The 242204-nt window shown below is 38.0% G+C and overlaps 3 protein-coding genes across 11 annotated transcripts; 2 read left to right on the forward strand and 1 right to left on the reverse strand.

The window, feature by feature from the left end:
- Nucleotides 1-17149: 17149 nt before the first annotated feature.
- Nucleotides 17150-125463, reverse strand: LOC143756820 (transcription factor COE3). 6 transcript variants are annotated; one of them, XM_077247562.1, is made up of 16 exons: nucleotides 124747-125435; nucleotides 111558-111714; nucleotides 109153-109216; nucleotides 107425-107480; nucleotides 103959-104032; nucleotides 98624-98692; nucleotides 53918-53999; nucleotides 53718-53835; nucleotides 52176-52309; nucleotides 51607-51733; nucleotides 40336-40424; nucleotides 27867-27932; nucleotides 26816-26990; nucleotides 23608-23790; nucleotides 21150-21239; nucleotides 17150-19946 (listed from the first exon to the last, which is right to left on the reverse strand). In XM_077247562.1, the coding sequence occupies exons 1-16, from the start codon at nucleotides 124878-124880 to the stop codon at nucleotides 19915-19917; spliced, it is 1650 nt and encodes a 549-aa protein (XP_077103677.1). In that variant the 5' UTR covers nucleotides 124881-125435; the 3' UTR covers nucleotides 17150-19914. The 6 variants fall into 6 exon arrangements, with proteins under 6 accessions (XP_077103677.1, XP_077103675.1, XP_077103679.1 ...); XM_077247560.1 differs by having other exon boundaries at nucleotides 21150-21365; nucleotides 124747-125277; XM_077247563.1 differs by having other exon boundaries at nucleotides 18637-19946; nucleotides 52176-52306; nucleotides 124747-125446.
- A 12558-nt stretch (nucleotides 125464-138021) lies between these two features.
- nfkb1 (nuclear factor of kappa light polypeptide gene enhancer in B-cells 1) lies at nucleotides 138022-186640 on the forward strand. 2 transcript variants are annotated; one of them, XM_077247551.1, is made up of 31 exons: nucleotides 138022-138359; nucleotides 144085-144148; nucleotides 144240-144271; nucleotides 144429-144506; nucleotides 145355-145460; nucleotides 145606-145699; nucleotides 147646-147678; nucleotides 149440-149489; nucleotides 153662-153696; nucleotides 154687-154783; nucleotides 161808-161848; nucleotides 162055-162153; nucleotides 168709-168857; nucleotides 168975-169138; nucleotides 170150-170308; nucleotides 171392-171496; nucleotides 173506-173597; nucleotides 174325-174463; nucleotides 174769-174915; nucleotides 175021-175116; nucleotides 175457-175630; nucleotides 175719-175860; nucleotides 176029-176143; nucleotides 177913-178114; nucleotides 178196-178365; nucleotides 179297-179399; nucleotides 179648-179784; nucleotides 179875-179935; nucleotides 180746-180912; nucleotides 182621-182747; nucleotides 185119-186640. In XM_077247551.1, exons 1-31 carry the CDS (start codon nucleotides 138336-138338, stop codon nucleotides 185211-185213), a joined length of 3297 nt encoding a protein of 1098 aa, XP_077103666.1. In that variant the 5' UTR covers nucleotides 138022-138335; the 3' UTR covers nucleotides 185214-186640. The 2 variants fall into 2 exon arrangements, with proteins under 2 accessions (XP_077103666.1, XP_077103665.1); XM_077247550.1 differs by lacking the exons at nucleotides 138022-138359; nucleotides 144085-144148; nucleotides 144240-144271; ... (2 more) ...; nucleotides 145606-145699; nucleotides 147646-147678 and adding an exon at nucleotides 149577-149655 and having other exon boundaries at nucleotides 149179-149489.
- Nucleotides 186641-191655: 5015 nt separating this feature from the next.
- dgkq (diacylglycerol kinase theta) lies at nucleotides 191656-234940 on the forward strand. 3 transcript variants are annotated; one of them, XR_013210326.1, is made up of 24 exons: nucleotides 191656-192417; nucleotides 197445-197524; nucleotides 207055-207154; nucleotides 209748-209833; nucleotides 210756-210881; nucleotides 212815-212971; nucleotides 214030-214104; nucleotides 214186-214286; nucleotides 214447-214661; nucleotides 216770-216860; nucleotides 217180-217234; nucleotides 218347-218408; nucleotides 218582-218732; nucleotides 219045-219083; nucleotides 222163-222278; nucleotides 222789-222806; nucleotides 223065-223216; nucleotides 223335-223483; nucleotides 223569-223747; nucleotides 224480-224584; nucleotides 224684-224830; nucleotides 224929-225040; nucleotides 225702-225854; nucleotides 233406-234940. XR_013210326.1 is itself a non-coding variant. In XM_077247552.1 (23 exons), the coding sequence occupies exons 1-23, from the start codon at nucleotides 192210-192212 to the stop codon at nucleotides 233505-233507; spliced, it is 2766 nt and encodes a 921-aa protein (XP_077103667.1). In that variant the 5' UTR covers nucleotides 191668-192209; the 3' UTR covers nucleotides 233508-234730. The 3 variants fall into 3 exon arrangements, 1 of the variants encoding a protein (XP_077103667.1); XR_013210327.1 differs by lacking the exon at nucleotides 222789-222806 and having other exon boundaries at nucleotides 191668-192417; XM_077247552.1 differs by lacking the exon at nucleotides 222789-222806 and having other exon boundaries at nucleotides 191668-192417; nucleotides 224480-224589; nucleotides 233406-234730.
- The last annotated feature ends 7264 nt before the right edge of the window (nucleotides 234941-242204 follow it).

Here is a 242204-nt window from a genome sequence, read left to right on the forward strand (position 1 = left end):
GCTGTTTTTGCAGCCCAAGGCTCTGTAAATAGAACAAAAGAGTATTTTATCCAATCAGAAACACTGTTTTCCTCCTATGAATTTGTTTGTGTTTGGGTTAGTTGACATGTCTTTGGATGATGTAGGGTGAGAGGGTGTATGCATAGATATACTATATAAATATATGCATATATAGTGGGGTTGATTTAAAAAAAAAAAGTTTCTTATGCTCCATTTATTTTATCAACAATATAGTAAAATACAACATGTTTTGTGCTTAGAACTTGTGTTCTGATTTGTTGTTGCATTGTGCATGGTTAGGAGACAATGTGCTCTAAACCTTTTCAATTTTTAGTTGTAAATGTTTGAGATTATTTTTGTCCTTTTATTAATCCTTTTTTTGAACTAGACGTTTCAGTAAAATGTTCTCATAAATGTGGCCCTCACAAGCACAGACACACGTGCATTCAGCTTGAGCTCAGATTCTGCATCTTTAGTAACCTTGCCTTATGTTTCAGCTAAAGATGACAAGTTGCTAGCTATATTCCTTATGTATGAAGTCAGCTTTATATCATAACACATGTCTCCATATATATCTCTTGCAGCCAATGACCTGTTAAACATCTGGAGTGGTTCAAAGACCACTTATTCATTGAGAATTTCTCTCTCTTTCTCTCTGTAGGCCCTCTACAGTTAGGTTCTGGTTTAACACACACCTTTCCTCCTCTATCCATCCATCCATCCATCCATCCATCTCCTCTTCCCGCATTTCCTCCCTGCTTGTGTCCAGAGAAAGGAACGTTCACCAACAGACCTCACACCCGTAGTGCTGTAGGCAGTCTCTCTCTCTCTCTCTCTCTCTCTCTCTCTCTCTCTCTCTCTCTCTCTCTCTCTCTCTCTCTCTCTCTCTCTCTCTCTCTCTCTCTCTCTCTCTCTCTCTCTCTCTCTCTTTCTCTCTCTGGGCAGAAAAGTCCTGCCTTATGAGGAGGTTCCGTTGGGAGCGCCGGCTTTGGACACAGGCCCAGATCAATGTGACCTAAATTCAAATGCGAATTAGAAGGCTGTCAGTGGGAAAGGACACTCTGCAAATGAGCTCAGACAGTGCGGGGCCCCTCGGGGGCCCACCGAACCTGGGCCTCGCCCCGCCTCGCCGTTTTAATAAGTTCCAAATGGGCGACCTGGCTACAGCGTTTCTGATCGGCTGGCCGCCCCTCCACCTCGATCTCGCACCCAGAGCACGAGAACGATGGGGCCTCAGCAGGGGCCACTGACTACAGGCTTGCCGACACACCTGGAGGAACCTGCCCAAGGTCACTGGAGAAATCTCAGCGAGAGAGGAAATACCAGAGCTTTCTAATGGGAGTGAGTCTTGATTGCTGTAATGGCTTAAACTGGAACATGCTGGAGCAGCGTCTGATGGATATATTATGTGAATTTTATGGCTTAGGTCAAGCTGTGAAACACAATAGTGTAGGTGAAAATGCATTGAGGCATGAATTATCTGCTAAATTGTAACGAAGAAAATTCTGTGGAAAGAAAGCCTTTAATTGGCCTTTTTATTTTGTGCTATTTTTATAATGGGCTCCTCATGATTGAAGCTTTCAGTAAAACTTCACATTTTAATTCAAACCTAGAAATATAAAAATATATATTAAAACAAAGTAACATTATGATTTTGCACAATTTCTAGGTAAACTAAGCTAATTTGTGTCAATGATCATTTGAACTTAAAAAAAATCAGTACAAGTTAAAATTGTCAGCATTGAGTAAAAAGTTTAAAGAATTGAAATATTAACACGGATTTCTTAGTATTTGTTCTTTGGGTCATGATTAGAGAACATGATCATCAGGTTTTATGCAGTTTGTGGAGTTCATGCGCCGCTGACAAAATAAGAAACTCTAAAATCTACAGCATTAATAGTTCAGTTTTTCAGAATTTTTCACTCAAATGTGATAATGTAAATTATAAAACAAAAATCAAAATAGAAGCTTTTAGGCCCCACTGTAAGCGAATAAACACATACTCGTGCATAGATAAGACATAGCCGCTAGCTCTCTCACACACGCACACACACACACACACCACTATATGCTGTGTTATAGAGGTCATGTCTGCTACGCGGGGGGTGGGAGAGTGAATGAGAGGAAGAAAGTTCCATAATTCACATACCCCCTCCGCGTCCCACATAACGGCCTCTCCCTATACGTAGGGTGCAAGATCCATATGGGAATGCAGCCCTTTTGATTGTTTCCAATAGCATATGCTAATTGTTGATTGTCTTCAATATTATATGCTAATTGTACCGAATTAGCATAATTCATTAACATTTGGGTCCTAATTACACAATGAATAAAGCCGATCTCCGAAGCTGCGTTGTGTGCCTTGACTTACTAATGCGCCCGACGATTAATGCGGTTCTTATTTGCATATTGCTTAGGAACTTGAAATATTAAAAGCATCGTAGAGTGAAATTTGTGATTAGTCCCTGATCAAATGTTGTTTCTTCTCCCCACTTAAAACACGTTGCTTTGTTGCCCCTGAGGTGAGGTGGAAAATCTGGCGTGTTGGTTTATTTACAAAAAGAACACATTTGCCGACTTAAAGACATGCCTTAAAATGCAAATTACAAAGGATCGGCCGCGTGTTTTTTGCATTGATGTTATTCAACTTGTGTTAGGAGGAAATTTAGAGGAACAAACGAATGAACGGGTTTTGTGTGTATCACGACAGCTGAACATGTTTAATATTTGATCTTATATTCTCTTTGAAATCCTCTGATTAAACCCAATTAATGAGGCCCACAAAGACTAAAGCCAAATGATTCTCATTTCTCTCAATGAGGTAACCGTACTCATACAATTATATCATTTTTATCAAAAAGATCATACATCCCATTCCGCATAGTTTTCCTTCAACAACTATAGCAATAAAAAAAGGCAAAAAACATTTTCTTAATCAATATTTTAGTCTTTGTCTTTTCAGTAAAAATAGCTAAACATCTTTAAATCTTGATAAATTTAACTCTAGATAAATGATTTTTTTTTAAAATTGAAAATATTACTTTTCTTTTTATATTATATATATTTTATTACATATATTTAGAGCATTTTTATTTGTATTATCTTTAACTATTCTCTTATAGTATATATATATATTTTATATTTTCTTCTTATTATTATATTTCTTATATATATATATATATATATATATATATAAGAAATGTAATAATAAGAAGAAAATAGTTAAATATAATAAAAATAATTTCATCCATTTAACATCCTTTTTGGTTTTTAAGTAAACTGATCTACTTCTAATGTGCATGTTCTGTTGAAAAAGTGAAAACAAAAAGCACTTTAAATCTTTTATTTTCTTCTAGTTCTCTTCGCACCTGGGCCTGACTCCTTAGGATAGGATTAAGGGCCACACAGCGGGGCCTCATGAGGAAGGGCCAACACAGAGGTAATTGAACAGAGCGTCTCTCTTTCTCTTTCTCTGAATCTGCCTCTTATTCGGCGGTTCCCCATGAGAGTGTGAAGGCTGGAGATCTGGAGCCTTTAATGAATGGAGAGTGTCATTAAAATGATAACCATTTCCTCTGAGATCATATCCAATTTAAATGCATAAGAGAAAAAGAAAAGAGAAGTACGAAGAAAATTGGTAATTGAAAAATCTTTGAGTTTTCTGCCATTCAAACAGTAAATTTAAAGCTTCTGAGGGAAGAAGTTCTTGTTTGTAGCTATGCCGACTAGTTCCAATTACCTCTCTTTATTTCCACCGTTTAATCCGTTTGGGAGCCTCTTGGAAAGTGCTTATACCTTTAACCCCGAAACCACGCTCTCATAGAGGAGCTGCGCTCTGTTATACAACAGACTGCAGTTAAGAGGATATATTGGTGTAAAAAATGCAAATAATCAAATGAAAATTTAAATTATATTTTATAATGGATATGAGTGGATATAAGCAGGCGTGTAATGAGAAACAATCAACACACTAGCAGGATATGATGGCATCAACCAGATGGTAAATTACTCTATTCATTTAAACTTGGTGATGTTGAAGTGTGTTAGTGCCCGATGGAAAACAGAGCTAATCCAGGTGGCTTCTTGGATAGTTGTCATGAGAAAAAGCTTGCTGCTCATTTCTCATACTTTTCAGCAGAAACACAGCAATGACATTTCTCTCCACCTAAAATGTATAAGTTGAAAAATACATTTAATTGACAATGTTTATAGAACTCTTGATTGAAAACCATTATGTATTTAAACAGCACTGCATGGCCTTCTGGGAAACGCTAATGCAGACAATCTTAGAGGTCTTTGGTGACTGTCACACCAGGGGGCAGCTGCCTAATCTGACTTTATATTCTTCACAGATTAGTGTAACAAAATAATCCAATAAAGTTATTATGTACGCTAAGAGCACTTTATTTTCTTCCACGATACACGATCTGGACATGGTTTCATTTGGCGTGACAAGCTTAATACTAAACATGGAAATTAAGTTTTTGACCTCCCTCTCCTTGGCCTTGATTAATATAAGAATGTAGCACAACAATATACATTCAGAAACTTCTTCTCCACAATTGTTTGCGCATCCACATACTGCAGTGGTCCAAGTGTGCAGCCTTTGTTAACGCAATTGGCGAAAAGCTACAAGCCAAAGTGTTCTGCATGCACTGCGCTCCAATCAAATGTCTCCATTAGTTGGGCTTGGCAACAAATGCAGCTGAGAAGCGCTTCCACACAAAGCCGCTCACTGCGAGATCGTATCAATGGGGGTTCTGAGTGTTTATCAAAGAAATTACTGATCATAACATCACCCACATTGCTCTCCGAAGAGATGCCAGACCCATCTTGCATATTAGTCCTTGATGAGAAAAATGCAATTAAAATGTCAACTACTTTTTATTAGAATCTGCCCACCCTGTGGAGCTCAGAGTCCTCTAGAGTCCACTGCAGGCAGTCGAAAGATGGCACGGCGAAAGGGTTCCGTCAGAAATTCAGCTGGAGGAGAACAGCTCATTTGGCTCGTCCTCAGATAAGTTTAATCTACCACCTATCCACCTTTTCTACACTGGAGAGGTGAGATGGTCTTACCGGCCTGTAGCACGTCTCCCTAGAATGGTTTCTTTGAATGCTCCGAGCCTCTTAGAGCTTTACAGAAAGTGTTTTGGTGCTATGACGACAAAGGCAATCACTCATTTGCTGAGTGACCCACATTAGTGGAGGTGCTGAAGAGAGCTTCTCTGTTCTTTGTAGCCATGCACCGACAATACGGAAGACAATGGACTTGCATTTTGCATGTCGTCAAAGGAAATTAAGCATTTGAGCTCATCTGAACAAAAATTGTATTCAGGTATTTGGACCATTGAAGGGACAATGTGTAGTTTTTTAGGTATTTTATTATCTAAAATCAATATTTTTATTCAGAAATATGTCCTCAATGGTGTACAAATACCTCTGCCAATTATCTGACTTATCCTCGTAAACAAAGAATTTATTATCTTTATATACATGTGACGGGTAGGTCCACGGAGGCTTCCATGTAGTTCCGCCATCTTGAAAAACTATAATAGCTGAGAGGGTCAAAAAGTACTAGGCCAACGCATTTCCACAATGCGTTTTTTTAATTGAAAGCAGCAGAAACGGAGGAGCAGAGCAGTGAGAGGCGCTTGTCACTGCCCCGCAAGTCAGTCAGTAATTCATACTTTAACATTTGTTTGTTCGTTGTGTCAAGTTGCAGTTTGTTTGAAATAACAAACCTGTTCAACCGAAGGAAAACTCGACGAAGTGCTATTAGAAGACATCCTGTCATAGCTTTTTGGTACATAACAGCTACCGTAGATGCAACATGCATTTGAAAAAGTGAGGCGCTGGAGAGCACAATTCGTTTGAATGCAAAATACAATTTCACCGCTAGATGGGAGAAATTCCTACACAGTGTCCCTTTAAAAATGTAGAGATATTAAATAACAAAATTTCAAACCAAGACGTATTTATTTTATATAAAGAAAGTACAAGCATACTTTTCACACAGAATATTAGAAGTCTGTTACAATATTGTTTGTTATAATATTGAAATGGTATGACCTTTAGGCCAAGTAGCTTTAAAGTCATTGCAAAAGTGAAGTGAGGTGAAGCATCTTCTGTTTGCAAATGCCAATTGGTTTGAGGTTTTGTTTTCTATAAAGTACATCTATACATTTTTAAGTGTCCAAATACATTTAGGGGATTTTTCTGAACTTCTGCACACAAGAAGTGATCAGTTACATTAAAGGTGCAATGTGTAAAAATGTTGAGTATCTATTAACAGAAATGCAATATGACATCCATAACTATGTTTTCAGTGGTGTATAAAGAACTTACTTAATAAACCGTAATGTTTTTATTACCTTAGAATGAGACATTTATATCTACATAACCGCGGGCACCCCCTTCTATGAAGGTCGACATATTGTGACGTCATGTTTCTACCGTAGCCGAACGCTAACAAACAGCGCTACAGAGCGCGTTTCGTCACTACCTTGAAAGAGAAGCAGCAGAAAGCTAGAAGCTAGCCATAAACACCGTGAGTAGTGACTTTTCCCTTGTCAGTGGTGTAAAATATGTAGTTGGATTGTTTCATGTAACTTAGTTCTTCTCCCTCGCTGTGTTATGGCTTTGCTATGTGGGGATATATGTGCTGGTTACTTTCGGGAGACACCTGATTAGTACTCCTGTCATTGACCGTAAAACAGTATGTTACAGGAACCACCAACCCGTCGATCGCGGTCGACAAGTCGATCTTGGAAGCATTTTAAGTCGATAGCGAAGAGTTTTCAAAATCAGAGAAAAAAAGCCTACTGTGTGTAGTAAATGGTGTCTAGGGGATGCGGAGACGCGCGCGCTGTTACAATCATGCCATTTTTTCCGCACGCACCTTTGGGCTCATGCGCACGCGTCGAGTTTAAACAAGGCTTTACGCTTTAACCAGCTCAGCGACAGTAACAGCTCATATTTAGCCAGCTAAACTTTTACCACACTGTTAGAAAAAATATATAGTTGCATAGTTTCATTTGGTTCTTCTCCCTCGCTGTATTATGGGTTTGCTATGTAGGGGGAAATGTTCTGGTTACGTTTGTGAGACAATCAGCTGATTAATATTATTATATTATATATCAAGACCCTTGATCTTCACCTGACTATGGCTTTGTAAACTTTATCCATGATGTGGTTTATAATGGACTGTGCAGAAACAGTGACAATGTTACACACTCTTGGCTTACTCTGGCTATTCTCAGACGACGATATGTTTGTCCCGTTTTAGCCACCGTAGCTTCTTCGAAAGGGAGGGGTGAGCAGTGGGCTGAGCCCTCAGTGCAACTCGCAGCCGAACCGCTAGATGTCGCTAAAAATCACACATTGCACCTTTAAGTTTGAGTCTGTAATATTTTTTTTAATGTCTCTGAAAGCGGTCTCTTATGCTCACCAAAGGCTTCATCAAAACACAGTAAAAACTAGTATTGTTACTACTTAAAATGTTTTCTATTCTAACATATTTTAATATGTATTCCTGTGATTTTCAGCAGCTATTGCTCTATAGTGTCACATGATTCTTCCGAAATCAATCTAATGTGCTGATTTGGTGAAGAAACATATCTTCAATAGCTGTATTCCCATTACTCTTCAAATTGGGTAAATTGAAATTGCGAATTGAAAATATGCCCAAATGGAAACACGTCAATTTCACAAAAACGTCCATATATCGCAAAAAAAAATTCCGCTCACATGAGGTGGTTTGAAAAAGTAATATTTTGCAAAACTGCAAAGGAAACAGTTTTTTCGCATTTACATGTCACCTGGCGTTCGTAAACGTCGATTATTCTTTAAAGGTTTGTTTGGACAGAAGATGACACAGTTCTTTATTAAACTCATAAAAGACAAACACCCCATAATGGCCGCTCCAGAGTATAAGAGGCTTTCCTTGCCATTAATGCTCGGATAACAGGCCTACGTCTCCATCGATTAAAAATATGGCTAGTGCGGCTGCTGCGATATACGTAAACCTACCAACATCCGTCGCCATGATTTTTGTAATTACTTTTCGCAATAGGAAATTACGTTTTAGACGCATAACATCGGTTAATGGAAATGCTGTCATTTTGCAATAGTTTTTTTATCAACATTTAGAAAATATCGCATACGTTTTGTGAAAATCTGTAATGGAAACCAGGCCTCTGCTGAAAACAGTTGTAGTGCTTAATCTCTTAATATTTTTTGACATTTTTTTGGAGTCTTTGATTAATAGAAAATTAAATAGAACAGCATTTATTTGAAATAGAAGGGGAATCTTTTTCAACATTAAATGTCTTTTCTGTCACTTTTGATCAATTTAATCTATCCTTGCTGAATAAAATATTAATTCCTTTTGAATTTTATTGTATGTATAAACATTAATCTCTCCCCTTCTGTAGATAGCAGAATAATCTCCCTGATCCAGTCTAAAATGTATTTAATTAGCCAAAGCTTAATTTTAAAATATGTGGACATGCTTTTATATGTTGACACTCTGTTCGTTCCTTCTTTCTCTCTTTCATATCGGTTTTAATTTCAAGTTGGATAATTACATCAATAATTTACCTAAAGAAACTTTTTACAGCATAATGACCTTTAAGAGACATGCTGTATTTGTTGTGTTACGTCTGATAACATGACACTGATGCTGCGGAAAAAAATGGAAAGAAAAAGGAGAAAGAATAGATCTTTTTAATGGAATTTAACAATAGGTCTCTGGTGTGCTCATTAGGATGACCAGTTTGACTTATTTTACAGCCATTTGTAATTAGTATCTGTGAGAGTTATTGCCATAATCAGCCTAGCATTGCTCCTGACTTCCTTTGTTAGCCATTAACTTTGCTGTTTTTTACTTGGTTGGTGAAGGCGGTCATTCGTTAACGGCAGCCGTTGTAAAACTAATAAAACTGTACGGTTCCTAAAGGAGAGGTTTCATAATTTCACAGATATGAGATTTTTCTCAACCTCAAAAGCAGCCCTGACAAGACTGCGCTTGACCGCATATTGGATACGAGTGTGACGTTAGCGATAAATAATCCTGAAGAAATTTAGTAAACCAACGGTGCATTACGCCCAACGGTACATAATGATACAATGATTTGTGTGACTTGTTTACTATTGCCGTACATCAGCTAACAGGTGTGGGCGGAGCTTCCCATCCTCAGTGCCTATAGTTGCAGCTGGTCACATGACCCATAAATCACAGTGCAGTAAGAAAAGAGTCGAGCTCTGAGCTGTGTTTCAGAATAGTGATGAAGATCTGTGACCCAGGGGCTTTAGTATATCATTCACCATCAGTCTTTGAGTTCAGGCCAATCTCTGCCTTCTCCTGCACTGGGTTTTATTTCTTGCGCCTTTAGTGCCCAGCTAATGGCTTATTTATTACTTCCATACTTTATAAAGAGGATCCTGTGTGGCCTAATTAAGGGCCGGCCTTCTTTGGAATTCTATGATAATTATGGGGCTTCGTTGTTTTAATATTAGTCCTTGCCAGGCTGGAACTCTCATACGTTCTCACTGTTCCCGGAGGGGATTTTTTTATGGCCGCTTTCACTAAGGGCAGACTGATGGATCTCGGGCAGAGCGGCAGTGAATGTTTATACGGCTGCAGTGAAAGTTGAGTCATCTCAAATCTCCTGTTTCAAAAGTCCTTCAACAATCTGCTTGAGCTGAAATATATATGAGAGCGCCGCTCACCACAAGCTACCTCGCATAGTTAACGGAGAACTGACTTCGTCGAAGACGCTTTGCTGAGAATTCGGCTGCTGTGTAAACATGCGGAATGACCCATTAAAGCTCTCATGGGACGCAAGACTATATGGAATATTTTCTACAGGATACTCACACAGAAACATACATATTCATGCATATGCGCTTGAAGTCCATTGCAACATAGATGCATATCTTTGACAGTTTCCACATATATATTTTATAACGTTAGACAAATTCATGAGTTAAATATATACATTTAGTCTGTCTATCAAATTTACAGTGCATACAGCCATGATATGACCATGACGATGAAAAAATAAGTAGATACTTCTATAAGATTATAGATTTTTAAAGATAATTGTTGATTATAAAGATTTACATTTACGCATTTGGCAGACTTTTATCCAAAGTGACTTGCATTGCATTCCGGTATACATTTTTTTTTCAGTTCATGCATTCCCTGGGAATCCTTTTAATGTTCCTGCAGATGGTCCCATTTCAATCATTGGATTTCTGCTTAGATTCATACACACTTTCATTTAGTCTGTCACCAACATTCACAAATGCTTTTACCCAGAAGGCACCTGGAACAGTGTCAAATATATAAATATTCATGGATGGAGAATAGATGATGCTTGGTGAAGTAAATGCTGGTTTTGAGCGAGAGAAGTGTGTGTTTGGTGCAGGTTACAGAATTAGAAATCCCACTTTTCTTCATGGAGGTTTCATTTGTTAACATTAGTTATATTAGTTAATAGTTAACACGAACTAACAATGAAAAATACTTACACAACATTTATTAATCTTAGTTAATGTTAATCTCAACATTTACTAATTCATTTTTAAGATCGAAACTTTTACCTGTTAACATTACTAGCATGAACATGAACATTTTTATTTTAACATAAGATAATAAATGCTGTAATAATTATATTGCTCATTGTTAGGTAATGTTAGCTTTTTGTTAATGTTAACAAACAAGACCTTATTGTAAAGCGTTACAGAGAAAATTTTTATATTTATAATCAAGCCAATAATTCTATACTTTACTGTAATATTTGTTTAGATGACATCATCAGTGCTTTTAGGATGAATACCTAAGAGCCTCTTAAAGTAAAGTTATCTGATTTTCACATACTTTTTTGCTACTAATCAAAGTTAGAGAAAAGGTTTTGATTTAATCTCAAAGCTGGTTGGTTTGGTTCAAGGCTTTAAAACTAGTTATTGACAAATTATTTGAAATACCTAAGGAGGAAATGAGGGTGGGAACTTCTGGAATCAAAGCCACTGAAAAAGCAACTTTTTTACACGAACCTCTCTGAGAGCCCTTAACAATACATTAAAAATGTCATGTTAAATATTGTGACTGAAATCGAAGAAACCGTTTCAGTGCTCAAGAAAGACATCTCAAATCTCCCGAAGAAAATTCCTGAACAACATGATCCTGTAGACCAAAAACTTGCATTAGACATGCAGCAATGATCCAGCCAGTGAAGTGAGGTTTTGAACATGTGCAAGAGGATGTGTTTTGCAGCTGCAGTGCTGATTGCTGCTCATCTGTTCATTTCATCACCTTGTATTAACGAAATAAGTCTGACATGTATAGAAAGGCCTGGATTAGAATCATCATCATCAGACTTTCTTTACGATCTGCTGTTGTAGTTATCCTCTGTGTGCCTTTGGGTGCTCCGATAGCCCATTGTCTCTCCAAGAAAAGCCTCATGGTCCGCTGTAAATCTACCATGGAACGAGAAGCTCTCCTACGCGGATGCCGCCACGGCCTCGCTGGCCAAATCCTTGAGTTGGGCCGGTGCCGTTTGCTTTTTGGCAGGTGTCTGCAGCTCACGTCTGCTGATTCCATCAGAGGTATTAGTTACTTTACCTCCAGCCCTCCTCCTCCCCCTCCTTGTGTTCTCATTAAGCATGCAGAATCCATTTGTTTAGTGACTGTGAGCACACCCAGGCTGCAGATTGATTTATTAACTCTGATTTGTACCTGGGAGATGATCACAGTGTCTCTGCTGTTTAAATTTCAATCAGAAAGAGCTTCCCTGCTCACCGGGAATCTTCTAAAGAAGAACTTTTCCTTAAAGTAGTGGTTCTCATCTGGTTTTGCTTCGGGATCCGGATTTTACATCAGACATGTGGTGACCCATCTTAACAAAATTGAACGGATTTTTAATACATTTCCTGTTACATTTACTACAAAATCTGAGATGGCAACTTGGTCCCTATATTTAACATTTCGACCTGTACTGGATGTTCAGTATATAATGGATATATATATATATATATATATATATATATATAGCATACATTAATGCAACCAATTTAACAACATGAAATGTATTTAATTGTACATAAAAATAAAGGAATTGTTTCTACTTAAAATATAATTGGAATGATTAAATTATGAGATGACCATTTTATATACACAATATTCTTATTTTAGTATTATTTATATACTTTTTGAATTCTTTTTGAACGTTTTATATTATTTTTTAAATTTTAGTTTGTTTTGTTAAATGCTTTTGTCACTTTTTAATGTTTTAAACATTAAGCACTATTATGCTTTATTTTTATTTGTTAAGTAATTTTAGTACAACTTAAACATATTAATTAATCATTTAGTTCCCAAAGCTACATTTTTAATTTGTTTTAACTTTAAGTCTTTCATCTAATATATATATATATATATATATATATATATATATATATATTTAATTGTATTAATTGTATTAATATGGTTTTATTTAACTATAAAAATACTGGTAAAAAAAAATTCAATGTTAAATTCTGTTGTTAAATTTAATAAAATTATTCTATGTAAATTATAGTAAGGTTTATTTGTTTTTGTTTCACTGGGCGTTTGCAACAAAAAGAAGTGCATTTTTGCAAGTTATGAAGACACATATTAAAAATATATTTACTGTATAAATAATAAGTTTGTGCCCCAGATGTCTGCAGCAATTGTATCTGCTCTCAGATAATGGTTTATGATGATTCTGGATATTTTTGTTCTTCAGGTGTTGGCGTTATTGGGAAGCACTCACTCTCTGCCTCCATTTCCTGTCCCGTTTTATCGCTTCCAGGTGAGAGGTGTTCCTCCGACCTCTTCTGGGAATGCTTATTAAATCTGTTTTCTTATTGATATCGTGGGTTTGATATTTACCAGATTTGACAAAGTAAAGATCTCATGTTTGGCATAATATTACAAGAGAAACATAAGTGAATTATTTGGCCTGCACTGCTGGAAATATAACATTGTTAAAGTGCAGGCTTGAAACTGAATCCTCTGTCCCACACCACATTTGGTTTTCATTCTTTTTCTCGAAAATTTAACAATAGCACCCAGGGATTAAGTCATGAGGCAGGTCGCAGCCAAACCAAACATCCTGCCTCCTACAGAATAATGAAGACAGATGAAAAAAGGAAACAGGTGTAAAGTGTACTTTTTTTTTTCTTTGTTTTCTCAAGGAGGCGTTTTACGCCGAGTTTATGTCTTCGAACGAACGAAGGCCGTCTAAAAAAGAAAAAAAGAATACCAAAACAAAACAAGGGATGTTATTCTTCTTTTAACACAAGCAGGGTTCCCGGGACGCAAGCTCTCTGGGATGTTGGAGGAGTGATGGGGCTTTCTCCAGCTCGCCTCTTAGCCGCTAGGATCGAGTTTCCCGCCAAGGGGGGTGTGACAGCGCTTCTTCCCCAGCAGAGCAACCACATCCAGCGACACTTCGTCTCGGTGACCCGGTCACACTCTCCACAAGGCCCTCTCGCTTCAGGGCCACACAAGGTCCGATTGGCAACGGAAATGATAATATTTCTTCAGCTGATACCGTGAGCGGTTTCAAAATGGAGAGATCGTGGTGAGAGAATGAGGTGTGGTTTTAGGCGGAGGTGATGACAGGAAGGAGGGACTAACTGGGAAGAAATGCCGCTGCAGTCACACGCAGTTAAGCCTCCTAATTAAAGTGAGATTTTCTCTTCTATAATGGCAAAATGATTTGGTTTGAACAGTTATTCTGACAGGTGATTTTTCATCCACCTTGGCTGTGAAAGACATGCACCTTTAAAGCAGTATTCATCGAGAGCCATCCGGTAACACTTGTCATACTCAATGACAGGTGGAGGAAGAGCAAGTAACAAGTGTTTTAGCAATGCATGTCTCACTTTATAAGCAAACGCACATCAACTGAATCAAACCACGTCAATTCCTCTTACGTTAGATCACCGCGTGACCCATGAATGTCAGCGTGAGATCTTTCCCATTCCTGCTCCGTATGGAATTCTCTTTGCTAGTAGACCTAACAAACATTTAAACGTATATCACGATCAAAACCGAAATTGGCTTTGACAAGAATGATGGATCACTTCTCAAAAACTCACACCTGCAGAGGCCATTTGCTTGTGCCACGCTGTAACACAATCATCAAATCCGGGAGGGAACCAACCAACAGCGGGAGATACGCCTAAATAGGTTCTCCTTCAGACGAGAGCCGACCATAGCGCAGCACATGGTTTTGATGGGCCGATGTGATCTTTGCAGAGCTCCTTTAGCGATCGTGGCTTTCCTGGCTGGAAGTGAACTTTTGCACGGTTGATTTATGCACCTTGTGAACTGTGCAGAGTTGGTGGATGGATCCTATGTCATCATAGGCTGAGGCCTCATGCACTTCCTGTTTAAGATGACTTACAGTTCCCTGTCAGTCCTCTGGGCCTGTTTTACTGCTACCCAACCCATCGCAGAAGCAACGGCGCGCCTGCACTGTCACTATGACATCATCAGGACACAGGAAGCACGGCCATTCCGTACTTGTCGGGGTGGCTGATACACAGATGGGCCGTACTTGAGGAGTGACATCATGGCATTGAGTCCTCTGACTCACCCACACACCTGGAAAGGAAGTCTTTGAGAACTATTTCTTGTATTATTTGTACATATCAAGGGCACATTGGGGAACAACATATAAAATATGAAAATGAAAAAGGTACATTATCAGTCAAATGTTTTCTCACACACACACACACACACACACACACACACACACACACACACACACACACACACACACACACACACACACACACACACACACACACACACACACACACACACACACACACACACACACACACACACACACACACACACACACACACAAACACACACACACACACACACACACACACACACACACACACACACTTTTTTGAGTGAGCTATTCTTTAAGGGTCATAAGAAACAAATACAAACCAGTGTCCCTCACTCACTTACCACAAAGTCTTTACTTGTTTTCATATTGAACTAAAGCCCCATTTTTCTTCTTAAATATCCATGAAACAATATGAAACGGGAGTCTTGCCCTAAAACTGTCAGGTGTGGCTGGTGGTTTCAAGTTTTGACAAACCAGCCCTAAATGTTTCCCCTTTATGCCTGGTACACATTGTATGATTTGGGGCTGTCCCAGACAAAATTTGACCAATCTTAGCGATTTTCTGTGGTCGTGGCTCCAAAAAGTTGGTCCAACATCGTACATTGAGAGAAATTCAAAGACGGCCGTTGTCATGACATTGCGACCGAAGATAGCCTGCGATAATTTTCTGACAGTTTCAGAAAGTGTCAGATTAGCATGATAATCTCAAGTGTGTTTGCTGCTATGACCTACATCTACTGACTAGCCAATAAAAAAACAACATGAAATGGCGTATTGATCAACGTGACACTGCACCAAAACTTAAAACTACTTACTTCAAGCTCCATTTGCAAAATTGGCTTGCCAAGTATAGGCCTCTTTTTCCTAGCCAAGACCGTGTCCATATTCTCCTCTTCCACATCTTCTTTTTTAGCGCACATTAAAAACTCAATTGCCAAAGTGCGATTCATTTTGCTCTATTTGTTTACCACTAGCACATGCTGATTACATTTTATTCTACAATTCTAACTTTCGTTGTAGAGTACTATTTAAAAGGTTTCATCTTTGTACAGCCTACATACAGTACATGTCGTTCCCAAGTTTATTACATCCATGTCGTACAGTGTGATTTGTAATGATCTTATAGGATTGCCAAATTGCACAGTTTGTAGCAGGCATTACACAAGATGCCCATCATTTGGCTGCGCCAGTCATTTCTTTGTGGAGGTATTGGAAGCGTGAAATTGTTATCGTAAGGCTGACGTATGGATGGCAGTGAAATACAAAACTCTCCATGGAAAAACTAAGACACTGATAGCAGCCTTGCATCTTTGAGGAACGACATTCTCCTACTCACAAACAGACAAGTGGATATTCATTGAGCAACAATAGGAGGGCCGTGTTAGTGCTTATTCAGGGTTGTGGATTCTGGTCTCGACAGCATGGACTGAGAGATAGACGGAGCTCTGAAACTCCCACACGTTCTGGAGATACCAAGCAGATTTCCTGTTTATGAGCTAAAGCTTTGATTCAAGCTCTTCTACCCAATGGCATCAAAGGCTGTGAGGACCCAGAAGATAAAGATACAAGACTTCAAATGACCTGCTGCTGACTCTTCACTGTAGATGTGCAAAACCACACGTTAATGCAGTTACACTGAGCACGCTCACATTAACATGACGGTTCTCCCTTGTACACATGCGTATTGATGCATGCATTGAAGCCACCAATACATGTAAATGTGTACAATTGTTTTCTTTTTTTCTTATTTCATTGTAAGAATAAACCTTTAAATTGTGTTGATTTATACTTAAAAACATGGCCAAATGATTATTTTTTGCACTTTTGTGTTCTCTCTTCTACCTGTCCATTAAACTTCTGCTCTGAGATATAGTGGGCAGCTAGTAAGACTGACTTTAGGTGTAGACAGACATGCTGTAAACTAGCCAGTGTCGACTGTGCAATTTGTGAGACTGTCAAACTCTAGAGGTAATCAAAAGGCCACCAGCTTCATGTCTCAGATATTTCCTTGACATGAGCACAAATCACGTTCTGAATATCTCCCACATTCTGTCCTATCCAAGCAGAGAGCTCAGGAAAATTACTGTGCTGGAGTGATTTCAGGAATGATTGATTCTGATCTGCATGGGTCAATGTGTCTTTATGCAGGTTCAGCGCGTTGGGTTTGAGGGCCAAAACTCTTGAAAAAAATTGAATGTGGTCTTTGGATAAGATTTCAAAAATATATCCCATCAACTGAGCAGTGCTGGCAGGCGGAGCAGACCAAAAGGTCGAAACCTTGGAAGGATGAGCCTCGCTGTGAAGGTTGGAGCGGAGCTGGAGATTTCTGGCCTGAGATGGTCCACCCCATGCTGAGAAGCACAGCATAAAAAGTTACTTTTATAACTCGATGGACTGTTGATGTTTTAAAACATTGTGAAAGTGAAAAAGAGGCTGTGCTTTTCACATTATAAAGACGCTTAACAAAATGCTTTCAAGCCAAATGTAATCTTTATTTTTCTGTTTCTGTACAAAAAGCACGGGATCACAGGGGAAAAAAATCTGGGAAAAAAACATGCATTTATTTACAGCATGGTCAGAGAGAAAAAAGGAAAGTAGAATACATCTCCCTATCTGAATTCTAAAGACATTAATTAAACATTGTGCTTTGATATATTTTGATATAATATTTCATATTTCACAAAGATGCAGTACCTTTCTTCATTTCACTTTGAGTTCAACATTTCCAAAGAAAACAGGGTAAAACAGGGTTTGAGAAAGAAAGCAGAAGCCAGCTCTCTAAATCTATGACAAAAAAACTTTCACAAGCTATTAGGAAACTCAATGCATGGGTGAAATTGATGGACGTGTGTGTGTGTGTGTGTGTGTGTGTGTGTGTGTGTGTGTGTGTGTGTGTGTGTGTGTGTGTGTGTGTGTGTGTGTGTGTGTGTGTGTGTGTGTGTGTGTGTGTGTGTGTGTGTGTGTGTGTGTGTGTGTGTGTTTGACTGTGTCCAGCCAAGCTGGATCTCTGAGATGTTTTCATGTGAACTTTGAGATTGAATTCATCTGTTGTAGTATAATAGGGCACTGTCAAATGTATTTTCTTTACCCCATGTATGTCTAAACCCCAAAAGGACGAATATGAAGTAATTACGTCACCTGTGAAATTAAAAGAGGTATTCAGAAACCACTATTTCTTTCACATGTCATCTTTGCAAACACACATCTTCACATACTTCAAGAAAATAGGAAAAAAACCATGACTGGAATATAAAAAGTTTACGTCGTTTTCAAGTGCTCACAGTTAGTGATATTTGGTTGTGTCCAACCAAAGATGACAACCTGCAATATGTTGATCACATATGTCATATTTCCTCAATGATTTTCCATATTTTCTCTACTGAGACTTTTGCCATTCTCTACTGAGAAAATTGCCATTTTTCATGTATCATATCACAGACTTAGAGTTTTTTTCCCCTTGATTTTTGATCTGGAATGTTGGAGCACATCCTATTTTAAGGCATCATTATATCTCCTTCCAATATTTAATTTCACAACTAATCCACTGAAATGTGGATAGCGATTTGCATTTAAATACAGATTGCATAACTTGTGCATGTGTGTGCAACAACAGTAACAATATCACTAGCCACACTGACCTCACTGAATGGTTCCACGTCAAAATGTGCTGCGTTTCAACAGGTTTGGACTCCTCTGATACAGTCCATTTCTGGACATGTGATACAATAATCATGTGGCACATTAGATATGACAGCATAGAAATTTTGACATTTTACCAGTCGACGCAGTGTGGCGAAACAATGAATATCTAATTTAAAATAAACCTCAACAAGGACAGAGAAGTATTATGGAAACATTTTAGAAACATCAACAAAATCACATGATGAACGATTTTAGCTATAATGACCAAAGCAAAGAGTAATCCCAAGAAAATCATCTGAAAACATACTGGTGCATATTTGTATAAGTTTTTCTCTTTTTTTGTTCTTTTTTTATTATCATTATTATTTTCTTCTGCTTGCTAAGATACATAGCTCTTGTAAGTGCCCCAACAAAAATAGTGCATTAGGAAATAACTATGATCATACACATTTCACAAGAACACACAAGACAAGAGGAGGAACAAGAACACAAATGCTTTTAGCAAAAAGAAAACATTAAATATACGATTGAAAAATGTTTTGTCGATTTTTTTTTTTTTTTTACAAAAGTGGTGAAGTTTTACACCCTGCTTTAAAAAAACAGGTGTCCTGGCCATGTCCAGACCTCTTTTTTTTGTCATTGTTGTTTTTGTTTTTACAAAAAAAGCGTAATCCCTTTTATTTTTCACTCTTTTTACAATATCTAAAAGGTATTAAGACATCAAATGTGTTGACAGATATTTGATACTATTATTCAGGCCTAACTCACCAAAGAAATCCCGAAACGAACTTTATAAATACATACAAAAAAGCACAATAAGAAGTTCAACAATAAGTCTGGTACCTAAATGTGATTAAAACTGCAGAAAGCATTCCTGGCTTAAATCTACCTATCCACACACCTGGAACTACACTGGAACTACAGAAACAGTATGAGGAAAAAACGGCTGACATCCATCATCCTGATCATTGCTAAATATCACGGTTTTCAGTCTGGGATCATTTCGTCTTTGTGCACCACTCTGATGGTTTAAAACAAAAGCGGAAGGGAATAAAATCAGCTTGATGTTAAAACCAAAGACATTGCATTTAGTAAATAGGGATGAATCGATTTCGACTGGCGTTTTGAGCTGTGGCAGTCCCATCTGGATGAGTGTCATCTCTCTTCTCACGGTTGAAACAGGACAGACATACAATATGAAACGAACAAAGAGGAACCAGTCTATAGACAACATCAGCCATGCAAAGAAGCCCCTACGGTGGTGGACGTATCAAAACCTCGGCTTCTCGTTCACATTGCGATATTATCCAGCTTTTATTGTCCTGCTCGAAATGCCATCCGGTACGGTGTTCTCAGAGTCTCCAAGGATGAAGTTGTAGAGGGCAAAACAAACACATCTATTGACATTTCAGGACATGGGACATTTTCATATATATATATATTTTTAGTGATCCAGGTGTAGTTGTTCTTTTCGGGCAGCTCCTCGTAGGACTGGTGATGTTCAATAAGGGAGTGGCAGACAGATTTGGTGAGCCAGTGAGTTTGTTGTTTGTTGTGGGCTCAATGAAGCCTTAGAGGAAGATCATGTTCCTCTTCACATGGGAGGGACAATCAGACCCGCCATAGCTGGAAGAGAAAAACAACAAGAGGTTAGTCGACAAAAATAGAGACGGTTTAAATAACAGATTGATTGAATTTTTTTTGTAAAAATTGATTTTTCAATAAAATACTTGATTTTTTAGTACAAACATCCAAACATTCTTAAATCAAGATACATTTGACTTAGGAGATTAATGCCCAGTTTCACAGACAAGGCTTAAGCTAGTCCCAGACTAAAATGCATGTTTGAGCCGCCTTAATTGAAAACAACTTGCACTGACATATCTTAAAATGTCAGTGCCATTCTTTTGTCTCAAGATGAACACCAGTAATTGTATTTTCTAAGGCACGTTTATACAATCTAATTAAATGTCCTAATTTAACTAACGCCTAGTCCTGGCTTAGTCTAAGTCCTATCTGTGAAACCAGGCCTAAGTCTTTTTTTTTTTTTTTAAATGAGTTGAGTTTGTTTAAAACAAGAACAATAAACAAATCTGCCGTTGGGATCAGAAAGACAAATCTTGTTTTCCCTTTGAATTAAGTTGAATTTTTCTGAACCCATTCATTGGCAGATATTTATTATTATTTTAAGCAGAAAAAAAAACTTAATTTTTGTCAATTTTTAAGAAAGCAAGACTTAATATCACAAGTAATTTTTCTTCCCAAGATTTATTTGTAATGGGACAGAAAATCATTAGTTATAATTTAGTTTTTTTTTTTGCAGTGTATGACCTATCTGAACCATTCAATTATGGTTATTACGGGTCAAAAGTGCAGCTCATACCACAGTCAGTCTGGAGTGTCTAATATTTTTTAGCATAGCTAACATTACTACAGTTTAACAGTTTAAAGTTAAGAGTTACCTTAGTACAAACTGATCTACAGTCATATTGTAACATTTTGAGAATATAAGAAAGTTTTTGGGCTCATAACATGCAAGTAACATGAGAATTGATCTTTTATGAATAAGTTATTGACTCCATGCAACTCTGAAGTAATTTTGATACTATTTTACACTAATTTTCCCCAACAGAGATCACCACCTGCATGAAAAACTAAAGCATTTTTATTTATTTTTTGTTGTAAATGCAACCAATCTAAGTAAACAGTAGAAAGTTATGGATCAACTTTGTCCTCAAAAATGTAGTGCCATTTTTTTCATTGACACATTCTAAAGAAGGGTCTTGTTTCCTGATTGGCTCAGAGTCAGGAGAGGGGCGGGGTGCTCACCCTGTAGGCTGCTCCCATTGGTGCTGGTGCAGGTGGGGGGCGGGGAGGTCTGTGGCCGGACGACAGGCGCGAAGGCGCTCTTCTGTTTGACTGCAGAGATCATATGGACAGGAGAGAATGAGAAAGGGCCCGCAGACAGAGAGATGGAAGTAGGGATGCATGAAGAGGAGGAGGAAGAGGAGGCATGGTGCTCCAATAGAGGACTGGAGGGGGTGACTGAAACAGACACACACACAGAGACACACACACACCCGCACACACAAAGATGAGATTTATGAGGTGGGTCATGCCGATTGTTAGAGGGTTAATTGAAGGGGAGGGGCTATGGCAGAGTGAGGTATTATGGGAATGAAACCGTGTGCTACACCTGCATTGCAAAGTTGATCCATAACTTAGAACTCTTGAAGAGTATTTATGTCAATGTAGTCCACATTTGACTGCCAAACCACACTTTTGCAGAAGCATCAACATGAGAGCTGCTTTCTTTTATTGACACATGTATACGTAAAGCATTCCAATAGACGATATTATCAGGACATCTAATGTGCAGTCATCTGCATGCTTTGAGAGAAAGACAGGTAATAAAAGCCAATGGTCTTGGCGCTGAATCTTGAGCAGAAAGCTTGAGCTTTCTCACCAAACTGGAGTAAAACCCACAATGAATTTTCTTCAATGAAATTCCAATTGAAAACCCTTGCCAACTTGTTTCCCATTTTTATAATGAATGGAAAGCAAACCTGCCCCGAAACAGCTTTCCGCAAAGCTCGGCCTGCCAAACAAGTGCCAATCACGCAAAATACAGCTGCGATATATCGAATATATGAACAGTCTTCAGTATATAAACCTCATTTGTAATTGTCAGGCCTCCAACATTGTGACCCCCCCCCCAAAAAAAAATACAGTAGTAGCAGACATATTTACATGAAAGAGCAGACAGAAAGCTCACTATCCTGACCGCAGCGAGAAAGCGAGCGTGAGACGGAGTGAGTGAAAGGTATGGAGGAGTCGTTAATGTGTTAGACATGAAAGGAGATGAAAAAATATGAGTGTTCGTGGAGTTAGTTCGGATGGAGACTTTCGCAGTGCATGGAACAGCAGACAGACAATAACCTTTCCCTCACAGAACACGCAGACAAACAAACAACCTTAGCATTTCAGATTAGAATTAAGACGCTGGCTGAGTTGTGACCAAACATGCCTGTTGTGATATGCAGAATCACAAACTTTTTAGACTCACAACAGTTGAATTTAGACAACCATTCAGAATCCTAAACATACACTGATGAGTTAACAGTAACCCTGCTGAAACAATTAGTATCGAACATTTCCTGGCTGGTTTGTAGATGAGTCAGTCTACACTCTTAAAAAAATAAAGGTTCTTTCTTGATGGTTCCATGTAGATCATCCATAGAATATCCATTGCACAAAACGTTCTTTATATAGTGGAAAAAAGGTTCCTCAGATTATTAAAATGTTCTTCAGACTAAAGACTGCGATCAAAACTAAAACTAAACTTCTTCATTGCAAGAATTCAAACTCCTGAAATGCATTTTCTCTTATTGCTTATACCTTCAAAATACATCATTCAAATAAAACATTTATCTTTTCAAGTTTCCCAGTTAAACCATTCCAGCACAAAAGTGCAGATCTTTGTTTTTTAACCCGGCCTTAAATGCCCATAAAAGAAAAAAGTGAGCTGTGGTTGGTTGCTCAAATTAGGGTGTCAAATTAGGGTGGTTTGAACACTGCATATGGAGAATATAGTGAATAATGCTGAATTAAATTTAATGCCATTTCCAAAATTTATATTCGTTCTCAGGTGTGCAAACCTCATACATACATACATACATTCCTTTTCAATGTCAAGCACTTTTTAACAAAACAAGATGATTTTCCAGGTATTGCAGGCCTTAAATTTCTAAAAGCTAAATTCAAACACATCAAGGACCTTGTGCGAACCCTGTTTACAATTTTAATAATCATTGCCATATAATAGGGAAGTCCACACCACAGCTATAACGATAATGATACAGAGGAACAATATTATTGGAATAATTTTCAGAACGTTTTTTTCAAGCTGATGAATGATTAAAAACAGCCAATTGACTGCCAATTGGACTCCACCTGACTTTAAAGCACTCAGCATTTCAAGCGGCAGATGACATAACTCCACTGCATGCTAATAAACATAATATTGATAATTATAATTATCATTATAGGTGTGAAGGGGCCTTAAGAAAAGAACTGTCTACTCAAAAGTTCTTTGGGAACCCAAAATAGGATGGAAAACAAAATTGTGCACACAAACCCCCCTTTTGGAACCTTTATTTTAAGAGTGTAGCCTAGCTAGTGAGACTAACTGAATGTGAAACGTCTTGCTGGTTAAACTAGTTAAGAAGTCTAATAGTCTTTTCAGCAGGAATTTCAGGATCTGTTAGCTGACCAACAGGACACTCACTTGCGTAAGGAGAGTTGGCGGCGGATCCGTTGAGGAAACTCGGGGATCCAGGGACGCCCAGGTTGGTCATTCCGGCTCCGTATCCGTTCATGGTGGAGGTGATGGTGTTGTAGTTGGACTGCTGAGGTGTGGAGCTCGGCACGTACCCGCGAGGAGACACGCTGTTTGAGTTACGAGAGTAACCTGGAATGTAAGACAGCGACAGGTTAAGGAGGACACTTGTAGCTTGAAGTTCAAATATGAACCACGTCAGCCCTGGGATTTATTAAGTTTGCTTATTAAGACACTTGATGTTGTTTGTAGATGTTGCAGTTGGAATAATGTGTGTCTGTGACATGCTGGGTTTGTGTTTCTAGTAGGTGGAAAACATTGGTAAGTGTGAGAACATTTACCAACAAGATATCCGACCGCTGATAAGAAAGTACTCAGTACTTTCAGTACTCAGTACAAAACTTTGTCTATGTTCCCAAAAGCAGCAGTGTTTGGGTGTTTTAGACTCTTTTCGCGTGGCGGATGGTCAGAGACAGGAGCAGAGCCATATTGAGAGACATGGAGATCACCGAGACTTGAGAGAGAGCTCTTTTTAGCAGTAAGTAAAAACCCTATTAACCTCCTAGGATGAGGAAACAGAGTAAAAACTCAATGAATAAAAAACTGCAAGTTATTTTCCACATTTTAAGCAACGTTCTATTGTTTCAACTTTCAAACTTTCTAAGATCATATTCTTTTAATACAAGTTTGTGTAATTTATTCCTGTAACAGCAAAGCTGAATTTTCAGCATCAGTCTTCCGTCATTCAAATCATTCTAATATGCTGATCTGATGCTGAATTTTTGAAAACTGGTTGTGCTGCTTAATATTTTTGAGGATTCTTTGATGAACAGAACGTTCAAAAGAACAGCATTCGTTTAAAATATATTATTTTTGTAACATTGCAAATGTCTTTACTGTCACTTTCGATCAACCATTTTCTTTTTCTTTTTACTGACCCTAAATTTGGAATGAATTTCAATTCAATTTAGTAAGAAAAGCAAATTTACAGTTTTAAACTGGAAAACAAGTAATAAATTCAGGAAATCGTGAAATTCTGTTTGTCTAACAGATCAACAGCCCTTTATCATGTTGTAGTCACATGAGTGGCAACATAACTGCATCATAAGACACAAATATCATTCGTTAGCAGAGAGCCGATGTTCGTTAATCTAAAAACTTCCCTAAATAAACTGTTACCTACGTGGGCTGATAAGCTGCATAAAAGAGGTGGTGCATTCTGTAAATCAGTTTAAAACTTAATTAGAACTTGAAACAATAATTAGTTTGATGGATGAACGAGAAAAAGCAGCGGGCTAACCGAATTAAATCCTGCTGAAGTTTCACTGCATATGAGCATGAAGTATGTAATGCAATATTTTTATAATAGCTAACGGCCCTTTCCCATGACCTCATGGATTCCTGTAGGTGTTCCTTTCCTGCGTGAATGAGGAAAACAGACGAGAGGAGAACGGGATGAGTGCTAGCAGGAGGGAAAGCAGAGTGTCAAGGGAGAGAGAGTGCCTCTGTCTTCCTGTGTGTCTCTCTCTCTCTCTCTCTCTGATATAAGGAGAGCGATCTGTTCATCTCACATCCATTCCCACTTCCTGTCTGAGTGTCAGAGCTGGTGGGTGAAGAGAAACATGGCTTGGCGCTGCGATATTGAAAACACTTGTGCATGGAAATGCTCACACACAGGGCATGAGATGCACACATACAAGTCCAAAGGAAATTGCAGTTCTGTTTATTGACACTAGTGGTGCAGAAATTACATAATTCAGATGTTTTAAACAACTTCTTAGAGATTTTAGTGGCTTTTTAACCATCTGGGGCCTAAGCTGTTTTTGGGGTCCTTGAGATGTTTTGACATGCCCTGACATTTGTGCTTTTTCAGTTGCTTATAAACATATTAATGGCAAAGATGTAATTACACTCTATTCACCACAAACAGGGCTATCATAATATGTGAGCAATATGTATGTACATGTTTGTATTTTCGAAAGGGGATATTGTTTATGCATGGTTATTGAAAAAACAAAAAATTCAAGTTCCTGAAATAATTTAACCAACTTTAACCAATTATGTATACATTTTATCCATTTATGTGGAATCAAACTCATGACCTTGATGTTGACACCATGCTTTAGCAGTCAGCTAATATTATAATATTATTACAATTTAAAATAGTTATGTGAATGTATTTTAAAATGTAATTTTCATGTGATATCGAAGCTGAATTTTCAGAATCATTACTCAGTCTTCAGTGTCGCATGATCCTTCAGAAATCATTCTAATATGCTGATTTGGTGCTCGAGAAACATATCATGCTTTATGACGTTGCTTTATGAACGCTGAGTGTTTGCCATTTCTCAGAATTGTAAACCAGTAAATGCTACTTGCTTATAATCTTGGTTTTAATTCAAACACATACCCAAGTGCATGCATGCTGTGCTCATATACTGCGTTTGCATTTGCAAATAACGTGTCTGATTCTGGTAGCGCTGTCATTCTGAGTCTCTCGGCTTGTTCACAGCCTGTGGCTCACACTTCTCTCAGGAGTGACAGGGAGTGTGTACACACACAGACCCACTCTGATGAACGTATCGTTTCTATGGGCAGGTGAGTGTGAGTGGCAGTTTTGAGTGCTGTGGGTGACAGGCCTGCCAAAACACAGCCATGTGATGGTCATGTGCAGTGCTGCTGGTCCGGGGCTGTATTTGGGTGTGAAGCTCACTAAAAGACAGATGAACAGATCCAGACACGGGCTGACAGCCTGTGTGACTGAATTTAAGTGTTGAGTTTGTCAAGTAGCTTTGAGTTTCGTGAAATCACGAAATCATGTTTCAATCAGAACCAGTCAAACACTTTGTACGGCTATCAATGCAACGCATTAGACAAATTAATTCAAAAGAAAATAGTGCGATAAAAATATGAACACAATTAAGCATGCCCCTTGAACTGTGTGTAAATTAAGTACCACCTTCAATCGAGTCTTGATTGTACAATTTTTAGCTGTGGGCCTCATATTCAATGACATGGAAATAAAACAAACAATATATTGACTTCTAAATATTGATGTATGCAGTAAATTTGATTAGATTGACAACCGTAGATACAAGTTTTTGAAGTGCATGTGTGATTCGGGACTTAAATACTGCATATCAACACACACACTGACCTTGGTCTCCCTGTGAGGCCTCAGAGATGTTGACGGCAAGCTGGCTGCTGAAAGAGTTAACTCCCATCATGCCTGAGTGAGCGCTGGAGCCTGTCAGCGAGGGCAACTGGTTATGGCTCCGGGGCACACTGTACAGCGCCTCCGTCAGGTCTGCAGCTCGCTTTAAAATGATCTCCTGACCAACACAGACAACAGAGAGAGAGAGAGAGAAAGGGTTGAAATGGGTTTCAAGATATTAAATTAAATGGTGGCTCCAACCATAGCAAAAAGTATAAAAGAAAACAATAATGGCCTTGAATAAAAATGTTAATGAAAAAAATGATTTATTATTATTAATATTAATTCATTAATATTTCACATGATAAATAGCTTAACAATATTTTTTAATAATTATTATATATTTTTTAAAAACTTTAATAATTATAAAATTATAATTCATTTAGCTTTCCGAAATGTAAAGTTATATAAATATTTACATTAATTATATAAGTAGTTACATAAATTATTATTATTGAAAATATAAAATGTGTGATATATTGGTAACGCTTAATTTTATTCTATATTTCACATCAAATGTTATTATAAATAATTCTATATAAATACACATTATATGAATTATTCTTAACAATAATAATAATATTACATTTATGTCTTAAATATATCTATAAAAATAATTATTATTAATTAGTTAAAGTATATACAATTTTACATAAAAATATATATTAATATAAGGTGTGTTATATAGAATTATTTATAATAATTCTATCTAAAAACACAAATTAATTATTCTTTATATATATATATATCTTTATATAATTACTAAATATTGAAAAAGTACTGATTATTCACACACACACACGCACGCACGCACGCACGCACGCACGCACGCACGCACGCACGCACGTACGCACGCACGCACACACACACACACACACACACACACACACACACACACACACACACACACACACACACACACACACACACACACACACACACACACACCATATAAATAAATACAAAATCCTGTAATTTCTTGTGATTTTCATACCTGATTGTTATGAGGCATCCCATACAGCGCCTCCACCAGGTCTGCGGCTCTCTTCAGCAGTACCTCCTAATAACACACACAAACACACAGAGTTTAGTCCAATACTCCAACTCTGACACTGTAAATCAGCACTGTTTGCATTTTAAAACATAAACATACCGCACAGCAAAAATGAGCACCATAAAAAAAGTATAATTTATAAAATAAATAAATCATGTTCTTTATGTTTCAAGTTTTCCCAAAGTTTTTTACTACATATAAGCAAGCCACGCTCAAAAAGAGAAATAAAACATGTGATGAGGCAGACAGAAAAAGAAGCTGTCGGAATCTCATTTACACCAACCTGTCACACAAACACACACACACACACACACACACACACACACACACACACACACACACACACACACACACACACACACACACACACACGTACACACAAATACACGCACTCAACCTGTGCCAAATCACACAAGCAGTGATCCAGGGCTGCGATCCTTTCAGACTACACATATGCTCCACTGTCATTCTTCACACGGCGTGTGTGACTGTGTGTGTTTGTGCGTGTTATCCTGTAGTGTTCCTGTGTAAGTCACACGTTTCCACTGGCCCACAGACTCCATTCTGGTCTCACTGAGAGAACCCAAACCAAGAGAGGACATGAGCACGTTACAACGGCTTCTGCTCCATCTGTACTTAATTAACTTCTATAAGCTTTCTCTCCTACATTTTGTCTTCACCCCCTTTCCACTTCATAGGTGCAAACATCAAATCACTTTTGAACAACACATTGGTTTTATCTATTTACCTTGTCCTAAGTTCTGTCATTTCTAATTGATATTAGTTTGTATGAGCTCATCAGTATATGTTATTGTACAGAAATAAAATAATAAAAAATAATATATAGCCTTTTTTATAGAATACTTTTCTTTCTGCTGACAAATTCGACATGTTGTCTAGCTGATTTTCCCCCCGCTAGAAATACACTACCATACAAAAGTTTAGAGTCAGTAACAATTTCTTATGCTCACCAAGACTGCATTTGTTTGATACAGTAGAACATAAAAAGTAATATTGTGAAATATTATTACAATTTAAAATAACTGTTTTCTCTTTTAATATATGTATTCCTGCGATGGCAAAGCTGAATTTTCAGCATCATTACTCCAATCTCCAGTGTCACATGATCCTTCAGAAATCATTCTAATATGCTGATTTGATTCTAAATACACGTTTCTTATTATCATCAATCTTGAAAACAGTTGCGCTGCTTCCTTTTTTGTGGGAATTTATTTAAAAATAAAATATTTTGTAACATTATAAAGATCTTTAATGTCCCATTTGATCATTTTAATGTTCCATTTTTAGTTCCCCAATGAACAGTTCAGTGAACAGTTCTAAAAAGAATACTTTTTTCTTATTGTGAAGAACATTTGAAAAAACAAATAAAGAAACTTTTTCAACTGTGGATGTTAAAAGTTCTTCATGTGACCATGGGTGCCAATAAACATTTGAGCCACCATGTTCAGGCTAAAGAGGAGTCTCTCTCTCTCTCTCTCTCTCTCTCTCTCTCTCTCTCTCTCTCTCTCTCTCTCTCTCTCTCTCTCTCTCTCTCTCTCTCTCAGTCTCACTCTCTCTCACTCTCTCTCTCTCTCTCTCTCTCTCTCTCTCTCTCTCTCTCTCTCTCTCTCTCTCTCTCTCTCTCTCTCTCTCTCTCTCTCTCTCTCTCTCTCTCTCTCTCTCTCTCTCCCTCCCTCATGTCAGAGACAGACAGAGAGGTGTGGAGGTGATACAGAGGAAGCCAGAGCTGGTATTATGGCAACCTCTACTGGAGCTCCCTGGGGTATTACATTGAAACCTACCCTACACACACACACACACACACACACACACACGCTTCACATGACTGTATGAGCACAAAAAACAAAGAAAGAGACAGATGAAAGTATAGAGTAAACACAGACAAAGAGAGAAAAGATTGACCCAAAGAACTACAGACGCAGTTCATGAAATCAGGATAAAACGACAAAAAAGAGAGCAGGAGAAAGAGAGGAAACAGCAGAGTAATTGTAAATCTCATGACGAGAGGTGAAAGACAGAGATGCAGACAGAAAACAGCGCTGAAAGATGAGCAAAGGGGGAAAGGGTTGGAAGAAAACAAAGGAAAAAAGACTCGAGGGACAGAGAGAAGACAGAAGAAGACAAAGTGAGGGAAATGCGCACAAATAAAGTGGAAGTGAGTGAGTGAGTATGTTAGGAAAGAGAGAGAGAGAGAGAGAGAGAGAGAGAGAGAGAGAGAGAGAGAGAGAGAGAGAGAGAGAGAGAGAGAGAGAGAGAGAGAGAGAGAGAGAGAGAGAGGGAGAGAGAGAGAGAGGGAGAGAGAGATGAAGTTCTAGTTGTTTTTCTCCCTCAAGAGTTGCCAGGTAAGAGGCAGCTGGGGTTGCTGGCAAACCTATCATTACTGTACTGTGAGAACAACAGCCTGTGTCTGTACACACACACACACACACACACACAGACACACACACACACACACACACACACACACACACACACACACACACACACACACACACACACACACACACACTCACACGCACATTTGAAATATTACACAAACACACTCACACACACATTGGAAAATTACACTAATTCTACATTTGTATACAATTCAAGCATGTTGAAATTAAAGTAAATATTGCTTATATTAACAAACAAGTATCGACCGCAAGGCAGAAAACCCTATTCACAAATCTGAGTATATTTCAAAGGAATCAAGTAAAATACACTTAGCTTTACGGTACTGGTGTTCCCAGCATACACCAGGGTATGAATAATTAATACGGCTGTGTACTTTACTTTAAGCCGATTTTATTTACACCGTTGTTATTGTTGAATTTGAGTATTACATTTAGAAATTTGTTGTTTAGACATCTGGGGTTCCTTTTCAAAAATAGTATAAAAAATACGATTCTGTCTCTTTAATACGTTTTACAACGTTATCTACGAACAATTTTATCTTCTGAAGATTTAGACAGAAAAAAGTTTTGTGCAGATTTTTCTTATTTCTATTTCCATTTCTCTAAAATAGTTTCCCCCGAAAAGTGCATCTAGGCTAGAAACACACACAAATGAAGCTAAAATACACAAATATACCTTAATACTTAATAGTAAAAAATTCAGAGTTCATGCTGGAACATTAGTTCTCAAATAAGTAGTAAGTAAGTACATGTGAGTAAAAATTAAATAAAATCTTAAAACAAATTTTACTTGTCAATGTATTGTTCGTAAATTAAGCAATAAACTATCCCTAACCTTAAAACAAAGCTTTTAGCATCTTTAGAAATGTATAAAGACACTATTTACGAACCATTTCATTTCATGAATATATCAACAAAAACATTTTCAGATTGTTCTTATATCTAGGGACATTTGTATACTGTCTGTCCCCAAAAAGTGCATCAAGGCTATAGAAATACACACCATACACACTTGAAGCTAAAATAAACAAATATGCCTTAATACATGCAGAAAAGCAGAGCTCATGCTGGAACACTAGCTCTCAGGTTTCTCACATGTATGTCATGCCTGCATATGTGAAGTGCAGCTCTTAGTGACTGTTTTATGCCAGGCCACGAGGCCCTGAAACTGAACACTTTCTGGCTGAGTTTCTGAACACACTGTGTGGAAACTGTTACATTTACGAGGAAGAACAACAGTGGCCTTCAGATCAGGCAGAGAGGCAGAAACATGCTCAGGAAACCACCAAATATTGTGATATTCCTTTGGAGTTTAACTTTAAGAGCTCATCTGGGACTGTTTGCGTGGTAGTGCTCATACTGTACATACACACATGCACGCAAGAGAGGATCGGGGGGCATATGGAGATGGGGGCATTAGGCTTCCTCCTCCTCCTCATCCTCATTTACTTGCATTTCCCACGACAAAATATGACCTTAGAACTAACAGTTCTCAGCCAATCAACAACGAGCAGTAACGATCCTCACAGATGGCTCAAGTCAATGACAAACACGAGAGAGAGAGAGAGAGAGAGAGAGAGAGAGAGAGAGAAAGAGAGAGAGAGAGAGTTGAGACCTTGTGCTCTGTTGTTCCTGCATTATTCAATATAACACGTTTATTCAACCTTTACATTAGTTATAATGTGATGAGTAGGAACTTGTTTTGTAAACTCCAAAACTGAATAAAAAAGTGACATGATTAGAATAGAACGAGAACAAGAGAGCATCTTTAAAACACCTAAAACAAGACCTCCCAAAACAACCTGTGAACTATTTACACAAAAAGAATACTTAACTATTACCGTATTATAACAATGAATTATAATTTAAATATTGTAATATATTAATATAATATAATATAATAATATAATATAATGATAAAATAAGAGATATGTAATCTGAATGTCTGTCTGGGGTGTATAGTTCAGTGTTATTAAAAACGTGTTTTTATTGCACTGTAAAAATGTTATACCAGATAAACAAAGATTAAAAGCAAATATTTTATTTAATATGACAAAATCAACCTTATTTAATTAGGTTACAGCAACAAAATTTATTTTAAATGGCAAATCAGGTAGAAAAAAAATATTGAAGGTAACAAAATCATGTACACATACAGTAAATAACTCATATTTATGTACTCCCACTGTTTAGTGCAATATCTTGTAATAAAAAAGTCGCTGCCTTAACGTTTAAAGTACAATCAGCTTTACATTAAACCGACTTTAAAAAATAAGTCAAATCTTTGTATAACTTATCAAAAAAAGTTAAGCAATTTTCAACTTTTATTTATGAGTTAAAGCAATATATAAACACATGTTGTCATAACTTATTGATCATATACTTTTTTGCAGTATGCATACTTTTTTATAGTATACTACTGTATATTATCCATAAAATTGTAAATATGTCTATTCTGGCTTAACCGAATGTCTTTATACTATTTCATATTTTAATTATTTCATTATTATGTATCTTGTTGTATTTATATGCGTGCACTGGAAAAATTGTGTGTGCAAGCAAACTTGGTATTAAAGCTCTTTCTGATTATTGTATTGTTTTGCATTATTGTTATAGCACTCAGTGTTACTCATCTATTAGCATAAAGCATGTTCTTATGAGTGCAGTATTTGAAGTGTGTGTGCGCTGCGCACCTGTTCATAAAGTATTTCTTGTTTTACTGTACATCTGGTCGTCTCTCTCTTACAGTGTCCCTGTGTATGTTTCTTTATCAGTCCTCCCTCCCTCTCTCTGCCCATCTGTATGTGTCTCTGTGGTTTGGTTGTCCCCTGCTCTCGTGTCTGATGCTGTCCAGGTATGGGGCTCTTGTTCCAGGCCGCCTCCCCGCTGCAATTCCCTGTGTCCGGCCCCAGCCGCACAACCTGTCCCTGGTTCAACAGCACTCTGCCATCCACACCCAGTGGGCAATCTGTCACCAACACAGCCTTGGCACTGGCACACCCCTCATCTCGCTCCCTCTCTCTTTCTTTTTCATACCCTCTTTCTCCTTTGCTCTCCTCTCCTGTCCTGTCTTCCCTCTGGCCCCGGCTCAGTTCATTAATCTCCATTATAAAACAGAAGTTAGTTAATGTCTCTGATGCTAGCTGGCTACGACACCCTGCCACGGGCCCTTTGGCACAAAATGAACGCACACACAAGCACTTCCGTAAAACACACACACACATTTACTCATGGTTAACTATTCACATCTTCAAACACATTGACAAATACAACATTCTTGCATTAAACAAAACAACAAATCAAGCACAGATTCAGTAGTCTGTATGTTCTGTGTCATAATGTACAAATAATGTAATACGAACTTGTACTATTTGGATAAATAAATGATAAAAAATTCAAGTAGGATTTTGGTTTAGAGGTGAATTTCTCTCTTACTTTGGTTTAGAGATTTTATTAAATGCCTAACCCTAAGAGTCTAAAAAATTATTGTAGGATTTATTTTGAAACAATTTTTTCTCAGAAATTCCTAGTAAATTCACAAATAATTACAAAGAAATGGCAAGAAACATATTTTTTAATGAAAAATACATTTTTACAGTGTATAAACTTAAGTCATCTTGAGGCTTGTAAGTGATCAGATTTTATATTAAATTATATTATATTAAATGGAGAATAAAAAGAAAATCCTATAGAGATATGTGGCTTTCATCAAGACTTTGGGGTGGCCTCTTTTTTCATGGGCTAGTCAGCAAAAAGTTCTATTTTTTTATTGTTATACTGCAGCAGCTATGATTAATAATAATAATAATAATAATAATAATAAGGTAAAATTATTTTTTTGTTTGAATGTGTCCCTGAGCTTTATCATTCAGTACTAGTAAAAACGTTTTTAAGTGCACTGTAAAAGTGTTTTGTGATATATTTAAATGAATAAAATTAAATAAAATTAATAAGAATGTATTTTTTCATAGCTTTTTTGTATTCCTCATTTGCAAGTCGCTTTGGATTAAAACAAGTAATACATTTATACATGTAAAACTAAACTATTTTGGTTAGCCTGTAAAATATAAAAATAAAACAATTATTTGAGAAACATAAGAAAGTGAGGCATGCAGAAATAGAGAAAAAGGAGAGATATGAAATGACTTCAAACAGCCACGAGGTGAATAAACCGTACAGTTCTGCTCTGTGGACTTAGCTTTACTTCATTATTTATGTGGCGTCTACAGAACGACCTGCGGCTACTCTACACACGTTCCCCTCACACATCTCTACAAACTATTTCACATCACTTTCTCAGCCAAAACAAAAAGTCCGGCACATTCCTGTCAAAATAAGTCTGCCAGCACAAATCAGCACTGCGTTCCCTGTAGTCAAGCTGCTCTATAACCTCAATATCACTCGGAGGCTCAATACCCCTAATGAAATGCAATCAATGATTGATAAGGTGACAGTTGCCCTCGAGTAGACCCGCTGATGATTACAGCCGGTCGGCCTGAGCACCTGACCCCAGTCTGGGCTCCAGAGGTGTGCCACCCGGCCCTGGGAGAGACAGGCGCTGGGCCTTTTGTCTTATTAGCTGATTGTCGAGGTGTAAAGATCTGCCGCCTACCAGGCATACAATTAGTCATCCTGTGATCTTTATTACTCTAGGGTGGTGGTCTTTCTTAGCAGAGCCCCAATTCGACACCCTCTCTTTCTCACCCAGGAGCCCAAGGTAATGTTGGGGATCAGGTGATGGGATCTTACGAAGGGTCCTTGCATCACAGGTTAAGGACGAGACAGGAGTGTCTCTTGTGCTACCAAGAGGACTGCGAGTGATCCTCTGCAGGGTCAGCGACTGGAGGAATCGGACCACTCCATCATCCCCGGTTCTTACATATACTCTGAAAAATAACTTTTGCAAAATTGTTTTCAGCTTTATAGGACCCTTTATATATATATATATATATATGTATATATATATATATATATATATACATTTCAAAGGTTCTTGAGATGGCAATATGGCTCTTGAGACACTAATTTTTTTATTTATTTTTTATTAAATGATATTATGTTTTTCATGTTGCAAATTATATGACTTTATGCTACTGGTAAACACAATCTTCTGAGCTTTGTCTCGCAACGCAAATAGCCTCTGGGCACCCTTAGCGCAAATGCCAACACCTCAAAACGTCTTGCAAAATGATTAATCTGACAAGGAAAATTAACAAGTTTTTTAAATGCATAAAAAACAGCAGAAGTGTGATATGTCTGCATGGAATGAACAATATTTATTATTATTAACTAAAACTATTAACAACATTTTTGTTAATTGAAATAAAGCTGAACTAAAATAAAATATAAATATTGTATGAAAAATTAAAAAATGTTTTGCCTTGGTAACTAAATTAAAAAAAAAAATGTTAAGTTAAAGCACTAACATAACTAACTGAAAATAAATAAACTGAACTAAAATGGAAAAATAAATCAGACCTAGGCTATATAGTAATAATACAAATAAAGTACTAAATAAAGCTAATTCAATATATTAATAATAATATATATGTAATACTAAAATTAATCTGTAAATAAACACTGGGCCAAACCATTTTACCAAGTGACAGGTAATAAAGTTTGTTCGGTTACACTTCATTTTACAGTACGTGCACTTACATGTACTTACAGTGTACTTACCTAAGAACATACTGGGTAATATAAGGTAACTACATGGGATAAAGTTAGGTTTAGGTGTAGGTTCAGGTTTAGTACCTAGTTATTACCCAGTTATTGTAATTAATTACTGTAATAAGTAAATAGTATGTAAATTGGGAACAGGATTGTAAAATAAAGTGCTACCGTTTGTTCTGATTCATCCCCAACATCAAAAACAAAAGTTATCTCCTCCCTTTTAAAAGCCTATTATGTGTGATTATATGCTCAGCTGCATTTTAGTATTTGCATTTAGCATTGTTTTTAGCATTAGCATCAGACTGCAAGAGAACATCGTAACAAAAAAGTTCTCTCTTTGTTGAACAATTGTCTGTAAAACTCTTTTCGGTTCTAATTGGAACCTTTCTTTTTAAGAAACAGGCCAGGAAGGGTTCGGACTCTACGAGAGATTCGCTCGGGGAAGCGTGCTAGCGGCTCCTTCCCCTGAGAGGTGTTCTGGATGAGCTGGATTCATGTCTGCATGTTAATCTCTTCACTCTACCTGCCAAAAGGCAGAGAGCACGTGTTACGATGCATCAAGATGCTGTGTTCCTCTCCTTTTCCTTTTCACAGACCTCCACAGCCCAGCATCACAGCGTGAAACCATCTCAACACTCCTGGCCCCCTGCTCTCTCTCTCTCTCTCTCTGTGTGTGTGTGTGTGTGTGTGTGTGTGTGTGTGTGTGTGTGTGTGTGTGTGTGTGTGTGTGTGTGTGTGTGTGTGTGTGTGTGTGTGTGTGTGTGTGTGTGTGTGTGTGTGTGTGTGTGTGTGTGTGTGTGTGTGTGTGTGAAGTGTATGTGGGAGAATGGGTCACAAGGAGTTGCTCAGAAGCTCTACAGTTCATTCAGCACAGGTAACAAGGTGAGTCTGTTTGACTTTAGATTGGCCCGGCTCTCGGCTCTCTAGCCCTGAAGGCTGTCTCCCGACAAGCCTGTTTCTATCTTCCTCCTATCTTTTCTTCCTCCTGTTTTCCCCTTGCTTTCTTTCCAGGGGCTCAATTATGGGAGGATGGTTCTCAAGCGCCCGGCGAGAGCAGATCAGCTGACCCGGGAGAGCAAGCCATCCGACAGGTCCCCTAACAATGATAAATCACACACACACACACACACACACACACACACACACACACACACACACACACACACACACACACACACACACACACACACACACACACACACACACACACACACACACACACACACACTGAGCCTGGTGAGCAGAGGTCCACCACACACACACATACATCCATATACAACATTACAACTTTCACGCACACACTCTTACATAAGCTTATCGTGCTAATAAAGAGCAACTGATAAAGTAAAATGCGCCAACATGACAAGGCAAAGGAAGTCAATAACATACTTCCTCTTTGAAGAAGACACAAGGAAGTATAAACAGGTCTTAAAAGGGAGGCCGGGGCTAGTTGTCACGCAAGCAATATCTGAATAAGCTAAAACTGCACAAATGTATTTACTTTAAAAGTAGAAAACATTTTTGTCAATTCAAATGAGCAAGTCACATGTTGTTGTACTTAATGGACTTTATTAATTTAAATATCTGCTGACCAAAACAATGGCTTGATATTTGTCTGTTACATTTTACATACTGTTTTTTGTATTTTTTTTGTTGTATTTTTTTTTTCATAATTACTTTGCTGTTTAATTTAAGCTGAAATCCTGATTAATGTCTGTTAATTAAATTGTTAATCACCACAAAGTTAACACAAATAGTGTAACAATATGACCTGCCAATAGTGCATGTTGTCACAAAAAGTTTTTCCTGGGCAATCATAGTTGTAATGTTCAATAGCTTTTAGGTTCAAGATTCACATTCATACAGAAATTGACATTCAAAAATATTCACTTCAGTAAAAAGTGTGAAGACTAGCCCCAGTATCCAGGGCTTCAGAGAGCTACCACATGTACATAAAGTACATATTCTCTCTGACTGAGCAGAAAGCCCATTTCAACATGCAAACAACAGGACTTTTCATTTAATTTAATGTGCATTTGATTGTTTTGTGTTGGAAGCAGACTCATCTGCTAAGAGAGACCACTATTCTGAGTTCATAAGACATGCCATAATCCAGGTCACAGGTCGTTAACCTCGTGGTAACCTGCGACTGCCTGCGAACGTGTGTCCCGAATGCCAGAGAGAAATGCAGCTGCCTGCGGGACAGAGGAGCGTCCTGAATCACGTCCATATTCATGATCTATCTGGACGGAGAGGTGTGTGCTCACGGCCAAACCTGGGACTGGAAATGAAATTATAGATAAACCTGATACATGCCTGGCCCCAGCAAAGGTCATCAGACAAACACATCTGGGTTTCCAAATGCTGGGGCCATCACTGGCACACATACTGCAGATCTGATCAGGATTTTGGAAGGAGTCAAGTAAATGCAAAATTCAGTCAAACTCTGTCATACTGTCAAACAATTCTGTTATACACAAATAAAAAAATGGACCAAGCCCAAAATGGCTAATCACTAAGCTCTGTTTAATTTTAAGCAAATGCAACACTTAAAAAGCCATTGCTGTCTCAGAAAAACATCAAAGACAGAATTAAGTTTTTAACAGAAAATGGAAAGTTGTGTGTTGAGTGATGAGTTGCATGGTGATGCTCCAGAGCGGTGTCTTCAAACATCTGGAGAAAAATATTATATTAAAGCATCTCTACCACACAGAAGCATGGAGGGAGAGTGTCATTGCGTGGGGAGCCATTTAGCTGCTGGTATTTGTGAGCTACTTCACTGTGAAAAGTCATTTAATGCTTTGGTGTACAGGAGAATATAGCAGAATAGTTTGCTTTACACAAATGAAAAGTCTAAAGAGGAATGATCAGATGTCATTTTTCAACAAGACAATACTCCTGCTCAAACTGCAAAGTCAATCAAGAGAACAAGTCCATCAGACATGTTTTGGCCTGGTCAGACTCTAGATTTGAACCCTATAGTGAATATTTGGTCTCACATTAAACTCAAACGAACTGGGAGACATTTTTTAACAACCAATGAACTGTTTGAAGACATTAACATTGAGTGACTGACACATCTTTCTGTAAAAAGCTGTCTGCAAGTTGGGGAAGGCTATTCCGTGATAAGTTACTTTATCTACAGTATTTGTGCAAATTCTTGCTAATTTCCTGACTCATTTTCATTGATTTGTGATTAAAAAAAAGACCACTAAATATTTTGCCATTTTTGGCTTGGTCCAATTTATTTACTTATTTGCATGCTCAATTACTTATTCATTCACTTAGTTATTTATTTACCTCCTTTCCTGCCTTATGTATTTACTTGGTTATTTATTTATAGGCCTGTGTCAAAAAACGAGGCACCAGGAACAGGGAAAAAGGCGGTAAAAAAAAACTGTCTACATTCTTATTGAGTTTTCCTCTTGAATGTATAAGTATATAAGAGGTGATAGCTGGCGGTCTCCCCTTGCCACGTATCACAGCATCAAAGCAGCCAGACAATGTATGCTCACTATTAGTATCAATTTACAAATAAACTGCTTTTTTGGTGACTGGATCTCAGATGTCAGATTTTGATAAATGGTTTCAATTTGGCAGCTGTTTTAAAGTGTCAGTCCGCATCAGATCTGATCCCCTCCTACACCAGAGCCCTGCCCAAAAGAATCTCTCTCACTTAGCTTCCTGCCTTTTTAGGGGAAAATAATCTTTTCATACTAACCAGGCGGCAAACCGCCCAGGGCACCTGACGGCACATCGGGTTTTTGCGTTCGACTTGATGTGTGTGCGTACGCATGTGTGTTCTGTATATATACACACAGTCTGCACCCGTTGCATATCAGCTTTGTTCTTTGATTTTTTGCTTGTTGCTACCCCTAAAGCTGCAATATGCCACCAGCATGGATAACAGCACAGATCTAACCTCCATAACACCCTCTCAAAGCCCGCATCACACAAACAGTTGTTTTTTCATTCACAAACTGGAACGAGATGCTCTTCTACACTATCAAACAGAAGACCGTCAGGCTTTCAGAATCAAGGTTTGCTTCACAGACATAGAAAACACCCATCCTTTGCAGCAAGAAAGGGGATACAAAGCCAAATCAGAGGCTGAAATACTAAATGCCCATCTTGCGAATGTTTTACACCTATATTTTAAAGTTTGTCAAGCTTTTCTTTCAAAAACAGGAGAGGTTGTGTAAATCTAAAACACGGCAGGAACAGCAAAATGTTTTATTTTGAAAAATACTAAAAATAGAGAAAAGTCAGAAGAAAAGAAAGTGAAAGCGAAAGCAATTACTTCAGACCGCACTTACCTTAGGTAACCTTTCTGGGTCTCCAGGGTGGCGAGGGATGACCTTCTGTAGCCTCTGGAAACCGTAGTCTATGGTGGGTTCATTCAGAGCTGCGGGACAAACCAAAAATAAGATGTTTATTTGATTTAAATGACTGCAATTCTCTCAGAAACAGGCCATTATGTCATCTCGTCCATTTCCAAGAGTTCTCTGCCATGACGCCCCAGAGTTCAGAAGGATTAAATATCAGTGAGTGTGTATGTACATTTTTCCCTGTATATTTGTTTGCATTTGTCCTGTGGCATCAATCCAAGCTTTCCCCTGTGTGAATTTGTTTTATGAAGTGTTTAGTGAGGCCCTATGGCCTTCCTGTCCCCCTTTACACTTCTTTATTCCCAAACTCTAACCTTTCCTGCCTAATTCAATTCCTCTCTTCTCACTCAACCCTGCTCATGTTTTATTTCATTCTCTCACAGCAAACACCACCTCCTCTCTGCCCCTCTTTTCCATCTCTCCGTCGCTATACTAAAGCAGAAAGAAACACCCGTAAAGCAGTTAGAGAGATATTTCTCCATAATCAAGCCCATTAATCATAAAAGGCTGTCAAATTTGACTTTGGGGACAATTTGTCAGCCTTCTTGCCCGGTCCGCTTTTGTCACCGTTGCCTCTTGTATTCCGTAAGGATGATTGACAGTCCAAATGCTAGCGAGTAGAATACCTAGTTTGCACTAATATGCATAAGCGGTGCTTTCATGAATAAGAATAAGGTGGCTGCGCAGGAGCAGGGGCCTCTTTTCAAAGGGCCCGGTGCCGTTTGTCGTGCGTAGCAAATAGATGTTATTACCATTATAACAATATTTGTTTTCTTTCCTCGGGAATGGTCTCGGCAAGCTGCTAAATCAAATTTGTTTGAGCCAGTTTCACAGCGAGGAGGAGAAAAGAGCTTGTGGAGTGACAGGGGTTGTGGAGGAGGGGGGTGCGGGGATCTTTGTGACTCAATGCCCCTGTGAGAGTGAAGGAACAGTCTCTCAGGACGCTCTGAGAAAGGCACAGTGGAAACGATCGCGTTCCTTCTCCGGGTCAGAAGAACTGCGGTTTGATCAAATGGCTGTGTTATTAGACTCAGTAAGCGATCTATGTGCCATTGTTTTGTTGTGTCATTTTTGGACAGTCTGCTTTGCGATAATTGCCACCATCTGGATATAAAGTGTCAGGGAAAAAAACATTGCAATGCAGAAGGAGAGATAAAGAGAAAGAAAGAAAGGAAGAAAGAAAGGAAGGAAGGAAGGAAGGAAGGAAGGAAAGGAAGGAAGGAAGGAAGGAAGGAAGGAAGGAAGGAAGGAAGGAAGGAAGGAAGGAAGGAAGGAAGGAAGGAAGGAAGGGGAAAATGGAATGTAAGGAAGGAAGGAAATAAAGAAAGAAAAGGGAAAAAATGAAGGAAGGGAGAGGGAGGGAGGAAAGAAAAATAAATAAATGAAGAAAGTAAAGGAAGGAATGCATGAACGAATGAATGAACAAAAAAATGCATTATTGAACAAAAAACAAGCAAAGGAAGGAAGGAATAAAGGAATGAAAAGGAAAGATAGAAGATAAATAAAGAAAGGGAAAAATTAAGAAAGGGAATGAATGAAAGGAAATAAAAGAAAGAAAGGAAATGAATGAAAGAAAGAAAGAAAGAAAGAAAGAAAGAAAGAAAGAAAGAAAGAAAGAACAAATTAATGAATAAATGAATGAACACAACAAACAAATGATCAGATGAATGAACAAACAAAACAAACAAAAGAACAATAGAAGGAAGAAAGGGTGATGGAGGAATGTAAAAGAAGAAAGAAATGAACTAACAAACAAGAACAAAAGAGAGTCAAGGAAAGAAAAAATGAGACGAGAAGAAAGAAAAGGAAGAGACACAGGAACGACGGAGGAAGAGCGTCCATGAGAGCAATTTCACAAAGCAATCCCATAAAACTTGCACTTTAATGAACCGTTGAACAGGGGACATGAGAGGGAGGGCTTTGTCTCTCTATCACACCCCAAGAAATTAAGCCCATTACTTCTCTTATTAAAATCCCCCTGAACTTTGAACCCAGCGCCCCATTGGCTGCCTGCAGGGCCTCTGTCCTCTCAGCCAATCGATACGGCTGCCTCCCGCCGAGAAGTGGGAGTAATTGGAGAGTGTGTGTGCACGGGCCGAACCCTGACCCCGCCTGCATTACACAGCCCATATGAAGATAGATTGCCTGATTTAGTGTAAACATATGCTGCAATTCTAGCCATCAGTGCCACTTTCTCCGTCGTAATTTGTATTGATTTTTTCTCCCTTCCTCTCAGCCATCCACGCGTCTTTGCTGTGCCTGACGTGCGATTGCGAAAAGGGAAAGATAATGCAGTTCGCTGAAGAGGTGGCGAGTGTATGTGTGTGTGTTGGAGGAGACGAATAGAGGGTTGTATATTTATTATTAATTTAATCATCTCTTTATTGCAGGCGCTGTGGGGCTGCACATTTCTTTTCTCTCTCTCTCGTTCTCATTTGAAGGTTATCACACTCTCCACTGAGATCTACTGATGCTAAATAGAAGGTTGCTTTGTAGTGTGAGGTAACAGTGAAAGATTAATATGATTTCCTCTTTCAGATGTCCAGTGGGACGGGACAACACAATGAGCCCGCCATAGAAGACAAAAAAAGCATTTCCTCATATGCTTGCATAACTCTATTACCGTCGAAATTTTGATCATCAGCACGACAGGGTCAAGTCTGAATCGTGTCTCCCATCATCATCGACACACATTGCAATCCTCTCAACAAAACCGTCGAGCATTTGACCTCTGACATGCAGTTAACCTGCACGGCACACCTGCATTTGTCCTCACATATGAGCTTGTTGAGGCTCCATCTATCTAGCAAATTAGAGGTAGTGCGTGCAACTCTGAAATCAATCCCGGCATACCTCTCTGTTCTTATTACACGCTCTGTAGAAGTCAGAGGTCAAATAGGGCTGACTGGGAAACCACTCAACACGCACCAACTCATGATAGCCAGACCTAATGAGGGCAATGCTAACAGCATGAGTTTTATGGAGGGAAATAAAAGATGAGAGGTAAAGATATACAACCAGAATGAGAAAAAAGATGAGAATGTCAATGAAGAATTGGCTCAACACACAGGAAGTTGAATTGGGATTCGAATTGAAGTGAAGAGGAATATTTTGAATGACATCTTATTTAAACATTAAAACAAGGTTTTGTCAAGACAAATTGTAAAGTTCGTCTCAACATGCTTTGCTTTTATACTTAAAAATGGCATTTTTATTTCTTTTAATTTTCATTAATTTGAATTGTCCTTCCTTATACTCAAATTTGAATTGCAATGCTGGATGTTTGCTACCTCAGTTCAAATTCAGAAATGTAATTGGAATTTAAAAACCATTCACAATTCGAATTGTGAATGGAACACAACCCTGCCACAAAAGCTATCACAGCACTTAATTTCCCAGCCGAGCCTGAATAACTCGACTCCCGCCAACTGTATGTACGTTTAGTTTGCGCTTGTTTACATCCATCCGATGGGCTTACATCTATTTACCCTCCACTGTTTTTCTATTTCTGTCTTTACAACATGGGGCTTTTTAGGTGCCATATCCATTCCCGTTCTCTCCTCCTTAGCCCATGTGATGCAGTGATCGTAAGCATAGTCATGCCCCCTTAGGCCACAATCGCAACTGTGTGTCCGCGCCATTCAGAGAAAGGCTATTTCAGCGGTCTCCCTCTAACGCAGACTGAATGATTTTAGATGGAGCCCTCGGCCCATCTAAAACACTTGATCAAGCCCTGCTCTGTCAACGGGAGGCGCATTGATGGAATGGGGAATTTGATGCAGGTTCGGATTCCGACGCAACATGCCTCAATTTCTCATTTTCATGTGCTACATGATTGATATGGGAGAAAATGGCTCCGAGCGGCTCTTTCACCTGCAGATGGGAATCTCGCACTTAGATTGCCACGCTACTCTTTAGGGGGAAGACATTTACAGGTGCGCAACAGGGCGACGTGAGAGGAAGCGATTTGTTTTACGGTTCTAGTCTGTCGCCGTGAGGTCGCAGATCTGGCTTGTTGACAAACGTCTGAAAACCCCCTGTTGCGTGTCATCGATTTCAACCCATCCATCTACTCTTTGTCTTCACGTCAGAAAGGCCATGGCACGTGGAAATACATCGCTTCGAAACTGATGGAAAAATCAGAATGCGCCTCTTTGCACCATTCTGAAGGAATAAAACAAGAAGTGAGATTCTGATCAATCATTACGGCCCGCTCCCCCATCCCTAACCCCTGCACCCCCAAACACTCCCACCATCTCCTCCCTCCTGGATCGATCCTCATAGAAATTTCATGAACTTTAAACTGTGATTGACAGTAGAGGCAAGGCTGCTTTAAAGTGGAGAGCCACCAGGGAAGATGAAGAAAAACCCACCCCAGCCTCTTCAAACACGCAGACAACACAGACTCGCTCGCACTAAAAACCACACACTTTTAATTACGACTTGAACACGCTTCACTGATATGGCAGCAATTACGAAAGCCGAGCTAACCTTGGTTTACCCCTGTGTGACACCGCACTATGAAGCACTGTCTGGATTTTTAGGGGCAGATAATCATCAACAAATGATTCTCACATTTGGTCTGACATTATAGTAAGGGAGTAACAAGATATCCCGAAAGCACAAGTGCTGTATCACTTCACGGGTGTCAGTCATACTGTATGCATGTACAAGATGGGAAATAAGATCAGTGGATTAAAATAGGAGTAGGTTGAACATTTGATGAGCTGAGGAGGGTTTTTCTTCACCAGGGGAACGTGTCATTCCTCTACAGAGCCGAGACTCATATCACTATCAAAGGAGTCTCTTTTCTCTTAAAGAGGAGACCTGTGGAACCAATGTTGGATAATTAGTGATTTCATGGGGGGACACTTTAGGCTGCGACTCCAAAATAATAACAGGCTCGTCAGGTGGGGGAAGTATGGCTTTGAAACACACTTCCTTGACTTGTCACTCAACTTAATCAAGGCGCTACAGAGGCAATTACCGAACAGATGATTAACATATCTAGCTGGCACGGCAAACGGATGCAAGCGGTAATCAGCATGGCTGCATCACTGTTCATTCTCCGAGGAGAAAGAGAGAGAGTAGGGGTAACAGAAGGAGCTTGGTGTGTTAATGTCACGTTAATGTCACGAATGTAGTGCTTCACTACATTCAAGTCACTGCAAAGCACACCCACTTCCACATATCTGAGGCCCTGCTCAGAACTGGTATTAAGATGTGTTTTGGTCGATCGGATCACAAGTGTATGACACTAGATACAGGTGTAGACAAGGTTTAAAAGGTTTTGAGCTTGTCCACTTTCGACCACTTCCAGAGGTAGTCGAAAACGCATTAGATTGCTTTTGTAGTGTAAATGCTTGTGTGGTCAAATGCGTTCAAACAGCCACAAATGACCGCCTACTCTCCGCCAACTCACCTAATAAGTAAACATTATGGGAAGCGAGCTAGCCTGATGAGATTTAAACTTTGGCTGGAGACCCAAGTTTGGTTTGAAAATAAAAAAACGTACCAAGCATGTTCTCTCACCATTCCTGATTTCTAGCATACACTCTCACAGCGTTCGAAGTGGTCTTAAGGCTATCAAAGCAGAAACGAAAGCTTATGCTCTCTGTATGTTTTTCCAACTAAATTTTCGAGTATATTTTGTCCATTAGATTGAAAGATCTGAAAAAAAAAAAACATTTACACACCCATAGACCCTCCCCTCCAAGAAATCAGGACAGAAGTGGTCAAAAGTGGACAAAAGAGACAACTTAAAACACCTGGTGTAAAAGGGTATATGTCTGCCTCGTCTACCTATGATCCGATCAAGCTTATTCATCTTAATACCAGGTGTAAACAGGGCATGAGAGTTGGTGCTGTCTATTATAGGGCGGAGAACCGCCAACTACTTTACAATACAATATTCATCACAATACATGTGTCCTGATTCAAGACATCAATACAGTTTCAATCTCTCTGATCCTCATAGAGTGGTTTTGACTGCACTGAGAAACATAGTCTCAGAGTTTATGCGTATTTAGATTACCTTTTTCTTCATTATGGAACTGTAGGAAATGCAAAAATAAATAAATACAAATGCACCAACATTTTGGCCACCAAAAGTGAATACAATCATGAATACAATAAAATAAACTCTTAGTTTTCACAGAAAGAGAAAAAAATTGACAAAAAAGTGGAAAATTGTATAAAATAGTTCATACTTTTAATGTCAAAGAAGAATTTTATAGCGTAAAAATTTGTTATATTACCAAAAATTCAGTGTTTATGTCTACATAGTTAAAGAGCAATATTCTAAAAATACAAAATTATTTAAATATTTTAAATTATTATTATTAAAAAGAATTATAAATTAAAAAATAATTATGCAATTTAATTACTGTTATATTAAAAATATATTTTTAAATAATAATTATACATTTAAATAATAATTTCCGGTTTCCATTCCGAGCATTTATTTTGGCGCATGACGAAATATTATGAGAAACAGCATTGTGGTATGTATGTTTACATGTGCTATGGTTGTTTCAGCACAGCCATAGCATTTTGTCAAATACAAATATACGAATTAGTAAATACTCCTGACAAACTCTTTATGTTGCTTGGTTAGAAAGAAAGAAAAAGAATTATGATGTTTCTGCTTTTCTAACATTTGCAATTGGACATTACATAAGTTACCACATGCCAATAGCCTGGTTATGGATTCCACTAAAAGGCTGTACTTCAGCTACTGTCAAAGTATCTCACCAGTATATGCCACAGTCAGAATACTGCTGACAGACCACCTCCTAGTGCGAGACTCACAAACACATCGGCGTCCAAGCTGTGAAACAACTGAACGAAATGATGACATCATGCCGGGTCCTGTTCTACGTGCTCGGCAGCCCTTCAGAGCTCATCCAGTGGAACGTTCCGCTAATGTATTCCATCTGCCCGCTCCGAGGATGAAAAGGTAACAAAGTGGCCCATTGTTCCATGGCTTGTGCAACAAGTGAACTGCTCCTGGTCCCTCTCTGAGCTCAGGCTGTGGGAATGGTTTTTGAGAAACATCAGCCACTGCATCCACAGAGCCTGTGCCATTAAGCTTTAGTGCCAGTATTAAAGAGCTTATGTAGTGAATGGCGCCAGAACCTCTGGCTGATCTGAGAACACAGCGAGCAGGTTCCAAATCCAGCCCATGATTTTAAGTTTCATACCAGCTGGGTGCTCCTTGGTTTTCCAATCAACTCTTCGGGCCCCAGGCTGTGGCAATTACATAGCTAGATTGAGAAAATCTTTGTTGTGTAGCTTTGACATCCAATCCCACCCTTACAACGATTCCCTTAGTCTCTTCCTCCCAACAATTCTCTTAGTCTCCTCCTCATGTTGTTTCAAACCTGAAGATATTCTCAAGAATGTTTCAACTGTTTGTCAGTATAATGAAAGGTATTGGGATCCAAAAGAACAACATTGGATCCCATTGACTTATACTTATTGGACAAACCAAGCACAGAGACATTTTTCAAAATATCTACTTTTGTGTTCCACAGAAGAAAGAAAGCCATAGAGGTTTGGGTATTTTTTGGGTGAACTATCCCACTAACAGAGCTGCAAGTCAATATAACACAATATGAACCTAAAGTAAGCATTAGTTTTACATTCACTTCTGGGAATAGCAAAATGTATGAAGTCATTTCATACAATGCATTTAGAGCCACCAAAAAAACATATACACCCTTCCTAAACCTTTGGGACCACGCTAGCCTAACCTACAACCCCATGACATCCATTAGCTTAAAAAAAAAAAACCCTTTTCTACAACTGATGCTCAAAGAAGCTGAAATAAGGTACCGGGAATTGGTTGAGCAGTTGGTCGGGGAGGTAGTACACCCAGTCCCTGCCCATTCTGTAACAAAGCACCCAATTTAAGTGACCCCTGAATCTTTTAAACAAAAGGTCTCACCCAGCAAAGATGCTACAGCTCTTGTCTGCAATGTCAAAGGCTGTCAGCCTGGAAAGCATCAGGCAAGTTCTGACAGGCACATTGGCACCCAGGAGAGCAACGCTCTTCATATTAACAGTCCTGCACCTCCAGTATCCTCTCAGCCTCTGTTTCTAGGATATTGTGCAATTGCTTGGAATGCATGCAGCATCTCTAAGGGAATATAAGCCCTCCCCCTTTCAGGAAGTTGAGAGGATGTTTCAGATACAAGTTTTATTTCTGGTGGATCTCCTTGACTGATGCAATCAAATAAAATGGTATACCCAAAAGGCAGAGTCAAATGCTGACGTTTTGATGCCCCAAATACAGCTTGAACGCTTGCAAACCAGGGGCACGATGTGCTGTCGTTTAACTGTGCATCACTTCTGGTCACATGTATCATTATTATGATTATAATGGCAGAGGCAGTAAGTTACTGGCTATTGGGAGGGTGGTGTTAGCGTAGGCTGGATCCATGCCGCCAGTCTCAGAGCTTGTAATGTATAGATCAATGTGGCCGTAGGGGAAAGAGGATCAATGGCTGTTGAGTTATTGCAGTATTTGGCTACTGATTTTAGAGAGCTGTGTTTTCCCAGGAAAGTCAATACCCTCAGGCTCTTCACACTCATCTCGCCCTCCTTCCTCTAACCCAACACCTGGGGAGTCTTAACCCCGTGAGAGACAGACAGAGAGAGAGAGCGGGTGGACTGAAGGACTTAATGATGCATGCAGGCAGAAAGCAGAACTAACAGAATAAGAGTGAAGATCTCTCCGAAGGGAGAGCGAGAGAGAACAGAGTAAATGTGAGAAAGCAACAGAGCCGTAATAGTTATCAGGTACCTGCTGCAACACTGAAAGTGAGAAAGGACTTAACATTCTGCTAATCTAACAAGAATGATGTCCTAACTAGCCCATGCCACACATGAAATGCTTTCAGGGAATTTGTAAATCTTTGACATTTCCCTGTAGAGCTAGACATGGTAAAGCCAGAGCCAGCAGGTGCTGAGTAGAGATGTGTGATATTCAGAATTTAACTGAGAAACCCTTTAATAGCAATTGAATAACATAATTTCAATTTGAACTCTGGTAGCAAACAGGATACAGAATTGCAATTAGAATTTTTTTAAATTTCTGTGAACTGGAAAGTAAAACCATTTTCCTGTTATTCCAATATAAGATCCTGTGTAGGGCATGTCCAATTTAAATAAAAAATTCCATGTGACAAAAGTTGAACTGATAAATTCTAATGTACTAAATTCTGAATTGTATCAAGCCCCAGTGGAGAGAGTTGCACTATCTCTTTACCAGCCCCAGATGCTGTGAGATCACTTCCTGTGATGGTTTTTTAACGGCAGTGGTATCAGAGAAGACATGCTCTGAACACTGCTGCTCTGGCTTTGCACTTGAGCAAAGATAAGACAGTCAACCTATAATCAGTGGAATGGGCACATTGACCGTCTTTGATGCATTTCTGGGGTCCATTACTGCTAATGAAAAGCAGATAAAAGGAATATGATAAAAATAATGTGTGTCTGCACAGAGATGCCAGTTTCCTTTGCCAATGTACGTATCGTATCCCCCTCCCAATCCCTAAGGCCTGAACGCTTAATTTCTGATGACCTAAATGTATCTCTTTCAAAATATTCAAACTGGCTTGTGTTCATTTGGAAGTGTCTGATGATAAGGAGTGAGTTTTTTTTTTTTTTTTTGCTGGAATGCTGTGTAAAGTTGAGCTCACTGGGGCTTATGGGAAATCTCTGGTGGGAAAGACATCACTGAGGTTAGATGCACTCTCATTCCTCTTCAATTATGTACAGTCTGCCTATTTAGTATTTAAAAGCCAGCTTCATTTCACATTCATGAATATCACACATCTCTGGCACAGTAAATAAGTTGCTGGATGTATGTCAGTGCATCCACAAACTAAAATATGTATGTGTGAATCTAATTTGCAGCGTACAATGAAAATGATTTTGAGAAACAAAGGTTAGGCACTCAGTATCCAACCTATATTCTTATAGGAATTGCTATATAAAAAAGTGTATGTACATAGTCTATGTATTCATTATAAATTATATATGTAATAACAAAGAAATTATACTAATATTGAAAATAGTATTAAATATATAAATATTTAGTAAATTAATAAATATATATACACATATGCACACACACACACACAAACACAATGTATATACATGTGTGTGTGTGTGTGTGTGTGTGTGTGTGTGTGTGTGTGTGTGTGTGTGTGTGTGTGTGTGTGTGTGTGTGTGTGCGTGCGTGCGTGCGTGTGTGTGTGTGTGTGTGTGTGTGTACAAATATATATAATGTAGTTTTTGTATTATATATATTATATTTATTTATTATTTATTATAGAGAAATATATAATTTGTGCGTGTATATATTCTTATTGTCCTCTATCTTGTAAGACCTTACATTTACTTTTGTCTCTGCTTTCTGATTCAGAGATATTCCACAGGTGCTTTTTCATTCATCTTTACAATTTGCAACAGGCTTTCATTGCACTGAGAATATTCTTTTGAACTTTAAGAAAAATTCAAGCTATTCACAATGCAGACGCAGTGAACAGCTGTCAGTCAACTCATCTCGTCGGTCCGGCAGACATTAGCATTGCAAAGGAATGGTCGAAGGTAAGACAGGGCCTTCCTCTCTATTGTAAAGTTGTCTCTTTTTGCTGCTTACATGGCAAATGCATCTGAATGAGAGGCGCTTTGAACAAAGAATGTGGGAAATACACTGAGATAAAGCTGATGTATAACAGAAAGCCTGAACACAGGTCTCTCTTTCTTTCTCTTTATGGCCGTCGCTGTGACATTTTCTTATCACACCAAACAGTCCTAGATCTGACCTTTCGCCTACTTTGACTGGCATCTGGATTATTCTGATGGAATAATCGTATGAAAACCATTGATTTGACTAAATGATACTCGTCCTGCCTGTTGGACACAGGAGAACGGACATCAGCCAAAAGTAAAGACACGACCGCTTGTGTGGAGTCAAGAATGACCTGCTAACAGTATGCCATCATGGGAAAGCGTCTTTACGGGGAGCAAAGCATACAAGCCCTAGTATTTTAAGCTAGCAAAGGCAGGAACTCAATTAAATGGACAAAGAACACATGCAAAAATCGACCTCTGAGAAAGATGACAGAAATGTATTCTGATGCCGGAGATGGTTGCAATGGCTCCAGGCAGTTGCAAAGTGTTGTATACCTGTGTAGACGAAGCGTCCCGGAGCTCCTTTGCAGAATTGCTTGGACTTGTAAGAGAGTGTGACCTCCACAACCCCAGGGATGTGTCTAGGGGGCGTCTGCACCCGAATAGCATGAGGTGTGATGAGCTAGAAGCCATCGGAGCACACGTTCAGTGGTCAGCACTCAATACACAAGCATTGTCTCAAATGTTAACACAGTTAATGCTCAAACTAAATAGTGATTCATTACTCAAGGACACGGTTATAGATTGTAATCATACAGCGGGATCTGCTGTGCTGTGGTTTTTATCTCTCAAACTTGAAATCTAAAGTTTTATGTAATATTAAACATTAAATGAAAGAGTGTTTACATTATTGAAACAAATTTGACTTATTTAAACCCATGTGCAGTACAAGTACCAAGTCAAAAAGCATTGCATTCTTTTGAAGAAATAGAAAGGTAATAAAGAAAGATAATAAAGACATATTTAAAGAATAATTAAATGTTTAATAGTAAAATGGTTTGGCTTTAAATAAAATAAATAATAAAATAAAATAATTATCCTTCAAAAGTTTTTTCATAACTTACCTCACTCCAAACCAGCATCGTGCCGAAGACCACTTGTAATCCGTCAAAGAAGTTGTCCCCAATGATAATGACGGTCGCACCCCCAGTCGTCCATCCTTCACTAGGGCTGATGGCCTTAATGCATGGAGTGGCTGCTTCGGAAAACAAGATCATAACACAAGCACTAGGTTAGAGCGGGTCGGTGTCAACGTTCATGCAACATTTGGGAAACATTATCATTAAACAAATTAGCATTTACCAGTGTTATACTCTACTCTCCACATACTCTCAATGCAAAAGAAAAGAAAACCTGATAAACAGGAAGTCCGATGACTGTAAAAGCTCATTTGATTTTTTTTTCTTTGGTGTCTGTGCATCACTCAGCTCAATAAAACCATTAAGATTTTTTTTTGGTCTTTTATCGTAAATCCGTCTTTGAGCAGGCGGTATGGAGACAGACAGGCTGACTGAACGATTGGCCCAGTCTCCACTGGCTATGGACGGGAATTGATTGGTCGCAGCTTGGTGAACTAACAGGCAAACCAAGGGGCTCTTGGTGCAACTTCAGACCACATTACTGCATATTGTGCTGTACACCAACGGCCACTTTACTCGAACGGCATTGTGGGAATGCAAAGTTCCCAAACTTTAGGCTCTGCATCACTTCTGATTGCTTTTGATTGTTCTCTTTGTTGCATAAATAAAAATTTCTGGAAAGAAGGAATTTTGATGAATAGATGAAAGTAAACAATCTTTGGGCTTAATTTGCATTCACCTGTTGGGGTGTAACAGAACAGCTGTTACTTTTTACAATATCTGCATGGATATTCTATTGTGTAAAAGATGAAAGACTGCACAACTCCCAAAATGCATCACCATCAGTGACTTTCTCTTCATGTTCTGGTCTTTGGAGAACTACTGAAGAGGGACTAAAAGTAGAGCAGTGACTTTCCTTTTCCTCGATCGGGACACAGGAGTGCCGGTGATTCCACAGTGACGGTTTTCACACAAAACATTCACAGAGCTAATCACATGTTTTCCCACATACAGGAACTGTTCTGAGGTCAGCTGGGAGGTGATGTTCTGCGCAAACTTTTTTCACTTCATATCAAAGCGACATTACCCAGCGCAGCCCCTTCAGACAGACAGATGTGAGACTACCTGTACTCCGAGAACTAGGCAAGGAAGTTGAAAGTAGCACTAACAACTTTGGCTTTCCTTGTTTATTATAATGAATGGGGTCTCAAACTTACATTACCATTCAAAAGTTTGGGGTGATTTTTTAATGTATTTTTATTTTTGAAGTCTCTTATGCTCACTAAGGCTGCATTTATTTAATCAAAAAGTCCCAAAAGTTTTACAATTCAAAATAATCGTTTCCATTTTAATACATTTAAATTGTTTCTCCAGTCTTCAGTGTCTCATGAAATCATTCTAATATACTGATTTGCTGCTCAATTATTATAAATGTTGAAAACGGTTGTGCTGTTGTGGAAACTTTTTCTAGGATTCTTCGATGAATAAAAATTTTAAAAACATTTTTTGGTGAAGGTTGCGTCTTACCTTCAGAAGGGTCCAGGCGTCGCGCCCTCCGCCCATGTTTGGAGTTGTTGTGGACGAACATGTTATCTGACACGGCCAGGACATGGCCGTCCACATTCACTGTGGTGGACACCACCACCTACGGAGACACCAAAGCGTGATTACTCCCTGGTTGTGAGCATGTAACCACGTTGTTTTTGTCCGCACATTTGTATTCTCACCTGAAATCGCCTCATGTCTCTGGGGTTCCCTGCATTTTTTAAACAGTTCTGATTACACTTGAGGAAGAATTTCAGGAAAAATCTGGAAAAGAAAGACAGATTTTTTTTGTTGTTGAGTGACTCAAATACAATGAAAACACTCAGTAGCTATATACAGTATAAACAGCCGCCAATGAGTGATTTAGCCCAGTCTCAAAACCGGCTCAGAGAAGACACCCAGTATAGACGTATGATGTGCAATTAGAGATGATGTTTGATTTTTCTAGCTTTATATTGAAGACCAACTCCAGCTTTGTTGATTTACTCGTATTTTTACCTCAGCCTGGCGCTATTGATCGGGAATAGATATCAATGAAGATGAGCCGTAATAGCCTCCGCTGCTGGAGGTGGGCTACAGTACGAAATGGATTGCAGTCTTAATGCATTTCCCCTGGCTGGTAATCTCTATGCATTCATCTCCAGGACCATAAGCCCCACTATTTTGATGGAGTGCTTTCCTTTTAATTGCCACATTATCACAATAATAATCCGGGCAGTTAACAACCAGCAAGGTCGCAGACAGCCATGTCACATTAACCACAGGATAACCTCCGCTGCTGCCGCCCCACAGAGCGCACGGAGAGAAGGATGCTGGGAGAAAAAAGCGGCGAGAGAAGCCCCGTCTGCTATATAAATGGCCGCCATCTGCAGACGCCATTGATTTCTCCCTAATAAGACAGTAACAATATCTTTAAAAACACACGGTGCTAACTCAAGCGATTTCTTAGAACCTCACTTTACCGCATGACATAATCACTATTTATACTTTAACCCCATCAGCGCTCTTACAGCAAACGCCCAGATAGAGATAGGAAAGAGAGAAATCCGGCGAGAAAGATGGAGAGAAAGGGAGAAAGCCTGCTCTCTTTAGCTAGTATCGACTGATACTTGATCTGGGTTGCTCTGTTGGCTGCTAATGCCCTTTATGGCCATGGAATACAATAATATGGGGAACCCATCCCTGAGCTCCATTCATATGATATTGGAGTCCTTGGAAGGAGAGATATGGATCAATAAGGATTGAATTAAAACACAGCAGGAGACAAGGGCTGTAAGTGAAGCTCTTCTCAGATATTAGAGGAGTACTGTGTTTATACACCGCCCCAGTCACCATCTGAAAGTAGAGAATCCTGCCTGGATCGTGGGCTGAAACCCGTCCCGCTTTGGTGGTTCTGGAACGGCACAGCCCTCGGAGTCAAGGAACACGGGTTTGAAAGAGAGAGAGAGATGAGGGCATGGAGGGGGAGAGGAGAGCACGTGATGGGAGAGAGTCTCATAGGTCTAGACTTCTCCATCTGCCACTGGGCAGGAGTTGACAGGGAATGTGAGATTCCAGGTCTCATCCTGGAAAAGCGGCAGCACTTCAAAGCAGGTCGGCTCCCTTCGGATCGAGGCAGGACTAGCCCAATGTTTGGAAGTGTGCGGGATGTGGGGGGTAGAGCTGCTTTTAGATGACAAGGCTCGGGGTGGAATAGAGATCTCAGACAGGAAAACGGGGGCGAGTGGAAAGGCACGAGCAGGGCAGATTCTGAAAGAGTCCAGTGTAACCAGCAGACTTTAAAGGAATATTCTGGGTTAAATGCAACTTAAGCTCTATCAACAGCATCTTTGACTTTTTATGTGGCAATTTTTTCTGTTCACCCAATAGATGTTTCAATTCTCAAATATAATATTACATTATATAATAAACATACAACTACTTTTCCATTTTTTAATATTTTGGGTAAATTTAGTAAAAACTTTTGCTATTTCATTTTATATATATATAGGAGTACACAATCTAAATAATAACAAATAATTGGTATCCATTTATATTTGTGTTGCAATACATTAGATTATATTATATATTGCAACACTTAAATATACATTTATTTGTACTGTATTATATATATGAAATATATTATAATATATATAATAATATATAAAAAGTGTTTAATTATAGAAAATTTCTTTATAGCCTATATATCAGCATTATATCGGCCATTGGCCTATTGCAAAACCCATATAGGTTGATCCCTATGAAAAAAATAAACAATTTAAAAACATTCTCCTTGCTAATTAGCACAATGACAGAATAAAAGCAGAAAAAATCATATATCATATACAATAATCATATCCTATCATTGTCACTTTCCGAAATACATAGCGTTTTCATTTCCAAGTGTGGATACATGTCATCCTGAAGTCCCCTCAAGGCTTTGGCAACGACTGATATGGTACCTGTGATACAAAGACCCCAGTATGATATGGACAGACAGCTATAGGAAAAGACAGAATGACAGAACAGGTGAAATTGAGGTGTGGACAGAGAAAGACGGAGAAGGGAAAGACTAACTCTCACGCTGAACCTCTCCCTCCCCATCTAAAACTTATTAAAACAACATAAATAATTAATGACCTTCTAGAGCCAGGGCTCGGTTATTAGTCTCCGTGTTTCTTTTTCTCCATCCTTCTCTCTGTCTTTTGCTGTCTCTCTCCCTTTCTGCTCTTAAAAAAGTGGGTAAAGATAATGAGGGAGTTGGCGTCTCTGTTGTAAGCCGTCACCTCATTACGCTGGCCTGCAATCAATTACAGGGGGATGTGTGGCCCTGTCAGTCCCTAATGTGCCTCCAACTCCAAGTCGGTATTAACTGCTGGTCTACAGCACCCTTTACACTTCTCTCACTCCATCGCTCTTTCTCTAACTTGAGGGAAGGGCTGGTGGGCTTCAGGCTGTGAAGGCCAAGGTCTCTCGCTTTTAGCTCAGAGAAAAGCCGTATGGCAGGCCCTCATCTAAACCTGACTTTAGCTGTGTCAGACCACCTGACCATTTACAACTCTTCAGTACATGCACACACAAAAAATTTGTTTTATGGGTGATGCTGACAAACAATTGTTTTGGTGATGTGTATAAGCCACTATGAAGGAGAAATCTGAGAGTTAGAGGAAAAAAAGGACCAAAATGTAAATCTGGGAAATTTTTTATAAAACTATACATATGAATATATGAATTTTTTTTTTTTTTGCTCCAAGGTAACTCTTTCATAGACTCAGTTATGTCTTTGTCTCTACTAAACTTCCGTAGGGAAAATAAATACAAAGAAATGAGACAGCACAAGAAATGAGTCTTAAAATGACTGTGGGTGGTACAACTTAGATAAAGTTGGTCTCTGAATAGTTTGATAAGTTCAAGAAGATTTCGAACTTTTGATTGCAGACTTATCAAATCTGAGCACAGTTTGAGACTTTGTCGAAATTTCTTCAGAAACTTGTGTGAGAGATTACAAGTGGCTTTGGAGAAAAATCTGATGAACTGGAGATGTTCTATTCTGTCTTCATATCAAGAAGAAAAAAGGATATATTAATGGGATAGTTCATTCAAAAATAGAAATTCTGTTGTATCTGCACAGACACACTTACAGATTCACAAACATTCTTACACACATACACACACACAAATGTCCTCACATGATGTGCGAAAAGAGCATCTCTGTCTGCTCACCCATCGTCTCACACATACGCACACATCCCTGGAGTCTCTCACTTATTATGTTAGGCAAGGAGAAGAAGAAGAAGAAAAAAAATCAATATTTCAGCTGAGGTATTTTTAAAAGCTGCCATGGTTCCAATTCTCAGCCACTGTTTGCTGCGAGCGCTCGTTGCTTTCTATGAAAAGATGCTCTTTCTTTGGGATGCTTAAGACGGGCGGCAATCGCTCTCATAGGCTCTACATCAGATTAACAGGATGCTTTTTGTCTCATTCACAACGTTCGGCTCTCTCTGAATACGCTGACTGATATCCAATTACCTCACTGTATCGGAAAAGGCGGAATCAAAACTCACGCGCTTTTTCTGGCCCTCTGAATGTAGCAAACTGTGTGAAATTATTTTAAAGCCACATGCACAGTTTCTGCCAATAATTTAGCGCATCCCTATAATTTATTGTGTATGATAGCAAAGAGAACATTCCGGAAACGAACAAGAGGTTATAATATAATTTCACTGACTTTGTCCTCACTTCAGAATCATTTTAGTTAATGAGGACAAGATTATATTAACAATAAAGGTGAACAAAAAGGCAAGGCAAGGTGTCGATGTGTGTGTGTGTGTGTGTATGTGTGTGTGTGTGTGTGTGTGTGTGTGTGTGTGTGTGTGTGTGAGAGAGAGAGAGAGAGAGAGAGAGAGAGAGAGAGAGAGAGAGAGAGAGAGAGAGAGAGAGAGAGACTGGGGCCCTCCTTTGCTCTCCTACACGTCATCAATTATTCACTAGCCAAGATGGCAATTACAGGACCGTGTACAATCAGACTAAATATTTAATAAGGCACTCAAACAGTCTCTAGAACGGATCTTTGTCTCTCTCTCTCTCTCTCTCTTCAGTCTCATCCTTTACACTGCATCTAACGTCCACTCCCCTGGCCTCTTACCTTTGTTATGAGTACAAAAACAGTTACAGCTCACAGTCTCCTGCACGTATCAGAGATGAGCCCTGACTGAATTTCGCTTGAATGCATATTAAATTTATTGTACGCATCTGGGGAGTTTGTAAAACACGAAGGGAACATTTTTAAGAATTTTTAGGAATAAGGAAATGATCTACCAGTAAAAGCTAGAGAAATTGTGTCATCATTTACTCACCCTCATGTCCTTCCATTTTATTCTGTAGAACACATATTCTGAAGAACTGTTTTTGTCTGTTTAATGAAGGTCAGTAGGATCAACCCATTAACTTTTGAACCTCATTGACTCATTTGAACCTCCATTGTATGGACAAAAAAAAAAAACTGAGATGTTAAAAAAAAAAAACTCATTTTGTGTACCACAGAAGAAAGAAAGTCATACAGGTTTGGAAGGACAAGAGAGTGAGTAAATAATGACAGAATTTTCATTTAATTTTCAATATAATATTGAAATATTACTGAAATTACAAACCTAGATTACAATAGACATTATGTGACAGGGATGTACACTAACAATTAATCTCATACAAAAGATGCTGAATTGCAAGAGACAAGGCTGGGAAAATAAATCCATGACTTCATCATGGGAAAAATGGGAAAGAAGGAAGTGCAGACAGACAGATAAGAAATGAGAAGATCCTGCAAAAGCCCTGATGGTGTGATGTTTGTTTGGATCAGTGAACAGTGTCCTTGTGTCTGTTTGTACTTAACGGCAGAGATAGACGATGAAGCAATTCAAATCACAGTCACAGAATCACTCCTCCCCTATGATCAGATTTCCTCAAGACCCTCCTAAGCATTATTTTGGCCCCTGTTGCCATGGCGAAGTACACATTTGTACCTCCAATCGAAATCAATCCATGACATAATGCAGTAAAGAGAGGTTGTGTAAAACACGTGAACATGGCTGACCTCACAACGGAGGAATGGATCAGAAATTACTGCAAGCTGCACTTCCTGAACAGAGCACATTCACTTATTACACCCATAAACGGATACCCAGAAACCTGCCACACTTTCACACAGCCCATTATGGGAACAGAAACTGCACATTCCCTCATGAAGTCTGAATCATTATGCTCAGCACAATAAATACTAGATTTTATGAAACAACACTCCTTAATGAACTGTCAAATGTCAAAAGTGACTTTGCACAGACTGCAGGAAAAGAGAAGTAGACCTTACAGATGATTTGGTCCCCATCAGAAGCCCCAGAGATTCTTGAGAGAAGGACAGGGTGAATGTGTTAAGATAATATTTTCCTCTACATGGAGATCAAACGGTCAGACTTAAAGGGACAATGTGTAGTTTTTTAGGTATTTTACTATCTAAAAATTTGTCCTCAATGGTGTACAAATAAATACCTCTGCCCATTATCTGACCTATCCTCGTAAACGAAGAATTTATTATCTTTATATACATGTGACGGGTAGGTCCACGGAGGCTTCCATGTAGTTCCGCCATCTTGAAAAACTATAATAGCAGAGAGGGTCAAAAAGTGCTAGGCCAACGCATTTCCACAACGCGTTTTCGTTAAAACTCGACAAAGTGCAATTAGAAGACATCCTGTCATAGCTTTTTGGTACATGACAGCTACCTTAGATGCAGCACACATTTGAAAAAGTGAGGCGCTGGATAGCACAATTCGTTTGAATGCAAAATACAATTTCACCACTAGATGGGAGAAATTCCTACACAATGTCCCTTTAATAGTAGAACAGCTCTGTTGTGATCAGAGAACAATGCGTTGATGTATGAGAGTCTAAGACCAAGTGAGTTCACTCATTTAAATTTTTCTTTTAATCACACTAACCCAGTGTGATTAATAACCTATACCATATTATATCATACTTACACCATATATACACCATACCTGTCCACCAGGTAAGTATCGTTAATAAGGTAAATCTGATCTTTTAAATAATATTAAAAAAATAATACTACACCTCTATTAGAATAATAGAATATATAAACCAATGGATGGATGGAAGGATGGATGGATGGATAAAACTATTGCATGATAGAACGATAGATAGAACTTTGAATGTATGTATGTATGTATGGATGGATGTATGGATGGGTGGATGGATGGATAAAACTATAGCATGATAGAACGATAGATAGAACTATGTATGTATGTATGTATGTATGTATGGATGGATGGATGGATGGATGGATGGATGGATGGATGGATGGATGGATGGATGGATGGATGGATGGATGGATGGATGGATGGATGGATGGATAAAACTATAGCATGATAGAACGATAGATAGAACTATGTATGTATGTATGTATGTATGTATGTATGGATGGATGGATGGATGGATGGATGGATGGATGGATGGATGGATGGATGGATGGATGGATTGATGGATGGATGGGTGTATGTGGGATGGATGGATAAAACTGTAGCAAGATAGAACAATGGATAGCTGGATAGACCAGCAAACCAGATTTACACTGTAGATAGATAGATAGATAGATAGATAGATAGATAGATAGATAGATAGATAGATAGATAGATAGATAGATAGATAGATAGATAGATAGATAGATAGATAGATAGATAGATAGATAGATAGATAGATAGATAGATAGATAGATAGATCAACAAACTATCTCCTCATTCTTCCCTGAGTCAAGAACTGAAGGGAAAGATCTGTAGGCAGTATATCTACTTCCCGAATCCCGTTACAACACTGTCTTCCATCTCAACCATCACAGTTAACAGCCTGTCCAGTCAATCAAGCCAAACGAGGAAGAGGCGATGGAGGAAAAGAAAGGAAAACAAAGAAAATCCCTCCTTGATGTGTGTAGGCTGACAGCTCTATCCAAGCACCCCAGTGTTGAAATCAAGCTGTCACTCTTCCACCATGGAAATAGAGGAATTGTGCGCTCAGATTTAAATACCGCCTATAATAGCTTCCCATCTATCAGGCCTGCTGGCCGGTTATTCTTAGACACATACATTAGCCCTTGGCCCAGATAGGAATGTCACCAGATTAAACATCCAATTTGTTAACCGGGCCAGGCCAGGGGTGCTGCTTCTTGACAGAACTTACAAACAAGCCCAAATGGCCCCATTTTTCACCCACAGGCCTGCTGGATTTTTCTATTCAGACAGAGGGAACCACTACTGATGGGGAGGAAGAGAGGGAGGGAGCGTGTTTTTTAGTGGGTGGAAAGACAAGGAAAAATGGTAGGTGTTTTCTGAGGCCACTTAATCTCAGGAAGAGCCATAAAGACTAAAAAAAAGAGTTTTTGTCGTACAGTATTAATTTCAGGAATATTCCCTCATTAAAGGACAGCAGAAACAGATATTTCCGCAGAAGCCTACAGTAAGTCTCTCACTGCCAAAACACCAGCATACAGCGTGCTGAGCGGCTTCTTAGAGGGATACTTTCCCATGCATCATCACAACTGAGGGAAAATAAACAGCACATTGTAAGAAGATAATTTTAAAGAAATAGTTTACCCAAAATTCTGTCATTGTTTACTCAACCACATGTATTTCTCTTGAGTAAGCTGTTAACCACTGTGACTGAATCATGAGTCAGCAAGTTATATGAGTACTGGATTCATGAATAAATCGTTCAGAAAGATTTTCTGAACTGGATCAACTGATTCACTTGAAAGATCTGATTCAAATTTAAAGTATGATTTGTTCACACATTGTTATTTCTTTAATGAATGCACCAAGATAAACTTTGGTCTGTTCTGAACACCAAATTGGGATTTTATGAATCTTTTATGCTGATTTTCAGTCATTTAGGAGCTTGAAAAGTCATTGTGCACCTTCATTACCGGTATATTGAAAAGATTGGCCGCCTTATGACCTGTATGACTTTTTATATTTTTGATGGATATTCAGTATGTAAATAACGACAGAATATTTATTTTGGGCTGAACTATTCCTATAAAGTCCAGGGCATCCGGAACATCCCGCGCTGTTAGACAGCACTAATCCTCGGCAGCAGCCCTGTCAAAGCCTAGCGAGCGAACAGATATATTCACTGAAGATGAAGTCATAGATTAGAGCGAGTAAAGGCCCTGTGGACAGATTGGGAGCATATTGGGGAACAGAGGGAGAGACAGTGAAGCAGATGCCACCAGTTAAAACCCTCAGAATGGGAGAAAGAGTGAGAAATATGGGCGTCCGACACCGCTCGGCTGGTGGAAGGCGTCCGTGGGGAGATATCTTACTCAGGAGAGCGAGGGAATGAAGCTGTGAGGTCACTGCACGCTACAGGGACAGTCAGTGCATTCACTGTTAGCTGGGAGATCAAATGCTCAGTGTTTACAGAAAAGATGGCTCGTGAATGACAGATCAAATGCAGACAAATAAAGTTTTTTTCTTTTTTTATATACTTTAGATGAAATATTACAGAATGAAACTAAATCATGGAGAGTTCTCTGAGGAATATAAAGAGTACAGAGAAATAAAAACAAATAAAACAAATTCAAATGCTGCATCTGAATATATATGCATATACAAAAAAGATTTAGGAAATTTTCAGCAGATAACAAACTTAAATTTTGATCCTGTTTCTTACAAAGAGTTATAAAGTCTTATAAAGTCTTGTGGACTTTTATGATTCTTATATGGTGCCTTATTGTAATTCTTAGCTAGACAGTCTCGGTCCACTACCACTTTTATGCGACTATTATGCGGAACATCCTCTCTCAGATTAATAAAATAATAAAATAAAAAATAAATAGAATAAATAAAATAAATAAAATAAAGCTATTTAAATATTTTATATTAAAGTTGCACACATAAAAAAAAAGTATTTGCCTAAAATGCAGTTGTAGAAATTATCCATTCACGTCAACTTCACATTCAAATTTGGCCAGTCCAATTTAGTTCCTTCTTCCACAGATCACATGGTTTGTAGAAAACAAATATTTATGTTAATTACTAGGGGTGTGACGAGATCTCGTGCCACGAGATCTTGCGAGACTAAAATGTGGCGAGATTTCCTGTCCAGTGAAAAGCTGTCTCACGATATCGCCATGAAGGAGCGCAAGGGTGAAATAAGCATAAAATATTCCACCAATACACTCACATTCACCTCAACTGTTGGTTGCACTGGCTGCTAAATAAATGTTGCTGCCGCTAGGGTGCCTCTAGATTTCTAGGATTTCTAGGATCACAAATTTAAAAGTGAAAGTAAAACACGAGCTCCCATATGCGCGCAAATTAAGCAGGAAAATACAATAGTCTGTCACCCAATACCCATCTCTGGACTGTTTAATTGTGGCTATGGTCTCTGTTTACACTTCAAATATTGAGAGAGTACTGTAACGTCTTGACAACAGACAATAGGCTCCGCTTCTGAACTTATAATCGGAACGCAAGAACAACTGTAAAGACAAACACACCAGCCTCGTTTCTCTCTACTGGCCTTTTCCGAAATCCGAACTCGCAGCATTAACCCTATAACTGCCGGTGAAAAATAAAACAGCAATTTCACAACAATTATAAAGAGTCTGTGCGCTACAGTACTGTACTTTGATTATGGTTGCACTTCCACTTATTGTTTGCACTTAAGAAGACTAAGAGAAAATTTTTATTTATTTTTGTTTTTAATTTCTATGTTTAATTTGTGTAAGGATGTTCAGTTAGGAGGTCACACACAGCCTCAATCAGAAGTTCTGAAAGCTCATAAATGTACAGTAAGGTCTGAAGAGACTCATGTTAAATCATACAGGAGAAAAGCCAGTCAGTAAAAAACTTTTACAGTGCTTGCATATTGTTTTCTTTCAATGCATTTGATAATTCATATTCATTAAGTAGACCTTAAATGACATTCATTAGAAGAGTTAAATGTTAAAACATTTCAAAATGCAACTGCAGACAATTTTTCAAGTCATGAATTTTGTCATTGAGGATCTCTGAAAAAAAATCTTGTCTCGTCTCGTCCTCGTGAACACAATCTCGTGTCTCGTCTAGTGAGATAAGTGTCTCGTCACACCCCTATTAATTACCCTATACTTTTCCTCAAATGATGTCTATACATTGAAAATAAATAGTTATAATTCACTGTCAAAATTATCCCTAACACAGCTTTGGAACAACTTGAATGAATAAATGATGACAGAATTCTCAGCCCCTTTAAAACAATCACAAAAACTGAGCGACTTAACACTATAAATATGTTGGTTTGAAATACAGTCACAGCTGAATGTTCCAGTGTTTGAACCAAAGCGGAACACGAGGTAAATCAGCGGGCTAAGTGAGTGAACCACAATACATGTGAGAGTCCTTTAAGACCGGTAGAATAAAAGAGTCAGTCTGTGAAATAGCCTCTGCCTCTTTAAGTAGAAACTAATATAATTTCTCTCACACCAGCAAACAGGAGTATTTTATTATTCCAAAATCGTTCTTCGGGGGAAAAGTGATTTATACCTCACTTTATCTGTCAGACAAATGTTTCTCTTTATGGCTATTACCATTCCAAACCGGCGGCAGGCAAGACAAAACTAATATAGTGTGTGAAGTATTTAATTAAGTATCTGGGTAGGGATGGCTGAACGTCTTGCTTTATTGAACCAAAATTAAAAATAACTCCTCCATTTGAATAACGCCTAGGGCTTGCCTCTCATCCACCTCATTTTAATATCACTCATGCCACTTTAACCTTTTCAAGCACCACGTCAATCGTTTGTTTGTCAGTCAAGAGAAATCAGCACTCACATAGCAAGCACATATGAATACACAACTAGAGTCGATCTCTTTACAAAACTGTGTATTTGCAACCTCATAAACAAGGAACACAAATACCTCCAGGTCAGTCTGGCTGTCTTTTGTGTGTGTGGGGTGTGTTTTGCTTTGTTTTTGAAGTGGGAAGTTCGAAGTCAAGATGAAGGAGAGCCGACATATCAGCCCTAGATACATACAGTATGTTGATTTGAAAAGCACACATGATGCAATGCTTACATAGTAAATGTAATTTGCAGGAGCTTTGAAGTGTTTAGAGAGCAGCAGCCATTTTGGGGCACATCAGACATTGGGTTTAATTAAACACGACGGGAACACAAATAATGGAGGGAGAGAACTTATTCTGAACGTGAACACCACCCGAAAACAAAATCGAATTACCACGAACGGGGTCGGGCTGCCAGAAAAGATGAAAGTTCACTCTTTATTCAGGGTGAAAAGAGTGCAAGTTAGAAAGAGATAAAGAGAGAGTCAGAGAGAAAAAAAAATCCAGATGCAGGTTTTAAAATCACAGAGCAGATATTATCCATCTGTTTGGCACACCTCATTCTCTGCTGCATTGAGGAGACGGTCATGGACAAGGTGAACCCAGCATCACCATCTGGCTGTGTGCTGGCCTGGACAGAACCGAGGACAGTTACACACTCCAGAGAAACACACACATACACGCATACGTCGCCAACATCTTCGCAGAAGTTTCTCTTCTCAAGTTTTTCCTCTTTTCATCCTGATGGGACTTTTTTTTGGAGAAACACATCATACCAGAAGAAGGAACAAACAGCTAAATAAAATAATAATAATAATAATAATAATAATAATAATAAAATAAAAAATGTCTGATGTGCCCCAAAATAATAAAATAATTTAAAAATAAATAAAATAATTAAAAAAATAAATAAAATAATTTAAAAATAAATGAAATAATTTAAAAATAAATAAATAAATAAAATCAAAAATCATCCATTCACAGGTCACATGCACATTTAAATTTGGCCATTTCAATTGAGTCTCAACTTCCACAGATCACATCCTTTGTGGATAACAAAAAGTCTCAATATCTCCCCTCAAATTGTCTGTTTTTTTATGTTTCCTCTTCTCTTCCTGATGGGGCTTTGTTTGGAGGAACACATCATACCAAAAGAGGGTACAGCTTGCCAATCAGAAACAGTTCGTTGGTTCCCGTCTTGCGAGAGGGCTCGAGTCTTACCGCAAAAGTTTGAAAGCACGTGTGTGTTTTCGGAGAGTTCGGGCTCTTGTTCGCTCAGGCATGCTGGAGTGTACACAGCTGGGGTGAGTTAGACTTAATGAGAATCTGTTCAGCAGTGCTGCATGGAATCCAGGCCTGCAGGTGAACACTTTATGCTTTGATTTACATTCCACAGAAATTTGATGAATGCCGCTCTTTTTTCCCCACATTCTCAAATCAGCATCTCGTCTGGTGAGGCTCAAAGTTGCCAGAAATGCCCTGTGTGACGAGTGAGCTCAGATGTGAATGAGTAACTGTATGACAGTGATAGAAACCTGCCAATGCTGGGAAAGAGAGAGGTCAAGTGTTTAGCCACGGCTGCCTTCAGATTGCAAACCTACACCCACTGAACACAAACGCTCTTGTTTGTTAAACAGCAGAATGGATTTACTCTATGTACTCGGTCGGGCGGCTACGCTCAGATAGCGTATTGATTTATCGGAGGCTGGTCACTTGGGATCGTAGATTTAAACTGTAGCGCGCTGTGGGGTTCGGGGTCATGTGATTTGTACGCCATTAAATCCAGCATGACTGAAGTAGACAGTTTGGACTGTGCCGGCACACAGGTGGTGTGTTTATTAGTGGTTGGTTACAGAACAAAACAGGCTGTCAGAAGCTGATGCCACTATCTGTACAGTAAGAAATATATATTTTTTTTTTAAATGCTGTGCTTTCTCTGTTTTAATAATTCACTGTGCATATTTTTTTTTTTTAAATCTATAAAATTAATATAAATTCTGCAGTGAGAGCTGTGTTAACTGTGATAACTGTGTTATCTGTCTGATGGTACAAAACCATATTAATAAGTAAGTAAATAAATGTAAAAAAGCTAATAAAACTTTCTTAAACAAATAAATAAAGAAAAATATAATATAATTAGTTTTTATTAATAAAAAATCTAAATCTCGATTAAATTTATTAGATTTATTAAATGTACTAGATTCTAAAATTTACTTATAGAATTTGTATAATGAAATTTATTGGGAATATATTGGCACTGCGGCACAACGAAAACAAACAAAAGATTTTCTTGTGTATGTGTGTGTGTGTGTGTGTGCATGTGTGTGTGTGTGCATGTGTGCGTGTGTGTGTGTGTGTGTGTGTGTGTGTGTGTGTGTGTGTGTGTGTACGTGCGTGCGTGCGTGCGTGCGTGCGTGCGTGCGTGCGTGCGTGTGTGTGTGTGTGCGTGTGTGTGTGTGTGTGTGTGTGTGTGTGTGTGTGTGTGTGTGTGTGTGTGTGTGTGTGTGTGTGTGTGTGTGTGTGTGTGAGATAAAATTGTCCAGAGTAATTTAGAGAGGAAAGAGAAAATAAAAAGATCTCAGAGAATGAATTTGATCAGGCCGCTATTGCCACGAGTCGACATATTGATCCTGGTGCGGCACTGGATTCAGGTTGTAGAGTATTTCATTTGTGTGGATGTGTTGATAAGTTCTGGAAGATCTGATAAGTGATGTTAGTGGTGTCCTATGAGATTTACACTCTATAGTCTATTAGAGTTTCATACTGTCAGGCGGGATGCATTGTGTTATTAAGAGGACAAGGGCTGGGATCTCCTTTTCGAGACTGTTCCACACAAGTTCACATATCCCAAAAGAGCAGCGTGGGGACGGTGCCACTTTCCGAGGAGGACAAACAGAGAGAACAGCTCCTGTCACGTCCCGTCAGAACGTGTGAGATTAAAAAAAGCTGCCACTCAATTAATAAATCACCTCCTCCCTTACAGCTGTGGGAGCAGCTGGTCTCTCTGGCACTAATAACACAGAGGAAAATGACGAGGAGGCCCGAGGCCCTGCGGCGGGACACCACCTCCTCACATGCCTGTGGAGGACTTGTGCTGCTCAGAGGATGCTCTTTCAAAGCTCAGGAGACTTCTTAGAGATCTCATTAATGTTTCATTAAAACTTTGCTTTTCCAAAAATCCAAAAAAAAATAAAAGAGACACAAATAAGAAAGAGCAAAAAGGCAAAACAAATTAAATTAATTAAAACAATAATAAAAAATACATAATTGTGTCTCAAACAAATGACAAACGAATAATGCTAAAAAAAGAAAGCTAAAAAATAGTAGTAAGAAAGCTCAAATTAATTCTAATAATTAATTAAATGTAAAAATGTAATGTATACATATCAAACAAGACTATTTCTGACATATGGTAAGATAGATAAAACTAATTTAAAATCAAGTATAAAATTGTGTCAGTAAAAAGCTAAACATGTATTAAAATTGTTAAAATTCTAAATTCTGAATAAATAAATAATAGTTGTATTTACAATCGGGAATAAAATACACTTACGGATTGCAAAGCTCCAAAAATGTGGCCCTGCAACTCATTTTTGAGTAACAAGAACCACTTGAGAGAACATATTATTTCACAGGACAAAAATGTGAGAAGCATGACACTACAGAGTCTCAATTTGCTCTCTACGAGAAACTATTAAGATCTCATATCTGATTTTCCTTTCCTAAAAAAGGAGAGGAGAAACAAGACCTGCAATTCAATATTCAAATAGTCAAATGAAACTCTAAGGAGGGAAAAGTTCTGCATAAGTGGAACCGAACTGCTATAAAAACAGCCGATATTTCAGCGTGGCAGCGTGCCGAGAGACAGAGAGGGATGGAGAGATGGAGAGTGAGAGAGAACAGGAAGAAGAGGCCCAAAGAGAGCGTTGCAGGTGCGAAGCTTGGACGCGGCCCAGCCTCACACACTCCGTTCGCGCATACGCACTCAATCACGCGGGTCACACACCAACACACCCTCCACTGCACTGATCTCGCCAAATACCTCTCATGACAAAGGAATTATCTCAGCATCAGCTGCTGGGTGTGCTCTCTCGCATTCTCTCATTCTCTCATTCTCAAGATCTTCAGCCAGCCCCGTCATCTTAGCGACTGACTTTGTGTATGTGTAATATGGATACTGTATACAGTGCAAAACAAACAGAGGCATAACAAATAGCAACAGGGGGCTGAATTGAGATCAAAATGGTCAACATAAACAAACATGCACACGCACAATGCCAGAATTCCCTGGGAACGGGCTTATCGCCTGATCTGATTGGCTGAATTTTAGATACTGAATGAATGTGATGGCTGAAAAGCAGCAGAGCGCATGAGAAATTATACATCTCTATCTCAGAATTCTGGAGCCGTTTGGAGTGTAAATTGTTGCCATTGCAAAATAAAAACGTTTCGTTTGTGCTTAAGCTTTCTTAGTTTTCCGAATGGAATAAGTGACTCATCAGGGACTGTCGGCAACATGTACCCAAAAGATAAATAAAACTCTTCAAGGAGTTTTGAAAAAACTCGTCTGTTCACACCAACGAAAATGAATGATAACTAAATATAACATTTTAATAATCATTCTACTTGTATGAGAATGGGGAAGTCCTTAGCACAGCTAGAATGATAAAGACACAGAGGAACACTTCAAAACGTTTTCTACGAGATTTTGAACGATACAAACACTGACAGCCAATCAGAATCCACCGACTCTACAGAGCTTGAGTTTAAAGCGACAGAGCTTAGAATAAACAGAGTGTTTTAATATGCGTTGGTGTAGACCTTTGGAGCTACCATTGTTGGTGTGAACAGACCTTTAATCAGCCGGATGGTATTTTAGGAATGTCATGGAGTGCTTTTAAAAGTTGTGATTTTGTGCTTGGTGTGAATGAAATCAGGTGAAAGCTAAAGTTATATTCGCAGCCCTCGATCAGTTGTAGACATGTAACTATTTCCAGAATTGAGCTGCTGTTGTTCAAGTCACCTGTTTCACCTTATCGTAGCGTTTCATGACGTCACCGTGTTCTCGCAAAGAAAGGAAACACGTGAAGGGAGGAGAGAGAGAGAGAGAGGGAAGTGTGTGCAGCCTTTTACACAGCCCTGATTTGTAGTTAAAGCCATTGCGCAATTCAAGCAATTTGTTCTTTGCCATCTACGACACATGGCCAGACGAAACGCAGCCCTACTAATTGCTCTGCCTGTAACCCCCACCCTTTTCCAAAGCCACCTAACACACACACACACACCCACACACACACAAACAAACACACATGCAAATGCACGTGCAGTTGAGCCAGGCAGCCAGGTCAGAAAGGTCACAGGGGAACTGGACCGATTCCGGTTTTCTCTCTGCTCTGCTCCAGTCCAGTTTCAGTCTCCATTCAGTCGGGCTGCTAAATGCCTCATCAACATGTTTAATCAAATTAGTAAGCAGCCAAAAATTGACGCTTTTCATTAATTATACAGGATAATTCTAATTGCAAATTCAAATGTATTCGCTCTGAACAGAAGGTGTTCAGTAATATTTCAGGGAATTAGCATATTAAATGGGGGTCGTTCTGCATTATGTATGATAATATATGCGCATTGTCTTTATTTTTAACTCACGGGCCATATGCGCCGCTGCTTGCCAGAGCAGGTGAAAAAAGTCCGGAGTGTTTAATTTTGCTGAACAAACGCATCGAGGCGGCTTGTCAAGGGCTGTATGGTCGGTGTCAATCTTTGTTTATTTTTTTCTGTTTCCCCGACCCTCCTTTTGATTACAGCCGGCAACAGGGCCAAGCTCTGACGTGTGCCCATACAGGAAACAGGAAGTCCCACGCGTCCGACTCTTCCGTGTCATTCGTCTTTTGTTGTCGCTGGGCCCGATTCATCTGGTCTAGTCTGTATCAGAGCCTCCCCGTCAGCAGTTCTGCCCTGCCAGGGGTGGACGTCTCCTGCCATGGGGCCATCATGGCAGTGTGCATTATCCCAGACAATGAGCAGCGTCCGCAAAATCTGAGCCAGACACAAACCACGCACTCAGAGAATATTGCATTACCCACCATAACTACTCAAAGGTCTTCAGATCATGTCTAGCTTTAATGAGCTACACTTTAAAACGAAATTCTCATTAGCAGGCGTTACTTTCTCAAATAACTTTACTGATTGAAAGCTCATGCAGGGGTATATTTAACACAGCGACTATCACTGTTTCTAGGGTTAAATAATACTCAAAAGTAATACTTATACTACAAAAGTTTGGGGTTGGAACAATATTTTAAAATGTTTTTGAAAGAAGTCTCGTATGTTCACTAAGGCTGCATTTATTTGATTAAAAATACAGCAAAAACATTAATATTGTGAAATTTAAAATAACTGTTTTGTATTGTATTATATTTTAAAATGTAATTTAATCCTGTGATATCAAAGCTGAATTTTCAGCATCATTACTCCAAACTTCAGTGTCACATTATCCGTTAGAAATTTTTCATATTAATATCAATATTGAAAACAGTTGCACTGTATGATATTTTTGTGCACACCATGGCACGTCAGGATTCATTTGTAAATATAACGTTCATAAGAGCAGCATTGTTTTATAAATTTTTGATCAGTTGATCAATTGAATGCGCACTTGATGAATACAAAAAATAAATACTAACCACAAAACTTTTGAACGTTAGTGTACCTTTTTTTATTATTGTTTTCCAGTAAAAAAATAGTGGTGTTTCGTCTTCAACACGCACTGTTAGCGGTAGACCAATCACAGCAGACTGGGCCGTCTGACCAATCAGAGCAGAGGCTCACCGAGAAGAAGGGGTTTACAGTGAATGAATATTCGAACGAACCGTTTTCAGACTCCTGGAGAAATTAGGTAAGGCGCAATGTATATTATGAGAAAATTAAAGTGTTTTTTGACCTTTGAGGCATGTAAACCTATTGTAGCACACCTCCAAAACTAAATTAGGAAGCTTTTTAAAGTAAGCATGTTTCAATGATATTTTACCTGGAAAATAAGTGTAATGAAATGCAACATTCAGATGCAAAATGCACTATTCCCTGCAATTGTGATTCCTTAAAAAGTCAAGAAACTCACTTTTAGCATGGTTAACGGCCTATGTTTTGTTTGAAAACTGTCAGGAAGGATATACACTTGCAATTTATTTTAGATAAATATCACCTAAAATGTAAAAATTAGAATGTGATAAGGAAGAAGTACCATTAAATGCATTAATTGCCATTAAAATGAACAGTATAATGCAATTACGTACTTTGTATAAAGAGTAAGAAAACATTGTAAAGTATTAATTTAAAAAGGTACCATTCCTCAACACAGTGTAACAGATTCAGGTGAGGGATCCAGGAACAGGCAGAAGTGAAAACTGATGCTCTAGCTGAACCGGAATACAAAGACTCCAGGAGCCCGAGTTGCATCTCAACTGTCATTAAATTTGCAAGCTGTTTTATTGGAATCAGTTTAAAACAAGATAGACAAATAAATGGGTATCAACTTCTCTGTTACCGCCTGGCTCAGTCCCAAGTCAGCTTTCTGACGTGTGATTCTTCAAAGGGAGATGAAAGGCGCATTATTCGCCGTGGAAAGAGCAGAACAATGATGTGGTTCGGGAAATTGAACTTCGTTTATTTAAAATGACTCTATGCTGTTTGAACTTGACGCAACATTACCCAGTAGCACGTACAGGGAGAGTCGGCCGGATTGCATTAGTGAGAATCACACACTGCATCCCTGTAGTTTCAGGTACAAATCTCATTTTCCTTTCACTAAGAAAACACGCCAACACACTCACACACACACACACACACACACACACACACACACACACACACACACACACACACACACACACACACACACACACACACACACACACACACACACACGAGATACATGCCTGGACCCCTTTCGAAGTGACAATCTTGTATAACGTTTATTGATTTTTGTGAAGCGGAATCTTCATCAAGCTATTATTTACCTCTTGGCACAAACTGACATGTTCTTTAGAACTGTGCTGTTGTGGAGGTGTTAATGCACCTTGGACTGGCAGAGGAGGGGCTCGTAAGACCCTTTAAAAGTAAAGATTAATTACAGGCTGAGCTGAGGTGTTTGCGTGAGGGATGATGACAGCGCACCTCACAGATGAAGGCGCACTCTTAATGAGCTGAGATCACAGTTCCCAACGTTCCATCTCCGTTATACAGGACGGGTCTTTATTAAGTGCCGTACATTATGCTGTCACACGCTTTAAACATGTTCACACCAGCGCATATTCACCTGTCCAACACCGAGCACACACTGCTTTGAGGAACCAGGTTGGTCTATCAATTCAGATACATCCTCGTTCTTAAGAACAGATTGCATACATAAATTAAACACACAAACAAAAGACGACATCAATAAATAAAGACAAAAGCTATGTTTATGTAGACTATAAAAGGTTAGAACATTATGGACGCCTTCCAAGGTTATAAAATATATGGTGAGTAGCTACTTTAAAACTGTAGCTACATAAGCTAAAAGTTATTTAAAATAGATAAACTACAGTTCAAAATGTTGGCACCGGGGCAGCATATATTTGATCAAAAATACAGTAAAAATGGTAATATTGTTAAGTAAAAATTATAATAATATCTAAATAAAATACAAATATTAAATATAATACAATTATAATAATATACAGTATCTCACAAAAGTGAGTACACACCTCTCATATCACAGCAAACATCTTAGTATGTCTTCTCAAGGGACAATACCATAGAAATTAAACTTGGATATATTTTAGAGCAGTCATTGTGCTGCTTGTATAGCAGTATATATTTACTGTCCTCTGAAAATAACTCAACATACAGCCATTAATGTCAAAATAGCTGGCAACAAAAGTGAGTACACCCTACGTGAACATGTCAAAACTGTGTCCTGATTGTCAATATTTTGTGTGAGCACCATTGTTATCTAGCACTGCCTTAATCCTCCAGGTTGGACAGGTTGTTGCTGCGGTCCTCTTCCACTCCTCCATAATGACGTCACGGAGCTGCTGGCTGTTAGACACACGATGCTTCTCCACCTTCCGCTTGAGGATGCCCCACAGGTGCTCAATAGGGTTCAGGTCTGGAGACATACTTGGCCACTCCATCACCTTCACCTTCAGCTTCCTCAGCAAGGCAGTTGTCATCTTGGCGGTGTGTTTGGGGTCGTTATCTTGCCGTTTGGCCCAGTTTCTGAAGGGAGGGCATCATGTTCTGCTTCAGAATGTCACAGTACATGTTGGAGTCCATGTTTCCCTCAATGAATCGCAGCTCCCCAGTACGAGCATCACTCATGCAGCCCCAGACCATGATGCTACCACCACCATGCCTGACTGTAGGCAAGACACAATTTTCTTGTTACTCCTCACCAGGGCATCGCCACACATTCTGGATACCATCTGAGCCAAACAAGTTTATCTTAGTCTCATCAGACCACAGGACATGGTTCCAGTGATTCATGCTCTTGGACAAGTTGCTTTCAGCAAACTGTTTGCGGGCTTTCTTGTGAGCCAGCTTCAGAAGAGGCTCCTGGGAGGACAGCCATGCAAACCGACTTGTTGCGGTGTGTGGTGTATGGTCTGAGCAATGACTTGAGCAATAACAAGCTGACCTACCGCTTCTGCAACATCTAAAGCAATGCTGGCACGATCATGCACCTGTTTTTTGAAGCCAGCTTCTGCACCTGACGCACAGCACGAGGACTCAACTTCTTTGATTGACCCTCGCGAGGCCTCTTCCGAGTGGAAGCCATCTTGGAAAACCTCTGTATGACCCTGGCATGTACTGTAACTCAGTTTCAGGTGTTACCAATCTTCTTATATCCTAGGGCCATCTTTGTGGAGAGCAACAATTCTAATTCTCAAATCCTTGGAGAGTTCTTTGCCATGAGTTGTCATGTTGAACATCTAGTGGTCAGTATGAGAGAATTGTAGTCAAAGCACAAATTTGAACTGCTCTAATACAAGATACAACAATTTGTATGGTCCTGTAAAGCAGACAAAAACATGAACATGATGAATTGGACATGTGGCTTTGCATGGTCAAACGACGTACAGCTATTATCACTTATGGTTTACTAACTTTTTTGCTAGCTATTTTAATAATAATGGCTGTATGTTAAGTTATTAGGACAGTAAATATATACTGCTATACAAGCAGCACAAGTTTTATTTCTATAGTATTGTTCCTTGAGTAGATATACTAAAATGTTTGCTAAAATGTGAGATGTGTACTCACTTTTGTGAGATACTGTAAATATATAAAATTTAATATTTTAAAATGTCATTTATTCCTGTGATGACAAAGCATCATTACTCCAGTCTTCAGTGTCACATGATCCTTCAGTGATCATCTAATATGCTGCGTTGGTGCTGGAGAAACATTTCTTATTATTATGATCAATGCTTGCAGCTTAATATTTTTGTAGAAACCATTTTTTTCAAGATCCTTTGATAAATAGAAACTTGAAGAGAACAGCATTTATTTGACTTTTTTTAACAATGTAAAAGTCTTTACTGTCATTTTGATCACTTTGCTGAAGGAAAGTATTCATTTCTTTAAAAAACAAAAACAAAAAAAAGTTGAACATTAGTGTGCATTACAAGCTAGCCAGCTAGAGTAGATAACTACCTTGAAGTCATTAAAGGAATCAATATGATTAAAAAATATATGACATTTTTCAACATGAAAGACAAAAACCTGCAGCACAAAAACTAAAATTGCTGCATACTAAAATAAACTGAATAATTGATCCACTTGATATACCCAAAATGAAATGATTCACTAAAATGAAATTCACAGTGAAGTACTGTAGTATTTTTCTACATGGCTATTCGCTGGAAAAATGCTGAAGTGATGTCATGCTACTTCAAAACGTCTGATGAGCTAGCGACACAAGTCTGAGTCCGCCATCATTTCCTGTCTTCTCTTAGCTATCAATTAAGTGGCAAAAGAGAAACAAGGTATAAAAGTTGAACGTAAATCAAAGAATACATAAATCCTGATTCCATTTCTCTATATTGCATTTGAAATCCTTTCATCACAGGAATAATTTCTATCTCTCCTCTGCTAAAGCCAGTCAGGGGAGCCAGTACCCCCCAGGGCGCCGCCGCCATGGCCGCCAGCAGCGTACTCAAGCCCAGCCATGGCTAAGTGTGAGCTGGCAGGCCTGAGAGAAGCTTTGGCTCTGCTAGTCTGTGAATGCTGGAGTCCACGACCGCAACGCGCCGAGGACGGGGGGTCCATCCAAGGACACATTGCTCCTGGAGAAGGACCCTGGACAGATGGGCGGCTGGATCTCAGAAGTGTACACTAACCACTGATGTCAGGCCAAAACTGCTCTCTGGATGCCAACGGTAACATTATGCTCACTTTCTACTCAGTTATGACTGAGGACACTTGACATATATTGCTCGTTTCTAAAAGGCCCTCGCATGTAGTTCATTTGACATTCAAAACAAGTAAATATTAATTCAAAAGCACAGGCAGCACATAACAGCTTTGCTTCATTGCCGTTAAGCTACCGATGTTTACCCGACACTCATTTGTTTGGCATTTTTCAGCACGTGTAGCCTGACCCGGTGATTTAGAGGCAGCTCTCGATAGCGTACAGCCTGCTTAATGACAGTTATTTCCTCCCATAAGAGCAGCTCTGAATTAGTGCTCAAATATGATCCCTTATTATAGTCAATAAAACATGCCATTCTAATTATGAGCAAGTGAAGCAGCTCAAGACGAGAAAAAAAAAACACCAATGCACGTCTTTTAGATACTGATATCTCTATCAGAACGCTTGCTGCTAATCCTCAAGAATGGAAGATATCAGTGAAAACAAGCCTATAGATTTAATTAAAATCTCTTTTGATGGTAATTTCAAATAGAGACATTACAGTTAACATTACATTTGTGAAGCCCATTTTCATGTTTTTCCCCAGCTGTAAAAGAAAATGCGTGTGGATTTCAATAATAATCATATATTATGACAAGCAGCACATAATATTCTGTGTTGGTATGATATCTAATGATGCCCAGATGGATGTTGGTGTGTGTTTTTGTGGATGTACCTGAGTGCTCAGTGCCAGTAAAACTCCTTTTCCTCCCTGGTGGCATCGCAACTTCACCACTAAAGGAAAACAGAGAACGCTGCCAAGGCTCTTGTGAGCTGCCCAGTCGCTGCGCTGCTCTGCCAAAAGCATTTTCTCACTCGATCACTGCCATTTCCATTTCTGCCAACTTCCAATGACAATGTTATGCTTGTTTGCACCATAAATACACTTAATAGGTATTATGACAACATTCATAAACAGACGGATCAGAACCTGAGCTCCTCCATTGAGTAATACGATTTTACATTTAATGTTGTATTTCTGTATCGTTTGAGAATTAAACACTTTAGGGATCTTATCCAAATGAAACGCTATTATTTTGGTTGAAAAGTTGGGTCAGAACTCAAGTTCGATTTCATCGGCTTCCCCCTGCACCCCCCTTGGTCTCTTTTCATATTGTACTTTTGTATTTTTGCACTATGACAATCAATGTTTTAATTTTTTGTCACTTTATCCTTTACAACTACAATAAAACAAGGATGTTAATAGTGATGATACATTTTTGAAAATGTATGTTAGTACCATCTTGTCAATGAAACTTAAACTTAATCCTATACTAGGAAAATTACTGACAAAAAATAATAATAATAAAAACAATCTCTAAAGCATGAAGACTGATTTCTTTTTCAGTCAATGTTTAATTTTTCTTGTCACTATCATTTTTACCCTCATTTTACACAAACAGAAATAAATAATAACTTTTAAATATATTATAATTATTATTGTGCATTTATGTGTGTGAAAATAATAATAATAATAATAATAATAATCGTTGTTATTATTATTTAATTATCTTAATTTATTATTTAATAGTAATAATAATTAGTAGTATATTATTATTAGTAGTAGTACTGTAATAGTACTATTAAATATATTATAATATTTAAAACGTGAATACATTAATAAATTATAATAATTAAAATAATACCAACAATTATTATTTATGTGTATTATTTATGTGTGCTAAAATAATAATAATAATAATAATACTTATTATTTTAATTATCATTTATTAATTTATTTGTCTTTCAATTATTATAATACACTTAATAATTATAGTAATTATTATTATTATTATTAGTAGTAGTAGTAGTAGTAGTAGTAGTAGTAGTAGTAGTAGTAGTAGTAGTAGTAGTAGTAATGCATAAATAAACTCCTTTTGAAATGAACTTTGCAACTTTCACAACAACCAAATGCCTCGGGTCTGCTCCAAAAGCTCTACAGTGAAGCACTCATAATGTTCTCAGCCAGAGTAAACACTATTTCTTTGAAATAAAGAAGATAATCTCGAAAGCAGATCTCTGAGCTGTAAACTCATCAGGGCTTTCTTTCATTCTGAATAATGATTAGTTTCCCCCCAGGATCTGCACACCTTTACTACACTCCTATTTCTCACACATTTGGATTATTTATGTTAGAGTTCACTTCAAGCAAAATGGTATTTAAAGCTTTAGACAGCGCAGCACAGATGCTGCCCTCCTCGTATTTCTGCAGCTCTCTACTAACGTCTGTTTCATGTTGAAAACCCTCGAAAAGTTGCTAGTATCTTGGTATCTGTTACTGATCACCACTCTCTGGGAATATTCTGTACATCCAATTCACAAACTTTCCCTTGAAATTAGTTCACACAACTGCATTTAATTAAAGTTCTCGATTCGTCATGATTGCGAAACTAATGGTATTTTAGATGTTTTGTTTGGAGGAGGAAGTTATATTGGTTTCTCAGGGCCGCTTCTTAAGAGGCGAGTGTCTGTCAGGCATGAGAGGGTTAAAGTGCACAGCTAAGGGGTCAGAGGTCAGCTGAGTGTACCGGGATGAAAATCACTGCATCATCAGACAGCAGCCTTGGCTCTGACTGTGTGAACATCACGGTGTCCACGAAACTCCCCTAAAACTGTCCAGTCCTTCCCCTGGGAATGAGCAACCACTTCCTCCTTCTATTTCTCTGTTTGCATTTCCTCTGGGAATGGGAGTGTCTCTCGTCAGTTACAGTTACATGTATATACTTTTCCAACTACATAAAACAAGGATGTTAATAGTTTTGAGAATTTATGAAAATTTATGTCAGTACCATCTTGTCAATGAAATAATAATAATAAGGTAGGAATTCATGTTCCAAAGCGTGAATGCGTCACAACGTAAAAACGTCAAATAGCATATTTTCAAAATCTTTTTTTAGATTGTTTGAAAATTAGGTTGAAAGTTTGGTCTGTTACAGTTTGCATTTCATCATCCAGTGCTGAGAATTTATGAAAAATGATGTTAGTACCATCTTGTCAATGAAATCTTGTCAAACTTAATCTTATCTTACCAATAAAAATTACTGAAGAAATAAAAAAGGTAGAAATTCATGCTCCAACGCATAAATGCTTCACAACACAAAAACTTCAAATAGTATATTTTTCTAATCTTTTTTCTATAAAGTATCTATAAAGTATAATATAATATAATATAAAAGATGTGAAAACAATATATATATATATATATTTATATTTATTTATTTATATATGTATATATAAAGTGAGTACTATTTGTATTGTTTTTCTACATCGTACGGCAACTCTACGAAGGTGAAACATATAAACCACAACTATCAATGTTTAAACACAACCAACACTTGAGCAAAGACCCGAGACTGAAACATCTGGATACGCAACCTTTTGCAAAGATGAGCAAAACACGCCCACGCCCACTAACAACCTACAATGGCAACATGGAGATCATTAAGGCAGTTAACACTATCAAACTAAAATGAATTTTGAAAACAACTCCTTTTTTATCAATCAAACAGGATATGGCTCACGAGTAACAAAGATTGTGGGCGGACGAACCCCTGACGCAAAACTTCCAGCTCTAGAGCCAAGAGGCACAAAGGCTATCGCTCCCATTTCTTTTAAAAAAACGAAACATACAGAGACATCAGTGAAACACGAATAACTGTGGATTTGACAATCCTCTAATTTCAGAGGCCTAATGAAGAAGGTCTACAGTAACAACGGCCTGAGAAAGTGTCTGTTTGTCAGAGAAATCGAGCATTAATTAATGACCAGCTGCCAAACTGCAAAATCGCTAATAATACTTAAGCTTGTGCCTTGGGCCCGTCAGCTGCACACAAATCAATAGATCGACAGTTTCCACTGTACAACATAAGTCAACGTCCATTTAAACACACACACAAGCTCAGCATTAGAGAGAGTTCTGGCTGAACCGGGCTGGACGTCTCTGACTGCTGCCAGTCTCTTTCTCAGTTTTCCCAGTGCGCAGCCCGAGCTAGATTAGCTAATTAAGGGGGACTGAGGCAGATCTTGTAGCTGGTGTGGCAGCGTGTTTTGACAGGTGGGCTTAGCGAACTGTGATTAGGGGAGAGGCCACGGCGAAGCGGTTAAGCCCTCCGTAAGCCCCTCGCAGACACGAGGAGCGATGCGATGCATGCAGACCCCTGAAAACACACTGCTGGATTTGGGAAGAAGGAGGGGGTGGGCGATTCATGATTGACACCTTGAAAAGCTGAGATTCCGCCCCCGTCCGCAACCTGTCCCGCCTGAATGTTGTCATCAGAGGTGTTGAGAAACTCCTGACTTTTGACAAACAGCTTTCTCTGACTTTTAAAAGAATGCTGCGTTCAGTAGAAGTTAAGCTCAGTCCACAGTATTTATGGAATTATGTTTATAACCATGTTTATAACCACAAAACATAATTTCAACTCATTCCTTCACTGTATAAAAAAGTTGCTGCCTTAAATATTGAGTAAAATCAGCTTGGATGTTTAAGTAATTTCAACTTAAATTACATTAAACTGACTTAAAAAAATAAGTTGAATCTTGTATAACTTATAAAAAAAGTAGAAAATAGCTTACCTTATTATTGATGAGTTAAAGCAATGTAAAACATATGTTGTCATAATTGTTTCCTTAAAAAAGCAAAAATCAAGGTAACAGTGAGGAACTTAGAATGAAAGTGAATATAGGGCCAAGATCGTGGAGCATTTATATAATTTTCAAAAAGAACTTACATTTATTATTCTGTTAAAAATTGTGTATTATAAATCATCATGTTTATTTTTTTCAGGTTTTAGGGTTCATGCAACGAAGTTGGAAAACTGAACTTTACTCCAGAGAAAAGGTAATAAGTGATTTTTTAAAAGCATATTAAAACATTGTTCATAATTTGTGGCTATACTATTGAAAGAGTAAATATTTTAACATTCACAAATTCGCCCCATTCATTTCTATTGTAAGTGCCTCCTGATTTGACCAAGATTTTTTTCAAAGACAAGTGGAAATAAATTTTTGTGGTTATCAACATTATGCCACAAATGCTGTCAACTGAGCTTGTACTGAAACTGAAATATTCTTTAATGCCCTTTCATGTCAAGTCAGGTCACCGTTAGTGTTTATACAGTGCTTTATAATACAGAAGTTACTCAACATAACATAAAAAAATACTGAAGTAAAAGCATACAAAACAAACAACAAAATCAGGATTTGGGGGGAAAAGATAATATAAATACATGAAAAGAAATTATGTCGTTAAAAATGGCCTGTCCTCAAGCAAAAATATGAGGATATCATATCACAAACATAGACACAGTTTGACCTGTCATTTCAAAGACAGATATGAGTTGAATATGAGGTAAAGCTGCAGCTGACACTTGCTTCACTCCATCGAGGTCAATGCATTGGACGACGCTGACGTGAGGCATCGAAAGGGCCTTTACACTTAAAAAAGCAGTAGACAGCACTTGCGCAAACAGTAACTGTTGGAAAGCGGGCAGATATGACCAGTTCAACAGTTTTAATAAACTCTCCCCCCCTTACGCCAGAAGCTCTTTGTTTTCTCTCGGGTTCACAAGTGTTTCTTTGTTTTTGCGTGTATGTGTGTGCGCTCATGACAGTGGGAACGCTGCGTGTGTGCGTATGTTTGTGCACTCAGCTATTTGTGAGCAATTCCTCATAGAGCTTTCTCAGCAGGTAAAGATGTGCTTGTGTGGGTGATGGGAGAAGGATTAGTATTATCTAAAACTCTCCAGCCGCCTTGAGTATCATCCACCGTGCTTAAGTTAAGGTGCAAGACCGGGTGATTTGCATAAGTAATTAGCTAATGTGCTGTTCAATTTCACTCCCATCTGGCTGCCTGAGTAGGCCCTCATTTCTCAAATTGACAGGCTGGTCTCTATCACTACCCACACTGCAACAAGGCGCACACCAAATTAATTTGTCAACCTTCTCCAGTAATGGGATGTTCACCTTGAAAACTCAATTTTCCCGAGTCCGACTGAGAGAAAAAGGTAGGAATTTGCTCTAAAATATATCGCAAAAAATAACAAAAGCATGGCTAGATGGTTTCTGATAGCTTTTCAGAAAGTGACAGTAAAGCACATGAAAAAGGCTTCGCACATCAAACACACGCACACGAGGCCACGGAAGTATCTATTGACTAAAATAACCTAATTAGCCATTAATAAAAAAAAGTAAATATTATACCTATTGATTTAAAACTCACAAAAAATATGACTCATTGCCACAGTATATTCATGGGTGTTGGTGGGGGGACGGGGGGGTGCAATATAAGAACATTGAAGGAAAACAATAACAATTTTGTGAAACTCATTAAAAAAAATATCCTGTTGAGCAGCTAAAATTAAACAACAATATTGTTTAAAAAATTCAAATTTGTAAATCATTAAAAATAAATAAACATGCAGTTTAATACTAAAAATATTAATTAATAAATAAAGTATCTCATTGAGCTGCTAAAAAAATAATAATACATAAATATATAATATATATAAATAAAATATAAGAATCAATTAAAACAACAATTTACTAAACTACACTTCATAATATATCAAAATAAATAGTCCAAAACAGTTCACTCAAGTGTGCTGGAAAGTGGCTATTCTGATCTTTGAATCAGCCAAATCATGGTGTGTATACAGTATATAACACATACAACACAGAGGGTGATGTTAAATTAGAATCATTTACTTTAAAAGTTCAATTGGACATTTTCAGACTTGTGTATGCCTGGACTTCTAAACTATTCCATCATGTCTTTTTTGTTGTTGTTGAGCGTTGGGGGCTGGGTTGGCACAGACACCACTGATGCCAGGGTGTTCAGCTCAGGGGCCACTCAGGGAAATGAGCCAAAAAAAGAATTTAATGAAACCCATCTTCAGCCAAAATTAATTTTCAGTCTCATCTCTGGCCGACGGCAGTGTGAGTTCTGGGACCCCCGGCCCGTTTGTGGAGGTCTGGATGGAGGGTAAAGGGAAAGCGGGCTCATATAAATAAAAAACACTGTTTCCACCAATACCATTTCTTCTCTATATTTCATTTCTCTTTGATGGTGACTGCATACTTATCAAATTCCTTTGTGTGTTGCGCCCGTTCATGTCTCACTGCTCTTAAAATGTCTATTGATTTTGCCAGCTGCCACCCACTACAACATAAAGAGTCCCTAAGAACCGCACGGGTGACGTGGGATTTCTGGAGTGGGCCCAGAACCCACTCACACATGCACAAATACCTAAATACACACACTAATGCACACAGCCCATAATGTGTGCACACTTTAATGGCAAAATCTAAGCCAAACTAAGACACAGATACAATCTTTAAGATTTTCTGTGACCTGAAACTTAGGTGCCAACAGCATTTAAACAACACTTCAATGCTTAATTTTTGTCTACTAAAGCAGCAGTGGCCCTGATGTTCATTTAGGTCTAGCTCTGCACACAGGGGCGTTGAGCTTCTTTGCTGATGGATGCTGGGAGATGCATTCTGGGCCCTCAGATGCCTCGCTGTCTGTCCAGTGCACCATCAAATGCTTTCCATGCCATTTAGCGCAGTGAATCCCACGCCACAGCGCGTGCCCGACCTTGGCGTTTTCTAGTGGCTCTGCCCGTGCCATCTGCAGCCGGCAGGCTTGGGTAGTAAAGCATCTCGACCCCGCGATTCGGGCACATTACGCCCCCACAAGGGGCTCGGCCAGATGGCACTACCCACTAAGAGGGTTTTACTGCCGCTAAAGACGCCTGGGCAGCAGCGGTGCCCACTCTCTCTCTCTCTTCCTCGTTTGCCACTGCCAAATGCTCCTTCAGCAGACACGCCGGTCATGATTAGCAGGCAACAAACAATCCTTTAGCATCCACCAGGGTCTGCTGAACAGCTCCATGCAACCAGAGCCTTTAGCGTAAAGACGAAAAAGAGAGAGACAAACGGCCTGCCTTTCATTACTCGGACTCGTCTACAGAGAGCGATCTCTCTGCTCCCGTCATAAAGCTGCCGTTAACTGCCTACAGACTGCGGCTGATGAGAACCAACCCCTGAATTTGCTTGATAAAGCGCTGGATTTGTTTTCCCACAATGCCTTATGGTCAGTCACAGTTGGCCCACATGGCAGAGCTAAAAAGTATTACTGGCCCTCCAACGCTAACTTATCAAAGTTATCACATTTAAATGATCAGGCGTAATTGGGTGAAGAATGAAAATAAGCAGAGACATCTGACAAAATCAAGCCACTCTATGAAACATGAACGATTTCCCACAATGCATTGGTACTTACTGCTAGCATGGATGGATTTTAGCTGTTTGTTTCATGGGTCAAGGTTTGGCTCATTAGCTTCAGCAATTACTGTAGACATTGCTGGGAGCAGGGAAAAAAAGCATGTTTAAAATTAGAATTAGATAGATAGATAGATAGATAGATAGATAGATAGATAGATAGATAGATAGATAGATAGATAGATAGATAGATAGATAGATAGATAGATAGATAGATAGATAGATAGATAGATAGATAGATAGATAGATAGATAGATAGATAGATAGATAGATAGATAGATAGATAGATAGATAGATAGATAGATAGATAGATAGATAGATGGATGGAATTTCAGGAGTGACTATGCGCCAACCATTGGAATGAATGGGAATGCTAACGGATAGCTCTCTCTAAATATATTAGACCTCCTTGGTTCGTCTGGAAACCCAATCAAGCAGACTGCAGCTACGGTGAGGCATCAACTGTAAGGCCTGCACCAGTGAACCTGTCTGGTGGTATTTTCAGAGCCAGTATGTATAGTCAGCCAGGCCATTACCCCACGTCAGGGGACATATAGATCACTCGGCTCAGGTAGGAAAATAGGAAAAATCATGCGTATGGTCAGAAAGAAATCAATAAATTCATTTTTTTGTTGGGCGGTTTGCAAGAGTAGAGTGGGGATGTGTGCTGGAAACTCCATAGATTTGACCTGCTACAACTCAAGCTGTGTTGTGAGAAAAACAGATGGTTTTACTTGGGCTTCTACATGTATCCGTTATCATTAAGGAACTTTGAGAAAACCTGCCCTTAAATGAGGGATACAAAACAGCAGGTACATTTACCAATCCTGGCTTAAATGTCTCTAAGGTCTAGCTTAACTCGTGTGGAGATCTCTTAGTAAGCTTGTTAGTATTGCAGCAATGTCTGAAAGTCCAGTCAATCACACAGACAGTAAAGCCCTGATCGAGAAACTCTTATTCTCAGCTGAATGTGTCTTACCGATAGATTCTGCAGCACGGTTAAGATGCGTGAGGCGTGAGCAGTGGCCCTTATGTATGTGTTGACAGGATCAGAGGTGGAGGAAGGGATCTTTACTGGACTCTCGGCCCAATTAAGCGTCAGTCGCTGTGGTTGATTAAGGGATTAAAACGGGCTGGTTGATGAGCTCGGTATTGACTGCTGGAAGAGAACGAGCAAACCTAAATCCCCCCTCCCTCCGGAGCCACTAGCCCTGCAACCCGGCCTCTAGTCTAGTGTGAGAGTGTGAGTGTGTGTGTGTGGAAGCATCTGAATTCGTGCAAGCAAGAATATGTAAATATATAAGCTCTGTGCCTTAAGCAAATTGTTCACCCAAAATTGAAAATTCATAATTTACTCACACACACATAAACACACATACATATTTGTTTGTGTGTGTGTGTGTGTGTGTGTGTGTGTGTGTGTGTGTGTGTGTGTGTGTGTGTGTGTGTGTGTGTGTGTGTGTGTGTGTGTGTGTGTGTTGTCTTTAGAAGAAAGTCATGAGTTTGGAACATTATGGTGAGTAATAATTTTTTTTTTTTTTTTTTCAATCTATACTTTTATTTTGGAATTTTAATTCAACCCCATTTACATGTAAAAGCACATTCTTGTGAACAATTCATCTGTGCACGTTATTCAAGAGAAAATAAAATAGTTTGACTTTGTAATCACTAATCAAAATGTTAAAAGTTGTTTACCATCTAATGTCCATCATTCATCAATGTCCACTGATTAAAAAAAAATATATATTTTTTTTTAAATTACAGCAAAATGGGTGGCAAACATTAAGTCACACTAACTTAAATTGTTGTGTGCTTTATTTGTAAAGTGTGTGCATGTGTGTGGTGTGGTACTGGGGTGTTATCAGTAAAATAAGTTTATAGCTGCTGGTGGTTTTACTTGCAGAGGTAAAAACAGGTTTTTCTTTTTTTCTCCCATTTTATGACATGATTGATTTTCTTTCATCGGCTGAGACTCCCCAGGAGATGCGTGGTGGGGGTGGGAGGAGGGGTAGGTCAGGGAAAACTGAACTGTGTGTGTGTGTGTGTGTGTGTGTGTGTGTGTGTGTGTGTGTGTGTGTGTGTGTGTGTGTGTGTGTGTGTGTGTGTGTGTGTGTGTGTGTGTGTGTGTGTGTGTGTGTGTGTGTGTGTGTGTGTGTGTGTGAGGACGTTTTCACCGGACTTTGCCAACCAGTTCTTTCCGTGTATGTTGGACAAGTTGAGTGCTTCACACTGTGTCTGGATACAACATGCCAGGGAATGCAAACAGAAGAGGGTTAGAGACATCATCTTCCCCAAACACACTCACACACTCAGTTTATTCACCTCTACAGGCCTGACAGCTCTGAACCTCCCAACTGTTGAAAATAACTGCAGGAGACACTCTATTCTTGCAGGAGACAGTTCATTCTTGCATAAAATTTCCCTTCAGAGTGTCCTCAATCATTATTATTATTTAAATTAGTAGTATCTACAATTGTAAGAATTATAACATTAAATCAATCAGATAAGTCTCTATAACAAGCCTTTTTCGAGCCTAACAACAAATTTAACATACATTATATTTCATCTGGCAGACTATACGAAAAATTCACAATAAACAATTCTTCCACCAATATATCTCATTAGCATAACTGTAGGCTATATATGGTGTTATGTATACTATTTCACATCATCTTTGAAAATGGCTCGTCTAATAAGCTGGAATTTTACTGTAAAATATTTTCATCATCATGATATCATTTCTTTGGTCCTTGTCACAATAATTTCCACAATTTCTATACATTTCTAAAGGTTTCCAGGCTTACCACTCAATTTTATTCATCAATAATTAAATTCAAAGTGGATGAAAAAGTTTGTGAATAAAACTTATGTTATTAAAAAATGTAAGGCAGTTTAAATTTTACCTTTTAAATGTAACAATTTTAATGGGTTGATTTTTTTTTTTTTTTTTTTTTTTTTTACAAATCGTGGTTAAAAAAAAATTACTGTTAACTGAAGTTATCAAAAACTCGTTCCGTTCTGGACTGCACCCCTGGCTCGGTCCAAGCGATCAATGGATTACAAGACAATGTGTTTTTACTTAGGGCATAAATCCATGTGTGAAAGTGCACCCGTCTCTGGCAACCAGAGGGGACGCGGCTCAAACAAATCGCCCCACTTATCCCGATCCCTGCACACACTATACTACTCTCCACAGATTTGGGGGGGGGGGGGGGGGGGGGGATTTCTGCCCACCATTAGCCACTTTATTTCATTCCTAGGATCAAATTTGTTGTCCAGTTAGGCCTCTCATCTCCAACTCAAAGAGAATAAATAAAAGCAAGCTTTATTGCACGGCACCCTGAAACAAGAAAGGGGGCAAGGAGAGAGGGAGAGAGAAAGAAAAAAAATCTCCAATTCATTCGGATCCAGTCAATAACACTGTAATATTTATGAAGGCTGGATGCTGGCCTGCCCTAAAACCCAAACTCCAGCAATCCTGAATTATAAATTGGTATTGATTTGTGTTGTGTTTTGTGTGAGTGTGTGCGTGCACACATGTGTTTGTTGGAGAGACCGAGAAATATAGAAACGGTGTGTGTGTGTGTGTGTGTGTGTGTGTGTGTGTGTGTGTGTGTGTGTGTGTGTGTGTGTGTGTGTGTGTGTGTGTGTGTGTGTGTGTGTGTGTGTGTGTGTGTAAGAAAGACAGACAGAGAGAGAAAGTGTGTGTTTAATTGCATGTAGACGCAGTATTCGTTTGGAAAGGGAGAGAGGGTGTATTTTTTTTTACAAGGGCCGATAAAAGTCTAATAAGAGGTGTATGTAGCTTCAGGTGAGCAAACGAGTGTGTGCACAGTGTTGTGTGATTCTGAATGAGAATTGACATGCCTATGTGAGAATGTATGCATATGACACTAAGTAAGTAGGTGTATTTGCGACTATGTGCACATACTGTACATGTGTGCAGGGTTAAAATAACTAACAACACCAAAGCATCAAATATACATGATCCTCTGGCACTAGACGAGAGATCTATGTCCATTGCACATAACACAACAAAGGGCAACCCGGACAAATACCAACACAATATACTACACCGCCACAACTCACACATGAGCCAGATTTCATCACAATGTCTGCTCTAGGGAAAGCTCTCTATATAGTGGTGAACACTAATTAGTGGTGTTTACTACAGCACTTAAGGCAAGCAGCACTATTATAATTGCTCTTACTTAGAGTTAGTGATTTAACACACTTCTAACCAATTATTAAAATACCTTTACACACTTCAAATCATGAATTGTTTTGTTTTTGTTTGTTTGTTTTCTGAGTGTGCTGTTACTCTTCTAAGCATTCAGATTTATGGTTTACACACTTTTAACCTTACATTGAAGGAGGGACATGAGCCATATCTAGAGATTTGATTGTTTTAAGGCCATGATTCACTTACTAAATCACACACACACACACACACACTCACACTCAGACACACACACACACACACACACACACACACACACACACACACACACACACACACACACACACACACACACACACACACACACACACACACACACACACACACACACACACACTCACACACACATACACACACACACACATATATAAAGTATTGTCTATTAAATACACTAAACTTAAAAAGTATGGGGTCAGAAAGATTTTTCTTTTTAAGAAATGAATACTTATACTTAGAAAGGATGCATTCAATTGATCAAAAGTGGCAGTAAGGACATTTATGTTACAAAAGATTTATGTTTCAAGTAATTGCCACTCTTTTGAATTTTCTATTTATCAAAGAATCCTGAATTTTTTTTATCCTGGTTTCCACAAAAATATTAAGAAGCACAACTGTAAACATTGAAAATAAGAAGAATATCAGCATATTTAAATGATTTCTGAAGGAATGTGAGACTGAAGACTGGAGTAATGATGCTGAAAATTCAGCTTTGCATCAGAGGAATAAATTACATTTTAAATTATATTAAAACAGAAAACGGTCATGTTAAATTGAAATAAAATTTCACAATATACACCAATGAGCAAAAGAGACTTCTTTCAAAAAATATTATAAAATCTCACTGACTCCGAACTTTTAAATGGTAGTGTGTTTGCCGTAATTTCATTGTTGTTGGCTGATTTTAACTGATATGATAAGATCACCGTTTTTGCATTTCAATGCAAGTGAACCTAGCAGTACATTGAAACAATATAACATCTCAATGGAAGGATATATGCGTGTTTGTCCGTACAGTATGTTGGTGATTATGTAACGGTCAGTCCCTAAAGCAGTCTCCTGTGGCTGGGTACTACACTGCCACGGTCGGCCACATCAGATTTATGGATCTTTATATAGAAATCAATACCCTCTTAATCTGCTCCTCTTTCTCTCTCCAATCTCTCTGGCCTCCATCCCTCCCCCTCTTCCATTCTCACTCCGTTTCCATTTCTCCACCTGCCTCCTTCCAGCCCCTGCCTTTCTCTCTCGTTTGCCCTCTACCCTCATCCACACCATCACTTCTGTCCTCCACACCCCTCTCCATTGGTCTCTGTTTCTTTCTGCGCTTATAGGCTGGTCTGGGCATGTCAAGGCCAGATTGCACCCTGAGACAGTGAGAGACCCAAAGGACACAGGAAGGAAAGGAAAAAGGAAGCATAGATGGAGTGGTAGAGGATAAATCGCACTCATTCAAAACCTCATCAAGGACATTCTATACCGCTGTGTTGTCCCGCTGTTCAGCTGTGTGGGATTTTGGTTGTGAGGTTGACTAGATTTGGACCTGTAGAGTTCAGCTCACAAATCTCATCCTTATCCAGTTGGGAAATCTAAAAGTGAAATGACCTTTCTTCTGCTTTTGTTACCGTTTATTTACCATAGGTTTATTGTGTTCAATGACATAACATTCTGTACTAACCATTTACAACCTGATAAAACAAAAAGCGATAAATTGTGTATCTCATCAAGTTTTTGTCCAAACAACAATTGATAATACATTCTGTCAGTCCACTGGTTTCTATTTTTGTCACAGTATAATCTCAATGGTCCTACACCACATAGTTCTATATTAGCATGAAAAAGAGTTTCCATAATGTGACATTTTAGGGTAAAACTGGATATTCACTGAAAATGAGGGAAATAATATTCTGATATATAATGAGGAAAGTGCAAGAAATTAATTGAGAAAAAAGTGTTCAGATATTCATATATAAGGAAACATTTGAATGGAATAGAAATTATATGAAAAGAAAATGTGAAAATGCTATCAAAATATTTTATGACAATAAAAAATACAAAACAAATAAATTAGGAAATATAGTAAATGTGAAATTTGAAAACTTCGAAATGAGAAAAATATGATTTCACTAACTTTACATGTGGTTACACTGTAAAAAATACTTAAACTTAAAGTAACCGTATTGCCTTGAAATTTTGAGTTTATCGAAATAAATAAAAAAATGTTAATACAATGAAAGATATTGGTTTAATCAACTTAAAATTCTAAATATTATGTTATCTAAACCACGTAAATTTTCTAAATTGATTTGACAAAAAAAAAAATGTGATAGTGTAGGCCATGGTATACAACTAAATTGATTACTAAAAATGATTAGACCTCAAAAAATCAAAAAAGGTAGAATATACTAGTACCGGATAAGTCAGAACTACTTTTGATATGTTTAACCGTAAATGCATTCAGTATTCAAAACCACCCTTATGTCTGAGCACCTCTCGAGAACATCTGCAGTTTGACCAGACCATGACCTGCACGGAGCACCATGCTGCTCTGGATCTCTATGGGGCGACAGTAACACTCTACCCTTTCAGCAGCTTAAGGAGGAGAATGCGAACCCCCTTCACATCTGCTAGCTAGAATCAGCACCATGGAGAGAGCCACCTTAATGAACCATGGCACAGAACCCTCTGATGCAAAACAGCAGGGCCTCATTACGGCTGTTTTTAATTGGGCAGACGTTCCGTTACTAAGGTGAGAGGGGGTAAAGTTATCACAGAGTGGATAGAAGCACGCTGGATGTATTTGATATTGAAATTTTCAAATTTGTCAATTATTTGTTGCTAGAGACTAGAGCTAAACATTATTGTAAAACACGGACATTGCGATTTTTATTTTCTGCGAGATATATTGAGATATTAAAAAAATACAGAAATGTTCACCATATGAGTTGAATAACTATTTATGGAAAGATTGAATAATTTGGGTAATTTTGTTGGGGAGTTAATCTGCATAGAAAAAAACAACAACTGAAAAAGTACTTTTTAATCTGAAGACTTATTAAATGGCAAAATCCTTTTTAATGTAAACGATTTAGGAAAAGCTTCAATGTTCATAAAAATATATATGTTGTAAAACAAAGATTATTGGAGTATGTTTTACATGCAAATACTATTTCAGTCTTTCTACTTTCTAGTTTTCTTTGTAATTATTAGTGAAATTTACCAGCAATTTCGGACTGAAAATAATTAACCTTTTTTTTTTCTAGTGTTGAAAAATGTTTGTTCCAAAAAACTGAAATTCGATATTAATATGAGTAATTCAACACAACTATAAAATAATATTTATTATGATTTATTATTGTGATTATTATTGTGATTATTGACAATAAGATATATTGTAATATTTACTGTAAAATAAATATTCAAGTAATAAAAATAAAAATTTTTACTGTAAAATTACAATACCAATATTACACCTTAATTTATTCAACAATAACTATTGTTTCATTAACTACATGTTTAAATGCCGCGCATCAATCTGAAAACGGTAGTGCATATATATATATATATATATATATATATATATATATATATATATATATATAAGCCCTCAGAGCCCTCCTAAAGACAGGAGAGAGTGAATTACAGAGATTTTACAAGAGCTAATGGGCAGTTTTAGGCAAAATGCAAAGCATAAGTTTATCAGATTTTAGTCTGAGATCATATACAGTAGGCCTCTGGCGTCAGAATGTGGGTCGGACTCTGGGTTCAGGTCCAGTTCAGTGGTATCCCAGACAAGTCAGCATGATCTTAGTCAATACTGGGGCGTGGCTAAGAGGGCCCCTGTCTGTGTTTACTTTCCCAGATTACACAGCACCCAGCGTTCCTTCTTTGAGACCCGCAGGAGGCAGCGATATGTCGACAGAGGGGTGAGGAAGAAACGATCGATAGCTTTTCCCTCGCAGAGGGGTAGCGAGGGATACTGCTAGCATTAGTGACAGGCACTGGAGGGGTGGATTTAGCAGCAACACATTTCCAACTTCCACATTTACTGGAGGGGGGCGATCAGATTCCCATGACCCCAAACACACTCTGCCATTTACTGGAAGGAGGCGATGCTCACCTGGCTGTTTGGAGATTCTTGCTCTGAGCATCTAACAGCATCCCTAAAGGAGTTGAACTGTTAGGCATGAAAACCAGCATAATGGTGTAAGAACTGACAGATGCATAGTTGTTGTTTTGTTTGGTGTTTTCCCCTCCTTTTATTCATGCTTCTCTCTTTCTCCATCAGAGTGGGCCCTCAGGAGCACATCCATCTCTGAAGGCCCTGGGGCCGTTCTGCAGGCTGTGACTGAGCCTGGGCCTACAGTTGTCGGCCCCACAGGCTCCCAGACACGTCTCACCTCAGGCTCTGGATGCAAACACACAACACTTCCCCATAGAGAGCTATAAACAGGCACTACAGATGCCCTTCACTCTGCTATAACTCCTGCTAGCCTCAACGAATGCTTCATTTGTTTTTAAATGAAGAAATAGAAGTGCAGGCCTTTTACACAAAGCTCTTTACATGTATGAAAAATGTCAACCGCGAAGAAGAACAAATGTTTGCTCTTAACCTCACAATTACATTGTCTTAACCTTATTTACTGAATAGCTTAACTTCTGGAATGAAGAACATTTTTAGCTAGATGCATATAACAAAAGAAAGTTAATATAAAAAAAAAAAATTAAAACGATTAAAAAGAATAAATGAGAAAAATGAGAAGAGAGAAAAAAATCCAGCTTTTCAACTGAGAAAAAAACAATAGAAAGACATAGAAAGACATTCTATGAGAAAAATTAGAAAAATAAACAATGTGTGTAGTTGAATACTCAATAAATAAATACAATTATATTAAAATAAATAAAAATTAAAAAAATCAACAAATATTAATTGAAATATTTAAATAAATAAAGCTACAAAAGAAAAAAGTAAAGCTACAAATTAAAAGTGAAAACATGCAAGAACAAATACCTAAAAATGCTCAGATATTCAGATATATAAATATATATATAACCCCCCAAAAAATTATATATATAGCCTATACATATCTATATATATATTGTATATGAAGTTAAAGAGATTTTTCCTTCATATGTGGCACACAAGTCTTATTGGCACACATGGATGATACTGCAACAACAAGACAGTAAACATCCAAGTCCACGCGGAAGCTGGTGCTCCAGATAAGTTACAGTGAGTTAACCTTCTGTTGGAGGCTTGTGTGGCAGAGGGTGAGCCTGTAACAACAGAACCGAGAGGGAGGGTGCTTGTGGTTGTGTGGCTTTCTATTTGCAGGCCTGGCTGTGTTGCTGGTGTAGCGAGAGTTGAAACAGATAGCCGGCGTGTAAGAGGAGAGGTCTACAGCGCAAACAGCGACTGCCGTATTTCCCTTCAATCCTCTCAGTCAGCCACTCAAGGTCATCATCGTGTTACGGCTATGATAAAAACACACGTACGTGGTTGCAAAATTAGTGCTGACATTGTAAGATATGATACGTACTGGAATCGTGGCCCAAAGACACGTTGAGCTGTGGTGTAAGGTTGGGGGAAATTTGTATTGCGATTACAATGTAATTGTGATGGGTCTCAATTGACCCGCAAAATTTCATTATCCAATTCTCCCATCATTTCCTGTCATCTCTTGACATTTACCATACAGAAAAGGCACAAAAAACATAATAACTTTTAGAGCCCAGGCTAAAAGCACAGGAATGATTGTCTTCGCAATCGCTTCTACGGTTGATGGGGGTGCTTTGGGTAAAAACGGCTCAATAGACTCAGGGTTAATGAGAGATGACCATTCGAGAATGGCTATGGGAACTTTACGCTCCACATCGTCATGGCGACTGGCCTCATTTCACCTGCATCTGTCACTGTTTTTATCAGAGTGCCACCACCAGGGCTACAGCCGTGCTACTGCAGAATACTCAAAACTCACTCTCTTTTTCCCTTTCTCTTTCCATTCCTCTGTTTTTCCTTTTCTATTCCACAGAAGTGTGTATGAGAGCGGAATAGGGGGCAAGACAGGTCCCCCTGTGAGGGACAGGATATACTGATTTATTGAACCAGCCAAACGGGCCACCTGCCCCTACACCATGATCATTCATATTTCACATATAAAACACACATGCACAGTAAAACATACCTCTATACCATACAGGCCTAGTGTGAATCCAACCTAAAACACTTGAACAATATTTTTTGGCAAACATTATTTTACCAATGTCAGACAGGAGGAGTGTTATTTTTGCAACTCCGTTTGTTAAAACTGGTTGTGCAGAAATAACACACTTCGCCTTTAAGAAGTGTTTTTATATGATAATAAAATGCTGCTTTTGTGACAGAAAGAGTGAGAAACTAAGAGTGAATGGAAATTATTACTCTAAAAATAATTAATCAATAAAATAGCTGCATCACTCCTCTTAATATTCCACATTAAAACGAGCTAAGACTTCCTGGTCCTGAGTCTATAATGTCATACATGTACAGTGTCCGTCTGTAATGTGTCTCTAACACACACATACATAAAATCTGCCTCTTTAACACCCTTCTGTTCTGCCTCTGACTCATCTCCACTTCTAAGAGCTCATCATTTTTTTCAATTTTACCCAGGCTGCCCAGTAATGTCCTTCTTTTATTGCAAATCTATACTCTTAATCTGGCCGGCACCGATGGGCGCGCAGCTCGATCAATAGAACGCGATTGCTGGGAAGAGTCCAGAGAGGCTGATAACCAAAAACCAGCAGCCACCCCCACAGGGTTAAGCTCTGACACAGGCATGCACATATATGTACAAAGCACACACACAAACACACACACACACACACACACACACACACACACACACACTATCACATACAAACATTCAAACTAAGGAACTAAGGGCTAAGCTGAAGTTCAGACACACATCCACATTTGTATAGACACCGTCCTACACAAACAAACCATCTTACACAAACAGACAAACACAGGGTTAAGTTCTGACACAAGCACACATAAATAATAAAGCAGAGGGATAACTCCTTAGAGAAGGACAAGTTGTGAAAATGCTTCTATTTTGAACTACTTATTTAAAAATATTTGTATATATTAATATAATGTGTATTACATACAAATAAAATGTAAATATTAATAATATAAATAACTATATATATTAAAATAATTGTATATTTCTTTTTTCTTTTTGTCTTAATTTATTAAACATTTATTTAATATAATTTTTTATTATTTGTAATATTATATGTAATATCACAAATATACTTTTGTGCTCCACTGCACGCAAATACGCACACACATCTTAAGAATGACGGGACAGCTTTCCCGTCACTTTCACACATCTACTATTCTATGCTATAGGACCTTCGTGAAAACATGCTTTCCTGATGAAGAGATAAGAGGAGACACTGGTGAACATAGACATGGAGCGAAGGTCAGGAAGGTCACATGGAAATGGATGTTAACTCTTTTCTATCATCTCTTTTCTCTCTTCGTGCATGACTCAAAATGAAAAGCATAGAGGCGAATAATGATGATCATGTTTGAGACTGGATGGTTGAGAGGAAAAAGGAGGTAATTAGACCGAACCCATCTAAGCACTGACAGCGCTGCACAATTTATTGTCCAACTAAGAGAACTCCCTGGACAATCTAATTGCAAAATTAGCTTGTACTAACACCTGTTTTAAAGCTTGCGGAGCAATATTTCATTCAGCCCATCAAAAATTAACTCTTGCCTGAGCACTTTTTGATCTATAAATGGCATGTAATGCAAGTGATTCCCGTTTTATGTAAGTAAAGGGGTAGTGAGATACGACCCCTGACCTTTCTGACCCGTACTTAACCCTTAACAAGTGAATAGACTTGCATTTACGAAGCTGCAACAGGACAGGAAGTGACTGTGTCGCCGTAATTGCCTTATTTCCTGTGACAGGCGATAATGGCCGAAATCAAAAAGAATCAAGTGAAGCTCTTTTGTTTGTTGTTGTTTATCGTCTCCATTAGCAGTAAACATCACGATCAATGGGGCAAAATTGATGAGACCAAACTAACAGAGAGACAGGGGTGAAAAATGATTCCTTTGAATGCCACCAGGCCTGGCTGTGCTAATGCAAGCGTGCGCGTGTGCGTCCGAGGGCTCTTATTTGTGATGCATGGGGCCGCACAGCCGTGCACAGCAGGTCTTGATTTACAGAGCAGATCTGTGCTTGAAACAAAGGTAGAGATTGCGGAGGGCAGAATGAATGGCCGTCATTAAGCCTTTTACAGTGACGGGCGCTACAGCTGATTTGCATGGTGGGCCGGCGGCCGCCCCTCGCGCAGAACTGATTTATCTGTTGGTTTAAGGAGCTCAGGGCGGCGCTCCTATAAATACTGCCCATCTTAATAGGGCGCTAAAATGCAGTCGTATGGACCGGTCAGCCTTAAATCACCCGCATCCGCTGTCACCCGTAAACACTTTAGAATGGGTTTTGGTCAGCGTAATGAGGAGTTCGGATGTGGCTGGCACACACACACAAGCTAGACATCAGCGATTCAGCCCCAACGTAGCGCCATTCATTCAGACTACTCCCAGAGGAAACATTTCAGATGGCAATATCAGCCTCATTGTAGAGAGATGAAAAATTCAAACGCTCTCGCGCACGCTTTTGTCGTATTTTGTCGCACCTTTGATGGTTCTCTCGCCCCGTCGGTTGTTAGTAAATTGGCATTATTGGTAGTTTGTTTGCCGGCGTGGATGCAATAATGGCTGCAGGGTTCTGTCATTTACTGAGCGGCTAAATAATGGTACATTCCATAAAAGACACAGAGAGCATGAAAAGGTGACATCATCTCTGCAGGTTCGGACCTTACACCAATCAGATGCACTCCATGGCAGCTAGAGGTGAGAAGATTTCATGTGTGGTCGAGCGTACGCGCTTTTGTAAGTGTGTGTGTGTGTTGACAAAGAGGGAGGGTCACTGATTTCCGGCTCCCTTCACTTCTGTCCGCTGGATACGCTCCAAGGCCAGTCTAATGAGCCAACATGGATTTGGTAATGACCCCTGTGCCCAAGGAGGACACTCTCACTGCTGTCCTGTTTGGAGGTGCACACTCTCTCACACAATCTTGTCTACTCCATTCCAGTCATTACAGAACCTCCCTACAGACGCTTTTAGTGGGTAGAAGTCCAGTCAACAGGGTAAAGAGTTTTAGAAACATATTCAGAACGGAATAGGCAGTTAGCAAACCTAAAAGTAAAAACGTGGCATTAACCCAGAGGGGGAAAAGGCAAAAAGGATGGGAATTATGCAATATATTCAATATCTCCAAATGTTTCAGAATCCTATCCTATCCAGAATCCTGCTTTTGTCAAGAGGAGAATATGTATACAAACTTCGCAAATGATCTTTCACTCACTAGTCTAATTGAGGATTTACCCCCAAAATGGACATTAATAAAATATCCATGTGCCCGTAGGTGCAGGCGTCTTTTCATTTTGGAGGGCAAGAGGAAGATGAAAGATGTTCCTACCTGTCAATGATGACAGGATCAGATGGCGTCTCGTTTCGGTTCCCGCAGCTCTTCTTGTCACAACACCGGCTGAAATGGATAAAAGACATAAGTTACATGCCTATCTAATAGGGTTGGATCGATATCAAAATGTTTTAGTCCAATACTAGCCACTGCAACCTCAGTACCAATACTGAATCAACACCAAAAACATAGGGTGTCAATATACTCAAACATTCGACATTATAATTTGCCAATAGTTGCATAATAATCTCAATTTAACCTGTATTTACAAAGAATATATAATATAATAATATATTTGGATGACAGATTTTTTATTAAACTTACATAATAATCACTTTTATGATTGGAGTTATATTTACTCGTGTTTTAGAGAGCAAGAAACACAAAAGTGACTGTTTTTTTTTGTTAACCGGCTTGATGTTCAATTAGATTTTTAAATACAAAATTTGAGAACAGTTTCTTGATTTGGAACCAAAGAAAGCTCTGAAAGACCACAGAAGAAAAGAGATTTGCTTTGATGCTTAAAAGAAATGCTCTGCTCTGTTCTTTGAGAGGTAGGGATGGAGATATGTGGTGACCGGCAAGTCTTTCTCAAGCTGGTGGCTGCCTGACAGGTCGCCCTCTTTCTCCTCTCGCCCTGTGCTCCAGCTGGGCTGGGCCCCCGCCAAGGTCACTCAGCCAGCCTCTGACAGTTTGGACAGCACCCAGAGAAGTCCTGGTGCAGCGGCTCTCTCCCAAATGCTCCTCTCCGACACTGTCATCACCTCTGCCCTTGCCCATGCCCTCGCCCCAGGCTGGCACCTCATCTGGTGGCATGTGGTTCCCCTAAATACATCCCGCCTAGCCCATTCACCCCTTGCCAACCAAACTGGTGAGACCACTGGTGCCGCCTGCTTTGTGAAAATGGTTCCAATTAAGTTTAATCTCATCAGTTTGAGATCATCAGTCAGAAGAGAAATAGTGTTGCAGTAGTGCTTCATGCAGGATTTAGTTTTTTGCAGCAAGAGACAGCAATAGCCCTAAGAATTTGGGCCTAATAACATAATAAATAATCCCAAATAATATTTCCCCTAAATATAGTATTGCATATAAATATTACATATTACACTCAAAAATATATTTAAAGAAAAAAAAGTAAATATTTTATTTAATTTTCGTATCTTTTATATAATATTTGTATCATTTATATATATATATATATATATATATATATATTCTTAAAAATATGATATAATATAATATTTTATAATATAACATATTAAGAGAAAATATTGATATTTTTTATGAACGTTGACTAAACATAATCAAAATTAATCATGAAGTAACATCACTCCTAAATAACAAAGCGGGAGACACCGAGTTGGTGTACCTACTCCATTTTTCTCTGCACAGTTTGATAAAATGATTAAGTAGATGCTTAAACAAAAAAATCCTTACCCTCGATTAAGATTAGCTAAGCAATAACTTCAAATCATATTGTATGGATTTTTCCGACCACTAAGACTCCTGATATATTCATCCTACTTGCTTCATGCTGTCATGCATTAGATTGCCATTTGACAAATAATCCTCACTTAGAGCCACTGAATGCAAAATGATCTGACTTTATGAATCATTTATCACATTGTTTAATCTTTAAGAACCTGAAAAAACATAAACCGTTTCCTTGTTTTCCAGTTCTTTGTGTGTGTGTGACTGTTGCCATAGTGTGCGCCACCATAATTTATTCCCCCAGCTACTTGGAACCATTAGCAAACTTCCAGGAGACCAATTAGCATTGGAAACCCAATGGTGAGGCTGTGGTGACAACCTCCTCAAACTGCGAAAGAAGTGTTATAAACAAACTGGACCCCAGGAGCACAGCCAGGTCCAGAGGGAGTCCCGGGCCCCTGTTCGCAATAACAAACCTTGGCGGAGCGTCCGTAATGTGGCCTTAATGGCGTTCCCTCCAGGGTCTGAGCAGGCTAGCCCTGGCTTGGTTAATGACGAAGGGCCAGAAACACGAAAACAAATCCGGCTCCAACCTTAAGCCCCAAAAATAAGCACAGGACAAGCTGTGTGGCTGTAGAGAGGCACCCACTCTGGTCGCTCCTACTGATTAGACATAGATTGAGGAACAGATGCTTTAAGAGCTACTTACTCAGCTTGCTATCTCAACAGTGGCCCTCACTAGTCCACCAGACAGACCTCCGGTATCCTGAAGTAGATTCACTCAAAAACTAGAAAGGTGGGTTTATCGGATGAGGGTGCAATATCAGAGCGAGGCTTATAAAAAAAAAACAGCCTTCAAAGCTTCCCTGGGGAATCTTAAGACTAACATCAGATAGAGTGGAACATGCTGAAGGGGTAAGATAAGACATGAAACGATAGAGAAGGACAGAGAGAATGGATGTCAATAGAGGGCTTGTTTTCAAAGGGCAAGTGTTGTAATTACCCAGTCAAGCACAGAGAGGATGTAGCCAGGGCTAATCATATGCACCAGGCTGCCTGACTGGAGGGTGAGAGCCGATGACAGACCTCTCCAACACAGCATCCTCATCCAGGCTGGCGGACAGAGACCAGTCCGTGCCCACTGTGCATCGCGCGCCATGAGTTTGTAGATGCGCCATGCCAACTATCTGCTGCGATGCCTCATTTGGAGACTCTGAAGTGCCAATTTCAAGTCATTGGGATGACCAGGAAGGACCTTGAATGGTTGAAGGCAAATCAAGTCCTGTCCCATGACAAATCCCTTACGGTACATTACAGAGAACACCAGACTCTTTCTAACTTTTAACTTTTCAGTTAAGAAGCTAAATTTGCACCTTGGATTTGATTTTTAGGGGCATATTATTTCCATCTATTAAAAAAACACTGTCATTTGTAAGTCAAACATTTCTGTTTAATCAATCCATTTACTTGTAGTCTGAATCTTAAAAATGTATAACCACCTACCACATTCAAATATTTTAGCCAATCCCCTGAGCCGCAAATGACATAACGACAGACTGATTGGTTGATGGACACAGTACCCAACCTTCAAAGGCAGTAGACAGGGAAAATATAACAAATAATATAAAAAAAACTAAATTTTTTATTTATTTGGTATGTTAATATTCTTCTAAAGCCTCTCTCATGCAGTGATAGTGAATCGTGATCAGGAAATTGAAGAGTAATACTTTTTTCACATTAAATAATAAAAAAAGGAATTAATAAGGCATTGAAAGTGCTTAGAATGTGAGAAGAGCTGTGCTTGTTATAGAGGTCTCAGGATCTTGTCTTAGGAAAAGAGAGGTAAATATGATTTGACCTGCACATTATCTGATGGTTGAGGAGAATGCGACACATCTCTGGGTTTTTGTAAAAATTGTTTTGTCAATAGAAGCAAGTTCATATTGAATGCTTACCAAGCAGCTAATGGGGCCATGCAAACCATCTAAATCTCAGAACAAAATTATTTTACATTTTTGGTGTCTGTGATTATGTTCATAAGGAAATATTGTAACTGCTTATAAGAGATGCCAATTAATCTGTCAAAGTCAATTGCTAAGCTCATTTACCACACAAAGGAAATCATTTCCAAAACAAGCGCTATTTATTAAACCTGAAAGGGACCATAGGACACTCATCCTCACGTCTGGGACAAGAACATCAAGTTTGCCATGAACAGCTGCTGTGCTTTCAGTCTGTTGATGGGTGTTGCAGGTGAGGCAGACTCCGTCAGGGCCCTGATAAAGAGTTCTATCACCTGGGAGTGAGAGACAGGGGAAATATCTCTCATCTCGCTCTCATTAGCGAATGGAAACACACCATTCATCAGGGGAGGCAGTTAATAATCACACTCAATCACATAATGACCAACTCAAACTGAGCCATCATTATGGAAATGGAACCTGTATCCAAATCATCTACAAGAAAGCCTGGTTTCTGGAAAATAGCACAGAATACCCAGCATCCAGTGCTGTGTGGCATAAAACAGGTGAGTTTTCTGGAAGTGGTGATGTCCACTTTACAGGGTGAAGCATTTGTGAGATTTATGTAGCGCTGGTGGCAGCCAGATGGAATCACTTCAGTGATGAACATAATTAGCAAAGTCCATCTTAATGATTCGGAATGTGTTGAAATTCCCATCAACACTTTAATAACTCGACATGCTCCCCATAATAATTGACTGTCTCTGTTCTTGGCAAATCTCTGTCAGAGCAAAGCTAAGAAAATCAGCATTAATTAAATACATAAAAAAATATTGGACGCAAACTGCATCGGTAGTAGGGCTGCAAGTTATTGTAAAAATCTGACACTGCAAAATTTAGTTTTCCTGCAATATATAGTGAGATATGAAAAGGTACAGGAATTTTCACCAGATGACTTGAATAGCTATATTTGGAAAGAATTAGTTATTCTGTCCGCTTTAAATCCGATACCTAGATAAAGTATAGGTTACATTTATTTGATTGAATTAGCGCTTCAATGAAAGCAGCACCTTAATCTAGAACGGTGATTAAACTGTCTTGGAACTACCTGTGAATTAAAATGTTTTATTGCATACCTTCCAGCCAATCAGAAACGAGTATTCAGACAGAGAACAATTTTATAAATTTATTTAATTCAATTGCAGCCTGCACGATTTGAAAATCGCACTGAGTCATATCACAATATCGATTTTATTTTGCTATATCGTGCAGTCCTAATCGGTATTCTGATTATTTTTGTCTTCTCGCCACATTGGAGGATTTGTGTCTCACACTGGCCCCGGGTCCCAAACAAAGCCCTATAATTCCCCCTTTCTACATTATTAATTCTGAGATCCCTACCTGGTCAGCCCCCTGTCACCCAGGACATCAGCATCTGAGCCCCCTTAACTTCCTCAACCCCCCAGCCCTGCTCCCCTACTGGTCCATACCCCCTCCAATGGCCATCAGGCAAATATTCATGGACAACACACCTCTATCCAAGCCTCCAACCACGCGAGCCCACTGTGAACCCATAATTACACTGCATTAAGGTCAATGTAATGAGGAAAGCCCTGTAGGACTTCACTGTGGAGCGGGAAGAATCGGGTAGGCCAACCTATGCAACCCTGCGGTACACCCGTGAGCTGAACTCCCAAACCATATGTTAATATTCTTCTAAAGCCTCTCTCATGCAGCGATAGTGAATCGTGATCAGTAATATGAAGAGTAATACTTTTTTTCACATTAAATAATAAAAAAGGGATTAATAAGGCATTGAAAGATACTTCAAAAAGTGTGTTGTGTTCAATATGTTAGTTCTTTGAATGTGAGAAGAGCTGTGCTTGTTATAGAGGTCTCAGGATCTTGTCTTAGGAAATGAGAGGTAAATATGAACTGACCTGCACATGATCTCATGGGTGAGGAGAACGCGACACATCTCTGGGTTTTTGTCTTGGCCTTCATAAAGGATTGCCTGAATGAATAAAGAGAGACAAATGCATGTTATTGCTAAATATAAAAAAAGTTAAACAGAAAGATATTGAATATTATTTTTTATACAATGCAGAGCAGACCGGGGCTAGTTGTCACACTTTTACACCAGGGAATATTTCCCCGGGTTTATTTATTTTTAAAAGTCAATTTTATGTAGTCACATACCATAAAGTGTTGGCTACCAAAAAAACTATTGAAAAATGTCTACAATTATTGTCCAGGGAAAAAAGTTAATTAAATACAATGTGACAACTTACCCCAGAAGTGATTGAATGTGCTCACCCAACAGCTATTTATTTGTATAGTTTTTGTTTCAATATATTTTAAAATGCCTTTATTCCTATGATGGAAAAGCTGAATTGTCAGCATCATTACTCCAGTCTTCAGTGTCACATGATCCTTCAGAAATCATTCTAATATGCTGATTTAGTGCTTAAGAAACATTTATTTTATAGCTATCAATGCTGAAAACAGTTGTGCTGCTTAATATTTTTGAGGAGACCATGATACATTCTTTCCAGACATTTTAAATAAAAAGTTCAAAAGAAGAACATTTATTTGCAATAGAAAACTTTTGTAACAAATGTATTTCGAGTTACTTTGGATCAAGTGAATGAGTCCTTGCTGAATAAAATTATTTATTAAAAAAAATAATTGAGTGGTAGTGTAGTTTGGAAGATAGTATTCACTAAAATGATTCCTTTTTAAAAATCTTTTTGACACTTGGCTGAGCCCTCCTTTAGCTCATCCTGAAACCAGCGATTGCTCAAGATAAATGTTTAGGATGTTGACACCTGGTCATTAGTCATGTTTTTGGTTCGAAGCATGCTGACAACTTTAACATATGCTTAAACTAAATCTGGTCATTGACGGTTGGAGGTATGCAGTGATCTGGGGGGATCCAGACTCTGATGGAGCTCATGTGGAGTAACAATCTTCCCACTCTCCCCATCAGCATCCAACCCGAGCAGCCAGATGGCCAGCCAGGCCCCGAAAGAGAGGCCTCCTCCAAGGCATCCGTCATCGGGCTGTAATGCCTGGCCTGAATGACGGATGATCAGTGCATATCAAGGAAGTTAAAGGACTCACCCTCCTTCCAACCAGACCTCACAATCACAGGTAAAGATGAATCCATCACAAAAACACACACACACACATAAGGAACGCAAAACACAATCCACCTCAAACTATCCTCCATCTTACTCGACTCTGGTCAGTCGGCCAGACGGGGTTGACCCAACGCCCTAGGGAACAATACTTTTAGGATAACGACCACTTCTACATTATTGATCTTTCCCTCCGCTGCCTATGAAAGTCTCTTCCTCTTCATCAACATCCTCCAATTTTGGGGGAGGGGAGGGGATTTGGTATCGGAGGGGGTCGGGAGGTGGATCGGGTCGATATTTATATATCATCGTTCTTGATTCACATCGCTGGCGCCATAGTAGTGGCCCCACCCCAGGTCTTCAACCACGTCTGACTCCAGCGTTATGGAATAGTGTTACAACTCTTCCATGAACTCCAAACACACTATTTCCTGGTACTTTAATTAAGTAATCTTGCCTTACAAGGAATAATTTGATTAGTAGAACAAAGCTATTTTGCTAAAGTAATTTTGGGGAAATGTTTAAATTGGAGGCAGCATAGCTCAACCAAGATCCTTATCCCTCGTATTCTCAATTAGAAGAAAAAAACGTGTCCGTTGTCAATCGATACTTGCAGCTTCGCTGTTGATGCACATATGTGAAGACTGCGTGCGCGGTTAGGGAGAAGGATTTTACGGGCGCGCACAGCTACAGCCCCTTTTTGTCGTCGGGAGGATTATTGTCTCCAGCGTGTCGGCTCTGCAGCTACATTAAGGCCTATTGATTGGTCTCAGGGGTTGATGCTTTGTTGAGGAACTGGTTGCCATATTGATCTGAGACAGGCTGACACGCAGTGACAGTGGGACCTGCTGGGCTGGGGAAAGGAGAGGCCATGTGAAGACCGGAGGGGGTTGAGGTCTGGTCCATTTTATGACGGAATGAAGAACGCAGGTGCAGAACTGCGTTCGGGGTATGAGAGGCATCTCTAATGGCACTTTTATGTGCACGTGGGGTTCATATCACATGCACTTTAAGAAATCTCCAATGTATGTGTATAGCGCTTTTCACAATACATGCTGTTTCAAAGCTTTTAAGAAAATCACACTTCATAAAAAATCATAAAATAATAATTTATAATATCTTATTATCTCCATGCCTTACAGTCGCATTTAGCAGTTTAGATCTGGGCATTGATATAATTTACATTTTGCGACAATACAAGCAATCAAGCAGCTAAGATTTGTTATATACTGTAGTATCGCTTTACGTGAATGTACTGAATGTATGCAGATAGAGTTGGACATACTTATCCATAAAGAAATGGTTAATAATATATTAATATTTTGCGACAAAATAAAAAAATCAAGCAGTTGAGATTTGCTATATACTTGTATTGCTTTACATGTATATATTTATGCAGTTGGATATAAATTGGATTTATATTCTCTCTACTCGTCTTTCAGATGAGACTTTAAACCCGAGGTTCTGACTCTCTGTGGTCATAAAAATTCCAAAAAAAATAAGAATAGGGGAGTAACCCCGGCATCCTGGCCAGATTTACCCATTGGCATCTGTCCATCACCATGTCCTCCTAATCATCCCCATTTAAATACTGATTGGCTGCATCACTCTGTCTCCTCTCCACCAATAAGCTGGTGTGTGTGTGTGGGCGTTCTGGAGCACTATGGCTGCCGTCGCATCATCCAGGTGAATTCTGCACATTGGTTGTGGTTAAGGAAATTCCCTCCTTCCATATGTAAAGCGCTTTGAGTCCAGATAAAAGCGCTATATAAATGAATTATTATTGTTGTTATTATTATATACAACTTTATATAGAGAGCTGTGTGACGATAGAGTTTACATTTTTCAACGATATAAACAATCACGCAGCCAAGATTTGCTATAGAGTATACAGTATATTGCTTTACGTGAGGATACTGTATGTACGCAGGTAAAGTAAGATGTACCACTATATATCCAACTTTTAATAAATCGGGTCCTTATATAGTTAACATCTATCGACGATAGAACAATCAAGCAGTTGAAATTTGCTATTACACACCGCATAACGTGAGTATGTATGTATCCGGGAAAGGTTGGATATACTTGTAGTTGAATTATTTGTTAATTATAATATTTTTACAATATAATTTAATACATTTTAGTTATTAACTCATTATCTAGTGAGATTTACATTTTATACACTTTACAGTGCAACTTTCAGAGTGGAGGACAATTTCAACAACAACAATAAAAAACATTGCAAATAAATTTAAAAAGTACTTACCTGTTTAGTCATGGAGTCAATTAATCGAACAAACAGATCCTGTTCTGTTCTGATACCTACAAGTTTAAATGGAATAAATATATTTTAGGCACAAAGACATGCATCTTGGACACGAACATTTTCTCATATGCTCTGCATTTAATGCAATCCTGCTCAGTTATATAATAAAAAAAAATCCAATGTGCCATTTTTCACCACAAATACTTGTAGAATCAAGTGTGTGTTCAAATTAAAAGGCTCTTTGAGCAAACAAAACAGAAAGCCAGCCACAAAACGCAGAGCCCAATTGTTTTGAAAAGTCGACATAGAGGGACTCATTTCTTATGAAAATCTTGGAAATTAATTTGTTTTATTATTCTTTTCCCCACAGTACGTTTATGCGCATTCTGTTGTGTTTGTATTGCTGACTGAGCTATTCCGCTAACGCTTCTTAGCAAAAACAAACTCGGCTCAGTTTTTCTATTATTTATGATCTTCCCGCTTTAAAGTGTGAGAGCTTGCTTTTCTCTTGCCCTGCTGTCTCTGTGTTGGTGGATGACAGACAATCCACATCTATAGACAAATCACTCATCACTAGCTGTTAGCATTACGCTAAGGAGAGCAGGAGAAGAGAACAGTCTTGTATTAAGTCTTTGGTTCTGAATCTTCTTATAGCATACATGTTGAGTCTAGTCACACTTTACGATAACTTTCATTTTAATTTACAGATATTTCAAGGTGGAATTTCTAACTGTTCAAATGTACATTAAAGGAATTTAACTTCACTTCACCCTAATGCTGTTACAATCCCAAATCGAATGCATCAGTCTTATGCATCTTATTTTGTGAAAAGATTTATGGAAAAGATACAACTCAAAATAATTATTTCATCCTTTTTGAAGCTTGAAAGCTTCAGTCCTAATTCATTATAACTATATGAAACAAAGCGCAACCAGCATTTCTCGTTTTGTGGTTGACAAGAAAGAAAGTCATATGGGTTTAACACAACATGAGGGTAAATGATAACATAATTAAACATTTTGGGTGGTAATTATTTGACTGAAGATCTGTTAAGCACTGAATAGTGTACCAATGTTTAATACGGATATTAATGGAAGTTACTTTAAAGTAGGTCATGACTGTGTAGGTCAGCAAGTTGTTCTATATATTGCTCGTAGTTGTTCACATATTATGCAAACATGGTAACACATTTTTTTACTGTTTTTGAAAGAAGTTTCTTATGTTCACCAAGGCTGCATTTATTTGATCACAGAAACAGTAAAAATTGCAATACTGTGAAATATTATTACATTTTAATAACCGTTTTCTACTTTAATATATAATTTATTCCTGTGATGCCAATGTACATATACATTGGCATTAATTTAAATCACTTATATTGACAAGTGTAACATCATACCTGCTCTTACAAATGTGGCCAGTCAGTATATACTTACTAAGAACTAAGAGCTCAAATTAGACCATGTTTTATGTGTCTGTGTGTGTGTGAGTAGCGTGGAATGACATTAGACATGAGCGTAAACTGTGAAAGGGTGGCAAATGTGTTCAACAGCATGAACTCCTCTCAAGATAAACAGATGGAGCTCTCAAATACTCTCCCAGATGTGATGAGACATGTTGCATGATTGTGGTTACATATCGTTTACAGTTGGCCTCGCTCTGCCTCGCAATATGTCTTTGTTATTGATGGGATATGGAAAGGGTTTGGAGGAGCAGAATTGGTCTCACCGTTGCTGTAGAGAAGCTGTAACCTGTAGTGGATGCCATTATTGGTCTTCTCACTGTTGTATTCCTAAAATAACACAAAAGCAAGTGGGACATGTATGAGAATAAAAAACAAAACTAACATATTGTGCATATACATGTGTGTGCTATGCTTATTTGGGTAATTTATTAAAGCATTCACCATCAAGACAGGTTATCTTAGCACATTGACCTTCAGATATGAATTGTGAATGTCATACTGCTGGTAATGACTTATTAAATCACTGTCACTGTGGCAACAATAATAAGCAAAAACTACAATTAAATAAGAATACATTCACAACTAGATGTTTATTTGAGCAGGTTCAGTAATCCATTCTTCTATGTAGTTCCTTATAGTCTTGAATACAGAACCAGTTAACCGTTTGGGGTCGGTACGATTTTTTTAAATGATTTTGTGTCTTTATGCTCACTGAGGCTGCATTTATTTGATCAACAAATAAAGTAAAACAGTAATATTGTGAAATATTATTACAATTTAAATTAAATATTTTCTCATTTAAAATGATTAAAAAAATTAATGTATTCTTGTGAAGGCAAAGCTGAATTCTCAGCTTCATTGCTTCAGTCTTCAGTGTCACATGATCCTTCAGAAACCATTCTAACATGCTGATTTGCTGCTCAAAAACAGTATTGAAAACAATTGTGCGGTCTAATATTTTTGTGAAACCATGATACATTTTATTCAGGATTAAAGTCCAACAGAACAGCATTTCTTTGAAATAAAAATATTTTGTGAAATTATAAATGTCTTTATTGTCAGTTTTGATCAATTTAAACCATCCTCACTGGCTCCATAAAAGTACTTTTTTTTTTTGCTTGTTTTTTTAAATCTCACTGACTTAATTTGAAGGCTTACTTCAAGTTTTCGGTGAGTCTATCAAAATCCTTCACTACAAAATCATTTCGAAATCACAGCACAAGAACTGCAGTCCATCCAAACGTGAGCCTAGTTTGTCACTTTTTTGGACTAAGATCGTGTGAGGTTTAAATTTAAGCATCACATCCCGGCTTCAGGTGAGTTATTTTCCCCTGATGTAACATCAATCCAATGAGACGCAAGAACACAACACACCCACACATGTCGTCAGTCTCTCTCTATCTCCTCACTGCCAAGTTTAGTGGTAGCGTCTTGGCAGCGACCCAGGGTGGAGTGGAGGAGTGTGTGGAGGGGATGCTGGGCGGGGGTTATGGCGGAGGTGAACGGACAGCGAGGACAGAGCTCTGACTGTGCCAGCTGGACCCCGTCCCGCATGACTGTGGGCGGAGCTGTTCTCTGTAACCTTTTACTGAGAACAACCCCCGACACACACACCGCGATGTGAGCAGGACTACCCTCCGACACACACCGCGGGCTAGCAGGTACAAACACACGACTGAGAATCAGAGTCAGAAGAAGAAGAAAATAATGTGCGCTAAAAATAAGCTAAACACAGTGTTTTCTTATAAAAGCTGAATATTTTAGAGTTAATTTCAATTAAAAATAAATAAATAATGCTTTGAAGTTAATAAGAACATTATATATAATATTGTTTAATGCACTTCTTATGAAAAAAAGTGGTCTCATTGCTGCCCCCTAGATGTATAATTTGGTACAGCTACTGTTGAGAATGGGTGAAGCCCAGAACCTAGATCTCACTTATACACACTGCAACTACACAACACAGAAACAAAAATTGCAACAAAAATGTAACAATGTGTGTAAACAGGAAACATTTTTGCAGAGGGTTTGGGAAATGCTGGTGTGGTTTTATAAAATTAGTAATTATATTAACAGCATCTTGAAACAATACGTCCAAAACACAAAATAATAATTTAAAACTATGAACGTGTATGATCAATAAGTATTTATTAACTTTAAAAAAACAACAACTTACCTTTACATTAAACATTGTTGCAGAGGGTTTGGAAAATGTTTAGGAATTTGTGTTGTTTTTTAACTTAAAAAAAAATGATGTATTAACATATATTATATATTTATTTTTTATATTTATTTTTTTCTTTTTGTTTTTTACTTTTTAACGTTGAAACATTACAATCAAATTCATTTCTGACAATAAACAATGCTTTTGACCTATGCAACAATAAAAATAAAACTAACCAAAGTGTGAGATGACATAAAATCTTTGTCACACATTTGAGGTTATCAGAGATTTTAAAATAAAATCTATGATAACTTTTCGGCTTTATCAGAATTATTTCGAGGTTTTATTCTAACACACAAAAAAAATATTACTAAATAATCTACAAAAAAAATGCATCTAAAAACAATTATACCATTCTTAGCATGTTCTCTAAGTTCAGTACCACAGCATATCGCAAACCCTGTCGCGTTGTGGGACGGCGTCTATTAGTGACAGAGTGCTTACTTTGTCTTTTTCCACAAAGTCCACGTAAGAGGTTCTCTCGATCTCGACGGGCTGTCCCTGCCGGTCATACAGGGCCAGCACAAAGTGGAAGAAGTTTGACTTGCGCAGGTTTGAGGGAGGCTGCTTCTCATAATGGGCTCTTGCCAAACCCACACCACTACAAGAGAGAGAGAGAGAGAGAGAGAGAGAGAGAGATATTAATGTACTGTAACCCAAATAATCACTCAAAACATGAGCTTGCAGGAAGATGAAATGGCAGTTTCACATGAACTTTCACAAATAATATCACATTGCATATAAATATATAACGCCGTGTTGTTGAAAAGTCACTGCAACGTAAACATTTTTAAGATCTGCATGTGAATCGCAACCTTGTTCTACAAGGGAATATGCAGAGTCCCATGTATCTTTGTACGACACGACAATCCCGTAAAATGACAAAGACTATAGGCAACACGAACAGGAAATTAGAGCTGTTACAAAGAGAGATAACAGGACATAACTGAGAGGGGTTAGAAGAGAGATATTTGGCATGTTTTCTCATGCCCTGTGTGTGCCATGAACTCTATTGTCTGCCCCTCTCTGCTCTGCCACCTCAACAATTGTAATCTGGCGCAGAGCGGGGACCCCAGAAGGCACCGTCTGCCTTTGCGGCTGCCAATCGCTACTGGGTACGGCTCGCCTTGGCAACTGCTGCGTTCCTCTTTCCCTGACCTGTCAGTCAAACCTGCTCGGGCCTCCCCAGGGTCCAGCCGATAGGAGACTCCATCCTGACTCGCGCACTTGAGCATCGATTAGAACGCGTGGCAAACTACGGACTGACAGAGACCGAGGATCCTTGGGCAGCCCGAGAGAAGGAGGCCCGCACCTCTACGCCAAACCCACACCTCCACCTATCAATCAAACCGTCAGCCCTGGTCCACTGACGCAAGCACTGATCATCTTTCCATACCTGGATCAGTGGACACATGGTCCTCAGAGAGAGATAATGGCCTGAAGTAAAGGAAGGAAGATTAAAATGCAAGTGATCTGTATTTTTAATAGGGTGGTAATGCATGCATCCCTTCCCTCAAGCAGAAACTGACATCAAGGACTCAGTCTATCTCTTAACCCTTTTCCCACATTAGATTTTAACATAGAAATTTGACATGCATGATTAAATATGTATGTATATATTTATGTATGTAAAGGTGATAATGACTTGTTTCAAACAGGTTTCCCGAACACATCTGCCATTGGTTGCCAAACAGATAGTCCCGCCCCAAACGCACATTACTGATTACCATTTTACTGGAATATTGAAATACTGAATAAATGTATCACATTTTCAACAAAAATATTAAGCAGCACAGCTATTTTCAACTATGATAACAATAAGAAATGTTTCTTGAGCAGCAAATCAGCATATTAGAATTAATTTGTGAAGGATCATGTGACACTGAAGACTGGTGTAATGATGCTGAAAATTCAGCTTTTTCATCCCAGAAATAAATTACACTATAAAATGTAAAAACAAAACAGTTGTTTTACAATTGTAATAATATTGCACAATATTGGTATAATTTAGTATTAGTATTATGTAGTATTAGTGTATTGTTTATCAAATAAATGCAGCCTTGGTGACCATGACAGACTTCTTTCATAAACAATAAAAACGGAGAAAGTATTTTAACATAATTAATAGAAAAAATGACATCACCTTTAAGTCAAAACAATCGGCCAGTAATATTTACAATTCCCTGAATCATTAAATGAAAAAGTGCGTAATGTTCACAGACGTAAATTGCAGCTGTCATTGTTAAGTCAGTTCATTATTTACTCGTTACCCTGATGAGGTGGGCCGAAATGCATTTGAATCTCAAAAATATGCTCATACATAAATATTTGTTCATCTGCTGAGCTCGGGGTGGGGAGCCAGTGTTTTGGAAAGCGGCCTGCTCTCTGTCTCCGCTCGTTGAGATATTCCCCTGATAGGACATTAATAAAGCCTGACCCCTCCCCAGTACTATTACCAGGGCTTAATGCTTCATTTGTATCCGAGCCTGGTGAAATCTCATTCTTGAAGTTGACGTTACTACACTGAAGGCAAAAACAGCTTTCACAGAAGAGGCTGTGGGAGGCGGATTCTGGGAGGAGCACTTTTAAAGCGGATGACTTCAACGTAAATGGGAAATATGATCTTCTTCATCTGTAGTAATTGATTCGCAGTGAAGATCTTTAGCAGTCTGACTGGTCAGGGCGGTGCTAAGTCTGACAGATGCCCTCTAAATGCAATACGAAAAAGGCATACAAAATGAGAGAGTAAGACACAGATTCATCAAAGATCACAATAACATTATGAGAAGTGTAATATGCATTATACGTCAATATAATTTTGATAAAATTGTTAGTGGACATGTAACGTGCCGACTGCCAATTCTAAATATTTTTTTTTAAATCAAATCATCAAGATAATAGGTTCAAATTTCTATGAATGATCCTGCAGTGTGACATTTTTAAATTAGCTCCATGCATAATAATTATAAAATAATATATGAGTTTCAGAATAAATATGGCATATATCGCACAACAGGATACCTCAACAGTCTGGGCCTAAATCCTGCATCTGCACTGCATGAAATGCACAAGCACATGTAAACACAAATTATCACCTTCACATAGGAAGACAGAACTACAAAATTACACATTTGTGGGGGAGCATCACACTTAAACACACACGCATTGCATCATGAGCTCCTCTCCATTACCCCATCAGCTCGGTTACAAAGGCGTCATGTTTCTGATGTGGTGAAGGAGAGAGAGACAGCGTTCCCGCACACTCTCGCAAAGCACGGATCTTTACGTGCAGGAAACGATCGACTCGGAAAGCTTGTTAGTGTTATTATTTTAATTATGTTGATTGCTGCCATATCCACTCCAGCAGTTCTGAGTCAGAGGCAGGCACGATTGGTCGGCTCTCACTCGCTCCGTATTGAAATAACTGCTATCGAGGTGACAAACACACACACATAGATAGCCGAGCTGTGTAAATCAGTCGCTTACGGACGGCAACAGCACACGGTCTCACTACGGTCTCCGTTAAACACACTGTTTGACATCTTCTCGTCACAGAGCAGAGAGGAATAAAAGGGAAAAAAGCATGCAAGCCAGAAACAACCAGAGTTCTGACACAATTCTGGACGTAAAAACACCCTCAACTTGAAGACTTTTATTTGAATCAATAAATACAGAGTCTCATAGAACCGCTTTAACAATAAACCATTCATAGCAAGAGCTGAAGGGTTTGTAATGATGACATTTCAGAATACAAGAGCGCCGTCTTTCTTTATGCAATGGCAGTCGGTGCAGTCTGAGGCACTTTGCACACTGCAGGCTTAACGCGATACAACATAAAAAGTCTAATTATGTTAAATGAAAAAAGTAACCCCGGGCTAAGATCCTCACAGCTCAAGGGCCTGAACACTTGAGGGAAATAGATACTAACCACAGAGACTCAAAATCTGAAATCTTCTGCTAATGAACATGCTGAAGAGAAGAAACTGCCGATACACAGGATATAGCAGAATCTGCTGAGATTTTGAGGAGTTAGATGACGTGTGTGAGCAAAAAGGAGTGATGCCTTCACATGTACATCTCAATAAAACAATCACCTCACTGCAAAATGATGATAAATCAAACTGTTTGAGATTGAAATTTTACATAAAACATATAGGGTGCAGGGATGAGGTCAAAACTCGGAAGTCTAATTCATCACTGGTTTCCTCAAGATTGTCCTATGGTTTTTCAATTTATGAGTAAAATAAGGTCTGTGGTAAACATAACTTGACGATACTTGGATGTTTTGTTCTACTACAAATTACACATATCCATCTTGAAAATGTGAATTTTGAAGCTGTTATGTTTATTTTAAAAACATATGTAAAGTTACTAGATAAGAACGTTTGGGGTGTGAGTGTGAGCAGTTTACATTGTAGAACAAAACATCAAAGTATCGTTAAGTTAAATAAGTTATACTTATTTTACTTTACCATTATAAAACCCCATAGGGAAATCTCGAGGAAACCAGTGGCGAATTAGACTTCCGGGTTATGACGTCATCCCTGCACCACTCTATTGCAAATATTTAATTTACAACACATTTAACTCCCACAACGTGTCGTATTTCAGAGTCAAACAGAATATTTGGTATTCAAGTGTAGAGCGTTACTTGATATCACCTATCAGGATTTGATTGGATTGTTGGGCTACGTTATTGATTACCACGATTTTTCCCGCATATGTGACTTAGATTACGTCAGCAAAAATAAAAGATATTTCAGAGGTCTGTAAAGTTGTTTAACATGCATACTTAATGTTGAAGTAATGAATTTGATAACATATTTTAAAAGTACAGCATGAAAAAATGTCACATTATGTTGATGAATCACAATGCAATGTATTTTCACCTACTTAGGGGCCTTTTACACAACACCATTTTTTTTAAGCTAAAAACGGCAAGCGTATACATTTTGGCCATTCATTTAATGGTACAGAACGATTTACACAACAATGGGGCTCAAAGTGAAAGTTTTTGAAAACGGCACCGTTATTGTCTCTATGTAAACTGCAAAAACGCACATATGTGTAAACGGTGACGTCATGCGCATGCGTATTGCATGCTCCGTCTATAGACCTTATGCGCCAGAGAAACGTGGGCGCCGTCATCTTTAGAATATTGTCTTTGAACTTCCGTTTTTGCAGTCGCTCTGTATATTTCTATGGCATCGCTGTCCAGGAGTAATTAGCTGGTGGAGTGGATTTACTTATTGTAGAGTTAACAAAAGTTATCATGAGCATTGTAATGTTTATCATAAGCATTGTAAAGCAGATGTCTTAACAAATGTCGACCGTGAATTTTTTTACGAGCAGTTTCATACCTATGCAAGATCGCTGTGAAAATACAGACCAGAAGTCAAAAGACAACGAGCGCAGCGCTGAAAAGGGGCGGGGCTACATAAGGTCTATAGGTGCGTGGTGTTTCTTTACAAAGTGACATCACCAACTATGAGCCTGGCAGCATAATACAGCATTATTTAATCGTTTTCGCGGATCCATCTGAGCGGGGATCATTATCATTATAATTTTAAACAACTATTTCTATTTTAATATACTTTAAAATGTAATTTATTCATGTGATTTTCAGCATCATTACTCTAGTCTTCATTGTCACATGATCCTCCAGAAATCATTCAAATATTGCGATTTGGTGCTGAAGAACCATAAATTATTATCAATGTTGTGGAAACCTTGATACATGCTTCCATCAGGATTCTTTGATGAATAGAAAGTTAAAAAGAACAACACTTATTTGAATTAGAAACCTTTTGTAACATTACAAACTTTTTAACTGTCACTTTTATACAATTGAAAGCATCCTTGCTGATTAAATTTATTCATCTCTTTCAAAAACGGTAGTGCATCAATTTTGTATTGACTGTGTCAACCAGTATTTTCCCTTATTTTCCAATGAGGTATCTGTTAAAACGCCTGCAGTACTATATATGACACATGTAGAGAGAGTGTGTGTGTGTGTGTGTGTGTGTGTGTGTGTGTGTGTGTGTGTGTGTGTGTGTGTGTGTGTGTGTGTGTGTGTGTGTGTGTGTGTGTGTGTGTGTGTGTGTGTGTGTGTGTGTGTGTGTGTGTGTGGCATATGGGTGGCATCACGGACTCGGCCCCACATATTGGTGACATTAATCACGCCTGTGATGGACTGTGACAAAGGGAAGTCTTTAACTACAGCTCGTCTCTCTCTCTCACTATCGAACTAATGAGCCGTACAGCAGCGCTCTGTTTATACAAATGTGACGCGGAAAAATCATCTCTGCCCTGGCTGAGCGCCAACGTGCTGATCCAACAAGTAAATATAAACCTCTCTCTCTCACTCACTCTCTCTCTCTCTCATCTCTCTCTCTCTCTCTTCCTTCCTCATTTTCACTTTTTTTAAGAATTTGCTTTTCTGTTTTGTTGCTTCCATCCTTTCAAAAAGGTCAAAAAAAAAAGGTTACATGGCTGGATGGTATCAGCTGAGATTTCGTCAATAAGGCACCTGCCTTCATCAGTGAGAGGGAGATCATTCTTTAAATTAACCAACATAAGGGAATGATATTTAATTTGACCTTTCCTCTAATAAATGTCCAAAAAAGACCAAATGAGAGAGAAGAAGGCTGAGAACCAGAACATGCTCGCTTTTCTCGTGCTCATCAGGGTCCGTATGGAAGTATTTTGAGGAAAGTGGATACTAGGATATGCACATACTCTATGTTTACATGAGGAGTAATTTATGCAGAAACAGACAATTACTGTGGCATACATTTGCTCACGGTTACGTGTGTGTGTGTGTGTGTGTGTGTGTGTGTGTGTGTGTGTGTGTGTGTGTGTGTGTGTGTGTGTGTGTGTGTGTGTGTGTGTGTGTGTGTGTGTGTGTGTGTGTGTGTGTGTGTGTGTGTGTGTGTGTGTGTGTGTGTGCACTCGTGCGGTGTTGGGGGGCGGCAGCGGGCAGTCAGCATGGCAGCGGTATGTTTGGTTAGCGCTTATTAGCTGTGTAATAAGATTTAATGAGTTGAGGACTAAAGCGCTGTAGGAGCATGGGCAGCATATTGGGATTAGTGGAGAGCAGAAACAGAATGAGAATTGGAAGAGAGAGAGAGAAGAAGAAGAAGAGGTTGTTTTGAAACCCAAATCCCACTTGTGGTCAAACCGGGCCTTTTTTTTTTTTCTTTGGTTCACTTGGCCTGTTGCGTGTCATGTCTGTAGCTCTCGTTCTCTCTCGACTCAAGTGTGTGCTGATTTAATTGTTCAACACAAGCCGTGTGCATTGTAAATTGTCAAAATGGGCAGTTTAGTTCCCCCTAAAGTATAAAAATGTGTATTTTACATGACAGTTATCTGAGGTGAAAGCACTGCGCCAGATGTGCTGATTGCATTTATGGATAGTCGGCATCTTTGTTTCTTTATCGCTAATTGGATGTTACGACGTGGAATCATAGGAAAACCTTCCTGGAATGACAGAGTGCAGAGAGTAATAGAGGCATTTGTCACCGCTGCACAGTAACGGGTGGCCGTAAGTCAAAGCAAACGTGTCAGAGAGGATCTTTGCATAAAGAAAGGCCTGTCATTTCTCCATGATTTCTATTGCCACACAAACACAAACGGCCTGTCTGTCACGTCTCCCAGCGATAAGCTGGCACATACATCACCAGCTGCCTACATCCCTGCCACCGCCTGCTCGCCGTTTTATTCACACACACAAATACTAACACTTTCCTGAAAAGTAGACAGTGTCTTTAAATGCCTCTCTGTTCTGGATCCTGTTTCCCTAAACCTCTGATGCATGGAGTAATAAAGACGAGGCATACAAAAATAGAGAAATATATAGAAATAATATATTATCCCTTCAATTATGCATTTTAAGAGGTATGCATATCCAATGCAACAGAAGTAAAAATCACAATTATATGTGAAGAATAATTACGGGTAAGGGTCAAAAGTTATCACCTAATGTGGTTTGTATGTACAGTAACTTAAAAAATGGCTTATTTGGGACATCATGCATCAGAGGGTTCATTTCTAAAAGTACATTGATGTTAAGGTGTTTCTGATTGGATGGTGATAAAAATGTAGCACTTATTTTTTATTTAACTAATGTTATTGATTGTTGTTATATTCATAGTCAAATGGTTTGAAAAAAGCCCAAGTTTGAATTTAAATCTGACATAAAAATGCATTTGGAAAAATATGTAAAAGAAAAAATGTTGAAAGCAATACAAACTGCACATGCAATTATTTAAGATGTACAGATGTTTTTCCTGTACTTTTTTTGCTTTCTTTTTCTTTCTATATACACTGATATGTTTGGTTATATGTACACTGGTTTATACAATATGCTTGGTTCTCAATAAAAAATTAAAGCCCAAATATTTACTTTTCAATGTCATTAATCATCCATTCATTTATTTAGATACTTTATGTTGATAGATGATTTTGAATAATCTCAATCTAAACGGAATCACCTCATGCAGTGAATGCCAATTAAAAGCACCCGAAAAACAATGAGCCACTAAAAAGACACTCTCGTCCTCAAACAGAAAACACTGCTTTTGCCACCTAAACGTTTAGCTAAACGTCTCTTTTGAGAAGAGAAGGTGCTCTGCTGAACGGCCCGTGGAGTCAGCGGGGTTGATGTGCCATCATTGCTCAGTGATTGTGGCTCTCAACACGAGATGATCTGAGTCAATAGACTCGCGGCTCACTCACAGATTAGACATCTAATCAAATTCACCCCCGTTTGTTTATCGCTCGCTATCGTGGTGCTATCATGTTAGTGGAACGCTCCACAGCTGTGACAAAACCAGGGCACATCACATAATGTAGGCTACATATGATTATGAACCCAGACTTTTTTAATGCAAAGTTAATGGGAGATAATGACCATAAAGGTTTATCAGGTTTTTCCTGAAAAAATAATATCATGATCCATAATGCTGATTCAGTTTTAACAGGCACCTCATGGTAGTCTCTATAACTAACTTTGTCTTTTTTGGTTTTGAGCAAAATATAAAAGAGCTTTTAAGGTCTTGTATCCAAATAATGGTAATTACTTTCCGCACAATGTTTGCTAATCGTACTATTAAGCCAGTGTAACTAGCAATTAAGATTAACACACATGCACCAACAAATTCAAAGAGCTGACGGCACTGTAAGACACTGCAACACGTCCGAAACATAATACTCCTCTTCTTTAATCGTAAAAGCGTATAACCAGCCAGTGCTAAATGCTTCCAGCTCATTTCTAATTTGTTCGTAATTGCACCGAGACAAGTAAACCATTGCACAGTGAGAAGTTATTTCCTGGAGCAGGACGGCTAAATTACAGACAAATGTTTCATGCGATTAGGACACTCTAATTGAACATGTGACAAAGAATAGAGCGGCAGAAGTGTATCAAGTGCATAGAAAACGGGTATTTACATTTGCACATGTTACGCCCTAAAATGATTGCATTCTTTATGCTTTAATCACATTGAATTCCTTCACGATTATTGTCTCCCTCCAAATTGCCATATATTTGTTTTTCTTTCTATCATGAGAGAGAGTGAAAATTAGGCAGGGCCTCATTGTAACTGATCTGCTCTGGACGCTTTGATCAATGCACTGGTCACATGTCTCTCCTCAGCTGGACTGAGAGAGCTCTACATAAGAGCAGTGTTGTGTGTGTGTGAAGTGCTGCCCCTGCACTGTGGGGTCTGTGTGTTTTATTAGTATTGCACTTGTGCGTGTTTGCTGTAGGTTTAGCCCGACTGCACCTGCCAGACCTGCACACACACTACAAATTATAGCACTCGTTTCTTTCTCTCACTCACACCGTTCTAAAAAAGAAAACCTTACAGTCATTTCTAAAATCGTTAGTGGCCTACAGCTGAAATCATTAGCCGGTCACCTGTATGTTTCTAATGGGGTCATTACAGAGGTGGCCCTGCACCAGGCCTCTAATCGCGAGCATGTTATGGGGCAGCTGTTTCTGAAACACTTGTTTCTCTGTGTTACATTCCAGCATGCAGGCGTCAACTGAGATAGAGCGGAGCGAGACCCTGTAAATCAGGTGTGTTTTGTGATTCGGTGAGTGTTTTAATGTATTTACGAATACGGAAATGTTTTAAACTTGCATGAACAACTTTTTTGGAGTGGCCAAGTGCCATTTCTGTACCGTCCAGTGTCATTTTTGCATATTTGGTCGGATTTGCAACATGTAAAAATAGTATGTATCCCGCCATTGCACTCTCTCTTTCAGCATGCAAGGGATTTTGTGACAGTGCGGAGAGAAAAAATGCTTTTTTACATTTTTTTTCTTTTTTACAAAGCCTGTGGGTCTGGACTTCATTAGTCTGACCCCCCCTTCTCCACCCAACGGACAAAACAGAGGCGACATAATTCACTTTGCCAGGTTTTACAGTGTAGGGGTACGGAATCGGTGAAAGGGTCAATCGAAATCTGTTCCCCAGCTGCGCGGCCCTCTCACTCACCCCTAGGCCCAGAGAGAACGAACGAAAGAGAGAGAGAGAGAAAGAGAGACATGCTCGGGGGGAGATGGACCCCACAAACATACCCCCGAGCTGCCTGAGCATCACAAACCTGTTCCGCAAACTCCATCTGCATCTATCTAGATTGAGTAGCAATGCAAACAAGTTTACACTGAATGAAAATTTGCACTGAACTGTGATTACAATGTGGGTAATAATAATGGGATCATGCATCAATCCTCATTTTTGCAGTTAAAATTAAATGCAGAATCCCAATGTTTCTGAATAATGACTTTCCTTTTTTTTTACTCTGACTGCACTAATCCAAAAAAAAGGTTGCACTTGACACCAAGCTCACCCCTTATACACCTACCGATCACCACCACAGCCAACACATGGTAGCCTGTATTTACAGGATCACATTAAGGATTCAAATCAAATTAAGCTCTCACTTTTGCTTCTTTTGTCTAGATTCACTCTCTTTGCTGGCTCTTAACAGAACACCCTTTATTGCACCCATAAAACTGATATCCTGCCATCAGTGTATATTTGAGATTAAAATGGACCAATAAATCTAATTTTTTTTTGTTGAAAAATGTGAGAGTGAGAGAGCAAGAAAAAGAGAAAAAGGATAGATTTAAAGTAGAAGCAGAAGAAGAGGTGCATATTTATGTTACCTGAAAGTTAACTAAAGCATTCATAGGCTAATACAGAAATGTACAACTAACAAATGAAGGATTATAAAGACACTATTTGTTATCCAAAAATTAATAACTCTTTTTAATCATTTAAGTAGCCTTTTAAAATATTTTAGTCTTAGTTTAAGATGCTATCGTGACACTTTGGCTATAGCTCCGTTTGTAAGGAGCTCGGGAGAATTTTGTGTTGTGTATGAGGCTGATAATTGGCTAGTACAAATTATTTATTATGAGGGGAACGGTTTGGTATTAACATTTACAAATGACTTTTCCTGCAGCCCTGCTACATGATGAGAAAGCACGGCTCTTTATCACAACTTTAAGCATGAGAAATGACTATAAAACGTGCGATAATTCTGACCGATTATTTTTAAATAATTAAATAAATAAATGCACATAAAACGTGCCTTTTCTTGTCACATTGCATTTGAACTTTTTGTATGCGATATGCATTGAAACTTACATTCAATACGACTTTTTTCTCCCTAAAATAAATAATTTAAGATGTGAGTTTACCCCATGTAGGGTAATTAGATTCCCAAAGACTCTGCATTTTTGTCTCTAATTAATATCATAGTAAAACATCAACAGCTTTCGCCTGCAAATGCTGGTGTTCTACAAGGTGCTCGCGACTTTTTTTCATGTTAGCGCATATGAAAGGCAGCGAATGGGCAGGTGATGTCGGCCACTTGTAGGCTACACGCCAGCTGACCTCGGTGTAAGTTTGAAACATCAACTTTATCCTTCACAATATGCAATATTAATATACCACCACGGGGATTTATCTCCGAACGTATTCAAGGGAATCACGAAAACAAGTAAACGCAGCATATATCTCTTGGTAGGCTACATGTTTTAATGAACTGTAAGATTATTTGTCCATTAAAAAAACGCCGAAAGCTAATATATCCTTAAGATGTTTTGATTTCAGGATGCATACTTTTCCACATCAGCAGAAAATAACAGCCCGTCTCATTAACTGCATTTTACTGCTCAATATAGCATGAATATCACATAAAATCGTTAGCCCGCACGTTTGGCCTTGATGCAGCCAAATTAAAATGTAGCTATAGCCTATGATAAATAAATATATAGGCCTCCATAAAGTTTTTAATTGAGCTCAAATAGGCAATGCAACAAAAAAAAAATCAATAGCAGTAAATTAGCTAATCTCCTTAAGTCCTTGACCGTTTTCTCTGTGCGTTTATGAAGTCAGAAAAATAAAAGAAATTGAAATTTCGGTCCAAAAACACACGTATATTTTCTAAAAAAAAAGCGTGCCCGTCTTAATATTACATACAATTCATTTTTCAGAATTAGTGTGATGCTCCCTGTTCTTCTCTCTCCTCCTATATATTTTTAAACAGTTTTAACATGATAGCACGGCCCATAAAATAATCATTTTGAGTCCCAATCAGAGTTTTTTTTTTAATGCTCAAACAAATGTTGTCCCTCATGCGTAATGTTCTAAAAGACAACTAGAGTGCAACCTTTATACATTTCTCAAAATCCCAGGTCTTTCTTTGAAGGCTGAGACAGAACAGCACACATGTCCTCGGTGTTTCAACATCATTCTAGAACCCATAGGAGAGTAGGCTAAGCGGAGGAACTCGCAGTCCTAAAACTAACTTTGATTCAAGCGCAAATGGTTTGGAAACTGATTTGGTTTGCATTACACTATTGAAAAACACACATGGTCGGTTTGACTTTTCTGTTTGTTAAAACAGGCCCAATAGTTTTGTCTACGACAGCGCAATAACCTCACAAACACATTTTCGACACTTTCAGGATTTATCTGTTATATTCTGTTGGCTAACGTAGGCTACCACTGAAATAAGATAAAGCCTATCAGAATAAATAATTTAAGATACTTTTTAATAGACTATTTCAAGGGCGCTCAATGTATTGCATATTTTATTTACAAACAAACTATAAACTCGCGCTTGTCAGTGATTCTTACTAGAGCTCTGTGTCCCTGCGACGCACGTGAAACATCATTAGATTAGCGCGAAATGTCAACATTTTAACGGTAAATAAGATGGCATGAGCGCGATATTCCAACCCAGGACAACCTGAAATATCCCCAGCTCTCTTTCAACCACAGATAAATCAGGTAGAACAATGTTTTCTCATGTGTGACAGGCAGTGTAATCAGAGTCCGCCTTTCTGGACCTGAGCGGGCAGCTTTTGCTAATGCGCCTAACGATGCGCAATCAGTTCCAACACGTCTACAACTAAATAACAGCCGACAAACTGACTGGGATACTGTGCTATTTGCGACGACCTTGTACGAGCACTTACAGATTCAAAATGACTGATTTCGAAACACACACAGAACTGTGGCAAAGCGCTTTCTCTAACGCGCTTCAGAAGCTCCGTTTCACGCACCCAACTACTTAGAATATGAACAACTTGGAGCTTGTTGGTGATGTTTACCTTTGCGCAGCTGTGTTGGCATCCAGTATCCCCGCGCTCTGCATCCAAGAGCGCACCGGCGTCATGCCACTCGTAAGGGGCTCTTCTTTCATGGTCAAGGCTCCCCGTGGGAGACCGTCCTGGATGGAGAACATGAAAATAGCCTTCAGGGGGATGTCTCTCTACACCAGCTCGAGTGGAATAATCCTCCTGCACCACCTGGATTAACAAAAAACAACTGAAAGGGGAAAAATCTTCCCCCAAAGTGCAACAAGGGGAAAGAGGTCCTTATCCAAAGACGCGTTGCCGTATCCCTTTGGGTGTTCCTCTTTCTTTTAGATTCCAAACCCAAGTTCAGTTCACTCAAGATTAACCGGTCTCTAGTTAAAAGAGGGTGGAGAGAAGGCAAGAGCTGTGGAGCATCTCAAAGGAAACGATCAGCCGGGATCAAGCAGACCTTCTCGTCGCGGGGAGAAAGAGGGAAGAACGCGAACTTGCTCTGAAGAAGAAGGCGAACAGACGCGCACGGGATTGTGAAATGAAAAGTGGGATAAAACGGGCGACTGCTTCAAAAAGGAGTAAAATGAAATGATTACCAAACAAGAGGGAGGGATGGACCAGGGAAGGCTTGCTGTCCCTGGGGAAAAGAGGGATTGGGTAGCAAGAAATCTCATTCCCTCCCTCCCCGTCTCTTAATGCCTCCTGTGTCCCAGCGGAGCGCACCTTCTCTCGGGTTCCGCGGCTCCAGAGCTCTCGGGGGGGACAAGCGTGGACCTGACGAGGGCGGAGACTTGTCCTTAAAAGGCAAAGTCATTTACATGTCGATCTCCGTTCTGAGTTCTGATTGGTCACGGTCATCCCTTGCGTCATTTTCAAAATTGGCCGCAAAAACTCAGCTGATGTTAGAGGGACTGAGCGCTCTGCCAGTGGAAGTGGTCTCGTGCTTTCCAGATTTAACCTGACACTTCCCTTTAATATCCAGGAACATTCACGACGCATTTCATCTATCATGATTAAAATATAATCGACTTGGATATATCGTTTTCCTGAAGTCAAATTTGTCAAAAAGTGCAGCCGGTTTAATTTGATACACAGTGAGTGAATGAGGATCCATATAAGCATACTGGAAAGGCTACTATAAACTACTATACATTATGTTTCCACAGATGGCAAAGCGCAGTAATTTTCTGTAACACTGTCAAATATTATTATTAGTGACATCTCTTAATTTTGTAAAACCTTGAAGGATGACGTTGTCCTCCTGACTAGGGACTATATGCTGCCTCCTGCTCGATAAATTAGAAGAAATATTCAAATTTAAGAAACCACAGGGTTATAAGCAGCTGCATGGACTACGATAATGATAGCAATCATAATAATATTATTATTAGCATCAGTCCACATGCAATGCAAATATAAAATAAATTATATTAACAAAAGTTATAATATAATTTGCCTCAAATTAATCCATTAATAAGCTAATGTTTTTGCTCATATACACATTATTATGCCAAAGAAATTTTGAATTGTGCATTGAATTGATTTTTGGTGTTCTTTGGCATTATTTTAAATTCCACCAAAGTATGCCTGATTAAATATTTATTACAGATAGCTCTCCAGAGCTCAGTCAGAAAACGACCCAGTGGGATTTAAGAAAAAAACACAAACAGACCTAATTTCTTCTAAAAAATATTATTGACTAAAGCAAAGAGTCCCCGTATAATGCAATATTCCACAAAAAAAAAAATTCCCTCGGATCCATCATAGCCTACACATTATTATTATTATTATTATTATTATTATTATTATTATTAAATAATAACTTTGGGACTATTTGTGTAATTATTTTGCTATAGCACATATCAATAATTCACATATCAATCTTCTTAAAAAAAATTATTTATTTTTATTTTACAAAAGAATTATCTTGCTTATGTTGTCTGAAAATGTTGCGTCCACGTCTCACTCAAAGACAAAATAGTTGAAGCGGCAGAAAAGCAGCCCGGTGTTCATGAAAGTCATCTACAAAACAACACGATCCCTCTCTGCCCTGAACTGGCTCAAACGGAGCATGACCCCTGACCACCAATAAAACATATTCTATTCTATATTTGAGTGGAGGTTGAAGGTCAATAGTCATCAGAAACTCATGTTGGGTTACATGACTAAACTAAAACATACAAGACAGTCTATAAATATTCTTTTCTATTCCATATTTTAGAGGAGGTTGAAGGTTCAAAACTCACAGCATCTGAAACACTTCGAAACTAACACAATATATTACAAATAAGACATTGACATAAAAATTCTGTGTCTCGTGCGCTTTTCGCAACTCTACAGACTCGTGATAAATATTTCTGAAAGCCCTAGATGTTTTAAGTAGAACATTTTCTAATGCTTTATTTCAGCCACTTTCGATTGTTTGGAAGTCTATCAAATGTTCATGTCTTATATATGCTCATTGATAGCAAGAACATGTACTTATATTTTACTCTATATTATTCCCATAATATTACATGTAGCCTGCCTAACCTATTCCGCGGAAAGGACGCTGTCAAATTGTAAAACATCATGTGAGCCGTTTTAACTGCACGCACGGGTTGTAAAAGTTGCAATTGGAGTAATATTCCTTGATACAATATAACACATCTGACTGACATTTTGCACTACGAAAAAACTCTAGTTTGGAGTGCACAATTTAATAAATATCATCACTGAACATATTTAGGGAAAAACGAGATAAGTGCAAAGACTTTTTTTATAGTTTTAATATGGAATTTATCTGAAATGTATCTTAAACAAAAATCGAGAAAACGCACTTAATATGGTATCCTGTCTTTTCGCACACATGTAGTTCAGGTTAATTGAAGTCACTATATCAGTAAGGACATCTTTCTGTCAGATGCTAGCGGTTGTTTCCACCTAGTGGCGGTCAACTAAAAACAAAACAAAACAAACAAACAAACAAACAAAAAAATGTCTTGCCAGGATATTCATCATCAATAATCATGAAATTAGTTCGAGCATCTAGAAACTTACTTAATGGTGTTCTTCAAAAAGTCCAGAGAAAATCTGTATTTTTCCTATTAGGCCTACTTGTTTTATTTTCTATTACTCCATTCAAAAGATGATTTCTTGCAATTTTTTGAATCACCTTAAATGTGCAATGACTGATATTAAATTAGGACCTCAAGAGTTTAAATAATTACTGGGGTCTTATGAGATGAGAGATTCAGCGGCTTGCAACATCATTTCATGGATAATTTATTTTATTGTTTATTTATAATAGCATGTGAGCTCGTCTGTTATTAGAATCAGACTGAGTGCTAATTGCAAGTAATGTACAAGCATGCAAGTTAGTAATAGTGATAATTATTAAGATTGTAACTTAAAACACAGAAGTCGTGACACCTGAGTAGTAAATAAAATAAGTACACTACTGAACAGACATTATCAGGACCATGCTATAATTTTGTTTGTAAGGTAAACAGCTCCATCTAGTGTTCTAACAATGACCCTACTAGAAGACCTGAATTCAAGCAAAATAACATCACTGTAAAAAGACATGATATTTGAGGAAATATTTGGGTTTTCTCAGAATGCCACACTGGCAGGACCCTCCTTTACACGTCCTTTAAAAAAGGGCAGGAATGTACAAAACGGAATCCAGGAACTCTACAGACTGTAGTGTCAATAGTTCCAATAGTTGAGGTCCTTAAGTACACAAAAAGGATACGACATTTAACACAAGGGTTACAAAAGGTTCTACAGAGTTTTACCAGTGTGGAAGTCCAAAATATTTACATGTACTATAGTGTCACTCAGTTCCACTCTTTCATCCATCCATTATATTCCCCCAAAATTATAGTTTTGGTTTAAAATTCTAGTTTTTTTTTTTGTTGTTGCAATATTTAATTACATCCTTGTAAGACCAGAATTCCCCCATACGTTGTAAATATATGTTTTTTTTAACATGCTCATTCACTCTCATAGACAATTGTGCACTCAGAGGTTTGCATATAAAATGTATAAAGTCAATCAATTTTGTATGCAGTGATGTTCTGATATGAGGAGGCAAAGTCCTCAGACTTTTTGTTGATGCGTTTTTGTTTTTTTACAAATCAAATGTAAATTCATGTCCCGGTTACAATTAATGTTGTCATATTTTCCTGGTTAAATATTAATTTATATTACATTAAATACAATTCTATTTTTTACATTAAGAGTGTAATACATTTTTATTACTGTTTATTAAAACCTATAAATCTCATCAAGTTGGTGGCTACAACAATTTAAACAATATAATTTATTTGTGAACTGATGTTTAGCAGTTCTTTTTAATAGTTCACTTATCATCAGTCATGCTCGGTAAACAGTCATAGACACGAATATGTAGCTTTAATTTCACCAAGCTGATTGCTCACTGAAAATGACAAAGCAGTGATTTTTAAGTGGCTGAGCTGTTTACTTACTTTTTCCATTAGCCAACACTATAATTATTTTCATTCAGACTGATTCGCAATGCAGGACACACACGAAAACAAGAGACGGGAACCAATCACAGACAATCATAACCAATCATATACCGTCATAACGTGATGGAGGGATTGTCTCTCATGTGACTTTCCCCCATTCATCCTCAATTACCCCCCATCGGGGGTCTGTTAAAACCCAATGGGCTCAGGGGAGGCAAGAGAGACACGGACCATCGCTGTAACTGTACCTGCGGGTGTCGCTGTTGGACAGTGTTAGTTTAGAAAAAGTGATTTATACACTTTTTAATGTCACATTTTGTAATATTTGCATTGTTTTATTTTTGTAATATGGATTATTTTTTTAGGAGGCAATGCTTCCCTTGCCTCCTCGTGGGAAACACCCCATATATAAATAGTCAAGTGCTGTCAAATCCATAAATCAATTCTAAAATAAAGGTTTGTGTTTATATAATAAATGTGTGTGTATATAATAAGCCAACACGTGTTTATTTAAATCTAGTGTTTTGCACATGTTTCTGTGATGGGTAGGTTTAAGGGTTGGGCCATAGAAAATAGCATTATCCCAATATAAAATCAATGGAAGTATAAATGTTTGTGTGTTTGTGTGTTTGTGTGTGTGTGTGTGTGTGTGTGTGTGTGTGTGTGTGTGTGTGTGTGTGTGTGTGTGTGTGTGTGTGTGTGTGTGTGTGTGTGTGATGTATGGCACTATTAAGGGGAATAAACAGAAACATATATCTACCTGTATCCCTTGAAAAGCAAAAGTAGGAAGTAAAAACAAACGTTTTTACAATCAGGGGTCACAAGAGAATCAGAACTAGTTTAGCTGGTAAACCCTTTCAAAACATTCAAGGAATTGATTGTAGATTCCAGTTCAAACATGAGGGCTGATGATTTACTGCTGTACATTCTGCTGCATAAAACAAACTGCTGCGAGTCTTTAATCGTTTCCTTTAAGATAAAGAGCACCATCTAGTGTTAAAATCATGAAACTGTTGTAAGATCATTAACATAAAATATAGAAGACCAAGTACCTTCCTTCTGTGTTTCATTGCAATATACAGGTAAGACTGGTGTCCACTTGCAATTCCTGCAAACAGAACAAACATGCCTGTAAACTTGTGCTGTTGTTTATTTTGACCTCTTTCCTTGATTATAAATAAAATGTATAAACCACATGAATGTTTTAGAAAAGTTTTTATACATTATGTAAATATAGGACTGGATATAATTTACAATTATTTGAAACTAACCATTAACTTGATAACATTAAAAATGTACATGATCTGTCTTCTATTTTCACCTTCAGCATAAACTCTTGAGGTCCTTATTTAATATCAATAAATCATTGCACATTTAAGGTGATCTAAATGATTGCTAGAGACCATCTTTTGAAAGGAATGTGAAAAAAGAAAATAATGAGAAATGCAGATTTTCTCTTGAGCTTTTGTAGAACACGCAAATTGGTCAATAAAATTCATAAAGCCTAACTATAATGGATAATATATTTTACAACTCAACTCTGAACAACTTAAAGGTTAAAGTTTACCTTTAAGTTGTTCAAAGACAATCACAGTGTTTTGGAAATAGCTATAAGTAAGACACTGTAAATCTCTAAGACCAAATAAAATATGTTGCCTGTTTCTGTGGGACAAGTTCTCTTTTAATTGCTTTGAGCAAAGAAATCAATCCAACATGTCAATCTTGAAAAACTAAAAATAACAAAGTGATGTTATGTACTGGGTCATAATATAAGCAAGTAATTAAGAGAAAAACCATTTTATGCACACTGTTATGTAAAGAGTTTATGAGGCTACAATATTTTAATAATCATAATCAACTGCTGCCAATCAACACATTCTTATAAAATTGATATTGAAGGAAAAGAAATATGACCTTGTCACTTAAATATGAAAATTAATAAAATATTTTAACAAAGCATTATGAGTGAACGTGCTAAAAGAATGGCTATGTTAACTCTTCCTTCAATGGCAGGTTGAAATCTGCTAAAGCCTGTTATGTACAGTAGAATGTTACATTTACTACATGTTGCATAATTGCTGCCTTTGCTAAATGACGCCATGGCATGTCGAACATTCCCTCCCTAAATGTCATCATGTAATGTCCACTACCTCACCTAATCTATATCATCATAGCCCCGTGTGTCATATACATATGGCGTTTTGTGCTCGTGCTACTGCAAACAGTGAGAAACACAGAAAACTGACTGACTAACCGTTAAAGTTGAGAGGAAACGCTAGCCTCGTTCCACTCACCCGCGCAACTGATGCTTACGCATGCGCACAGACAGACAGAAATTAAGAACCTTATATTTAATGCTAAAAACTGTAGAAACAGTAAATAAAGCAGGCAGAAATGCTGCTAGCAAAATCGCCTGCACAGGAAGAAAAATATAAACATTGTAATTCATTTAGGCACAACTGACATGCCAAGTCCATACTAGGAGAGATTTATAGCAAATTCCTGTCTCAAGATTTTGAAAGATACCAAAGTACCAAGAAAGTACACTGTTTTGAGATTGTACAATTTCCACTGAGAATAAATTAATTAATGTAAAGCTCGAAATCATACCAAATATGCTATTCTCATTTAGGAGGATGCTCTGCAACATTTATTACGAATGTATAATATTTTTACAGTTAAGAAGAGTTAGAGCAGTATGTAGGTCACTATAAATTTAAATTCCCAAGATGAAATTGTTCCTGCAGTTCACAAAATTTCTGGCAAGGTTATAACAAAATAATTTGAGGTCTTACTGATCAACCAGGGTCCTTCTGCCAGATGATGATTGACCAGCCCTGGAAGTCTGAGGCCTCAGGAAACGGCCCCCAATGACCAAATATAGTCCAGGCTGTCTGTGATTTTTCAGAAGGAAGGAAGGAAGATGCCACCACTGCCCCTTTTTTAAGGGATTTCACAATGTGTATTTATGTAATCATGTATTTTTATATTTAGGGGTTCAAGCGCGTAGCGCTGTTCTCTTTTAATTGCTTTGAGCAAAGAAATCAATCTAACATGTCAATCTTGAAAAACTAAAAATAACAAAGTGATGTTATGTACTGGGTCATAAAATAAGCAAGTAATTAAGAGAAAAAACATTTTATGAACACTGTTATGTAAAGAGTTTATGAATATTTTAATAATCATAATCAACTGCTGCCAATCAACACATTCTTATAAAATACATGGCTGTCTGTGATTTTTCAGAAGGAAAGAAGGAAGATGCCTCCACTGCCCCTTTTTTAAGGGATTTCACAATGTGTATTTATGTAATCATGCATTTTTATATTTAGGGGTTCAAACTCGTAGCGCTGAAACCCTATTGTTATTGTCAATTTCCCCATGATGCAGCATTCTCTCTAAAACTGATCAGGCAGACCGAGGCGTAGAGACTTGAAACTTTGAGGGCTGGAAGTACAGGTCCTTCTCAAAAAATTAGCATATTGTGATAAAGTTCATTATTTTCCATAATGTAATGATAAAAATTAAACTTTCATATATTTTAGATTTATTGCACACCAACTGAAATATTTCAGGTCTTTTATTGTTTTAATACTGATGATTTTTACTAAAAAATTAGCATATCATGAAAAGGGTCTCTAAACGAGCTATTAACCTAATCATCTGAATCAACTAATTAACTCTAAACACCTGCAAAAGATTCCTGAGGCTTTTAAAAACTCCCAGCCTGTTTCATGAGTCAAAACCGCAATAAGACTGCCGACCTGACTGCTGTCCAGAAGGCCGTCATTGACACCCTCAAGCAAGAGGGTAAGACACAGAAAGAAATGTTTTAACAAATAGGCTGTTCCCAGAGTGCTGTATCAAGGCACCTCAGTGGGAAGGAAAAAGTGTGGCAAAAAACGCTGCACAACGAGAAGAGGTGACCGGACCCTGAGGAAGATTGTGGAGAAGGACCAATTCCAGACCTTGGGGGACCTGCGGAAGCAGTGGACTGAGTCTGGAGTAGAAAACATCCAGAGCCACTGTGCACAGGCGTGTGCAGGAAATGGGCTACAGGTGCCGTATTCCCCAGGTCAAGCCACTTTTGAACCAGAAACAGTGGCAGAAGCGCCTGACCTGGGCTACAGAGAAGCAGCACTGGACTGTGGCTCAGTGGTCCAAAGTACTTTTTTCGGATGAAAGCAAATGTTGCATGTCATTCGGAAAATCAAGGTGCCAGAGTCTGGAGGAAGACTGGGGAGAAGGAAATGCCAAAATGCCTGAAGTCCAGTGCTGCTTCTCTGTAGTTCCCTCTTGCTTGAGGGTGTCAATGATGGCCTTCTGGACAGCAGTCAGGTCGGCAGTCTTACCCATGATTGCTGTTCTGAGTAATAAAACAAGCTGGGAGTTTTTAAAAGCCTCAGGAATCTTTTGCAGGTGTTTAGAGTTAATTAGTTGATTCAGATGATTAGGTTAATAGCTCGTTTAGAGACCCTTTTCATGATATGCTAATTTTTTGAGATAGGAATTTGGAGTTTTCATGAGCTGTATGCCAAAATCATCAGTATTAAAACAATAAAAGACCTGAAATATTTCAGTTGGTGTGCAATGAAACTAAAATACATGAAAGTTTAATTTTTATCATTACATTATGGAAAATAATGAACTTTATCACAATATGCTCATTTTTTGAGAAGGACTGTACTCACACAGCCTACAACGTCACCAAAGGCGCGCCCCGGCCTGACGGGGGCGCTACACCGGTCAAAAGTACAAAATGGCTCATCACTTCTAAACCGTTAGCATAGGCTCAAGTGTCCTATATCACTGGAATCCTTGGCTCAAGGCGGACAAAATGCATACCTCGGATTTGCTCGCCCTTCAGGCGCCATTTCCGAGTAAATTGAGTTTTTTTTTGAAAAAACTACTTTTATGAACTACTCCTAGGTTTTTGGCCTGGTCGGAACCAAACCACTGCATAAATATTCTCTGGAGAGTGACTATCAATAATCATCAAAAAATTCTAAATTTCAATTCACGGTCGCTATGGGGAACCAAAATGTTCGATGTGACCGCGGCCACTTTTACTAAAATGGCTATAACTTGTGAACGGAAAGAGATATTTTCGCTAAACTCGGGACACATGTTTATGAGCTCAATCTGAGGTCACATGAAAAAAAATCACGACGATTGACCACTTGGTGGCACTATAACAGGGGGAAAAAATCATAAAAATAGCTATTAGCGCACCCAACCGTTAGTCCGATGAAAATTTGCAAGCAGTGTCTGTCTAGGGTGCCATGATAGTCTATGAGAACATTGGCGTGTCTCAAAAAACTCAATATGCGTCATCGGCACAAGGAGCCTGAGAAGTTTCAAGCCAGCGTTTTTCACGAAAGTGACCTCCTTAGACTCCTGAATCCTTGCCGCGATCAGGCAAGACATGGTGCTATAACTGTCACAAAAAAAAACTGTAAAAAAACATATTTTTCCTTAGTAAATTGCCTATATTCCCTATAAATGGTCTTTTCCATCTATGATCTAAGTGTATTAGTTTATTTGGATCCCCATTAGCCGCTACCTAGGCAGTGGCTACTCTTCCTGGGGTCCAAACAAGTAAAAAATACAAAACTACATTTAACCAACAACAATAAAAAGTTAAGTCAGTGAATTAACATACTAACCCAACATTCATTCCAAATATCAAAATCAACATTTTACTATATATTGTGCCATTAAATGTTCCTTTAAAAAAAAAAAATTAAAACTAATTTTTATTTCTCTATACATCACAGTCCGTTGTTTTGCAGTGGTTTTTGAAACAGGAAATAAAAAAACATTACTTGCATGCCTGGTGTTAAAATTATGACTTGTACTACTATACAAAAGTTGTGTACATGACATTAGGAACTCTAGACACAGAAATATTTCTTATAAAACAAAGCAGAGAGACAGTCCTTCATCAGTGAATTCTTATTATATTAGCCCTTCAATTACAGTTTAAAGTGAGTCATGTCGCTCTGTTCTGGACTAATTGTAATTTTTCAATTAGTTAAATTTTTTGTCTTTACTTGATGCACTCAACCACACCACTGTGCAATAATCTAAGCAAGTACCATTGTTTGCACAATTTTAGAAATTCAGTGTTGTGGTAAAAATCTCATAACTGACAAACCCATGCCTGTTACCAAATTTTCTATCTGTTTTGACCACTGTCTAATATAACTCTAAGAAGTCTTATTTCCTCTACCTGTTCAATAGGCACACTCTTTGACAAATTTAACTTTTGATGCAATCAACTTTTGATGCGATTTGATGCAAACACAATGCTTTTGGATTTTATCAAGTTTAGAACCAACTTATTATTCCGTACCTACTTTATGACCAATTGTATTTCCTCATCCAAAGCAGTAGACAACAGCGTAATTGATGTTGCAGGTAAATATAATGTATTATCATCTGGATACATGACTGTCCATGCACACTTTAAAACAAGAGGAATATGATTGGTCTTAAACAACTTCCTTGAGGCACACCACATTGCAACTCTCACATCTGAATAACTTCCCTTATAAAATACACATTGTCCCATTAGACAGTTAACTTTTAAACCAATGTAAAGTATGAGAGGTAAATTTGTAACATTTCAGTTTATTCAGCAATAATTTATAATCCAGTACATCAAAAGCTGAGCTCAAATCTAAGTTATTGTCATCAATCTGTGCTCTCTCGATATAAATGCTGAATATTAGAGAGCAAATTATTCTCCTTAAAGAATAATTGAATTTGCTCAAAAACTATCAATACTTTGCTAAGAACTGGTAGGAAATCTTATAGGGGAGCAAACTTATTGGTCGACTATTATGACCATTAAAACCCAGTGCTGCATTTTTCTGTAGATTAATCACTTTTGCATCTTTCCAAGCTAAAGGAAAAATCCCCTTTTCAATACTGATAGATGTGGCAAAGATGTGGCAAACTGGTTCTGCCAAACAACATTTCTTTATATCAACTTTATTTCTGAAAAAATCATTAAAATAATTTCCAATTTCATATGGTTTGAAAATAGTTAAAAATGAGTCACCTGTTTCAATAAAATAAGGAATTTGACTTGATTTCCTATCCATTATTTCATTGAGTGTACTCCACATTGTTTACAATCATATTTACATTCACTCATTTTAATTTTGTAAAACATTATTTTCTTTTTCCTATTAACTTTAGTTAGCCTACTTGATTTCTTAATTTTTCAATAGACATCCCAATCCTCCTTGTTCCCAGTTCTGTTTGGTACCCTTTGGCACATCTCTCTCAAACTTAATGTTTTTCAACTCATTCACTTCTCCACACCCTCATCTGAAGTATGCAAGCGTAAAAATAGCTGCCACTGTTAGTGCTGATGTTCACATGGTCCTATATTGGTTGGCTGAATTGGTGTCGTACATTGACTCTCGTAAAGGCTTCCTTCACACATGTCATCCAGGCAGCTTTAAGGATGACAATTTTTGTTGATCTGGCATTAGTCTGTCAATTAACAATAAGCTGAAATTTTATCTGCACAGAATGGCCTTGATTTAACTCTGTCAACTTTGATTTTCTCGTGTGGCTTGTGACTGACTGTTTAGTTTCTAGTTTAGACTGGTTAAGTTCCTCATGTCTTAATGTTTTTCAACTCATTAACAATCCATTTACTAACAATCTTCACTGTACATTTTTTCATAGGTGCATGTTTGTCCACCAAAGGAAAAAAATATCTTTCAAATGCTAACAATGCATTATCAGGATGAACTTCCTTATAACATCAATCCAACATAAAGTACATTATTTACTTCTGTACAAAATGATTATTGACTTAATCTCTTATATGATCTTTTATAAATTACTTTTGGCTTCCTAGGTTTTCTAAGTGTTTACATACTTGCTAAATTAAACACAATATATATTTTATGCATTTGCTTAAAGGCCTTAAACCACTTGAACCCCGATAAATGCTGCTTGCAGCTTTAATTATGTTATTATATTAAGTTTACATATGGAACAATAAATTTGACTTTAAAGTTGGCATGAAACAGAATTTGTGATAGTCTTTTCGTGATGTATATATCCGAGTGAAAATGCTTCTCGATCAAGAAAAAATGTAGGCCGGGACTTGATTTTGTCCATCTCAAATTGATTGGGTCCTTGGATGGTTGTGGTTTGCTAATGCAGTGATGTCATGTGAGTGACAGGTTGATGCAAGATAGTGGCTGCCTCTAAAATCGCATACTCTTTTTAGTATACTTATTTTGAGAAAGTAGGCCTAATTACTTAACAGCCGCCTAAAAAAGTATGTGTGTAGTATGAATGGACGTAGGCCTACTATATCTGCCATCTGCCTACTTATTTTGTCACATACTGTTTTTTGCCTACTATATAGTAGGGAAATGTACGATTTTGGATGCAGCCGTTGATGCAAGAGGGGAAGTTATTTTAGGCTATATTAAATAAAAAGATAAAATAATATAATAATGATGAATTAAAAAAATAAATAAACAATGGTGTGCAGAGCTAAATCTAATTTCCATAAAAATGAAGAATTTTCAATTTTGATTTCATTGAGACTTTAACTTGCTATCAGTAGGCACTGGTTTTGAGACACAACCACTAAAAAGAGAGAAAGAACCCTGACACAAATCCTCGTTTTGTAAGACTGTTTCGTAATGCCTTTTCCTCTCTGTTATTCACTGCTTCCAGGATTTAACACAACATTTCCGTAAACTGATGTTATGCGTAGACGTCAGGACAGATAGAGGGAGTGAGAAAGAGGACATTTTGTAAGAGAGAGAGAGAGAGAGAGAGAGAGAGAGAGAGAGAGAGAGAGAGAGAGAGAGAGAGAGAGGAGGTGGAGACACACATACCTATACAAGTGTTCAGTATTGAAATACAGGCCTACCCGATCATACTCAATATAACTTTCATTCTCGTCAGGATTATTATCGCTCGAACAGCTGGGATTCCGTTGGTCCATTTTAACGGCTTATTTTGTTCGTTTCCGTTTCGCTCTCTTCGGGTTTCTGTTGGATCTTTAGTGTCTGGCTAGCGAGCACAGCTAACCGCAGCTAGCCGGATACATCTCCTCTTTTCTCGGCCTCAGGAGCCCAGTACACTCACAGAATGGCATTAAAACGAATTCACAAGGTAAGATATTATATTTTATGTTAATAATTTTAAATCCACTGCTCAAACCCTTCTGGATATGTTATAGAAAGTTAGCCTATGTTAACAAATGCTATGAGGATAGCAGGCTTGCCTATGGAGGTAACGTTAGGCTGTTTTTGTTTTTTATCATGTTTAGTATTATTATTATGATGTTTATTGTATTATTGTTACCTCAAAAAGGAATGCCTATCGATCTATCGATCTATCTATCTATCTATCTATCTATCTATCTATCTATCTATCTGTCTATCTGTTAATTAATTCATTACATGTAATACCCATATGTAATAATAACTATACGACATTCCTCATGTTACTGGTTAAAAACGGAGGAAATACTGGAATTCGATTTTAGAAGGTGGATGAGGGGGATTTAATGTGGATGTGTTTCCTCTGTGAGTCACATCCAGGTAAACACAACCTTATGGGATTTCTCATGTTTGAACTCATGGTGTTGGTTCAAGCGAATAATATTTATGAATAATCATCCAAAGAAGCAACGTTAGCCTACTGGTTGGGACAGGATTTGCATTACTGATTTTGAGGAAATCCTATGGGCATATAATGCAGACTTGTTAGTTCTTTGGGTTCTTCTTATCTCTTTTAATAGTGATGCTCTTTTATTTTGGTAAAAGAAATTTGCGTCATTGCTAGAAGTGTTTCCTGGAATGCTACTATGAGCACATAATACTCCAATCAGAAATATCCGGCCCATACCAGCATGAAGTAGTTGCACAATAGCCTAGTTGTTGAACTTGGCAAAAGGATAATTTTCACCTGTTTCGCTGACTTTGAGAGCTTCTATGAATTAGACTGACACACCAGATTGTTTGGTGGCAGACGGCCAAATACTGAGTTGGTCCCACTTTCTGTGGCTTGTTGTACCCATATCAATCAGTTTCCAGGGCTTTGGGTTTTTTATTGGGGAAATGAAAAGTATGGCAGATATTGAAAGATGAGCTGAGAATTTTGGAACAGCAAATGCCAAATGGGCACACAGACGACTGGTTGAAAATACCAGCAACATGTAGACCTATCTGAAGTGGGAGGGCTGGTTTATTCTCCACACCCTCATCTGAAGTATGCAAGCGTAAAAATAGCTGCCACTGTTAGTGCTGATGTTCACATGGTCCTATATTGGTTGGCTGAATTGGTGTCGTACATTGACTCTCGTAAAGGCTTCCTTCACACATGTCATCCAGGCAGCTTTAAGGATGACAATTTTTGTTGATCTGGCATTAGTCTGTCAATTAACAATAAGCTGAAATTTTATTTACACAGAATGGCCTTGATTTAACTCTGTCAACTTTGTTTTTCTCGTGTGGCTTGTGACTGACTGTGTAGTTTCTAGTTTAGACTGGTTAAGTTCCTCATTAGTACCTCAGAGATGGATCTAAGTCAATCTCAGATCCATGTTGTTTGATTTATATTGCTTCTCGCAGCAAAGACGTTTCAACAAGTTCATATGCTTAATCATGCCATTTTTGTTATTGAATTCAGAATGCATTTTCTTATTATATTCTTATTTTTATATTATAATTAAGTATACAGTGTTTAATACGTTTTAATTGTTATAGTCTGATTTTTTTATTTTATTTTTGTCAAAAAGTAGAAACAAGTTTGGTTCTTCAAATTGGTTGTAAGAGGACAATAATGAGGTATCATGAGACCGGTAAAAAATAATATCAGTCTGTGGTTTTAATTTCTACTCATAATCTTTCAGGTCTGAGCAACTGATGTTCTCATAGGCATTTGTATGTTCGTCAACTGGTTTTGTATTCAGAGATGTGCAACCTGTCAGCAGTATTATGAACTAAACAGTGAGACTACCTGTATTTGTTTTGATGTTTCCACCTCAGACATTCTCATCATCAAAGAAAGCTCCGACCTCTACTTCCTGTATGGTCACATGTTCACATGCACAGGCAAGCGCTGCCAGAGGGTTGCCTGCACTTCGCATACGTGAATTCTCAGAAACTTGCTATTTTCTCAGAAGTGGTTTATATAGTCACTGTATTTTCCCATAAAGAGAAAGATCTAGAACGGTAGTCATTTCCTTGTTGTCTAAATGCCGAGGTGTGGCCAGAGATCATAAGACTAGTTTATTATGCCACAACATTCTTCATTATTACTTTCCTCTTTTCCTCCAATTCTTTTATTAATAATTACTGTATTAATAATCACAATATAGTTCTTTTTTGTTTTATTTTATTGAAAATAATAACAAAGATGCAAATAACACAGTAGAACAAACGCAGGATTCAGGAAAGACATAATTCAGAACTATAATAATCAAATTTAAAAATCATTGCATAGTCTTTAGTCTATTAATTACAAATAAATGGATTATTATTAAAGCTACGAAAGTTATTCAGTCAAGAGCAGTGAGTGATTCCCTCTTTTCTTCTGGTGCTTGATTAACACTATTATGAGCAGCAGGTTTATTATATTAAGACCTAATGCATGGATTTAATATAATGGTACACACCAGACACCCCCCCGTTTCACTTAAAACATAACTGACAATGTTTCTGTGAGTACTCGCCAATACATATTTTGAAATAATACTGTGTGTATCTGACCATTTTAGCGCAAATATTCCACTAAAGAGAACTGAATTCAGGATTGCATGGTGTCTGAGAAGCGTGTTTTTGTGAACGCTCTTGTTTAACGCATGGGATTCTTTTTTTATGGATTATTGCGTTTAACTCTGTTTGACATCAAGCACATCCTGCACTTTTTTTTCAAATTCATGCATCATCTTTTCATAAAAACCAAAAGGACATAAGCATACGCATCTTTTTTATTAACATAAGAGTAACATACGTATAACTAAAGCAATTGTACTACAATAATATAATCTACATAATGCTAATATGTATTTATTACTTTTTATTAATATTGCATATTTCTTATACTACTAAACATTCAATGTTTGCATACAAAATACAGTAAATATTGTGAAATAGTATTCAAATTTAAAATGGCTGTTTTCTATTTTATTATAATGTAATGTATTCCAGTGATTAATATTTTTCCAGGATTCTTTGATTAATAACTTCAAAAGAACATTTATTTGAAATATAAATCTTTTCAAATATTATAAAATGTCTTCAGCACATTTTTTAAGTTACTTTGTGAATATATTTTCTGGATAGTAATCTTTAAAACCCCTCTCAAAATAAGTAAAATTGTTATTTAAAAAAAAAAATTAAGATGAAGTTTGTTGGGAGAGTGTGAACTCCCAATATTTTAAATCTAAGAACCAATTGGTTTGACTTTATAATAACCCATAAAGAAATGAAAAGGCTGATTTCTTTCATATCGTGTCATAAAGTCTGGTCTCCGTGATTTTTGCCAAGTAAGACATGGTCCTGGATCAACATATTTTGCTGATCCTGAAACAACATTCCTGTCCAAAATGTAATCCTAAGCCTATCCCTAAACCTTACCCATTAATTATCCATAAAATCAGAGGGAAATGATAGGAGAATAACACTGATGTAGAAGCACCTAATTCTGGTTGCAAGCCTAAACTTGACATAAACTGTAAACTTTTCCCTCAAATCTGATTGGTTGATTGGAATGTACTTGGTGAAATCACATTTACTCATGAATTATGTTAACTAGGTACAAGGGGATACATCACAACAAACTTCTGAATATGACATATTCTGAGACTAAAATCAAAACAGTTTGAAGTGATCCTTAGATTTTTTGCTGAACTTGCTGATGTTTGGGGGTTTTTAGGGGACTAAGGAAACCAAAGAACATTTTGCTCAATCAACCTCTGATGTTCTTTGGAAAGTTACATTAAGACATCAGGACTGTCATTTCCTGCCTGTTTTTTCAAGAGTTGAGAAAGCTGTCCGTATTCACATCAGTGAAGGGGTGAGAGCATGTGAAATTAAAGGATAATCTGTCCACTGTTCCCATCTTATCCTGATGACACATGAGTCTCCGCTCCGATTGTTCTCCAGGGTCAACAGTTTGGGCCTCGGGGACAGAAGAGCGTATAGTTGTGACAGTTCATTAATTACTTGTTATCTGTCTGGAAGAGGAATTCATGTGGATTAAAATGAAGGGACTGAAGTCTACAGTTTCCTACAGAGACATCTTAAATTTCAGCTGTTTAAATGGCTAAATGTGTAACTGACACAATGACTGATAATGTACTTGAAATCAAAACCCAATTTCTTATCCAGTACATTAAAAGAGACGATCAATCAGAGTGTAAATATTGAAATAAACACCAATAAATGGTGTCATGTCTTACTTGTCCTGATAGTGGCATTAGACTCTTGTTGTAAAAACTAAATTATTATACATAACATTATTAACCACCTGTAGGGCTGCAGCTATCGATTCTTTTTGTAATTGATTAATCTAGCACTTAATCGATCGATTAATCGAGTAATCGGATATTTTTTTTGTGTGTGTTTTTATTAACAGAATAGTTATATTAAACTTGTGTCTATTTCAGTTAAAACTGTTATAATTTATATACTATAAGTTATATAGTATGCAAGTTATAAAGCTATCTCATATGTGAATTTTCCTTTAAGATGTTATAATATAACCACTCTAAGCATCTAAGCATATTTGTGTATTCTGGTAGTTTAACGCTGAAGAAGAGCTGTAACGTGACTTGTTGTTGAACACGCAGTAAAAGCTGACGCACTTTTTGTTCCGTGCGTTTTAACTGAAAAATGAGTACTCTGAATCTTTATTAAAAACCAATAGGCTGGGGACTTCAATTTTTTGTTTGTTGCAATTGAACGTGATAGTTACGTTTACTACTTAAAAATGTCATCAAAGGTAAAAATCATATCTAGTCAAACCGCATCACGACATCGCTACAAATACAGTATGGGATTAAAATCAGCGAACATCAATAGGCTTAGACTACGTTACCTTGTTGCAGCGAGTTAAGTGTATTAAGTGTGTAATGATCCCACACTTTAGACAATTTCTGCCGTTTATTTACATATTTATTCTCCGCCATCGCGCCAACTAAATTCAAAATATATGCTTCCTGAACAGGTCCCTGTGAATAAACGGTCCGTGTGAAACAATCAAATCCCTGTGCAGCGCGCATAGAGCGCGTCATAGGACTTTAACGAGGCTTCGAGGCGAGTTTTTGCCTCGAGGAATTTTTGTAATCGAGTAACTCGAGGAATCGTTTCAGCCCTAACCAGCTGTGCAACTTCCTTAACACACTGTGATGACTGAACGTTTGCACAGACTGTGTCTTGTATATTGCTTAATTGCTTCAAACCATTGGTTATTCAAGAAGATTTTCCATTTTACACACAGTAAGAGATGAAATTGACATTTTTTGACACATCCATATAGACTCTGAAATATGTGGTTGTAAAGCTGCATGTATAAGAATTATGAAAGAATAAGAAAATTGTTAAAATAATTTAAGATTCAGTATACAGAAGCATGTCACAGGACATGTTAGCTTCCAAAAGTCAACTAGCTTTATGGAATTCTATCAATAATTTGTATAATTATATAAAATATGAGCATTTTTTATCATAAGTGACATGACATGGTATTTTTAATTTTGCCGTTTTACCTCAGGAATGAAATGTAAACTGTATTGATGGATGAAAGATGACATAGTTGATAGGATATCCTGAATTAAGAAGAAAATAAAAGATCCTGTCCAATACTGATGCATCCTCTCTGTCTTTAGGAGCTGACTGATCTGGGCCGGGACCCCCCAGCGCAGTGCTCAGCAGGGCCGGTTGGAGATGACTGTGAGTGATTTTGCTGTTTGTTTTCATTACCTGTATCCGAGCACATCACAGAGCTCACCGTAATGAGACGTTTCTTGCTCTTTATTTGCAGTGTTTCACTGGCAAGCAACAATTATGGGACCTGTAAGTGGATATATGGCCTTATTTGCATATGCATGTTAATGATGGATTGTGGCATTTATTTGCATGCAGTGTCTGTACTGTTATAACACTGAATTAACTAAAGGAGTCACGGAAATCGGGTAACATTGTTCTGTTGTTTTTTTCTTTTTCTTTACAGAATGACAGTCCTTATCAAGGGGGTGTGTTTTTCTTGACCATTCATTTTCCTACAGACTACCCTTTCAAACCACCTAAGGCAAGAATCAAGTATTTAAACAACCTTCAGGTTTATTCTGTCTGTAAAGAGTAAATTTTAATAAGCCGGGCTCAGACTACAGGAGTTTCAAGCCTTTTTATCCATCCTGACATTCAGAGAAAAAATCGCATTCAGGGCATCAGTCGGTTCCAATGTTCGGCCCACATTATCTGGTAATGTGAGGCGTTTACAGATCAAATCTCAAACCTCCTGATCTGCTCGCAGACACATCGGGCCGCCCCGACAATATCAAACATGTTTGTTTAGGATTTAAAATCGGGATGATTATGTCTATGATTATGTCAGCACTTCCACAATAGCTAATGAGAGACAAGTCTACAAGGAGAAACAAACAGCAGTGCGGGTTCGGTGGACAATCGAGATGGAGGAACGGCTGGTCGAAATGTGGCAACAACACAACTGCCTTTATAATGTCTCCTCGGATAACATCTACAGCGGTGTTGTACAGCAGACAACACCGTATCCATTTTGTTTACATCCTCTTCCCCGTGATATCACGTGAGGTGCTAAAGCTGGCACGATAATCTTAAAAATATCTTGTAGTCTGTGATGCACCATGATTTTTAAATCTTCTAGTGTGTGCAGGTTTGAGATTTGAAAGACGAAAATCTGCGAAGATTCTCCTTTTGTGCGTGATGCAACCAGATTTCACAATCGGTTAAGATTTAAAAACTCCTGCAGTCTGAGCCCGGCTTTTGCAGTATTTTGCACATGGCAGCAGGTTTCTCTTGTGGAGCCTGACTATTCTAGAGATCTACAGTAAAATATCAGTTGGTAGGTTTGAAATGTATGTGGTCTGACCATCTGTTTCACCCTCTAATTTGCAGGTTGCTTTCACCACAAGAATTTATCACCCAAATATTAACAGTAATGGCAGCATCTGTTTGGATATTCTAAGGTCACAGTGGTCTCCTGCGTTAACTATCTCTAAAGGTGAGCCAATTAAAATTAACAGAGAACAAAATCACTAAACCTTAATATAATACCTTTTTCTTAAAGAGTAATTTTATCGGATAGCCAATATATGCACTGATATTGTTTATGCCATGTGCCAACCTCTCTATTCTTTCTGCTGCAGTTCTATTGTCCATCTGCTCACTGTTATGTGATCCAAACCCAGATGATCCATTAGTGCCAGAGATAGCACGTATCTATAAAACAGACAATGAAAAGTAAGTGCATTTGTTTGTCTGGGGCCTTATAAATAAATCCAGGCTGTTTGTTCTTTAGCTGATGTAAATAATAGAGATGCCTTTTAGATAGGGGTGTGACAAGATTTTGTACCACAAGTTTCGCGATATTTCTCGTCGAGGTGAAAAGCTGTCTCACGATATCAGGATGACGGAATTGAGTTTGTGTATCACTGTAACCTTTTACAGTGCTGGTCTACAGGGCAGTACACAGCATTGAGGTCCGGACCTCTTTAGTCTTCTGAAGTGTATTTAATAAAGGTTGTAAAATAATTGCCTAATATCAATTCTACTTTGGTGCTGCAAAGATATCACACAACACCAAGATAACCAACCCTTCTCATCTGAGCTGCCTCAGCGGTCTAACACCGCTCGTCTGTCAAAATGTTTGAAATGATCAATCAAATCAAAGTAGGCGGGCTTTATCTTCAAAAAAACGGCTGAGTGCGAATCACAGTGAATCACCGCTTCAGTTAACGGTCATAGTGTGAGATAAGATGTAAGTAGCTTAACTAAGCATTTTATATTTGACAGCTGTTTTACCATAACTGGTAAAGAACTGAAAAATAATCAAGGATGCAAAATAATACAATTTAGCCATTTATATATATATATATATATATATATTTTTTTTTACGTGATTCATGTAATGTAATTCGTAACTGTCGATGATACAAGAAATATTAAGTCGTTTTAACCACCTCTGTATTTACACCACAACCCTCTGGTGTTCATAAAAGATGATTGGTTAAAACATTACAAAATGCACCTACATTATTTAGCATTTTGTTACTTTCAGTTGAATAAAAGACGATTTTTCCAGTCTTATATTACGGCATTTCTTTTAAATATAGTGTTAAAATAATGTCTTCTCTTGTTCTTGTGGAACCAATATCGTGTATCGTCTCGTGAGCTAAGTGTATCATCATTCACATCCCTACTTTTAGGTAGTGTGAATAGTTTGATGTCTCCTTTCAGGTATAATAAACTAGCCAGGGAATGGACAGAGAAATATGCCATGTTATAGGGGTTAAGGTGAGCAAGGTAAAGTGAGAGAGTGTTTTTGTGTGAGCATGAAAAGGCTTACTAATCTCTGGACATCACCACATTGCAGAATTGTTGGTCACTACTAGTACAGTAGGTGTTCATACTACTGGATGCTCTAATGTTATTGATGGTGTTCATAACTGGATGTAGCTTTTTTTTAAAATCATATTACACGTGAGACATACACTACCGTTTAAAAATTTTGAACGGTAGTATGGCTGGTAAAAATGTAATTTCAGTTGTCAGTTTTTGAAAATGAATTTGTTTTCTTGCTACTGAAATTAACATTATGCATGGGAAATGTTTGCATATAAATTGGATTGATTTTGGAATATATTATGTTCTGTGTGTGTGCGTGCACATACTGTACACATACCGTATGTGTGTGTATCAAATTCACTGTTTGTATCATGTTAATGATTTCCGATGTGTTTTCCAGAATAATTTTTTATGCATTATTATTTTGATTGTGATTTAATTAATTTTCATGACTTGTGGAAATGAATTATAAATTAGGCTATTTATATGAAAAATTTGGCAGTTTTCACAACAACCAGTCAGTTATGTTTTAAAAAATGTACATGTTTCAACTTTCAAAGGCCATGCATACAAAAATCAGATTTAAATACGTCTGGTTTTATCATAGGTTTGATGACATAGGTTTAGGCTATAACTAGCATCAAAGTAAGTACAATAAGTAATGTTTAGAGTAGCAGTGTAGACATGAGAAGATGCCACTGTGTTTGACCTTGAGCTGTTTCTGCACTCTGTGTGTTTATGTGGGCCAGTGCCGAGTTGGCAGACGGTCTGCTTACCCAGCATGTGTGACAGTGCCTCTGCGCCAGTGCCGCACTTCATCTCTCTCTCTTTCTCTTGCACAGGTACAACAGAATAGCTCGGGAATGGACTCAAAAGTACGCCATGTGATACCTGAGGAACATCAGACCAATCTGCAGTTTAGCTGGAAAAAGAATTGAACAACTTTTTTTTTTCTTCCCCTCAATGAATTGACAGTCCCCCTTGTATTCAGACTATATCAGTTCTGCTTGTTTTTTGTTTTTTGTTTTTTTTGACCCCTTTCAACCTTCATTCACATGCTGTAAAAAGAAAAAAAGACCACAATATTGCAAAGATCACCAACTTTTGTGTTCAGAAAAATGCTCGTGTCAAAGAAGCATGTTTTAACTACGAGCTCAGACCTTTTTTATTGAGATAAGAAAAGAAAAAAACATAACTAAGGTGAAACCATCGAACGCTTGTGACTCACGCCACTGGCTAGAGGTGCTATTTCAGAAAAAGAAACAACGATTCTGCAGGTGCCAGCGTACCTCAAAAAGTCGATCTTTTGCTCGGTTGGCCTTCATGTTTTTATATGCTTTTACAATAGCAATGAGAAGAACTATGGTCTGTGAAATATATTCTTGCTTATATCTGACTGTTTCTTACCAAATCAGTCACGTCATTGTATCAGCAGTTACGGAAAATATATATTTTGCATGTTAATGGAACAGTTAAAGTAATTGGTCTGTGGTCTGCCAAAAATGAATATCTGCAGACAATGTTAAGCAAATACATGTCCACTTTTAGAGTCTGAGAACTTATTTTGTTACTCCTTTTCTCTCCTCTTTTTGATGTTTTTAGAATGGGGAGCTATTAGTTTGTCTATCCTTCTAAACACTGTTCTCTCATTGCACTGAATATGTGGTTGGAAGCTCTCAATGGATGCCCGATCAACTAATAGCTCCACTAGCTGTTCATTTTGTTTGCTCAATAAAGTTGCTAAACTATCATTTTGTGTTTCCTTCTGCGGTATCACTGAGAGAAGTCTTTTTGAGAACCTTGCATATCTTCATAATTGCACTTTATTCATTTCACTGTATTCAATATCTGGGACAATAATGTTACGTGAATGAACGGAATTTGATACTGTGGTTGTTTGACCAAGTTGCTAACATGCATGACCTATCATTCAATTGAGATCTCTCAACAACTGCTGGACTATAATTAGTTCTCTGAGCCCAGTTGTGAGGTGAACAGCAGCTAACCAACACCATTGAGGTTGTCATTGATGTATATGTGGACAGATGTAGAGGAGTGCCCATGTTCAAAAAGCACAATTAATTGAGCTTTTTAAGACACCTAAAAAAAAAAAGAATCCTGGAGAATCCTGCACAGGTCCAAATTATTTATTTTTGCTGAATTTAGATGGGTTAAAAGGCCTCCCTACCTGAAGGTAATAAATATGCTCAACACCTTTTTAAGGATATGGGACTTGTAAACCATTTTAGACCCTTTGTTTTCATGTTCAAAAACAGTAAATGAAAACAGGTTCTTCCACAAGTGGGCGCAAGAGGACGTTTTCGAAAGCAAGACATGAACATGAGTTACGTCAGGGAATTTCCAGTAAGGAAGTCAAGCCGTCTATTCAAACGTCGCGTTTATCTCGACATGATTTACTGTGATCATTCACGACCGGCGATTAAAATCGATTGATCGATCGATGCGCCTTTTAACCTCAGTGGGCCTTCTGCATATCCATGTCTAGCAGACGCAACAATCTCCCTGAATAAGGAGCCTGCACTGAACTGACTTTCTATGAGCTTACATGTGTTGACTTCAGCGCAACATGGAGAAATAAGTTGAAACGAATAAGAAAACTTGACTCGGAATCCCAGATCCCAGCTGTTTGATGTTGATCCTGAACCTCGAATATCTGTCAGGAAAGGTAAGCACCCTCGTAGATCCAGCCATGCTTGTTGTCTTTGAGTTGCCCATGTTGCCATCTAAAGGTTGTTGTGATACTTGTATCAAGTGCTGCTGAACTTCCTAGTTCTGCCTCAGAGGCCAAATGCACATTTCAGCTAAGGACTTTTGTCGATAAACTCGTTTGGGTGAGTACGAGCAACTCATGATGCACATTAATAACTTAATGTGTTTTTGATGGAAGGCAGTATAAAGTTTGAGATAAGTGACTGTTATGTGTTTTGTTGGCCGTGTGTCAAAATCTATCAATACAGACAGTGGGCATCAAGGCGCATTCAGTCCGAACATCCGGAGTTGGTTAGAATAGAAGTTTTATTCGAATTTCAAATCTGATGTTCTAAAAACTCATTTGTTTTACATGAGCTGGGATCTATTAGAGCATAGAGTCATTCGGTGTTTGAGAAGAGTAGTAGCTAGTGGTTGAGATTTTGATTCATTCCAATAACGCTGATAATATTTTGAAATGCCTCAAAAAAACTTGATTACTGATTCGTTCAGTGACCGATTTCACAACGCCAGTAGTAGGTGGCGACATTGAGACAATTTGAAATTTATTTGCTCTGCTGTGAGTGATTCACTTGATCTTTCAATCAACCGATTCCCTACAAATGACAACAAAACAGATTTGCATTTTCATCTATAACAAGTTTATTTGTTGTTATAAAAATAAAAATAGTCACATGCCTGCATCAACTTAAATGGTAGTTCACCCAAACATGACATTCTGTCATTAATTACCCACCCTCATGTCGTTCCAAACTCCTAAGACTTTCGTTTATCTTCGTAACACAAATGAAGAACTTTTTAATAAAATCTGAGAGCTTTCTGTCCCTACATAGACCGCTACGCAACTGACACTTTGATGCTTCAAAAAGTTCATAAAGAAATCGTAAAACTAATCCATATGATTTGAGCAGTTTTGTCCAAATTTTCTGAAGAGACTTGATCGCTTTATATGATGAACATATCGAATTTCGGCTTTTATTCACATATAAACATTGATCAGCGAACATAAACAGAAGCTCAATCGAACCTGCTTGACGCGAGAACAAACCTCATTGGTTCTTGTCAAAGCTCAAACAAGCTGTGAGAATGAATCTCATTGGTTCTGGCGCATTGAGCAAACATGCTTAAAGGAACACTCCACTTTTTTTGGAAATAGGCTCATTTTCCTACTTCCTTAGAGTGAAACAGTTGAGTTTTACCTTTTTCGAATCCGTTCAGCTGATATCCGGGTATTATGGAAGTAAAATAATGTCAAATGTTTTTGAAATAAAAAGCCTGTTGAATTGCACTACTTGAAAAAAAAAAAAGGCATTGCATTAACCATGCTTGCATTTTAATGCATTGTATTTTTAGGGCTTGCATTTTTATTGGCTGAAATTCAACATGGTTGAATATTTAAGCTGTGAATATTTCAATTAAAATCATTTAAAACACATTTTCATCATTAAAAATTCAATAATCCATATTCATCATTCATATTTAATTTCCAAAATATTCAAACTGTTTAAAAATACAACCAATAATATTCAACAGGCAATTTTCGGTCCATTTTATTTCGCTTTGCAAATTCGCTTCCACAAATTCAGTGGTTCAAATTCGACAGTAAATTTAACATTGACATCCAGGAACTGCAGGAAAAGCAGTAGATTGCCGAGCATACTCTCCATCTGCTGTTAGTCGACCTCACCAGCAGGGGGTGCAAAAGCGCGTGTTGTTGACGAAGACATTCATTAATAAAATGGAAACGATTATCTGTGACAGTATATGCGGAAAAGATGATAAACACACAAAAGCTGTGTTTATGTTTCATTCAATAACTTCATTGTTACTTTCCCTGTGTATTCTACATGTCATCAGCTTTCTCTACCATGAACAGGATTATAATCGGTTTCCCTCAATACCTCATACTCAAGGATTCCCTTTCCGTTGGGACAAAACGCTTAACACATACAGAGATATGATAGACCAATTTTGCACCTTATTGGGGATGTAGGCTATAGGCTACTATATAGGCTACAGGCAAGAAGATGGACTCAGATAATAAACTTTACGCGCAAAGTTTCATGCTGAGCGTTTCGTGATATACTGGCATAACATCAACACTTGATCAATTAATACTAACACTTTCTATTCGATTCTATTCTATTCTCTCTCTCTCTCTCTCTCTCTCTCTCTCTCTCTCTCTCTCTCTCTCTCTCTCTCTCTCTCTCTCTCTCTCTCTCTCTCTCTCTCTCTCTCTGTCTATATATATATATAAGTCCTAAAGTCCTAAAATGCCTACGTGTATTGCATTAGCTTAAACTGGGATCATAGCACTTGCATATTGTTGTCCTCCTATTGTTAGTTTAACTGTAAATCGCTTTGGATAAAAGCGTCTGCTAAATGACTAAATGTAAAATTGGCTTTACATTCGCACATTTAGGGACCGTCTCTAAAGTTGCATACAACATTGGCATGTACGTTTCTAACTTCAATAGGAAACTTAAATTTATTTGAATAAATGTCAAAAATCCAAAGGGTGCGCATTATGCCTGACACTACATGAACACTTTACAGTTGGTTTTATGACTGTAAGTCGTTCTATTCAAATGCTATTGAAGTTAGAAACGTGTATATCAAAGTCGTATAAACTTTAGAGACGGTTCCTAAATGTGCGAACGTCCAACATCAAGCCAACTTTATGCCAGTCTATCACTGGGAAACGCTCAGCTGTGCGCGTTATTCTGAGTCCTTCTCCTTGCCTGTGAGTTTGGACTTTTACATCACTAGTCCATTAAGCTACGTTAAGCGTTGTATATGTCCAGCAGGGGAATCCTGAAGTATTGAGGGAAACCCTAATAGGCTGCATGCAGCACATCGCCACAATATAACGTTAAGGCAACTAAACAACCAAGACAAATATATGTCAACCTCAAAAATGTAACAGTGGATCTGTATATCCGCATCCGGGAATAAAATTATGATCTCGTTCACGGTTGAGAAATATGCATGTAGGCTACACAGGAAAAGTAACCGTGAAGGCACCGAATTTAACAAAAACAGCCGTCATAATTATCACAAATAAACTTACATTGCTGTAAATGAGTTTTATGAATGAATGACTTGCTCTAATGTTGCTGGTCTTCGTCAACAACACGCGCTTTTGCACCCCCTGCTGGTGAGGTCGACTAACAGCAGATGGCGAGTATGCTCGGCAATCTTCTGCTTTCCCTGCAGTTCCTGGACGTCAATGTTGAATTTACTGTCGAATTTGAACCACTGAATTTGTGGAAGGGAATTTGCAAAGCGAAATAAAATGGACCGAAAATTGCCTGTTGAATATTATTGGTTGTATTTTTAAACAGTTAGAATATTTTGAAAGTGAAATATGAATGGTGAATATGGATTATTGAATTTTTAATAATGAAAATGTGTTTGAAATGTTTTTAAATGAAATATTCACAGCTTAAATATTCAACCATGTTGAATTTCAGCCCATAAAAATGCAAGCCCTAAAAATACAATGCATTAAAATGCAAGCATGGTTAATGCAATGCCTATTTTCTTTCAAGTAGTGCAATTCAACAGGCTTTTTATTTCAAAAACATTTGACATTATTTTACTTCCATAGGGTCTGGGCACTTTTTTAGCATAGCTTAGCATAGATCATTGAATCTGATCAGACCGTTAACATCTCTCTCGAAAAAATGACCAAAGAGTTTCGATAATTTTCATATTTAAACCTTGACTCTTCTGTAGCATCGTGTACTAAGACCGACGGAAAATAAAAAGTTGCGATTTTCTAGGCTGGTATGGCAAGGAACTATACTCTCATTCCTGTGTAATAATTAAGGAACTTTGCTGCCGTACCTTGGGTGCCCAAATTATATTACGCAGCGCCTGAAAACTTTACGTTAGAAGTTACCTAGCTGGGGACTATATTCAGGCACTCCGTAATATCATTGCGCCTGCTGCACCCATGGTACAGCAGCAAAGTTCCTTGATTATTACGCAGGAATGAGAGTCTATCTATATTCTAATATATTTATATATATATATATATATATTTATATATATATAATATTTTCAGTGTTTTACTACTTTTCAGAAAATGAATCATAAATTAATTTGTTTTACTTTTCTTCTTAGAAATCATGGCTGGAGAGGATTCATACCATCCAGGGGTGAGGAAATGTTTTCTACAGCGTTTGGAGTCACAATTGCCATTCGAAACTTAACTTAATTTAGGAATCTGACATTTTTCTGAATATTTTGACTTTGGTGTCCATTGTAAGACCAGGGAGTAAATGGGCTCAGTTTTAATTTATTTATGAAAATGCTTATTGTCATGAAGACCACATAGATAGCAGAGAGCGCACAGGTAGCATGATGCTCATGCCTTACAATTATCTTCACAAGATAAACATAGACCACAGAGCTATTCGTGTGTTGTTTGTAACAGATGTATGCCTTTGAAGGCATATAAGCCTGATAGTAAATGATTAAATTTGAAACAGGACATATTAATTTCTGCAAATACCACAGCATCACACAGGAAGTGTCTCTTAGAAAGCTGTGGAGGTTTTCCTTTTTCCTGCCTGCTGTGGTTGATATTTCACCCCTAACACAGCAGCAAATTAAGATCGAGACTAGAGTTTGTTCAGTTTTGTATCCACATATGTTTGTCTATCGATTGTATATTTACAGCTAAACTATGTATTGTCTACACTCAATTCATGCATCTTACACCTGTGCTAATAATCTGACTCCTAAATTAAAACTCTCTCCTTATGCAACACTGAAAAAGCTCTCTGTGTTTATGGCACCAAGTCATGAAGCTCTTTCTAAAGTACGTTGCAGCTTAAATTAAGGTTAAATTAAATTAAATTAAAGGTCTTAATTTCATGCATATCATTTTATGATGTCTTTATTCTGAATAAGTCTCTATTAAAAATCATTCTCTACAGTATATATGGAAACCAGCTTATGTAATTTATTATGCTTTGTGTTTTTAGTAATTCTAAAATTATGCCATTTAATGTGATTAATATGTTTACATGACATGCATAATATGGATATGACCAAATCATAAATATATGAATAAAAATAGGAATATTCTTGTGCATATAAACTCAGTCAGTGTGCCTTATTGTTTTTCTTTTTATACTCTTAAGTTCATGGAACCAATTGAGTTCAGTAACGACACAATATGGATGACCATGGACCATACAACATTTCCAGGCATTCACAACAATAATGTTATGAGGACAGGTAAGAGTTTCCTTCCAGTTCGAGTTTCATTAAACTTGTCATTCAATCAAGGTCTTAAATTCACCATGAAACAGAAGTTGTGATAATCTTTTTGTTCCCTATTGTAATGTGTATCTGAGTGAAACAGCTTTCTTGAACAAGAAAAATTGTAGGGCGGGACTTGATCTTGCGGGAATTGATTGGATGGTTGTGGTTTGCTATTGTTGTGATGTCATGTGAGTGACAGGTTGTTCCGCCCTCATGCCAGTAAACACGTCATCAAAGAAGAGAAGAGATGTTGCTGCAAGTGGGAGGGAAAGTTATTTTGAATAAAGATTAACAGGCCACATGAACAAAAATGATGTGCACAGATAAATAATTTATATACGTATAATAAATATGGCAATATTCCATAAAACAATAAGAATTGTTCAATTTGATTTCATGGTGACTTTAATAATAAGATAATTTGCTGAACTTTGCAGAATTAATGCAGTAACACTAGCCTGCATTTCCCTTTTTTTTTGTTGGTCTATTTCTTTCTCAAGAAAACAGTAACGCTGCACCCTAAGATTCCGTTGGTTAGAGGCTACAATGTAGCGATGTACTTCTCTAAAACATCACGAACACTTAAAAAATCCCAGGAACATGTCACTCAGTGATGTCACTCGCAGTCATTTGTGTATTATTTGGGAGGTCGCTACAGGAGAAGATCTGTTTTTTCCTGCATTTTTCACTTCCTCAATGGATTGCTACGGAGCCCGGGAAGTCACCTGTGGGGGAAAAAAAAAAACAATCCGTGGCGATGGTTTTGCAATCTGTCCCCTCAGTTTATAAATCGTACTCACGAATTCTTAAAATGTTCCCTCGGTTTAACAAATCGTGCCCACGGATTAATAAACCGTACCCACGAGTTCCTAATCCGTGCTCTCAGATTTGTAAACCGTGCCTTCAGTTTTTGCAATCTGTACCCACAAATTCATAAACTATGCCCACGCTTTCGCAGTCCGTTCCCACGGGCTTGTAAACTGTACTCACGGAGGTGGTCTGTCCCTCAGTCTGTGCTGGCTGATTCAACCAGGCCGCCTGTTTAGTTGCGGGATGCTTTAAACTTTATTTTTCAAAATGGATAATTTCCTGAATTTTCTAAAAAAACGATTTAGGTAGCCCGTTTAGGCTATACTGTATATTTAGAAGACTCTTTTATCCAAACCGACTTACAAAAAAGGAACAAAGCAATTTGTCAAATGTCAGTCATAATACAGGTTAGACAATAATAATAAGGGGCTAAGATTATCACAAATAAACACAAGATTTTGACACATATCATTCATATTAAATCATCTACTCTATTCCAACATATTCCACCATTATTATGGAGCGAGCTCACTGCATGACATGGAGGCGCCGGAACGATCACCTGCATTTTCCTATCACCAACAGTGGAAACAACTTAAAATACTCCATAATTTCTGGTGATACAGAAAAGAATAATAAATAATTCACAACCACTTTTATTTGTGTAAACTCACAATAACAAGAAAACGTTGTGCTTTTGTAAAATAAAAGAAAACAATCAGGGTGCGCTTTCATGGTCTCTGTGAAATGGAGCGTGTCTCATTAATGAACTGATAAACAATGTATACTAGTCTCACATACATGACCTATATAAAGCTTAAAATGTCCACTTTTAAATGAACAAATTTGAATCGAAAGCAAATACCGTCTGATTATGGAATCTGATTATGTAATCATGTAATTATGTAATCATCATTCACCGTATGAAAGGTGCATTTCTCTCTAAAGGTGCATCTGCTTTACAGCGGAGATGTAGATATGTTTGCAGCCGACACTGATTTAGAAAACTTTAGTTTATTAATAAACAATTAAAATGCCTTGTTATTTTTTCAGACACATTTATTATCGTTAGCCTGCTTTTGCGGCCAGATTTATGCAAGCACTTGAGCGCGGGACAGGCTATATTCCTCCATGCACCCAGTATTTAAGCTGAAATTAATATAAACGTGTGATTAATCGACTAATTGCTTAAATGAATGACTCTACTAGTCGACTAGAGAAGTCTATGGCAACTCTAATCAATACATTTAGTTGACATTATTTACCTAGTAATAATTAGTATCCAGCTCTTTAAATTAAATTAGTTGACTTTTTTTTAAGGTGACAAACAATCCTTTATACATGTGAAGATTGTACTGTATCTTGAAGATTGTTGTATTGTATTGTATTGTATCTGGATCATTCTATGGAAATGTCAATTTTTCTTTCCCTAGCCTTTACAGAAATATTACACTTGAAAAACACTTACAATTACAGGGTTACAATTTCTTTATATTTTAAAATAAAACAATGTTATTTGAACAATTACACCTTCATGAGCCATCAATGTGGCAATATTAGTTTTTTTAATTAATCACAACATACGCGCAGTTGTCGCTCATTATCACTCACGCCACCGGCCTCGCGCCGTTCTCTCACGTCCCTCGGCCTCGTCCTGCTCGCCACAGTATACATAACTATCAAATATATTATGTAAATATATTATGTATTATAATATATTATGTATATTATGACATAAAAAACAAAATGCCGAATAAATATTATAAAATGTATAATTTATAACAACTCCCCTGGAGTTGTGTCACTGGTGTTACAGTTAAACAAATATCTATTTTGAAATTAAAAATCACACTGATGACATCACTTGACTTCCTCCTTCCAATTTCCTGAATATCTGTGAAGAAAGACCCATAGTAAATCCACTGTCTCTTTTAGTTATCAGACATTTTCTCATTTATCTCATGATTTCATATGAAGCTTTTAGTTGAACTCACTGGCATGACCTACTTTATTGTTAAGGGAATTGTAAAAAAAAAAAAAAAAAAAACCTAGAATACAAATGGATTAAACTCCTTAATTTAGTTAGTATACCATGATTGATAACATGTGGTTTGATACCTTGCAGTAGCCATTTTGTAAAATTATTTTTTCATGAAAATTGTCACTGGTGTTACTGTCACTGGTGTCACCTTTCTTATGGGTAACACCCAGGCCCGACAAAAGGGGGCATTGCCCCCTCAGATCTGATTTGTGCCCCCTCAGTTTCATTTTTGTAACTCGGTCTCATTTAACAATTTCACATGCCCCTTCAGTCATTTTATCCTGCAGCCGGGCCTGGTAACACCAGTGACTCCCATTTATAGATAAACTTTATTCAAAGCTATTCAATTAGATTGTATGCCAAATGTTACAATTTAGTCTCATCTACTTAATTATAGTTGAAGAATAATGATCTTTGGTCTTATGAATGTCATTGGTGATTCATTGTGTCACTGTTACTGTCTTTTTTTCTGTCACATTAAATAAAATGTCACATGTGACATTATAATAATTTTACACCCATTTAATTCTGCTACGCTCGAAAGTTAAGATTTAAAGGATTGCATCATTACTTGATTTTAACTGTTTTTCAAATAGTTTCATTGTTATAGCTAATACATGATTGCGCAAATGAACTAACATCATTCAAGCACACTTATTATAACCTGATTAAAATAAATAAAACATAATCTCCTGATTTGTTGCAGCATTATTATTCTCTTACTACTCTGTGCTGACAATAAGAGAAATAATATTTCATAAAAAACTTTAATATTGCCAAAGAAGGTACATGCAGTCTTTAAATAAATGCACAAAAATATATAAAATCATTAAGCTGTCATTTATGTGTATTCATAAAGTCAAAGAGTAATCTAATATTGTGGTCAAGGTTTCTGAATGTTAGAAAAGTAAATACATTTTAAGACATCTTGCCAGACCAAAAGTGGACGTTTCTGTAGAATGACCCATCTTCTGTTATAAAGATGGAAATTGTCATTGTTAATTAAAAAAAATAAGCACATAATGTTGTCAAAATAAACAACTTATGTTCTGTTAGATGTGTTTTGACTACTTTTTGTATTTTGTGTAATTATATCTCTAGGTAAGGTAAATTAACACAAAAAATCGTAATACTTGTGTACTTAATACACAATCAAACAATATACAATAAGATTTGTTAACAACGTACCGCTTGGTGTTCTTGTTCTTCTAAAATGAGAGCGGGCCACAAATCCGTGAGTAAAGTTTACGGTTAAATAAATTTGTGGGTACAGATTGCAAAAACTGAAGGCACTGTTTACAAATCTGAGAGTGCGGATTAGGAACTCGTGGGAATGGTTTATTAATTCGTGGGCACGATTTGTTAAACCGAGGGAACATTTTAAGAATTTGTGAGTACGGTTTATAAATTGAGGGGACGGATTGCAAAACCGTCGCCGCGGATTGTTTTTTTTCTCTCCCACAGGTGACTTCTCGGGCTCCGTAGATTGCAGAGACAGGGCTGTAAAAACTATGAACAGCTCTTCACCGCCATGTGGTTACATGAGAAACCCGCTTTGAGATAAGTGCAGTTTTGGGGCCGCCACCTTGCGACACGTTCTCCGAAGAAATCTGGACAGTTTTGGTTATAAATGTTCTTTCAATTTTGAATGAAAGACTATCAAAAAGGAATTTAAAGGACTAGTTCATAAAAAAAAAGGAAAATGTTCTGTTGTGGTCCACTCCTCATTTCCATTCTGTTAATATGTGGATGAATCAAATTGCTAGTTTCCTTCCTTTAGAAGAACTAACTTGTGACTTACACCGGAGGTCTAATTATTCCCGGTGTATTTGGTCCCCTGTTAGGAATTTTCTTGAGAATGTATTTTGAATGTCTTTATTTCTTGACTTAATTTTAGTTTTTTGCTATTGCCCTTCACTCGATCCTTGAACTACCCGTTGATGGATAATTGTATATGCCGCCAAGAGACACCTGTTCCATGGTTTTGATATTGTAAAACTATAAAAACAATTATTTATTAATTTGTCTGTTGAGACTTTGAAAAAAAATGCCTCTATTGAAACACAAAAAAATTTACTCAATGAAAGTATATTGTTTTGGACCCCATTTACTTAAATTGTATGGGGGGAAAAAACATTTTATACATTCTTCAAAATATCTTATTTTGAGTTTCACAGAAGAAGGAAAGCCATACAGTTTTGGAACCACATGAGAATTTTCATTTTTGGATGAACTATCCCTCAAAGATTAATTAAGTCTAAGATTAAGTCTTGTCCATTACAAGAATGGAGAATTCTTGATTTTGATGAAATATTGCAGTATTTATAATAAATGATCTATGCACATATTTTTTTTATTATGGCCTCTTTAATATTTAATCAAAATAACTTCCCCAACATCTCTTCTCTGATGATGTGTTTACTGGCATGAGGGTGGGACAACCTGTCACTCACATGACATCACATATTTCATATATATGTCACAATAGGGAAGAAAAGAGTATCTCAACTTCTGTTTCATGCCGACTTCAGGTTTAAACTGGTGGGGTTATTAAGGAAGGGCATTGCATTAACTGCGAGAAAGCAACCAGCATCATTTATTTTCAATGAGAGTTGGTAATTAGAGGTGACATTAGCAACAGAGGGTCAGGCCAGTTAGCCTATACTCAAAGTTTGAGAGCAGAGTTCAACTTTTCTCAAGCATGCAGTGGCACGATGTGGCAAATACCAGATAGTGGCAAATGCAGATGGTGATACAGTTGGCTGGCGGTCAAGTAGAAATCCCAAGTAGGAGTTGCTTCAAGCTTACTACTCTGTTTTGAGATGGTGTGTTCACTGTTCAGTGTAGCAATTGAATAATGTATTTCTATTTCTATTTCGAGTTCAGTGCACCTGTGGTTTTGACATTTGCTTTAGACTTGATGGGTAATGTGAGATGGGTAATGTTGGAAATATGATAATGATATACATTATGCCATATCTAACCAAATAAATTACCTGGCTGTCCCCATTATGTCAACGTTCCATAATGTCAGTGCGTTGGCAGAGGTGTGTACATATTAAATTTGGGCTCTAAGAGGTTAAATTCTGCAGATTGATTTAGCTGCACTTCACCAAGGATGTGGTCTTAGTCCTTGTAGTGCACAGGAAGAGGAAGAGGCTTGCGTTTCTGTGGAAACACGTGGTACGGCGAGAGCTCTGGCCTTGAAATATCTGCAGAACACCAGCCTCTCAGTGAATGTTTTGATATGCTTGATGGTTAGAATGTCTGCATGATAAGATTGAATTGTAATCCTTCTGATTTTCCCCACACCTGGTTGAACCTTTCAGCTGGTCATGTTTGCTTGTATTGCTGTTTGCATTGTTGTGTTACATGGACACTATAAGCCGAATTACTAGAGAAAAACCACAAACAGTTCTCAGATGAATCAAACCACAAACATTTCTTATTGTTATCATTGTTGAAACATTTTTGCTGATTAATATTTTTGTGGAAACCGTGACGTATCTTTTTCAGGGTTCGGTAATGAATAAGAAGTTCGCAAGAACTTTTTGTAACATTCTTTACTGTCACTTTTAATCAATTTAATGCGAACTTGCTGAGTAAAAGTATTTATTTCTTTCAAAAACAATTTTACTGACCCCAAACTTTTGAATGGTAGTGTATGCAACTGTCTAAATTAAATCACAGAATCTGCAATAACTACACAAACATGACAACTTAGTTCATCCTTAAAGGGATAGTTCGCCAAAAAATGGAAATTCTGTCATGATTTACTCAGAAAAAAGAATGTCATTCCTTTTTGTCATGGAACACAAAAAGAGATATTTGACATAATGTTCACGCCACCCTTTTGACATGTGATTGCTTTGTGTGAGGAACAGACTGATATTTAAGATGTTGTTTTTGCTGCATCTTACAAGTTTTACATTTCATTTGAAATATGACTCATTCAGATGTGCCAAATCATTTTTGGCATCAATGATGCATAACGGAATTGGTTGTCTGTTTCAAAACCAATTATGATCCAGATCCAGCATGTATTAAGATATTTGAGAAGGGCTGCAGAGTGGAAGATTAAGAGAACAAATGAGGGAATTTTCATTTTACAGTTCATTGAAGTTTTTTGCATCTCTCCTTTTGCAGTCGACGGACCGTGTCTGCGAATCATCGAACAACCAAAACAGGTATTGCACATAATATTTTGTCAAATGCCCTTGTTAAATGTCACCACTGAAACGTTTTCTTGCTTCAAGTGTTTTTTCTAACATGTTTTTAAGTTAAATACTGTGTAATGACACAAAAGTTCAGAAGAGACTGGTAACTGCAAACAGGCAGTGGCAATAACAAACTCAGTATAGCACAACATTAATTCTGACATTGTCATCTCCAGAGGGGCTTCAGGTTTCGCTATGGATGTGAAGGCCCCTCCCATGGAGGACTCCCAGGGGCCTCCAGCGAGAAGAACAGGAAGTCTTACCCACAAGTGAAGGTATGGTTTAACCAGTTAGAGCTCTGCTGATGCTTTGCGATAAACAAACCATTCTCTTATAATTCACTTCTGGTTAGGCAATAGGGTTTAGATTGACAGGATAAACCTATGTTCTGCTATTTTATTTCTGTTAATCAAGCTGAGTATGCTGTTATTTATTTGTGGTCTTGGCAGACTTTATCATCTTGAATAAAAATAAATAAATAAAGGTTGAAAATCTCCCTTTGACTTACACTACCGTTCAATATTGTTTGGGTCAGTAAGATTGTATTTTTTATTAATACTTATAATCAGCAAGGATGCATTAAATGAATAAAAAGTGACAGTAAAGACATTTGTAGTTTTACAAAAGATTTCTATTTCAAATAAATTCTGTTGTTTTGAACTTTCTGTTCATCAAAGAATCCTGTAAAAATATGTATCACAGCAGCACAACTGTTTTCAATATATTATTAATAATAATAATAAGAAATAAATCTTTTTCACCAAATCAGCATATTAGAATGATTTCTGAATGATCATGTTACACTGTAATGAGGCTGAAAAATCAGCTTTGCCATCACTATAATATATATTAGATAACATAATATTATATTATATAATAGATATTTGCCATACCTAAAATCTTTTTGTGGTCTACAGAAGAAAGTTCACATCATGACAATGAGTAAATAATGACTTTTTATTTTAATGATAATTTTTGTCTAAATACTTTTTTTGCAAGCTTGTAAGTGCTGGTATTTCCTTCAGGAAATACATATCTAGTTTGCATAGTTTTGAGATCTAGCGAGAGAGAGAGAGAGAGCGCTGTCTGACATGGTGGCTCTTTCATCAAGTGATAAATCCAAGTGATGCAATATTAGCCGGAGCACTCGGCTAAAAATAGTTGCTGCTTTCTCTAACTACCTGTCTGTGCCAGGACAGTTATTTTGAGGTCAAGGTTTCGAAAGTGAATGAAACAAAACAAGGAAAGAGATGAGAGAAATGAAAGAAGGACTTTGTTCTGTGATCATGTTCTCCTTCATGACGGCAGTCTGTTTGGGAATTTCCTCAGTGTGTCACTGGGGTAATTAGTGGGAAGAATCGTTCTCTGTAATGTGGCGTCAGAGATGGGAAATCTCGCCCCCTCTCGCCCCGACACACCCTAACATGCAACACATTGTGTGTGTGTGTGTGTGTGTGTGTGTGTGTGTGTGTGTGTGTGTGTGTGTGTGTGTGTGTGTGTGTGTGTGTGTGTGTGTGTGTGTGTGTGTGTGTGTGTGTGCGCGCATTGCAAATACACCTCTGAGTAAGTGTGGGCTTTACCGGGACTCCAAATTCTTGATCAGATTAATTTTATTTGGTATGCATTGATGTTGTATAAATGTTTTATTTATAGTATCTTTTATTTAAGTGTCTGGTTAATTTACATTAATTTACAGACCCCAAATTTGGTAGAATTGTCCCAGATCTCACCTGCTACTCAGATGTACACACACACATACATCCGACAATAGGTGGCATTATAATAGGCTTATAACGTTTTTCAATAATAGCTCTAGAACCGCATAAGTGGCAAATGTACTTTTTTGCTATGGAGCCACATAGACTATAACATAATTTTTATTTCCCCTTTAATCTACACAATATTGATGACTTCTGATAGCATAGGAAGAGGAAACCTAAAAATCATGAATTTCTGTTTTTATTCCTTAAAAAAAAAATAAAAGTTAAAGAGGACCTATTATGCTCAGTCCCGGCGCCATGGGCGGGCATTGGGGGACCTGGCACGCTCTGTGAGTCACTTGTGCCTGGCCTGGACGAGTCTGTCTCGTCTGATTTTTAAAAAAATTGTAAACGGATTTGATTGGTTTGTCGATAGTGAGCTCGGAAATGCATGTGATGAGCGGTCTTAAGCGAGTCTTTGAGTCATTCATTCAAACGATTCGTTCAAATGGCTGATTTATCAAGAATGAAGCTGTTATTTAAGAATGGGCCATTGAATCTTTGACTCAACCGTTTCGTTCAAAACGCTGAATCATTCAGTGATGAAAGCACGATTGTGAGACGCGCTAATGGTTCTGCTGTGATGTTGGTTTAGATGATTGGAACTATTTGCGCTGCTAAAATAGAACAAAAACAGTCAATATTTCGTCTAAAATGTAAGTGACTTAATATTAATTACTTTTTTATTGAACTGTCATATGAAATCAGTGTCACATTTCTCAATCGTGATGTATTCAGCACTCTTGGTCGTGTGATGTTGCTTAACTGTATCATATTATAAATATAAAAACTCCACATTTTGAATTTTTACGGCAGTATGTTAACTGAGTTTCTTTTTTGTGAGCTGTGCTCATTTGTTTCGATGTAGCCTATCCTTGAGAGGCTGCGCGAGCGTCAACAGTGCATTTGTAAGGTCCCTGCACACCGTCATTCGGTTGCTGTGAATTGTAAAAACACCTCTCAAAATGCTTGCTACGGATGCGAAAAACGATCCCAAAAAAAATATAATGTCCGTCCGTGAATTTGTGTCTGGCGACGGATCTGATTATGCTTTGTTTATTATGTCCACTCCAAAGCAAGTTATTCTCTATATTCATGCACACTGGCCCTCATTTATCAAAAGTGCGTACACCAAATTTCCAGCGTACACCTGGCGTACACCCAAAACCACGGTGACTTTGATATTTATCAATATGGACGTTGGCGTACAGCACGCTCAAATCCTACGCCAGGTCAGGAGGTGGTGTACATGTACGCACGTTTTGAGTTAGTGCGGAAATGCGCAGAAAAACAATTCCTAACACCACAAAACGCACTGACAAACTAAAAGATATGAGGAGCTCTTTTCCAAAACGCGATAAACGCCATTTTTAAAAATAAATTTGTATTTTATTTCTATTAATAAACTAGTGTTGTGTCTGCAAAGATGAAATTGATGATCACCATCTCCGTAGTGAACGCGCCTATAGAGAGAGTAGCCTATTTCTTTTCGTTTATAATTGTTTCGTTTAAAGACATTTCAAGCTTTCTTTATAGATATATTTCTCATGTGTGTGAGGCATATACTGAGTTTTGGTTAATTTGTGATGAGATGCGCTCCAGTTCACGTGCAATGCAAGGGACCGCGCCCGCGCCTCCATGTCATGACTCATGATTATATTGTCTGCTATTTGCTTCTTATTAAATCCAGGCAATTGGTTGATGGAAAAAAATATTAAAATTAAGGTACAATTTATACAAAACGAAATTCACTTTAAAGAAAGGCTTTCTACAAAACAAAACTTAATTAAGTGGCCAAAATCATGTCTGAGCATGTCACGATATATTGCGCATCCTATCTTAGCCTATGTTCACTTTTTATAATCAACATAGATGGGGAAAAAATAACATTATTATTTTTTTAACAAATATGAAACTAAATGCACTTAGTTAATGGCTACAACACGTAGCCTAATAGTAGGCCTGAATATTGTTATCATTACTTTTTTCAAGTTCGGCACGAATTACTATTAGCCTAAATATGTTACTAAATGATTTGAATGTATTTTTAACATTGTTGTATTTAAGGACTGTATTTGTGTGTTATTTTTAAATTATTTGTTTTATGTAGTGGACAATATTGGAACGTGACATTGGAAATATATATATTTTTTTTTACTATTTAATTTATTTTACTATATATTTTGTTTGGCTTTTATTTATTTCATGCAGTTGCACTTATTTAATTTATATTAATTTATAGTATGAGTCCCTGATTATATGTTGCATGTTCTCTTCTTGTTGTTTTTGTTGTTGTTTTTTTAGACAAAAAATGGATGAATTTATAGCGTTTTGAAAAAAAAATACAATTAACTTTGAATTTATCGTCAACAATATTGTTGTTTGATTTAATAACAATTTTTCATGATGGTGATGGTCTCGATCTCCAGAGAAGTGTCTCCTTTTTGCCGTCTTCCGTGTGTCCATGGCGTAAAATGAGGGCGTGGGGGAAGCGGATACTTGAATATATAGGGGCGTGTTATTCTAATGACGATCGTTTTCAGCCGCGGCATTTATCAAGGGCAGGTATTGCGTACACCTGGATTTCAAAGGTACGCACAGCTTCATAAATCAGGCGGTGAGAGGAGTGTAAGCATAATCTTACGCCAAATTATACGCCCGTTTCTACGCAAGAATGATAAATGAGGGCCACTGTGTCTGAACTCCTTGAAACGCCTCGATTGTAGTCTTGAGTTTTTTGTTCTGGGAACTTACACGTCACAATATTCAATAATTCCTGCCCAATAGGCAGGGGCGAGGCCTGGTTGAGTTGCCTTAGTAGTGTGTTAAAACTCGGGGTTATGGTAAAGGGTCGTGACTGCCTTAACATGCTCAAATCAGTTTACCAATCACAACACACTGGTCCAAACGACCAATCAAAGCACATTGCAATTTTAGGAAGGAGGAGCTTCATAGAGACCGGAACTAAATGGAGTGTTACTGACAGACTGAAAAATAATGAAAATAATGTTTTTTGAACATACAAGCATGAAAATATTTTCTATTAGACCCCAAAACAAAATCAAGAATTTTTAAAAGGGCATAATATAACCTCTTTGAAACTTTTCACTTCAACCACTACCTCTCTCTACATAGCATGCAATAGTCTGTTGTTTTAAATCTGGCGGTTTTGGTAATCTTAACACATGCGCTGGAATCCCCTTTGTTTATGATGTTGATTTCATTTGTGGTCCACTATTAATTTTCTCACTCTACTATGTACATCATACAGGTTTATTGTAGGGATTTCCGTGTTATTGAATTATATATCGTTACTCACAGTAAGAGGAAATTAGCTCAGCTGTTGCCCATATTGAACATCAACTGTTCAGCTCAGCTGTCTTCAGTTTTGTCTGACTCTCATCCGGATCTGAGAGGGCGAAATGGAGAGTAATTATTTACATATTCGCACACATGTATGTTTTCATGTGTGGCATCAGTGCTTTCATGACATCATCAAACGATCTTTCTAGAGGGGCTTACGTTTATGTTCTTTGATATTCTCTGGGTATTTTTTTCTGGGGGTTGATATTTCTATGTGCATGAGTCATTTCTTCCCAGAGAAAGTGTCTTATAAGCCACATTTGAACTCGGCCTATAAGCAGTCAAACCACACACTCCTGCATATGAGTCAAGAAGGGATGATTTTAAAGTATTTTCTTATCAATGTTTGGGATTTACTTGTTATTCAAGCCACCATGGCACTCTTTTGATTTCATTTGAACTCTTCTGTGTGTTTATTAAGGATGGTGTTGATAAGAATGGCCAAATTATGTTGTGGAAAAGTCCACAAATGGTCCACCCACTTTCCCTGTGAATGCAGGGTTTTCCCCCACCGAAATGAGATTAGCATACCTGTGACATTCCTTTGCCATTAATATCTTCTGGTTTGCCATTCTGAACAGAATTTGCTGAACTGCTACACAAAGACTTCAATTTGTATATACCCATGTATGAATAGTAATTTAAGTATATGATATAATACTATGATATAGTATACTACTTTGTTTGTTTAATAATAAAGACAAAAATATCACTAAAAGAAATATTGTTATATTTCACAAAAAAAATATTATTGTAATATTATCAATGATTAATATTTTACAATATATGTGTCACGGTGTGGTGAAGGCAGAAGGAGATGAGGAGACCAAAGCTGCAATGCAAACGTTTACTTACAATAATGTAATACAAACAGGTATAGACAGACAGGCCAGAAGGTTCACACACAGTACAACGGAGATCGGACAAAGATTGACTGAATAGAATGAAACTAAATACAAACACTGATGAACACTGATTAACAGAACACAGGTGACATAGATGATGAGGTAACAGGTGAGACAGATGAACTAATGAGGGTTACCATGGAAACCGAACAAAGGAAGATATGTGACTAATGAAAATACAAACCAACACTGACACATGACCGTATGATATAAATGATTATATTATATATTCTGAAATAAGGACATTAATCTATTGATGATGATAGTAGTTTTAAGTATACATGATTTATTATTATTATTTCACAATAAATTAATATATTATTTTAAAGTAATACTATTTATGATATTTGTTTGATTGTTTATTGATTAGATTATTATTATTGTTATTTCTACGTTAAATTATGAATTATTTGATTTATTATAAGATAATAATTATAATTGTCAATGGATCAGTTATTAATTGATCAATAATAATTGTTTTATAAATAGATAATGAGGATTCTTATTATTATTTCACGATAAATTATGTCAATTATATTATTTATTGTGAATTAATAATCACAATAATCTATCAATAATAATAAGTTTTATTTATACGTGATTATTTTTGTTATTTCACAATAAATTATTTAAATTGTTTTTTTATATAAATAATGATAATGATGATCAGTAATTGTTTTTATTGATAAATGATGATGCTGACGATTATTATGGCAAAGTGGCAAATATTTAGCAGATTTTGATCTGAAACTGTCTTTTTAAAAAACTGTATTGTGTCATCTGTTTGTTTGTGGGACAACAGATCTGTAACTACCAGGGAGCAGCACGAGTGGTTGTTCAGCTGGTGACCAACTCTCCGGAGCCCCATCTTCATGCTCACAGTCTGGTGGGCAAACAGTGCGATAAAGGAATCTGCATTGCCGACTTACAGCCCAAAGACTCAAGTATCAGGTCTGAATTTATCCCTCAACATCCAGTGATTCAAAATACCTCTTTCTGAGCAACAACACTTTTGGTAGATGCAATGATAATGGTCATAATTTATATCCACTTGCACTTGTTTCACAGTTTTCCTAACTTGGGCATTTTGCACGTGACAAAGAAGAACGTGAGTAAAGTTTTGGAGGAGAGGATGATTGAGGCCTACAGGATGGGATATAACTACGGCATATTCATCAATCCTGACATAGATGCCCTACAAGGAGAAGTTCGCATACCCAGAGAACTCACAGGTGTGTACTGTATGTGTGTGTTTTGTCCATATTCTAGTTAGGACGCCACCAAAAAGAATGATAAATGTTATTGTTATTGTATTTTTAGTATTTAGATGTATTCTTACATCTACAGTCCAAAACTTTGGGGGCGGTTAAAAAAACGACAACATTCTTGTTAATACTTTATTCAGCAAAGATGCGTTAAATTGGTTAAAAGTGCCAGCAAATACATTTATGTTACAAATGATTTCTATTTCAGAGAAATGTTGTTCTTTTAAACTTAATATTTATCAAAGCAAAAATGCTTCAAGGTTTCCACAAAAATATTAAGCAGCACAACTGTTTTCTTTAGCACCAAGTCATCATATTAGAATACATTCTGAAGGATCATGTGACGCTCACGCTGAAGACTGGAGTAATGATGCTGAAAATTCAGCTTAGCCATCACAAAAAATACAATTTTAAATATATTAAAATAGAAAACAGCTATTTTAAATTGTAATATTTGTAATGTCACAATATTAATATTATTTTTTACAGCATTTTTGATCAAATAAATGCAGCCTAGGTGAGCCTGAAAGAAATTGTTCAAAAACATTAATATTACCATCCCCAAATTTTTAAACTGTAGTGTACATTCATAAATAAATTTTTGCAGGAAGTTGATGGCATGCAGTGTGACCAATGTTACTGACTGGTTTGTACTTTTCAACCCAAAAATACAAGTGACAAAACGTATTGAGTCCTGATATTTCTTATGGTTATTCTGTCTTAATGGTTGAAGATCTGGAATAGTATCCAAAAGGTTGTAGTTTTAAACTCCACAAGAAGCAAACCCTTGTCACTTTGTACAAAGAAAATTGACCCCAGTTTGGTCCGAGGGCAGTGGTCCTATGGAAATAGGAATTGCCATGTCTCCTGATGATCTGAAAATACTCTGGTCAACAGAAAGGTTTAAGGGATTACTGATTCTTTTTAAGAATGCTTGAAGTGTTCAACACATTGTGACTGTGTGTACATGTATTTCAGAACCTGAGAGGACCCTGATTTGCACTGCAGCCAATAATCAGTCGAAGGAGATGGACCTGAGTGTGGTCCGGCTCATGTTCACAGCCTTCCTGCCCGACAGTGATGGAGGGTTCTCCCGCAGACTGGATCCGGTCATTTCTGACCCCATCTTTGACAGCAGTGAGTATCACCCGCCTTGATGCTGACCATGTCAATCAGTAGCATTCACAGCAGTGCTAATTTAGTATCATTGAGATACAATTATAGTCTTTATGTCAACACTTTACAATAAGGTCTCATTTGTTAAAATGAGTAAATGCATTAGCTAACATGAACTAACAAGGAGCAATGTGTTTGGTTTTTTTGTACAGCATTTATTAATTTGTTAATGTTTGTTAATAAAAGTACAATTGATCACTGTTTGTTCATGTTAGTTCACAGTGCATTAATGTTACAGATACAACTTTTGATTTTAAAAATGTATTAGTAAATGTTGAAAGTAACGTTAAGATTGATAAATACTGTAAGTATTGTTAATTGTTCGTGTTAACTATGTAGTTAACTAAAGTTAACAAATTAAACCTTATTGTACAGTGCTACGGACTTTATTACGATTCTTAATTATTTATTTTTAGTTTGTGTTTTTATTTTTTATTTTTTTTGTTGTGTGTTTGACATTTTTATTGATTTTTGTTTTTTATAGTGTTTATTTTTTATCTAGTTAAAGTAATTGAAAATGAGAAATGTTACCTTGGAAACTAGCTGAAATAATATAAACTTACTTTATTATATTTTATTTTATTTACAGTGAACCTTTATTTTATTTAACGGTTTTAGCATTAGTTTTAGTTAACTACAGTATAATAACCCTAATTCATAGTCATTAGAAATCATAGCCTTTAGCCCAATATGTATAATTTAGCAACAAACACTTTTCTTTCTCTTCTTTGTCCCAGTAGTTTCTGTCAACGGGGTGGTCACATGATTTTGAGTTTGGAGCTAATGATTGTTATTAGGACTCACTTTCAGTCTCTATCTCTTTCCTATTCTGACTCTCTCGCTCCCTGGCAGAGAACTGTTGGGTATTGCTTCCTCTCTGAAACTAAGCCTACACTTTCAATTTCCCCTCCCTTTTCTGATTATCTCTGACTCCATTTCTGCCTCTCTCCTCAGGGCTGTCAGAGTAAAAAATAAAAATAAGTAAACTTCACAAAAAACAACTTTTTAATTTCTAACACCCCTGTCTCTCTTGTTGCTTTTTAGAAGCCCCAAATGCCTCCAATCTGAAGATAGTGCGGATGGATCGGACTGCCGGCTGTGTGACAGGAGGAGAGGAGGTCTATCTGCTATGTGACAAAGTCCAGAAAGGTCAGAAAGCAATATCATAACGGTCATGGCATGCTCTGCCTGTCTGTTATTGCTGAACAGAATTAAGGACATATAATGAAAAACAGCCACTTTTTTTTTTCTTGCACTTTTTTCCTTGCACAAATTGTAACATTTACAATGGAGATCTTAAAGAGTTATTCAGCAATTACTGTGGTTGTGACTTCACAACCATGATCAAATTAACAGACAATTGCATTAGCAATTCCTGTACAGCAACTTGGCCGTTCTTATTATTTCCCTTGCAGAGTTTAGCCAATCGTAGAGATCATTTGCATATACACTACTGTTCGAAATTTTGGGGTTAGTAAGGTCTTTTTTTAAAGAAATTAATCAAGAACACTGAAAAATGTATCATGAGTTCCACAAAAATATTAAGCAGCACAACTGTTCAAATCAGCATATTAGAATGATTTCTGAAGGATCATGTGAACATGTGAAGACTGGAGCCTTGGTGAGCATAATAGATTTATTTCAAAAACATTACAAAATCTTACTATCCCTAAACTTTTGAACACTAGTATATCTAGTACTAGTATATATATAAAGTAAAGTAGGAGATGCATAAATGTGAATGGGAGTAATCGTAATGCTCAGTTTGGCAGAGCAAATTGGCTTTTTAATAAAGGACTGGAAGTGCCACCTCACGGTTTAAAGAGCCAATCACCTTTTTGATAGAGCCATAACCTGTTCTTTTTTACTCTTGAACTTGAATCAGCTAGACCAGCTTGAATAATGCAAATAATGCAAACAATTTGCATGATTTTAACCAAAGAAGCATAGATTATGAGCCTATTGTTGTCTGATTTTTTTATTCCTCATTTGAAATGTCATTTAAACGTAATATTGACAAGCAATTTCTGAGATTTCCGTCTTTTGCCATTAAAGTAGAGAGGAGCTATACTAGCATGACCCGGGGCATTACCAAGATGGCCGCCAAGGGAATTTACTTGTTTAAAAAGGGATTTTGCAAAGGGTCAGAACCAGAGTGTAAAGAATGGTCTTTTGAAACTAATTAGTGACTGTTTTTGGTGCAAGAATTCTTGACTTCAGGAGAAAGGGATGTAAAGGTGTAAATGTGGATGCTTTAAGGATCAGGAACATTTGAAAAAGCCATTTTGTAATGTTTTCTGAATGAAACCACCCTCAAACAGTTTTAGCTTTTAACCTACAGGTGAAACGGCACCTTGTTCTCTTGTCATAGATTTTGGACGCCCTGCAGTCTTAAAGGAAGTTTTCACTGCAGATTTCCAGCTATAGGGAATTCCCCATTTCATATGCAAATTTGGGGACAGGAGAAAGTTAGCTTTACGTCATTTTTTTCAACGACCTACTCTCCATTTCCCTTCTCTCATATTATCCTCACCTTGCTCACAAAGAAGATGTCTCTTCATGGACAAGTCATATTATGATAAAAAGAATACCAGTCTGTTTCTGATTCTGGTTGAGTCTGAAATACAAAATCAACAGTGTTCACCATTACTTCCCACTAAATCCTCTGAAACATTGACAACAAGCTTTGGAGTGATTTAAAATGAGGAACAAGATTCATATCACAGTTTCAGTCATGATCCGTTTATGGTGATGTATTGAATGACAAGTTTTGCTGCATGAATCATATTGTGGGGGCATTGGCGTACCCAGCCCTAATAATATGAAAAGAAAGTCTTACATGATTATTTTATTGTTTGGTATCATGGTATATCTCAAAGTGCCATGGTATTTCCAACCTATACCTAGAACATCTGATATGTTTCTGGATCATGTGTCTGTAATGTGCTTATCTGTTGAATGAAGTTTGTATTATATTAAATCATGGTTTTTGAGGAAGTAAGAGTGTTCTTCATGGTGATGACAGTGATATTCAAATTCTACTGTGTGTCTGGCGACAGTTGTTTGTTTCCTCTTTCTTTCCCTGTTGGTTCACAGTAATTTCATTTTCTTATTTTCCTCTTATGTGATGTCATTGTTTGTGTTTGTTGTTGTGACAGATGACATCCAGGTGCGGTTTTATGAAGATGATGATTCAGGTCTAACCTGGGAGGCATATGGGGATTTCTCCCCGACTGACGTCCACAGACAGGTCAGCACAGGAACTGGTCGAAACCTGACTCTTTATGTTTAGTGACTTGCTTTGTGGTTTGATGATGCCTTCAGTCTGTTTCTTATAGAAAAATCATAACTTCTCTGGAATAAATAATTGGAGAAGAAGCACAGCTATTGAGGATTTATAAAGGCAGCATTGAATCAAAACTGACTATTTACATTCTTTAAACACTATTGTTTGAAAGTTTTGGAATTTTAAAATGTTTTTGAAATAAGTATTTTATGCTCACGAAGGCTGCATTTATTTGATACAGTAAAAGCAGTAATACTGTGAAATATTGTTACAATTTAAAATAATTTATTTCTGTTTTAATATATTTTAAAATGTAATTTATTCCAGTGATGGCAAAGCTGAATGATCAGCATCATTACTCCAGTCTTCAGTCACATGATCCATCAGAAATCATTCTAATATGCTGAGTTGCTTATCAAGAAAACATTTCTTATTATTATCAGTGTTGGAAACGGTTCATATTTTTGCGTAAACCTTCATACATCTTTTTACGGATTCTTTAATAAATAAAGCGTTTTATTGAAATAGAAATCTTTTGTAACATTATAAATGTCTTTACTGTCACTTTTGATAATTGTCACTTACATATTGACTTTAAATGACTATAATTATATAGTAATAATAATATTATTAATAATAAAATAAATATTCTGGCAGAATGAATAATCCACCTTTCATTTCCATCCCTTAGTTTGCCATCGTCTTCAAGACGCCTAAATATCGAGACCAGAACCTCCAGAAGCCCATCTCTGTGTTTGTGCAGCTCAAGAGGAAGTCAGACAACGAAACAAGCGAACCCAAGCCATTCACTTACCACCCACAGATTATAGGTACAGTCTTTACCCATCTCCCAAAAGTTTTGATTGTAACCACAGCATCAACTCTCTTTTTTGGGGGGGGGTTTGCCACAATTTTGCGAGCTAAGAAAAAAATCGCAGACAGAAAAAAATGTCTATTGTCACAAGACAAAATCAAAACAATACTTAGAGTGGTGTCCAAAAGGTCCAATACTTCTGTTTTGTATGTTTGAAATTTAAGATTTATTTTTTACTGTATAGCAATTAAGTAAAAGTCCAATGTCTGCCCATATACTGGTTTACTTTTCCACTGAATTTCTCTTTTAAACTGTTTTTAGACAAAGAAGAGGTCCAGAGAAAGAGACAGAAAACCCTGCCAAACTTCCAGGACTACAGCGGAGCAGGAGGCGGAGCTGGAGGCATGTTTAGAGGAGGAGGGGGTGGGTCTACAGCAGGGGGTGGTCCCAGTGGAGGAGGAGGAGGAGGTACTTTTTAATTTAAATGTTTGAATATCCCACCGTGCACTGCTTTTATGCATAGATGTTGGCCAAATCTTTTAGATCAAAATATTTCATGTTTTTGTCTTCTAGGGCATTTTTTCCAGGGATATCCAAATTATAACAATTATGGGTCTGGATACAACTTCTCCTCAGGCATGGGAGGAGGCGGGACCAGCATCAAGCATAGTGAGTGTCCAAGCTGTCAATCAAGCTGACATCATCACAGCATATTCAGTGTCAAATGATCCTTCAAAAATCATTCTAATAAGCTTATTTAATGCTCAGGAAACAATTATTTTCAATGGTGAAAAGAGTTATTTAAGTTATTCTTCAGGATTTTTTTTAAAAGTCTTTCCTGTCACTTTTGATCAATGTAAAATGTCCTTGCTTAATAAAAGGATTAATCTCTTTAAAATAATATCTTACTGGCCCCTAAGAATGGGAGTGTACAAATGTTATGATTAAAAACAATTTTGGCGAAAAATTTGCAGCAAAGTCTGTTTCTCTGTTTTCCTTCCTCTTTTAGCGTATCAAGACCCAGTAGAAGACAGTGAAGAGGATAGCGACAGTGATACAGATGATGATCCTGCTTCAGGTGGAGGGGTGCGAATCTGTGCCCAGTCTGAACCTGTTGCCCTGAATCTGGGAGTGGCTAGTGATGACGCACAGCCTACAGAAGATCTCGAGTTAGACGCCACAGGTTAGACTGAGTTTGACTTCCCGGTATAGTCAATGCAGCTAAATCTTTAAACTTGTCTCTGGATAAATTTCTGCATTTATCTTTTCAGGCTGTGTGTTTGAGCCACATTTGGCTGATCTAGCTGGAAGACATGCTCAAGCTCTCTTTCATTACGCATTAAGCGGTGATGCTAGAATGCTTCTGGCTCCACAGCGCCCCCTCATGACCACTCAAGATGAGAATGGAGACACGTAAGTCAGACAAACCAACCTCATGTTTTTGTAGAAGCTCTATTCACATAAACTATCCACTTCTCACCAAAACACGTCAAATAGGAATAAATTATTTCAGATGTTGTTTTTTCTTTTTTACCCAAGGATTGAAGGTTTATTTACTGAAATTTTGGGTTTGGTTTTTAGGGGTTTACATCTCGGAGTGATCCACAGTCAGACAGATGCCGTGCGAAATCTAGCACAAGTCATCTCTGATCTCCCCGGAGCAGATGTACTCAACATGAGGAATGATCTTTACCAGGTTAGGCTGCTCGATTATGGCAGAAATCATAATCATTATTATTTTGGTTATTGAAATCACGATTACTGGTGGTTGATATGATTGAAGTCTTATTTTATGATTCGAGTAATTTTAGTAGGGATGCACTGAAATTTTGGCTGCAGAAAATGGCATTTTCAGTTTTTGGCCAAAAGAGAAAAAAGGCCGGAAATTTATGTCGCCCCGACCCTCTGTGTTCAGCGTTCAGGTTTCACTCTCAAATTTTTTTTAACTTTTCGAGTGCCACCGCTTCTGAAGCGACTCTCGCTGAGCCGGTAAGTCTGTACTGGCACCCAGTTTGCTCTGCTCAATGTTCCTCTCTGTGCGTGCTCTCTCTGCTCATTCGTTCATGGCCCAAGCGAACGCTCCACTCGTACACCGCTCGTGCTCACCGGAAAAGCAAAGACATGAAATTTATCTGAAGTAGACTTGTTTCTGTTTGCTGTAACATGGTGTGGTATATCCATACTGAGCAACGCTTGTAAAATGACGTTACCCTCTCATTCACAGATAATACTATACTTTATTTTGATAATTGGTTAAAAAATAAACAGGGGTCGACCGATTATTGATTACTTTTATTACAGGTGACATATTATGCCCCTTTTCACAAGATGTAATTTAAATCTATCAAAATACCCGCCAGATCATTTTATTATAACTTGTCAAATTTGCCCCTTTTTGGGTGTGAGCAAAAACGCGCCGTTTTTTAAGTCCAGTACATTTTCATGATTCAGTACTATTTTTTTTTTAATGTATACATAATTTATGTTATGTCTGTTTTCATTCAAAATCTATTTTGAAAACTATAATTTGATTAATCGGTTATCAGCCAGCGTGGGCCAACCTAGTTATCGTTATTGGTAAAATCCACTATCGTTTACCTCTAAAAAATAAATCTGTTAAATCTGATTTTTTTGCATAGAACTGAATGAAGAATAATATATTGATATTTAATATTATTTTAATATGTTTTATGTCCAATTTTGGTTACTTTAAATAAATGTGTGGTTATTTTATTTTATTTTATTTTATTGGCTTGTGTTTTTTTTTAATTTAGATTCAATATAATTATAAAAAGTCTAATATTATTACAATTATACAAAAAACTTTTTTTTTTAAATGAGAAATTAATATTTGTTTTTTTTAAAGACAGTTTCGGTTTTAGCCCAGTGCATCCAGAAGTTTTGGTTTCAGCCCAGAATTGTCATTTTATTGCATCCCTAAATTTTAGAATTTCACAATTATCGATACTTCAGCTAACACTAATATTAAGTTAACTAATGTAGCAAAGTAAAAGGTCCTCAAAACAGTTACAGAAGACAAGTAAACAGTCAGCAATGCAATAACAAAACTGAAAAAAAAAAAAAGGAATAGTTCATCCAAAAATGAAAATACTGTCATCATTTACTCACCCTCATGTTGTTCCAAACCTGTATACATTTCTGTATGAATATGAATTAAGTTTGGCTTAGGGAGGAACGAAAGTGCACCGCTGTGAAGGAAAGGATTGGTGCGCTGGGCGGCAGCGACACAATAATCGTTTTACCTCGATTATCTTGTTTTCATAATGTTGGAAGCCAATATCAAAATCGAAAATCAATTTCGATTAATCGCAGAGCCCTACTACCAGGTATACTAAAAACTCACATAATACTTTAAAAACAGGTTTTGTTTCTCACCACAACTGAGGCCTGTGAAATGTCCAAAAACTCAGTATCCAATAAAATCCTCTGATATTTCTGTCCCAGACTCCTTTGCACCTCGCAGTGTTGACCCAGCAGAAAGAGGTAGTCGAGGCCTTATTGGAGGCCAAGGTGGACGTCACGCTGACAGATCGCCATGGAAACACGGCGCTTCACCTGGCGTCTCAACAGAAAGAGGAAAGCATGCTGCGATTGCTGCTAAAGCACAAGTCAGTGGCGCAGTTAACTAGCATCCCCAACACAGCAGGTAAGCTGGACTTACTCTCTGAGAATCATTAATGCGTTCACATTTTTTTGGGCTCTGATGTGATTATATGTGTGTGTTCAGGTCTCTGCGCGCTACACCTGGCTGTACAGGCGAACAGTCTGAATTGCGTGCGGGCCCTGCTGGATGGCGGGGCAGATGTGGAGGTTCAGGAGCTTACGTGTGGCCGCACAGCACTTCATCTGGCCATAGAGCTGGGAAACCTTTCCCTCGCCGGCTGCCTCCTGCTGGAGGTACTACTAACACCTCCTTACACGATCCATGAGTCAGTGAATGGGTTTGGAGGATGCTACTACATATAATGAATACTACATATTTCTACTATTTTAAAGTTTACTCTACTGTTTGAAGCCCACTTGTAAATGTTAATTAGTGTATATTTTAGTCTGTCATGACCTCACTAACTGTTAGAAATTTATTCCACTTTCTCTTTAATACTTTTACTGCTAAATAACCTCTGTTATGATTGGCTAAACTCGTTTCATGTGAAGTGAGTAACAATAACAATTATTCATTTCAAATGTTTACACTGCTGTTGGGGTCGGTACATGTTATTTTTGGGGGGGGTTTAGTCTCTTATCTTTACCAAGACTGTAATAAAAAATAATATATGTATTAACATAATATGATTAACATAATATATATTAACAAAGATTAATATTCAGTAGCAGTCACGTGATTCTTCAGAAATCATATGCTGCTCAAGAAATATTTCTTATTATTATCGATGTTTAAAACAATTGTGCTGCTAAATATTTTTGTGGAAACCTTGATATTTTGTTTTCAGATTTTTTTGATGAATAGAAAGTTAAAAAGAACAGCATTTATTTGAAATTATTATTATAAACATTTTAAATGTCTTTACTGTCTCATTCAATCAATTGAATGCGTCCTTGCAGAGTAATTTCTTTAAAATAATTATAAAATATTACTGACCCTGAATGGAGGTGCCTATTGGAGGTCAGTAACAAAGATGGTCACTTGATATATCACAGTATACACTGACAAGTCTGGCATCATAGCCATAGCGGTTTCTGAAGGACCAACAGTCAACTGGACAGTGGAAAGAACTTTGAATATGTCTATAAAAATCTTATATATTAAAATTTGAAGGACAATCTTTTTTTCCATGTATTCTTAAATCCGTATATTTTGCCTACGCAGGGTAACGCATACGTAGACAGCGTCACATATAACGGCTCCACTCCTCTGCACATTGCTGCAGGACGGGACTCAACCAAACTGAGCGCACTTCTAATGGCTGCAGGTGAGGAATTATGTGTGTTCGTTTATAACTAACATGACAGGTCAACAATAAATGTCTTTGCATGCTGCCATTAATGATTTATATATAGATCTGGTAGAATCATTCTAAAGTCAATTCATTATCATTTATTAAAGTTTTTCAACGACTCATCCCAAGTCGTAAATGTTATAATTGTGTCCAACCATAGTCAGTAGATTAATTTACCTTAACATGGTGTAACCAACTAGTGTTGTGTGCTTTGCTTGTAGGAGCAGATCCTCATAAGGAGAACTTTGAACCTCTGTTCTTTAAAGATGATGAGCTGTGTGGCACATGCGAGGACGAGGAGGAGGATGAAGGCTATATTCCCGGGACGACCCCTCTGAACATGGCAACTTCCCCAGAGGTGGGTTTCCCAAATGTAGGATGTAATAAAATTGTACTGCCGGTTTCCATTGGTTTTGAAAATAATGTGTGGTCTTTTCTTTGCTGACAGGTGTATGATATTCTTAATGGAGAAGAGTATCAGCCCAACACTATCGTCGTTCCACCGCAAGGTATGAGCTATTGTATTCTTGTCATGTTTTTGTAATTTTTATTTTATTTTTATTTTTATTATTGTTCAAGGCTTTTAAGGTTCAAAAAGTTTTGTAAATCAATACAATCTTGGCTTGGAAGTAACATTTATTGTGGAATTATAATAATATAATCATAAACAAATCTAAAAACCCTTATCCAATTATCATGAAGTCAGGGGACTGGAAAAGTCATGGAAATTAATTTAAAGGCGTAGGAACCCTGATTGTTTATTTTCAACATATATACTTTCGTATATACTTTCCTTTAGAAAAAAAGGAAAACAATTTTACTACTATATACAATTCCATTTAAATGTTTGGGGTTCGTTCGAATTATTTTTATATTTTTTAGTCTCTTACGCTCATCAAGGCTGCATTTATGTAATCAAAAATATTAAATATTACTACAACTTTTTTAATATATTTTAAAATTTAATTTATTCCTGTGATGGCAAAGATGAATTTTTAGCATCATTACTCCAGTCTTCAGTGTCACATGATCCTTCAGAAATCATTCTGATACACTGATTTGGTGCACAAGAAACATTTCTCATTATTATCAAAGTTTAAAACGGTTGTACTGCTTAAAATGTTGATGAAAAGAGTGATACTTGTTTTCAGGATTCAGCATTTATTTTAAATATTTAACTTTGTAAATGTCTTTACTGTCAATTACTGTGTAATTTTATGCATCAAAGTATCAAAATCTTACTGACCCGAAACTTTGGAAAGTTAGTGTATGTTGAGAACACATATCAGTTTTTAAATGTGTGTGGCTCGTGTCGGCAGGTGACATGAAGAGCTTGAGCTCTGACACGAAGCAGGAGCTGTGCCAGGCACTGGAGGGGCACACGGGAGGCTGGGAGAGTCTGGCTCATGCTCTGGGGCTTGGGATCCTGACCAGCGCCTTCAGGCTCAGCTCCTGCCCTGCCGGAAAGCTGCTGGAAAGCTACGAGGTAAACAAATTCACTTCCTTTTTCAATCTTACATAAACACTGGACAGTAGTAAGAAAAAGTAGTTGTCTTTTAATCTGATCTTAACCATCCTGCAGAAGCAACAGTTCTCAGCTGTTATGAATGAATTTGCATTGTTTTTAAAGTGGGGGCAGTAAACGGATTTGATATGTGTGTCTAAGATAATTGATTTTCCCAAACAGTATTCAATACTAGGGATGCACCGATACCACTTTTTAAGGGTCGATTACGAGTACCGATATTTTTTTCGTGGTACTCGCCGATGCCTGTTGTACTGGGGGGGGGGTTCTCGTTTTATGTGGCAATTTTCTAAGAACAACACAATGAGACTAATGAACATATCAGCATCTTTATTTTCAACAACTTAAAAAAACTTTTTAAAAAAATCATTCTTATTGTGCTTATCACAAATTTTCAAAGCCCAAATTTCACAGTGTCCAATAACCTCCAAAGGGCAAAACCAAGGACATAATGAATGTAATTTTTACCTGCCTGTCACAAAGTTGGCAAAGTGCTAAAGAAATCACAGACAACAAGACAATCAAATTTGTCATAAAGTGCCAAAGAAATCACAGAACAAATGTTTAACATAACACTGAGTAACAATGTAATCACAGCTGAAAGTGCAAAGTGAAATATTAGAGTGTGCTATTAAATCTAGCAACACTATAACTGCAGGAAGAGTGTTCATAAGAATTAAGAAATATAAGCTAAGGATATACGTGAGGTATCGGTCTTTGGTATCGGGGTATTTTTACGAGTACGAGTACGAGTACAAGTACATGAGCTTGGTATCGGGCCGATACCGATACTGGTATCGGTATCGGTGCATCCCTATTCAATACTTTGTAGCACTTTAGGAAATTCCTTTGTATATTAAATGTATGTAATTTCAAAACTTCAAATGTTCAGAACTAAAAAAAATCTGTATTATTTATGCTTAGGACTAAACCTGTCGACCCATTTATTATATTAATTATATTATATTATATTATATTATATTATATTATATTATATTATATTATATTATATTATATTATATTATATTATATTATATTATATTTAAGCCTATCACAATTATTAATTTTATAATCATGGTTATTCTATAAAAGCAAGGGAATCATAATCTGCCAGAGAGTCAAGAATAAAGAATATAAAAAAACACAAAGATAATCAAAGGTCTTCCTTCATACAAAATGAAGGCTTGTGTGTTTATATTATATTATATGATATTACATTACATTACATTATATCATGTTATTATATTATATTAATAATACGTTAAAAAACAACAACAACAACAACAAAAAACATAGTGGGCTTGAATTGTAAGTTACATGAACCAAACAGAATTAAATTGTTAATTGTGATTATTTGTATGACAATTCATTGTCAGCACATCATCACGATTGTGACAGGCCATATCATATATCATATCTATATAATTAATCACAAGATACAACAAAACTGAGTAAACTGGGGATTTATTTTTAAATATCCAGAAATACTGGATTGAAATATGGCATTTTATTAAGGCAGGTTTAGGCTAAACCTATCGATCCATATTTCTCAGAACGACATTACAGATATTAATTCATCTAACACTAACTATATCAGTAGGCTGAACTTTTATTTTCGTGCTTCCTGTAGTTGCTCTGGTTTCAGCTGCTAATCATCTGTCTCCTTCAGGTGTCTGGAGGAACGGTGTGTGAGCTGCTGGAGGGACTGAAGCATGTTGGGAACAGCAGTGCTTTCAGTTTACTCCAGGCTGTGTGTAAGGAGGCTGAAGCTGTCTACACCACACCTCAGCTCACAGGTAATATTGTTTGATATGTGCATTTCTGGGTGATCTGGCTTAAGTAGTTGAACATTTGGGCTGGGAAGCCAAAAGTGGTTGGTTTTAGTCCACAAGGGGTGATCCATGAACCGTTACTATTATGTCCTTCGGTAAGCATAACCACGGGTTGGTCGCAGCAACTTTTCCACTGTAAGTCCCTTTGGATATGTTAGTAAATGCGTAATTTGTCAAATAATATAAAAAAATACATATACGCTTCGTTTAAATCCATTGTAACATTTAAAAAAACACTGACATTCAAATGATTGGGGTATAGATTTATTTTTGAAAGACATCTTATGCTCACCCAGGCTGAATTTATTCATTCAAAAATTCAGTAAAAACAGTAATATTGTGAAATGTTATTACAATTTAAAATGTTTTCTTTTTTAATGCATTTTTAAAAATGTAATTTATGCCTGTGATAGTAAAGCTACATTTTCTGCATTATTATTTCTGCGCCAAAGGATCCTTCAGAAATCATTCTAATTGGCTGATTTGCGGCTCAAGAAACATTTCTTATTATTATCAATGTTGAAAACAGTTGTGCTGCTTAATATTTTTATGGAAACTGATAACGTTTTTTCAGGATTCTTTGATGGATAGAAATTTCAAAAGAACTACATTTATTTGACACAGAAATCTTATCCAACGTTATATAAATGTCACTTTTGATCAATTTATTGCATCCTTGCTAAATAAAAGTATTAATTTCCTTTCTAATTAAATTTATTAGACCAATAAATTATCTGGCAGAATGAATGGTTTATTATGATTTGATTATTAACACATTGACTACATTTAATTTTGATAATATTTGAATCACATTTCTGTTGTAATCATTTTTACAAAACCAGTAAGCCCCTCAAGGCCACTGTACCAAAGATTCAACTATGGTCTATGGTAAAATCACAGTAACACAAGGCCTTGACTGCTTTATTTATTGCTTTAATTTACATGCTAAAGGTACAAATACTACAATGCTAGATAACATTTGAACAATTGTCTAATAGTGAAATAATATTTATTTTGTTTTGTGTACCAGAACATAAACCTTAAAGATTCATGTTCTCAAAAGGTATGTTTTGCTCACTGGTGAGGCATTTTGGATCTTTTCCCAAGAGCACGTGGTCATTGTGACATTTCGTAGTTTGAGTGAGACGATGTACTACACATCTCTGTCGTGGAGTTTTTTTTTTGTCCCACAATATGGTTTGTAAAACCCCCAGACTAAATCACTGTCAGTCTCGGTCCCCTCTCTCCGTAACAATAATGTCATGTTGTGGTCCTGACATCACCTCATGTGCGTTCAAGCATGATGTCAACAAAACAGCACTGCCACTGCATTCTGAGGGAGTTCCCCTCGGTCTCGGGGTGACCCTACACACTGCTGTAGTGTTCACATATAGTTTCTGTAGTGATGCGATGTTTCAGGGGGAAGTGGACACTTGAGAGGGGGATTCCCAGGAACAGAAGTGAAAGCCAGATATGGCACTTCTGGTTTTTATCTCTGGCGCAGTTTCTTTGAAACAAGTCTTTCCACCTTGCTGTCTGATTTGAAGGGTTCATCGTCAGGGTTCAGTGAGCATGTGTAAGCCAGCAGGGGAAAGTTTTTTTTGTTTTTTTTTAAGTCTCGGTTTCCTTCTCGTGGTTGTCCATATTGTTGTGCCACGTTGTGTGTTAAAAATACACCAATGTTCAATATATATAGTGGGGTTCAAAAGACCACATGAAATTTGGGATTCTAAATCTGGAAACAAGGTTTTAGGAAACATTATGATGTGATGTGAAATGTTTCATATTCTGAGTATTGTTGTTATTAATGCAAAATAGGGAAAAATCAAATATTCTGACGTATTTTATTTTTATACTATTCTATTATTTTTATTCAACTTGTCACTCAAGTGGTTAACCTGGTAATATTATATTTTTTAATATATTTATTTTCCAAACTTTTAGACCCATCTGTAATTAAATTTAATAATAATCCAATTTAAAAAGATATTATGATTGCTTGTGACTCTGTGGTTTACGATTGCCAAGCAAACACAATGATCAAAAGAGAGAATTCTGGCACAGTATTATAGAATTCATTTTATAAGCGTCATAGTTTAAGTTTATTGGCAATTTAATTTGAACATTTTGTTTTTATAAAGCAACTTTTATGACAATTTTATTCTATATAAAAGTATTTGTATTCTATATAAATAAAACATGTTTTCTATATATATTATCTATTTTCTTTTAGAATTTTATAATAAATAAAATTTATAAGAATTGTCTTTTATTAGGGAAAAGATTTGAAATGCTTCTATGGTCATATTAATATTTTTTCTTTTCTTTTTCTCAGTTCCAGGGCTCTGTAAGTCCATTCTGGGTTTGACACTGGGCCCCCATCAGGAGGAGAGTGGGATATGTGACAGCGGGGTGGAGACCTCTTTCTAGAGCCCCAGCTTTGGTCTCGCCAACTCCAAACACAATCGCACAAACTAAGGCCTGACCCTAAAGACCAGCTTCTCCCTCCTCACTACAGCTGCAGTGCCACTCAACCTCAGGACACGCCTCCAAAACATTTGATTGGGCAGCACCCTCTCTGGATGCTGCTCAGCCACGCCCAAAATGCAAATGAGCTCTGAACTCTGAGGAGGAGGGGAGTCCTCTGGCCATGGGAATTTTATTCTCTTTTTTTAGCTTTTAATATGAATAATACCAAAAAGCACTTATTTGAAATTTAATTTTTTTCCTTTTATAAGAGCTATGTTATCTTTAAATAGCTATAATATAGCTTTAAAAAGGTATATTAAAGTGGCTGTTTTCATTTGTGCTTAAGCTGAACAATGACGTCGGGAGCCCAGATGTTACATAAAGAAACTAAATATTTAGTTGGTTTATGATGTCTTGGGCATTATTAGATTCTCAGGCCTGATTTGCAAAAAAACAACAACATTTCTTGCTTGAATTGTTTATAAATAAAACATTTTTAACGTCTTGTTTGATAAGTCTGGCCTCAACTATTTCCTTTGTTAATATATGAGGAAGAGGAAGAGAGGAAAAGGAGGTCTACTGGATTATTATGACCCTCTGGACCAGTCGAATCTGTTGGATGATGGAAAAAGTTCTTCCCTTCATACATACACTTTCAGCTGTTATTTGGGTTGGCGATGGAATTTATTTTGCCTTTAGTGGTGCTACCTGTAATTCCTAATGTTTGCTCATGGGTTCTGATAAAAAAAAAAATCATAAGCTTTGAGAGATTATTCTCTCTTCCATTTGTTTGATTGATAAAAAAACAAAAAAAACAGGAGGGTCAGTCCTGTGTGGTTGTGTGTGTGGTTGTTTGTGTGTGTGTGGATTGCTTCAACCAGATGCCTCAAGTGCTTTTTAAGAAATATTTTTGTAGTTACATTTTTATCATTCTGTTACCAAAAAAAAGTGAAATCTCATTCCCTTCTGTTGTGTGTGAACTGTAGAAGACAAAACATCACTGCAATAATATGCTGATGTGGAATCAGTTCTATCCGTGCATCACAGAATATTTAGAACTGATCCCAGAGCAACTGTCTTTCTTTTTGCTTTATGAAATGTTCTAAACATGGCCTCTGACCTTTTAACTGACTTTGGGACTCGCATGCCAACAAAATGCTTTTAACCGCCGTAATATTTTTCATACTATAGTAAATAATGCTAAAAAGAGCAACAAAAACATCCAATACCCCAGACTAAAGGTTTGACAGGCACTGTAATGTATTTTTGGCTGTAAATTGGTATTTATGTCTGTACCCTGTGAAGCAGTGTTGTACAGAGGGAAAATTGTGTGTGCTTTGTAACTGGTATTATTGTGATACTTTTATAATAAAATGATTCACTGTGTACTACTGTTTTGAAATTGCATTTGACATCTCCTGTACTGACTATCCATATTGCACACAAATTTGTATCTGCTCCATAATTGATACAGCGATGTTCATTTTGCGGGTTGTTACCAGCAGATGGAGTCCTAGCTTACTTTTTGAAACATCCAATTATTTATTTGAATTCTTACCTCATATCTTTTCACTTTTATATAAGTTTTTCGCTAATTAAAATCACAATAAGCTAACTGTAAGCATAACAATAAAGTGTAACTTTTATCATTTATATAATTTAATAGACATTATTTTTCATTAACTATTATTTTTCAACCAAGTTTTTATGTTTTATTTTAGCAATTCAGTTGCCATAAGTATAGCTACTCATAATGTTAAATGTGTTGGCTGTATGTTTTTGTCCTAATGTGTTAGCATCTGATACTGAGTGTAAAACGACTAAAAAATAACATAATAGGCTTTTCTATGAGTGCCAGCCACATTGGCTACATTTGTAAAACATGCTCATTTTAAACATTAGTTTATTTTCTTTCTTTAAAAGGGAACTCAAGAAAAATCTCGAGATTATTCAATGCAATTTTAAACTTTCATTATTTGTTTGTTTTACAGTTTACAAAGCCAAACCTGTAGGCTATCATTGATTGACAAATGACAATCACTGCACTACAGCATTGCTTCCTCAATGTGCTCAGATGGTCCAACCTTGAAATTTAGTCCCGGGCCCGGTGAATTTTAGCAACATTGGGCCTGTAACACTGTTGCGTATTATTCCAGGTATGTTAAAGGCGTGTCGTCAATGTGTTTAGCAATCTGACAGACATGTAACATAAATTTGTATGGTAACAGGAAGGATACAAAGAGCTTTGACCACCCAATCTGTAGTTGATCTGTCTGTAGGTGTTTTTAGCTAGATTTCGGGGACCAAATTGCTTAGAAGTTAGCTAAATCTGACAACGCCTCCTTTTGGGGATGTCCTCACACAAGTAAAAAAAACAATTATACTACTCTATGACATAAAACACTTATTATGACTGTGAGCAAGCAGTATGAGGGCGTGGATGACTCTCGCATCTGCAGAACATCATAATGTGCTGCGAGCGTCGACGTCACAACGGAATTCCGCATTCTAAAAACAGCCTGTGGATCCTGCTTGGAGCTCTTGTGTGTGTGGCAAGCTGTTTGAACATTTCGCCTGATAACTAGCCAGTATATTATTATATACTGTTTATTTTTTATTTTATTTTTAATTAGTAAGTAATCTATGGAAGCTTGTTTCCACCAATGAATAAACAAAATTAAAAAGTAATTGCAACTTTTTTCTTAGAATTTAGTGATATAAACTATCGATTGCGAGTTATAAAGTCAGAATTGTGTGATTTAAACTTGCAATTGTGAATTTTAAAGTCAGAACCGCATGATATAAACTAGCAATTGTGAGTTATAAAGTCAGAATTGCGTGATATAAACTTGCAATTGCAAATTATAAAGCCAGAATTGTGAACTGACTTTTTCCTTAGATTTAGACTTAATAACTTGTAATTTTGAGTTTACATCTCAGAATTCTGAGAAAGAAGGCAATTGCGGGATATAAACTCGTAATCTCGCAATTGTGACCCTGGATGACAAAACCAGTCTTATGGGTAATTTTTTTGAAATTGAGATTTATACATCACACAAAGCTGGATAAATAAGCTTTCCATTGATGTATGGTTTGTGTGGATAGGACAATATTTGGCCGAGATACAACTATTTGGAAATCTGGAATCTGAGGGTGCAGAAAAATCGAAACATTGAGAAAATCGCCTTTAAAGTTTTCCATTTATGTTCATGATTGTGCTGCATTCACTCACAAAAATAAATGTTTTATACATTTAGGGTAGGACATTTACAAAATATATTCATGGAACATGATATTTAATTAATATCCTAATGATTTTTGGCATTAAAGAAAATGATTTTTGGCATTAAAGAAAAATAACCGTGCTACTTAAGACTGGTTTTGTGATCCAGGGTCACAATTGTGTTTAACTTAAACTCACAATTAAGTTTATATCTCACAATTCTGACTTTATTACTCGTAATTGCGAGTTTATATCATGCAATTCTGACATTGTAAATACATAGCCCCGAAGGAAAAACAAAATGAGATTGAGGAAAACATATTTGCCAATGCTTTTACGTTCTTTCGCAAATGTTTTGTGTTCCCCAATAAACTTTTTGCTCTCTCGCAAAAACTTTTGCGTTACCCAGAGAAAAGTTCAAAAGGATTTGCAAGGAAACTCAAAGTTTCTCGGGGAAACGCAAAACATTTGCGACAGAGCACAAAAACATTGAATTATTTTTATTTTTTTCACTACCATGTCCCTTTAGTGGCTTTGTAGTAAACTCACAATTGTGACAAAAAAGTCAGAATTGTGAGATAAAAAGTGATATGCAAATACACATTGACTGACAGGGAACTCCTGCTTTCATTGATCATATGCAATGATTGAATGAACATTATGGTCCTAAGCCTTCCACAGACGATTTATATTTATGAAAAATACATGTAGACTATGGGGGTAGAATTGTTGCATTATTCCAAATAAATAGATTATGATCCACAAAAAAATGTAAATACATTCACAAAAATATATCAAATTCACAAATAAATAGATTAAGATCCACAAATAAATGTAAAGAGTTTCACAAATAATTATAAAACTCACAAATAAATAGAATGAGATTTGCAAATAAAAAAAATATATTTACAAATGTTGTTTATACCACAAACACAACTCCGCCTGGCATTTATTTGGCATTTTATGAACCGTTTTTTGTGCATTTGTGAATCGGTTCCTGGGCATTTGTAGATCCCCTCACGCATTTGTGAATCGGTTCCTGCGCATTTGTAAATCCCCTCACGCATTTGTGGATTTTGAAACACTTCTAGCGTGGACATGCAGACAAATCCACAAATAAGTGGACTCCACCCACCCTTTACCTAAGCCAATCAGATAACGGCCACATTGAGATGACCAATCGTAGCACGTTCTCGCTACAACCAATCACGTTAGGCTTTACACTCGGGGCGAGAACTGGATCTGATTAATTTTGCAGATATTGACACTCCTGAAAGCATCTGTAATGGGAGCTTCATTCAAATTAGCTGTTTGTGTGGTTAAAACACCCCGTTTCCAAAAGACTGTTGGAGTTTAAGGCTTCTTTATATTTAGTATTCTTTATTATTAACTCAGGATCACACACAAATGATCATCACAGATCCCAAACATCTTAGCACCCTCTCTACTTGAGTCAAGCGGCGCGTCAAAAGCAAATAGCCGATTATCTTCCCTGCCGTAGCAGTTTCGAATCATGTAAAACTAACATGTTTGCAATGTTAACACATTTTTCCCATGACGTCTGTTTTCTTACCTGAAGATATATGACGTATAATCTTCTTTATTGACTATGCTGGCTACATGAAAATTCATAATTCGTGATAGTGTCTACTGGACGCGGCGCAGCGCGACACGATGATTCACTGATAATAAACGGATGCCCGTTCTTCTTCTGAAGTAGCGGCTACTACACGCAACTACGGAAGACACATCATTTGCACATTTGCTCCTTTGTCCAATGTAGAAAGCCTCGCACCGGGTAGACACGATGTAATAAATTACAAAACGGATGATTTTGTCTTTTAAAGCACAATCGTTGTGACAAATAGCTAGCTATAGGACATAAATATTATGTAGAAGACAAAATATCAGCCCAAATGACCATCATTGAAGATGTAACAGCGTGTAGGCTAATGGGGTTTTGAGTGGATAATGCAATGCTGAAAAAATCCATATTTGCATTTATTTTGGATGCTGTAAGTAACTTTTACAATACAATATTATTAAGTCTGATTCATATGAAATATTATTTATGTGATCAAGCATTTTAACGGATAAATTCAAATCGCTTGTCTGCTGGGCATTTCACTAAATGCATGTTATATATTTAATCATTAGATCCACGGACCTGCTAAAATTTGAATGAAGAAGTGGGAAAAGCTGTTGTGAGTAATTTCCCCAATATTACACAAACTCGTGTATTTATCACGAGGTTGAATCCAGTTATTCATTAGTCAGCAACGCATTGATGCTTTTCTGTTTTATCATGAATAACGTGACGCTTCCATAATGCGTTGTTCCCATAACGTAAGCGCTGTTTCTCTGCCATTTTCAAAGGCTCATAAAAATGTGTCTTGGCTTGATACACAGTCTAATGGTCTAACTCTAACGAAATCCAAATTCTAAACATATTTTACTGAAGCAATATTATGGGCCTTATAGCCTTACATTTCCTATTTGAGCCAATGGAGATGAGTGAGCAAAATTATTTCAGGGCAAGACCACTCTGATTGTAAAGCCTAACGTGATTGGTTGTAGCGAGAACGTACTACGATTGGTCATCTCAATGTGGCCGTTATCTGATTGGCTTAGGTAAAGGGTGGGTGGAGTCCACTTATTTGTGGATTTGTCTGCACGTCAAAGCTGGAAGTGTTTCAAAATCCACAAATGCGTGAGGGGATTTACAAATGCACAGGAACCGATTCACAAATGCGTGAGGGGATCTACAAATGCACAAAAAACGGTTCACAAATAAATGCCAGTCGGAGTTGTGTTTGTGGTATAAACAACATTTGTAATTATATTTTTTATTTGCAAATATCATTCTATTTATTTAGAATTTTTATAATTCTTTGTGAAACTCTTTACATTTATTTGTGGATCTTAATCTATTTATTTGTGAACTTGATATATTTGTGAGTCTCTTTACATTTATTTGTGGATCATAATCTATTTATTTGGAATAATGCAACAATTCTACCCCCATAGTAGACCGCTTAGCATAGTGATTCCTATCAGGATATGAGGAGACTTTAGACCAGCATAAAAAAAAAGATTCTGCAGAGAATCACCTATTGCACCTTTAATGTAGGTTCGCCTCAGTATACTAGTCATTTCAAAGGAATATTAAAACGGCTTGCCATAGCTGAGGCTGCTGGTTTGAAGCTCGTGTGAATGTGTGTTTCTCTCTCTGGCCGGAGCTCTAGCCTACTACAGGCGGAAGTTACAGGCGCTTGTGTTGGTGAAAATCTTCTCTGCTGAGAAAGTGAAAACCATCGTAAATGATAAGCAGGCGTTTTATGACGATTAAAACCTCAGCGCATCATAGCCTATATGTGGACGCGGTGGCTTTATTTTCCCGCATGCATTTGCAGACTGCTGGTTGTCGTCGGTAAAGGCAGACTGGCATATTTATTGAGTTTGATGTCTGGTTAGATGGTCAGATAGTGAAGGTCTCACAGTAACTAACTCGCGCTTTGATTGGAACGTTTAGACATTCTGTTACATTGATTCATTGTAGCGCGTTTCCGACTCTGATACACTGTAGCGGGAGAGAAGAAACATTCACTTTATTCAGTGATGACTCGATTGGGTTTAACATAACTGCCAAATCACATATGTTTCACAACAACTAAATCTCGTGGAGCATTTTCTCTTGGCGTTTTGCGCTGGATTTTCCATTGGAACCGACAGAGATGGCAGACAGCGGTCGGGTGAAGATCGACAGCCCAAGCTCGAGCCCCGGACCCGGGAGGAAAAAGGCGCAGCAGTCGCCCGGTTCAAAGGCGCGGTACTCTGTCAACGCTCCCGGACACTGCTTTCGGAAAGTGACTCTGACCAAACCGACCTTCTGCCATCACTGCAGCGACTTCATATGGGGGATTGTTGGGTTTGTTTGTGAAGGTGAGATGCTTTATGGATTCACTTGGTCGGGATGTTTCATTCAGCAAATCAATGTCAACAAAGTGTCCCTAAAAACTAAAAACACAAAAATGCTGCGGTAGTATTATGGCACAGTGATGGTATTAGACGACAATACTATGGTAATTTGTTATAGGCTATACCATAGTATCGGATGAATACTCTCATAAACATCCTAAACACAATATTTGTGAGTTGGTCTTTTACATGTATTTGGGGTCATTTAACTATTTAATTTAAAGTGCAAGTGATTTTGTTCCAAATTGAATATTCCCATACCACTTTGATTGACAACTTTGATTGGCAGATTATTATCTGCGCACGTGCCATCCTGGAAAGGGAAGGGATGAAGAAAATATGTTAGAAAATAGATGGAGGATGTCAAGCAAATCAGTCTCTCCCCTCTAACACCTCCCTCTCGACAGAATCGAATCGCTTGTCTACTAACATGGGGAAGACAGATTGATGCAGATCGATCCAGCACACTCCTCCTGTTGGACAGGAATCTGTGCAGGAGGACACTTTGATGAGATCCATCTAATTGATGGAGGCCGGTGAGAGTGAGAGAAGATCTGTACCATTCTCACTTTTGTTAGTTAGATGTTAAGCGTCAGTTTTTTTCTTTACAGAGCTGCTCAGTTGGGTAAACAATAAGCAAGTAGCTCTTGGGCATTTTAGATTAGGCTTTAATTCAAAGCAACCTATGGAAAATCCATCTAAAAAATCTCTAATGGCTCATTGATCACACTTTGCAGGATCCAAACCTACAATAGCCCAGATTACAATGAGTTATGACAACAACAACAAAAAGATGCAAAAGAACCGTAAAATTATCATAAATATCCGTATATTCCAAGTTTTCTGGAGTCAAGAGCAGATCAACATGTTATCCCTTTTTCACTGATACACTTCCCATCCAGTCAGTTTTCAATGTCTGCAAACAAATAATTGAACAAATGAGAAAACTTGATCAGGTCAGTTAGCAAATTAATCATTTGCATCTTCTCTCATAAGCTCTAATGAATGAAAGTTAGGGTGGATATCAATATTTTCAATTAATCGCATTTTAAATTTACAACGCAAAGCAAGACTTGGAATATAGTGCCATATAGAGTAACATGGACCACTTTTATGATGGTTAGCTGTGGGTCCTTTATGAAGCTTGACAGTTTTTATTGTAATCATAGAAAATAAGCAACCGTTTTTTCTCCCTTTTGTATTCAGCACTGGTGTAGTAACCCTTGGCCTTGCAGAATCTGTGATAGAATATCTTCTCTAAAGACCAGCCAGAGTGTAATCTACACCTGAGTTTATTTCTTTTGACTCTTTATGAGGAGTCATCACAAAGCTGCTGATCTGTAGGTTTTAAACTTTTATGGTCTGCAAATGACTTCAAAATGAATCATTGATGGGGCCAAATACCATTCCATCTGATTTCTATACGGATAAAAAATGTTTTCCCTCATACACACAGAGTAAATGTAAACTCAGCCCATTTGTCCCTTTAAAGACTGTTGCTGTTTCCTAGGAAGAGATTAATCCACAATGCTATGCTATTCATCAAGGTTTCACCACAATTCCTCTATGAATGATTATGGCATCGAACAGCATTACTTTAGAGACAAATGGACCGGGTTTATGTCGCCACATGAGATTGGCATGGCAGGAAAGCAGATGTTGATTGACAATGTGGATGTTACCAGGCAGAGTTAGGCAGAAATGAGACGTTTCTGTTACGTAATGTGCTGCAGTGAAGTCGTGATTGACTCTTCCAGGTTGGCATGGCAACACATAGTCCAATGGAGCAAAGCAGCAGACTGGATGCTGTAGCTAGACAGATTGAGTGTAGAACATAAACGCACATGCGTGCTCTATGTTCTAATGCTCACTGGGTGTTTATTGAACTGGTGAAGAGACTAGTAACGTGCCAGGCTCAGACTAATGAATTCATGTCATTATATATTCATTACTGTTGCTATTAATGCAAGACATGACTAGTAGGGGTCAAATTATATAATGCTGATATACTTATATATGATGAATAAGATGTACTTAAAATTGCCAAATTAAAATTTATTTTAATTTAAAAAAAGAAAAAAAAATCTTGAATATTACTGAAAAATTCTAATATTAAATTAATTTTCTATTTGGAATAATTATCCATTCTATGAATGTTAGAAATATAATAATTTAGGATAGATAATGTTTTTCATAAAACTTCTTGTTATACTGGTTGAAACTCTCTTCACATCCTGATAGAAATCAATAATAGAAGTATGGTCTAAATATTAAAAAAATTTACATAAACTCCCGGGTAAAAAAAATGGGCCAACCCCGAAATGGCAACGTTTTTAGTGGTTTTAATCACAAATCACTGGTCAGGAATTTAGCTATAGAATTGCACAAATACTGTAGATAAAGTGAAACATTAGCCTGATGGACTTGTTCTAAAGCCACTTCTTGGTTGACTTTGCAGTTTGAGCACTGAGCATTTTTCATCCGTGGGAAGCAAGCTATTCTGCAATATTGTCCTGTACACCAAAGCATTAAATGACTTTTCACAGTTAAGTAGCTCACAAATACCAGAAGCTAAAAGGCTCCCCACACAATGACACTCTTCCTTCATGCTTCTGTGTGGTAGAGATGCTTTTATTATCATATTTCTCACCAGATGTTTGAAGACACCGCTCTGGAGCATCACCATGCAAATCGTGTTTCATTGTGATTCATCACTTCACACACAACTTCACATTTCCTGCCAAAAACTTAATTCTGTGTGTGATGTTTTTCTGAGACAGCAATGGCTTTTTAAGTAGTGCATTTACTTAAATTCTGCTAATTTACTGACCAATAATTTGTGGTTAAGATAATTAAAAGCTTAGTGGTTAGCCATTTTGGGCTTGGCCCATTTTTTTGCCCTGCAGTGTATATCTGTGGAAGTCTCAGGACCAAAAAAACATTCGTTCAATCATTGCATTCGTTCTGATGCGATGTCCTGTCAACCTGTAGTCCCATACCTCCATGCACCTGCTCCAGCAGATATCTCAAGTCATCAGTGCGTTCCGTAAGGCTATGCAGAGTTGTAGACACAGTCACAAAGCGCCAAGGATTAACAGCAGACACCTTTTACATTTCCTTCTGAACCAAAACAACGAGTATATGCTGCGTTCACGCCATGTCATAACCGTGATTACAAGATGTCAACTCGTGACATTGTACTTGGAGCTGTTCACGTTCACGGACTCGGATTTATGCGTTTCTATGCAACACTATCAACACCAAAATAAATCTGCAGCAGTCAGGTGGTACAAGTTAGAGATCAAAGTTGTTTACTCTCATTAATATTGTGATGTTATGTGCTTTGAGAGATGTGATGATTTAACGTCGTCTCTCGTGATGCTTTGCAGACTGCTCTGGCTGTGAATGTTCATGTGTTTTGAAGGAGGCGTGGCTTTTTAGAAGCTCTGAAGGGAGGGTGGGATCTTATGCTTTTTTCAAAACTAGCTTGCTTCAGTGGCTTTTTTCAATTGGTGTGGATGTACAATAGGCTCTATCAATTTTTAAAATATTGTTTAAATTAACAAACGTAAAGGAAAAACTTTTTTTTAAATGTATTTTTTTATTTAATTTTTACTTTTTGTGCATAAATAACTATTACCTTATTCACAGCAGCACCATATTTGATTTTCAACGGGAAAGAATGTGAGGCTGTGAGGGATAGACACATCTCTTCAGTGGGTTTTACTGTTATTTAATGTGTTTTTTAAAAGTTATGCTGACGGAACACTGCAAAAATATCTTTCCAAGAAATATCAGTGGACAAAAACCCCCCAAACAATATGAGCTGTGGAAAATTATTAGTTATCTAGGAGCTTTAAACAGCTTTTTACAGCGGATGCCAAAACACGGCAAATCTATCCCTCACAGCTTCGCTTTCATACCGGACAAAGCACAGCTCTGAATAAGGTCTTTATTACAATACTATTTAAATATGATTAGAACTGAATCATTTCATGGCCAAAATTCTTTAAGTCAAAGTATCTTTTATCTCTGTTTCAGCCAAGATATTTGGTCTACCGTAAAAAATGGTTACATTGAAGTCAAAAAGTATTTTTAACTTAAATATATTAATTTATACCAATTAAACTAATTTATATGTGTTAAATTGGGCACAGATAGCTCTTTAATGTAACAGTTGCAGAATTGACAATTTTAGTCAATTTTAGAGAAAACCTTCTAAAACAGTTGCATGTGCTCATATGACAGATGTTTGTGTTGATTAAGAATGTGTAAACAGAACAGTCTTTGTGCTGTCCTTAGCAGCGTGTGCATGTCATTTCTAACTGTTTCTGATTTCACAAGCATGACAGACTTTACAGTGTGCATGAGAACGCGTCTGTGGTACGTTAAACTTTAGAATGTTTTCCTTGCTCTTGTGGTTGTGATAGTGAGAGGAGCTCAGCCTGGCCAGCGAGATCACTTCCTGTCTCTGGTTAGCATGAAAAACCAACAAATGCATCAGTGAGGTTCAGTCTGTACTGAGGGCCAAAGTGGGCTCTGACAGCAGCATAAATTGGGCACACAGCGATCCAGCAGTCACCGACCATAGAGACTGCCAATTGGTGCTGTTGTCTTCTTTGGTGCAAATTGTTCTATTGAGCGGCAAATGCTTAGAGTATAACCATTACTTTGTTTTTTTGAGCAGTCCAACAGGTCGATTTCTCACTCAACAAATGAAATGAGTTTTTTTTCCCTCAAGAGTGGCAGATGGGTGTCGGAAACCGGTTTACAAATTCTATTTTGGAAATTCTCTTGGTGCTATAAATTATTTGTTTGTTTACAAAATACAAAGTGACATTTGCTCGAAATTGTGAAAATTATGATGACATGGCTGTGAATTCACTGCTGAAAAAAATGGCAAGTTTTCTTTTTGCTAAAGCTGCTGTACCTGCATATCTTTGCACCATAATTCTGTGGCCCGCACTAAATCTCTTTCTCTTTCTCTGCAGTGTGTAACTTCATGTCACATGAGAAGTGTTTGAAGCACGTCAGGACCGTGTGTTCCTGTATGGCTCCCACGCAAGTTCGGGTGAGTGACATGTGCCACACATAACATCTGACAGGACAAACATCAGTAACTATATGGGTAAATCTAAAGAAATCTCCCAAAACATGTCCTGGTCATATTTTATAAAATGAAAGAAAAGAAATACTTGAAGAAGATTATTTTAACTTAAAAGGTTTTTGCATTGTGACTTTATTTTCCACAACTAAACATTTTCTCCCAGAATTCTTGTTACAGTAACTAAAAATCATTACTGTAATGCAACATATATATTCTGTTATGTATTTTTTCATAACTAAAAAATACTCCATGACTACAATAATGAGAATCTACTAAGAATCATTATTCAAAATAATTTCTTAAAAATAATTCTTCCTAAAAAAGTCAGTCATATGGATTTAAAAAAATATATTTTTAGGCTTCCTTTTCTTTGTAATATATATGTTACTTAGACATGATCTTGAGACATTCGTTCATTCATTCATTCATTCATTCATCCATCCATCCATCCATATAAGACACTGTGAATATTACACATACACACATAAGGCAAGACAAGGTTTAGTTACTCGGACATCCCACTAACAACATTATTGAGGGATCACGATGCTGGATGGATGCTCTGATAATACAGGACATGAAGTCTCGGAACAATTATGCTGTTAATGAAGAATGATCAAACTGTTTCATAGGGTATGATCATGCAAGAAAGATCATAATTTGCAATTGATGCTTACCTGTCGTCTTCTTGGCTTTGCATTACAAACAGGAAGTGCATTATGTCCTGAATCTACATTAAATAATTTAGTCCTCATATACTGACTGGAGCTGTTTTGCTTAGTGACACAGCAGTCAGTGTAACCCTTTGTCCAGCCTTCATAATGAATTACTGATGACTTCCTGTCGCGTTGTGGTCTTTCATGAAGGCCAACTGTCAGCCAGCCTTTGTGCCTTTGATAGCAGCTCATCTAGCAATCTAGATGAGGTGCTATCAGCCTAGGACGGATGTTTTTTTGGCCCAGTGTACTCACTACTGATTATAAACACAATCTATAGTTGATAAACTCATTGTACTTAAATGATGCATGTCCCGATCCCTGTGAATTTTAGAAATGGCCTTGCTGAAATGAACATATTGTGTTGGCATGCTAATTTGGTTCCCTTTCGAGAGGTCTCTCGTATTGCGTAAGTTAGCTAACGCTATGGGGAAAACTCCTTTTCTCGAGAATATTGAAGCAATTTTTTTAAAACGCAGTGCAGCTGCACAGCAGACATACAGCTGAGCGCCTTAGCTCTCTCATTGGCTGTGCTGCGGCAACTGCACGAACCTATGGCGAGTCGGCTAGGATTGCCGCGCGCCAATCAGGACGCTTCACGCCCGCACACGTCAGAGCCCGGCAGAATGTGCGTAGCTTATAGCAATATAAGCCCCCATTTCGCCATAGAATTCAGATTTAATCTCCTTCTGCAAGATTCACTTCGCTGACCTCCCAATGAGAAGCCTCGCCGCCGTCGAAAAGCCTTCAGCGGAACAAGCACCTGCTAAGCAGTTCTGAGGACGCTGGCTTCCTGGTTTTCAACTGGAAGCCTTCAGCCCGCTGTTCTGCTGTGCCATCTGGCGCGCTAAATCCTTTACAAGCAAATAGTGTGTTCGCCATTGCGACTCACTTTTCTAAAAGAGCAATTTCTAGGCATTGTTTCAAATGCCTCGGGTCTCCTGCGCCACGTGTAGAGGCCCTCTCTTCGGCGGAGATCGTCACATCCTCTGCGCTTCCTGTTTGGGCCGTGACCACGCAGAAGCTGTTCTCGCTAAGGGCGGCTGCCCGGAGTGTGAGGAAATGGAATCATCAGTACCTCTCCACCCTGCGGTCTCGTCTGGCTACCTTCGCCCACGACGACCCCGCTCCTCCCGCTCCACCTTTTCCCCTGATCGAGCCGCGCAAGAAAAAGCGCTGCACACAGAGGATGCCAGAGCTAATGAACACGAGCGAGCACACGCCATGCCCAGAGAAAAACACTCACCGGTCCTATTTACTCAGGCAGACCAGCGCCCCTCTCAGCAAGCAGCCGGTCTCGTCTCTTTTGGTGGATCAGACGAGGAAGATGAGAAGGATGACAGCGTTTCCCTCGCTGCATCCGAATGCGAGGAATGGGCGGGCTTCGTGACTGACCCCGCACTCTCAACACAAGCCAGCGAGAAAAGACGTGATAACCAGCTTTGACTCAGAGCTTCTCCGCGTGCTAACTAAGGCCGTTGAAGACCTCGGGCTCGAGTGGTCTTCGCCCGAGGAGCTCTTGTGCAGCAGGCCAACAGCGCTTCAAACCATGGCTGTCCTCCAGGTTTTTTTCAGGCCAAACTTCTCCGCTCGATGGATGAGTCTGGACCTGAACCTGAAGCTTTCAGAGACCTGCGCAGCGCCACAGACCTGGCTCTGCGAGTTACCAAATCAACCACCCAGGCGATTGGTAGGTGCATGGTGAACTTGACGGTGCTTGAACTTAACAGAGATGAAGGATGCAGATAGGGCAGCTTTTCTCGACTCCCCTATCTCCACCACCAGTCTGTTCGGCCCAGCAGTCAACGGTTTTCGCGGAACATTTCACAATGTCTCAGAAAGCGTTACAGGCTATGCGTCACTTCCTCCCTAAACGATCCAGCTCTGCTTCGGACGCCAGTGGCTGAAGTCAGTCACCGCTCTCGCTCAACGAAGCGACAGCAGTTCTCAGAGTGATGGGGACCCCGACCCAAGATTGTGTTGGACCAAGAGCCTCGAAAGCCTTCCTAGCCACGGTGACAGGAATGAAAAGAGTGTTTGAGTCCTGCCGAGGCCGGATCAACCTCCAAAAAGCTTTTCACACATCTCCCTGTCCCCTCTTTAGTTCAGGCAGTTGGGAACTTCAACATTAGAGTAAACGAGTCTGTTTTAAAACATACACACCTGCAAGCAAACGCCGGTTTTACGGCGACCAAAATAAAGCACAAAAAAAGGTATTTTCTGTCTGTAATAAATGTAGGCTGTGTAGTGTACCCACTATAAAGTACTCACCCCTGCACATAAGCTCTGTCCCCATATTATCAGTTTTCCCTCCGGCTCACGCTGGAGAGGAAATAAATGTAGATCGTGTGCCCACTATGAAGTATGCACCCCTACACATAAACACTGTTCCCACAGTGTCTGTTTTCCCACCAGCTCATACTGGAAATGTAATGAATGTAGGTTGTGTGCCCAATACAAAGTACGCACCCCTGCACGTAAGCACTGTTCACACAGTGTCACAAACACAAAACGGCTGGGCAGCCGGGTCCCTATCACAAAGCGGCCCGTCCCCAGACTTCATTCATCCCCTAGCTATGCGGGCCAGGACCTGGGAAGCCATCCCCGGAAATCAAAATGGGTGTTGAACATAATAAAATGAGGCTACTCGCTACAGTTTGCGCGCAGACCCCTGCGCTTTCTAGCTGTGGTTGTGACATCAGTGAGAAGCAACGCAGCTCACGTCCTTTGCACCGAAGTGTCAAAACTGTTAGTGAAAGAGGCTGTAGAACCAGTCCCCTTATCACTAAGCAAGTCGGGCTTTTACAGTCGATATTTCCTCATTTGAAAGAGAGATGGTGGCCTCAGGTGCATCTTAGATCTCAGACACCTGAACAAAGCGCTTATGACGCGCTCGTTCAGAATGCTGACAACCAAACAAATTCTTGCGGTATCATTCAGAGCAGGCGCTTGCGCTCCTCTCAAGGGATTTCAGAGGATATCATGGCCTCAGCATCATAAGTACTCCAGTTGGGTCTACTGTATATGCGTACCCTCCAGCGCTGGTTAAAACCCTGTGTACCAGCTCATGTATGGCGATCTGGCCACTTACGCATCAAAGTAAACCTCGGCTGTGTCAGAGCCCTGGCCCCCAGCCGACTAGTATCCATCCGGTGTGAGTATGGGCGTAATTTCGAGGACGAAAGTGATATTTGACAGATGCTTCCAGCAGAGGTTGGGGGGCCCTATACTAGGGCAGGCCCATCTCCGGCCTTCGTCGAGCCGGTGCCTACACATAAACTGTCTGATGAGAGCAGTCGCTCTATCACTAAAAGCTTTCCTCCCATACATAAAGGTCACCACGTCTTGGTCCGGTCAGGCAACATGTCAGTGGTTTCCTATATAAATCGCCAAGGCGGTCTCAGGTTGAGCAACCTGCACACCATGGCCAAACACCTCTTGCTATGGGCTCAGCTCAACCTGCGTTTCGCTAAGAGCGGCGCACGTGCCAGGCATTCTGAACCAGGGTGCAGTTAGCAGTTGTAGTGTTAAGCCTGTTTTATGCTTCTGCATCGAATCGACAGCGTACCTCCGCAGACCCCTCTGCGTCGCCGCGAACCCCTCTCCGACCCCTCCGCCGTAGCTCGACGTGCACCTCCAAAAAATTTTAACTACGCCTCCAGGCGACGCAGACCGCAAGGGCTGTGATTGGTCAGATTATTTATTTATTTATTTATTTATTTATTTATTTATTTATTTATTTATTTATTTATTTTAGGAGTGACAGCGTAGCTACGCCGTGGAGTTGACGCAGAAGCATAATGAGGGCTTTAGTTAATGATGACATCTGTTTGCCTTGTTGCTAGGCCAGTTGTTTTTGACATTGTAATGGAAAAATTTTACTTACTTGGATAATAAAATAATTTGAACTAAAATAAATATTTTGTGTCCATGCATTTAATTATTTATTTGTCATTTAAATAACAATTAAATGGGATTAGAATGTAATAATTGGGATTTATCTGGCTCTTTTATATAATAATGTCTATACACTCTCCATTGAACAGTTGCGGTGACTTGAAGAAAAACTGCTATATTGTTTTTTTTTAAAACAGGATGTACGTTTAGCATGTAAAAAAGAACACATCTTGCTGGTTATCAGCTAGCGAAAAAGTAACCACATGAGATGCTCGCTGCTTAGAAACTGCATCCTCTCAATGTGCTGATGCCATATCAGGGCTGAGTTCCCACCCAGCAAAACCCGCCATGCGTTAGCCAAATGGCACAGAGGTAACACTGACTGGCCAGGCAGCCAATCGCATTATTGCAGCCTCAGGGCATGACAGGAGACCGAGTCAAGCACTATGCCACAGCAAAACTTAATTTAGACCAAAAGATAATGAGGTGGAACAGAAACCACTGGTCTAAATCAAAGACGGGCCCTCAGAGAATCTACTGAAAGCTTGCCCTCATGCATAATGAATGAAGAGACAAAACAAGAAAGTAAATGCAGTGTTTTAATTCTCTTTTTCTAGTTTCTTAGGCTTTAAGAGTGATGCATTCAGTTTGAAAAGGAAATGGATATGACTTTTTCTGTACTGGCTGAAAACTTGTTTCTTAGCTGTGTGTGTGTGTGTGTGGGTGGGTGGGTGTGTGGCCTGGTCGAGTGGGTGGGTGGGTGTTGTAGGAGTGAATCAGTCTTCGAGCCGACTGCTCCATTAACCTTTACTCAACAACTTCTCTGAACCGCACCTGAGGAAATACGAACACAACAGTCACAGCCATTCGACACTGTTATTAGTGAAGGCGAGAACATGTCCTTTAAGACTTGAGAAAGTATTTTTTCTACTGCTGTGGATAAAAATGTATTTAAAATAAACCATTTTGATTGTCATTTGTTAGGCTCATATATTATTGGTTAATATTATGTTTCCCTGTCTGGACAGATTTTATTATTGTTTGTGGAATTAATAGGTAATTTAAGGTGTGGACTAGAGAAAGTAAATTTAATGAAATTATTTAAAAAAATTGTTTTTAGATGTATAGTGTATATATATATATATATATATATATATATAGAGGTTTTTTTCCGTTTCAGTTTTTCAAGATGTATTTAATTTAATATTTATATTTGATTTTATTTCAATCCCTGAAAAGTTGTATATATTTATATATTTATTAACTTTTTATGTCTTTCACTTTTTTACTCACCATGAATATAGCAATGGTAGCTGACATGGCATTAAAAGTATTAACAATCAAATCAATTCCTGAAAACAATTTTTAATAGTTTTAGTTTTAGTTACCAATAACAATTCTGCAAGGACATTTATTAAGAAAGTAAATATTGTAAATTTTTATTTAATTTAGTATTTAAAGTGATTACTCACAATTTCAGTTTGATGAATTATGAATCTATAATATGAATATTACTCTTGAAAACCATCCAAAACAACAGCAAAAAAGAGTGAATAGTATTAAATATCTCTTATCCAGAACTCTGATAATGAGCAATAATGAGCATAATTTATTTTCATCCATTTGTTCCGAAAGAACTCTGAGCCGAGTAGGCTACCTCAGCAGTAGCCATTTACAGGAGCCAATTACCTTTATGATCAGAGAGATGGCTGTTAATAACAGGAAACGAGGTCATGTCCGGTAGGATGCTCTGCAGTCTACTGTAGCAACTCCCTAGGGAGGGCAAGAGCCAGTAAGGATGTGTCCACTGCAGGAGGGAGAGATAGGCCACAGCTCAAGGACAACATGCTGTAAAGTGTGTGTGTGTGTGTGCTTGCGCTCGTGTTTGGGGCCTCATCAGCAGAGATTTTGAGTACCTTAGCAACCTTAAACGCATAACCTCACCATATTGTCCTCTGAATTATGTGAAATTATGTATTTTTTTTGTCCCTAGAGTTTAGATATTTTCTATACAGTGGTCATATTTTGGTTTGTGACATTTCACAGTATTATGAAAATGTAAGGCAGTCCAGACTTTTAAACAGCTGTTCCTTGTCTGTGAGCTCACAGACATCAGCGAGTTCGATTTTTGGCACCCTGACAAGCATCTAAATATCCTGATTTGCTTGAGTAAAGGTCAAGCTATTTTTCGTTGCATTTCCGAGCCATAAATTCAAATCTTGAGTAAAACACCTAATCTATCCCGTCGTTCACTGAGCTGTGTTCTGTCGTGAGAATGTCTGCCTTTAAATGTCACTTTCATTTTTCACTGAAGCTGAAAGGTATGCCTAGCAACACAGAAATGGAGTTAATGTCCCCTGCCTTTTTGCAGTGCTTGTATGTTCACAAATTGTCACTGGACACCTTTATAGCTATCTACCCCCTATAGAATATAGAACCCTACGTATGTTAAGGTTACATACAGCATTAATGCTAACATGGGCCATTTAGGGCTGATCAAGTTAAATGTCTTAATACATTTGACTAATAATTAATACTTTTATTCATCAAAGATGCTTTAAATTGATCACAAGTTACAGTAAAAACATGTATAATGTTACTAAAATTTTTAATTAAATGCTGTTGTCAAAGAATCCTGAAAAAATGCATCATGGTTTCCACAAAAACTATAAGCAACACACATTTTTTTTAACATTTCAACATACTATTTTAAATTTCGACAATATATCTGTTTTTACTCTATTAATGCAGGCATGGTGAGCAGAAGAAACTTTCAAAAACATGCTCAAACAAATTTAGCAGTGTGTTAATTGTGCCACAGTGGTTTTTTTTAAAATAGTTTCTCTTTATAAATCTGTCTATTAATAGTTTCGGAAAAAATACACACTTCACTTTTAAGAATGCTTAATGGAAATGTTCAGCAGCATAGACAGCCTAAAGGGAGTTTTCCGTCAATTAAAGGGAGTTTTTCCTGTGTGTGGGGAATTAAAAGGATGTTTGTTTGTTTTTTTGCAGCATGACTTTCAGTATGCGAATGGAGACCATCAGCTCAAGAGCATTTTGGAGGCAGTGCAAGATACGGCTCTCCAGATGTTGCTCGCTCTCACTACCCAAAATGCCTTAGATGTTTGGTTTGCTAAAAGAAAACTTCTAACCACTAATTCACCACCCCACCAAAATATTTGTATAATTTTTTACAAACCTGCACATCAATCCAAACCAAACCAAAGACCTGGAGATATTTATCCAGAGTCACAGTGCCGCCCATCACGAGTGAGAGAATGGGAAGGAGAGGGCAGAAAGGCTGACTTCTCCTCCCCCGTTTCTGTGCTGTCACAATCTTCTGTGATTCACAATGTGTTCCCGTGAAATCAGTTGTTACAGATGGGCACACGCATCATGACAGCACAGCTGGGATTTGTCACCACATCTCTTCACTATATCAGAACATCTTGCTATGGGTCTTTGATAGTTCCAGACAGGCTCACATTTGAGACATATTCCAGATAACTGGATGTCATTTAGCTGGATTCCATTTCCAGTTAGAAGTGGTAATCTTTACATTCTTTATGATTCAAATGCAGTTTACGTGATCCGTGATTAATTTAAACTTAGACAAAGTGGTCAAGTGCTACCTGATTGTGATTCGATAAATGCAATTGCATATTAGATGTAAAGAAACACCTCTGTGGGAAGGAAATGTGTGGAAGGAAAGGGAGAACTGCTCTCAGGACATTCCCCCTTTCTTTGAGTGAGTTTAATTGTATGTTTGGTTAAACAGGTTAAACACTTTTAAATATAAAGCTTGAATGCACTCTAACGCTTTCAGAGGAAGGATCAGGTTTCAGTGTTGTATTATGTTCACATTTATCGTAATGTGTTTTACTGTACGCTGAAACAAAAAAATCTAAATATGGCCCATGCTTAGTATACGGTATACAATATATATGGGTATATATGGGTATACGGTACTTCCCATTCCTTAATTTATTATTTAGACATATACTGTACATTGAAACCTTCCCCTATTATATTTATAAATCTGTCTATTTGTGGTCTGCAATGCTGGTACATGAGGTCAAAGGGAAAATAAATCAGCTATTTAAATCCTTAAATTCTATACTTCCCTCCCCCAGACAGGAAGGAAGTGCGGGCATCTGCGCACTTTCCCACCATTCACACCACTCAGACAGGAAGTGATGTCACATGGACATCACAGATCTGCCGGTTTGCTCCCTGATACATGACTTAGCCCATTAGTGATCTCTGATTTGTGACTAATAGTATGATTAAGCAGGTTATTTTAATGACCAATTTAAATGTTGAATGACAAACTTTCCAATCTATACTGATTTCTTGTGGACCTGACCTTCATTGAAACATACTGATACACTAAAGTGAATGAAATGTGATGAAATTATGGAAGTTAGTTTCAGTGTGGATCAGTGCAATGTGCCCTTCAAGTGGTGTCGGAAATATCGTAATTACCAATTCTAAGCACATGAATAACCAAGCGAATTTGTGGGAAACTTTTTAGATGATACAAGTTGGAAGGGGTATGTCTATTTGAAACAGGTGGAAACTGGAAACACTGATCTATAATACAGAAGATACATCTATAATCTGTATAGAGTAGAAAGCAAATTTGTCACGAATGGTGTTAATCTCTCAACTTTCACAGTTTGCTTCACGTATAAATGGGATACCATGTATACATAGTGATAGAAATTATATTTTGAATTCAGATGTAGCTATAATTTTGTTTAGGCTTTTCGACTTGAATAAGTGATATGCTGTAATAAGGAACACCGACAATAAGTTTCCCAGGTGCATTTGAAGATTTGATTTTATTAATCATGCTTCTCCTTGTTTGTGGTCCAGGTTCCTGTAGCACATTGCTTCGGTCCTGCTGGTCAAAAGAAGAGGTTCTGCTGTGTTTGCCGGAAGCATCTGGAAGGCAGTTCGGCTCTGCGCTGTGAAGGTGTGTGAGTGTGTGTGAAGGAGGATGTTATAAATTCAGGATAAATAGTGTTGATAATAACCTAAACTAATTTGGGCTCATATGACCATTTTTCGTTCTCACCGGCAGAATTGATGCATTTGATGCAAATTGTTTATTTAGTTCAAATTGGTCATTTAAGGATAGTTCACCCAAAAATGAACATTTTGTGTCAACCCTTATGTCGTCCGAATCTGTATCTTTTTTTTATGTAGGACATGAAAGAACATATTTTGAGAAATGTCTGTTTTTTTGGTCCTACAATGGAAGTCAATGAGCTCCAAAACTGTTTGATTACAAGCATTCTTCAGAATATCTTTGTGTTCCGTTGAATAAGTTTGGAACGACATGAGGAAAGAAATTTTGTTTTTTGGTTAACTATCACTTTATGTGTGTAGTACCAAAAACAGCCTATTTAATTTTAAGGGTCAGAGAGGGGGTGGAAAATGTTCACGTTAAATTAAATTATAGTCTTGACTAAGAAGTGCTCTTCTGGGAAAATAACCCAAATTACTAGAAAGCTGTATGAAATGGCCTATTTGAAGCCTATCAGCTGCTGTTAGTTAGATATTTCCATTGCTTATGCACGTTAATATGATTTGCTGATCAGGCTGATTTGTTTTGCTAGTTTTAGATAGGTTTTGGGTACTGTATGGCTGACCAACTAAACAAGCTCCACACCAGCTCGGCCAGGCCGGCAAACCAGCTAGAACAAGCTTAAAGGGGCTATGTATCAGAATTTTCATGTATTAATCGCTTTTTTATTGCCAACAGCTTGTAAAAAAAGCGTAAAAAAATTGAGACTTTCTCCGACTAATACCAAGGTTGTCTATGAAAGCCTGATTTTTATGTGAAGTACTCAGGACGTTTTTGCTGGGAAAATTAAAAGGATGTGACGTTTACATGTGCTCCAGAGAGAATCTTTTCCATTCAATGACACAAATGCTTATGTTAAGGATAATGCCGTAAGAGCCATTTTGGACTGTAATGCCAATGCGTCATTCAAAGAAATGGGATTCATTCAAACTCTAGTCTCACATAATCTGATCTATATAGTCTAAATTCTCAAACATACTTTATAATCAAACTATCACAGTTTGATTTCCATTACCTCATCTGCCGACAAGATGCCGGTGAATTGCAGAGCTGGTGCAAACATTCCCTACGATCAGATGCTTTTATCTGCTGTTTTCTCACCGCTGTTATTTTTGTTGTATCTTTATTTTGTTATTGAGAGGAAAGTGTGCAGCACATATTTACATATTCATCTACACAGCGCTCTCGGCAGCGTGGACGGCGTCTAGATGTTTGTTAACTGTATATCACTGCAAAGGTATTTCCAACTTTTTACTTTTAAGCAAAGAACAAAAAAGGACTTCACTGTGATTATATCAGGACCTTGAATCATGTTCAGTCTCTTGTACGTTATACATGTGCACGAGTGCGAGCAAAAGTATTAAGTTGCAAGCTGCAATTCATTTAACAGCCACTGGTGTCGCTAATAACATGGGTTTCTGAATTCTACATATAGCTCCTTTAAAGGACGAAAGTAGGTACAGATAGATTTATCCTGCAGGGTTGCGGATATCTTAAAGACCCCTGTAGTCAATAATTGTATCCTTTAAAACTCATCTTTGTTCACCAAACAAAATTTAAAATGTTTTTTTTTTCCTTGAAAAAAAATTCTTCATGCCTTAAAATAGCTTAAATGTAACTCTACAACCTTGCTAAATTTAGTATACTGTATGTGGTTATATGAATATGCAAATTAGCCCTGCTTCCATTCACTCGCACCAGCTCAGAGATCAACTCGTTGACGATCACTTGTGGCGTGATTGGTTACAAGGTAGTTTGTGACGTCAGAAACATCAGCGATTTTGATACTGTCTTTGGTTCACTGCAGTTTTAAGGAGAAAATACTCAGCAATGGTGTTGACTTATGAATTTGCACATGGTTTGTCTTAAAGCATATTAAAAACACCACATAGAAGTATAAACAACATTAAAAGCTTGATTTTCACCACAGTGGGACTTTAAGCATTCAAAATATGTTTTCCCTTATTTTAATAATCAGGCTCTCTCAATGTTTCTTCTAAAACCTTTTCTGTTTCCCCAAACCCTTGGTCTTGGTCAATTTTTTTTCTTTTCTTTTTTCTGTTATGCTCATTTGTCTGTGCTGGCTGTTCCTGTTTGGAAAGCTGCTGTTTCCATGGAAATGGCAGAATGGCCTTTTGCAGTGGGCTGAATTCTAAGAACTGAGCTGTAAAGAAAAACATCACACTCCAAATTCTTTTTCTATTTCTCTTCCTTTCTCGCATACAAAAGGCACAAATGAAGCTCACAAGAAAAGTCGATCTTTAATTCCCACACACACTTAAACAGTTGCTACAATAATATTAATTAAGTGGCTTTTCCCTCTATTAGGCCTGTAACACCTCACAGGCAGTAATAATAGTGCCTGTACTAATAAAATGAAAATACCAACTGTTTCACCTCAGATGATGCTTGCTTAGTGGATAAACCACATACAGACACTCCCTATTCTTTCAATAACATTACCTCACATGTCTTTCAGTGTGTGAGCTACACGTCCACAGCGACTGTGCCCCGTTCAGTGTTAGCGATTGTCGTTTCTCTCATCAAGATGGAGGGCAAGACATTGTGAGTATGAGAACCAGGACTGCACCATCTCCTGTTTCTACTGGTATATTAACCTGACATTTAAAGCCTAACATTAAAGGCTGACCTCAATTTGAAAAGTAATTGAATTTTTCATAGCTTGTCAAGCTTTTCTTCACACTTGAAATGTTGTTGTTGTTTGGTAGACTTTAATTACATTAGTACCGACTAACACTACATGTTACCAACTTATTGTTATTTGTGATTGCACAACTTTATTGTTGTCCACGCATTTGGGAGTTTCGCTTAAGGGCTTAAAAATATTGCCTTCGGAGGTAGGATGGCATCAAGGCACGTCCGAATCCAATGTTCGCTTCTTTTCCTATCAACTGAAATACCTTCATCTGATCATTTTTTAAAAGCAGCATAGATGTATCCTTCGCTGCCTTTAATATCCCACAAACCTGTGCATTCCATTCTGTGACAGTTGAGCTAAAAAAAAGAAGATGGCATCTGAAAGTTGTGGTTGGTGGTTCAGTTTGTGTGTAAATGTACTTTATTGGCCAAAATGTTTCACATTTGATGTCATTTCTAGGGAGAAATTACTATTTTAGTAATTAAATATTCGCTTAGTTATTACCAATGATTTGTGGTAGATCATTAAACCATTATGTTACTTCACGAGGTACCTTCGCTTGTAAAGTCATTACCTATAGGGCAGCAATTCAGCTGTCCTTCTAGTTAGAATTATATAATTAGATCATTTCTAATTATAGATCAAACTCTAAATTACCGCTAATTTCGGAGGGAAATGATTGGTTGATAAGAATGTTGTTCAATCCCAGCAAACTAGGAAGTTGATACAGGAGCATGTCCTGGCTAAATCACATCTCCATTATTGCTCCAAATTGTGTTATTGGCCACATGGCTTTTGCTAACCCATCATCTCCTCCTGCTCTGATAGGACACGTACCAGCATCACTGGCGGGAGGGCAACATGTCCCCAGGTACCCGTTGTGAGTTTTGCCGTCGCACCTGCAGCTCCTCAGACGTCCTGGCTGGCATGAGATGTGAGTGGTGTGGCGTTACGGTAAGTGTTTGTTTCTCGTTTTTACAGTGCACCCAAACTTTACTTGTCTTAGCATTCAACACTTTCAGTTTGCCTGTTGTCGGCTGTATTCATCACACAAACGGCTTCATTATTTAGTCATAAGAATGAAGGTGAGTGGGCTCTTAGGCTGCCGTGTCTCAAAGAATCGATCAATTATTTAACAGGTGCAATGTGGGATGCAGCTCCTGTCAGCACTCACAAAATTGTACTCGGGCAAAGTTGAATGCAGGAAAAAAGTCTTGCTGCTTGCTGTGTTTTTATTCTTCTGTCATCTTGGCAATGGCTATTTTTCTGTTGCCTGGCCTGGTTTCTTAATTTTGATTGTTGCCAGATTGCCTTTTGTTTCAAAACCAATCATGCTTCCGTTATAAATACTATTTTAAGGCATCAAAAGGTAGGCAACCTAATTATGCTGCATCTTAAGATATTTCTTTTCCATATCCTAAGACAACATCTCTTATATTTTTCACAGAGAAGGCACTCCTTTAGAGAAGGCATTACTCTGGCCTGAAATAAAAAAAAGAATTCCAAGATGACAGATGAATGATGCAAAATAAATGTACTTATTATGCATTAAACACTGAAAATAAATGTAAGTATTATGCATTAAACACTGAAAAGTATGAATAAAAATCAGTTTTAAATGTTTTAAATAATTAGTTTATAAATAGTTAAATGACTGTTTTCTATTTTAATAGATTATAAAATGTAATTTATTCCTGTTATGCAAAGCTGAATTTTCAGCATCATTAGTCCAGTCTTCAGTCACATGATCCTTCAGAAATCATTCTAATATGCTGATTTGGTGCCCAAGAAACATGTCTAATTATTATCACTGTTGAAAACAGTTGTGCTGCTTAATATTTATGTGAAAACTGTGATACATTTTCATTAGGATTCTTTAATGAATAGAAATAGCATTTATTTGGAATGGAAATATTTTCTAACATTGAAAATGTCTGTACTATCACATTTGATCAATTTAATGCTGACGAAAAGCATTCATTTTTTTCAAAAAGTAAAAAATCTTACTGACCCTTACTGGTTTATAATATATGCTTGTTAAGTTATGGTTGTTGTTTGACCGTTCGTGATGCCTGTATTTAAATCAGTTGTTGAGTCAACCACTTGTACGCACTAATTGTATGGCCATGTTCACTCACTTCTGAGTTTCCATTTCAGTTAGGATGCTGACTTAGAAGTCACCTGCCTACATCGAAGATGCAATTTTTGAAAGAGAGCCACTGTGTCAATAGAGTTACATACTGTACCAATGGCTCACTCTCCACTTTTTTCCCCGCATTATTTTATTTAGCTCCAGGTGCTAAACCGCTCTACTCTACTGCACTCATGCTAACACAACCTGTCCCTCTGAACACTAGCATCCATTCCATCCTCTCCCCAGCCCTCAAGTTTTTCAGCATGTACTGTAGGTTATTAGATGATGTAAGCAGTAACAACTGAGCAAAAGGTTTTTGAGGACAGATGCTTTAGGGTCTATATTTGAAATGACTGTTTGCAGCTCTAATATTTTGAAAGCAAAAACATCTATGATTTTGAGGGATTTTGAGAACATAGACACAAGAAAAAAGAACTTACCGTATACACACAAGACTGTAGCTTTATTTTATTTTAGTCAGGGTGGTGTGGTCTATTGGTCAAAGATCAGGACTGGTAACCAAAAGGTTGTTGGTAGAAACCCTGCAAAGGTCAATCCATGAATGGTAGACCAGTGTTCTCTTGAGCAAGACGCCTAACTTGGTTAATATAGCCCTTAATACAGGAACAATGTCCCTATTTGTTGCTTTGGATAAATAAATGAACCATCTGTTGTCATTATTATTAGAAAAATTGCAGTTGTCATAAAGCTGCACTGTAGCTTGTGAGCTTATCTGTGTTTATATGTTTGCAGGCTCATGCGTCATGTTACATAATCATGTCCCCGGAGTGCAGCCTGGGACGACTGCGGAACATGATTCTTCACCCCAGCTGCGTGTGGATCTGCTCGCGGAACTTCAGCAAGATGCACTGTTACAGAATCTCAGAGAATTCCCAGCACGGCGAGATGGGTAATGCTGCCTAGACACTTTCCCATTATCTCTGAAATCTGAGCAGACACCTTAAAGTTAAAGGAATGTTCTGATTCACAACAAGTTCTGTGCACAGCATCTGTGGCTTCATTAGAACAATCATTTTGACTTGTTCATCAAGGTGGTAAAAACGACAAAAAATGTGTTTGCACTTAAATTCAGGTTTGGGGTAAGATTTAAATAAATAAATAAAGTAATACTTACTTTTAGCAAGGATGTATTAAAATAATCAAAAAATCAAGGTTTCTACAAAAATATTAAGCAGTAAACTGTTTACAACATTGATAATAACAAGAAAAGTTTCTTGATCACAAAATCACCATATTAGAATGATGTAGCTTTTAATGAGAAAATTCAGCTTTGCAATCACAGGAATAAATTACATTTAAAAAAATATTAAAATAGAAAAGAGTTATAATTATACAATTATAATAATATTTCACAGTATTAGAGTTTTTACTGTATTTTTGTTCACATACATGCATCCTTAGTGACCATTTAATGTCTTTCAAAAGCATGAAAAGAAATCGTACTATCTTACCACTGTTCAAAAGTTAAAAGTTGGCTAAATTATACTTTTTGTTACAAAACTCTAGACAGATGGATTTTTTTTTCTTTTTATTCCGACCTTTTTGGTATCCCTGCATGTGTCATGTGAAAGTTACAGTGATAATATTGGATATAACTTTGCACAGTTTATCAATCAAGTCTTATGATTACCCATAATCGGTAAGTCTTGTGGCTGTACTTTAGAAATGTTGTGGTTAATATCCCGCTGCAGTGCCCTAAAGATTTTCCATTACTGAACACATGATTTTTGCTTGTTTTTACAAACTGGGAGGCATGTCACAATTGTTTTCTTATCTACTCGACTGCACATGTCACAGATGTATTGAACTTGTATTGAACCCAGAACATTTATTCAATGTCAATGAGCACAATAATTATTCATTGTTAGACTGTCCTATTCACCTGTGAATATCAAATAACAAGATCCCATGTCTGTAAATGCTCAGAGAGAAGTGTGTTTTCTCCAGATAACCTGGATGATGTCGATACTCCGAGTCCGGTAACGTCAAAGGAGACTCAGTCCACGGGGTCACCTGACACGGGTACAAAACTGGCCAAAAATTACATCATAGCTAATGTTAATCACACTTGCACCCAAAGTAATCTCCCATCTTTTGGCCTAGGTAAACAGACGCTGAAAGTTTTCGATGGTGACGATGCAGCTAAGCGCAATCAGTTTCGCTTGGTTTCGATCCCTCGAATAATCAAGAATGAGGAAGTGGTGGTGAGATGTTTTTTCCCTGATCAGGTTTCAGCTAAATTACAATGTATACATTTTACAATGAATATATACATCAAAAGTGTTTTATAAAGATCATTCTTGAATAATATTAAAACTTTATTGTCAGTGTTATTCTGATGTTTCTGATTTTCGGTTGTGACAGGAAGCGGCGCTCAGAGCGTTCTACATCCCAGATGAACCACAGGATTATGAGCTACAGAGTTTCAGCCAACAGGGACTGTTTACAGATGACATCATCAACCGTAACGGCACCCCAGACAACAAGCCCGTTTTTAAAGACCCGGTGTCTGATCCCTTGGTGCTCAGAGCAAAACCCAGAGAAACAGAGGTGGTGAAGATTTACCCCAGCTGGCACAAGTGAGCTCTACTTCTGCTTTTTAGTGCATCATGTTCTGCCGTTTTGTTTAGTGTTGTCCGACTGCCATACGTATATTGATTCACTAGGAACTGTACAAGAATGTAGAGGAAACTCATTCTTTAAAGCAATATTTCAGCTTAAATTCAAGTTCTGTCAACAGCACCTGTGGCATGGTATTTAAAGTCAACATGAAAAAGGGTTCGCACCACATTTTTCTTCCATAATCCAATATATTTGTACTGAAATTGAATATTTAATGAGAGAAAATAATATAGTAGTATGGGCCTTGATTTTATATACAAGGAGTTGAAAATTCATAAGACTTGGTAATATCTGCTGGAAAGCTAAGTCATTTTAGTAATTTTATTTTTCTTACATTTTTTATTATATTTTGAAAAGATATGATTAGTCATGACTCATGCCCAATTAGACCAGTAATGTGTATTGAGAAAGTAAATGATTTCATATTAAGTTTAAACCATAATATTCCTTTAAATAACCCACAAGCTACACAAAGAAAACGCTGAAGTAGGGATGTGCGATATTTACAAAAAATTGTTATCTTGATTATTTTCTGGGTCAATAACGTCTATTAATTAGACAATATTTTATTAATGACTAGGGCAGTCGTGCCTTAATGGTTAGAGAGTCCGACTGGTAACCCGAAGGTTGCGAGTTCGATTCTCAATACTGGCAGGAAATGACTGAGGTGCCCTTGAGCAAGGCACCCACTCCCCGTGCACCACAGCAAAAATGGCTGCCCACTGCTACGGGTGTATGTGTCCACGGTTTGCACGGCTAACTTCTGGGTTAAATGCAGAGATCATTTTCGAGTATGGGTTACCATACTTGGCATTCACATGTCACTTTCGCTTTCACTTTTAATTCAACAGATTCATTGAAATGGCTGATTAGCTAATTCAGGAACGTAGCAAGTAACTGTCTTTATGAATGAGTCATTGAATAGCTGACTTGCGTTTATAAAATGAAGATTCACTGTGTGTTATGGCTTTGTTTAAATTTTGCAACCATTTTCATTTGGGAAATAAAGCAAGAAACAATATCGTGTCTAAAATGTAACTCACAATATTAAACTTCTTGCTTTTATACTGTTGTATGAAATCAATTTCACATTTGCCATCATACTGATATTTGAGAAGAATTGCACACTTACTTGTAATATTGCTTATATTTATGTCATATGATATAGGCCTAGTTAAGACTGAAACATCCAGAGGCATTTGAGGAACCCATCTTGAATTTTGAGGCCGTTCTGTATACTAATAGGCTACTCAGTGTCAGCTTGCACTTTGTTATATTATCGTAGACGATTTATATCCCACAACCCTATTTAGAAGACGAAGTTAGGTTTATGGGTACAAACACATCATAAAGATGCTCAGTTCTTGCGTCAGAACGGAGGTTCTAGCTTACCGTTTACTTATCTGAGGGTTTTATGGCACGTCAATCCCCTCGCTTCTCCAAACAAACCATGTATCATCACTAGGCATTGCAAGGAAATGGACAATAGTTGTGTCGTGTACCAGTCAGCGAGGGAAAGTGTATATGAAACCCATCAAAACACGCATTGCTCGACTGATGACAGTCTTGCTGTTGTGTGTCCAGTTGCCACAGAGATGAGGTGACACAGCATCCCTGGTTTACCTAAGATGTTGTTGCCTTGCCAGCAGACAATGGATCACAAATGCTGATGGACCCTCATCGCCTACAAAAACTCATCAGAGAACCTTTAGATTTCTTAAAAAGAAGAGCAGTGCCACTCAAGTGCTTGATGTTTTCATTAGATGAGGCATTTTGTTTTGTTTTGTTAGAATTTTGTTTTATTAACATAGTTTTGAGTCAGGGAGGGATTGAGTCAGGCTTAACACATGCGACCAGTTAGTGCCAGAATCAGAAGTTTATGTTCTTATGTAATATTGACCACAGTAAATCAAAAAATTGTCTGAAGTTTCAGTGACAGACCAGCAGATGATTTATACAGTGCCACACAGCTGGTAAATCATGGGATAGATTGTTTTTCGATGCTTTACGTTTTCAAATTATGGTGTAATGAGGAATGTTATTGGGTTTCACATTTGTGTTTCAGGGTTGGAGTCGCCTACATCTCAGTGACTGTTGGGAAAAGCAGCATAGTAGACTCAGTCATAAAGGAAGTGCTCCCACAACTAGGAAAACGGGTAACTTGGATTTCACTTCTCAAAAATCTAGTACTGACACACAACTTATTTGTGCCACAAACGTTGATGATGCCTCAAAACACGCGTGGAAATGTGTGCCATTACTTTTATAAGCAATCAACCTTTGTTGTTGCTTTTTTTTTTAAACTGATTTTTTGCCTACCACATAGCAACTGCTTGTAACACCCTTGTGTCTCCGTTGCAGCTTTTGCACAGGCAAATACCACAATAGATTCTTACTAAAATGCAAAAAATTGTAAACTTTTTATGCACAATTTTTGCATGTTAATCCTCATGTTCTTTTTGCAAATTTCTGTAGAATGCAAACCCTGCTGACTTTAACCTTGTAGAAGTTTTCATGAGCAGCAAACAAGGTAAGTTCTCTTACATGCATTATAATATATATATTATATTATACAGCTCTAGCAAAAATTAAGAGGCCACTGCAAAATTAGCAGTTTCTCTGGGTTTATTATTTAACGCCAGGAGTGGCATAAAGTCGCACAACAGCAATGTGACCGACTAATAGAGAGCATGCCAAGACGCATGAAAGCTGGGATTGGAAATCAGGGTTATTCCACTAAATATTGATTTCTGAACTCTTCCTAAGGTAAAACATTAGTATTGTGTTCAAAAATGCATATAAACTTTTCTTTGTATCATTCGAGGTCTGAAAACATGGCATCGTTATTTTGACCAGTTGTCATATTCTGCAAATAAATGCTCTAAATGACAATTTTTTTATTTGAAATTTGGAAGAAATGTTGTCAGTAGTTTGTAGAATAAATCTAAAATGCTAATTTTACTCCAACAGATACATTTAAATAATAATTCCAGAGAAACTGCTAGTGCTTTGGTCTCTTAGTTTTTGCAGTGGTAAGATATAAGATAAGATTTAGAGAATAAGATTTTCTAATCAAAATGTGTTATGTTGAGCCCAAACATTTAATGTTTGTATATATATATATATATGCACACAATAATTAAAATGTATATTTTTACAAGGAATTTTATTTATTTACTTATATTTTACAGTTAAAAAATATAAACCATAATGGGAAATGTAATTTGCCTGATTTTATTTTTTTCTGTCATATTAATTTGTTAACAAACAAGTATTCATTACTTCAATGAGCTAATTGTTTCTGCCTTAAATTAATACATTTTTAGCTAACTGTGTCATTTGTATTTTGTACATTTCTGAAATGCATAACTTAGACAGCTACCTCTGATAACAGATCACTCTAAATTGTAATGCAGATGCATTTTCTGTAAAGCTGCTTTGAAACGATGTGCATTATGAAAGCGCTATACAAATAAATGTGAATTGAATTGATTTTGATGTCATTTTCTCCAAGTACCTTAAGAATCCGATTGGCCTCATGAAATGGATTTTGGTTCAACTCCTTTCAACATATAGAACAGCTTCGAAAAGTGTGAAAGAGTTTAATGATGTCCTAACCTTGTGTTTCTTACCCATCTTCAGTTCAAAGGCAAGTCCTCAGCGGTCAAGAGCTTTTACTGGACAAACTGCTAGAGATACGGAAGGTATGTGGGGCGGGTCATGCTGATATTGCTTGGCATTTGGAAAACACTCAAGGTGATGAGCCCTGATAAGCACAGCATGCAAATTTTACTGTGTCTGTGTGCTTGTTATGGAAAACATCTTGTGAGAGCTTCTCGGTTGTCTCAAACTCTGATTCTGAGCATGTGACTTTCAGACATCGTTGCGACAGATGAATCAGACACGGTTTTACATCGAAGAGAGCAGGAATCGAATGGTGCAGGTCAATCTGATATTGGGAGGCTTTCCGACACAACTCGACAAAGAGGAATACGCACACCTGCTATCCGAACACCTCGCCGTCAAAAGTGAGTCTGCACATCTGTGTGTGCTTGAATTATGTGTAAGCTCAAGACTTAAACTGCTGCGATCCTTTGGATTTTAGCCGTGCATCCCATCAATCTCTTTGGATTCTATTAATCTTTCCATGAAATTGTCCTGGAACAATGCTGACCTATAACTCTGACATAAGTCATCTTGTGTACTCATTGTAAGTATGCCTGACGCCGCTCTGCTGAGAGGGATTAGAGCAGATAATATAGTGACAGCTGATGATTTCTTGTGATTGCATGGTTAACACTAACATATCTCATATCGCTTTCTCTCTCTCCCCCACCCAGGTCACTTGGCCACCATCTCTCACGTATACGCCGGACAAGGTAAGAGTGACCACATCCATAAATTCTGTGGGAGAACGGCCCGTTTCCTCGTCACAGGAAATGCTTCCCTCCATTAAAGGCGACTCATAATGTCCGTCTTTGTTCGAGTATAACTAAACTGCATGACTATATTTGATAACACTGAAGGTCGCTGGTGCATGCTGCAGAACAGACCGCTCGCTGTGTCCATGGGCCATAATCTGGCCTACTGTCAGCGCTCTGTAAATGAAAGCCCTTGTTCTGCACACAAACGCTCCGAACTGCTGGTTGTTCTCAGTCATCCACAACATGCCCACTGGCTCACTCGGCTTGATGCTTTGAACGCATTTATAATGTTGTTGCAGCGGCGTGTTGGTTTGTCTGGAGGTCTTAAAGTATGTAGCGGTTAACACACAAGCTCTGACACCTAGAGCTATTACTATTCTACTTGTTATTATTTTATGTCGTTGGTAAAATGGTGCAAAGTGGTAGTTCCCCTTGTGTTTCCCTTAAAGGGGTCGTAAAATCAATTTTTTCGAAGGCTTGATTGTGTTTGTGGGGTGCACTGTAACGTGTTCATGCTTCGTTTTTAAAAAATTGCATTATTTTTCATGTATTTTACCATTATTCTACACTGCTCTGTCCCTCCTTGTAAAATCGGTCTGATGGTTTCCGGGTTCTATGAAGCCAGTCCCTCAAAAATAGCAATGGGCTCAGATAGGTTAGCTGGCCCAGTGTGTTGTGATTCGCTAACCGACTAGTGCACGTTTTCCGGAAACATCACGCCCCGTACCTTTACCGGTTTGTGCTTTGGTGTATTATAAACAATGGCGTCAATCGGACCCAGAGAATGCTAGTGAACATGATCGAGCAGAACCTGTTTAAGAACGGCTGTTAAACAACGTTTTTAAGAAAGGTTTGTTTTTTGTTGTTTTTTCTGTCTCATTACTTTTTAGATACGCTATAATTAAGTTGTACTAATTATTATAATATTACAAAAAATAAGCTTCATATTCATAAACAGGAATTTCATATAATCGTTCTAACAAATTATACTACAGTCCTCAAAGGGATTTTTTTTGAGTAAAGACTGCGGATCTATAGTGATCGTTACTGACTGTATGGCACGGTTACTTTTGTATTTTTAGAACGATTGTAGCCAAATATCTGTCGACAGAACTATTAACCCAAAACGAACACTAAACATTGGCTTTAGCGTTACTACAGTAAGTTAGCCAAATCAAACACAGAATCATGTTTAGCATGCCTGTAGATAAACAAGCATGTAACTTAGATAAACAATACATAAAAGCTCTAATCAAAGAATAATTTACACTAATCCCAAGTTCGCTGTTGAGATTTAAAAAAAAGTTTGTACGTTAGGTGTTTGTCGGATAACGTTAAGTATGAATGAGCATTTAACAAGCTGGTTTGTTGAGCCAAACAGCGTTGTCATTTGTTACTTCCTTGCTGCAATTACAATTAACAATACGAACTATCACAGGAAAACACATCAACGAAAAATAAATCATACTTACAGATTGTGGCCCGTAAACAACAGCTTCTGTTCTTAAAGTTGGAACTGCTCCATCTTTCAGCACAAGCCGTTGTGCGAATCCTGCATTGAACTCGCGAAGATTGTGGAAGCTTTCCTCCGTAAAATGTGCAGCAGAGAGCGAGATTTGGGTAATAATTAACCATTGATCCCTAACTCTCGCGACCCTAGGAAGGCTAAACAAAGTGGACCTGCAATCCGGGCACTGATGAAAATAACAGCGTTTCGACGACATTGCGGCGGCAACAACACTCCTATACCACAACAACTCTTCTCCAACGCAATATAAAATGGCCTCGCCCCTCTTATTTAGTATTCTCGGAGGAGGGGTTTATTGGGGTTGCTGACATCAGCAACCCTGGAGGAATGTCGTGAAGTCCAAAACCGGCTGTTTGCTGTAGTCCTTAGAAATTGATTTCTTTAAAAGCAAATATCTCCGTTTGCTTTGAACTTTGAGCGCTGTAACTTTACTTTGCAGATGTTGTTTATGCTCAGACAGCAACATTACACACTAGCTAAACTTAGAAAAGGGAAATCGTGTTTTACCACCCCTTTAAATAAATATTGTGCAAAATAAATGGTAATTTGATTTTAGTTTTGTTTACCTTTCTGTGTAATTATATGTATGTATATAATATTATACTAATTATACTAAACTAATTAAATAAATAATATGTATGTAACATGATAAAATATATAATATATACTACTATTATTTATATATATTTTAATCAATTAATTTATATAATTAATCTATAATATACTGATCAAAAGTTCGGGGTCGGTGAGCAGTCTCTTATACTCACCAATGCTCTATTTATTTAAACAAAAATGAAGAAAAAACACTAATATTGTGAAATTATTACAATTTAAAATGTTTTCTATTTTCTATTATATATTATTACAAATATGAATTCTATTTCTATTATATTTTAAAATTTATTTCTGTTTTAATATATTTGTAATAAAATGTAATTTATTCCTGTGATGGCAAAATTTTCAGCATCATTACTCCAGTCTTCAATATCACATGATTTTTCAGAAATCATTTTAGAAGCAGAAGTAGAAAATCCAGCAACACTTGGACTTTTAATTATATGTCAGAAATGATTCTAATATCCTGATTTGCTGCTCAAAGTTTTCTTATTATCACTGTTGAAAGTTGTGCTGCACATTTAATTTTGTTGTAGAAACACTTGACACTTTTTTAGGATTCTTAGGATTCTGATAAATAGACAGTTAAAAAGAACAGCATTTATTTAAAATACTTTTTTAACATTTTAAATGGCTTTACTGTCACTTTTAATAATTTTAATATAGCCTATCCTTGTTGGAAAATGAATTCATTTTTATATTTAAAAAACGGACCTCAAACCTTTGACCGGTATATATAAAGGACAGCATCAGGATTTGCATATTCCTGTTTCATCATATCATGATAGGTGGTAAAAATAATTGTGCTCGGAGCTAAAAATAATTGTGTCCCAGGTTTGAGCAGGTGTTAGTGAGTGTGATTGTATAACTGAGCTGGTGTGCTGTTTTCAGGTGCTGTGGTTCTGCAGATCAGCTGTTTCTCAGAGGCAGAGAGGATTTACATGCTGGCCAAAGACATCAGCATCAGCGGCAAACAGCTCTACTCGCTCGTCATACCTGAGATCATGGTACAACATCTTTTTACAAAGCCATAAATCTAATAGTGACTCTCAGTGGGTGCAACAGACTCCTTTTTGTGAATATGGAAAGTGTTCTTATGCTCTTTCTTTAAAACAAATGCCACTTGGTTTGATATTGTATTGTATAATGCAGTGTGATTTATACATTGACATTGCATATTTAAGTGAGGCTCAAAGGGATAGTTCACTCAATAATGACAATTCTGTCATTATTTACTTACCACCACCAAAACAGATCTTTTTAAAAAAGATATATTTTTGTTTAACCAATGAAAGTCAGTGTTTTGACTGTTTTGTTTTGAAAAATTTGCGTTCCCTCAAGAAACTTTGCTTTGTGAAGGAAATAATGGTAGGGATGTATTTCAGTGCTTTCTCGGGGGGAACACAAATGTTTAAAATAAAAAAATAAAAAATGCAAACATTTGTGAGAGAATACAAAAGCATTGACATATACATTTTCTTGCATCTCATATATTTTCCATCACCGTGTTGTGGTAGACTTGGAATGACATGAGGGTGAGTATATGACAGATTTTGTATTTTGTGTCCAAATATCAGATATATGGAACCCACAGCTGATTCAAAATAATCACCTGTATTGACTTCATTGTGATCAGTAGGTCACATGCTGTTCATTGCAACAATAGAAGGCTGTTCATTAAAGTTCATAATGCTGGCCCAAGCTTTAGATGCATCTGCCCTCTAGTGGCCCAGTGAAAAACTACAGTACAATTCAAAAACAAGTGTACCAAATGCTCTTTTCTCTCCCAACAGCAAAGCAAGTTGGCCAAAGGAAGCTGCCCCCTGCTGGTCTTTGTCAACCCTAAAAGTGGTGGGCTAAAGGGCAGAGAGATCTTATACAGTTTCCGGAAACTTCTAAACCCTCACCAAGTGTTTGAGCTGACCAGCGGAGGTCCACTTCCTGGGTTAGACCTCCTCTCCTTTTGATTGATGGTCAAACTGATATTAATGTCTTGATAGGAATATGTATGGATGAAAGCTCTAGTTTCCCTGCTCGCATGTATGAGTATGTGTTTTGTACAGGCTGCACGTGTTCAGGGACATCCCTCACTTCCGTATCCTGGTGTGTGGAGGAGACGGCACAGTGGGATGGGTGCTGGGGGTTCTGGAGTCCATCCGACATAAGATTGCCTGTCCTGAGCCAGCGATCAGCATCATACCGCTGGGCACAGGTGCATGATGGAGGAAAAAAGGTTATCATTTAATCCTAGTTTACTGTAGGTTTAACTATTTGCAACCATTGTGGTTTGTGTTCAGGGAACGATCTGGCCCGGGTGTTGCGATGGGGGGCGGGATACAGCGGTGAGGACCCCTTCAACATTCTGGTGTCTGTGGACGAGGCCGAGCTAGTGCAAATGGACCGCTGGACAATTCTTCTGGACGCACAGGATATGGCAGAGGACGGCAAAGAGAACGGCTTCCTAGAGCCGCCCAAGGTATTCAATCAATCCCTGAGACTTCAAATTACAATAAATATGATTTCTGCATAAATGCACCAATAGCATATTTTAATTTTATTATAAAATATATATATATATTTTTTAATTTAACATTTTAATGTTTTTAAAATTTTAAAAATTTTCTATATTATTAATGGAATTATTATAATATGTGCGCATATATATATATATATATATATATATATATATATATATATATATATATATATATATATATATATATATATGTACATTCATTTTAAATAATTTCATATTAATTATTTATAATTAATATTTTAATAATAAAATGTATAATACAAATATTATTTTAATAATTAATTATATTTTATAATTATGTTGTAAAATAAAGTATTTTTAAATTTAACATTTAACATAATTGAACAATTATTCATATAATGAATGTAATTGTAATATGTGCATAATATGTACATTCATTTATATATATATATATATATATATATATATATTACATAATAATGAAATATAATTAATGCATGTAATAATACAAATAAAATTAATTATTACAATAACACTACTATAATAAATATTTTTTCTATTTATTAATTAAACTTTAAATTTTAATAATTTGATTATTCATTTTTTATGCTTCTAGCTCTGCTAAGGAATTTGTCACTGCACACATTTTGTAAGTTACTAGCGTAAAGCAGTCAGACATACATAACAGGGTTGTACCTGTCTGTGTTATAGATTGTGCAGATGAATAATTATTTTGGGCTGGGAATTGATGCTGAACTGAGTCTGGACTTTCATCACGCACGTGAAGAGGATCCAGACAAGTTTAACAGCAGGAAAGTATTGTTCTTTACTCTAAAGGGTGGACATGTGACTCAGAGTTAAGGCGAGGGAGGTCTGTGTTCATTGCTATTTTGACTTTTTTCATTGTTCTTGCAGGTTCCACAATAAAGGTGTGTATGTGAAGGTGGGCCTGCAGAAGTTGAGTCACACACGAAACCTTCATAAAGACATCAGACTGCAAGTGGACAGACATGATGTGGAACTGCCCAGTATAGAGGGATTAATATTCCTCAACATTCCCAGGTAAACACACGTCAGTCTCACACAATGAAAGTAAAGACAATTACACACACGGGCGTTTGTCATAGAAGATTAAAGCTGCTGTGTGTGTGTGTGTGTAGCTGGGGTTCTGGTGCTGACCTGTGGGGCTCAGACAATGACTCTCGGTTTAGGCGGCCCAGGATAGATGATGGGATGCTGGAGGTTGTGGGAGTTACTGGTGTGGTGCACATGGTGAGTTTACAACATTTACTCCTTTAAGTACATACACTACTGTTCAAAAGTTTTGGGCTGGCAAGATTTCCTGTTTTTAGAAGAAGTCCCTTATGCTCACCAAAGTTGCATTTATTTGATAAAAAATACAGTAAAAAATGAAATATTGTAAAATATTATTACAATGAAAAATAAGTAATTTAATATATTTTAAAATGTGATGGAAAAGCTGAATTTTCAGCATCATTCTTCAGTGTCACATGATCCTTTAGACATCATTCTAAATGTTGATTTGGTTATTATTATCAATGTTGAAAACAGTTGCTGCTTAACATTTTTGTGGAAACCATGATACTTATTTCAGTTCAAAAGAACAGCATTTATGTTAAATAGAAATCTTTTGTAACATTATCAATGTTTTTAACATCACTTTTGATCAATTTGATGCATCCTTTCTGAATAAAATTATACATTTCTTTAAAAGAAAAATCTTACTGACCCCAAACTTTTGAATGGTAGTGTTTGCCAAAATATCTATGTTTTATAAAAAAATGTTTACTCTATATTGTTTATTAAACATAATTTGATATATTTTTTTCTAAATCATAGTATAAATTTGTTTTATGTTCCATTGCTTTTTTACATTGTTTAATTAATTTGTTAATTTGCTATTTTTTTTCAGGGTCAGGTTCAGAGTGGGCTGCGCTCTGGGATTCGTATCGCTCAGGGCAGCTATATTCGCATCACTGTGACCAAACCCATTCCAGTGCAGGTGGACGGAGAACCCTGGATACAATCACCTGGACAGATCATCATCTCAGCTGCAGGACCAAAGGTACTTCTACATATTTTTTAACACACTCATATTCCCTAAATTGCTTGGCCGACTCCATGAACTCCAGAGCTGCTGTGTAAAGATGACACAACATTAATGACGTGCAAATCCCAGATGTGAATTTAACAGTCTTACGATGGTAGAGGCTTGATTAATTGAATTAACATTCTATATTTACACTGCCCGGTCAAAAAAAAGTTGCTGTTTGGATTTAAAATTGGCAAATGCTTAAGAGTCTATGATTGGATAATTATTGCAGTAATTCTTATTTTTCTAGCATGTTATATGTTTGGCAACAGTTCTTCTTCTAACTCTAATTGATGGAGTGTGTAGCTTTCCATTTTTTAAACAACCGCGTAGGAAGACACATCATGGACATATTCCGGGATGACAGTGTCAAGATTCATCAGGCTCAAACTGTGAAAGAATGGTTGGGAGGGGGCATGAAGAATCATTTTCACACGTGAATATTTGCACCTCTGAGGTCAGACCTTGAATTCATTGAAAGTATTTGGGATGTCCTGGAGGAGACTTTATAGAGTGCTTGACTCTTTCACTGTCAATACAAGATCTTGCCAAAAAATGCACCTCTTGATGGAAATAAATGTTGTGATGTTATTTCCATCAAGAGGTGAATACATTTTTGGTCAAGATCTGGTATTGACAATGGAAGTCAAGCACTAGACTCTTAAGTATTTGCCTATTTAAATCCAAACAGTGACTTTTTTTGGCCTTTTATGTTAGATGATTTGACAGCACTAATATATATATATAAAATATAATATGCAAATTTTTTGAGAAGGACCTGTATATATACATATACAGGTCCTTCTCAAAAAATTAGCATATTGTGATAAAGTTCATTATTTTCCATAATGTAATGATAAAAATTAAACTTTCATATATTTTAGATTCATTGCACACCAACTGAAATATTTCAGGTCTTTTATTGTTTTAATACTGATGATTTTGGCATACAGCTCATGAAAACCCAAAATTCACTGAATGTTGTCACTGAATACTCATGAAAGGTCACTAAGTAAGCCTTGACCTCATTAATTTTCAATATAAGAGGTAGGTCTTCAAAAAGTATGATTCGTAATTTCCTTCCTGGCCTTTATTTGTCTTGCACACTGCACAATTAATTGAGTGACTGCAAAAATGATTGTGCATCGGTGGAAGAATGCAGACATTCCAGAACTATTAAAGGAACACTCCACCGTTTTTTTGTAATAGGGCTTATTCACTGTCTCCTAGGGGTGTAACAATTCATTCGTTTTCTCGATGCATCGATTACAAATCCTGACGATGCATATGCATCGATCTTGAAACATGTATTTCGAATCGTGAATCGTTTATTTCGGTCAATATTCGATTTAAAATGCTAAGAATCGAATAATTTGCGATTCTATATCGATTCAGTGCTTTAAAACATATAAACATTAAATGACTACATGCGCGAATTGAGGCGTTGTGCGGCGTCATTTCGCGTCCTCACAGCTCTCACATCTCGCTGCACTCTTACCATCTTTCACTGGATTTCGCTCGCGCTCGGTCCCATATAGCTCTCATCTACAGATTTCTGAGCAGTCCATGTTTGAGCTCTCCTCAGGACAGCCATTGGTGTTCACATGAGCAGATGACAGCTCTCAATCGAGAAAGCAAGCCATTGATAAAGCTGCCATATCATTGCGCGGACACTGCTATGAAACAACGCGCTCGTTGCGTGGAAACAGTCACCGTTATTTTCTTTAAGATAAGATACTGAAGTTTTACGGAAATGGGTCATACCCGTCCTGAGCAGTTAAAGTAAAACCCCACTTATTCAAGGGTGCGCATTTATTACATGGAAAGAGAAAACGTATAATAGGTGTCCAAAATGCACACGCTTCCGATTAATCATGAATGATGAATGAAATGTAACTTAATGTCGTTAAACTGAACTGATGAAATAACTACAACATTAATTACACTGAAGCGCGTGGTTTATCCATCAATCAGATGCGCATTAAAGTTGGATTCGTAATCGTTACTATAGCACAAGTAGACACCCGGCACGTTTTCTTTCAGAACCACAAGGAAAATGTTTAGTCGGATAAAGAGAACAAAGAGTAGCTATTCCATGAGGAAACGTTAGTTAAGGTTTAGTTGGGAAAGTTAATGGTATTTTTAGTCTCACAATGGAAGGATGTTTAATGTACCATGAACACTTTAAGGTTGTGTTAAATCTTAAGGTAAGTCTTAAATCTTGGTTTACATTTTTACAAATGCTAATTTATAGGCTTTGGAAATATTTTTTATAATAATAGATTCATTAAAAACTAACATGAACTAACGTTAACAATAGACAAAAAGTCATTAATTCTATTTTTTTTTTTTTCACTCTGACCCCTGAATGCAGCTGTATAATTCACACCCTGACTAAGACCAATTGGGGGAAGCATTTAAATAATCCTATGAATGCATATAAAAAAATAAGAATCGAATCGAATTATTCGAATCGCATCGAATTTTAATGTGAATCGCATTGAATCGAATCTTTCTGAATTTGCAAAAATCGTTCTTGAATCGAATCGAAAACCTATGAATCGTGAATCGAATCGATTCGCTGCCTACCCAAAGATTCACAGCCCTACCCCTACATTAAGATAGGTGGGCAAAAGCATTTTTGTCTCATTGCATGCATTGTCTTAGTTTGGCAGCGCTGACGCTAGCTTAGCTTAGCATAATGAATCGAATCCTATGTTGTCAGGTAGCATGACGTGAGTAAAAGTGATAAAAAACAAACAAAAAAAAAGAATTACTTCTTGTGGCTTGCGTATTCACAACAAGTACAAATAGCAATTCAGATTAAGACTAGGCGATTTCCTATTGACTTGTGACTATATTAGGGTGAATCACAGGCGAAGCACTGCTACTTGGGTGCAGTCATATCACGCAACACCTGATATCCCCCAACTTCTGTCAACATACCGGCGTGAATATTAGCTGGCTATCTTTCCGACAGTAGACATAGTGAATGGCGATGGACTTGGGGGATTTTGTGCGAGACGAAGAGGGTGACTTCTCAGACAGTCAAGATCCAGAACCATACAACTATGAACCAGAGTTTTCAGAAGAGGAGCTGCGTGCTTTGGAAATAGACCGACAGGAGGAGGAGGTTGCGATCGCTCAACAGACAGAGGACGTGAAGATGAGAGCCAATTTTTTCACTGGTAACGATAACAGCGAATTTTCTTTTCAATCATGCTGTTCATGCTAAACGGGTTGAACTCAACATGAGGTTATAAAAGATGAGGCAATTTGAACCATACTCTAACTTATAGTATACAGCTTCTCAGCATCTATCTTACAACTGAATAAAGACATAGATTTGCGCAAGGAAGAGTAATAAAAGACAACTTACATGTGCACTTCTTTCTGCCTGTACTTAGGACGGCCGTATCCTTCAGACGTACCGTCTTTCTCGTCCTATAGCATTTTTCCAACATAGTCCTCCGGTGCAAAATGCTCTTCGCAAACACGATACTGGCTAATTTTGTAGTGAGGTGTTGAAGTTCAGATATCCAGAGCTAGCCATCGATTTCTCAGTTCCACATTCGGTGGAATTCTGTGAAACATTACATTCGTGTATGTCCTTTGCTCATTCTCACAACCTTTTGGTATGCAGGTAATTACCATGTTTGCTGTAACTTCTCAAACTAAACATAATCCAAAAGTGAAGATACTCTTTGCAGGTCACGCCGGTATGTTGAAAGAAGTTGGGGGATTTCAGAATCAGAAAGGGCTTTATTGCCAAGTGTGCTTGCACACACAAGGAATTTGTTTTGGTACTGAGGCTTCCAGTGGACATATACAAATACAAATACAACAAGAAACATAATACTACAAATTATAAGAATAAAAAATAAAAATAAAAATATATGAGAATAAAAGTATCACAGTTGGGTTTAGTCAGAATAGACATTTTCAGATTTACAGATTATGAACATATTTACACTGTTTTAAATATTATAAATAAATAAATCTATATATAAGTATCACCTGAGTTGTAAGATAATGCACTAAACAGTGGGAGTATTGCATTTAAAGGGATATGCCTTGGGAGGCGTGTTAACTGTTCTGGAGGGAAATGGCCTGTGGGAAGAAACTGTTCCTGTGCAGACTATGTTCTAGTGGCCAGTGATCTGAGTCGCCGTCTTGACGGTAACAGTTCAAACAGGTGGTGTCCAGGGTGAGTGGAGTCTGTGATGATTTTACCTGCTCTCTTCCTCACTCTGGAAGAGTACAGGTCCTGGAGGTTTGGCAGGGGGGCACCAATGATCCTCTCCGCAGTCCGGACTGTCCGTTGTAGTCTCCTGATGTCTGATTTGGTAGCTGAACCAAACCAGACAGTGATGGACGTGCATAAAACAGACTAAATGACGGCTGAGTAGAACTGAATCAGCAGCTCCTGTGGCAGGTTGAACTTCCTCAGCTTGCGAAGGAAGTACAGTCTCTGTTGGGCTTTTTTCACAACGTGATCAATGTGTCAGTCAATGTGATTGTCCCACTTCAGGTCCTGAGAGATGGTAGTGCCCAGGAACCTGAATGACTCCACTGCTTCCACAGTGCTGTTCATGATGGTGAGTGGGGGGAGTGCTGGGCTGTTCCTCCTGAAGTCAACGATCATCTCCACTGTTTTGAGCGTGTTCAGCTCAAGGTTGTTATAACTGCACCAGACAGCCAGCTGTTCAACCTCCAGTCTGTAAGCAGACTCGTCACCGTTTTGGATGAGACCGATGACAGTGGTGTTGTCTGCAAATTTCAGAAGCTTGACAGTGTGGTCTTTAGAAGTGGAGTCATTAGTGTACAGGGAGAAGAGCAGTGGGGAGAGAACGCACCCTTGGGGGGCACCAGTGCTGGTGGTGAGAGTCCTGGATGTGTGTTTGCCCAGTCTCACTCGCTGCTGCCGGTCCGTCAGGAAGCTGGAGATCCACTGACAGATCGAGGATGGTATGGAGAGCTGGGTCAGTTTGGCTGTGAGAAGATCGGGCATGATGGTATTGAAGGCCGAACTGAAGTCCACAAAAAGATCCTTGCATAAGTCCCAGGTCTGTTGAGATGTTGCAGGATATAATGCAGTCCCATGTTGACTGCATCATCCACAGACCTGTTTGCTCTGTAAGCAAACTGAAAGGGATCCAGCAGGGGTCCAGTGATGTCCTTCAGGTGGGCCAACACCAGTCTTTCAAACGACTTCATGACCACAGACGTGAGAGCGACAGGTCTGTAGTCATTAAGTCCAGTGATTTTGGTTTTTTTGGGGACCGGAATGATAGTGGAGCGTTTGAAGTAGCAGGAATCTTCACACTGCTCCAATGATCTCTTGAAGATCTGCGTGAAGACCGGGGCCAGTTGGTCAGCGCAGGCTTTTAGACAAGCAGATGAGATGCCGTCTGGGCCTGAGGCTTTCCTAGTCTTCTGTTTTTTGAAGACTCGGCTCACGTCCTCCACACAGACCTTAAGCTCAGGTTGGATGGCAGGAGGGGGGAGGAATGGGAGTGCAGGAGGTGATGGTGAATGTGTGAAGTGCAGGTCTGAGCCGGTGTGTGGTGTGAATGAGGGCTTTTCAAACCTGCAATAAAATGAGTTTAAATCATCAGCCAGGTGTTGATTGTCCACAGATCGGGGGGATGGTGACTTGTAGTTGGTGATGTTCCTCAGGCCATTCCAGACTGACGATGGGTCGTTGGATGAAAACTGTTTTTTCAGTTTTTCAGAGTAGTTCTTTTAGCAACTCTGATCTCCTTTGTCAGTCTGTTTCTGGCCTGGTTATACAAGATTTTATCCCCACTTCTGTAGGCATCCTCTTTGGCATGACGAACGTGTTTGAGTTTCCCAGTAAACCATGGTTTATCATTAGTAAATGATAAGAATGTCCTGGTAGGAATGCATGTATCCTCACAGAAACTTAAATATGATGTTACAGTATCTGTGAACTCATCCAGATCGTTGGTAGCAGCTTCAAAAACAGTCCAATCAGTGCAATCAAAGCAGACCTGAAGATCCTGCTCTGCTTCATTTGTCCATCTTTTTACAGTCCTTATTACAGGTTTAGCTTTCAGTTTCTGCCTGTAGGTCGGTATGAGATGAACCAAACAGTGATCAGAGAGCCCCAAAGCTGCTCGTGAGACGGAGTGATACGCATTTTTTATTGTGGTTTAACAGTGGTCCAGTATATTACTGTCTCTGGTGGGACATGTAACGTGCTGTCTGTATTTTGGTAGTTCACGAGAAAGATTTGCTTTGTTAAAATCCCCAAGAATGATTAAAAGAAAGTCAGGATACCTTTGTTCTGTTTCAGCTATTTGTTCAGCCTGCTGTTGTAGCGCCTCGCTCACGCACGCGTCTTGAGGGATGTATACATTCATGAGAATGGGAAACTCCCGAGGCGAGTAGAAAGGTTTACGGTTTATGAAATGTGCCTCTAAATTAGGAGAGCACATCTTCTTCAGTGTTTTTACATCTGAACACCAACTTTCGTTAATGTAGAAACACAATCCACCACCTCTTGTTTTCCCCGTTAGCTCCGCGATGCGATCCGCTCGGAACAGCTGGAAGCCCGGCAGATGTATTGCGTTGTCCGGTATGGCTTCACTCAGCCAGGTTTCAGTGAAGCACAGAGCAGCAGAGTTTAAAAAATCCTTGTTAGTGCGGGTGAGGAGAAGAAGTTCATCCGTTTTGTTAGGAAGGGATCGGAGATTCGCGAGATGAATATTGGGGAGTGCAGTGCGCAGGCCGCGCTCGCGGAGTTTAACCAGCGCGCCGGCTCGCTTTCCGCGTTTGCGTCTGACCGCGCGTTTGTACAACAACGCTGCCCCTCTGACGAGAATGTCCTGCAAGACGTCCGAATAATCAAAAATTGTAGGAAAGTTATCTGGTGTGTGTTTCCTAAATGTCCAGTAGTTTGTCTTTGGTGAAACTGATAGGAAAAGAATGACTAAACGCAGAACAAACAAATAAAAACAACACAATAGCTGGAGAGCCCCACACCGAGGCAGCCATCTGCGGCGCCATCTTGTATATAATTTTCAGGTCTTGCGTGATATGATTGCGCCCAAGTAGCAGTTCTTCGCCTGTGATTCACCCTAATATAGTCCCAAGTCAATATCTGACTAGGAAATTGCCTAGTTTTAATCTGAATTGCTATTTGTACTCGTGAATACGCAGGCCACAAGAAGTAAATAGTTTTTTTTGTGTGTTTTTTTTTAATCACTTTTACTCATGACATGCTACCTGACAACTTAGGATTCCATTCATTATGCTAAGCTAAGCTAGCGTCGGCGCTGCCAAACTAAGAAAATGCCTGCACTGAGACAAAAATGCTTTGGCCACCTATCTTAATGTAGGGGAGACGGTGAATAAGCCCTATTTGAAAAAACGGTGGAGTGTTCCTTTAATGGAACCAAAGGTCATTCCGTTCAAGTATTTCATTTTCTCACCATCTGTTAGCCTTCAGTTCTAATATCAGGTTCTGTGCATTTAAAACAGCTTTGTTTTCTGTTCTAGGTGTGCATGCTAAGAAAGTCCAAAACCAAGCAGAAGAAACAAACGGGCAGTTTGAAGGAAGGCCGTTCCGACAGTCCCGCTCCCAGTGATGGTGGGCAGTGACAAACCTCACGAACACTTCATTGACAGCCCTTTACTGTTGCCTTGACAACTTATCTTTGAGTCTTTGCTCTGTTCTTTGTTTCACTTTGGGTGGGTATCAACATTGACTTTAGCTGAACTAGAATGTATGACTCAGACAGACATCTCTAACATCTCATAGTCTGTAGTGTTCAAACGTCCCATCAGATGATAGCACTGCAGTCTGTTTCTCAGGACTTTAGCTGCCCTCGGCCTGTTTCCGGCCTGTTTTTGCCTTAGATTCATGCTGGTGTAGATCATTTTGTCTTTTTTTATTTCGATTGCCAATCTGCATCTTCTTTTAAGTGGCAATATTGTCTTAAAGTAGTCCATCACTGAAATACTATGGCACAAATGAGTAAGCAACCAGTATTTGATCCCATTATGTGCATCACAAATGCCAAAAACTACCGTTTCATGAACATCGCCAAGTTAAGACTATCACTTAATACTCGCATCTTTCCTTTTTGGTTTATGGTAAAAACTGACATTCATCTGGTCATTTTCGTCTTTATGATGATTATCGTTAATGTCTTACTTGAAGTTTATTTGCAAAACCCCTTGTAGCTTTCTACAAGTATCTAAACCAAATCAATGCAGTATATATGTACAAACAACTCTAGTTCTTGTTCATTAAGAGCACATTTGAATGTGTAAGTGTAGAGAGATAATTGTGTTTGTATATCAATTTTGTAGCTTTCTTAGTGTAGCGGAGGGAAATATGCCGCCACTTTGTGGGGGAAATGTTCAGCAATATCCTAAGGAAGATCGAGTGAGCAACAGGATCTGTGTCCCCCCACCCAATGCTTTTGGTCTGGGTACAACTACTGAGTTGTAGGTTGTGCCTATCGTGCTGCAAGGTTGGTAATGCTCAAGAGGCGGCGAGGTGGGCTCCAGGATTTACTCAGTGCACGGCAGCTACCTGAAGTGTGTGTGTGTGTGTATAGAAAACTCACGTTAATTCTAATTAACTACAAAACCCACCGTCCCCGGATCCAACAGGATAGGTCAGACGCCCCCACTCCTTAGTATAGCCTAAATAACCCAAAAATTATAACAGTGTTATAACAAAAACAACATTTATTGTTGCTGCATGAATTTTAGTTCTCAGCTTTCCCTTGCCTTCCCAGGAAGCATAAACAAACAGATTCAAATGCAGTAAAATCACAATGAAATAAAAATGTAGAAAACAATAAAGAAAGAAATAGAATCACTAAATTTGTATTGGTTTCAGTTCAATCTCCAACAGATTCACCTAACTGAAACAGTTCACAGATCCATTCAGTTGGCTCAATGTTACAGATAAAGTTCACTTGGATGATCACTCTGATTCAGAGGTTCACTTAAGAAAAGTTCACTCCAATTCGGTTCAAAAATATCCAAAAATCCAACTCAAGAATCCAAGAAAAAGAAAAGGAAAGTAAGCTCGGTCCACTTATGAGTTCACGTGTTCAAATGGACAGTTATATGTAGAAAAAACCGTCCATGAATCCCTTTGCAGGCAGATTCACTTATCACAGTTTCAGGTTAGATAACTGTATGATTGAACAGTTCAGTTCCGATCACTCATAGACAACAATTTGGTATTTGCTTACCAGTTTTCAGTAGAAAAGGAAACATAGTGTACTTCACCACTTTCAACTCGGGGATTAGATGCTGAATGATGTCCTACGGAAGGCAGGGTAATGTCTCTTCACTCACTAAACCCTCTGCGATTGTCCTCGCGATCCTGGTGACAGCCGCTTAACTCGACGAGGCCGCAATCTCAGCTGATGGGGCGCAATGAGAAGACTAACAATACCTAACTCTATCCGACGACACAGCAAATCTTCTTCACTCGATCAGTGACAGTTTTCACAGTTTCACGTTCGTTTGAGCAAAATGAAACAAAACAAAAAAAACTGTCTAAACAAAGAAAACGCGAGAGTGTTCAACTCCTTCGCGGCTGAAACTTTAGGAAACTAACAGGCCCCGCTTGACACAAACACGGCAACAGCTCGTTTTTCACTCGTTACACAAACTTATTCACCTCCACGAAGACTTGTAGACAACGTCACGCAGCTCTGATGTATATTTCGGATCTCGACGTAACTTTTTAACGAGATTAAACACCCGAGTTTAACATTCACTGTCAGTTCACCGCTGCTCTCTCTTCTCTCCTCGTGCAACTCGTCATACTCCCAAAATGGCGACGCCCATGTCAAAAATCAAAATAAAAGTCTTCACAATCACAATTTGTAGATCCCCTACATTCCCCCCTGCTAAACCCTGCCATACCATCGGACTTCCATTCAGCAACTCAGTCCCTGACAAATATATAACAGAGAATAGCAGGTTAACATTCTTCACAATGCAAAACATTGGTACCACAGTGCAAAGATTCAAGGTTAATCAACTAGAAATTTTTATTTACATTCACCTTCAAAGAAACTTCTCAAACATTCAGGTTTTGCATATAATTATTCCAAAACATAGTCAGTCCTATACCTAACAGGCAATGTACCTTTGTTCTGTCGTTGAGAACGTCTAGGTTCAGGAATACTTTCATTTTCACTTTCAGCATCAGATTCACCTGAATTTACTGACCCAAGTACAGACTGACCCACTGAACCATCAGCTAACACCTCATTGTCATGGTCCCTAACACCAGTGTCTAATCCATCCCCATCCTCCCCTCGACACCCTGTGTTTGTATGCGTGTCGGATGCTAATGTAACAACAGGGACTGCAAGAACATAAGGATCTTCTGAGTCAGTGTGTTCCTGTTCTGCATGTTCTCTAGATTTACGTCTGGATGTGCAGGGTAGTGGTGATGACTGAAAAGTGCAATGCTTGAGTTGATCCCTATGTACAACTTTACATGGACCCCCTTTCTCTGGACGAATTGTGTAGACTGGTGTGTCTGCGTGATTCTGTTTCACCACAATATAAGGTAAAGATTCCCAGTGATCTTGTATCTTTTTCCTTCCCCTATGTGAATGATTCCGTAACAGAACACGGTCACCAGATCTCATGAGTGCTCCATGCGATCTGCGATCATAGGCTCTTTTTCTCTTCCTTGAAGCCTCTTGTGCTGCATGGTTAGCTACTTCCACAGCAGTCTTTAGTCTGTCGTGATGGTCTTTCACCCAATCGTCAAGATTGTCAACTTCACTGTTCTCCATGTCTTTCCATCCCAGAATGTCTAATGGCATACGAGCGTCCCTCCCGAACATCAGGTAGAAGGGTGAATAGCCGGTCGAAGTGTGGGTTCGGCTATTATAGGCCATGACCAACTCAGGGAGATACTGCTTCCAGTTTCTTTTCTTTTCCGGAGGTAATGTCCGTAGCATGTCGTGCATAGTCCTGTTAAATCGCTCGCACTGGGAGTTACCCTGTGGATGATACGGGGTTGTGCGACTCTTTCCGATTCCGTAGACTTTACATAGCTCTTTGATGACATTAGCTTCGAAACATCGACCTTGGTCGGAATGGAGTCGTGCAGGGCAGCCGTAGTGAACAAACCAATGCTGTACCAGTGCTTTTGCCGTGGTGTGAGCAGTCTGATTTCTAGTTGGCACTGCCACCGTGAAACGAGTGAACATGTCAGTTAAGACAAGGACATTCTCATATCCTCCCACAGATTCCTCCAAGAGAGAATAATCCATAGCAAGGACTTCCAGAGGGGCAGAAACGTTAGTGCATGTCATTGGGGCTCGAATTTTAGGGAACACATCCTTTGCTAGAGTACATCTCTTACACTCATGAATCCAACTTTGAACATCCTTAGTCATTGTTGGCCAGTAATAACTTTTCCTCATACGCTCTATTGTGCTTCTTTCTCCAAAATGACCACAATGATCATGCTGACTTTCATACACTTTGAAACGTAGAGATTCAGGAACCACCAACTGACAAATTTCTTCTCCGTCTCGTGGATCAAGGATAGTTCGGAACAGCAATCCTTTCTTAAGCTTGAGTCGTGTGAACTGTCTAGCAAGTTTCTTTGATTCCGCATTCGTGTCTCGCTGCTCGACCGGACTCAGATTCTTGTTGGTCAGTACAGCGCGATAGATAGGTGCTATACTAAGGTCAACCTTTTGTTGCTCTTCTATTTCACTCCAGCTATGTCCAGGAACTTTCCTTGTCACCGACACCTGTACCGATGCTTGAACTTTCTGCTGCTTTTTGGAGACTGGCCATAAGCATGTGCGCACTTCCTCTGAGTTCATCTTAATGAAGTCTTTAGCAGAATCCTCCTGCTCCGGCTCCTCAACTGATGGGATCCTAGACAACGCATCAGCGTTTACGTTTTGTCGTCCTGGCTTGTAGTAGACTTCAAAATCAAACTCTGCTAACTGAGCCATCCACCGTTGTTCAACAGCTCCTAGATTTGCCGTCTCCAGGTAACGCAACGGGTTATGATCAGTGACCACAGAGAACTTTGAGTAGATCAAATATTCTTTAAACTTTTCAGTCACCGCCCATTTTAGAGCAAGCATCTCTAACTTGAAAGCACTGTAATTTCGATCGTTCTTTTCTGATCCACGAAGGCCTCGACTCGCATATGCGATCACACGCTCAACCTCTCCTTGTCGTTGACTCAATACGGCTCCAAGACCATGCAGGCTCCCATCCGTGGTGAGTACGAAAGGCTGACTGAAATCTGGGTACGCGAGGACTGGTGGACACATCAAACACTGCTTGAGTTCGTCGAGTGCAGTCTGGCACTCAATCGTCCAGTTAAAAGGTTCTATCGTTTTCCCTTTTACTCCTTTACCGACCAAAGCATGAAGTGGTCGGGCCAACCTAGCAAACCCAGGAACAAACCTTCTGTAATAACTCATGAATCCCAGGACTTGTCTCACCTCCCTGACATTCTTGGGTACAGGCCAGGTTTCCAATGCCTGAGTTTTCTCTCCATCCACCTGTATTCCCTTGGAAGAAATTAGGTGACCTAGGAACTTCACTTCGGGTCTCAACAGGAAACACTTGCTGGGTTTCAGCTTCAATCCATGTTGTCTCAACCGGTTGAACACGATTTCCAGTCTTTGACAGTGGCTATCAAAGTCCTTTGAAAAGACAATAATGTCATCAAGATAGATGAGTAATATGTCAAACGTCAGATCACCAAGCACCACTCCCATCAGACGTTGAAAAGTTGCAGGAGCGTTGCAAAGTCCGAACGGCATCCTGGACCATTCAAATAGACCAAAAGGGGTAGTAACAGCGGTCTTTGCTCTGTCCCCTTTACTCATAGCCACCTGGAAATAGCCTGAAGTTAAATCAAGTGTGGAGAATAGTTGCGCATTTCCCAAGGCATCAAGTGACTCCTCGACACGTGGAAGGGGATAAGCGTCCTTGCATGTCACTTTATTCAGCCTCCTGTAATCACAGCAAAACCTCACGCTGCCATCCTTCTTGATCACGATTACAGCTGGAGAAGCCCATGGACTGCAACTTTCTCGAAGTATACCTTGAGATACCAGATCTCGAACATGTTTCTTCACTTCCTGAAATACCTGGGGTGGAATTCTACGATGCCTCTGCTTAATGGGAGGAACATCTCCTGTAGGGATGTCGTGTGTGACAGCTGTCGTATAACCGAAGTCACATTCGTTCTTAGAAAACACGTCAATGTGCTTTGCCAGTATGTCCTGGAGTTTTCCACGCTGAGTATCTGTTAGATCTTCAAGGTTTGTGTGAACCGCAACAGGCAACTGCTCTGTGGTGTTCTTCTCCACCTTTACCTGATGTTGCTGCGCCACCTTGACATGCAGAGCACCCTCTTTCTCCTCAAACTCAACAAGTACTTTAGGAACCACCTCCTGGGGCTTACACAGTGCTGCTATCCTACATCGCGGCATGAGTTTTACAGCTTTCTCACTAGAATTCAAGACTCTGACCGGAACTTTACCATCAGCGGTCTTGGCGAGCACATTAGCAATCAACACACTCTTTGGTAGACTAACTTCTGATGAAGCCTCAACCAACACTTCGCAGTTTACCTTCGGCGGTATTCTACAGCGACCTTCCAACACACGCTCACTGAATGGAGGAATAGTGATTGCTTGCTTCCCAGCAACTTTCACAAAACCAATCTGTTCTCCACAACTCAAAGTTTCAGTTTGCATCTGAAGGTTAGCTAACATTCGCTGAACTTTTGCCTCCCTGGCACCATGGCTATACCGGTCCATTTTCCTCATACCTCCAGTGGCCATGAAGAGCTCTTTGAGGTCATTCAACACGTTCATTCCAACAATGCCAGGTAATCCTTTCAACTCTGTTCCATTGGAATTGTCCTCTCTGATTACGAACACACACTTTCCATGCAACGTCTTCCCCATACACTCAACGTCAGCTTCCAAACAACCTATTATAGGAATGTCTAAGCCATTAGCCGCGGTGAGTCGAACCCAATTGGCCGATGACAACACAACGTCTCCAAAGTGAGCTTTAAAATGAGACTCAGTGATAGTAGTTACTTCCGACCCCGTGTCGAAGAGGCAAACAGTTCTAACACCAGCAATTCTCAAGTCAATGGTAAGACAGTCACCGAAAGCACTTTCACAGAGGGCCTTGGAAACATTCTCTGCATCACAGTCTGCAGTGTGACTCCTGATAACGGATGGACCTACACTCTCTAACACCGAGGTAACTTGATCAGCTGCATTTATCATTTCTACTTTGTGTTTCAGAGGTTGCACTCCACTCGAGTTCTCTCTGCTCCGAGCACAGCGTCGGCTAGTGTGCCCTGGCTTGCCACACGTATAGCAGATGTATCTTCCTTCACTGTCTTTTAAAGGTGCACTTTTAGTTTTGCCCTCCTTTTCTACAGGTTTCACTTTCTCGTTGTTGTTCACCATCTGAAAGAGTTCTTCTTGTCTGGCAGCTATCTGTTGAATAGCTTCATGAAGCTTCTCCAGAGTGAGAGGAGCTGAAGAGCTATCTGTCGCAGTGGTAGCCTGGACGACACCTCGTGAACGAGTACTGCTTCTCAAATTACATGGAACTTGCACCTCCTCTTCTTCCGACCAAGTAATCGCTTCCTGCATAAGCTGAATAAATGTCAGGTCCTTCTCAGCTTTGATTCTTCTCTTCATCTCACGTCGTAACAAGTCATCCTTGAGGCCTAACACCAGCTGTTCTTTCAGTACGCCATCAGCATCAGAAACTCTAGACGGCTCACGATTCTGGATGGTGCTCAGCTTCTCCTGTAAGTCATAAGCGTAAGAGCGGATGGTTTCTCCAGGCATTTGTTTGCGGTCATAAAACTCTTTCAGTCTGCTGCCAATGGGAAGTTTGTCCCCATAAGTCTGATCCAAAGCATCAAAAATCTCATCCACTGATTTCTCTTTTCCATTAAGCATAAACTTAACTGTCATTTTAGCTTCGTCTTTGAGGTACTGCTTAACAAACTCAATTTTGTCTTCTTCAGGAATTTTCATTACTTTAAAGGCGGACTTCATTGAGTTTATCCAATCCTCTATACTCGACTCACCAGGCTTGGAACGGCATCCGCTGAACTCTGGAAGTTTACGGTCTCTTGGGATGTAAACGGTAGATGGCACTCTCTGAGCAACTGCCTGTTGATCGATAACAGCTTTAGCAAGTGAAAGCGCTTCTCTCTGTTCGGCTCTGGCCTGTATCAACATATCCGCCTGTTCACCGAACCTCCTTTCCATCTCGTCAAACTGTCTTTTTAATTCTTCTAGTTCAGCCATAGCGTTGACTCAAAGACCAGGAACTTACACTTAATTAGAATACTCGCTAGTTTATCCTGTTCGTGACGCCAGTATGTAGCGGAGGGAAATATGCCGCCACTTTGTGGGGGAAATGTTCAGCAATATCCTAAGGAAGATCGAGTGAGCAACAGGATCTGTGTCCCCCCACCCAATGCTTTTGGTCTGGGTACAACTACTGAGTTGTAGGTTGTGCCTATCGTGCTGCAAGGTTGGTAATGCTCAAGAGGCGGCGAGGTGGGCTCCAGGATTTACTCAGTGCACGGCAGCTACCTGAAGTGTGTGTGTGTGTGTATAGAAAACTCACGTTAATTCTAATTAACTACAAAACCCACCGTCCCCGGATCCAACAGGATAGGTCAGACGCCCCCACTCCTTAGTATAGCCTAAATAACCCAAAAATTATAACAGTGTTATAACAAAAACAACATTTATTGTTGCTGCATGAATTTTAGTTCTCAGCTTTCCCTTGCCTTCCCAGGAAGCATAAACAAACAGATTCAAATGCAGTAAAATCACAATGAAATAAAAATGTAGAAAACAATAAAGAAAGAAATAGAATCACTAAATTTGTATTGGTTTCAGTTCAATCTCCAACAGATTCACCTAACTGAAACAGTTCACAGATCCATTCAGTTGGCTCAATGTTACAGATAAAGTTCACTTGGATGATCACTCTGATTCAGAGGTTCACTTAAGAAAAGTTCACTCCAATTCGGTTCAAAAATATCCAAAAATCCAACTCAAGAATCCAAGAAAAAGAAAAGGAAAGTAAGCTCGGTCCACTTATGAGTTCACGTGTTCAAATGGACAGTTATATGTAGAAAAAACCGTCCATGAATCCCTTTGCAGGCAGATTCACTTATCACAGTTTCAGGTTAGATAACTGTATGATTGAACAGTTCAGTTCCGATCACTCATAGACAACAATTTGGTATTTGCTTACCAGTTTTCAGTA

The sequence above is a fragment of the Siphateles boraxobius genome, unplaced genomic scaffold, assembly GCF_051911475.1.
Source record: "Siphateles boraxobius isolate OS27281-9 unplaced genomic scaffold, OSU_SipBor_1 3, whole genome shotgun sequence".
NCBI lineage: Eukaryota > Metazoa > Chordata > Actinopteri > Cypriniformes > Leuciscidae > Siphateles > Siphateles boraxobius.

Excerpts from the sequence above, each read along its gene's own strand:
- LOC143756820 (XM_077247560.1), bottom strand. The coding sequence starts at position 124,880 with ATGTTCTCCATCCAGGACGGTCTCCCACGGGGAGCCTTGACCATGAAA. Across the intron at positions 109,217-111,557 it reads ACTTTGTGGAAAAAGACAAA|GAATACAACAGTGAGAAGAC; the intron begins GTAAGCACTCTG and ends GTGTTATTTTAG. Across the intron at positions 51,734-52,175 it reads CGATGCTGGTTTGGAGTGAG|CTCATCACACCTCATGCTAT; the intron begins GTAAGTTATGAA and ends GATGGCTTCTAG.
- nfkb1 (XM_077247551.1), top strand. The coding sequence starts at position 138,336 with ATGGCATTAAAACGAATTCACAAG. Across the intron at positions 144,507-145,354 it reads ACCCTTTCAAACCACCTAAG|GTTGCTTTCACCACAAGAAT; the intron begins GCAAGAATCAAG and ends TCTAATTTGCAG. Across the intron at positions 176,144-177,912 it reads TGAGGAATGATCTTTACCAG|ACTCCTTTGCACCTCGCAGT; the intron begins GTTAGGCTGCTC and ends TTTCTGTCCCAG.
- dgkq (XM_077247552.1), top strand. The coding sequence starts at position 192,210 with ATGGCAGACAGCGGTCGGGTGAAGATCGACAGCCCAAGCTCGAGCCCC. Across the intron at positions 214,662-216,769 it reads ATTTACCCCAGCTGGCACAA|GGTTGGAGTCGCCTACATCT; the intron begins GTGAGCTCTACT and ends TTTGTGTTTCAG. Across the intron at positions 217,235-218,346 it reads TTTCATGAGCAGCAAACAAG|TTCAAAGGCAAGTCCTCAGC; the intron begins GTAAGTTCTCTT and ends ACCCATCTTCAG.